Source organism: Leucopleurus acutus (genome assembly GCF_964270905.1).
Source record: "Leucopleurus acutus genome assembly, chromosome: 17".
Lineage (NCBI taxonomy): Eukaryota > Metazoa > Chordata > Mammalia > Artiodactyla > Delphinidae > Leucopleurus > Leucopleurus acutus.
Window position 1 is genome coordinate 19,306,646 of NC_139159.1, and position 288,358 is coordinate 19,595,003.

A 288,358-nucleotide genomic window follows, 5' to 3' on the forward strand; every position below is an offset into this window, starting at 1 on the left:
TTGTCTTAACTGAGGAGAAGCATTGAGTTGGTGATAGGAGAGCAAGTAAATTAACCAAGCAGAAATAAACGAAATCATAGTTCATTTATTAATCGTCCCTACTAAATTGTAATAATAAATAGAATCTAGAAATGTATAGGCATATAGTAATATGTATCTTAGTATGATATTAAAATTGCATTTCTCAAAGGACATAACACAAGAAAAATATGCATTATTAGATCGGTCAATATTTTTAGACAGTACATCATAACAGTAGGTTTACTGCAATCTAAGATCACCCTTTACCTTGTTAAGATTGAAGATTTTTCTATAATTCCTGCAGAATACATATGGTAATACTACATATGTATTTGTTTTGAATTAGAAATACATTTAAGTCTCTGATGTGGGGTTATTTTAGAAATATTTATTTGGCCTATGTTGGCATGTCAGCAAATATAATTTAGACACTTGAGGTCTCAAAAGCTCTAATTATGCCACAGACACCAACACACACACACACACACACAGAGGCATGCACAGATGCACACATATTTACACACAAAAATCTCATTTTTTTTTGAGATTGTTTTATGATCTCTAATAAATAGGATAATGTTCCTCAATATGGAATAATATTAAAGCTGCTTTAATTTTTTATAGATTTCCAGTTGAATTCTGTTATTTTAATTAAAATGTTAAATATTTGCAAAGATGTAGGTAGATTTAATTTTTTATTCTGTAACTAACTTTAATTGAATGTTAATTTACATAATGTTTTCTTGAGTTATTTGAACAGATTCACTTTTGTGAGAATTGTGTCATTACAATTTAAATCATGGTGCAGTCATGCTAAATTCAAAAGAACATTCTTGAGAATAAAGTCATGTATGTTTTTTCTCATCTCTCATTTTTTAAAAAAAATTAATAACATCTTCTCTAGAATTTGTTTATTTATATATGCATCAAAATGTGAACTCAAATACTATACTCCTTAACAAGATCACTTTAATTCTTCTCAAGTTGCCTGGATGGTTCATAAATATTCAAACCTAGCATTCTGTGTTGGCAATTTTGCTTCAATAGACTAGACAAGAATGATATTCATTTATTTTAGAAATGGTTAGATCTGATAACTAGTCTGGTCAAGAAGATCTAGAAATATGAAATAAGTCATTTGCTAGTGGGAAGCAGCTGCATAGCACAGGGAGATCAGCTTGGTGCTTTGTGACCACCTAGAGGGGTGGGATAGGGAGGGTGGGAGGGAGATGCAAGAGGGAAGAGATATGGGGATATATGTATATGTATAGCTGGTTCACTTTGTTATACAGCAGAAGCTAACACAACATTGTAAAGCAATTATACTCCAATAAAGATGTTAAAAATAAAATAAAAAAAAACCTGAGACCCAAGTGTGACATCTTTGGAGGACAAGATAACAGTCTTGAAGTGGCAATGAGAATAGTTCATGTTCACAATTCTTCATGATATTGCAGACTTGTCATGAAAATAAATTGCCTACAGTCCTCTGCCGTTTTCTATTCTTGTCTCATCATGATAATAAGGCATCAGGTTTTTAACATTCAATATATTCTGAAATGCAATTTCATATAAAGATGTGGAGGGTACTAAAACACTTGCTACCTATGTTTACTTGTGGATTTCACTTACATTCATATTTCTGAAGATACTGCCTGCTCTGTCTAGTAATATATGAAAATTAGACTAAGGTTCTGAAATATGCATGGCTCCTTGGAAATAAGATAGTAACCCCTAATCTCATTTTAATCTCTTAGAGGTGAAAATTTTTTTTCTAAATTTAGCAATGCCCAAAAGTTTATCCTGTAACCACAGGCAATTCAAGAAGTAGGATGGGGAAAGGCAGTGTATTGTCATGCTATTTTTTCAAAGGAACATAAATGTTTTTGCATGGTTAGGTCACTTGCTGTCTTTTCGCTTCCTAAAGTACTCCCACACACTAAGCCTATGGTTACCAGGACCTGCTCCTGACATGTAAGATAAGTTTCCAGTCAGCCTGAGCCAGACTGTATTGCATAAGTGCTGAAATTATTACCCTATTAAGAGAACACAGTTGAAAGAGAGTATACTGCTATTTTTTAAACAGCAGTAAGGAGCTGTTATGTTCAAAATCTTAAGAAATATCACAAAGATATAAAAGATGGATTTACCTTTCAAAATAAGACATGGTTACATATTTTGAAACTAAAGAAATGTCAAAAAATGAGTAAAAAATTGGGAAACTCATGGAGATTTTAAAAGATTTTGGGAATAGTATGTAGATAGATAGGTAGATAGATAGATGATAGATGTTAGGATGAAACAATCATATGAAGTATGAGTAAGAACAAAATACCCTATAATTTCTCTGCTATGTCTTCTCACAATCTAATCATTTAGTTAGTCCTGTTCTATGCTATATCATTAGCTTCATGAGAACCAAGAACCTGTATACACCTCATGGCTTCACCTCCAGTCTCCGGCAATGTGTTCAACACATGGTGGACGCTCAATGAATGTTTATTAAATTAATGAGTATTTATCTTTAATGTTGGGTAAAGAAAACTGAGTGCAGACTTCAGAAATATTAAGTTCTAAAAGTAATAATAACACCACCATTATTGTACTAAATATTAAGGCAATTAAAGAAAAAATGAGTGTATTGATAATATAAAAAATAAATATAAAAAAGTAGAAAATCTTAATTTACCATATTGATCCCTACATATTTCCCCAACCCTTATTGCCATTTTATTTTATTTTATTTTTTTACTGCTAATTTTTAAATTTTATTTTATTTTTTTAACATCTTTATTGGAGTATAATTGCTTTACAATGGTGTGTTAGTTTCTGCTGTATAACAAAGTGAACCAGCTATACATATACATATATCCCCATATCCCCTCCCTCTTGCATCTCCCTCCCACCCTCCCTATCCCACCCGTCTAGGTGGTCACAAAGCACCAAGCTGATCTCCCTGTGCTATGCAGCCGCTTCCCACTAGCTATCTATTTTACGTTTGGTAGTGTATATATGTCCATGCAACTCTCTCACTTTGTCCCAGCTTATCCTTCCCCCTCCTCGTATCCTCAAGTCCATTCTCTAGTAGGTCTGCATCTTTATTCCTGCCTTTCCCCTAGGTTCTTCATGACCATTTTCTTTTTTTAAGATTCCATATATATGTGTTAGCATATGGTATTTGTTTTTCTCTTTCTGACTTACTTCACTCTGTGTGACAGACTCTAGGTCCATCCACCTCACTACAAATAACTCAGTTTCATTTCTTTTTATGGCTGAGTAATACTCCATTGTATATATGTGCCACATCTTCTTTATCCATTCATCTGTTGATGGACACTTAGGTTGCTTCCATGTCCTGGCTATTGTAAATAGAGCTGCAATGAACATTGTGGTACATGACTCTTTTTGAATTTTGTTTTCCCAGGGTATATGCCCAGTAGTGGGATTGCTGGGTCGTATGGTAGTTCTATTTTTAGTTTTTTAAGGAACCTCCATACTGTTCTCCATAGTGGCTGTATCAATTTACATTCCCACCAACAGTGCAAGAGGGTTCCCTTTTCTCTACACCCTCTCCGGCATTTATTGTTTGTAGATTTTTTTGATGATTGCCATTCTGATCACTATGAGGTGATATCTCATTGTAGTTTTGATTTGCATTTCTCTGATGATTAATGAAGTTGAGCATTCTTTCATGTGTTTGTTGGCAATGTGTATATCTCCTTTGGAGAAATGTCTATTTAGGTCCTCTGCCCATTTTTGTATTGGGTTTTTTTTTTTGTTTTTTTTTTTTATGGAGCTGCATGAACTGCTTGTAAATTTTGGAGATTAATCCTTTGTCAGTTGCTTCGTCTGCGAATATTTTCTCCCATTCTGGGGGTTATCTTTTCATCTTGTTTATGGTTTCCTTTGCTGTGCAAAAGCTTTTAAGTTTCATTGGGTCCCATTTGTTTATTTTTGTTTTTATTTCCATTTCTCTAGGAGGTGGGTCTAAAAGGATCTTGCTGTGATTTATGTCATAGAGTGTTCTGCCTATGTTTTCCTCTAAGAGTTTGATAGTGTCTGGCCTTACATTTAGGTCTTTAATCCATTTTGAGTTTATTTTTGTGTATGGTGTTAGGGAGTGTTCTAATTTCATTCTTTTACATGTAGCTGTCCAGTTTTCCCAGCACCACTTATTGAAGAGGCTGTCCTTTCTCCACTGTATATTCTTGCCTCCTTTATCAAAGATAAGGTGACCATATGTGCGTGGGTTTATGTCTGGGCTTTCTATCCTGTTCCATTGATCTATCTTTCTGTTTTTTGTGCCAGTACCATACTGTCTTGATTACTTTAGCTTTGTAGTATAGTCTGAAGTCAGGGAGCCTGATTCCTGCAGCTCCGTTTTTCTTTCTCAAGATTGCTTTGGCTTTTTGGGGTCTTTTGTGTTTCCATACAAATTGTGAAATTTTTTGTTCTAGTTCTGCAAAAAATGCCAGTGGTAGTTTGATAGGGATTGTATTGAATCTGTAGATTGCTTTGGGTAGAAGAACCAGCTTTTGGTTCATTGATTTTCTTTATTAATTTTCTGTTTTCAAGTTCATTGAATTATGCTCTAATTCTTATCTTTTCTTTTCTTCTGTTTACTTTGCGTATAATTTGGTCTTCCTCTCCTAGTTTCCAAGTTGGATAGTTAGATTATTGATTTTAGATTTTTAAAAAATTTCTAGTATATGCTCTAAACACTATAAATTTCCCTCTAAGCTCTACTTACGCTGCAACACCCAAATTTTGAGAAGTTGTATTTTAATTTTCATTCAGTGCAAAGATTTGTTAAATTTCTCTTGAGATTTTCTCTGACCTATGTATAACTTAGAAGTGTGTTCATTAAACTCCATGTTTTTTTGTATTTTCCAGTTATCTTTCTGTTATTAATTTCTAGTTTAATTCAGTTGTGATCTAACAGCAGATATAGTATGATTTCTATTCTTTTAAATTTGATACGATGTGTTTTATGGCCCAGAACATGGTCTATCTTGGTGAATATTCCATGTGAGCTTGAGAAGAATGTATATCTTCCTGTTGTTGGATGAAGTAGTCAATAGACGACAATTATATGCAATTGATTGATGGTGTTACTGAGTTCATCTATGTCCTTCCTGATTTTCTGCATCCATTTCTAACAGCCTCTCTGTTAGTCGCCAACAATGATAGTGGGTTCATCTTTTTCTCCTTGTTGTTTTATAGTTTTTTCCTTGCATATTTTGATGTATATGCTCTGTGCATATACATTAATATTTGTTACACATTCTTGGAGAATTGACTCTTTTTTCACTATTTAATGCCCTTCTTTATCCTTGATAACTTTCCTTAGCTTTAAAGTCTGCTCTGAACTTCATATACTGTAACTACTCCTGCTTTCTTTTGATTAGTGTTAGCATGGTATATCTTTCTCCATCCATTTACTTTTAGTCTATATGTGTTTTTATATTTAAAGAGGGTATCTTATAAACAATGTGTAGTTATGTCCTGTTTTTTGATCCACTTTGACTCTGTCTCTTAATTGGTGCATTTAGAATATTGATATTCAAAGAGATTATTGATATAGTTGGATTAATATTTACCATATTAATGGTTTGTTACTGCTTTCTCTTTGTTGCTCTTGTTCTTTTTTCCTATATTTGACTTCCTGTCTTTTTCTGCCTTTTGTGGTTTTAATTGAGCCTTTTATATGATTCATTTTTTTCTCCTTTCTTAACATTGGTTATACTTCTTTCTTTGTTTTTTAATTGGTTTCCCTGGAGTTTGCAATATACATTTACAGCTAATTCAAATCCATTTTCGAATAACAAAATAGTACTTCATGAAAAGTGTAAGTACTATATAATGATAAAATAATCCTAATTCCTGCCTTCTGTCCCTTGTAGCATTACTGTCCTTAATTTTACTTGTATGCAAGCTAAACATAAATATAGATTTATGCATAAGAAATACACATAAGCATACATAATCAAAACCATTGTTGCTATCACTGTTTTGAATAAACTCTTAGCTGTTAGATCAATTAAGAATAAGAAAAATAAAAGTTTTTATTTTACCTTCACTTATTCCTTCTCTGATGCTCTTACATAGATTTGAGTTTCTCACATATATATATATACATATATATACACATATATATATATATACTATTGTTTTCCCTCTCTAAAGAACTTCTTTTAACCTTTCTTGCAAGGTAGGTTACTTGCAACAAAATTCCTCAATTTTTGTCTGAGAAAGTCTTTAATCTCCTTCACTTTTGAAGGATAATTTCACATGTTACAGTCGTGTTGGCTCTCAACACTTTAAATATTTCACTCTGCTATCATCTTGCTTGAATGATTTCTGAGAAGTTGTATGTAATTCTTATCTATGTTCCTCTATAGGTAAGAAGATTTTTTCATCTGGCTTCTTTCAGGATGTTTTTCTTATCTTTGATTTTCTGTAGCTTGAAAATGATGTGCCTCGATGTAGTGTTCTTGGCATAAATTCTGCTTGGTTTTCCTTGAGCTTCCTGGATGTATGGTTTGGTGTCTGACATTAATTTGGGGAAATTCTCAGTCATTATTGCTTCAAATACCTTGTCTGTTCCTTTCTCTTTTTCTTCTCTTTCTGGTATTCTCATTATGTGTATGTTATATCTTTTGTGGTGGTCCCACAGTTCTTGAATATTCTGTTCTATTTTTTTTCCAGTCTTTGTTTTCTTTGATTTTCAGCTGAGATAACCTTAATATCAGAGATTTTTTTCCTCAGCCATGTCCAGCTTACTAATAAGCCTATCAAAGACATTCTTCATTTCTGTTATAAAGTTTTTGATTTCCAACATTTGTTTTTGGTACTTTCTTCAGATTTCCATCTCTCTGCTTACAATGCCCATTTGTTCTTGTATGCTGTCTACTTTTATCAGTTAGAGCCCTTAACATATAAATCATAATTGTTTTATATCCCCAGTCTGATAATTCCAACATCCCTCTCATGTCTGGTTCTGATGCTTGCTCTGTCTCTTCAAATTGTGTTTTTTGCCTTTTAGTATGTCTTGTAAATTTTTTTCTTGGTAGACACACATAATGTACTGGCTAAAAGGAACTGTTGTAAATAGGTCTTTAGTAATATGATGGTAAGGTGTCAGGGGAGGGAAAGTGTCCTACAGGTCTCAGTCTTTTAGAGTCCATGCCTCTGGACTGTGAACTTCACAAGTGCTTCTCAGGTTTTTTCTCCCTGTCCCCCTTAGGTAGTATAGGATGGCCAGAGTAGGCTGGAGTTGGGTATTTCCATTCTCACACATGGAAGGCTAGAGTGGACTGGAGTTGAGACCCTTCGCCTAGGTCAGTTAGGCTCTGACAATATCTGGACAGGTTAGAGTCTAGCTAACTAGTTTCCCCTGAGGGTGAGCCTTGATAAGAACAAAATGCCCTGGCATATGTCAAAATGATTCCTTTTCCCCTCCTCCTACTTAAAGTATGAGGGGATTTTTCTCTGATAATTGCTCTGAGAACCTGATCAGGCTCCTGGAGCTAAAACTCATAAAGGTGTAGGGACCCCCATGATTGGGTTCCCCTGGAGTTTTTAACTATCAGAGTTGTCTGCATTGAGCGTCCAGCATTTGTCAACTACAGTTTGGGTTTTCCTACGTTGGTACTGGTAAAAGCAGCAGTTTCCGCTTGTTTCTACTCTGGTAAGCTGTGACTCCATCTATTCACTTGTCTCCGATATTGGGAGCAGTGGTTTGCCCTGTGTCCTCCATTCTCTTATAGAGCAAGAAGAGTTGTTGTTTTTTTCAGTCTGTTTAGCTTTTTATGTACTGTTAAGAGAGAGTGGTGACTTCCAAGCTCCTTGCATCTGCAACAAAATCCAGAAATCTTCTAGATACATTTTCTATCTTCTAGAGTTTGCTCTCCATAGCTGGAGATGTCGTTTATGGGAGAGACTACTGGGAGATTGAAGAGAATGGTTAAGGGCCAAGAAGAAGAGGTGGATGGATTAAAAACAGCTTATCTAATCAAATTGATGTGATGTCTTGGTGTTGTAAATACTGAGGAAGAAGAAATTATACACATTTACAAACAAATGTTTATACCAAAGGGGAAATTAAGTAGTTGCAAAGAATTTTATACCAGAAATCCTGCATTTCAGTGTATGCTGGTTCTTCCACTGTTTAGTTACATAAAATTTTTCAAGATTCTTAATTCTCATGATTTACTTTTCTGTAAATAAGAATAAATATAAGATTTTAAAAGGCCACCCAGGGCTTCCCTGGTGGCGCAGTGGTTGGGAGTCCGCCTGCCGATGCAGGGAGCGCGGGTTCGTGCCCCGGTCCGGGAGGATCCCGCATGCCGCGGAGCGGCTGGGCCCGTGAGCCATGGCCGCTGAGCTTGCGTGTCCGGAGCCTGTGCTCTGCAACGGGAGGGGCCACAACAGTGAGAGGCCCGCATACCAAAAAAAAAAAAAAAAAAAAAAAGGCCACCCAGCCTGCAACATTATAAGAAGGCCAAATGAGAAAAACGCATAAAGAATCTGAGAAAGAATATATATATATATATATATATATATCTGAATCACTTTGCTGTTGACCAGAAACTAACACAACATTGTAAATCCACTATACTTCAATAAAATAAAATGTATGAAATGATTTTGTAAACTATAAATGGCATGGGGCTATTACATGACATTTTTAAACAAAGTACTTTATGAAGTACTGCTTAAACACTCAAGCTTAATCTGTAAATACTCACTGGTGATGGTTTGTGTGAAGTGTTTACTGTGACAAGAAGTACAGCTATAAATCGCTCATCTTTTTGGCATTTAATTATCACAATAAAATGATCAATGGTTAAAAGATTAGAGTCTGCCTTTTAGGACTGATTTTTTTGGTGATTGTTGAAATTTATTCTGTTTGTTAGCTTGTCACTGGAGGCTTTTTCAGAACTACCCAGTTTGAAATTGATACCCAAACAAACGTACCTTTAATGTAGTCACGGTTCCATACATTAAGTTATGGAGATGAACTCAGGTTTCCAAAAAAATCTTCCTAAACTAAAACATCAATGCTCTGGCTTTCCAACTTTTATAAACTGGGTCAAAATTAAATTTCAAAAGTGAGATGTTTCCTTAAATGAACCGTTGACAACTCTTTGGAACATTTCAGTATTAAATTTGGCTTCCCTCACAATAAGGCTTCTTCTGTGCAGATTTTTAAAGTCTAGTCACCACACAACCATCCAGATCCAGAATTTTCATTTTTGTTCCAAAGTGTCACTGGAAGGGATTTTGTCCTTGCAAACTGCATAAAATTTACAGTAGAATATATGTAAAAGAAGAATGCTGAAATAGATCTGCTTTGATTCCCTGGTAAAGAGAAGAGAAGGGCAAGAAGCTTCAGCTTCTATTTACCCTGGCATTAACTCAAGATAAGCCTTAAAATTACTTTTTGGTGTACAGTGTGGTTTCTCCATCAAAAGGTTATTTGCTATAAAAGGGCTTTATTCTGTAAGACACTGGGTACATTCACTTTTTAATTAGAGCTGCCAAACTCTAGGCCAGGGTGAGGTTAAAATCATGTCTTTTTATGATGCTCTTTTTCCTGATTATAAAAGTAATAACAGGTGTGACAGAGCCAATTTCTTTCCCAGAGGATTCTAAGGTAACTGCACCATGAAAAAATTAACCATAAACTGATGCCCTGATTTTGCCCTTAAAGAAGTGGAGACTTCTTTAGACACTAACAGTGTGGTACTGAGAGACTATGTTTGGGTTGTGTTGTTATTGTTATTTTTGTTGTAGTTCTTTTTCATATTAATCTGGCACTCAATGAATGAATGAATGAACATATGAACGAATAAGTGAGTGAACTTTTACATGAGACAAACTTTTATTTTCTCATGCCTTGCCAGATGGGCAGGCAACAAAATACAGTGGCAATCAAATACAAATTTTATGCCACATCAGTGCTGTTTGCTGAGAATTATGGAGCAATATCAGGAACAGTGACTAAGCATGAGAATTTTCACTACTTAGTCTTAATAATGAAACAGTGACAGTCTATTTGAGATATTAAATCAATGTTTTATTTCCGCTACAGATTCTGATTTTCCATGTGTTTCTACCTACTTAATTCTTTAATTCCTTATTTCACAGAAGTAAGGTTAACAGAGCCTAAAACAAAGTGGTTATTCTTGAATTCTGAGTCTCAAACTTTCCTAATATACTTTCATAGAGAAAGAAAGTTTTGAACATTAGGCTTTATTGAAAGATAAAAAAAATTTTTTTTTAAATCTTTTTTCAGTTTCCAAACTTTCCCATTGCAAAGGCAGAACAAAGCTTGAGAGTCTGAGCTTAGGGTTTCTTATAAAAGCCGTAGAAGAGAAGATGGAACAGTGTAAGAAAAGTCCCTTCAATTCAAAGGGGAAGGATAATCCTTCAGTGTTGGAATAGGGTTGGCAAGATTTGGAGGATATGACATCATGACGCAAAAACAACTTTCCCTTAAGTCAAGCCTTCAACTCAACCCTGAAAGAAGAGACAGGGTGCTCTGATGAGAGATAATAAAACACAAGGAAGGTGATGGGGAAACTGAAAGCAAAGCCTCTTTTTGTGCCTGTCTTCTTTCTTGGAAAGCTAAGAGGAGACTATACACAGGGCACATTATAACATCACGGTTCAGCCAAAGCAGAGTATAGCCAGTTCCCCACTGTCTAAGTGACACACAGTGGAGGTTCTTGAGGACTTAGAATGGGGATACCAAAATAATGAGAAGCCTGGTGTACCATGATTTTTAGACACTATTGCAGGACACCCAGTGACATGAAGGCTCCAGGGACATAACCGTGAAGACAGCATGGACTGAGAAAACAGCAAACCAACCACAAGACTTCTCCTCCCCAACCATGAGGATAGGTATTCTTTGCCCTGCATCATATCATATCATCTTGGTAAAGAAAGGGGGAAGAGAAAACCCTTCCAGATGGGAAGAAATTTGAAATGACTAAAAGCTTAGCTAAAAGACACTAACACCAGGAATAAATATTGGCATACCAAGATTAAGGTTTGACTTTGTTTTTCTCTGTTTTCCTCTCCTTAAGCAGTGAGACAGGAAACTTGAAAGCAAGATGAGATCGGATAAAGAAAATAAATCATGCCACATTTTAATATGTCTGAGTTGTAGCATGTAAATCCTGCCCCCGCTAAAGTGGCATTACCCAGACATTCCTTCTCACTCCCCAAGCTCTGCTTCCATTCTTTACTCTGGGAATGTAGCAATGTAACATTCCCAGGCTAAGAGTCACATTTGTGGAGGAGCAAGACACTTGTTCATTCTGAGTAAAATTTCCTGGCTGTGAGCAAATACAACTTTGCTGTCCCACAAAAAGGAGAACAGAGACCAGTCACGCGAAATCATTTCTGTATCATTGGTTACAAGCTTAAATACAATTTTATAAAAATGTAAAGATATACTCAAAACCATAATCAAAACAAACTAATGAAAATGGTTTGAAATAGTTCGAAAAATGTATCAAAGTGAATGTTACTTTTGGAAAATAAAGATGAGCTAAATTAATGTACATTATGCAAAGCTTTCTAAAATTGATTATGTTACACACTCACACTAATACTTGACAGAGTTGCAGTACTCTTAGTTATTTTTATGATGGCATAAAGCTAATTATTTTAAGACAATTATACCCAGAGCAAAGTATACTGATAAGATATAATCATAAAAAATGTTTTAGACTTCCTATTTTGCCTATTTTTCCTTATAAATACACTGACAGAATGAAGGCAAAGTAAACATTTCAGCATTGGATAAATGTAATTTCTTGGAGAATTAAAGAAATAAACCTTTTTTTAAATTTGTAGAGCAGTTTTACAGGTATTTTTTTTCCTAAATATTCTGAGTCTCATGACATAGGTGGATTGTGTATTTATGACAACAGCAGTTTATTAATTAATTTACTTATTTTTGCTGTGTTGGGTCTTCGTTTCTGTGCATGGGCTTTCTCTAGTTGTGGCAAGAGGGGACCCCTCTTCATCGCGGTGCACGGGCCTCTCACTATCGCAGCCTCTCTTGTTGCGGAGCACAGGCTCCAGACGCGCAGGCTCAGTAGTTGTGGCTCACGGGCCTAGGTGCTCCGCGGCATGTGGGATCTTCCCAGACCAGGGCTCGAACCCGTGTCCCCTGCATTAGTAGGCAGATTCTCAACCACTGCACCACCAGGGAAGCCCTACAGATAGTTTTGATGTCCTTTCCCCAATTCTGCATTTGAATAATCTGGATAATGCACTTAGACTTTACTTTGCAGTGAAAATAAAGCCCAAAAGGTAGAGAGATGCAAATCTTCTATGTATCAAATTCTTAACCTGAAAAATTAAGAGTTTATACTAGAAGAAAGTTAAATATTTAAAGTTCTGTGATTGGAGGAGTCTTTAAAATTCACCCTGTTAGCCTTCATTACTTATACTAAAATCAGAAGAAACAGTTACTCTCACACACATGTCATTGCATTCATATCCATTATATCATCACACTTCAGTTATTTCAAAACTCCATAAAAATTATGTAAAGAATTGCTTAAATCTTTAGTTTTGTAGGAGAAAGAAAAACAAAAAAACTAATCTTCAAAATCAAGAAAGGGTCCATATAGCCATCTGGTGGCTACTTAGGGAAATACATCTGAATCTTCCCATCACTATTATTTGTAAATTGGTATATTAAATAATATAAATTATTTTTATAAAATAAGTTAATATTTGTCTAATTCTAAAAAACATCTAGAAAATTTTTAATTCCCTATTAATTTATACTTGCTTTTATATTTTTTCTTTAAAGTATAAAGCTTTTGCCATTCTGTTACTAGTAAATATATCATTGCCTTTTGCTATTTATTGTAAATTATGTCATTGTTAATTTTCAAGGTAATAGCTGTTGTTAAATATTAGCCCCACATAGACTAAACACTTAACGTTGGATAATTATTGGCGATCTTGTTATAAATACCTATATATACTACTCATTTATATATAGAACCTTTCAACCAATATTACATATATTATGATATTAAATGCCAGGCTTCATAATAATATGAAAAGCATAGACCAGGTTTTATAAATAGCATGAAAAAAGAATCTGAGTAATAATGCATAAGCATATGCTAACATTGTCGAACTTCACTAAAGTATTTTAAAAAATCAGAGAAAGATCATATGTATTTCTAACAAAAGGTAATTGCAGAAAAAAATCTGCCTATGTATTGCTTTCATATGCATATCATTTACATAATTTTGTAAATATTCCGAATACATATTTTAGAAAAAGAGACTTACTTTTCAATCTATCTGTTCCTAAGCAGTGAAATAAAAACGATCTTACAATTTAACATGACCTTGATGAAATGAAGAAAATATTACAGATATTCTTAGTGAGGTTTTGTAGGCAGAGACAAAACAAATGTATACATTTACCAGATAGACGTTTTGCTATATGTCTATATAAAAAAAGAAAAGAAAGAAAATAAATTAAAAACTATGAAAAATAATACATGTGGTATTCTTTTCCCAAAAGGCAACCATATTCTCAATATATTAAAATGTAAGAGTTGTTCAAAAAGCAAGTATATGAGTGCATTTGCATAACACAATAATTTTATTGGTAACAGAGTGTTTTGCTAGACTTTTATGGCATCATAGTTTATGAGATTTAATGTAATGTTCACTTAAAAATGGAGGCTCATCTATACATATTACCGAGGTGAAAACCCTGCTCAGAATTGATTTTCAAACGTGTGATATTTTTATCCCGTATGATTTCATTGCCAATTTTATGAATAAAGGCATACCTCATTTTATTGTGCTTTGCTTTGTTAAGTTTTTTACAAATTGAAGGTTTATGGCAACGCTCCATCAAGCAAGTCTTTTGACGCCATTTTTCCAACAGCATTTCTCACTTCATGTCTCTGTGTCACATTGTGGTAATTCTTGCAATATTTCAGATATTTTCATTATTATTATATTTGTGATGATGATCTGTGATTAGTGATCTTTGATGTTGCTATTATAATAGTTCTGCCATTTTTTAACAATAAAGTATTTTTTAATTAAGATTTTTTTTTAGACATAATGCTCTTGCACACTTAATAGACTACAGTATAGTATAAACATAACTTTCATATGCACTGGGAAACCAAAAGTTTTGTGTGACTTACTTTATTGTGATATTCACTTTATTGCAATTGTCTGGAACCCAACCCACAATATCTCTGAGGTAAGCCTGTAGTTAATTTTTCAGTAGATAAAGCTTTTAGGAAGCAATATACAAAGTTTTAGTCAGGAAAAGATGCAAGTTTAAAAGACAATCAATCTGAAACCCAAGGAGAACATTAAAACAATCAACAACAGTTACTTTTCAACTCCAGTATTTCAGTCTAGTAATATTAATGTGAATAATAAATTCTCATTAAAACTCTCAACTTTTAAAATCATTCTTGTGGGAGTAACACATAACTAAGATGATCAAGACTAATTTCCTCAACTCCTGACTTCTAAGTACAATTTTGTTCTCCTCAAGCCAAGAAGAAACATGGAAACAGGAATGTTTTTAAACTTTATTTTTTTACAGAAGTTTTAGGGTCACAGAAAAATTGAAAGGACGGTATTGTGATTTTTTTATAGACGCTCTGCCTCCACACATGCACAGCCTCCCCCTTTATCAACACCCTCCACCAAAGTGGTACATCTGGTGATGAGCCTACATTAACACACCATAATTATCCAAAGTCCATAGTTTACATTAGGGTTCACTTTTGGTGTTACACATTCTGTGGTTCCAAAAGATGTATAATGCCATGTATCTATTATTATTATATCATAATGAGTACTTTCATTGCCTTAAAAATTCTCTGTTCTCCATCTTTTCATCTCCCACCTCCCACCCTCAACCACTGGCAACCATTGATCTTTTGATTGTCTCCACAGTTTTGTCTTTTCCGGAATGTCATAAAGTACGTAGACTTTTCAGATTGGCTTCTTTCAGGTAGTAATATGCATTTAAGGTTCCTCCGTGTCTTTCATGACTTGATAGTTCATTGCTTTTACGAGTGAAGTAAGTCAGACAGAGAAAGACACATATGGTATCGCTTATATGTGGAACCTAAGAAAAGGGTACAAATGAACTTACCTACAAAACAGAAGTAGAGTTACAGATGTAGAAAACAAACTTATGGTTACCAGGCAGTAAGGCAGGGGAGGGATAAACTGGGAGATTGGTATTGACACGTTCACACTACTAATATAAAATAGATAACTAATAAGGACCTACTGTGTAGCACAGGGAACTCCACTCAATACTCCATAATGGCCTAAATGGAAAAAGAATCTAAAAAAGAGTGGGTATATATATATGTATAACTGATTCACATTGTTGTACACCTGAAACTAGCACAACATTGTAAATCAACTATACTTTAATAAAAGTTTTTTTTAAAAAGAGCTGAATAATATTCCATTGTCTGGATGTATCACAGTTTATTAATTCACCTACTGAAAGGCATCTTGGTTGCTTTCAAGTTAAGTAATCATGAAAAAAGCTGCTGTAAACACCTGTGTGCAGGTTTTTGTGTGGACATAAGTTTTCAGTTCCTTCAGGTTAATACTAAGGAGTGTGATTGATGGATCATAAGTAAGGTTTTGGTTAATTTGGTGAAAAACTGCCAAACTGTCTTCCAAAGTAGCTATGTCATTTTGCATTCCCACCAACAATGAATAAGAGCTCCTGTTGCTCCACACGTTTTGTTCATTCTAATGAGTAGATAGGGATATTACATTGTTGTTTTAATTTTTATTTCCCTGATAACATATGATGTGGAGCAACAGGGTTTCTATTGTGTTCCATTGATCTTTATGTCTATTCTTTCACCAATACCACACTGTCTTGTTACTGTAGCTTTATAATAAATCTTGAAGTTGGGTAGTGTCACTCTTCCAACTTTGGTCTTCTCCTTCAGTATTGTGTTGGTTATTCTCCCTCCCCGTATAAACTTTAGACTTAGTTTGTTGATATCCACAAAATAATTATTTTGATTGGGATTTCACTGAATTTATAGATCAAGTTGGGAAGAACTGACATCTTAGCAATATTGAATCTTTCTATCCATGAACATGTAATATCTCTCCATTTATTTAGTTCTATCATACTTTTGTACTTTTTCTCATATATGTCTTGTATATATTTTGTTAGATTTATTCCAAGGTATTTCATTCTTTAGGTGCTAATGTAAATGATAGTGTGTTTTTATTTCAAATTCCACTTGTTCATTACTGAAATATATGAACGTGATTGACTTTTGTATATAAACCTTGTTACCTGCAACTTTGCTATACTTGTTTATCCGTTCCAGGAGTTTTTTTGGTTAATTCTTTTTGATTTTCTGCATTGATGACTATGTCACCTGTAAATGAAAAGTTTTATGTCTTCCTTCCCAATCTTTACACCTTTTGTTTCCTTTCTTGTCTTAGTGCATTAACTAGGACTTACAGTACAATGTTGAAAAGGAGTGGTGTGAGAGGACATCCTTGCCTTGTTCCTGATCTTAGCAGGAAAATTCCATTTTCTTATCATGAGGTATAATGTTATCTGTAGGAATATTTACAATATTTTTGTATATATACTTTATCAAGTTGAGGAAGTTCCCCTCTATTCCTAGTTTCCTGAGAGTATTTATTGTGAATGGTTATTGGTTTTTATCAAATGCTTTTTCTGCATCTATCGATATGGTCAAGGGATATTTCTTCTTTATCCTATTGACGTGATGGATTACATTAATTGATTTTCTAATATTGGACCAACCTTGCATGCCTGGGATAAATCTTACTTGGTAATGGTGTATAATTATTTTATACATTGATGGATTCAATTTGATAACATTTTGTTGAAGATTTTTGTATATATATTCATGAGAGACATTGATTTATAGTTTTCTTTTCTTGTAATATCTTTGTCTGGTTTTGGTATTAAGGTAATGCTTGCCTCAAAGAATGAACTAGGAAGTATTCCTTCTGCTTCTATCCTCTAAAAGAGATTTGAGAGCATCGGTATAATTTCTTCCTTAACTGTTTGAACACATCTGGGCTTGATGCTTTCTGTTTTGGAAGTTAATTATTGATTCAATTTCTTTGATAGACATAGGCCTGCTAAAACATGTATTTCCTGTTGTGTGAGTTTCGTGCGTCTTCAACTCTACTGTAAGGCTGGACTTTGAAATCCTAAAGTAGTTGCTCCAATATGTAGTAATTGAAGAATTCCCTTTGCTACATACCCTTTCCAAAATATGTTACAATCAGAGTTTTCAATTTGTGGCTATATGCAGGTAATAAAATAACATAACACTGTGTGTTAAAGTTTACATTTCCTTGATGACAAATAGGGTTGATCATCTTTTTACTTGCTTTTTGGCCATTTACATTTCCCCTTTTATATAGTGCCTCTTTAACTCATTGACTTATATAGATTATCTATATATTCTGGATACTGGAGGTTTGTATATTATGTTGCAAACATCTTTTATCATAGTGTGCTTGTTTGCTTGAATTATCTTCACAATGTCTCTTGATAAGCATAATTCATTTTTTATAGAGGTATAATACATACACAGTGAAATGCTCAGATTTTCTCTTCCATTCTCCCAAAATATTTGTGTAAATAGATATTATTTCTCCCTTTAGTTTTGATACACATCTCGAGTAAAAGCACTGTGGCATGGAATTGTCATTGTGGGGAAAAATTCTGGTTATGGATTCAATTTCTTTAATAGATATAGAACTATTCAGATTTTTCTGTTTCTTCTTGTATCAATGTTTGTCTAATTTATGTAAGCTGTCATTTTTACTGGACATATGTGTTCATAATGCTCCCTTAACATTCTTTTAATATCCAAGGAAACTATATTCCCTCTTACACTCCTGATAATGGTAATTTGTGGCTTCTCTCTTTTTTTTTCTTGATTAGGAGTTAAACAATTTTACTAATCCTTGCCAAGAACCAATTTTTGGTTTTAAAGAGTTTCTTTACTTTTGTCTTTCATTTAATTGACTTATGCTCTTACATTTATTATTTCTCTCCTTGTACTTATTTTGTGTTTGATTTGTCTGTTGTTTTCTCATTTCCAGAAAGTTTTAAAACATTTTTATTTTTTAATGTAATCTTTTAAGCCCACATGGTTATTGATACCATATATTTTACTTCTTATCTTATAAAACCCAAAATATATTATTAGTCTTTTTGCTTTAAATAGTTAATTGTCTTGTAAAGAAATATTTAAAAAGTCATCTTTTAATTACTTATTGCATTCTTTATTGCTTTTTAATTTAAAAAAATCAATCTAGTATCATTTTCCCTCAGTCCAAGAACTTTTTTAGCACTTTTTTATTGCAGGTGTACTGATAACTAATTCTCTGATGAGATGATATTTTAAAATGTCTCTATTTCAACTTCATTTTTCAATATTTGTTGAATATTAAATTCCAGACTGATAGTTCTTTCCCTTTCAAAACTTTAAAGAAGCCATGTAATTGTCTTTTGGCTTGCATCATTTTTTTTTTTTTTTTTTTTTTTTTTTTAACATCTTTATTGGGGTATAATTGCTTTACAATGGTGTGTTAGTTTCTGCTTTATAACAAAGTGAATCAGTCATACATAAACATATGTTCCCATATGTCTTCCCTGTTGCGTCTCCCTCCCTCCCACCCTCCCTATCCCACCCCTCCAGGCTGTCACAAAGCACCAAGCCAATATCCCTGTGCCATGTGGCTGCTTCCCACTAGCTATCTACCTTACTACGTTTGTTAGTGTGTATATGCCCATGACTCTCTCTCGCCCTGTCACAGCTCACCCTTCCCCCTCCCCATAACCTCAAGTCCGTTCTCTAGGAGGTCTGCGTCTTTATTCCTGCTTTACCCCTAGGTTCTTCATGACATTTTTTTTCTTAAATTCCATATATATGTGTTAGCATACGGTATTTGTCTTTTTCTTTCTGACTTACTTCACTCTGTATGACAGACTCTAGGTCTATCCACCTCATTACAAATAGCTCAATTTCGTTTCTTTTTATGGCTGAGTAATATTCCATTGTATATATGTGCCACATCTTCTTTATCCATTCATCCGATGACGGGCACTTAGGTTGTTTCCATCTCCGGGCTATTGTAAATAGAGCTGCAATGAACATTTTGGTACATGACTCTTTTTGAATTTTGGTTTTCTCAGGGTATATGCCCAGTAGTGGGATTGCTGGGTCATATGGTAGTTCTATTTGTAGTTTTTTAAGGAACCTCCATACTGTTCTCCACAGTGGCTGAACCAATTCACATTCCCACCAGCAGTGCAAGAGTGTTCCCTTTTCTCCACACCCTCTCCAGCATTTATTGTTTCTAGATTTTTTGATGATGGCCATTCTGACTGGTGTGAGATGATATCTCATTGTAGTTTTGATTTGCATTTCTCTAATGATTAATGATGTTGAGCATTCTTTCATGTGTTTGTTGGCAGTCTGTATATCTTCTTTGGAGAAATGTCTATTTAGGTCTTCTGCCCATTTTTGGATTGGGTTGTTTGTTTTCTTGTTATTGAGCTGCATGAGCTGCTTGTAAATTTTGGAGATTAATCCTTTGTCGGTTGCTTCATTTGCAAATATTTTCTCCCATTCTGAGGGTTGTCTTTTGGTCCTGTTTATGGTTTCCTTTGCTGTGCAAAAGCTTTGAAGTTTCATTAGGTCCCATTTGTTTATTTTTGTTTTTATTTCCATTACTCTAGGAGGTGGGTCAGAAAGGATCTTGCTGTGATTTATGTCATAGAGTGTTCTGCCTATGTTTTCCTCTAAGAGTTTGATAGTTTCTGGCCTTACATTTAGGTCTTTAATCCATTTTGAGCTTATTTTTGTGTATGGTGTTAGGGAGTGATCTAATCTCATACTTTTACATGTACCTGTCCAGTTTTCCCAGCACCACTTATTGAAGAGGCTGTCCTTTCTCCATTGTACATTACTGCCACCTTTATCAAAGATAAGGTGTCCATATGTGCATGGGTTTATCTCTGGGCTTTCTATCCTGTTCCATTGATCTATCTTTCTGTTTTTGTGCCAGTACCATACCGTCTTGATAACTGTAGCTTTGTAGTATAGTCTGAAGTCAGGGAGCCTGATTCCTCCAGTTCCTTCTTTCGTTCTCAAGATTGCTTTGGCTATTCGGGGTCTTTTGTGTTTCCATACAAATTGTGAAATTTTTTGTTCTAGTTCTGTGAAAAATGCCAGTGGTAGTTTGATAGGGATTGCATTGAATCTATAGATTGCTTTGGGTAGTAGAGTCATTTTCACAATGTTGATTCTTCCAATCCAAGAACATGGTATATCTCTCCATCTATTTGTATCACCTTTAATTTCTTTCATCAGTGTCTTATAATTTTCTGCATACAGGTCTTTTGTCTCCTTAGGTAGGTTTATTCCTAGATATTTTATTCTTTTTGTTGCAATGGTAAATGGGAGTGTTTTCTTGATTTCACTTTCAGATTTTTCATCATTAGTATATAGGAATGCCAGAGATTTCTGTGCATTAATTTTGTATCCTGCCACTTTACCAAATTCATTGATTAGCTCTAGTAGTTTTCTGGTAGCATCTTTAGGGTTCTCTATGTATAGGATCATGTCATCTGCAAACAGTGACAGCTTTACTTCTTCTTTTCCGATTTGGATTCCTTTTATTTCCTTTTCTTCTCTGATTGCTGTGGCTAAAACTTCCAAAACAATGTTGAATAATAGTGGTGAGAGTGGGCAACCTTGTCTTGTTCCTGATCTTAGTGGAAATGCTTTCAGTTTTTCACCATTGAGGATGATGTTTGCTGTGGGCTTGTCATATATGGCCTTTATTATGTTGAGGAAAGTTCCCTCTATGCCTACTTTCTGCAGGGTTTTTATCATAAATGGGTGTTGAATTTTGTCAAAAGCTTTCTCTGCATCTATTGAGATGATCATATGGTTTTTCTCCTTCAATTTGTTAATATGGTTTATCACATTGATAGATTTGCGTATATTGAAGAATCCTTGCATTCCTGGAATAAACCCCACTTGATCATGGTGTATGATCCTTTTAATGTGCTGTTGGATTCTGTTTGCTAGTATTTTGTTGAGGATTTTTGCATCTATGTTCATCAGTGATATTGGCCTGTAGTTTTCTTTCTTTGTGACATCCTTGTCTGGTTTTGGTATCAAGGTGATGGTGGCCTCGTAGAAGGAGTTTGGGAGTGGTCCTCCCTCTGCTATATTTTGGAAGAGTTTCAGAAGGATAGGTGTTAGCTCTTCTCTAAATGTTTGATAGAATTCGCCTGTAAAGCCATCTGGTCCTGGGCTTTTCTTTGTTGGAAGGTTTTTAATCACAGTTTCAATTTCAGTGCTTGTGATTGGTCTGTTCATATTTTCTATTTCTTCCTGATTCAGTCTTGGCAGGTTGTGCATTTCTAAGAATTTGTCCATTTCTTCCAGATTGTCCATTTTATTGGCATAGAGTTGCTTGTAGTAATCTCTCATGATCTCTTTTATCTCTGCAGTGTCAGTTGTTACCTCTCCTTTTTCATTTCTAATTCTATTGATTTGAGTCTTCTCCCTTTTTTTCTTGATGAGTCTGGCTAGTGGTTTATCTATTTTGTTTATCTTCTCAAAGAACCAGCTTTTAGTTTTATTGATCTTTGCTATTGTTTCCTTCATTTCTTTTTCATTTATTTCTGATCTGATTTTTATGATTTCTTTCCTTCTGCTAGCTTTGGGGTTTTTTTGTTCTTCTTTCTCTAATTGCTTGAGGTGCAAGGTTAGGTTGTTTATTCGAGATGTTTTCTGCTTCTTAAGGTGGGCTTGTATTGCTATAAACTTCCCCCTTAGAACTGCTTTTGCTGCATCCCACAGGTTTTGGGTCGTTGTGTCTCCATTGTCATTTGTTTGTAGGTATTTTTTGATTTCCTCTTTGATTTCTTCAGTGATATCTTCATTATTAAGTAGTGTATTGTTTAGCCTCCATGTGTTTGTATTTTTTACAGATCTTTTCCTGTAATTGATATCTAGTCTCATGGCGTTGTGGTCAGAAAAGATACTTGATACAATTTCAATTTTCTTAAATTTACCAAGGCTTGATTTGTGACCTAAGATATGATCTATCCTGGAGAATGTTCCATGAGCACTTGAGAAAAATGTGTATTCTGTTGTTTTTGGATGGAGTGTCCTATAAATATCAATTAAGTCCATCTTGTTTAATGTATCATTTAAAGCTTGTGTTTCCTTATTTATTTTCATTTTGGATGATCTGTCCATGGGTGAAAGTGGGGTGTTTAAGTCCCCTACTATGAATGTGTTACTGTCGATTTCCCCTTTTATGGCTGTTAGTATTTGCCTTATGTATTGAGGTGCTCCTATGTTGGGTGCATAAATATTTACAATTGTTATATCTTCTTCTTGGATCGATCCCTTGATCATTATGTAGTGTCCTTCTTTGTCTCTTTTAATAGTCCTTATTTTAAAGTCTATTTTGTCTGATATGAGAATTGCTACTCCAGCTTTCTTTTGGCTTCCATTTGCATGGAATATCTTTTTCCATCCCCTTACTTTCAGTCTGTATGTGTCTCTAGGTCTGAAGTGGGTCTCTTGTAGACAGCATATATAAGGGTCTTGTTTTTGTATCCATTCAGCTAATCTGTGTCTTTTGGTGGGAGCATTTAGTCCATTTACATTTAAGGTAATTATCGATATGTATGTTCCTATTCCCATTTTCTAAATTGTTTTGGGTTCGTTATTATAGGTCTTTTCCTTCTCTTGTGTTTCCTGCCTAGAGAAGATCCTTTAGCATTTGTTGTAAAGCTGGTTTGGTGGTGCTGAACTCTCTCAGCTTTTGCTTGTCTGTAAAGGTTTTAATTTCTCCATCAAATCTGAATGAGATCCTTGCTGGGTAGAGTAGTCTTGGCTGCATGTTTTTCTCCTTCATCACTTTCAGTATGTCCTGCCACTCCCTTCTGGCTTGTAGGGTTTCTGCTGAGAGATCAGCTGTTAACCTTATGGGGATTCCCTTATGTGTTATTTGTTGTTTTTCCCTTGCTGCTTTTAATATGCTTTCTTTGTATTTAATTTTTGACAGTTTGATTAATATGTGTCTTGGTGTATTTCTCCTTGTATTTATCTTGTATGGGACTCTCTGTGCTTCCTGGACTTGATTAACTATTTCCTTTCCCATGTTAGGGAAGTTTTCAACTATAATCTCTTGAAATATTTTCTCAGTCCCTTTCTTTTTCTCTTCTTCTTCTGGAACCCCTATAATTCGAATGTTGGTGCGTTTAATGTTGTCCCAGAGGTCTCTGAGACTGTCCTCAGTTCTTTTCATTCTTTTTTCTTTATTCTGCTCTGCAGTAGTTATTTCCACTATTTTATCTTCCAGGTCACTTATCCGTTCTTCTGCCTCAGTTATTCTGCTATTGATCCCATCTAGAGTACTTTTAATTTCATTTATTGTGTTGTTCATCGTTGCTTGTTTCATCTTTAGTTCTTCTAGGTCCTTGTTAACTGATTCTTGCATTTTGTCCAATCTATTGTCCATTCTATCTCCAAGATTTCGGATCAACCTTACTATCATTATTCTGAATTCTCTTTCAGGTAGACTGCCTATTTCCTCTTCATTTGTTAGGTCTGGTGCATTTTTATCTTGCTCCTTTATCTGCTGAGTGTTTTTCTGTCTTCTCATTTTGCTTATCTTACTGTGTTTGGGGTCTCCTTTTTGCAGGCTGCAGGTATGTAGTTCCTCCTGTTTTTGATGTCTGTCTCCAGTGGCTAAGGTTGGTTCAGTGGGTTGTGTAGGCTTCCTGGTGGAGGGGACTAGTGCCTGTGTTGTGGTGGATGAGGCTGGATCTTGTCTCTCTAGTGGGCAGGTTCACGTCTGGTGGTGTGTTTGGGGGTGTCTGTGGCCTTATTATGATTTTAGGCAGCCTCTCTGCTAATGGGTGAGGTTGTGTTCCTGTTTTGCTAGTTGTTTGGCATAGGTTTTCCAGCACTGTGGCTTGCTGGTCGTTGAGTGAAGCTGGGTGCTGGTGTTAAGATGGAGGTCTCTGGGAGATTTTCGCCGTTTGATATTATGTGGAGCTGGGAGGTCTCTTGTTGATCAGTGTCCTGAAGTTGGCTCTCCTACCTCAGAGGCAGAGCCCTGCCTCCTGGCTGGAGCACCAAAAGCTTTTCATCCACAGGGCTCAGGATAAAAGGGAGAAAAAGTAGAGGGAATTAGTAGAAGTATGAGGAAAGAAAGAAGGAAAGGAGGGTAGGAAGGAAGGAAGAAAGAAAGAAAGAAGCAAAGAAGGAAAGAAGGCAAGAAGGAAAGAAAGGAGGGAGGGAGGGAGGGAGGAAGGAAGGAAGGAGGGAAAGAAGGAAAAAAGACAGAAAGAAAGAAGATATAGTAAAAATAAAATAAAGTATAATAAAGTTATTGAATTAAAAAATTCTTATTTAGAAAAAAAAAAGGGACGGAAAGAACCTTAGGACAAATGTTGGCAGCAAAGCTATACAGACAAAATCTTACACAGAAGCATACACATACACCCTCACTAAAAGAGGTAAATGGGGAAAAATCCTAAATTTTGCTGTCAGAGACCACCTCCTCAATTTGGGATGATTCGTTGTCTAAAGGAGGGAAGGAAGGACGGAAAGAAAGAAAGAAAGAACGAAGGTAAAGTATAATATTGTTATTAAAATTAATTATTAAGAAAAAAAATTAAAAAAAAACATGGACGGATAGAACCCTAGGACAAATGGTGGAAGCAAGACTATACAGACAAGATCTCACACAGAAGCATACACATACACACTCACAAAAAGAGGAAAGGGGAAAAAATCATAGATCTTGCTCCTAAAGTCCACTTCCTTAATTTGGGATGATTGGTTGTCTATTCAGGTATTCCACAGATGCAGGGTACATCAAGTTGATTGTGGAGCTTTAATCCGTTGCTTCTGAGGCTGCTGGGAGAGATTTCCCTTTCTCTTCTTTGTTCTCACAGCTCCCAGGGCTAAGCTTTGGATTTGGCCCTGCCACTGCGTGTAGATCGCTGGAGGGCGTCTGTTTTTTGCTCAGACAGGATGGGGTTAAAAGAGCCGCTGATTGGGGGTTCTGGCGCACTCAGGCCGGCGGGGACGGAGGGGCACAGAGTGCGGGGCGGGCCTGCGGTGGCAAAGGCCGGCGTGACTTTGCACCAGCCTGAGGCGCGCTGTGCGCTGTCCCGGGGAAGTTGTCCCTGGATCCCGGGAACCTGGCAGTGGCGGGCTGCACAGGTTCCGCGGAAGAGGGGTGTGGAGAGTGACCTGTGCTCGCACACAGGCCCCTCGGTGGCGGCAGCAGCAGCCTTAACGTCTCCCGCCCGCCTCTGGGGTCCGCGCTTTCAGCCGCGGCTCGCGCCCGTCTCTGGATTCCGCGCTTTCAGCCGGCTCGCGCCCGTCTCTGGATTCCGCGCTTTCAGCCGCGGCTCGCGCCCGTCTCTGGATTCCGCGCTTTTAGCCGCGGCTCGCGCCCGTCTCTGGAGTTCCTTTAAGCAGCGTTCTTAAACCCCTCTCCTCACGCCCCAGGAAACAAAGAGGGAAGGAAAAGTCTCCTGCCTCTTCGGCAGGTGCAGGCTTTTTCCCCGGACTCCCTCCCGGCTAGCTGTGGTGCACTAACCCCTTCAGGCTATGTTCAAGCCGCCAACCCCAGTCCTCTCCCTGCGCTCCGGCCTCAGCTCGCAGCCCCGCCCGCCCCGGCGGGTGAGCAGACAAGCCTCTCGGGCTGGTGAGTGCCGGTCAGCACCGATCCTCTGTGCGGGAATCTCCCCGCTTTGCCCTCCGCACCCGTTGCTGTGCAGTCCTCCGCAGCTTCGAAGCTCCCCCCTCCGCCTCCCGCAGCCTCCGCCCGCGAAGGGGCTTCCTAGTGTGTGGTAACTTTTCCTCCTTCACAGCTCCCTCCCACTGGTGCAGGTGCCGTCCCTATTCTTTTGTCTCTGTCTTTTCTTTTGCCCTACCCATGTACGTGGGGAGTTTCTTGCCTTTTGGGAGGTCTGAGGTCTTCTGCCAGCCTTCAGTAGGTGTTCTGTAGGAGTTGTTCCACGTGTATATGTATTTCTGGTGTATCTGTGGGGAGGAAGGTGATCTCCGCGTCTTACTCTTCCGCCATCTTCCGCCTTCTCCCTTGCATCATTTTTGAGGAGAAAATTATTATTGTTTTCTTGTATGTAATGTATCTTTTCCCTTTCTCTGTGTGTTTTTAATATTTTAAAAATATTTTTATTGGGTCTTTAGTAACTTGACAGTGATATGGTTTGGTGTGATTTTCTTTGTATTTATCCTGTTGCGATTCTTTGAGATTCTTGGATCTGTCTATTAATATTTTCCATTAAAATTGTAAAGTAGCTCACAAATTATTTATTTATTTTTATCTCATTTTCTCTCTTCTCTCTTTCTGGAATTTCTATTAAACATATTAGACCACTTGGTAAAATCTCATAGGTCACTGACGCTCTGCTCATTTTTTCAATGTTTTTTTCTTAGCTACAATTTGGATAATTTCTGTTGTCCTATTTCAATTTCATTTGTCATTTAGTAGTGTTCAATCTCTTATTAAACCCATTGAATGAATTTTTATTTTAGAATATATATATTCTAAATATAAGCATTTTCAAATTTCTATTTGTTGCTCTCTTACTGTTTTCACTTCTCTCTTGGAATACCTCATTTTTTCATCCACTGTATCCATCTTTTCCTCTAAATTTCTTAACATATTTAAAGTAGTTGGTTTAATACCTTATCTGCTAATTCTAATAATTAGATCATCAATGAGTGCTATTGCAGTGCCTTTTTTTTTCTTGTTTATGAGTCACACTTTCCTGCTTCTTTACTGCTTTATTACTTTTAATTATATACTAGATATTTTGTATAGAAGAACAATGGAGATTCAGACATAATTTTCTTTTATTTAGTTTTGTTTATTTCTTAGAAAGTTCAAGGCTTTTTCTCTGCCTGGCACTTATGGTGAAAGGCTAATTATTTAGATATCTTCTAAATCTGAGTTGAACTAGGATTGGGTTGTAGCTTTAAATTCAATTGAATTTGTCCATGATCAGAAGAACCTCCAACCCTCCAAGTTGCTACCATTTGATCACATCAGTATTTGAAGTGAAGATAGGTTAAATTGCAGTTTCAGATATTTTTGAACCAAAGCTTGGTATACACATGTGACGACCCATGATTAAATATGGTCCTCTCTGATATCTTTCCACTTTTCTCCAAAGCTACTTTTTTTTTTTCTTTTTTTTTTTTTTGGTGAGGGGTAAAACTTAATTTACCTTTACCTTTCAGAAGAGAAGGGAGAATTGTCAGGTAGAGCAATTTGTTTTGTGTTTGGGGTTCTTTTAGATTCTATTTCATCTCTCCAGCCTACCCTCTTACCTAAGACCTAGATGATTCCTCCTATTCCTTTTCTCTTTCTATGTGGGCCTTTTCTCTGTGCACCCCTATCTGGACTAGATGCCAACTCCCAGCAATGGAAGCTGACACCATGGTTCTCTGCTCACATATAGAGGGCTTCTTCTGTCTGGAATTCAATTCATTTAGCCTTTCTTGTATCCATGGTTCTTTGCTTGTTGTGTAGAAAATTATGATTTTTATTTTGTCTGAGTTTACCTTGCTGTTGCCATGGAAGCAACGGTTTCTCATACAGCTCTACAGTAAAAATTTAGAGAATTCCATTTATCAAAAGTTTAAAAATGATAAATGCTCAACTCAATGGATAATTCCAAGTGTATGTGTCTATTTTTCTATTGTTGCACAAATACTTCACTCTTTCAATTACTGCAACTTTAGGATAAGTATTAATAATTGTTAGGGCAAGTTTTTCCCTCGTTTTTCTTCTTCAAGAGTTTCATGGTTTTTCTTGGCTTCTTGGCTCTTTATCAGAACACTTCAATTTGGTTGATATCTGTTGTATCTTAAAAGAAATTGAAATAACCACATTAATGTATGCCATAGTACAATGGCTAATAACCTTCTAAAAGCCTTAATTTTTTTTTTTTTTTTTGCGGTACGCGGGCCTTTCACTGTTGTGGCCTCTCCCGTTGCGGAGCACAGGCTCCGGATGCGCAGGCTCAGCGGCCGTGGCTCGCGGGCCCAGCCGCTCCGCGGCATGTGGGATCCTCCCGGAGCAGGGCACGAACCCGTGTCCCCTGCCTCGGCACGCGGACTCTCAACCACTGTTCCACCAGGGAAGCCCCTTAATATTTTTAAAAAGACTTATTATCCCAAATTAAACTCAGATAAATGAATTTTCAGATTATTTGACAAAAGTAACACTTCTCAAAGATTATGTGTACAGTTGAAATCTGTATATATATTTCAGATTGTCTTTCTTCCTCCACATCTCTGCTTAGGCATTTACAGAAGCAAAGAGAATATTCTTTTGTCCCTCTTTACCAATAAAATCGTATCTCTCATTCAAAATCCTGATCAAGATTTATTACTCCATGATTCCTTTTTTTTTATGATTCTGTACCACACATAACAGTTTCTATGAACTTTTATTGAATTTAATTTAATAATTTTTTTATGTATGTTATCTTGTTCTATAACTCTTTCACACATCTTGAATCCTGAATTATGAAACTTTCAGTTGCCAGTGGCCCAGCCACTCCGCAGCATGTGGGATCCTCCCAGACCGGGGCACGAACCCGTGTCCTCTGCATTGGCAGGCATACTCTCAACCACTGCGCCACCAGGGAAGCCCAGTTCCCCCAAATCTTACGCATAATTCCTGGCATAGCTTAACGCCCCTCCCTTTCAATCTTGGTCATCTGTGGAATTCCAGTCTTTATCAACCTCTCCTTTCACTGATCCTACACTGCTTACTTGTTTTTGTACTAACACGAAGTAGAAATTTGATCATTTATTTGAAATAGAATATTGGGATGCAGTGTTGATTTTCTTAAATCTTTTCTTATAAATATGTCTTAACTGTCTGTTAGGTTCTAGATTTTTCTACCGAAAGTGGCATGCCTTCTGCTTCTCTTTCAATCTATATAATACTGATCATAGTTCTGAAAACACAGTCTTCCAGCTAATGTTTGTGGAAAGAAATCAGAATGGAATGTTAAGAACTTCCAGCAGGATATATCTTGTTACTGCTTTGAAGGTATTTTAAGGAAAAATGCATAATGTCTGCTAAATATACATTCTTATTTACTGTTACAGATGCCAGGTCTTTACCTTCTTCCTTGAGGTCTGAAAAAGAAGAGGATTAATGTCAGAGCCCTGACTCCTCGATAGATGGTGAATTTATGCCACAAGGGGGTGTGTAATCAGGGGAGAGGAAAGGATGGGAACCCTGCTAGCTTCCATAAATGTATCTTCAAGATAACAAGGGGACCAGATAATTCTCTTCCTATGCATTCCTATGCATTCAGGCTGGAACAACAATTTAAACCTCTTGGATTTTATCTTAAATTCTCTGGAGAAAATGACAGGATATAAATAATTGAAAATAAAAGGATTCTTTCAAAATACAATGAAAGTCTACTTTTCCAGTCTTTCCTGAAATAGAACAAATAATCTATATATTTCCCTGAGAAAGCATCTGTGTTATGGTCCTCTTCTCAATTAAATTTAGGCTCAGTGTCCATGGAAGTCATGGGGTGAGGGGGGCTGGCCCCAGTTATTAGGGCAGCAGTACATAGTGGAGAAGGAACCCCGATACCAGCCCTATGTTGAGAGGTTTTAGCTGGTCTGCCCATACTAAGGTGAAGATGGGAGCTTGTGTTTTCTTTTTCACAAGAGTTTTGCCCTACTTTTGCCGCCTTGCTAATACACTGGATAAATTTCTAACATTGTGCAACTAAATTGAGCAAGTCCATTTCTCACTAACTACCATGTGTCTCTTTCTTCTACATCTTATGATATTTTCAAATTCAGGTCACCTAACTTTTCTGTCTATAAAACACTTCTGAAAAAATCAAATAAACCAAGTGAGAAAAATATAATATCTCTGATTCCAAATATAGAGTACCAAGAACACAAAGCGCATCAGCAATGATAAGAGAGCAAACTTGGCCTTAACTGAAATTCCAGCACAGAAGATGTTTACTAAAACTAGAGACATGTAGGTATTTAGTGCAGTATTTTATTGCAGATTGTAATGCAGTAAAGTTTAGCCTGATTCTGACTTAGAAGTATGATTCTTCTTGAGGCTCAAGCATGGCCTCTTTAACTGGCTGATTCCCCTTTGCACTGTTTTGACCACAAAGTACTTTGGGTGGGACATAGTGATTGGACATATCTGATTATTATCAGGATTATGTCAAAACCCCAAACTCCTCAGGGCCAGTAGGGAGTAGAGACAGAAGTAAAGGTCTAATGTGCCTGTGACATGGGCCTGTGACAACCTCACAGAGTGGCACAGAATGAGAGCCAAATGGACCCTGTGCCCCAGAGAGAAGTGTGGGAGTAGCTGAGGGGGTGAATTAGAGCAGGCCTGGGGTCAGAATCAAGGAACAATGGACCTGGTCCATTGTTGGACCTGGTCCAACAATGGTCCTGGGTGGACCAAGGACCAAGACTCTTCTAGCACCATGGACATCTCGGGAGAAGCCAACAGGGACAGATGGGGACCACAGACCCTTTACTGCTCAGTGTTTGGCGTTAAGAAAGCCACTGAGAATTTTGATGAGTTAAAGGTAGAGGAGTAGAGAGGGATCCTGAACTAACTAAGATTACTTGGAATTGACCAAGGTTAACTTTCTGTCACAGAGATTGGCAACTCAAAATAGATATTCAGTTTAGTATCAAAATATAAACATCCATTTCTGGTACAACTGGTTTTGTGGACTCAGCGTCATATTTGATACATTTGGAAAGCACATTTATTTCAAGATAACAGATAATCATGGCAGTTACTCGAGGTTTTAAACTTCTCTAAATTTGGAAAGTTTCTATTACTCTGGAAAATGACTTAGGAACACAGGGAGTTGAGGAAAAGCAGATGTAAGGTGTTCCCGAGCAAAGGCCTAAGCCCTCAGATTGTGAAAGCAGACATGCCCAGGCCTGTATGGACTGTTGGCAAGAGGGCACAATATCAGGGTTAGAAACGCTTGCTGGGAGGAAATAGGTATTGATGAAGAGGTGTGCCTAGCTTGTTTTTATAACAAAATCCCTAAGTTTTGAAGGAGACAAAGGACAAAGCCTCCTCAGAAATTTATCCTAAAGAAAATAGTCACACAACTTGGTCAAAGGACAGGCCCAGGGAAATTTTGAGTGTAACGTTTACGTGACACGTAGATGGGCAAAAGTGGCTGGGGAGAGTTCATTCCTTCTGGTCTTAGTGATGGTGGGAGGCTGTTTGACACCTGTTCTCCCTGATGGCCACTTCGTGTTACAGTCAGTTGTTTTATAAGACACTAGCCACTGGGGCCAGTGGGCAACAAGGGGATTTATAAGTTATCCCTATATAAAATGTGCAATAAAACACACAAATCATGTCATAAAATATACTGCTTTATTTGGTAATAAGCATTTTTGGCAACAAAAAAGTTAAAAAAATCATTTTTGTAAAAATTTAGTACTGACATTTTTTTCTCAAGAGACTTGACAATGAATATGTAACTGGTTTAAAATATGTGCTGACCCTACAGTCTACTATGGGGCTATAATGATATCACTGGCCACATAAAAAACAGAAATAGATCTGATGATGAGGCATCAACAACTATTTCAAAAAAGCATCAGTGAATTTTATTTTATTTATTTATTTTTGGCTGCATTGGGTCTTCATTGCTGTGCACAGGCTTTCTCTAGTTGCAGTGAGCAGGGGGCTACTCTTCGATGTGGTGTGCGGGCTTCTTATTGCGGTGGCTTCTCGTTGCAGAGCACGGGCTCTAGGTACACGGGCTTCAGTAGTTGTGGCACTTGGGCTCAGTAGTTGTGGCTCGCGGGCTCAGTAGTTGGGGCACACGGGCTTAGTTGCTCTGCGGCATGTGGGATCTTCCCAGACCAGGGCTCAAACCCGTGTCCCCTGCATTGGCAGGTGGACTCCTAACCACTGCACAACCAGGGAAGTCTTATCAGTGAAGTTTAAAACACTGTGTTTACAAAGATTGAACAAGTGTGGCTGCAGAAGTTCCGTTTACCTATCACATTGTGACTCATGACTTTTCACATAGATCAAAATAACTGTCCTTCTGAATTAATTTCACTCATTTCCATTCCATAATTTCTTGTAGAATTAAGACACAATCGCTGTTAATATATTGGCTCCATTAGCAAAAGAAGACATTGCTAGAGTTAAATGATGCCAGTTTTACATCAGAGCTAAAAGGAATAATCATATAAGCTAATTTTAATAATGCATTAATTTCTTCAAACAATTTGTGGAATCAACGTTAAGCCTTATTTTAATTTTTTCTGAAGTGAAACATTTGATGTTATTGTAAATGCTACTGTGAATTCAATTAAGAAGATCAAAGTTGAAGATCATTTTTTATATTGATAATTAAAAATACTATATTTTCATGAGATTAATTTCATCATGATTTAACAATATAATTCCTAAATTAGAAACCTATGGGCCAGAAATATATTTGGAGTTAATTGTGGTACAAACATAATTCATCACTGCATCCATGTTAATTTTCTATTCGTGCTGTAACAAATTACCATGAACACCGGCTTGAAACAACACAGATTTTTTTTCTTATAGTTCAATAGGTCAGAAGTCTAACACAGGTCTCACTTGGCTAAAATCAAGATGCAGCAGGGCTGCATTCCCTTCTGGAGACTCTAGGGAAGAATCCGTTTTCTTGCCTTCTCCAGATTCTAGAGGCTGCTTACATTCTTGGCACGTGTCCCTCTTCCTCCATCAGCAATGTAGCATCTCTTTGACCTTGCTTCTGTCACCACATTTCTTTCTCTGACCACAACTGGAAAAGGTTATCCACTTTTAGAACCTCCGAGATTCGGTGGTGTCACTCGGATAGTTATCCACGATAATCTCTCCATCCTGAAGTCTTTGGCTTAACCAAATCTAGAAAGTCCTTTTGCCATGCAAAATAACGTACTCACAGGTTCCAGGTTAGGACATGCAACTCTTTGGGGGCCACTCTTCTGCCTACCGCAGCATCCAAATATACCATTATATCCTACCAACCCAGATATAAGCTTCCATAACGACTTTGATGTTTAACAATCTCACGTTTACAAATTTACAAGCAATAATGTTATAAAAGAAAATTATAAGGACCACGAGAATGGACAGCAGTAAAGACTTCCTTGAAGAAGTTTGAGCTGATAACCAAAGAAAGGGTAGAAGATAAATACGTGAAGCTTGTTGAGCATGTAGTCTGTAGAGCAAGATGCTGTGAAGAAACTAAAAGGCCAATGTGAAGGATGTGCAATGAGCAAGAGGAAGAGTGGTATAATCTAATACCAACAGAAGAAGCAGGGACCCAATCAGACAGGCTTTTTATATTGTTCAGTTTTTTTTTTTTATCTTAATGCAGTGAAAAGTCATTTAAAAGTATCAGCAGAAGAGTTGTAATCAAATTTGGGGTTTTGTAAGATGACTCTGGGTTCGCCGTGGAAAATGGATAGGAAGGGACAAAGGTGGATACCAGTTACTATAAAAGTGGATACAAGGTGCTGTGGACTCTTGATCTACTCAGATCTCAAGGTCATCTTGATAAATCTTAGGTCTTCTCACACAAATCTGTTTTTTTGCAGGGGCCCCCATGTGAGTAAATAGCCATCTGGTTCCATAAGCCAAAACCTGGGAATCATTCATGATCTTCCCTCGTTCCACTTCCCAATATCCAAGTCCCATCAGTTTTGCCTCCCAAATAGTTCTTGAATCTGTACCCATCTTTCCATCTCCACCGCCAGCACCCTAATAAAGACTACCCTTACTTCTTGCCCAAAATCTTGCAATAGCCTTTTAACTGATCCCCTCACATAGGTTCTTTTTTTTTTTTTTTTTTTTTTTTGTGGTACGCGGGCCTCTCCCATTGCGGAGCACTGACTTCAGACGCGCAGAATCAGCGACCATGGCTCACGGGCCCAGCCGCTCCGCGGCATGTGGATCCTCCCGGACCGGGGCACGAACCCGCGTCCCCTGCATCGTCAGGCGGACTCTCAACCACTGCGCCACCAGGGAAGCCCCTCACATAGGTTCTTGTCCTACTATCTATGCTGTGTAACCAGTGTAATTGTTCAAATGCACAAGTTTTATTAAAATCCTTCTACTGTACCTTGCATCTCCCACCTGCCCCCTCACATTCACATACACGTGCACACATACACAGCATGCACATTTAGAACTCATGGGTATGCTAGGCTCTCTCTCATAATAGGGCCTTTTCACATGCCAGTTTCTTAGTTTCTTTGCCTACTATGTTCTTCCCTGTGCCTAGATCATTCTAATTCTTCTTCATGTCACAGATAAAAAAGCATTTTCTCATGGAAGCATTTCCTAATACCTCAGCATTCTTATATGCTGTCATTGAACACCTGGACCCAAATCCAGGTGAATCTGATTCCCAAGCCCATGCTTTTAATCAGTAGGATACCCACCGCCCTCCAGCTTAAGTTTCCTTCTCCAATATCTCATGGTTCAAGGAAGGCTACGCTATTGAATATATACTAATCTGTTCTCAATTTAATGTTCAGCAAGAACAAGAACCTTAAGATCAAAAACCTGGCCAATGTTTAATATAAAAATGAATTTTCTGTAAAAGTGATTTAATGTTTAATAGTTTTTAAACTATTTTTAAAATACACAAGTCCACATTTAATAAATGAGAATCAGTGATAAGGATTTCCGAAGATGGGCTTTAAGAACATATGTACCAAGTGTATTTCTTTAGCATGAGTCCTGTCTGGAAGTGGGACAAATGAACCCAGGACTCTAGGAGGCTCTCACAGCCATTACCCTTCATGGAAAAAATCATGAACACCATAGGTAACTTAGCAAGTAAAAGAATAAGTAAGAAACTTTCTGTTCTTAGAGAAAAGAGGTGAGATGTACTAATGAGGCTGCTTAGAGAGGTTTGCATTTTCACTATTTGTGCCATGTGATAAAGGGATCCAGGCTCCAAGGCTGTCACTCCATCACCCTTCACAACACTAAACTCACTTAATTTTTTTTTTCACTTTAACAGCTAAGGATGTTATCACTTTTGCTGAGGTCACTGAGAGGGTAATACTACTCTTGTTGAGGCTAATGAAAAGATACAGTGGTGACATGAGTTAATTGCATAGTTACCACACAATTACCAGTTTATGCTCTACTGATGTTAACAGAGAATGGAAGAGAGCTAGCATTATGTGTACTGAATGCTGGCTGATATAAGAACAGTACTTGGTAGTATGTGACATTTTCATGAGCAGTTTTACTCACATAAACAAAGAAGATTAAGAAAAGGTATGCTTTCCCATATCTGTTGGTCTAGTGCTGCTTAAAAATGGACCTAATAACAATGATCTTTCTTTAAGCCCTCCCCCCTTAATCATTCAGCTTTCAAATACCTGGTTGCTAAATTGAAAAAAAATAATAATGCTCAGCTACAAAAATAGTTGTTTTACTCCTGAACACAAGCTTCAAGTTGACTTTGTTTTTCTGTAAATGAATCACTATATGATAAATAAGAAGTACAGAAGGAAGAAATGGCTACATGGACTCAGTTCCCATAACAGAAAAAAAAAATCATTATTAAAATTTTTTTATCAATTTTTATTGGAGTATAGTAGTTGCTTTACAATGTTGTGTTAGTTTCTACTGTACAGCAAAGTGAATCAGTTACACGCATACATATATCCCCTCTTTTTACGATTTCCTTCCCATTTAGGTCACCACAGATCACTGAGTAGAGTTCCCTGTGCTCTACAGTAGGTTCTCATTAATTATCTATTTTATACATAGTAGTGTATATATGTCAATCCTAATCTCCTAATTCATCCCATCCCCCCTTCCCTCCATGGTATCCATAAGTTTGTTCTCTACATCTGTGTCTCTATTTGTGCTTTGCAAATACGTTCATCTGCACCATTTGTCTAGAATCCACATATAAGCAATATTATACCATATTTGTTTTTCTCTCTCTGATTTACTTCACTCTGTATGACAATCTCTAGGTCTACCCATCTCTGTAAATGGCAGTATTTCATCCTTTTTATGGCTGAGGAATATTCCATTGTATGTAGGTACCACATCTTTATCCATTCGTCTGTCGATGGGCATTTACATTGCTTCCATGTGCTGGCTATTGTAAATAGTGCTGCAATGAACATTGGGATGCATGTATCTTTTTGAATTATGGTTTCCTCTGGGTTTATGCCCAGGAGTGGGATTGCTGTGTCATATGGTAGTTCTATTTTTAGTTTTTTGAGGAACCTTCATACTGTTCCTCCATAGTGGCTGTACCAATTTACATTCCCACCAACAGTATAGGAGGGTTCCCTTTTCTCCACACCCTCTCCAGCATTTACTGTTTGTAGACTTTTTGATGATGGCCATTCTGACCAGCGTGAGTTTGTTAGATGAAAGTAAACCTCTTTTTCTAATATTTGGTTAGTTCTTTACTTCCACTTAATTTTCAGGATCTTCATATGTGTTTTATGTTAACATTCTCACAAATCCCCAGAAAAACAAAAATACCTGTTTTTTTATACTTTTTGAATCAACTGCTTTGAGGTATAGTTGACATACGATAGCATTAATTTACTTGAACAAAAATGCACCAATTTTAAAACAAGGTTTATTTGGTAACTCTCTGAAGGGTAGCTTCAGTTAAAGCTAAGAATGATTGTTTCTATAAAACCATCCACAGTATCTCTAAACTCACCTCTTGAGAAATTTTACTCTGAACACCAGGCAGGACCCATAGTGTTGGCATCTGCATGGTTGATGGGTAAGCTTACCCATCAACCATGCAGATGCAGAGTGAACATGACAGTAAACTTTCTGTTCAAATAATTTCATGCTTAAGAGTTTTCAGTTATACCCAACTATCACCTGCACATTTGCTGACAAGGAGGCACAATGAGCCTAGTGATAAAAAGCTAAAATAAAAGTCATAAATTCTTGTCATTATTCAATCCAAAAATATGTATTAAGTACAAGGCACTTGTAGAGACACAGTCATGAACAGGATGGACACGGTCCCTAAAATCTGTTTCTTCGCTTTTCTTAACATTTTTATAAGTTATTTAATACCATGTACTAAATAATTTCCTGCTTAAATTAACTAGAATAGAATTCTGTTTCCTGAATGCTAACCAATACAGCTACTAATGCTTTGTTTTCTATTCAAATGGTCCTAAAGTATTCTGTCTTTCATTGAATGTGTCTTGACTGCTGACTCAGTATATTGTCCATGCCATACAGTACACATGGGATGATTGTTTCCCATTTCCATTGATGGTAAGAGCAGTTTTCCAATTATTTAGAAGCTGAATACTAACCTCATTGTGCAGAAAAGTGACCTCCATCATGCCTGTCCTTAAACTGTTTCATGTTCATAGTTTTATAGGCTGCAACATACTGTGAGATTAATACTTGTGTGTCAGGATTAGTTAGATCAGGTTCTCAAAGTGTGGTCATTGGACCAGCAGCATCTGCATAACCTGGGAACTTCTTAGAAATGCAGATCCTTGGGTACACTCCAGACCTGGTGTGGTCTGGAACCAGAAATTCAAAAGGTGAGGCCCCCAAATCTGTGTTTTAACGAATCTTCCAGGTAATTCTGATGCACATTTAGTTTGAGAAACTCTGGGCTGAATTATGCTCAGATAATAAACTTTTTGTGACTTAAAACAACACAGATTTATTTCTTACCCATACAGGATATTTGTATGTGTCACTTGGCTGCTCTCTTATGTGATGTCCTCACTTCAGGACCCAGGGTGAAGGAACACTCTTGCCACCACTTTAGAAGAAACAAATATATCTGGCAATTAAATGTCCTGGCCTAGAAATCCACAAATGTCACTTCCACTTAGAACTCATTATCCAAGTCTGGTCACTTTGTCACACCCAATTACAAGAGGGTCAGGAAATGATATCTAACGTGTTCATAGAAGTTAGATATCAGAAATAGATAGTATGAGCTTTTATGACCACCACAACCCTTAAATCTAATAATGAAATGTTTGGTTGATTCTCCTTTCTGTACACAAACACACTCACCCTCTAAACAAAGGAAATAAAACAAAAGTCCCATCCAACATAGCATCAAGCTCAAAGTCCACATTCTTTGGATGATGCATCATAATTTTTAAAGTTGGTGGTGACATGTGACAGTCTTTATAGCAGGTCTAAATGTAACTTTCCCTAACTTAGACACCCATGACAAAAGGACAAGTTACTCTCACCCAATAACCAATGGTGGAAAAGATCTCCCTACCTAAGGATAGTGTGTCCCTTCAGATCCTCCAAGAAGCAGATGCCAAGATGGGAATAAAAAAGTAATTATTTTATTAGGGGAAACAGCCATGAGAGAGAATGGGAAAGGATCCAGAGAAGGCTGGGAAAGATGTCAGAGTATGAATTAAGTCTGACCCTGACTGAGGGAGAAAGGAAAGAAGGGTTGGGTAGAAGCATCCTAGATGGCCATGAAGTCAAATAAAGGTTCAGTCAGCCTTCCAGATGTTTCTGTAGCCAACGTCAACTGTCGGAGTAATCCTATACCTCCTAGAAATGGGCTGCCTTAGTATCCGTGGTGCACTCAGTCACCAGCTGTGAGAAGCCTGTGGGACGTGGGCTGCAAACGCAAACATGGTAATGGATACCGAAACGCAGCAGCTTGGTCAATTAAGTCCCCTGTAGTTGGAGTCTGCAAGGCACATTCTCACGGCCACCAAAATCTACGCTTGTGTCCTGCAGATCCATCTCTCACCCAGGTTCAGGGAGCAGCTCTTCCATTGTTCCTAATGACCCCTCTTCCTGAATGGAACTTCAGAAGAGGGAGGTTAGTAAATTGAGCTACAACCCCTAGCATTGCATTTGATCTTGGGGACGTAACTGGTACTCATCCTCTCCTTCCACCACCACTCATTCTAATTCCCTTCACCTTTACCTATGACCTTGGCATTTATTTGTGTAAAAGCAGGCTTACTTCCTCCTGCTGATCTGGAATTGCCTCGTATGATGATTCCTCTTTTAATCTGCTGGCCACTGGGCATAAGGACTCCAAAGTGCCCTGGTAGCAGCCATAATTTGTAGATCAACAGAAATCGTGCTGTGCTCCCTTCAAGTGTACAACCCTCTAGGGACAAGGACTTCCAAACTTACAGATCTCAGATGTGTGGCAATAGGAAGCACAGTATTGGACTGATATGGAGGCCACTTTTTTTTTTTTTGCGGCACGCGGGCCTCTCACTGTTGTGGCCTCTCCCGTTGCGGAGCACAGGCTCCGGACGCGCAGGCTCAGCGGCCATGGCTCATGGGACCAGCCGCTCCGCGGCATGTAGGATCTTCCCGGACCGGGGCACGAACCCGCGTCCCCTGCATCGGCAGGCGGACTCTCAACCACTGCGCCACCAGGGAAGCCCTGGAGGCCACTTTTGCTCCCACTTCTTGATTCCTGAACACACGTTTCTTTCCACTTGTGGACACACCATCATGTAGAGACCTTTGATTCAGTTAAGTACACGTATCTTACGGGATGCACCCTATCCCTTCAGGTGTTTGCTCCAACATGGTGCTTCAGTTGTGACTTTGGAAGGTTGATTCCGAGCTCTGTGAATCTGGATGCCTCTGGATCATGCAGCATGTGATACAACCAGTAGATCCCATGGTCATGGGCCTGGTCCCACACCCACAGTTAGATGTGATGCTGTGTAGGTTGTACTGGGATTTAACCCTAGCTATCAATCTGGTATACAGGAAATGACATGTGAATAGCTTCTAAAGGGGGAGTAAGGCACCTGTTGTCTTGAAGGGGAGAGGCTTCTGCAGCATCTTCTAGCCCTTGCTAGAGAAGAGTGGGACACTTCTGTAACCCCAGAGGGTCCAGTGTGATTACAGAGGCAACATTCTTAAGGTCATTCATCTTGTTGTACCATGTATCATGTGCACCATGACTCAGGATTCCAGGTTACCCCAACTAGTGTCCTAACCTTCATGTAACAGACCTGCCATGACTGAGCAGTCAAATATCTCTGCAGTCCTATAATTTTAGCAATTAATTCTGCAGGCTTCCCTCAACTGTATCTGCCCTTCCACTACAGGTAATAAAGGCCTTTTTGTAAGCTAAGAAAGAGGCTCTTTTTTACTAACTGCTGGTTATCAGCCCTCAGGCCCTCTTCATTCTTCTGTGGGGCATGGATACAGCTTAACAAAAATAAGTGACCTCAGCTTTCCTTGTAGGCATTGTTCCCCCCTTATTTTTACAAAAATCTATACTATTATTATCTCTTCTATGACATTCCCCTCTGCTGGGACCTTTTCCCTAGTCATCTCTGGTGAAATCTTGAGCAATTGTTCTGCTACTTTGTGCCAGGGATTATCTCAACTCCATCTACCAGCTAGGATGGTGTCCTCTTCACCTGCCAGGCGCCAGGTGAGCTAGGTTTATTTTTTGCTCTTTGGAGTTAAAAAAAATGTTTGAATTTTCCAACTCTACAAGTTTCCTAAATGTTTCTATTTCCTTTCACTTCTGCTTATAAATCATTTCTCTAAATCATCTTTTTCTTGCGATAGCTCATCAAACACAGCCAAGAGCAACAAACATTGTTTCTACAATCTACTTTCAGATCCTACTTCCTGGCAATCAAGTTAACTTCCTAGTTAATAGAATCAACATTTTACCAAATGCATCACTGACACGGTTCATGGATCCCAGTTTTTGAAACCAGTTTCCTCACCGTCTATGAATGCCCAGCACTCTAACTATTGCCATATGCTTTACAGGGTTTTCATATCCTGATAAAGTAGCATCCCACCTCTGGTACCAATTTGTTTCAATTAAAATTGGCTAGATTATACTGCATTAACAAATTCACAGATTTCAGCTTAAAAACAGATGTTTTTTCTCATTTATACAAATATCCCCAGTGGAGCAGCTGGAGACTGTATTCCATACTGCACTCACTTTTACAACCCAGGCTGATGGAGTATCCACTGTCTGGATCACAACTAATGACCGAGGTAGAGAGAAAGAGAGCCGTTAAGGGTGTCATACCATAAATTAAACGCTTCAGTCACAAGTGACACCACTTCTGCTCACAACTAGTCACATGGTTCCACTTATCTAAAGACATACAGGAAGTACAGAAGGTAGAGATGTAGAAATATTCAGAGAATATCACCAATAGCTAGCACGACACCAAAAGATGACAGAGCACACACACAAAAAAATTTATATAAGAATTCAAGGAAAATAGAAACTCTCTGAATTATGGTGGTCAGAACAGTTGTTTTTTTTTTTTTTTTTTTTTCCTGAATATATGAAGCACTTTCATTATGTCCTAAAAGAGAACTAGAAAGAATATTCAGGTCAGTGAGACAACCTATACAAAGGAATGGATGGTTCCAAGCTTTATTATTGAGAAATGCTATGAGTTTACTAAATTCCATTTCATATCGCTTTCTGGGCACATAAAAATGATATTTCCTTGATACTGACTGTTAGGTGGGGTCATGTAACTATTTCTGGACAGTTAAGTCTGATTCAGAGGAACATGTGTCTGTCTGAGGCTGAGGCAGTGAAAATATCGTGCATGATTCTCCAGTGTCTCCCAGTCCGTGCTGTTGTGAATATGGAGACCTCTTGTTGAACTGTAGAGCCACAGGTTCTAAGTAGTTTTGATAATTGTTACTTCTTATAGTACAACTTCACTGAAGCAGTCTTTGCCCTGAGAAGTATACTCCTTTTTTTTTTTTTCAATTATGCCCCTGAGACTTTGCAGTTGTGTGTTGCTGCCACATAGGTCCAGCCTAACCTAATTCGCACGAAAAAAAGCTGTAGAAATAGCTTGGGACCAGATGTGGATACCCATGTATGCATCTTCTTAGATATTTTAATAGTTCTCTTTAGTTATTCAGATGTCATTTAAAATACTGGAGCCACAAGGTGAAATTAACAAAGTATATTTTGTTTTAGGGCAAAATAAACTAGCAATGTGTTGGTTAGTTTGGGAAAGGAAGAAACTAAAAGCAAAGAAACCAGTTCATGTATTACTGCATTGATTTCATGGAAAGGAAAAACCAGATGCAAGAGACTTTGTATAGAAAAACACCAAAAGTTTGTGATTTAGTGGCTGTGAAGAACCAGGAATAGGGAAAAATTAAGATTATTCTGAGGTTTTATGCAAGAATGATAAGAAGAACTATGGTAACTTTCTCAAAAGTAGGAATTTCGTGGGAAGAGACTATCTCAGTAAGTTCCATCTAGGTGATGCTAGGGTGCAATCAGATGAAGATGTTCCCAAGTAGATAGAAACACAAAGCTGGAATTCAAGAAAGTCAGGCCAAAGAGATTTGGGGCATGGTTAAAGGTGAGTGAGGCACACATGATTAAAAAAAATGTTTGTATGAGTGAATCACTGGGTCAGAGGTTGAGGTTGTACATTTCAATAGATTGGCAGTCCCATACCCTCAGTGTGGGACTCTCATCCTCCTGGTTGCAATATACTTCCTTCATTTTATCTGCATTCCAGATTCTACTTCCTGATGGGAGCATGGCACAGTCACAATGCTTATAGGGGTGGAAGGAACTTATGTTCATTTTTTTAGTGGATTGGAGAAAAACAATGGAAGAAGATAACTTAGCAGAGTTTTGGAAATATTGAGTTTGAAGAGCAAGTGAGAAATCTAAGAGGTACTATTTGAAAGGTAGTTGGAACACCAAAGCTGCTATAGTACTGATACTTAGGAGAAAGATCTGATTTGGATTATAATTTGAAGACTCAAATTATAGCGAGAGAGTAGAGAGAGCAAATTCAGTTACTTAAAAATTTTTTTTTTACTTTGTTAGTAAGATTTGAACATATTTATAGCCTGCAGGGAAGAAGCCATTGGTGAGAGAGTGTTTGAAAATTTAAGAAAAAGTAATAGTTGATAGACCAAGGCCAGGCCCAGGCAGGAAGGGATGGGATCAAGAACAAGGTGGAGGGATTAATTTTAAACAGGAATTGAATCTCTTCTTCCTGTGAGAGCATCACCATTTCTTCCTGAGAAGGGGAAGGTGCACTTAGATCTACATGGATACACGGGAGAGATACAAAGGGCCTGACAGCTGCAGTCTCCAGCTTTCATCTGTTGTCTGATCTTGATTGGAGGTATATAAGAGATCAGGAAGGCAGAACTGGTGACTTCACTTGCGAGTATTAAACCATGGCAGGAATCCCAAGCTAGCTGCTGTCAGTTTATGAAAGCATTCACTACTCTTAAATTCATGTCTACATAATAGAGTGCTACTTAATAAGTATTTCAAATGTTGTGGGTTAAAAAAACCAACCAAACAAAAGTCACCATGGGTCAAAGACTGATCATTCACTTATAGTTTCTAAAATTATCAATATGCTTTCAGAAGAGAAAGCTTGTTCTCATGATATAGTGTTATGGAGAGAATGTGAATACATTTAATAGTGATGATTTAAGATTCATGACTCTTGAACTAGCTCATATTAGTAAAGTAGCTATTCTGAGAACAGGAGAGTATTTTGCATAATTAAAGAGGAGAAAAATATGTTCAGAATGTATATACATTTTATTTAGGAAATGAAATTTGAAATTAGAATGAGGAAAGGAGAGAAGATAATTGAGCTGACAGGGCCAGTTAAATTCAGGGATAAATCTTTGGCAGTAGTTGGAGGTTTTTTCAAGGACTGTTTGGGGCATAGACCATAGGACAAATCTACAGTAAAGGTTCGCAGGATGTCTGTCAAAAATGATACTAAACAGATGAGGCAAATGAACATGTTATTTACTTAAAAGAATACATTATTCTTAGTACTTGATTTTTACAATGAGTGGTAAGTAAGTATGTTTTTCTTTTAATTTGGATATCTGATACTCTGCATACCAAATTTAAATATTCAAACAAATGTTTCTTTCAGATGTATCTTATATCTATTTTATTTCATAACATGAATTGCAGTGGCCTCTTTTTGTTTCTTTTCTCTATGGGAGGCAAGATGACATGGAAGGGCTTCCCTGGTGGCGCAGTGGTTGAGAGTCTGCCTGCCGATGCAGGGGACACGGGTTCGTGCCCCGGTCCGGGAAGATCCCACATGCCGTGGAGCGGCTGGGCCCGTAAGCCATGGCCGCTGAGCCTGCACGTCCGGAGCCTGTGCTCCGCAATGGGAGAGGCCACAGCAGTGAGAGGCCCACGTACCGCAAAAAAAAAAAAGATGACATGGAAGATGCCAGCCTTGATTGTGGAACCAGGTCAGCTCTGAACTTACCAGCTTCATAATTCTGATCCTCATCTTCCTCATCTATAAAATGGTATTAATAATACAAATCTTTTAGGGTTGTTTTAAGTACTCAATGTGTTAACTGATTTAAAGCCCATAAAACAGTGTGTAGCATAGTGTAAGCATTCCAAAAAGTCAGCTGTCATTAAAATATGGTGATGATATCTCATGACTATTTCATACAGCAAACCTTCTACATATGCTCAATACTTTAGAATGTGAACCTCAAGAAAATGTAGTTTAAGTTGCCATAACCAACTGGATTTTAACCTACCTTCTTTCTGATATTTGATGAAGTAAACTTTTGAAGGAGTATAATACTTATAACACAGCATCAAAAGCAAGTGTATAATTAACTCCATCTTTTTTCTCTCTCTTTTTTCTTCCTTCCTTTCTTCCTTTCTTTTCTCTCTCTCTTTCATGGTGTCTTGCAAAATGGAGGATGGCTTTTTGTGGATTTTTTTTTTAAGAGTCCAAATAGAAATGGAATACTTATTAGTTTCTTTTTGAATTTTTAAAAATTTGAATATCAACTAGATGCAAAACTGATAATGAGTTTAATTCAAAAGAAAACAAACAACATAAATTCTATGTGGAGAAGGTATGCAGAAAAAAATGAGTATAATCATAAATTGATTATCTCAGCAAAGATCAGTAACCTTAATGATTACTAAAAATAAAAGGAAATGGAATGCAATTGAGTGATTATTTTATAGAGTCTCTAACACAATTGTTTTCTTTAAGTTTTAAAGTTATATTTTCTTTTTCACTTCTTAGACTTGTCTTGGTTTAAAAATAAGAAAACAACTAGAAACTCAGTCTTTTAAGGATGTCTAGAATTAGCATTTTCTCTTATGCCCACTAGATGGCAGGTAGAGGATTCAGAATACCTTTCAGAAGCTGTGCGTCAGCTGTTATTTGCAGCACTAGATGAGAAAACCGATTTAGTTCAAAGTAGGACATTTTAGAAATGAGTTTCTTTTTCTTTCACCCCCTTAATCTCCTCCACAGTCTTAAAAAACAAAAAGGACTGGTAAAAACGTATAGAGTTTCTAATAAGGCTTTTATGTTTTTATCTACAGTTAGAGTAGAACAACAGAACGCTTGTGAATTTATTTTATTGAAAAACTGTAAAACGAAAATCCAGCAACAAATCTGTATTTGACTAGCTATGTAGTTACACAAAAACGTTTATGAATTTTTCTTTCTCTTTTGGGCAAATACAATCTAAAATGGTGTGTTTTCTCTGAATAATCTAAATCCTTTTATTTTCTTACTGTGGAAGGTTTTGTGGATCTCGGTTATGCAAGGGGCAGCTGGAGATTACATTATAACTTGGTAAGCAATTTCCTTTTTTTTTTTTCTTCTTTCTATCATCTTTATGATAGGAGAGAGTTGGGAAGTAGAAAACTTTAAAAAGATTCTTTTCCTTTTTTTCTCCACAGCGTTGATAGGAATATTGTTTTTCCTGGTTTGAAATGACATAGAAAGAATAGAATTTTCTGGTTTGAATGCATGCCTTTCCATTGAGGGACCAAGGCCCTGGAAGTGTAAAGGGCCAATCTTTGTTACAGAGGGGTTCATTGCAGAGAAGGGTGTGTTCTGCAAAGACAAACAGGTCCCACAGATAGTTGCCAAGGGCACCAAATACATCTTTGCATTACACCTTGAACTAGCATGTTCATATCACCTCTTTTTTATTGCATGCACCATAAATGACTGTAAAAGTTTGCAAATCATGCAGAGACCTTGGCAATCAATACTTCAGCAGGAAATCTACAAAGAGAGGAGGTGGGGAAAAGAGATCCAGCCTAGCAGTTTGCTTTTTTGGCCACAGGAACCATATGCTGACATTGAGAATTAGTGAATGTTCACTTTTGACAGTGTCTCAGCCAGAGTGTAATATCTGCAGAGCAGTTTATATTTGGACACTTAATCGGAAATCTTGGTTTTACATTTATAATAACAGGTAGTGGGGACATTCCTGTGGCCTTATTTACATGGGCTTACTCTGGATGCTCCTGCTCTGTGACTTGGGCATAGATGAAAGACTAATTTTTATCTGGGTCAGTGTGTGGCCCAGCAGGGTGCCTAGTTGCGGAGGCCTTGCTTGCAGCTTTTCGAAAGCGTTTTTAAGCGCCTGACTCCCAAAAAGAGCCGTGCAAGGATCTGGACATTGCTCTTTAGGATCCACACGGTGTTGGTCATGATGATGCTGGACAGACACTAATAAACCCTCCTCCGTATTAAATCTGCCTGTTCTGCGGGGTTTTTTTTTGGGGGTGGGGGGGTGTTGTTTTACCACTTTAAATTCAAGGCATTCAAGGTGGGTGTCCCGAAAAAAAGTCCGACAAATCAAATAACAGACGAGGGTACCAACCCCCCGGATTTGGAGACAAAGTCCGCTACTGCTCCAGGCAGGAGGGACAGATCTCCTTGAAGCTACTGCGCAGGGTCGGAGGAGATGAAACGGCTCAGCATCCCCTTTCCCAGCAGCGAGAGCCTCGCAGCGTTAAAGCTTCGGCAATGCCTCGCTCTGGGCTGCGCTAGGGAGCCAAAGGACTGTGCTTCCTCTGAGAGAGATGAGGGCTACAAGGTAGTGAGCGGCGGCAGGAGAAGAAGCCCGAGGCCCTACACCGGAGGCCGGGACGGCTTTAGGCTGTTCCCCTCACCCCACCCCTCTCTGGCCGGGCCCTTCCGCCATCCCAGTCCCAAGGACCGGAATCCCGGCCTTCACTTCTGATGCAAAAAACATTCTCTGGAGACCAAGGAGTTTTAGTAACTATGACGGAGGCTGCTTTACCCGCTGATTTCGCCCCCGGGGTCAAACACAGCCCTAAAGGTTGAGTTGGGAGATGCGCTTAGCGCAACTCTAGACTTTTAATTTCACCTGAATTCCCGTGGCCGCTTTCCGCCCGCGGTCCTTTACATGTGAGTGGCTTGGAAGGGGTCACTGAGCTTTGCCCAAATCCAGAATGGACCGGCAGGTGGAAAACCGTACGAGTTTTTTAGTTTTCCTTTTATTTTTTCCCCCTGCGTGTACAGCGTGCGTGAGGGCGGGCGGTCATCCCCACTGACTGCGCCCGCCCGGGCGGTGGCCGGCTCCAGTGTGGGTGCGACGGCTGTCACACCAGGTCAGCAGAGGTGGAGCGCGCCTGGGCGGGAAGCGGACACCTCCAGTTCGCGCCCTGTGAAGGTTTATTCACAGGCGAAGGGCGTGGAGTTGCGCTCGGAAACAGGGTGTCTGGGTGCTGAAATCTGCAAGACCCCGCGAGCGCTCTGCCAGAGGCCACTGATTTTCATTAATAGCATCAGAAGCGCTCTTGGGAAAACCCAGAGTTTTTATCCAGACGGTCTGGTGGTATTGGAAAGAAAAAAACAAAACAAAACATGGTGTAAAAAAGATGATCAAAGCAGAAAGGAAAAGACGAGGCTAAACGAGACATTTAACAGGAAAGTGAAATAAAGGGTTTTCGGACGCCACTTTTCAGGGTTTAATTTCAGGTTAAAGGAGCAGATGTGACATAAATACATATAGGTACAATTTCCCCCTAAACACTAACTATTGAAACAGAACTTTGTATCTTCTGAGAACCTCTCCGTAAGAAATCATCCCGATCTCTTCCTTCTCTTTGTGTGGTTCTGCCCCTGGCCCCCCTGGCCCCCCTCCGCAATGCGTCAGGGGACAACTCTCCATAAGCACATTTTTCATTTTCAGCATCATAAACCCATGCCATGAAGAATCGTAATAAATTAGTTTCAGGAACAATGTAAGTGATGCTCTAAAGCTTGGTCAATTGGCATTGGTTGATTAAGTAAAAAATTGCCAAACCCGGAGCTGAGCCAACTCCTCATACTTTCCTTTAGCTCTCAGTCACTTATTTATTTAGTTAGTTACCTGAAACGACTGCCTGCTTGCTGCGAACGCGGGAGGACTGGTAGTGTGACATCCACTCTTAGAGATTTTTCTAAATTGAACAAATGCAATGCTTCCTTTAGATAATAACTAAGTCTTAACAGAGTTTATACTTCCTTGAATGTACTGTCATCTCCCTTATTATTAGTCAGAATCCTTGTGGCCATAAAATTCTCTGGCAAAGGTTCTCGTATTGTGTCAAAATAATTTTGAACACAGAATACGTGATGATCACTTTCGGGTAGATCAGCGATTCTACCACACATCGATGACCAACTGATCATCCAAAACCGAACCCACTGCCATCGCGAATTGTTAGCAGTGAAATAAACTGAGACTATTGAACTAAAATATGGTTTCTCTGCTGGGAACAACAGATGTCAAGTGGCATTAAAGCTTCCGTGAATGGGGATGGACAATTTCTGACTTCAGACTTTTCAGCGTTTTATGGGAACTGTCTATTTTGGCAAGTAATAAGACAACCTTCACCATCCAAGTATCTGGAAATATTTTAAAAGAGAATGTCAATAGGTGATCTTTAAACAACACACCTGTGAAAGATTTGCATAATAAATACAACCCGTTAATTGTTACTCTTCTGCCTCAGCTGTCTGTGGAGGGTTTCCTGGAGCTGACGTGGACAGAGGCCGCTTTCGTGACATGGTTTGCAGACCACGTGGGCAATGAGGACCCAAAGAATGTGTTTTGCTCAAGAAGGTCGATTTAAAGAAAATAGTATCTGATCTCTCCCTTTTGTTCTTATTTCTAAAACAACCAACTACTTGTTTGTAAGACAGCCTTTCAGCAAGAGATTCAGAAGGAGGAAACTGAGAAAGTTTAGTAAACCCCATCTAAAAAGAAAAAGAAAAAATACCTGATCTCCCTGGCATTTTTATACAGTCTTAAAATAACCGCCACCCCCCTGGTCGGAAAAGAAAAACCTTACGGATTAAGCAACTATTTATCTCATGAGGATTATTACTTGTTTGACCAGAAGTCATTCATTCCTGAAACCACGAAGTTAAACTGTTCAGATGTTTTTAATAGCCACAGCTTCTGGCTATATTGCTTGGCTAACAAAAGCCTGATCTAGATGACCAGCGCATCTCAGATGGGTCTGAGCATCATTTCTCAAAGTCTAAAGTTTGTGACGGCTCCCAGGGTATGCGAGGGAGGGAGGAAGGAAGCTTTCCATCAGATACATATGTAAAGAGGTACTGACTGAAGCCACAGGTGGCTGGGTTGGCTGGGAATGGAAAACTGGTCTCCCTCTACTTCCCGGAACTCTAGCAGCGCAAGGTGGTCGCATGCCTCAGGGCAGAAGTTAACCCCAGCGGCCCAAGGTGCAGTTTAATGAAATGGTTGCGGCTTCCCCTAGTGGTGTGGCCGCAGTGCTGTCCCTAGGAACCTATTTAATTCCCTTTAATAATACTTCCGGCTCTTTTCTGGACCTCATTGGCTCGGAATTATATCTGCATTCTCGGGTCAAAAGGCTTCTCCCCGCTGCCGCTTTTCCAAAGGCACTGGTCGAGGGCTGACACAGCCCTAGGCGAGGCATGACCCGGGGCGGGGAGGAGGACGGTGCTCGCGTCGCCGGGGCCGCGTTTGGCCTCAGGCCGCGGGCGCGGAAGCTGGCTGGGGGTCCTCCAGGTGAGGGAGGCGCGCGCGAGAGAGAATCCGGCTCGAAGGGTCAAGCCGCCCGGCGCCTCGCCCTGATAGTGGAAATTTAGGCATGTGGCGTGTGGCGGTTACCGCCTGGCGGCCTCCGGGAGGCCCCGGAAAGCCGCTACGGTCCACGCAGCCTAGGCTCTGGGACTTGCTGGCGCGCCCGCCGGTCGCCCTGGGGCCTTGGGAACAGGGAAATGAGCGCGCCGAGGCGGTGGCGGCCCTCGCTGCTTTCAGTTTTCATTGAGACTGCTGGTTACTGTTTAACATCCCCACCCACGTTTCAGTTTGTTTAGTAAATCGACCGGACTGTGAGAGGCCGCTGCTTTGTCGCCATTGAGCAAAGCTAATATTCTCCCAGCATATGGTCTAGAGTCTTTGCTAGAGATCGGGAAAAACAAACAAATAAACAAACAACAACCAAATCCTTAAGCCTCTTCTCCCAGATCACCCCGCCCACCCCTACCTCCCACCTCCGCGCTTTCAACCTACTTCCCAGGCTGGGAAAAGTGCTGCACAGAACCCCGCTGCTGGGCCGGGGTGGGGGGAACCTGCCGCCGGGAGATGCGGCGGCTGCCGAGCCGCTGACTGCGACGCAGGAGCTCCGGGAGCGGCTCCGCGCAGGTAAGTTTCTCGGCCCGTGGCCCCCGACCCGGGGCTGAGCCAGAGTCCGCCGTCCCCGGCCGGTGTTGGGCCAGGAGGAGGCTTGGTTCCCCTCAGGCAGCTGAAGGAGGGACGCCCGCCCCGGGAGGGGCTGAGCCTTGGGACCCCTAGGCCAGACGAGCTGGAAAGGAGATACCTCGAGGCCTCCCACAGCCGGAGGTGGAGGGAGGAAGAAAGGGCCGGAGGACAGGCAGCGGGAGGCAAGCGCAAGCCGTTCACCCAGGAAAAGTGAAATAAAAGTTGGATTTGTTTGGCAGAGAAAGTTTTGGTGTCTATCGGCGGGTCACGTGGTTGCCAGGTCTCTGGGGGCTTTGGTGGAGTTTTTTTTTTTTTGTGGCCTGGGGCCAGGCTAGCGCTTTGGGATATCTATGGACCGCGGAGGTTTGTAGGGAGGTACTTGGTCCTGAAGCATCACCCCAAGGCCTTTGCTCCAGCCTCAGTTTATGCCACTTCTCCCTGAGACGCATTTGGAGAGTGGGCACCTTCCGATGCTGCTGCTGGGGAGATTTTGTCTATACTTACATGGACATAAGTATATCTAATTCTAGTTAAGTCACTTTGGCTTCCTTTGGGAAGAACTGTCCTTTGGAAGCTTGTTTAAACAATGTGCCAGTTAAGCAATAATCACTCCCTGTCTAACGGGATTAACCCTGCACGTGATAAGATCTTTGAATTGAATATAATGGGCTTCATACCTGATGTGCTGTGCTTCTAAGACTTGCTCAAAACAGAGTCAAAGGACCCCTCTCCAACTAGCAAACAGTCTTCAGTCAGCTTCCATTTGAGGGCAAGGGCTAGAGAATGCAGACTACAAAGGCTGTACACTTAATGGGATGTCCTGAAAGCTAAACACCTCATGAATACTAACAGTTCCTGCTTTTGTTTTGTTACTTTCTCCCTCCTTTCCGTTCTTTTTACATGCATCGTCTCTCTAGTCATCGTTACAATATTCTTCCCTTCCAGCTCTCACCACTTTTTCTTAATAACCTTGTTATCCCCACACTTCCCCCTGTTTTCATCTTTTGTGCACTCTACTATCAGTCAGGTCACCTGATCTATTTATTGTGAGTTTGAAGTCAGTGACCTAGCAGGGTTGGGCTTCTCTCTGGTACTAACTGGTGGAGGAGGAGGAAAGCAAGGTGGCCAGTGGTGGTAAACTACTTATTTTTCACTTTTCAAAGTGGAATGGAGGTTGAGAGCTGTTTGTCCTCTTCTTCCCATTCCTCCTAAGCTCCATTTATAGGCCTACAAATAGGGAATATTTCTCAACATGCTTTGTGAAGGTAGTACAACTTTTTAACGAGAGTGTGTCTCTTAAGATCTCATAAGCATTTTATTCTGCAGTTGTGATTACAAGCATATGGGACAGCGGAAATTATTTTGGGAATTGCTAAGATTTTTTTTTAATACCCGCATGCAAATAACTTTGAGTTCCCCGTTTCTTTTGAAAATTCTTATTTTTATGAATTCTAAAAGTACTACTTGCTTATAAAACAACGTGAAAATTATAGTAAAGTATAAAGTGAACCCCCTTTCCTATTCCACTCCATATGTGTAACTGCCATTGATGGTTGGAGTTGTGTGCTTTCATGGGTGTAACCACAGGAATTTTTCTTTCATTATTTCAAAAAGAATGGATAATGGTTCATATACCAGTGTTCTGAAATTTATTTTTAATTTAATATTTCTCAAATATTTCTCTGTCCATGTATGAAAATTCTGTTTTAAATATATTTACCCTATGTAACCAGCCAGCCAATATCCCCCAGAATATTCACTTGGATTTTCCAATTTCTTACTATTACAAATAGTGAGGCAGTGGATATCTGTGTACATTAGCTCTGCAAGGGTACTGCAGAAGATTTATTCTGAGAAGAGAATTGCTAGTTCCAGGGGGACATTCACTTTAAATTCGATGGATATTGCAAAGAGCCCTCCTAAGTACCCACAGTGTATTTACCGTACTCTTGCCAACACTGGATAATAATGATCTGTTTAAAATGTTGCCAGTCTGGTTGTTGAAAAATGGGTTTCTCATTGTCGGAGTTGGATATTTGGAAATTATGTAAGCCAGTCCTGTAACATCTGACTTCGAGAGCTTGAGAATTTTGCTTTGAAAATATAGTAATAAAGTGGAAAACAAGTTAATGCATTTTAAAATACGGCCTTATTTTGAGCTTGTAAAAGATGCCACTGTATTAGTTACTATCTATCCATTTACCGAATGGCTGGAGATACTGATACATGCTGAGTGAGAATTTCTGTGCTGTAAACATGTGACTCTGGTGTGCCTAGTGGTTGCTGTTGTGATTTTGTGGCTCTTGACTTCACGTCCCTGGGAATAAAATCACAATTTTAAATGAGGTATCATAATTTGGGGTCCTTAGGAAGCTGTAGAGGCAAACAAAACAGCTGAGGGTACAATGATACATCCTTGTAGAATCACTTCTCTCCACCCTCCCCATAGGAATGTTCACCTCTTGGTATTAATAAGCTCATACACAGACACATGGAATGCTTCCAATATGCCTTACTCCTACAGTTGGGAGAGCTATTTATGAATATTAATAATATACATATTTTAGCTGAAACTTACTGAATCCTTAATATGTGTTGCGTATAGTTCTAAGCTATTTATATGCATTTTTTTCTCTTAGATTCTTTAAACAAATCTATGCAGCTTATGCTAATATTCTCCCCATTTTCAGATGGGAAAAATGAGGCAGAGAGAAATTTTAAAACTTGGTTAAGGTCACACATGTATAGGTTATAAAACTGGGGATTCAAATCCAGGCCCTGTGGCTCTAGGCTCTAGAGAGTAACTGTGGCATCTTCAAGGAGTCCTTGGTTGTTCATTGCACAGGGCTGCCCAGCTGAGGGGGATGTGAGGAATGATACCTGGGTCGGACTCCACAGTCCATGCCATGTCCCCTTGTTCTTGACTGAGTATTCCTGGGGGGAAGGCACTTTTCTAGGTCACAAAATGTCTGTAAGGGCTAGCAGCAACCCTGCTCTTGATGTATCAGAAGCTCCATGTATACATATTTGCATGCTTATATAAGTACCTTTGGAACTCAATACTCTCTCGCCCATTCATCATAGTTAACCCTTAAAGAAAAAACTCTCCCCTACTACGTATACTTGCTACCTTGTATTTAATACATGAGGAGACAGAATGCTCTCTATATGGGAGAAGTAGCTCATAGCTTCTGATGTTGTGTTGCCGTGAAAACCTTTGGTTTTATCAAGATGACTTTCTGGAAAATGCATAGGGAATTTATTTCTTTTCTTTTTTTGTAATTCTCTTAACATTTTGGGGGACATGACGGTCTTTGAAGATGACTATCTCATGGGCTATAAGCCAAGAAAGACTGCTTTGTTGTCACATAGGGACGTTTATATTCCTGCCCAGCTATTTACTATAAGGGGAGCAAAAGCTAAGGCACTTGGCCAAGTTAACATTTTCCTCATTTTTGAAGTGTATGTGATTATAACATCTATCTCGTAGAATTTCTATGATGATTATATATGTTAATACATGAAAACATTTAGAACGATGCCTGGCATATACTGAGTATCCACCATGTATCTTGTGTAGCTGTTGTTGTGATAGAATGAGATAATTCATCTGCAACACGGCTTGATTGTTGGTAATAAGTGTCATCTGTTTTTATTGATCCTCTCTCTAGAGAAATTATACTTATGTACACAAACAAATTGCATAAGACTTCAAGAGTTTATGGACCCCTAGAGACCTGGCCAAGCCCTCTGATAGGCCTCGGAGATCAGTGATGAAGAAGAGAGACATAGTCCCGGACTTCATGGAATGTTTAGCTAAGCAGTGTAGACAAGGATCGCCTTGAGTATAGTTCAGTGGTTAGAACATGGACTTAGGAATCATCAAAACCTGAGTGCAAATCTCAGTTCTGCCCTCTGCTAGCTGTGCATCCCTGTGTGTTACTTAACATTTTTGTGCCTCAGTTTAAAAAGTTTTAAAATGAGAATAACAGTCTTTACCCTTAAAGTATATGTGGATTAATTCTTGTATTATTTAAGCCAAGCATTTTGTTTATTAAATATTTGACCCTTTCTCTGCACTGTAGTTCAAATATGGAAGAATCACATTTATATATGATAGCAAAAAGTTGACATAGACATCTAGATAGTGTGTCCCCTGTCCCCGTCTCATTTAAAAGTATCTGCTGAATCTGTTGATAGCATCATCTGAGCCTGGTAATTTAGTATTTTTTAATATTTTGAATCTTTGAGTATTGTTCCTCTAGGCTTGCATACTGTATTGTACTTTGCTTGTGCTCCTGGCTTACTGAAGATTATAGAATCTGTCCCAGTATTTTTTTTTCTTTTGCATTTTGTCATTTCAGACATCATGGCTATAGTTTGCAAATAAAGTCTATATATTAATTTAGATGGAGTTTAATTGTATGCACTGTATTAGATACCCAGAATACAGGTATAAATAAATCAGTGTCCCCACCCTCAAACACAAATAATCTACTTGGAAGACAAACACATATAACCATCTATAACATAGGGTGATAACTATTGCATTAGTACAGTAGATAGAAATACAATGGAAAATAGAAGCACAAAAGATACATTTAGCTTGAGTGGCTGGAAAGATTTCATGGAGTAGTTAATGATTTTTCTGATTAGAACTCGCTGAATAGAGAAGAATGAGAAAGTTGTTTGGGGCGGAGGAGATGACATTTGAAATAAGTGGAATGGCAAGAGATGAATTTTGAAGGAGCACCGGGCCAGATTCTGATAGTCTTGAATGTGGGTGACAAAGGTTTGAGCAATGTCCTCTAGGCAACAGGGAGCCATCCAGAGTCTGTAAGCAGGTTGGGTTATGAAAGTTTTCTTTTTCTTCTTCTTTTTTTTTTTTTTTAAATTGATTGGCAATTTTGGAGGATGGATCAAAGAGGGACAGACAAAAGACAGGGGCATAGTAGGAAGCTTTCCCAGTAGTCCAATGGAGATGCGAAGAGGATAGCGTAGAATCTAGAGACGTTTTGAAATTCTTTAAACTGGATTTAAGAACTGTAGAATAAGGAAGATGAGGGAATGTGAGGGATTGAAGCTGACCTTAAATCTTTAGGATTGTACAGGAAGCTTCGATTTGATCCCGGTCATTATAGATTTAGAGTTTTTCAACTATTATTATCCTAAAAGTTGTACACGTTTTAAAACTTAGTTTGCATGGCAAAAGTAAACCTCATTTGGCCATCTGAGCCACATTGTCAAGTGCTTAGGAAGAGGATTGTTTCTCTAGTTTGGGCTAATGTTCAGCAAAGTAATTACCATTTTTAATCTGAAGTTTTGCAACAAACAACTGTTCTCCCTTCCTGGTTAGTCTTAACCCCAGTCAGTTCCCATGATAACAGTTAGAGTGCTATAGAGGAGACAAATCTGATCATTATTTTTTTCTTCCATTTAAAACCATTCGTTCACTTCTTGATGCCCTTATCATCAACTCCAAGTGTATTCACATCACTAGAGCCCATGTAACTTTGTCTGTGATTTCCACTCCAAGCTTCATCTCTCTTTTCTTGACATCCCTTACTTTAGTCTTTAGCTGGAATAAATCTCTTCCAGTTCCTCAAATGCACCATGCTCTGCACCTTCAAAAGCGCTGTTTCTACTGTTTGGAAAACTCTCTGCCAGTGTCACCATCATTTCCCCCCTCTATTCTAGCCAGCTTCCACTTATCTTGTAGGTCTTTGCTCAAATACCAACTTTCCTGACCTCCTGACCCAATATACCAATTGAATTGTATCTTGTTCTTTCCCTAACATGATACTTACCAACTTCATCACACACAGTGGTTGCACGTTTGATGATGATTCTCTTAGGCTTGAGTGTTAGGCTTCTGAGGGTAAGAAATGTATTATTCTCGCTCATTCTTTAGTTAGGCATTTAGTTGAGGCTTAATGAGCATGTGTTCACTGAATGAATGAGTATCTGTAATGGAAAAGGAAGGTGAAATGCCAATAATAGAATTAAAACATTTGTTGAGAAGCTAATTTTCAAGCACTGCATTCTATATTGGGGATTAAGCAATGACTGGAAACAATTCTCTCCTAAGATTCTTATGTCTGGTTAGCAATATGCATTAAAGAATTATTACTCACTACGATAAGGGCATATGTTGAGTACTGGAGAAGGATTGTAGAAACCCAGCAGAAAGGCCACTAACTTTTCCTGGAGTAGGTTATGCAAGAGACGACATGTGAGTTCTTTATTTTTAAGTCAGGAGGGATATAATATATTGATATTGAGATATAATTACATTGAGATAAGTATACTGAGATACAATTTGCATTCAGTAAAATACACTACCAAACGTAAAATAGATAGCTAGGGGGAAGCAGCCACATAGCACAGGGAGATCAGCTCGGTGGTTTGTGACCACCTGGAGGGGTGGGATAGGGAGGGTGGGAGGGAGGGAGACGCAAGAGGGAAGAGATATGGGAACATAGGTATATGTACCACTGATTCACTTTGTTATAAAGCAGAAACTAACACACCATTGTAAAGCAATTATACTCCAATAAAGATGTAAAAAAAAAAAATCCATCCTTTTTAACCATACACTTCAATGAATTCTGACAAACGTAGGCCGCTGTGCAATCACTACCAACCACGATGAGGATATAGAACCTTTCTGCACAACCCTCCCCATAATTCCCTTGTGCCCTTTTGCAGTCAGCCCCTTCCACCTCTCCCCGGCAACCACCAGTATGATTTCTGTCCCTAGGATTGCCTTTTTCAGAATAATATGTACATAATCATATAGTATGTAGCTTTTTGTGTCCTTTTTTCATTTCACATGATAATTTTGAGATTCATCCATCAGATTCATCCATCTTGTTGTGCTTATTAGTAGCTTATTCCTCTTTTAAAAAAATAGATTTATGGGCTTCCCTGGTGGCGCAGTGGTTGAGACTCCACCTGCCGATGCAGGGAACGCGGGTTCGTGCCCCACTCCGGGAAGATCCCACATGCCGCGGAGCGGCTGGGCCCGTGAGCCATGGCCGCTGAGCCTGCGTGTCCGGAGCCTGTGCTCCGCAACGGGAGAGGCCACAACAGTGAGAGGCCCGCGTACCGAAAAAAAAAAAAAAACCAACAGATTTATGAGGTACAATTGACATACAATAAACTGCACATATTTAAAGTGCACAATTTTAAAAGTTTTGACATATGTATACACCCGTGAAACAATCACCATAATAAAGATAGTGAATGTAGCCAAACCCCCAAAGGTTGCTTTGGACACCATCCCTCCTGTTCCTCACTGTCCTCTGTCCTGAAGCAACCACTGATCTACTTTCTGCCTTTGCAAATTAGCTTTCATTTTCTAGAATTTCTTATCCGTGAAATCATGGAGTATTCTCTTGTGTCTGGCTTCTTTCATAATTATTAGCATAATTATTTTGAGATTCATACATATTATTGTATCAACCAATTGTTCATTCTTAAAAGAATTTTCTTTTAAGTGAGTGCTATAACATTGTATGGATATGCCACAATTTGTTTATTCATTCACCCGTTGACGAACATTTAAACTGTTTCTAGTTTTTGCCCTTACAAATAAAGCTAATCTGAACCTTCTTATACAAAGACTTTGTGAGGATATATGCTTTCATTTTGTTTTATATAGTTTCCTAACAGTACAAAAGCTAGATCTTACGGAAGAAACAGGTTTCCGAAGTAGTTGTACCATTTTATGTTTCCACCAGTAGTGTTTGAGTTCCAGTCTCTTCACGTCCTTACCAACACTTGGTATGGTCAGTCTTTTTTTTTTGTTTTTTGCGGTACGCGGGCCTCTCACTGTTGTGGCCTCTCCCGTTGCGGAGCACAGGCTCCGGACGCTCAGGCTCAGCGGCCATGGCTCACGGGCCCAGCCGCTCCGCAGCGTGTGGGATCTTCCCAGACCAGGGCACGAACCCGTGTCTCCTGCATCGGCAGGCGGATTCTCAACCACATCGCCACCAGGGAAGCCCCTAGTCAATCTTAATTTTAGACATTCTTAAAGGTAGATGATGAGATTACATTGTGGTTTTTATTTGCATTTCCCAGATGACTAGTGATGCTGAGCATCTTTTCATGAGCTTATGTACCATTCATGTATTTTCTTTGGTGGTTCAAAACCTATGCATCTGCACCCCCTGCCCCACCCATCTTTCTATTTTATTTTATTTATTTGTTTATTTATTTGGCCATGCTGCACAGATTGTGGGATCTTAGTTTCCCGACCAGGAATCGAACCCAGGCCTTTGACAGTGAAAGCATGGAGTCCCAACCACTGGACCGCCAGGGAATTCCCCCCACCTATCTTTTAAAAATTAAGTTGTTTGTCTTCTTATTATCAAGTTGTAAGTGTTCTATGTATATTATAGCTACAAGTCCTTTATCAGGTACAGGATTTTAAAACATTATCTCCCTATATGAATTTAATCTACTGTACAAGAGGTAGGATTTGACTGAGAGAAGAAGAGACTAAAGGATATTCTAGTCATAAATAGGAATAGCATGTGCAAATGAAAAGGTTGGTTTTGTGGTTTCATGAGGCTCCAGTGTGTGGTAAAATAGGAAAAGGTGGTGGAAAGTGAGTTCACAAAAACAAGAAGCCTGAAAATACAGAATTTTTGAGGTCATGCTGTGGAATTTAGACTTTGTGTGTGTGTGTGAGTACTAGCATTAATAAATATTTATACAGTAACAATATTGATACTAATAATTGAGTTGCACAGTTTATAGAATTCTTTCATGTGCACAATTTACAGTGTTTCCCTCTACATTATTTAAGTCCTGTGACAAACATGGGAAGACACTGGGACTTGGAGATTAGTGTACACAATATTAAGTATAGGTTTTGGGGTTTCGAGCAAATGTCTTTTTGGCTAGTGTGTGTGTGTGTGTGTGTGTTTGTGTGTGTGTGTGTGTGTATGTAAATTTGTGTGAGAAAGAGTGACAGCTGGGTTGGTCTGCAGGGGCAGAAGAGCACTTACCCAGTTGGGCAGGGGACAGCGTCCTGCTGAGCTCTGGTAGATGTACAGGAGACCCTGCTAAAGGTTGGGGAGTATAGTTGTAGTACTTTGAACATGATCATTCACAGTTAACATAGAATGTTTAACAAAAATTCCAAAATCTCAGAGGATTTTCTGGACTCTGAATTTTCTTTCAGTTGTCTTGATTCTACATGAATAAAGTATTGCATGTGTTCTATGTATTTGTTAGTTAATTTGCTAAGGGAAAAAAAACCTGTATAATCAAGTTCTTTATTTTTTAATTTTAACTTTTTAGTTTCTCATGGGAAGTTCAAAGATAATGGGAAGTTTTCAAACATAATCCTTTGGTTCCATATATTCTGTTTCCATTGTTCTGCTCCGTACCCTGCCCTCTCTCCCTCTGCCATTGCCATGCACTACTCTGTTCTTACCTCAGGTCAACTTCGTAGACGTGAAAAAAGTTACATGCTAAACAGGCTCACAATTTAGGAATTAAATCTTTCTTTTTTTTTCCTCACTTGCAGTTTTTGAAATTTCCTCATTTGCTCCTTTTTTGTAAATTTCATCCATCCTTAACTCCCATGGGTTCTTTTCCTGGTGAAAGAATTGAAGCATTTTGAATATTCAGTTAATTATAAATGTGCATACATTACTATCTTCTCTTCAGGAGTCATGAATAAGTACTAGTTGAAAAGTTTCTCAATTAGTAATTATTTAATAATGAAACATCTTGGGAAGCAAGGCTTACAATTTTTAAAAAGCCTGGAGTGTTTTAAAAGATGATTTTCCTTTCTTGGTTTAGTTGATCAGCTTCTTTCTGGACAAAGATTCCTACTACCGGAAATTATCTTTATTATGAATACATTAAACAGGAAATGTAAGTATATGTATACCTAGCATATATCATATATATTGAAATACTTTCCGTTACCAAGTGACTTATGAATTTTAATAGTCATATTTTTCTTCTATTTATGCATGGATTCCCAGAAAGTTAAAACTTGCAAAGTAATTGTCATCTAAGTAGAGAGCATTTTTGATATATGTTCTCAAACTGCCTTAAACTCTTAAATTGTAATGGAGAACAAACAATATACGTGCCTAACGTGTAGTTCCTTTATTTAAACTTACAACAATTGTTAACAGCATTGTGGTTTTCTTCCTATGTAAAGCACATATTTTGTCTTACAAGTGAATTCAAAACCTGACATTTCATTTTGTGAAATTGAACTGATAACTTGTATATTAGAAATGAGTAGCTATCATAAAAATGAATTATTGGTTAAAAAGGGTTATAATTCAGTTAGGCAAGAGTTTTTGAGTATTATGTTCAAGACATATAGTGGCTTAAGTGATGTAAAGAATAAATAGAATCCTTAGAGTTTAGCAAACTAGTTAGAGATATAAATACAAAAAATAATTCTCATTCAGATTGGTTTATGGTGTTATAACATGCAAACCACTTATTCCAGGATACACACACATATATATATATATATATATATATGTATTCTTATATGTGTGTCTGTGTGTATGTGTATATATATATATACATATATATATATATTATTTGCCCACAAATAATATACATAAATAATATACACTGGTATATACACACGTACATACACATTTGTATTTAGATTCTAAATGTATGAGATGCTTCATTCCAAGTTTAATTGAGCTAAGTAAAAGAGCTTAATCAATCTTAATAATAATATGCTATATTTTCCATTATCTGTCATAAATGTCTTATAGTTAAGTATTATTCCTTGAACAGTTTATCAATTTTAAACAAAATAAATAAAAAGCAAAAGAGAAGTAACTATCAAAGCTAGTGAAGCTAATTTCAAAAACAGAGGAAAATGGGAGCAAAATGTGGGAAATTAATTAAAGCTGGAATTATATAAATCCATTTCTATAAAAATATATACACTGAAGAGATTCCGTAGTTCCTCTTTTGGGTATAGTGTATTCCAGATATTGGGAAAGCCCAGAGAACTTACCTCAAACATACATTTTTTTTTTTTTTCTATTGGAAGAAAAAAAGGTAAATAAAATATTTCTTTAGGTAGGTGTTTTAGTTTGCTGGGACTGCCATAACAAAAACCACAGATTATAAGCTGGGACGAAGTGAGAGAGTGGCATAGATTTATATATAATACCAAATGTAAAGTAGATAGCTAGTGGGAAGCAGCTGCATAGCACAGGGAGATCAGCTCGGTGCTTTGTGACCACCTAGAGGGGTGAGATAGGGAGGGTGGGAGGGAGACGCAAGAGGGAGGAGATATGGGGATATATGTATATGTATAGCTGATTCACTTTGTTATGAAGCAGAAACTAACACACCATTGTAAAGCAATTATACTCCAATAAAGATGTTAAAAAAACATTAAAAATTTAAAAATTAAAAAAAAAAAACCAAATAAATGAGGAAAAAAAGAAACCCACAGATTGGGTGTCTTAAACAACAGAAATTTATTTTCTCACAGTTCTGGGGCCTAGAAGTCCAAGATCAAGGTGTTGCAGGTTTGGTTTCTTCTAATGCCTCTCTTCTTGACTTGTAGATGGCCATCTTCTCACTGTGTCTTCACACGGTCTTCCCTTCACGAGTGTCTGTATCCTAATCTCTTCTTATAAGGACATCAGTCATATTGGATTAATGGATGACTCACCCATAGGAACTCATTTTATCTTAATTCATCTTTAAAGCTCTATCTCCAAATACAGTTATATTCTGAGGTACTGGGATTTGGGACTTAAACATATAAAGTTTGTGGGTTGGGGAGATACAATTCAGTTCACAACAGCAGGGTAATGTAAAGTATTTAGTCTTATTACAGCCTTAGATATTCAAGTCTTCCTTATGGCTCATGAATAGTTTTTGTTTTAGACTCTAAGTTAAATCAGTTAACTGAGCCCAAAACCCAAATGATTCATGTTGATCTCTAGAAGGCCTTCCTCTCTCTCTTCACACTTACCTCCATCCATACTCTGCCATTGTTCCCTTAATGTTTCCTCCCTTTTGATCAGTCCCTCTGGCCAGGACAAATGGCAAAAATTGGTGTGGCTTGAGATAATATCTAGATTCAGTGAATAATATATAGAAAGAGAAGAAAGCAAGAGAAGAAAGGAAATCAGGATACTAAATATTTAATAAGATTAAAAAAAAAGTCTGACATTCTTTATTCTACGTATAACTTGAAAACATATTTCATGACATGATTTTTTTGTTTGGATTAAGATATAATTATTACTAACTGCTAGTTTAGAACGCTAAAGCAACACTCTGCCATAGAAATACAATGCAACCCCATATGTACTTTTAAAAGTTTTTGCATCGCCACATTACAAGTGAATAGAAATAAGGGAGAGTAATTTTAATAATCTCTTTTATTTAACCCAGTGTATCCAAAGTATAATCATTTCAACATATAATCAACATAAACGTTATTAGAGATAGTTTACATTGCTTTTCATAGCAAGCCTTTGAAATCTGGTGCTTTTTTTTTTTTTTTTTTTTTTTTTTTTTTTTGCGGTACATGGGCCTCTCACTGTTGTGGCCTCTCCCATTGCGGAGCACAGGCTCCGGACGCGCAGGCTCAGCGGCCGTGGCTCACGGGCCCAGAAGCTCCGCGGAATGCGGGATCCTCCCGGACCGGGGCACGACCCCGTGTCCCCTGCATCGGCAGGCAGACTCTCAACCACTGCGTCACCAGGGAAGCCCCCATTTGAATTTTTTTCCTGGAATTTTTTTTTCTCTTTCACATCATTCAGTACTCTTACTTCCCTCTGTGTCTCCTCTATGCCATTCACCTTATCTGAAGTATAATTCCTCTTCTTTATCCTTAGATCTGTCCTTTAGTAACATTTTATATTAATTAGTTCTCAAAACTCTCAATATTCTTCTACCTGCTCTTAATTATCAGAGCAGAATTATAGCAACATCCGAGGAATTTTTTTTTTTTTTTTTTTTTTTTTTTCGGTACGCGGGCCTCTCACTGTTGTGGCCTCTCCCGTTGCAGAGCACAGGCTCCGGACGCGCAGGCTCAGCGGCCATGGCTCACAGGCCTAGCCACTCCGCGGCATGTGGGATCTTCCCGGACCGGGACACGAACCCATGTCCCCTGCATCGGCAGGCGGACTCTCAACCACTGCGCCACAAGGGAAGCCCCCCAAGTCTACTCTTGATGGACATTTGGGTTGTTTCCAAATGTTTCTGGGCTAATACAAATAAAGCTACCTTAAACATACTTTACATGCCTTTTGCCAGACCTGAGCCTTCATTTCTGAGGGGTATATTCCAAGAGTGGAATTATTGATCACAGAGGATACATATGTTTATCCAATATTATTGCCTTCCTTAAGGTGTAAAATCTATTTAAAATACTCGTATAATATTTCTATAGTATAGATTGGTAAGAATAGTATACTATCGTACAAAAAGGGAGAGAATAAATAATTCAAGAAAGCAGTAGCAGAACTGAGTCTAGAAACTGTCTTTCATTGGTGGCAAAATTTAATAAGTTCCACTTGCCTTTAATGATTCCCTTTCCTTTTGTATGAATTTATCATACATGAAACTATATAACTATTAGTTCACATAAATGAATTCCTAAACTGTTAGACTTTTATTATTGTTACTATTGTTATTGAGATATAATTATGTATAACTATCTTTACTATGTTGTCTATAAACACCCTTTGCTTCTATTCTTCATGGATTTCGCTCATGCCTTTGTGTCTGCCCAGAATCACATCTTCAGTGGTCTCTTTATGTTTCCCCATTGCACTTTGTGCATCACTTCTCATTAGTTAAGTACTGAATACACACCACCAACTGACAGGTAAGTATTTGTGTATGATAATGGACCCAATGAAACTGTACCCTTGCACTTTGTTTAATGTAGAATTCATGTGACTGTTTCAGGTAAGCACAACACACGTGGAAACCCACACACACAAATCCTGAGCTTTATCAGGTATTAGTGAGCGCATGATCTTTAAAACATACTTTTTATTTAAGTAAGGTTATGAGAACAATAAGTTTTGAAGAACTGAATCTATTCTTTTTTTTTTTTTTTTAACATCTTTATTGGGGTATAATTGCTTTACAATGGTGTGTTAGTTTCTGCTTTATAACAAAGTGAATCAGTCATACATAAACATATGTTCCCATATGTCTTCCCTGTTGCATCTCCCTCCCTCCCACCCTCCCTATCCCACCCCTCCAGGCTGTCACAAAGCACCGAGCCAATATCCCTGTGCCATGCGGCTGCTTCCCACTAGCTATCTACCTTACTACGTTTGTTAGTGTGTATATGCCCATGACTCTCTCTCGCCCTGTCACAGCTCACCCTTCCCCCTCCCCATAACCTCAAGTCCGTTCTCTAGGAGGTCTGCGTCTTTATTCCTGCTTTACCCCTAGGTTCTTCATGACATTTTTTTTCTTAAATTCCATATATATGTGTTAGCATATGGTATTTGTCTTTTTCTTTCTGACTTACTTCACTCTGTATGACAGACTCTAGGTCTATCCACCTCATTACAAATAGCTCAATTTCGTTTCTTTTTATGGCTGAGTAATATTCCATTGTATATATGTGCCACATCTTCTTTATCCATTCATCCGATGACGGGCACTTAGGTTGTTTCCATCTCCGGGCTATTGTAAATAGAGCTGCAATGAACATTTTGGTACATGACTCTTTTTGAATTTTGGTTTTCTCAGGGTATATGCCCAGTAGTGGGATTGCTGGGTCATATGGTAGTTCTATTTGTAGTTTTTTAAGGAACCTCCATACTGTTCTCCATAGTGGCTGAACCAATTCACATTCCCACCAGCAGTGCAAGAGTGTTCCCTTTTCTCCACACCCTCTCCAGCATTTATTGTTTCTAGATTTTTTGATGATGGCCATTCTGACTGGTGTGAGATGATATCTCATTGTAGTTTTGATTTGCATTTCTCTAATGATTAATGATGTTGAGCATTCTTTCATGTGTTTGTTGGCAGTCTGTATATCTTCTTTGGAGAAATGTCTATTTAGGTCTTCTGCCCATTTTTGGATTGGGTTGTTTGTTTTCTTGTTATTGAGCTGCATGAGCTGCTTGTAAATTTTGGAGATTAATCCTTTGTCGGTTGCTTCATTTGCAAATATTTTCTCCCATTCTGAGGGTTGTCTTTTGGTCCTGTTTATGGTTTCCTTTGCTGTGCAAAAGCTTTGAAGTTTCATTAGGTCCCATTTGTTTATTTTTGTTTTTATTTCCATTACTCTAGGAGGTGGGTCAGAAAGGATCTTGCTGTGATTTATGTCATAGAGTGTTCTGCCTATGTTTTCCTCTAAGAGTTTGATAGTTTCTGGCCTTACATTTAGGTCTTTAATCCATTTTGAGCTTATTTTTGTGTATGGTGTTAGGGAGTGATCTAATCTCATACTTTTACATGTACCTGTCCAGTTTTCCCAGCACCACTTATTGAAGAGGCTGTCCTTTCTCCATTGTACATTACTGCCACGTTTATCAAAGATAAGGTGTCCATATGTGCATGGGTTTATCTCTGGGCTTTCTATCCTATTCCATTGATCTATCTTTCTGTTTTTGTGCCAGTACCATACCGTCTTGATAACTGTAGCTTTGTAGTATAGTCTGAAGTCAGGGAGCCTGATTCCTCCAGTTCCTTCTTTCGTTCTCAAGATTGCTTTGGCTATTCGGGGTCTTTTGTGTTTCCATACAAATTGTGAAATTTTTTGTTTTAGTTCTGTGAAAAATGCCAGTGGTAGTTTGATAGGGATTGCATTGAATCTATAGATTGCTTTGGGTAGTAGAGTCATTTTCACAATGTTGATTCTTCCAATCCAAGAACATGGTATATCTCTCCATCTATTTGTATCATCTTTAATTTCTTTCATCAGTGTCTTATAATTTTCTGCATACAGGTCTTTTGTCTCCTTAGGTAGGTTTATTCCTAGATATTTTATTCTTTTTGTTGCAATGGTAAATGGGAGTGTTTTCTTGATTTCACTTTCAGATTTTTCATCATTAGTATATAGGAATGCCAGAGATTTCTGTGCATTAATTTTGTATCCTGCCACTTTACCAAATTCATTGATTAGCTCTAGTAGTTTTCTGGTAGCATCTTTAGGGTTCTCTATGTATAGGATCATGTCATCTGCAAACAGTGAGAGCTTTACTTCTTCTTTTCCGATTTGGATTCCTTTTATTTCCTTTTCTTCTCTGATTGCTGTGGCTAAAACTTCCAAAACAATGTTGAATAATAGTGGTGAGAGTGGGCAACCTTGTCTTGTTCCTGATCTTAGTGGAAATGCTTTCAGTTTTTCACCATTGAGGATGATGTTGGCTGTGGGCTTGTCATATATGGCCTTTATTATGTTGAGGAAAGTTCCCTCTATGCCTACTTTCTGCAGGGTTTTTATCATAAATGGGTGTTGAATTTTGTCAAAAGCTTTCTCTGCATCTATTGAGATGATCATATGGTTTTTCTCCTTCAATTTGTTAATATGGTTTATCACATTGATAGATTTGCGTATATTGAAGAATCCTTGCATTCCTGGAATAAACCCCACTTGATCATGGTGTATGATCCTTTTAATGTGCTGTTGGATTCTGTTTGCTAGTATTTTGTTGAGGATTTTTGCATCTATGTTCATCAGTGATATTGGCCTGTAGTTTTCTTTCTTTGTGACATCCTTGTCTGGTTTTGGTATCAAGGTGATGGTGGCCTCGTAGAAGGAGTTTGGGAGTGGTCCTCCCTCTGCTATATTTTGGAAGAGTTTGAGAAGGATAGGTGTTAGCTCTTCTCTAAATGTTTGATAGAATTCGCCTGTAAAGCCATCTGGTCCTGGGCTTTTCTTTGTTGGAAGGTTTTTAATCACAGTTTCAATTTCAGTGCTTGTGATTGGTCTGTTCATATTTTCTATTTCTTCCTGATTCAGTCTTGGCAGGTTGTGCATTTCTAAGAATTTGTCCATTTCTTCCAGATTGTCCATTTTATTGGCATAGAGTTGCTTGTAGTAATCTCTCATGATCTCTTTTATCTCTGCAGTGTCAGTTGTTACCTCTCCTTTTTCATTTCTAATTCTATTGATTTGAGTCTTCTCCCTTTTTTTCTTGATGAGTCTGGCTAGTGGTTTATCTATTTTGTTTATCTTCTCAAAGAACCAGCTTTTAGTTTTATTGATCTTTGCTATTGTTTCCTTCATTTCTTTTTCATTTATTTCTGATCTGATTTTTATGATTTCTTTCCTTCTGCTAGCTTTGGGGTTTTTTTGTTCTTCTTTCTCTAATTGCTTGAGGTGCAAGGTTAGGTTGTTTATTCGAGATGTTTCCTGCTTCTTAAGGTGGGCTTGTATTGCTATAAACTTCCCCCTTAGAACTGCTTTTGCTGCATCCCACAGGTTTTGGGTCGTTGTGTCTCCACTGTCATTTGTTTCTAGGTATTTTTTGATTTCCTCTTTGATTTCTTCAGTGATATCTTCATTATTAAGTAGTGTATTGTTTAGCCTCCATGTGTTTGTATTTTTTACAGATCTTTTCCTGTAATTGATATCTAGTCTCATGGCGTTGTGGTCAGAAAAGATACTTGATACAATTTCAATTTTCTTAAATTTACCAAGGCTTGATTTGTGACCTAAGATATGATCTATCCTGGAGAATGTTCCATGCGCACTTGAGAAAAATGTGTATTCTGTTGTTTTTGGATGGAGTATCCTATAAATATCAATTAAGTCCATCTTGTTTAATGTATCATTTAAAGCTTGTGTTTCCTTATTTATTTTCATTTTGGATGATCTGTCCATGGGTGAAAGTGGGGTGTTTAAGTCCCCTACTATGAATGTGTTACTGTCGATTTCCCCTTTTATGGCTGTTAGTATTTGCCTTATGTATTGAGGTGCTCCTATGTTGGGTGCATAAATATTTACAATTGTTATATCTTCTTCTTGGATCGATCCCTTGATCATTATGTAGTGTCCTTCTTTGTCTCTTTTAATAGTCCTTATTTTAAAGTCTATTTTGTCTGATATGAGAATTGCTACTCCAGCTTTCTTTTGGCTTCCATTTGCATGGAATATCTTTTTCCATCCCCTTACTTTCAGTCTGTATGTGTCTCTCGGTCTGAAGTGGGTCTCTTGTAGACAGCATATATAGGGGTCTTGTTTTTGTATCCATTCAGCTAATCTGTGTCTTTTGGTGGGAGCATTTAGTCCATTTACATTTAAGGTAATTATCGATATGTATGTTCCTATTCCCATTTTCTAAATTGTTTTGGGTTCGTTATTATAGGTCTTTTCCTTCTCTTGTGTTTCTTGCCTAGAAAAGATCCTTTAGCATTTGTTGTAAAGCTGGTTTGGTGGTGCTGAACTCTCTCAGCTTTTGCTTGTCTGTAAAGGTTTTAATTTCTCCATCAAATCTGAATGAGATCCTTGCTGGGTAGAGTAGTCTTGGCTGCATGTTTTTCTCCTTCATCACTTTCAGTATGTCCTGCCACTCCCTTCTGGCTTGTAGGGTTTCTGCTGAGAGATCAGCTGTTAACCTTATGGGGATTCCCTTGTGTGTTATTTGTTGTTTTTCCCTTGCTGCTTTTAATATGCTTTCTTTGTATTTAATTTTTGACAGTTTGATTAATATGTGTCTTGGCGTATTTCTCCTTGTATTTATCTTGTATGGGACTCTCTGTGCTTCCTGGACTTGATTAACTATTTCCTTTCCCATGTTAGGGAAGTTTTCAACTATAATCTCTTCAAATATTTTCTCAGTCCCTTTCTTTTTCTCTTCTTCTTCTGGAACCCCTATAATTCGAATGTTGGTGCGTTTAATGTTGTCCCAGAGGTCTCTGAGACTGTCCTCAGTTCTTTTCATTCTTTTTTCTTTATTCTGCTCTGCAGTAGTTATTTCCACTATTTTATCTTCCAGGTCACTTATCCGTTCTTCTGCCTCAGTTATTCTGCTATTGATCCCATCTAGAGTACTTTTAATTTCATTTATTGTGTTGTTCATCGTTGCTTGTTTCATCTTTAGTTCTTCTAGGTCCTTGTTAACTGATTCTTGCATTTTGTCCAATCTATTGTCCATTCTATCTCCAAGATTTCGGATCAACCTTACTATCATTATTCTGAATTCTCTTTCAGGTAGACTGCCTATTTCCTCTTCATTTGTTAGGTCTGGTGCATTTTTATCTTGCTCCTTTATCTGCTGTGTGTTTTTCTGTCTTCTCATTTTGCTTATCTTACTGTGTTTGGGGTCTCCTTTTTGCAGGCTGCAGGTTTGTAGTTCCTCCTGTTTTTGATGTCTGTCTCCAGTGGCTAAGGTTGGTTCAGTGGGTTGTGTAGGCTTCCTGGTGGAGGGGACTAGTGCCTGTGTTGTGGTGGATGAGGCTGGATCTTGTCTCTCTAGTGGGCAGGTTCACGTCTGGTGGTGTGTTTGGGGGTGTCTTGGCCTTATTATGATTTTAGGCAGCCTCTCTGCTAATGGGTGGGGTTGTGTTCCTGTTTTGCTAGTTGTTTAGCATAGGTTTTCCAGCACTGTGGCTTGCTGGTCGTTGAGTGAAGCTGGGTGCTGGTGTTAAGATGGAGGTCTCTGGGAGATTTTCGCCGTTTGATATTATGTGGAGCTGGGAGGTCTCTTGTTGATCAGTGTCCTGAAGTTGGCTCTCCTACCTCAGAGGCAGAGCCCTGCCTCCTGGCTGGAGCACCAAAAGCTTTTCATCCACACGGCTCAGGATAAAAGGGAGAAAAAGTAGAGGGAATTAGTAGAAGTATGAGGAAATAAAGAAGGAAAGGAGGGTAGGAAGGAAGGAAGAAAGAAAGAAGCAAAGAAGGAAAGAAGGCAAGAAGGAAAGAAAGGAGGTAGAGAGGGTGGGAGGAAGGAAGGAAGGAGGGAAAGAAGGAAAAAAGACAGAAAGAAAGAAGATACAGTAAAAATAAAATAAAGTATAATAAAGTTATTGAATTAAAAAATTCTTATTTAGAAAAAAAAAAAGGGACGGAAAGAACCTTAGGACAAATGTTGGAAGCAAAGCTATACAGACAAAATCTTACACAGAAGCATACACATACACCCTCACTAAAAGAGGTAAATGGGGAAAAATCCTAAATCTTGCTGTCAGAGACCACCTCCTCAATTTGGGATGATTCGTTGTCTAAAGGAGGGAAGGAAGGACGGAAAGAAAGAAAGAACGAAGGTAAAGTATAATATTGTTATTAAAATTAATTATTAAGAAAAAAATTAAAAAAAAAACATGGACGGATAGAACCCTAGGACAAATGGTGGAAGCAAGACTATACAGACAAGATCTCACACAGAAGCATACACATACACACTCACAAAAAGAGGAAAGGGGAAAAAATCATAGATCTTGCTCCTAAAGTCCACTTCCTTAATTTGGGATGATTGGTTGTCTATTCAGGTATTCCATAGATGCAGGTACATCAAGTTGATTGTGGAGCTTTAATCCGCTGCTCCTGAGGCTGCTGGGAGAGATTTCCCTTTCTCTTCTTTGTTCTCACAGCTCCCAGGGCTCAGCTTTGGATTTGGCCCTGCCACTGCGTGTAGATCGCTGGAGGGCGTCTGTTTTTTGCTCAGACAGGATGGGGTTAAAAGAGCCGCTGATTGGGGGCTCTGGCGCACTCAGGCCGGCGGGGACGGAGGGGCACAGAGTGCGGGGCGGGCCTGCGGTGGCAAAGGCCGGCGTGACTTTGCACCAGCCTGAGGCGCGCTGTGCGCTGTCCCGGGGAAGTTGTCCCTGGATCCCGGGAACCTGGCAGTGGCGGGCTGCACAGGCTCCGCGGAAGAGGGGTGTGGAGAGTGACCTGTGCTCGCACACAGGCCCCTCGGTGGCGGCAGCAGCAGCCTTAACGTCTCCCGCCCGCCTCTGGGGTCCGCGCTTTCAGCCGCGGCTTGCGCCCGTCTCTGGATTCCGCGCTTTCAGCCGCGACTCGCGCCCGTCTCTGGATTCTGCGCTTTCAGCCGCGGCTCGCGCCCGTCTCTGGGGTTCGCGCTTTTAGCCGCGGCTCGCGCCCGTCTCTGGAGTTCCTTTAAGCAGCGTTCTTAAACCCCTCTCCTCACGCCCCAGGAAACAAAGAGGGAAGGAAAAGTCTCCTGCCTCTTCGGCAGGTGCAGGCTTTTCCCCGGACTCCCTCCCGGCTAGCTGTGGTGCACTAACCCCTTCAGGCTATGTTCAAGCCGCCAACCCCAGTCCTCTCCCTGCGCTCCGGCCTCAGCTCGCAGCCCCGCCCGCCCCGGCGGGTGAGCAGACAAGCCTCTCGGGCTGGTGAGTGCCGGTCGGCACCGATCCTCTGTGCGGGAATCTCCCCGCTTTGCCCTCCGCACCCGTTGCTGTGCAGTCCTCCGCAGCTTCGAAGCTCCCCCCCTCCGCCTCCCGCAGTCTCCGCCCGCGAAGGGGCTTCCTAGTGTGTGGAAACTTTTCCTCCTTCACAGCTCCCTCCCACTGGTGCAGGTGCCGTCCCTATTCTTTTGTCTCTGTTTTTTCTTTTGCCCTACCCATGTACGTGGGGAGTTTCTTGCCTTTTGGGAGGTCTGAGGTCTTCTGCCAGCCTTCAGTTGGTGTTCTGTAGGAGTTGTTCCACGTGTAGATGTATTTCTGGTGTATCTGTGGGGAGGAAGGTGATCTCCGCGTCTTACTCTTCCGCCATCTTCCGCCTTCCTCTGAATCTATTCTTATAAATTATATCATCTGCTTATTGTATGGTCAAATTTTCTTGAAATGATTCTGGTGATTCTTTTATATCCTCTCTTATACCTCTGAACCAGGAAGCCAGTGCAAAAAATTCTTTCAGCAGGCTTTTATGCATTGTTGTTAAGCAGCTTTCATTTGTTAGGGTGTGTCAGCTGTAAATATCTTCTCTCTGGGACACCCGAATTATAACGATGGTTTGGAGCTTAATAATATCATTGAGGTGCAGGCCAGACAATGTTTCCATTATTGTAGTCGTTATTTATTGGAAGGTAACAAAATGTAAAGAGAAAAGAGTAGATGGGAAGTGATAGAGATTGGCTACGTACTATGGAACACCTGATACAGCTCGAATTATGTTAATGTTTATTTTAGTACTCAGGAGTATTAGAGTCTCTTGTTCAAACTCCATCATGTGAAGCTATTTCCAGGCCTGGGGATCATCCTGGGGATGGAGGTGGGGTGGCCGCTGGTGGGAGAGAAATGCAATGATTTATTTTTAAAATAAGACAAACATCAGATTTAAACATTTTAAATCTGTGTGTTCTTTTCCAAACTGTTAAGTGGCTTTACTTTTGAAAAAAAAAGTTTTGCAGTTAGTTTTAAGGTATTACATGAGAAGTGAGGCAATAAAAAGTAATTATTTTAGGACAGTTTTGTCAACAATCTACAACATACCACACACTGGCTATTTGCAGGTATTTCTGTACTTATACTCACACTCTGGTTCTTAGTATCAGAAAGAACTTTACCTTCTGAAGACCAGTGAGTGGGCTATGGTGTTGAGCGTCTAGCAAGCATTCAGACTCTCACTGTTGGAATAAGGATATAAGAAAGTAAGAATATTTTATCATTAGTGTAGTACCTAATAGGTAGTGGGCATCTCAATAAATATTTGATTAATGAATGAATATATTAGGGAAATAAGTAAAATTTTTTTAGAAGTTGACCATTTAGATAATAGGGCTATATTGAGAAAAACATAGAAAATAAATAAAACATATATTACAGTAGATGCATAGTATAGCATATAAGATAGCTCACACTTTACTAATTTAAGTGAACTCTGAAGGTTTGCATAGCACTTTAAGCCAGCAGTTCTTTCCCTACCTATTACTCTAGACAAGCTCTTGCCCATGTATATGAGGAGTCATGTACAGCAATGCATAACAGCATGTCAATGTCCATCAGTAGTACAACAAATAAAACACTGCTTTATAGCCATACAGTGGAATGTTGTATAAGAATGAATGAACCAGGGGTACACCATCAACATGGTTGAATCTCAGAAATATAACATTGAATGAAAGAAGCAAATCAGGGAAGGATGTATTGAGTATGGTTCCTTTTATATGATTTCAAAAGCTAGAAAATCTAAACACTTTTCTACATAATACATAAATGTTAACTTTATTAATTATATTCTGTAAAGGGAAGAGTTGGAATAGTGATCAAAGTCCCATGTTAATGCTTAGTTATTTGGTGTATACCAGGCAAGTGGGTGTATGTTTGGAGAGAGGCACAAATCGGGTTTTCACAGGCTGTCAGCGTTCTCTTTCTTCACTTGGGTAATGTTACTCAGTGTTTCATTTATTATTAATATTTAACCTGTACAAATGCACTATATACATGCTTCCTTTTCTAATACATTTTACAATCAAAAATAAAATAAACTGTTTCTTAGAGACCGTAGTGTGTTAGGCATTATCCTTGTATTCTGGAGCTCTCAGCTAGAGTAAATGTAGACATTAATTCAAAAATTGCAGTTACTTTAGGCTTACTGAATGAGAAGTATGTGGTGCTAAAAGACTGTGCAAGAGGTATATGATCTAATCAAGGAAGTGCAGAAAGGGCTTCATTGGTAAAGAGAGAATTGAGCTAGTTTCTAAATAATGAGTCAAAGATAACTTGGAAAAGAAGGAAGAAGGGTAAAAGTATCCTTGTAGGGAAACTGGTATACACAAAAGCTTCGTGGTACAGAAAAGAGCACTGTGAATATGAAGAAAAGGACGATGTAGGTGGTGCAGAGAGAGGAATGAATATTGTAAAGAATATTATTCAAGAGGTATGTAACTGTCAAAGCATGCATTCTGCAGATAACATTAAGGCTTTCGTCTTTCTTCAGAGAGATGAGATGCTGTCGAGATGTTTTAAGTAGGGAGATGATGTGAACAGATTTACATTTTGAATATATCACTTTGGCTGCAGCTGAATGACTGATTGGGTGGAGGCAAAGGGAGACAGGGGTAGACCAGCCAAGAGACCTGGTGGTCAGGTAACACATTATGGTAGCTTGGATGAAAGTGCTGGTAGAGGAGATGAGAAGATACAAATTGATTTCAGAAAATTTTTGAGGGCAAAATGTAAGGGATTTGGTAATGAATTGGATATGGGGAGTGTGTAGGAGATAACTTCAAAAATGATTTCTGAGTTTCTAGATTACCTAAATGAATGGCTGGTGGTACCCTTAACTGAGAGAGAAAATATAGGAAGAAGATTATAGGCTACAGGGACTCTGTACGTTGTTGATTCAGATTTGCACATATTAAATGTGTGCATTTGAGACCTCTGAGAGCATATACTGATCTAATTTAGATTTTCAAAAGTATGTTTCTGTAATGTTTGTATTATGTTTTGAAATGAATTTTCAGTATAATACAAGACCATTTTTTGTTCTCCCTGCTTTTTAGACAACAGACAGAAATATATGACTATAAAGGAAGTCTTTATTACCTCCCTCTCTCTTCCATTTTAATTTCCATCCGTCACCCATAGGAATCTCAGACTCTAGATTCAACATAGAAGAGGATTATTTGTTCTTTGCTGCTCACCATGATTAAAATGATACCCTCTCTCAATTGAAGCTAGTAGTGTTAGGCTTGTTCCAATATTAGTGAATATCTTGACATTTCATAAAAATGTGATGATTTGAATGGTAGCTCTATGTTGTTTCCTCTGAAGAGCAAAGGGTGATCAGGACCAAAAGTAGGAGTTTAAGAAAGAAAGCTGGAATCGTAAAATTTCATTGTTCTGATTTCCAACCAGAAATCCCATGGTTATTTTTTTCTTTAATTTCTGACAATATGGTAGATTATATGTCTAGAGAAATTTTATCATTGGTGAAAACTAAAAAAATGCCAGACAGAAATATTTTTCTTTCTTTCCCTTTTATTGAATTATAATTACAGAGTCATCATTTAATTAAGTAGCTACTATGTATTATGCACTGGATTATATGCTTTCTATACATAATTTTTAAGTTTTTAAAAATCTATTTTTTTATTATTTTTATTTTTCCAATTTTATTGAGATATAACTGACATACAACACTTTATAAGTTTAAGGTGTACAGCATAGTAATTTGACTTACATACATCATGAAATGATGACCACAAAACATTTAGTGAACATCCATCATCTCATATAGATACAAAAAAAAAGAAAAGAAAAAACTATTTTTTCCTTGTGATGAGAACTCTTATGATTTACTCTTTTAACAACTTTTATATATAATAGACAGCAGTATCACTTATATTAATCATTTTGTACATTACATCCCTAGTAACTTATTTATCTTATAACTGGAAGTTTGTAACTTTTGACCTTCAGACAGAATACACATATATATACACATATATATACACATATATATTTCACAAAATATATATATTTAAATATTTAGTTGCATAGCTGAGTTGGTGGGAAAGTAAAGGGAATTCTCAGAGTCCATGAACGCATGAAATCACAAACCAAGGGAAGTGAGCAAACACTGAAACAGACATCTTTCCTGGGGATATTTGGCAGTTCCTTGTGGGAGTTTAAGATTTAAGAGAGCATTTTTTGGTAAACCAAAAACAGCTTTGGAGGGCAAAAATTGTTAGGTTGGACTGGAAATCCTCTGCAAAAATAGAATCTCTAGAAGGCAACTCTTTTTTAAAAAAAATTTATTTATTTTACTTATTTATTTTTGGCTCCGTTGGGTCTTCGTTGCTGCGTGTGGGCTTTCTCTAGTTGCGGTGAGAGGGAGCTACTCTTCGTTGTGGTGGGCGGGCTTCTCATTGCGGTGGCTTCTCTTGTTGTGGAGCACGGGCTCTGGGCACGCAGGCTTCAGTAGCTGTGGCACGCAGGCTCAGTAGTTGTGGCACATGGGCTTAGTTGCTCCGCGACATGTGGGATCTTCCCAGATCAGGGCTCAAACCTGTGTCTCCTGACTTGGCAGGTGGATTCTTAACCACTGCATCACCAGGGAAGCACTAGAAGGCAACTCTTATTGTGAGATAAGCAAATAAAATGAGAGAGAGAGAAAGAGAGAGGAGAGAGAGCACGAGTGAGCAAATGCAATTGAGAGAGTGAGAATACTTAACTTTCTTAGTCTTGGTTCTGAGTAAAATGGAAAAAATAGAACGTTTCACCTGAATGAAATTCCCAACCTCAACCCTCATGTAATTCAGATTCATACTACACATGTAACCTAAAAACATCTAAAGAGAAAATTTCAGTTTTAAGGTTGATCATAGCCCCATGTACTTGGCAGAATCAAGCAAAAACGCTTTTGTGAGGAGGGAAAGAAAACAATTTAAAACAAAACTTTAAGTAATTCTCACAGATGAAATTTCAAAGAGCATGAGATTGCATTAAAAAAATAATCACTAAATACAGGCAGAATAAAACATCACAGTGGGAGTCATTAGGAAACACAGTGAGTCATTAAAGAAGCAAGTCCAAAAAGATTGTAGCTAGTGGAACTTTCATTTATAGAATGTAAATTAACTATATTTAAAATTAATTATATTTAATACTTAAAATAATATAGGGCTTCCCTGGTGGCGCAGTGGTTGAGAATCTGCCTGCCAATGCAGGGGACACGGGTTCGAGCCCTGGTCTGGGAGGATCCCACATGCCACGGAGCAACTAGGCCCGTGAGCCACAACTACTCAGCCTGCACATCTGGAGCCTCTGCTCCGCAACAAGAGAGGCCGTGATAGTAAGAGGCCCACGCATTGCGATGAAGAGTGGCCCCTGCTTGCCACAACTAGAGAAAGCCCTCGCACAGAAACGAAGACCCAACACAACCAAAAATAAATAATAAATAAATTAAAAAATAATAATAATTATATAGATTATCAAAAATACAGTAAAAGATAAGCAACTATAAAAACAAACATACATTTGAAAAAGAACCAAACAGTATTTTTTTTTTTTTGCGGTACACGGGCCTCTCACTGTTGTGGCCTCTCCCGTTGCGGAGCACAGGCTCTGGACACGCAGGCTCAGCGGCCATGGCTCACGGGCCTAGCTGCTCCATGGCATGTGGGATCCTCCCGGACCGGGGCACGAACCTGTGTCCCCTGGATCGGCAGGCAGACTCCCAACCACTGCACCACCAGGGAAGCCCCAAACAGTATTTTTGAGAGATTTAAAAAATTAAATGGAAGTTGAAATACATTGTATGGGTTATACAGCAGAGGAGACACAGCTGAAAAGGTAATTTTTTGAAATAGAAAATAGGTCTGAAGAAGTTATAGGACAGAGAGACAAAGCTAGAAAATATGAAAGAGGCTTTAAAAGATAAGGAGGATAGAAAGAGAAAGTGTAACATATATCTAATTGGAGAGTCAGAAAGAGGGAAAAGAAAAAATAGGGGTGAAACAGTATTCAAAGGAAAAATGGATGAAATAATTTTTGAATTAATGAAAGACATCAGTCTTCATATTCACAAAGCAAAATATATATCAAGCCAATTATACATTATAGTGTAATCACAGAACACCTTGATATATCATAGTGAAATCACCAAACTTTGAGCAAGATGAAGAAAGGAGAAAAAAAAGTTAACAGAATAAACAGGACAGTAGTAGATGGTAGAAACGAATCCAAATATATCAGTGTCACAATAAATATAAATGGATTAAAATTTCCAGTTAAAAGAAATTATCAGGCAGAAAACAAATCCCACAACAACAAATCCCAGTTCTACTGTTTATGGAAAAGTTCCTAAACTAAAGAATACAGAAATTGTTAAAAATAACAGAGAAAGGAAATTCTAAAGCAAAAAATATTGCTCCATGTAGTAGCTAGCCTCTGAGGTGGCCCCCACCGATCCTTGTCTCCTGGTATTCATGGCTTTGTGTAGTCTTATCCAAGTATGTATAGGCATGCCCCATTTAACCAATAAGAATTCTAGAAACCACAATGTAGCACTTCTGAGATTAGGTTGTAAAAGACAATGTAGGGACTTCCCTGGTGGTACAGTGGTTAAGAATCTGCCTGCCAATGCAGGGGACATGGGTTCGATCCCTGGTCCGGGAAGATCCCACATGCCGCTGCCGCGGAGCAACTAAGCCCGGGTGCCACAACTACTGAAGCCTGTGTACCTAGAGCCCATGCTCCACAACAGGAAAAGTCACCACAATGAGAAGCCCGTACACCGCAATGAAGAGTAGCCCTGGCTCGCTGCAACTGCAACTAGAGAAAGCCTGTGTGCAACAATGAAGACCCAAAGCAGCCAAAAATAAAAAAAAAAATAAATTAATAATAAATAAATAAAAGACAATGTAGCCTCTACTTTGCTCTCTTGGAGCACTGCTCTGGGGAAATCAGCTGCAATGTTTTGTGGACATTCAAACAGTCCCATGGAGAGGTACATGTTTAAAGAATTGGGGCTTTTTGCTAAAAGACTATCAATTTGCCAGCCAGTTGAGTGAGCTAGTTTCAAAGCAAATCCTCTTCCCTAGTCAAGCCTTCAGGTGTTTGTGCCCTTGACAACTTGAATGTAACCACACAGAGATCCTGAGACAGAACCACCAAGCTAACCTGCTCCCAGATTCCTGACCCAGAGAAACTGTGAGCTAATAATTTTTATTGTTGTTTTAAGCTGTTAAATCTTGAAATAGTTTACTATGCAACAACATATAACTTATACACTAAAGATAGAATTTCAACTAAACAAGTAAATATAATTTTAAACCTTCATGGTTGCTACTATATCTTCAAAATAAACTAGGCAATAATTTACAGGCATTTTAATATGCTATTATAGGGAGAGTTAACACAACTATATTAGTAATTCTCATATTGACCAGACACTATAACAGTAAGTATATAGAAAATTTTATAAATTTTAAAAGACTAATATCATACAACCATATTCTTTAACTTCAGCACAATTAACAAACAATTCAATAATTAAAGATAAGAACACCCTATTTTGGAAATCAAAAACATACACTTTAAATAACTAATGTTTCTAAGAAGAAATCATAATGGAAATTTAAAAAAATATTTAGAACTGAATGACCATGAAAATGCCACATATGAAAACTTTTGGAACACCACTGAAGTAGAATCAAAAGGGAAATTTGAAGCCTTAACATCCTTACAATACAATAAGAAAAAACACTGAAAATAGATGAGATAAATATCTGACTAAAGAAGTTAGAACAACAGAATAAACACAAGGGTATCAAAGAAAAGTCATAATGATAAGAAATTAATGAATGAGAAAACAATACAACAGAGAATGAACAATAGTGAGAAAAAACCTAGAAATTTGAAAACCCCTAAAAAAAAAATGACCCAAGAAAACAATCAACTATGCCAACACACACACACACACACACGCACACACACACACGCACACACACAAATTAGGCAATAAAGTGGGATATAACTAAGATGCAACAGCAACTACAATGACAATATATGGGCATCATGAATAGCTTTGTATCAATACACTTAAAAAGTTTAAAAAGCAATTATATCCACAAAAATACAACTCACCAAAAATGACACATGAAACAGAAAATCTTAATAGTCTAATAGCCACTAAGGACATTGAATCAATAGTCACAATCTCTCCATGAAGAAAAGACAAATCCAAATGATTTTACAGATACATTTACCTAATAACTAAGGATCCCGTCATTTCAGTAGTACCTGAACTCTTCAAAGGATAAAATACTTGGGAGTACTTTACAGCTTATTTCATGAGTCTAGTATACACATAATATGAGAATGCAAAATAGCAGACTCATGGGCTTCCCTGGTGGCGCAGTGGTTGAGAGTCCGCCTGCCGATGCAGGGGACACGGGTTCGTGCCCCGGTCCGGGAGGATCCCACATGCCGCGGAGCCATGGCCGCTGAGGCTGCGCGTCCGGAGCCTGTGCTCCGCAACGGGAGAGGCCACAACAGTGAGAGGCCTGCGTACCTCAAAAAAAAATAATAAAAAAAAATTTAAAAAGAATAGCAGACTCATGAACACAGTTGCAACATTCTTATACAAAATATTAGCAAAACAAAACTAAATATGATTATAAAATATAATACATCATTACAATCTTGGGTTTATTACAGAAATGCAAAGTTGATTCAGCATTAAAAATCTATTAATGTATTCATCATATTAATTAATATCATCATCTTATAAGGACAGAAAAAGCCACCTATAAATTCAACATCTATTCAACTATTTGTTAAAATGTTTAATAAGCTAAAATACAAGAGACCATTTCTAACATGATAAAATGTAGCTACCAAAAGTTTTTAATAAACGTCTCACTCTACGGTGAATCACTAAAATCCAGAGTAAAAGCAACAATGCCTGTTTTCACCATGTCAATTCAATATTGTACTGCAGATTACAGCCAGGGCAATATGAAGAGAGAAAGAATAAAATTTATTAAGCTTTAAGAGGAAAAAAAACACATTTAAATTTTTTATATAGATGATATGATTTCCCATTTAGAAAAAAATCTAAACATTATTAGTCATTTTTAACTGTAAAATCAAAATACAAAGTTAAGTGCATTTCTATATATTAATAATTAGTTAATATTTTAACTTGGAAAAATGTTCTATTATAATAGCAACATAAATTATAAGGTCGATCAGAATAATGAAAAAAATGTGAGCTCTTTTCATGGAAAATTATAAAACTGTATTGAAAAACATTAAAAGACATCCAAATAAATGGAGAATCACACTATGAACAAGAAGACACTATTTTTAAAATGACAATTTTCCTCCCTTGTTTTATGATTTAATGCAATTCCTATCAAGTCTCAACAAAGACTTTTCATGAAAACTGACTAACTCATTTTAACATATATGGTAGATCAAACAGACAAGAATGCTAATTCACTTCTGAAAAAGTAGTACAAGGAATGACCTCTTGCCCTATCAGATATCAAGATCTACTTTAAACCTATTATAATTATTACAATGTGTTCAGGAATAGATTGCTGGAACAGAATGCTTAGCTCATAAGCAACCCACACATATATAGAAACTTGTTCTTTTAGCCAGCATTACAGAGCAGTGGAGAAAGCTTAGTCCTCTGGACAAAGGAGTTAGGGAAATTGGCAATTAATGTGGGAAAGAAAGTGAACCCCACCTCACATTTAACATAAAAATCAATTCCAGTTGGGTTAATACATTAAATTTGAAAAGGGACATAAGAGAATATCTTTCTGATCTATTTTTTTCCATGAAAGAGTTATTTTTAAAAAGAAGCACAACCATAAAGAGATAGGTTGACAAATTTCACATTCAAATTAAGAGCTTTGTCCATGGAAAGGCACTGTGAGAACAGTGAGCTAACAGTCCAAAAGCTGGAAGAAAATGTTTGCCCTGCCCATGACCAACACGATTTAGAATCTAGAATATGTACAAGTTGGTATCAGTTTATAAAAGACAAACACCTAATAGAAAAACAGGGATAAGGCTTGGACAGACATTTCATAAAAAATAAATCAAAACAGCGAAGAAACATTTGTAGACACGCTGGCACTAACCTCTAATAATGGAAAGGCAAATTTAAACTGCACTGAATATTATACCTCACTGTATTTCCAGGAATAAATGACAATAACGGCATTAGTGAGCAACAGGAACTAGCATACATTGTGACAGGTGACAGTGTATCATTGTACAATGTTTTAGAAAACTATATTTGGAATTAATAGTAAAGTTAAGCAGAAACACTGGGAGCCAGCAGTTCCACTGCTGCGTATACCTGAGGGGAGCTTCTCAAGCTGCTCAGGACAAGGACACCATACTTTTAAAATCTCCCTTCTACCTTCCTTTCCTTGCTTCTTTCCCTTCTCTCCTTCCTTTCTTCTTTGTCCTTCAACATGGTTGTAATATTCATTTGAAATACAATTTAACTTCATTTCTTTCATCTTTTTCATTTTTTTCTGCTTCCCATTCTTACTTACTTTGAGTGTTTTTCAATATGTATATTATGCTTTCAAAAGTGAAAACTATACATATAAAGAGATCAGTTATAGAAGCCATACTCTCTTCTGTATTTCTTCCTCTCTATACCTCTCTTATATGTAACCAACTTCATTGGGATTTTTTGCAAGGATTAGAAGATATATGTTTATTAATTTATTATTTTTTTTCTTTTACAGGTGGGGCTATTATACATGCTTTCTGCACTTTGATTTCTTTCCCCTACTTCATAATATCTTTTGGAGATTTTCTTCGTATCATTTCATGAAGCTCTTATTCTTTTTTGTAGCTTCATAGTACTTTCTTGTGTCTTTTTCACAGTATATTTAACCAGTATCTTAAGTTGGATACTTAGGTAGTCTCAATATTTTGCGATTACAAACATCCTGTAATTAATAACAGTGTGTGTGTGTGTGTGTGTGTGTGTGTGTGTGTGTGTGTGCATCTTCAGGATGAGTTTGTAGTAATGGGATTGGAGCATTAAAGAGAAAACACAAATATATTTATTTTTCACTTTTATGAAAATAAACCTGTCATTGAATATTTTCAAAATTCACTTTCAATCCTCCATCAGTTACCTATTATAATTTATAGTTAAATTATTTTCTGCAAATTTCTTAAATGTGAATCTTTTTAATGAAAAGTAAAATCCAAAGTACTCCATCAAATTCATAGAACCAATGATAATTTTTTGTTGATGTGCAATATCAAGATCATCACTTCACTGATAATATTATTAAATTATAGAGCATGTCATAATGATCTAAAATGTTGCTCTATTAGGTATCTAACTTTCATTTTTGCTTTATATATGCCATTGAAAAAAAACATTCATTTTTTTGCATAGAAATATCAAGAGTATTAAGTATACCAAAGACAAAGAGAATTAAGCAAATCTGGCTGTCCCATTCACATCGTTAAATAATTGGGATCATAATGATTTAATAAATTGCATGAACACTAAATGTTCATATATATGAACAAATATCCTCTACAGAAAAGTTCCCCTATTTAACCTTGTCTCTCTGCATGAAATAAGGCTTTTAAAATAATCAGCTTACATATTCACCATAATAAAAAGAATACTTTCTGATTTAAGATGCTATTCTTTAAAAAATTCATAATTTTTACTCCATCACTGAGACATTTTGGTTTTCATATCATTTGTTTTTCAGTAAAGAAATCAGAATGTTCTATATTCTTATATTTTGGCGAAGACTTCTTAATCTGGATAAGTATTCCAGAATATGTTGTCATTGCAGCTGTAACATCAGAACATACTCTTTTTTTTTTTTTTTTTGCTGTACGCGGGCCTCTCACTGTTGTGGCCTCTCCCATTGAGGAGCACGGGCTCCGGACGCACAGGCTCAGCGGCCATGGCTCACAGGCCTAGCCGCTCCGCGGCACGTGGGATCTTCCCAGACCGGGGCACGAACCCGTATCCCCTGCATCGGCAGGCGGATTCTCAACCACTGCGCCACCAGGGAAGCCCCAGAACATACTCATAATGAAACTTAAACTCCAAACTCCAAACTTTGTCAGTGCAGTCTTAAAGTTTTACAAATCTAAAGTTTTACAAGCTTAGTGTTTGTCATCAATAAAGTTGACAAAATATTTCTTTATATCATGATTATGTACAATTTATACATATACTGGAATAGTTGCCACGTTAGTGGTATCTTTGTATTTGTCAGTTTCCTCCTAGGTGTATTTGTTCTGTGAGTTGGCCCTCATTTTCTCTCAATTTCTGCAAACTGTTGAACTATGCTGTCATTGGAAAGTGGTACTTGAACTACCTTCTTTGCTACAGATACACCTATCTGTGTAAGCTCACTTTGGATGCAGTCTTTCACTAATGTTTCAGCAATGTTTAGGTATTTTTTAGTCCTAGTGACACCAAGTACTTTTTTAAAAAGCCTGCAAAGTACTAATGTTTAAATGGGAAATTTCAAATATCTACCTCTGTCAGCCTTATAATTCATTACTCTTGTTTCAAAGAATTCTTTTGATTTTGAGCTTATTGCTTTAGTTTTTTGTGTTAATGCTTCATTAGCCATTACCTCCCCTCAAACACATATTTTTACATGAGAGATAATATTCCTGGGTAAAACTTAATGGACATTTGGTCTTCATTTCTTTGAACTCACTTCAATTGTCATTATTTTGTTTACTGCTACTGCTCCCTTCTTGAAAGGTATATCTTGTCTTCACAACAATAACAAAATACAGTGAAGTTTATATTGATGTTAATGAAATAGGCCTTAGAAATAAACAAATTTTACTTCTCTAATTAGCTATAATGTGAAATCATAAATTTAAAAGTAGGCTTAATTATAAATGAAAAGAATGTACAGATATTTATAAAATATATATATACTCATATTTTATCTGATTTTATACACTTTTGGATTACAGTTACCAATCTAATCTTTAAAAAAGTCACATGGTCCTACTGTGCATGATTCCTATGTGGTTTTTGTCATATTGTGACTCACCACATGGGTTCAACGTCAAACTGGTGAAACCCTGTTAAATGAGATGAGTTCACTGATTGTGAGCTTGGATATTGCAGCAAAATCCAATTGCTATTAAAGTTTCTAAACGATTACCCTCAATTTCTGTACTTATCCCATCATGGACTTGTAACAAACAATTCATGAACTGGCTTGGGTCCACAAACCACGTGTTGATATGAACACCTGGAAACATACACCAGAATATTTATAACAGCACTGTTTGTAAAAGCAAAAATTGGAAACACCCCAAATGTCTATCAATAGTAGAATGGATAAATGCACTGTGGTGTGTTCACGTAATTATTTACTATAAAGCAGAGAAAGTAAATAAATCACTCCTCTATCCACCAACATAGATAAATCTCATAAACATGATGTTCAGAAAAAAAAATCAAGTCAAAGAATATGCTACAGTAATGTCTCATTTATATAAAGACTCAAACAGAAACAACTAAAGAGTACATCATTGTTATTAATTCATAGATATGTGGTATAACTCAAAGAAAAGTAAGGAATTATTAGGATAGGCTAGTAATTAACTCTAGGAGTGGGGATTCAATAAGGAAAGGTACCCAGGGGGCTTCAAGGTCACTATTTATGTTCTACTTCATAAACTGAGTACTGGACATATGGATATTTATTTCATTATTATTAAACTGAATAGATATTAATTTTATTTAGTATGTATTGAAGTTTGATATAAAATTACTAAAATTATAAATATGCAAGATTTTTTAAATAGAACTTTTCTGAAAGACCTGTAAAAGGTGTGAGTACGAAGATATTCCTGAATGGAAGACTAAGAATTATAAAGCTTTGAGTCCACATGTATATATACATTTGATCCAATTCCGGTCAGAAAAGTAATAAACAAAGTAAAACTGAAAGAGTAATACCCATAAATATCCTAAAGCCTGTGAGGGACAGGAGATCATTATTCTATACTGAGTTTCAATGTAGGGATTTGTTTGCAGAAACATAAAAACCTTTCTCTTAAGGTGTTCGGAGATAAAAAATATTTAATGTAATGTCTACATTCAGTGAGTTGGCTAGACCCATTGTAGAATGAATGCTCAGATCAATGTGAAAATCACAATAGTACACAGGGGTACCAAATCTCAGGCTCTACTACTCAGTGACCTTATGATTTTAATCAGATCACTTAACTGCATCATCTGGTATTCTAGTATCTAAAGTGAAAAGAACAATAGCGTTAAAAACGTCTCAGGGGCTTCCCTGGTGACGCAGTGGTTGAGAGTCCGCCTGCCGATTCAGGGGACGCGGGTTCGTGCCCCTGTCCGGGAAGATCCCACATGCCGCGGAGCGGCTGGGCCCGTGAGCCATGGCCGCTGAGCCTGCGCATCCGGAGCCTGTGCTCCACAATGGGAGAGGCCACAACAGTGAGAGGCCCGCGTACAGAAAAAAAAAAAAAAAAAATCTCAGAATTATTGTAGAAACTCTTCTGAGAAAACATGTAAGTTTAATATTATACATTACTAGACAAAAAGTATTTGTCTTACCCTTATGCTAATGAAGAATTATATGAAATTAGATTTTTTGCAGGTTTTTGAATATGGTATACATAATACTGTAGTATTTTTTTCACCTGTGTTGTGAATATCCATCTATGTCAGTCTTTCTCTGTAGTTGATTTTATATTTATCACTTGATAAAACAAATTTTTGTAAAGCATCCTTCTCTCCATTTCCCCCCCAAAAGTTAGAAACTGTAAATATGAATGAACAAGGTGACTTGCCATATTGGATATTAATTGAATTTTACAACTATAATAATTAAAGCTCTATGATACTGATTTGAGAAAAGAAGACTACAGCAGTGGAGCAATATAAAAACTCTGAAACAGATCCTAATGTTTAAAAATTCATAATATATATCATATGATGTAAATCTAAATATATGGATATAATATATAAATTATTATAATACATCTATGGAAAAACTATTTAGAAAGTACTGCTGGGTGCCACTTGGAATGAAAAAATATGAACGAAATATAAAGATAGTGAAAAAACACACAAAAAGAGGCAAACATTTATCTGATCTTGGGGTAAGGAAAACTTTATAAATATGAAACAATGTAAGAAATTCTAAAAGGAAGTAATGATGTGATAGAAGATAAATATTTTATAAACTATATAGAAACATCATAACATAAAAATCAAACAACCACCTATGGATATTATTTCCCATAAATATTATAGGCTTAGGTTTAAATCCCTAACACACAAAGAACTCCATAAATTAAGAAGAAAAATTCTCAAACTTTAATAAAAATGATACATTTAAATACCATAATTTTATAAAAACTTAGCTTCCCTGGTATGAAAATTATGCTGGTAGAACTCAATGTCCCTAAGGAGATTTTGCTCAGATAAAACAGGAATTTGTTTCTTTCCCACATAACAACCCCAAAGTCTCTGGTCTGGATTGAATGATATTTGTGTTTCATGTGGTCATTTGGGGGACTCAGGTCATTTCTCTCTTGTTGCTTTACCATGTCCTTGGACAGTATTTGACATTTTTTTTCTGTAAAGGGACAGTTAAAAAATATTGTAGGATTTGGGGCCATATCATGTCTGTTGCCATTACTCAGTTCTGCAGTTGTAGGGTAAAAGTGGCCATAGACAATGCATAAACAAATGTGTATAACTATGTTCCAATAAAACTTTATTTACTAAAACAGGCAGCTCTTTAGTTTTATGACCCTTGCTCTAGGGCATTGTCTTGCCCTGCCTGGTTGGTGCTAAATCACAGACACATTTGCATTCCAGCTTACAGGAAGGACAGAGCCTGGAGGATTTCATGCACAGTGTCTTAAGGCCTGGACACACAAGTAGCAAGATCACTTTTTTTTTCTTTTTTAACAGCTTTTTTGGAGTATAATTGCTTTACAATGGTGTGTTAGTTTCTGCTTTATAACAAAGTGAGTCAGCTATACATATACATATATCCCCATATCTCTTCCCTCTTGTGTCTCCCTCCCACCCTCGCTATCCCACCCCTCTAGGTGGTCACAAAGCACCGAGCTGATCTCCCTGTGCTATGCGGCTGCTTCCCACTAGCTATCTATTTTATATCTGGTAGTATATAAAGTCCATGCCACTCTCTCACTTCGTCCCAGCTCACCCTTCCCCTCCATATGTCCTCAAGTCCATTCTCTACGTCTGCATCTTTATTCCTGTCCTGCCCCTAGGTTCTTCAGAACCATTTTTTTTTTTTTTTTTTTTTTTTTTTTTTAGATTCCATGTCTCTATTTACAACAGCCAGGACATGGAAGCAACCTAAGTGTCCATCAACAGATGAATGAATAAAGAAGATGTGGCACATATATACAATGGAATAGTACTCAGCCATAAAAAGAAATGAAATTGAGTTATTTGTAGTGAGGTGGATGGACCTAGAGTCCGCCATACAGGGTGAAGTAAGTCAGAAAGAGATACCGTAGGCAAGCATCACTTTTGATCACATTCTGTTGGTGCAAACTTAGCTACATGACTACACCCACTTGCAAAGGTGGCTGGGAAATGTGGTCTCCAACTGCAAAGTGTCCAATTATAAATCTCTTGCTATAGAAGGAGGAGCATATCTTTGCCAGTTGTCTCTGCCAAACTGGTAATCAAATAAATTCAAAATTACTTTATAGTTTTATAATAAATGATGTAAGTAAATATTATCAAATAACAAAAATTATAATATCCAGTGTTGGCATTATACCATTAATAGTAATATTTACAATAACAAATAGTTTAAATCTTAACATGTGCCCAACATCCTTTAGCCCTAACACAACCTCCCAACCTTTTAGCCATAACAGTGCTCAAAAGATGAGTACATTTACTGTCATCACTTTTCAAATGACTATCTGAGTTTTAAAGAGTTTAAAGACTAAAGTACACAACTAGGAAGTGTTTGAGCCATAATTTTATTCCAGGCATTCCTGTTCCAAAGCCTGTTCTCTTCACTATTGTATAATGAAAATAAGAAATCAGACCACTTTTGTGGAGAGTGCATTAACACTGTGGGTCAAAACCTATAGAGAAATTCATACTATCTGACAATGATTCTGCTTCTAGGGTGTTTTCCTCTTTTAAAATAATTAATGATGCAATCAAGGTCATTACAGTTTATTATCCAAGCATTAAAAGAATGTTTTCAAATAATAATGATATAGGACAATGCTCAAGGCATAATATTGTGTAAAAAAGGAAAGAAAAAACATTGGAAAAAGCTCCAAATAGAGAATAATCTATATATAGCAGATATTTATATACATGAATGCATAATATGTATGCAGTCGTATATAATGTATATGTGCATACAAAAATATGTGTATGTTAATGTAAGAAAATATTAAAAGTAGTAGTTTGTATGACAAAATTATAGGTTTTTTCTTTTTTAAAATTTTACAAAATTTTCAATAATAGGCATACATTTTGTTTACATTCAAGTATCAATGCTAATAATTAAAAATGACTTTCAAACTATCAAGCCTATAATTTTTAGTGCTAATATAATGCTTAATATAGTTAATCAAACAAGAATGAACATGTTTAGAAAACTGATTAAACCAAGTAAATTAAATTTAAATGAGATTCATTTTGTATACAGGCATGTTTTCATTTACATAAAGAGTGTATTTTCCTAGTATAAGTGTGTCTTTTCGTGTGGCTGCTTTTATGCTTCTATTTTGCTAGCTTTTTGTCCTATATGCCCATTGTTAGGTCATCTTATTTTCTTTTTAGTGTTCATTTCTGCCAGGAAAGGGCATATCTTTGAATGTCCTTTCTGTTTTAGTGTCTAGTACAGCACCAATAAGATTTCTGCTTCCTTAACTGAGCTTTCACATTTTAGTTGGCAATAGAATGGATCAGTGGCACAAAAAGCGTACACAATGGCTCACCAAATATTATTTCAAAAGATGTAAATTCTGACTTTTTTATTTTTTTCTCTCTGATATTAAGGTCAGTTATTCTTTATCACAGTACTTTAAGTTTTGAGAAAGGAGGTAATATTCCAGACAGAACTTATTGTCCAAACCAGGAAACTTTTTGAGAGTTAAGTGGATGCTATCATTAATTAGGCTGGGGCAACTGTCAAAAATTGTCTTTATCTTGTGCAAACCTAGACTCTTGGTCTCCATAACAAGTGTTAGTATGACCACTCAAATTTAATTTTAATGTTCAAATGGAAGATTTGTTATTCAATTATTAGGAAGTAATTACAAACCCCTTTTAATATATATGGTAACAGTAAATTGATATATTACCCCATTTTGAAGAGGGTGGAGATTGTAGAACCTGACTTTCCTTGTTTCCATTTAGAGTGTTGCTAAATTTATGTCATAGGTCCAACTTGAAATTCAACATTTTACTTCTTAATTGATCTAATTTTTTTTTTTATTTTCTGGCTCAGGGTTATCCATTTCTCAGAGTTATGCATGTTCTCTTTGTTTTACAAGCACTGTAGTAGAGAAATGAGATTTTAATTCCTCAGGAGGGATGTCATACTTTAGAGAGAAAGACAAAGCTGCTTCAAGATAGAGTTACCGGGTTCAGCTTAGTTCACCCTCTGGTTTGATGACTTGTTCCTACAGCTTATTCTCTTATCTAGAGTTTCATTATGTGAGCCTCAGAACATACCTTATCTCAAGTCAGCCTCCTTTATTATTCTTGGACTTATTCAAACCTTTAAAAGCTATGTGGATGTAAAGTATATACAGTGGTTTTTAGTAAAGATGCATGTCAACAATTATGTAAGTTTGAGCTCTTTAAGTTTATTTCTTCTAAAATTATACTGTAAAAACCTGACTTTATTTTTAAAATGTTAAAGGAAAGTCAAATATGCATAAAGTTTCCCTATGCATATGCTTCATTTTTGAGTAGTAGCCAGTGCTTACATACTAAGGTGAAATTCTTTCCACCCATTATTGTTGTTACCAACAAAGAAACTCATGACCTATGAAGATTTCTGAGTATATGACTTACTAGAAAATAATTTAGAATTACAGAAAATAATTTAGAATTGGAGAAAATAATTTAGACTCTTACAGGAAGGAGAGAATGAGGAACCCAATATAGACTTATGACTGCCAAAAAACTTTAAACTTTATGATGGGAATTTATATAATATTGCTTTCTCACCGGATGCTTAGAATGTTACTCAGTCACTGACAGTTAGAATAAAATATTAAAGGTGAGGAAGGCCTAGTGTGATCATACAGCTTCATTCCTGGATTTTAGAGAGAACTGACAGCCAGACAGCATTGTTCCTGGCTTGATGTTTTCATTGCACTTTTTTTCTACCTATTTATTGGACTTATATTATCTTGAAGGATATGTCCATAGATTTGTCTTCCACTTGAATGAGGGATGCATGAAGACACATTTGATTATCTTTCATTGTGATTCTTGACCGTATCGCCTAATTTGTATTAGGTTTTCAATAGATATGTTTAGAATGAATTAATGAGGAAATGAATGATTATATAAATTAAATTTTAAGAGATTACATGATTGCTCGCCATCACACAGCAGGATAGCAAGAATGTCAGGCCCCCTCAATTTAAGCTTTCTATTCTCTACACCAGGCTGTTCTAATAATATCTGCAGCCAGACTCCTTGTTCCAGGACTGTCGGTTCTGTCTGTTTTAATCTTTGCTAGAAGCAGAATAGCACAGCAACTAAGATTGATTTCAACTTCCTAGGAATAGGTCCTTGTTCTGCCTCAATCGTGGACAAGTTATTTCACATTTCTAATCTCTGTGTTTTATGTTTTATTTTGCAAAAAGAGAAAAATAATGTATATCACATGGGATGGTACTGAGGATTAAGTAAGATAATTATAAAATGGTTGTTACATTTCCTAGGACGTCCTAAGAACTCCAGCTGCCTATCCTCTTGTTCTTCAATCACACTGGCCTACAGGAAGTTCCCAGAGGTCTCCTCCTAAATGTAAAATTCTTAGAGGTCTTCTCTAATCACATTGGAAATAGGCTTCATCACATTATCATCTCATCTTGTTTCATTTCTCTTCATTGTATTTAGCTGATATGTATTTTATAGTACCCCCTTGCTCACAAGAATGAGGTTCACGAGAAGAGGGACTTTGTCTTCCTTATTCACTGCTCTATCCCCAGCACTTAGATGAGTACCTTGCCTATGGCATCTTTTTTTTTTTTCTTGAACATCTTTATTGCAGTATAATTGCTTTACAATGATGTGTTAGTTTCTGCTTTATAACAAAGTGAATCAGTTATACATATACATATATCCCCATATCTCTTCCCTCCTGCATCTCCCTCCCTCCCGCCCTCCCTATCCCACCCCTCCAGGTGGTCACAAAGCACCGAGCTGATCTCCCTTTGCTATGCGGCTGCTTCCCACTAGCTATATATTTTACATTTGGTAGTGTATATATGTCCATGCCACTCTCTCACTTTGTCTCAGCTTACCCTTCCACCTCCCGGTATGCTCAAGTCCATTCTCTAGTAGGTCTGCATTTTTATTCCCATCTTGCCCCAGGGGTCTTCATGACCATTTTTTGTTGTTGTTTTTTAGATTCCATATATATGTGTTAGCATGCGGTATTCGTTTTTCTCTTTCTGACTTACTTCACTCTGTATGACACACTCTAGGTCCATCCACCTCGACAAATAACTCAATTTCGTTTCTTTTTATGGCTGAGTACTATTCCATTGTATATATGTGCCACATCTTCTTTATCCATTCATCTGTTGATGGACACTTAGGTTGCTTCCATGTCCTGGCTATTGTAAATAGAGCTGCAATGAACATTGTGGTACATGACTCTTTTTGAATTATGGTTTTCTCAGGGTATATGCCCAGTACTGGAATTGCTGGGTCGTATGAGAGTTCCATTTTTAGTTTTTTAAGGAACCTCCGTACTGTTCTCCATAGTGACAGTATCAATTTACATTCCCACCAACAGTGCAAGAGTGTTCCCTTTTCTCCGCACCCTCTCCAGCATTTATTGTTTGTAAATTTTTTGATGATGGCCATTCTCACCGTGTGAGGTGATATAACATTGTACTTTTAATTTGCATTTCTCTAATGATTAATGATGTTGAGCATTCTTTCATGTGTTTGAAGGCAATCTGTATATCTTCTTTGGAGAAATGTCTGTTTAAGTCTTCTGCCCATTTGGGGATTGGGTTGTTTGTTTTTTTGATATTCAGCTGCATGAGCTGCTTGTAAATATTGGAGATTAATCCTTTGTCAGTTGTTTCATTTGCAAATACTTTCTCCCATTCTGAGGGTTGTCTTTTCGTCTTGTTTATGGTTTCCTTTGCTGTACAAAAGCTTTTAAATTTCATTGGGTCCCATTTGTTTATTTTTGTTTTTATTTCCATTTCTCTAGGAGCTGGGTCAAAAAGGATCTTGCTGTAATTTACATCATAGAGTGTTCTGCCTATGTTTTCCTCTAAGAGTTTTATAGTGTCTACTGGCCTTACATTTAGGTCTTTAATCCATTTTGAGTTTATTTTTGTGTATGGTGTTAGGGAGTGTTCTAATTTCATTCTTTTACATGTAGCTGTCCAGTTTTCCCAGCACCACTTATTGAAGAGGCTGTCTTTTCTCCACTGTATATTCTTGACTCCTTTATCAAAGATTAGGTGACCATATGTGCGTGGGTTTATCTCTGGGCTTTCTATCCTGTTCCATTTATCTATATTTCTGTTTTTATGCCAGTACCATACTGTCTTGATTACTGTTGCTTTGTATTATAGTCTGAAGTCAGGGAGCCTGATTCCTCCAGCTCCATTTTTCATTCTTAAGGTTGCTTTGGCTATTCAGGGTCTTTTGTCTTTCCATACAAATTGTGAATTTTTTTTAAAAATTAATTTATTTTTGGCTGTGTTGGGTCTTCGTTTCTGTGCGAGGGCTTTCTCCAGTTGTGGCAAGCGGGGACCACTCTTCAACACGGTGTGCGGGCCTCTCACTGTCACGGCCTCTCCCATTATGGAGCACAGGCTCCAGACGCGCAGGCTCAGTAGTTGTGGCTCACGGGCTTAGTTGCTCCACAGCATGTGGGATCTTCCCAGACCAGGGCTCGAACCTGTGTCTCCTGCATTGGCAGGCAGATTCTTAACCACTGCACCACCAGGGAAGCCCCAGATTGTGAAATTTTTTGTTCTACTTATGCAAAAAATGGCAGTGGTAGTTTGATAGGGATTGCATTGAATCTGGAGATTGCTTTGGGTAGTATAGTCATTTTCACAATGTTGATTCTTCCAATCCAAGAACATGGTATATCTCTCCATCTGTTTGTGTCATCTTTAATTTCTTTCATCAGTGTCTTATAATTTTCTGCATACAGGTCTTTTGTCTCCTTTGGTAGTTTTATTCCTAGATATTTTATTCTTTTTGTTGTAATGGTGAATGGGAGTGTTTTCTTAATTTCATTTTCAGATTTTTCATCATTAATGTATAGGAATGCAAGAGATTTCCATGCATTAATTTTGTATCCTGCTACTTTACCAAATTTATTGATTAGCTCTAGTAGATTTCTGGTAGCATCTTTCAGATTCTGTATGTATAGTATCATGTCATCTGCAAACAGGGACAGCTTTACTTGTTTGCTGATTTGGATTCTTTTTATTTCTTTTTCTTCTCTGATTGCTGTGGCTAAAACTTCCAAAACTATGTTGAATAAGAGTGGTGAGAGTGGGCAACCTTGTCTTGTTCCTGATCTTAGTGGAAATGCTTTCAGTGTTTCACCATTGAGGATGATGTTGGCTGTGGGTTTGTCATATATGGTCTTTATTATGTTCAGGTAAGTTCCCTCTGGGCCTACTTTCTGGAGGGTTTTTATGATAAATGGGTGTTGAATTTTGTCAAAAGCTTTCTCTGCATCTATTGAGATGATCATATGGTTTTTCTCCTTCAATTTGTTAATATGGTGTATCACATTGATTGATTTGCGTATATTGAAGAATATTCACATTCCTGGGATACACCCCACTTGATCATGGTGTATGACCCTTTTAATGTGCTGTTGGATTCTGTTTGCTAGTATTTTGTTGAGGATTTTTGCATCTATGTTCATCAGAGATATTGGCCTGTAGTTTTCTTTCTTTGTGACATCTTTGTCTGGTTTTGGTATCAGGGTGATGGTGGCCTCGTCGAATGAGTTTGGGAGTGTTCCTCCCTCTGCTATATTTTGGAAGAGTTTGAGAAGGATAGGTGTTAGCTCTTCTCTAAATGTTTGATAGAATTCACCTGTGAAGCCATCTGATCCTGGGCTTTGGTTTGCTGGAAGATTTTTAATCACAGTTTCAATTTCAGTGCTTATGATTGGTGTGTTCATATTTTCTATTTCTTCCTGGTTCAGTCTCGGAAGTCTGTGCATTTCTAAGAATTTGTCCATTTCTTCCAGGTTGTACATTTTATTGGCATATAGTTATAGTAATCTCTCATGATCCTTTGTATTTCTGCAGTGTCATTTGTTACTTCTCCTTTTTAACTTCTAATTCTATTGATTTGAGTCTTCTCCGTTTTTTTCTTGATTAGTCTGGCTAGTGGTTTATCAGTTTTGTTTATCTTCTCAAACAACCATTTGTGGTTTGTTGATCTTTGCTATCATTTCCTTCATTTCTTTTTCATTTATTTCTGATCTGATCTATATGATTTCTTTTCTTCTGCTAACTGTGGGGTTTTTTGTTCTTCTTTCTCTAATTGCTTTAGGTGTAAGGTTAGGTTGTTTATTTGAGATGTTCCTTGTTTCTTAATGTAGGATTGTATTGCTAAAATGTTGCCTCTTAGAACTGCTTTTGCTGCATCCCATAGGTTTTGGGTCATCGTGTTTTCATTGTCATTTGTTTCTAGGTATTTTTTGATATCCTCTTTAATTTCTTCAGTGATCTCTTGGTTATTCAGTACCATATTATTTAGCCTCCATGTGTTTGTATTTTTTACAGATTTTTTCCTGTGATTGATATCTAGTCTCATAGTGTTGTGGTCAGAAAAGATACTTGATACGATTTCAATTTTCTTAAATTTCCCAAGCCTTGATTTGTGACCCAAGATATGATCTGTTCTGGAGAATGTTCCATGAGCACTTGAGAAGAAAGTGTATTCTGTTGTTTTTGGATGGAATGTCCAATAAATATCAATTAAGTCCATCTTGTTTCATGTATCATTTAAAGCTTGTGTTTCCTTATTTATTTTCATTTTGGATGATCTGTCCATTGATGAAAGTGGGGTGTTAAAGTCACCTACTATGGTTGTGTTACTGTCAATTTCCCCTTTTATGGCTGTTGGTATTTGCCTCATGTATTGAGGTGCTCCTATGTTGGGTGCATAAATATTTACAATTGTTATATCTTCTTCTTGGATTGATCCCTTGGTCATTATGTAGTGTCCTTCTTTGTCTCTTGTAATAGTCTTTGTTTTAAAGTCTATTTTGTCTGATATGAGAATTGCTACTCCAGCTTTCTTTTGATTTCCATTTGCATGGAATATCTTTTTCCATCCCCTTACTTTCAGTCTGTATGTGTCCCTAGGTCTGAAGTGGGTCTCTTGTAGACAGTATATAGATGGGTCTTGATTTTGTATCCATTCAGCAAGCCTGTGTCTTTTGGTTGGAGCATTTAATCCATTCACATTTAAGGCAATTATCGATATGTATGTTCCTATGACCATATTCTTAATTGTTTCGTGTTTGTTATTGTAGGTCTTTTCCTTCTCTTGTGTTTCCTGCCTAGAGAAGTTCCTTTAGCATTTGTTGTAAAGCTGGTTTGGTAGTACTGAATTCTCTTAGCTTTTGCTTGTCTGTGAAGGTTTTAATTTCTCCGTCAAATCTGAATGAGATCCTTGCTGGCATGAGTAATCTTGGTTGTAGGTTTTTCCCCTTCATCACTTTAAATATGTCCTGCCACTACCTTCTGGTTTGCAGAGTTTCTGCTGAAAGATCAGCTGTTAACCTTATGGGGATTCCCTTGTTTGTTGTTTGTTGCTTTTCCCTTGCTGCTTTTATTTTTTCTTTGTATTTAATTTTTGACAGTTTGATTAATATGTGCCTTGGCATGTTGCTCCTTGGATTTATCCTGTATGGGACTCTGTGCTTCCTGGACTTGATTAACTATTTCCTTTCCCATATTAGGGAACTTTTCACCTATAATCTTTTCAAATATTTTCTCAGTCGCTTTCTTTTTCTCTTCTTCTTCTGGGACCCCTATAATTCGAATGTTGGTGTTTTAATGTTGTCCCAGAGGTCTCTGAGACTGTCCTCAATTCTTTTCATTCTTTTTTCTTTATTCTGGTCTGCAGTAGTTATTTCCACTATTTTATCTTCCCGGTCACTTATACGTTCTTCTGCCTCAGTTATTCTGCTATTGATCCCTTCTAGAGTATTTTTAATTTCATTTACTGTGTTGTTCATCACTGTTTGTTTGCTCTTTAGTTCTTCTAAGTCCTTGTTAAACGTTTCTTGTATTTTCTCCATTCTATTTCCAAGATTTTGGATCATCTTTACTATCATTATTCTGAATTCTTTTTCAGGTAGACTGCCTATTTCTTCTTCATTTGTTAGGTCTGGTCAGTTTTGACCTTGGTCCTTCATCTGCTCTGTGTTTCTCTGTCTTCTCATTTTGCTTCACTTACTGTGTTTGGTGTCTCCTTTTTGCAGGCTGCAATTTCGTAGTACCCATTGCTTTTGGTGTCTGCCCCCAGTGGCTAAGGTTGGTTCAGTGGGTTGTGTAGGCTTCCGGTTGGAGGGGACTAGTGCCTGTGTTTTGGTGGATGAAGCTGCATCTTGTCTTTCTGGTGGGTAGGTCCATGTCTTGTGGTGTGTTTTGGGTTGTCTGTGGCCTTATTATGATTTTAGGAAGCCTCTCTGTTAATGGGTGGGGCTGTGTTCCTGTCTTCCTAGCTGTTTGGCATAGGATGTCCAGCACTCCAGCTTGCTGGTCATTGAGTGGAGATGGGTTTTGGCATTGAGATGAAGATCTCTGGGACATTTTCACCGTTTGATATTATGTGGAACTGGGAGGTCTCTTGTGGACCAATGTACTGAACTTGGCTATCCCACCTCTGAGGTAGTGCCCTGACGCCTGGTTGGAGCACGAAGAGCCTGTCATCCACACAGCTCAGAATAAAAGGGAGGAAAAAGAAAGAAAGAAAGGAAGGAAGGAAGGAAGGAAAGAAGGAAGGAAGGAAGAAAGAAAGAAGAGAGCAACCAAACCAAAAAACAAATCCACCAATGATAACAAGAGCTAACGACTATACTAAAAAAAAACAAAAACAAACAAACAAAAAAAAACTGGAGAGACAGAATCCTAGGAAAAATGGTAAAAGCAAAGCTATACAGACAAAATTACACACAGAAGCATACACATACACACTCACAAAAAGAGAAAAAGGGAAAAAGAAAACATATTTTTGCTCCCAAAGTCCACCTCCTCAATTTGGGATGGTTTGTTGTCTATTCATATATTCCACAGATGCAGGTACATCAAGTTGATTGTGGAGACTTAATCCACTGCTCCTGAGGCTGCTGGGAGAGATTTCCCTCTCTCTTCTTTGTTTTCACAGCTCCTGGGGTTCAGCTTTGGATTTGGCCCCACCTCTGCGTGTAGGTCGCCTGAGGGCATGTGTTCCTCGTTCAGTCAGGACGGGGTTATAGGAGCAGCTGATTCGGGGGCTCTGGCTCACTCAGGCCGGGGTGAGGGAGGGGTACAGATGCGGGGCGAGCCTGTGGCCACATAGGCCGGTGTGATGTTGCACCAGCCTGAGGCGCCCTGTGTTCTCCCGGGGAAGTTGTCCCTGGATCACGGGACCCTGGCAGTGGCGAGCTGCACAGGCTCCCGGGAGGGGAGGTGCAGGCTCCTCCTTGCACACAGGCTTGCACACAGGCTTCTTGGTGGCGGCAGCAGCAGCCTTAGCGTCTCATGCCTGTCTCTGGAGTCCGCGCTGGTAGCTGTGGCTTGGGCCCGTCTCTGGAGCTCCTTTAAGCAGTACTCTGAATCCCCTCTCCTCGCGCACCAGGAAACAAAGAGGCAAGAGAAAGTCTCTTGCCTCTTCGGCAGGTCCAGACTTTTTCCCTGACTCCCTCCTGGCTAGCCGTGCTTCACTAACCCCCTGCAGGCTGTGTTCACGCCGCCAACCCCAGTCCTCTCCCTGCGCTCCAACCGAAGCCCGAGCCTCAGCTCCCAGCCCCACCCGCCCCAGCAGGTGAGCAGACAAGCCTCTTGGGCTGGTGAGTGCCGGTCGGCACCTATCCTCTGTTCAGGAACATCTCCACTTTGCCCTCCGCACCCCTGTTGCTGCGCTCTCCTCCGTGGCTCCGAAGCTCGCCCCCTCCGCCACCCGCAGTCTCCGCCCGCGAAGGGGCTTACTAGTGTGTGGAAACCTTTCCTCCTTCACGGCTCCCTCCCATTGGTGTGAGTCCCGTCCCTATTCTTTTGTCTCTGTTTTTTCTTTTTTCTTTTGCCCTACCCAGGTACATGGGAAGTTTCTTGCCTTTTGGGAAGTCTGAGGTCTTCTGCCAGCATTCAGTAGGTGTTCTGTAGGAGTTGTTCCACGTGTAGATGTATTTCTGATGTATTTGTGGGGAGGAAGGTGATCTCCACATCTTACTCTTCCACCATCTTGAAGCTCCTCTTGCCTATGGCCTCTTGAAACACCTATTTTTTGCCTGAACGAAGGGAATCGTATAAGAACATGCTGTTATTAAAAGTTAAACTACTTAGAAGCACTCGTATATGTGGATGTTAGTATAAACATTAGGATTTTGGAGGGAATGATGTAAGATTGTCAATCATATATGAAAAATGAGATATAGGCATTGAGTCCCTCCTCCCCCCCCTTACTCCTACACCCATCCGTTTTCTGCAAATAACATATTTCTCAAATGCATTTTCTATTCCATCAAAAACCAAACAAGTAATTAGTCTTCCAAATTAAGTATATCAACCCTCAGAGTAATAAAACACTAACTGTAAGATTTTCAGAGATTGACTTCCTGAAGAATTAATACCAGATAACTGTACTCTTTTTGAGAACAAAAAGTGTAATTGTTTTTGAGAACATAAAATTTATGAACTTTTTTAACCTAAGTGTTATGTTTCATATAGCTCTTCCATCTGTCTCTATTTAGAAATATTTTATTTATTCGTATTTAGGTAATCACGTTGCTTCGAGACAGATAGGAAATGATTGATAATTTTTAAGAATTTTCATAAAATGTTGGTATCTTTAGTCACACACATATTCAACAATGGCAACAATGCAATGATTAATGTTCAGGTAATTTATGCTCCAGAGAACAATTAAATCGATTGCTACAACCTGGAATTTCCTATTATGCATGAACTTTGAAGAACTATAATTTTCTGGATAACTCAGCTGAAAGTATAGCAGAATGAAATGTGCAAGTAATTTCAGAAAATGTTCTACTAACATTTATCTTGATAAATTATTTCAGTTCTACGTTTGATTTTGCAGACACATCACGATGTCATTGTGTCATTGAGATAACTGAAAAAGCTCATAGAAGTGATAATTGCCTCTATATTTTCCGGTTGGATGTTAAAATGATTTAAAAAACATAACCATGATACACTGTTAACATAATTTCTTCTATAAGTTACTTTAGCTGCTTTTAAAATATTAGCAGTTGCAGTATTTGCATATTTTCTCTATGAATACTGATTTAATCTCATCTCGCTCAAAAAACTAAACCAAACCAAACCAAACCAAAAGCAAAAACAGAATGTCCTAATTGAATAGAGTAATAACTCTATGGAATTAGGTATTCTAAATCAGAACTGGTTTGTAGCATGTTGTACAAACTTTTCTATCTTATGAACATAATTGACTAAGTGGTTATGGGAACTATAAAATACATTTTTCACCTGACACTTCTTTGTCCAGAAGTACACAACATTTTATAAACCTGCCCTTAACCTCACATACCTAAAAGGCTCATTTTCTACACTTCTGAGAGCTTATTCTCCATGTAAGATCTTAATTGAATTATTCAAAATTCAGCATAGCATTTATATTACTACTGAGGAAGGAAACAAAAGTAGAAGGTTAATTCTGGATGCATTGAGCACCTACTAAGAATGAATTTTTAAAAGTTTGAGGGTGATATGAGCACAGAGATATAACACAGTTCAAGAGGAGACTTACGGGACTGTTATAAGCATTTGCTGATTTGTATGCTTTCATCGTCCCAAAGGAAGCAGGGATCAAATTTTTGTGATTTCTACTGAAACACAAAATAAAACAAAAACCCATTCTGACTTGAACAATTCAGATATATGTGAATCTCTCCATTACCCTGTAAGCTCCTTGAAGGCAGGAATTATATCCTCTTCATTTCTTTGTTTCCTAAATGCCTGGTACATGTGTTACATTTATTTAATTGAATTTACACCCTCGTGGGAAGAGGCAATAACCTCCACTTACAGGTTGGCATTCAAGGGCAGAGGTCATGTTGCTTCAGCATAGTAAGTCGGTCAAAGTTAAGAACACAGTTTTCATCTCACGAATGCTTTTAATCTGAAGCAAAATTACAAGAATAATAATAATCCCTCTTGCTCTATTTTTATTTTCCTAATGACTTCCTGACATTTTAAACTATTTTTAATAGATAAAATATTAATGTAAAAATTCTGATTAACTTAAAATATATAATTTTAGGGGACAGTAATGATTTTTTTATCTTAGATAGTAAGATTATGAAACAAGCTATTGTAATTATATTCAAAATACAATATAAAATATTAGGCATTTAAAATTTTTACCATTTACTTTTTGTTCACTTATAATAACTACATTCATTTAAAGTTCATTCAACAAATGTTTATATATATGTCTGTCATCTATCTGCCTATCTATCCATCTGTCATTCACACACTTCTAGGCAGGGTGGGATTATAGAGACATAATTCCTATTCTGTAATGAGAAGGAGCTTCATAGTAGCTAGGTGAACAACACACATAAAATTGAATCGAATGTAAGCTAAATGATAATATCAAACGTGTCTTGTAGCAGTATGTATTTGACTGCATCCCTAGTCAGTATTCATGAGTGTCATGAGTTCTTAGGAAGGAGAGATCACTGTGGTCTGTCAAGAATATAAGACCTACTGTGCAGAATTTTAAACTCGTGTTTGAATTTTTCTCATTATGTAGAAAATTCTGATTTCTCTGTGCTAAACAAATAAGCTATATAAAATATGATCAGGAAATCAATAGGAGCATGAAAAAAATAGCTGCTTTGTTGGGTGATAGGATTCCAGATAATAAGATATTTATTCTAGCCTTGACTTCATAATATTGCTTGTGTAGTCCTGTTTATAAATGAACTGTGTACTTTGGCTTCATATTAGCAAAGAGAAATAAATTCTGCTATGTCCTTGTTTAAAATCAAGTAACTAATTCATGTATATCTTCATTCAGGGAATGTTTGTTCATTTATGCATTTAATCATATACTGTTTATTCATACCTCCTGTCTTAGTTTGGGCTGCTCTAACAAATTACTGTAGACTGGGTGACTTAAACAACAAACATTTATTTCTCACAGTTCTGGAGGCTGGAAGTCCAGGATCATGGCACCAGCACGGTACCAGCCCTCTTTAGGGTTGCAGACAGCTGACGTCTTGCTGTATCCTCACATGGCAGAAAGACATCTAGCTAGCTCTCTGGCCTCTTCTTATAAGGGCACTAATCCTATTCATAAGCATTCCACCTTCATGACCTAATAACCTCCCAAAAGTCTCACCTGTAAATACCATCACATTGAGATTAGGGTTTCAAAATATGAACTTCAGGAGGACACGAACATTCAGTTTATAACACTTCCTATCCATTGGAGTGATCCAGATACTGATGGTGGGATGGACCGGCACTTGTCTTCAGAATGCTAGCGGTCTAGAAAAAGTTCCCCATCTCTGAATGGTAAATTTATGTGTGTGTGTGTGTATGTGTGTGTGTGTTTGCATGTATATGGCCATATAAGTGTATGAAACTCTGTAACTATTTAATGAGCTCCTATTAGCTTCATACAAGATACAGGGACTTTTCTGTTTGGTGATATATGAAATTCATCCTCACATCCCAGGTAAGAAACACCCAAAGTAGTTTTCTGAGAGCCAAAGCAAAACAACCACGTGAGATCTGAAAGATCTTTTGGTCAATATCAATAATGGTTCCCTAAAGAGTTGTTTTACAAATGACATAGATAGTGTCTTGATGTGATATACATACCAGTTGAAAAGCATATGCCATGAAAAATAGGGGGAATTTTGTAATTATTTTTCCTTAGTCACATTTTGTACTTTTTAGAGTGATCAAGATTTTCAGTGAGAATTCACCTAGTTGTGAGGCCTCCTGGATACTAATTAACTTTTGCCATGTTATGATCCTGTACACAGAAAGGTTAAATACATTGCATCTGAGAAAAAAATCTCTTTAGAAACACTGTGTACACAAAGAATTCCTGAAAATGACTGGCAACTAAGTGGTTTGAAAGAGTTAAAATAGTTCCCTGTAGGGCTAGTCCATGAAGACAATACCTAGCCCTGTATTGAAAAAACGGACATGGTTTTCAAACTTAGTCTCTTTATGTGGGAAGATTGTGGTGACAGAAAATGCTTATTTCCTTTAATTCAGTTTACCACTTAATCTATAAATGCAAACAATGTTAAAGAATGCTTGAAAAAAATAAATTTGGAAGCCAACATTAACCTCCCAAACCAGCTGAAGTTGCTCAAAAGACAATAAGGGCAAAATTTCATTATATAGACTTCAAGTGGGATTTTAAAAAACCCCATAGCCTTTCCAACTAAAATGATGAATGCTGTTCTGATTCTAATTGACAAGTGTTATATATAAAAGAGTTCTTGCCTTCATTCTTATCAAAACTGTGGGGATTTCCAATGATAGGACAATATTATGTGGGTGGAAACTTCTCAGAAGAATAGAGAACTTATCAGTATTTACTTAGCTTCTATTACATTCAGAGCCATAAAAGCAACTACACTCATAAATTTATAGCCAGTCAAGGATATTGCCTCTTCCCCAAAGAGGCTAGATATTAAAGGAGTAGAGTGAATGAGCTCAAATCATGAAGTGGTTTCAATATTGGAGGACTTTTCCCCCTTCATATTTCAATTTGTAGACAGTATGTTATGAAGAATCACTGGCTAGCTAAATTTAGGTGTTCAGAAGAAAAAACAATCTTAACCATTTTTTTCTTACGAGTTTTCTTTTTCTTCTACAATTAGTACTTAATAATAATACCTACACTTTAATGAACTCTAACTGTAGACTAATGGTCACCAAACTTGCTTGAATAAATGTTTTTTATAAATTCACCTTTCCAGATAAAGAAACCAGAGGTTCATAAAGGTTAGGAATCTAGCTCAAAATCGCATAGCAGAGACAGGGCTTAAGCCCAGATCTTTCTGATTCTGGAGCAGATTCTGTATTAGCTTCCTAATTCTACTGTAACAAATTACCACCAACTGAGTGGCTTGAAATAACACAGATTTATTATTTTACAGCTCTTAAGGTCAGAAGTCCAAAAGAGGTCTCACTGGGCTAAATTCCAGGCATCAGCAAGGCTGCATTCCTCTGCAGACTCTAGGGGAGAATGTGTTCTCTTGCCTTTTTCTGCTTCTACAATCTTCCTCCATTCCTTGGCTCATGGCCCCTTCTTCCATCTTCAAAGCCAACAACCCCATCGCTCTAACCTTTTTCTTTTTTTTTAATAATAAATTTATTTATTTATTTATCTATTTTTGGCTGCGTTGAGTCTTCGTTGCTGCACGCAGGCTTTCTCTGATTGCAGCTAGCGGGGGCTACTCATTGTTGCGGTGCTCAGGCTTCTCATTGCTGTGGCTTTCTCTTGTTGCGGAGCACGGGCTCTAGGCGTGCAGGCTTCAGTAGTTGTGGCTCACGGGCTCTAGAGCACAGGCTCAGTAGTTGTGGCACATGGGCTTAGTTGCTCTGCAACATGTGGGATCTTCCTGGACCAGGGATTGAACCTGTGTCTCCTGCATTGACAGGTGGATTCTTAACTACTGCACCACCAGGGAAGTCCCTCTAACCTTTATTTCTGTCATCACATCTCCTTTTGTGACTCTCTTGTCTCCCGGTTCCGTATTTTAAAAACTCTTGTAACTACGCTGGGCCCATCCAGACTATCCACGATAATCTCCTTATTTAAAGGTCCTTAATCACATCTGCAAAGTCACTTGCCATATAAGGTAACATATTCATAGCTTCCAAAGATTAGGGCATCTTTGAAAGACCATTAATCTGCCTACCACAGAAGTTAAAGTAGATCTAGGTAAATATACTGCAGTTGCATGTGTATTTTAAAATTAATGTTTTGATATTGTAATTTAGTAGCCCGAAATTATAATCAGTAAGATTAATGATCACTAAAATGATGATAGTATATAATATGAATATATTATGTAATCTGTATATAGTATATAATATACAATGGAATGGTTTTGAATCCAGAAAAATTCCTGCTGCGTCATTTACTACCTGTACAACCTGAGGTAAATCTCTTAGTGCCATTTCTTTAGAATTGAAATGGTGGTAAATTAAAACAAAATTTATCCTTAGAACAAATGGAAACAATTAGATGATAGATGGTCCACAAATAACATTCCGCTGCTCAGTATTCTCTTTTTTACTTTCTAGTATTCAGTGCCTGCTTTGTTTGTTTTTTACTATAATGTTAAATTTGGGTATTTGAATTAATTCATTAACCCGATGATGGCTTTTTCTCATTCCATTTCAGGTACTTAGTTTTTTAAGATGAAGTTTTCTTTGTTTGTTATTATTATAAGTGTACAACTAGCAGTTTTGTGGGAAATGGATCCTGGGTCAGTCTTTTATTGGGCTGGCCAAAAAGTTTATTTGGGTTTTTCCGTAAGACCGTATGAAAAAACCTGAGCGAACTTTTTGGCCAGCCTAATAAAAATGATTTTTTTTTTTTTTTGAGGTATGCGGGCCTCTCACTGTTGTGACCTCTCCCGTTGTGGAGCACAGGCTCCAGACACACAGGCCCAGTGGCCATGGCTCATGGACCGAGCTGCTCCGCGGCATGTGGGATCCTCCCAGACCAGGGCACGAACCCGTGTCCCCTGCATTGCCAGGTGGACTCTCAACCACTGTGCCACCAGGGAAGCTCTAAAAATGATTTTTAAAGATAAATCATGATGAAAAATCTGAAAGAGAAATTAAGAACACACTCCCATTTACCATTGCAACAAAAAGAATAAAATACCCAGGAATAAACCTACCTAAGGAGACAAAAGACCTGTATGCAGAAAACTATAAGACACTGATGAAAGAAATTAAAGATGATACAAACAGATGGAGAGATATACCATGTTCTTGGATTGGAAGAATCAACATTTTGAAAATGACTATACTACCCAAAGCAATCTACAGATTCAATGCAATCCCTATAAACTACCACTGCCATTTTTCACAGAACTAGAACAAAAAATTTCACAATATGTATGGAAACACAAAAGGCCCCAAATATCCAAAGCAATCTTGAGAAAGAAAAATGGAGCTGGAGGAATCAGGCTCCCTGACTTCAGACTATACGACAAAGCTACAGTAATCATGACAGTATGCTACTGGCACAAAAACAGAAACATAGTGGAACAGGATAGAAAGCACAGAGATAAACCCACACACATATGGTCACCTTATCTTTGGTAAAGGAGGCAAGAATATACAATGGAGAAAAGACAGCCTCCCTAATAAGTGGTGCTAGGAAAACTGGACAGCTACATATAAAAGAATGAAATTAGAAAACTTCCTAACACCATACACAAAAATAAACTTAAAATGGATTAAAGACCTAAATGTAAGGCCAGACACTATAAAACACTTAGGGGAAAACATAGGCAGAACACTCTATGACATAAATCACAGCAAGATCCTTTTTGACCCACCTTCTAGAGAAATGGAAATAAAAACAAAAATAAACAGATGGGACCTAATGAAACGTAAAAACTTTTGAACAGCAAAGGAAACCATAAACAAGACCAAAAGACAACCCTCAGAATGGGGGAAAATATTTGCAAATGGAGCAACTGACATAGGATTAATCTCCAAAATACACAAGCAGCTCATGCAGCTCAATATCAAAAAACCAAACAACCCAATCCCCAAATGGGCAGAACACCTAAATAGACATTTCTCCAAAGAAGATATACAGATTGTCAACAAACACATGAAAGGTTGCTCAATATCACTAATCATTAGAGAAATGCAAATCAAAACTACAATGAGATATCATCTCACACCGGTCAGAATGGCCATCATCAAAAAATCTACAAACAATAAATGCTGGAGGAGGTGGGGAGAAAAGGGAACCCTCTTGCACTGTTGGTGGGAATGTAAATTGATCCAGCCACCATGGAGAATAGTATGGAGGTTCCTTATAAAAATAAAAATAGAACTACCATAGGACCCAGCAATCCCACTACTGGGCATATACCCTGAGAAAACCATAATTCAAAAAGAGTCATGTACCACAATGTGCACTGCAGCTCTATTTACAATAGCCAGGACATGGAAGCAACCTAAGTCCCCATTGACAGATGAGTGGATAAAGATGTGGCACATATATACAATGGAATATTACTCAGCCATAAAATAAACGAAATTGAGTTATTTGTCGAGGTGGATGGACCTAGAGTCTGTCATACAGAGTGAAGTAAATCAGAAAGAGAAAAACAAATACCGAATTCTAACACATATATATGGAATCTAAAAAAATGGTTGTGATGAACCTAGGGGCAGGACAGGAATAAAGACACAGACGTAGAGAGTGGACTTAAGGACATGGGGAGGGGGAAAGGTAAGCTGGGATGAAGTGAGAGAGTAGCATTGACATATACACACTACCAAATGTAAAATAGATAGCTAGTGGGAAGTAGCTACATAACACAGGGAGATCAGCTCAGTGCTTTGTGACCACCTAGAGGGGTGGGATAGGGACGGTGGGTGGGAGACACAAGAGGGAGGAGATATAGGGATATATGTATATGTATAGCTGATTCACTTTGTTATAAAGCAGAAACTAACACACCATTGTAAAGCAATTATACTCCAATAAACGTGTTAAAAAATAAAATAAAATAAGGATAAATCACAATCTCATGTTCTAGGAGAGTTATAACGAAAGTACCATCTCTGCCTTATCGTTCCCTACTTTAATCACGTTCTCAGCGGTAACTCCTACCTGTGGATTTTTAGTTGTTTTTCTTTGGGCGGCTATTCTGCAATTCTTGATCACATGACTGTCAAATTTGAACTGATATAGCTGACTTCTGGTGTGAAAGTTGAGGATCTTTCCCACTTAGCTTACCTCACCTTTCCCCGTCCCTCCTTTTAATATTTGACATTTATAGTTTTAGCTTTGTTCTTCGATTGATTACTTTTATAACTCAAAATAATGTGGTTAAAGTTTATTTCTTTTTTCCAACAAGTCTATACAGTTCACTTTCTAAGACAAGTTATTAATACTTCCACCCATGTCCTCAAATTTTCCTTCCTCCTCAGGCTAACTTTTTTAGTCAGCTAAACTTTTACTTTTATATTGTCCAACTTGTTTATATTTACATTCTTCCTATAACAGCTACTGTCTTCCTTTTTTTAATATGTTGACTCTAAATGTTGGAAACCTGTAAACATTTGTTTACAGGTTTGTTGACACTCCACTGACATTATCTAATGCTGAATCACAACTAGTGTGCTGTGTTCTTGGATAGAGTCCCATCCCAGTCCCATGCTTGGAAAAAAGTTCACCGTGTCCAAATGGACTCTCTCTTTATTATTTATTTATTTGTTTTTTTAAATTCAGTTGCTTGAAGTCATTCCAAATTACATTTGCTTTATGTGTGGGCCTTGACTTTTTCATACAGGTTTGTTTTTAGTCTGAATTTTGTTTCATTTTACTTCCTGCTCTAAATTTTCTGTTATCTGTATTTTATTTTTCCCCTCAAAGTCTCAGAGTTTTTTCCCCTGGAAACTTCCCTTGTGAAGCTCTACATATTTTTTAAGTCTCACAATGCAGTATCCCCAAATTTCAGAAGGATATGAGTGTGGGCCTTTTTTCACTCCTTGCATTGGGATCCCCATGGGCCTGTTCAATTTTGAAACTCATTATCATTCTTTAGTTTGGGGATATTTTCTTGTTTTTTTCTTTGATGATTTCTTCTTTCCCATTTCTTTGTTTTTATTTTCTCATTTTCATTTCTATTCATTGGACCTCCTAGATTAGTTTTCTTTGTCTCTTGTCTTTATTTAATCTTTTTATTCTCTTTCCACTTTTGCTCTTCACATAAGAAATACTTCTATTGCTTACTTTTCAGTCTTCAGGTGCATTTCATGTTTTTGTTATTATATGTTTAATATCTAAGGTCTCTTTCTAGTTCTATGATTATTTCTATTTTTTAATTTATATTAATTTTTTGAAACTATAAGAAATACCATACATGCATAAAATCAGACATTGTCTTCAAGTTTGTCTTGGCTACTCTTATTCTTTTCAACACCATATAGATATTTAGAATGACCTTGTTAATATTCACTAAAAATCATGCTTGGATTTTCATTGGAAATGCTATAACTTCGTTGATTAATTTGCAAAGAGTTGAAAAACCTTTATTTATTGAGTAAGGTAATCCATGAACATGATATATCCCCCTTTTGGTATTTTCTTCAACTTTGGGGTTTTCTGAATGGGGGTATTTCACATATATGTATCTTAACAAGTATATTATGATTTTATAGAAAACCACAATTTTAAGGGAAAAAAATACCCCTCTGTTTACTTGGAGGTAAAGGAAAAGCTGTGTTAATCAACTCTTGCTACAATACTGCATAACAACAATGACAAAATCACAAAATGCTCAGTGACTTATTGATGTTTTATTTATTTTTACACTCCTGAGGGTATAAAGTAGCCAATCTAGGCTAGGCTCCTTCGGGTTAAGGCTACATTACAGGCTTCTGATGAGGTTTCAGGCCTGAGGTCCAGGCTGAAGGAGCAGCAGAATGAGTGGCATGCTCTTTTCGTGGCAGATCACAGGTGCAGGAGAGAACAAGCTGAGCCATGCAAGCAGTTAAAGTTTCTGTTACATCATGTCCACTAACATTGTATTAGTCAAAGCAATTTCATGGCCAACCCCGACATGAGTGGGATAGGGAAGTGTATCCCACCCACAGTGGGAGGCACTGTAAAATTACATAGCACAGGGTGTGGATGTATAATCCTAGTACAAGAAACTGAATAATTGGATAATAATGCAGTTTATATCGGGAGGAATGTATATGAATAGAAGTGCAAGTATTCTTGATGTGCATGACCTTTGTTTGTTTGTTTTCCACAAGCGTTTTTTTTAAGAGTTTCACTTATAAGATTAAAAACGTTTCTCATTTACTTTTTAGTGATATATAATTAGTTAACGCTACTGCAGTAGTGGTGAAAATCAGACGGGAAAGGGCCTCAGTCTCTCTCATGAATATAAGATCCGTGTTTCAAACTGTCCCACCAATATTCCTCAGAGACCTTATTTCACTAATTCTTTATTTACCCTAATCCTGATGCTCCTTAATTTCCCATCACCAGATCTCTCTTTTATCTTCAAGTTTTTCTTCTTTCGCATCCCTATAGCCAACTGGTGAACAGATCCTGTCAGTTCCAACTCTGTCAGTGTACCTTTCACATCCCCTCACTCCATTTTTACTCCATTAGAAATTTTCATCTTTAACCAGGAGTTTTGCCTCACAGACGGGTGGGGACAGAAACATCTTACAGAAAAGAAATCTGAGAGTGCCCCACGTTTAGAGGCCTCAGCTGCTAGGGCCCTGGCTCTGCATTGACTTAAATCTCAATGTCTCTAAGATAGCATCTAAAGCCCTTTAGAATTTGGTCTCAATGTTCTCTCACCTGGGGAACCTCCAGCTTCCACCTCCTCTCCTCTGTCTGCCACTCAAACTATGTGAAATGCTGACTTCCAAACATTTACTCTTCTAGATGATTCTCTCATGACCTTGGCCATCATCTCCTGTCTTCTCCACTCAGTAAACCCCGATTCACCTTCCAGATCCAGTTCAGATGCCACCTTTGCCCTCAGGCATTGCCTGACTCACAGTTGGCGGTCTTCTGGGGTTCTCTCAGCATTCTACCCGAATATCCATTACAGAATTTCTTTCTTGGATTCTTTACTTTTGATTATAAAAGTATAAAAAAAAACTTTATAAAAATGAAATGACACATATAATGTTAAGAAGAAAATAAAGTCTGTAGAAATCATTGTTCTTCTCTGCTAAGAGAATACAGTTAACATTTCGGTACTATTTTTTTTTTTTTACAGGTTGGTTTATTTAATTTAACAATATGACAGGCATTTTTTCAATTATATTCTGTTTTAAAAATTAATTTAGCTCTTTCTCACCCTAGATTGCTCATTCCTCCAAAGAACATCTATTCTCAGCTTATACCCTATTTCCCGTGAACAATGCAATGTCTGGCAAATAGGAAGTATTTAATTAATAGGTTTGTGAATGTGAAATGAAATGGGAATATTCAATGAGCTAAAAAAGTGTAACTGTAGTCAGTGATAAATTACAAAAGTGGTAGTAGTTTACTAATGTCAGGGCATCATGTTATGTTAAATATGATTTTTGGAACGTTGGCACCTCGACAAGGCAATCGTTATGCTTTAATTCTGTGTTAATCGTATTTTCCTCTGTTTTAACCTTTGGAAATTATTTGCCATAAGGAATCCAGTCACATAAGGTTTTAAATATTGATCAAATAATACTGCAGCGTTAGTACACTGGTAAAAGATACAAAGGGTTAAATCATTCTAGTCCTCTTTTTTTTTTTTTTCTTTTAAAGTCATGTAACTTCTTTGTCTGATCTCCTTATGGTCCTTGTCACAACTGTATGGCTTTTAATCACTCATACATTCCGGGAGTTGCTGCACTGCTGGAACCTTAATAATGTTCTAGTTTGTTTGGATGATCTTCCTGATAAAGTCCTGACAGTCTATAATGGGAAGACAATCAAAATAAAAAACGCTCTAAGAGTTCAGGTAGTAGAGCATGCTATTATTTTTCACATGGTGCAAGGTTATTAAAATACTGACTTTCATGCTTTTGATTGAGTTTGTGATGAAATCCAAGAAAAATTGAAAATTTGAATTATTCTACTGCCCGTAGGGACAGTACATCATGAACAGAAAGCAGGCATATGTAACCAATTCTTGTATCACAATCTGAAGAGTGTCAGATTGTCCCTCTTTTATATGAGTTTCTGTAGTATATCTAAGTAATTAATTCATTATATAGCTCTTTTATATTTGCAGTTACCACATGGAATTTTACAAACATATAAACTGTCATCTTTAGCACACACTGTTTGAATAGTTAATAATGATGACTTATCTTCATAGAGCATTTCAGATTTTTCTGGGTACTTTCCATTAAATTATCTGACTCACTAGCCCTTGTAAGGAAGCAGTGGAATTGTTATAATTCTCCACCTGTCCCATCCTTTCTGCCTCCTTCCCTCTTCTTGTTTCCCTGTTTCTGTTTTTTTCTTGTAAAGGAGGCTATTTGGTATATGGAAAGAGCACAGAATATGAATTCAGGTATTTCATTCCATCTTTGCCCCCACTGAATTTGGTTTTGGACAGATCACATTCATTTCTCTGAACCATGGTTTCCTAATGGGCAAAATAAGGATAATGGCTAAAGTATATTCCTCAAAGTTGTGAGGATTAAGTCAGGTGAAATCTAGGGAAATTTAAAAAAAAACAAACAAGAAATGTAATGTCCATGTTAGCTTTCTTTAAGGGAAGCTTGGGATAACGGAAAGAGAACAGATTTTGGCCTCACTGCTTCTTTAGTAGGTACTTGATCACGTTATCTAACATTTCTGAACTTCTTTTTCCTTCCTTTCCTTGTGTATAAAAGGGACCTAATAAATTTCTATCTTGTGAAATTGTTGAATAGAAAAAATAAGGTAACATATATACTGATCCTAACACAGTTCCTGAAACATAGCAGTGTACACTCTATTAAAAGTATTTTCTCTTCTTTCCTCTCTTCCTCCTACAATCCCTCTTCTCTTCCTCTTTTCTTCCTACCTTATTCTTCTTCCTCAACTTCCAGACATGGTGAGCACATGATTGCAAAATCTTGAGATTTAATAAATGAACATGGTTTTTAGCATCAAGACTTTTTTAAACAAAATTGTAAGCTCGACTTGAGGCAGGAGATGGGGATCCTCTCTTTTGACTGAAGACCCCTTATTGTCATGCTTTGGAACATCCACTGAGTCCTGAAAACTTTGTGCAGTAGAATTTGAAAACTGCTGATATAACCCCATGCTCTCATTTTACAGATGAGAAAACCGTATTTGAGAGAAGCTGAGTAGTGACTGGCCTAAACTTGCAAACTGGTAAGTGATGAGCCAAGGATAGAACTCAGTTGTTTTTCGCCCTTACCCTATTGTTCTCCTTACTATGTGAAGGTACAGAGTGAAAAATATGCATAATTAAGATTCCTCTCTTGAAGGATATCACAGTCTCTTTATGGAGATAGATGGAATTAAGGTATAAAAGATGAGGAAGTGCAAAGTAGCATGATACAGTTATGAAATGGTTGGAATAGGTAAATACTTCAGGAAGAGAGGAGCTTGGATGATCATTATCCTTTGAGGGTGGACACGGCAAACTCCATGAGGGCAGGGACTTGTTTGCTCATTGTCATTTTGTTCCCAATGCATACAGAAATGACTGCCTTCCAAAAGGGGATTATTACTTGTTGTTTTGAATGGAATGAATGAATGAATGGCTTAATGAAGTATAACAGTGGGTTTTGCTTCATTATTGGCTGATGAAATAGGTTTTCTGGATCATGATTTACCTATAAAAAGTTACAGAGTGTCATTATGTCATGAAAATTGTGTAGATTTATGTGATACTGACATAAAATACATATGTATAATTTTGTGTATACTTGATCACAATTTAAAATATATGCCTCACTGGAGGTCATGGTTAAAGATGTTTGAAAGATACTGTTTTACACAAAGAGAATATTAAAGTTTGAGGCAGACATGTGCATGCTTTGTAGAAGAATAGTGACTTTAATGGTTTTGCTCGATCAGAAGTGTTAAGAATAGTTAATCAAGGTAAAGTTTATTCAGGGGAAGAAGAACCCATTCTTCTATTGAAGAATCATTAAGAATCCTCTGGGGAAAAAAAAAAAAGAAACCTCTGCCCTTCCTTGTCTCTACCCTCCACATTACTAGGATTTAACCCAACTACACATTAGAAAGATTAGAAAGATTAATCTGTCAGAAATGGGTAAATTGAATTGGAACTGGGGAGACCAGATCAAGAACTGTGCAAAAGAGTCAGCACAGGGTAAGGAAGTTGTGGCCTTGACTGGGGACAACCCGTAGAGAAAAAGTTTCTTGGCAAAACTGGGGTGGAAAGAGGTTAAAAAAAAGTGAGTGGGTGATGACTAAATGGAGCTTAAACAGTAAACAATTTCTTAAAACTGCTGTCTGAGGAAAAGAAATAATTAAGGAAAAAAAAAAGTAGGATAATAGAGTTATAAAGTTTTTGTTAAAATAGGGAGGAGATAAAATTCTTTGTGGTCAACTAGGGCAAATCAACAGAGAAAGCTTCTAGACATAGGTTAGAAATGAATCTAAAGGAGACATCAAAATTCTATTTAAAAAGATTACCTGGAAAGGAAGATAATTCCTTTCTTCTGAAATCTAGTGATTAAGACCAGAGGGGATGGGAGCAATTACTGCTTGTGGATAAGAGAAACTTAAAGAAAGACAGAGTTAATGAACGTGGCTTTCTATAAGTTGAAGATTAACCAGGGAAAACAGTTTAAATCAAGATGTGGCATTAGTCTACAAATTTTGTGTTACTAACAACAGACATTTTTAAGTTGTAAAAACATTTAATTTTCTATATAATAAACATATCCTTGATTCACCCTAAACTTGTCTAAAACACTACTGTAACTTGAAAAATTATAATTATATATACCATATTTTGTGTAAGTTAGGAGGTTAGAAAGAAGATTATCATGAGAGTATCTTGAATTTTATGTCCTGAAAACCTACTTAAAATGAACTTGATAATGATGAAACAAGTTCAGATGCTAGAAATATAATTAAAAAGCATCAAAGTATGTTCACTTAAGACAAGCTTTTCTTTTTTGTTTGGGTTTATCTGCCATTCAGAGGAAATCCAGAGGTCAAGAATTATACATTATTATAATTTAAATAAAAATCCATTGCTTAAATTATTCATTTTTAAAATAAAACTAAATAACAGCCCTTTGTTGTTTATTAAAGGAAAGCTATGGTGGCTTTGTTGATGTCCCATGAACATGTGTATGTGAGTTTACACAATTAAGAGAAATAGCATGAGCATAAGTATGTTTGTGTGTGTATTTGTGAGTGTGTGTGTGTAATGAAACTTGTCTCTAGGCATGGTCAGGTACAAAGGTCCATCATTTAAGTCTCAGAACTAAATAAACATGTGAGATTATGATTATTTTATTGAGCTTTCTTATTTTATGACTCTCTAATGGCTCATGGATCGGTTATATTGACGAGCACTGGAAACCTTCAGCTTCAATGAGGTTTTTTATTTATTCATTTATTGTTTTTATTGTAAAGTGCCAAGAAGATAATGCCCAATTCCCAGTCTTATTTTTCATTTACAATAAACTGGAGAAATACAATTTTTATTATAGAAAAGAAACTAAAATATGTGGTAAGTGTATATAACTGGCAATTTGTATGTGACTTTCTAATTTACCTTCAGTTTCTAATGCAAATTTTTCAACTTCTGAGTTTGAGTATATCTCACTGTCAACTTCAATATTGGGCTTATGGGTTTTTTTTACACTTTTTAGGCTGAACTCACTGGCAAAATTAACCCAGTTATGTGTTTTAGCATTTGTGAGACGATAACACATTGAAGCATAATTTTTTAAATTTGTCTTTGCTTTTTTTTTTGCATATACTGTAATTCATTTGTGTCATATTTTATCAAGAATTCAGATAGTAAGAATTCCTTTCTGTGTAACTTTCTGTGGGAACTTGTAGACAGCTTGCTCCCCAAGAAAGAGAGCATGACTGGGGCTACACACTCCAGTTTAGTCTTCCCAAATTTGCCTACCAGGTAAGTCCCTTCACCTCTTCTAGGGTCAGGTGAATAAATGGGTGGCCTGGGGTCAGGAGACAGCTTCAGTTCCACTGAAACATCAAGAGTGAGGAGTAAGTATTAATATCAGTATTAATTAATACCCACCAAAGTATGAATATTTCTAATATTCATGAGTAGATTTAGTTTGAAAACTAAGCATAAAAGTTTTAATTAGTGTAGTGGTTGTTAATTTGGCTTACTTATCTATTTCAAAATAAAATTTAAGACTTCGTATTTAGCTATAAAATTAATAAGCCCCCCCCCTCAATCTACTGGCTTTATCAACACCCTTGTCAGTTTTACTGATAGCACCTTTAGTAGAGTTTGTAGGGTAAAATAGAAGTTTGCCAGTTCAGCTTCAAGAATCTTAAAGATTTTGTTTTTTTAGATTATCCTGAAATAGAAAAGGAAACCACTTGACTTGGTACTTGCCTGTGTTCCCTGAGGTCAGAGCCAACCATTACATTTTGAAAGGATTCTTAGGTTAATCTTTTGAACCATAGACTTTTAGTGCTAAAATGTTTGTTAAAATCACACTCTGGAGAAGGGAAATACTATTGTATATTGCATTATGTATATTTAGAATCTCATCCTTCACTTCTCTATATATACAGAAGCTGAAGAACAGTTAATTTCCAGGTGACCAAATTTGGAAACATATGTACAGGGAGCAGAGAGGCAATGGATATTCCAAGGTAGAGAGAAACACCTATTTTCTGAGTATATAAGTATTCAAAGTAAGGTCAGTATCCAAGTTAAATGAAACCAAATTGATGGTTCATTATTCTGTTAGACCTTGCATTTTGATTTGTATTACCACTTGCACCACTATAAGAATTATTAAAACAATTTCTTATGATTCATGAGTTCACATAAATATATATTGAAATTCAAATGATTCTAAGGACAAAGGATGAAAACCGTTTAAGGAACTCATGGATATGAGAGCTCTGATAAGACTTCTCCAGGCATTCTAAAGGTTTAAAACTTGTTGTTATATGGATTCCAAAATCCAGGTCTTATACAGTAGAGTTTTTAACATACATTTCTTTCAGTGAAGACAGTGAAATTTATAGCTAAACAAGAGCTAGATGTTGAGTCTGGGAACACAGGAGCTATGAATTCACTCTAAAAATTAAAGAAAGTGGCTTATTAGACTCTAGAATCTCCAAGTGTGGTGTGGTGACCTGAGAATCCATTTTGGTCCCAGATAAATTTAGGTTAGAATCTTGGTGCTGTGAGTAGTATGTGTCTTTGCTCAAGTTACTGTGCCCTTTTGAGTCCCAGTTTTCTCATTTATAAAACTGGGAACAATAACTCATCACTGTATAAAATCTGGTTAGGATTAAATGAGAAAAAGGCCTTGCAAAATGCACAGCACAGAACTGTCCCTCAGTATCTGTTAAGCATAATATTCTCCTTTCAAATGCAACTCTCTGAATTGTCTCTCTCCAAGCTACAACCCCTATTAAGAGATAAATCCACCTCTTAGACTGTATCTCCCAGCTTTGCTCATGAATGAAGGCAAATGATTGTTTTACCTAAAGAAATGGTAATGATTGTCCTTGAACAGTCAGCAGATTCATGCACCTAAAAAAAGAGCTGCATTTGGTGAAGTCAAACCTTTTATGTCTTGCATATTTCACTGATAATGCAATTTTCAAATGCAAACTGTATGGAATCAAGTGCTCTGTCTTCAGGAGAGGATAGTGTTTTAGTAGTCTCCTCTGTGGAGACTGTTCAGCAGTCTCTGATACTTTCTCTTTTTCCAGATATGCAATTTTTCAATAACCTAAAGATTGTATTTCAAAAGGTATCAGAAATTCAGGAGTTATTCCCCCCTCTAAGAAAGGAAGGAGTGGGGAGAAAAACAACATTGTATGATGGTTTACGCATTTCTTAAAGATTTTTTAAAACCTGCATTCTTTTTAGTTTTATGATCCATATGGAATGTCTGGATTTTCTTCCTCCTTTGAAAAAAGAACATATATGAATTTTTCATTTGTTTATAGTTTCAGTCTAATGGTAATAACTCACATTGTTTTAAAAATGTCAGCCACCACACTAAAATGTTCACATGTGTTAACATATTTACTCCTCAGTTATATTTAGATATTATTCCATTTTTATATACAGGGAAATTGAGGCAAAAAGAATTTGGGTATATTTCCCTGAGGTCACACAAGTAGTGGAACCAGAATTTGAACTTGAGGATATTGTTTCGAGCTGTATCCGTATTCATGGCACAGTAAATAATAAGAGATAATGTCAGTTGAAAAAATAATGCCAGCCTATATCATTAATGAGGTTCTGTCACTTGTTTTTAATGATTTTTGGTGTGTGTATGTGTTGTGTAAAGAAACAGCTGTGCTGTGTATGAGTATTTTTTTTGTTGAATGAACATTTTGTTTCAGAAACTGGGTAACAAAAGAAAATATGACAAATATTCTATATTTGTTTAACTATCATGTATGTGGATATGAAGGAACATTTTATAATAAGCTGGAAAACATTGAAATAATATTCTTTTCAATTCCTAATGTTCTTTTTAGTTTTCTTTCTTTTTTTGGTGCTTAGATAAGAGTTTTGTTTTTGGAAAACTACTGTGCAATTTGAAAACAATGTAATTTCTAGTGAATGCATACTTAACTGCCTCATAAGTAATAATTAACTTATCTATGTAATATATAAGGCAATTTTTACTTTATTAATCTAAATGATAAAAATAATTTTTGAGAATTAGTGACAACACAGTGCTTTACTCGGTCGATTGGAACGTATCAAATAGGTACAGTGAAATTAAATTCAACTTTGGGGAAAATAATCTCCTCTTCTTTGAGCAGGACACAACACTTTGATGGTTCAGATGTGCAGCCATGATGGATCCCCATAGACGGAGTGTTGAAAGTCTCAGAGAGAGCAAACCTGGAATCTCAGGCCAAATGCTGCAGCATGATTGTGCTTTGATAAGCTAGTATAGGTCTTCTATCTGGTTTTCAGTTTTACATTAAAAAATCATTTTCATCCGTGAAATCAAGAGTGAATTTATAAAGATACCATTTAAAATAAATCAAAATTCAGGTGGAGGTAAAAATCACCCATCATTATTAATGTCTTCATATTGAAGTGTGATATCTGAATAATATGTTATTGTTCCTGAACCCTGCCAGAAAATATAGCTGAGGTAATTCACAGTGTTATACATATTACTGCAAAGTAAGTAAAGGACTCTTGCTCTCAAAGCTTAGTAATGACCTTGAGCGCATAACTTCATTTCTCTGAGTCTCTTTTCTCACGGGGGATGGACTTAGGTCGCTGGTTTTCGGACAGCACTCTGCCATGTGCTACAGATTAGGAGTGCTTTAGTCTCCTAAGCCATTCTGACTTTGTATTTTACCTATTGGTTAAATGCTTGCAATCTGCTTAGAAAATACTTCCAGAAAGTAAAGATTTGAAAAGCCTCTGGACTAGATGCATCTGAAATTCCTCCCACCTTTAACATTATATAATCCATTTCTTTCCTAATTCCTATGCTAGAATCAAACACGCAAATTACCACTGCCTTGCATTCCAGACTTTTCCAGATGGAATGCCCATCTTCCCCTTTGCAATAGTCACACATCCTCTTGTTTTTCAAGGTCCAACTCTATCTCTGTGATAGCCAGGAAAAGCTCTCCTTCCTTGGAATTTCAATGACAGCATGTAGGCATCGTTTTTGAGGTACATACCTGTTCCTCATTCTATCAGGGTTTTTATATATTGGAAGAGTTGCCATCTCTAATTCCTATAGGGGCTAGCTGAAGTAGGTGGATGGAGAGAAGATAATGGTGGGATGACAGGGTACTGCCTGGAGAGGACATGGGCCATTAGGAGGGCATAACCTTAATGGGATTCCTGGGTACCTTCCACAGGGAAATTTAAGATCAATATTATCAAATTATATTTCAATAAAAATTGTACATCTGAAGCTCTCATGGAAATTTTAACTTTTGAAAACATTCAAAAATAAAGCCCAGAAAGTGCCAGAACAACAAAACGTATGTGATGGCCACTTGTATACGCCTCTGGACCATACATGCACACGTGTTTTCACCCCCTAACACGAACACAATCTATTTACTTGCATGTTTGTTCAACAGAATTGAGTGATTCTTATTGGAAATGTTCAGACAGGCTTTTTATATAGGCTTGACTGAAATCTTGATATTGATAAAAACTAGTGCAAACTTGACTGTCAAGAGCAATGTGACAATGCTCTCAAGATGATCAAATTGTAAGTGGATATCTTCAAAGGTAAAACCTTCCATTCTTTACCTCAGTATCCCCTGCTTGATGCTCTGCAGCATACTATAAATGCCTTCCAGAAGAAGGAGATTAAGGAAAGTTTAACAGTTGTACTATAGTTATTGAAGAGGCAGACAGATTAGCCAGTTGCCTAGAAGAAATCAGAAGTCTCGAATGGAAAGTTGGGAGGGTTTTAAAGCAACCTTCTTGTGTTAATCTTGAACGATAATTTGTATTAGACCAGTTTTCCTTTTCAGCTGCTTTTTCTGAGCTCCTTTAGTGCTCATTAAATACACTAGAATACTGATAAGTTTATATTCTTTTAAATCTTGCTCTGCTGGTGATCATACTTCCTTATTCCCATCAAAAACGTTTGAATGTTAAACTATATGAACAATTTGAAACACTCATATTTTAATTCTCTATGTGACAGTGATAGTGTTTTTAACAGATTTATACCATCATTTGATTATTGTTTCCTGTTTGAAGTTATTCCCAATTAATTTTTCATATTCCAGTTAAAATTTTAATCGAATCACTTATTCTGTTTATGACTAAATAGCAGAGTGTTCAGTAGTGACTGGGTATTCAGGAGGGAAGATAGAACACCTCTGACTCAATGACATGAGAACCAAACATGCACAAGCTTAGTTATAACATAAAGTTTGAAAGGATGTGTTGATAAAATGGTAACTTTTCAATTATGAGGAAATCATTAATTGTTTATCCTGTTACATTTTACTTCAATATAAAATTGATTATATTTCTAAAAATAGTGTGTTGATTGATTAAAATATTTATTCATCTATTTCAATTAGATCCGATAAAAATTTCCCTAATTTTATCTTAATAAGTCAGTCAAGAGAAGTTCATTTTCTCTTCCCAACACAAATGTAATTCTTGAAGTGGTTTTTGTGGCTCGGAGCTCAGACTTTTAACAGTCCTGTTAACAAAATAAGCAGAGGTGTTCTCTTGTTAAAACTATCCACCTATTTTGCCCACAGAAGTTCTGCCTGGTTCGTGGCCCCTCCCTGCTCAGATTCCTTCAGTTCTGCCATTTCCTTCCTCAGCTTTTGTTACACTGCCCCCTGCATCTCACCAAGTGGCCTCACAGTCTAAATTGTTCCGGTTAGTCATCTTCTCTCTAAAAAGCATGTCGTCTGTGTAACTTTTCATTGAAGTTCAATATCATTGATCTAAAGCTGGGCTTACCAATGATAGGTCTACTTTCTTTAAAATTAAGGAAAATGATAGTATTTAAATAGAGAGTAGGTAATATTTTTAAAACTAAGCATATAGCAGATATTCCCCTTAAAAATTTATCAAAATGACATCCATTGCAGGATTAAACAAGCTGAGATCTGAATAAGTATTATTAGTCATAGTTGCTTAGAACTATTATTTCTATGTTGATATACATGGCCAATAATAATTAACGACGTTGATGAAAAGAATAACTAACCCCTTAGTACAATTTTCTATGCAGATGACACTTTCATGTGAAATACCTCATTGGATTATCACAACCCTATTATTAATATTATTGGTATACAGATATTATTAAAGATTCAAAACTTAGTTAAGAAAGATTCAAGTTAAGGAAGCCAAGTGTATGGCTGCTTTTAGAAGGTAAATTTTTACTCTTTTAATGAAATGAAATTTTGGCAAAATTGACAGTATTTTCCCTTTGACCCAATATATCATTATGAGAAAGTAATCTCAAGTAAATATGAACTTTATCTCAGTATTTCTTAAAATAGGAATTATTAGGAAAACTCAAATGATTAATAGGAGAATGGTTAAGTATATTATCTTCATGATGAGTATTAAGCAACTATTACAAGTTACATTTTCTAATAACATGGAAAAAATGTTCACAGGTTAATAATAGGTGAATCAAAGCAAGATATAGAAATGTTTAATGTGCATGACTGCAATTATAGAAACATATCTCCGAGTCCCGAGCCTGAATAATCCAATGCACAAGGCATCTGTCCATCTCAGGGTCCTTTCTGAATTCTCCTGGTTCATCTCTTTGCTTGGCTACTCCTTCTTCAGGTTCCAGATTAAATGTTACTTTCTCAGGGAAGCATTTGCTGACCCTCAGGGTCACTTCAGACCAGGTGTGTACCCCAGTTATATCTTGTCCTAACGCTTTAATACTTATTATGATGACAATCACTTTGTAGTATCTTTTGAATGTCTGTCTTCCTTACTAGACTGTAAACTTCATTTGAGCAGAAACTGCATCAGCCTTGTTTCTCAATGCCTGGTACAGAGACTGGGACATAGTATGAACCCAGTAAACATTTGTTGAAGAAATGACTGACTGACTGAATGAATGAATGCAAGGCACTGTGCTGAGGAATTTTCATGTAATCTCTTTGAGACTCCACAAAAAAGATGAAGTGGGGGCCATCTCTATTACATTTTATGGATAAGGAAACTAAATCTTAGAGAGAGAAAATTGTCCAAAATTGTATAGCAAGTCAGTGGACAGCTCAAATTGAAACCTGATGTCTTGGAATGTAGTGCCCAAGTTCTTAGACACAGATTATGGAAGTGGTTGCAGTGAATATAACTAATAAGTCAACCGTATCTTGTTGAACTATATTAAATGTTCACATTTGTAGATCAAAGATGGTGAAATATCACCAACTTAATATTATTTTATTAGTAATAATGAATTTACAAGCATTTTAAATTCTGCAAAATGTATAAAAATAAATACTGTGGTAGAACTGCAGTAGTTTTTATGTTTTGCACACAATCTTAACATTCTTCAAATTTTCTACACTTTTTAATCATCTTCTGTAAAAAGGAACACAGTTATTAAAATCTACTCACCCCAGAATGTTGGAGCTAGTTCTCAAGTCCAGATTTTTTTTTGTTTTTAATATTTGGCTGCGTTGGGTCTTCGTTGCTATGCACAGGCTTCCTCTAGTTGCGGCAAGCAGGGGCTAGTCTTCATTGCAATGCACAGGCTTCTCTTTGCGGTGGCTTCTCTTGTTGCTGAGCATGCGCTCTAGGCACGCAGGCTTCAGTAGTTGCAGCACGCAGGCTCAGTAGTTGTGGCGCATAGGCTTAGTTTCTCCATGGCATGTGGGACCTTCCAGGACCAGGGCTCAAACTTGTGTCCCCTGCATTGGCAGGCGGATTCTTAACCACTGTGCCACCAGGGAAGTCCCTCAAGTCCATGTCTTTTGACACCAAATCCCAAAGAGTTTTTATTGAATAAATAGACTGTGTGAAAGAGAAAATCAGAGTTCTATATTGCAAAGTTATAACCATCTTATGAATTGCTATACAATTAGCAATTGATTAACTTTTCCAGATAGTTTAATCCAAAGTAAATCTTTAAAATATTGTTTTAAAATTTTAATTGAAAATTCTTTGTAAAATCTAAGACTACAGAACAGGAAGCCACATTAAGTCTACATCATAGAACTATTAAGGTTTTGAGCTGGTTGGGTATACTTCTTTCTATATATGCCTTTCATGCTTTCTATTATTTTCACAGATACTGCTAGCAATCAAATTTATAGCATCTAGATTTAAAGATACATGTTTTATTTACTGCAAGCATTAGTATTTAAGATAAACTTGGTTTTCAAAAGTTAATTATTTTTCCTGAAACTCACCAAGGTAACATAACATAAAATTTATATTACATTCTAAATGTAATAGTGTGCATCTACTAAACCTAAACTCCCAGTCCATCCTTCCCCCTCCCCCCACCCCCACCCCTTGGCAACCACAAGTCTGTTCTCTCTGTCCATTGCGTCTGTTTCTGTTTTTTAGGTTCATTTGTGTCATATTTTAGATTCCACATGTAAGTGATGTCATACGGTCTTTGTTTTTCTCTCTCTGACTTACTTCACTTAGTATGATAATCTCTAGTTGCATCCATGTTGCTGCAAATGGCATTATTTCTTTCTTTTTTATGGCTGTGTAATATTTCATTGTATTTATGTACCACATCTTCTCTATTGGGATACAGTATTTGATAGGCAAAGAATTAAGTCATGCTGCCTACACACAGATTCTGAAGGTTGTCACGGTTACTGAGCTCCCCATAGGTCTGTGCCAGCTGCCCACCGTACCTTAGATCAAAAGCATCAGATATGAACCTGAAGTGATTATACAGGGCCTATTTTTATTCATGGCTTATTGCGAATCTTTGAATGAATGAATGAATGAATGAATAAATTGACAGCCTCTATCTTAACTGGATTCCTAATCTCCAGCTGTTGTTTCTTCACCATCACATTGGACTTCTTGGCCCTGACGTTACAAATGAATCTGATAATCCTTTCTTTGTATGTTGTCTCTAGGACCAGCCTTTACCCCATTATTTCTCCTTAAATTTTCTACTTCTTAAAGTGTACCTTTCATTGTCCCATTTGCAGAGACCCCAACATGCTTTCTCCCTGAGCCTTGACAATACATTTCATTATATTTTAGTAACTAGATTTGAATAATCTGATTTGACCATCTTTTCTTCCTGAACTTTTAAGTACAGAGTAGAGCTAAGCCCTGAGATGGGAGACAAAATACATGAAAATAGTAGTCCTGTATAATAGTATTTTATACTTTAGTTAAATTAGTAATAATTTACTGTGGTTCATTTGCAGAACCATGAACCATACAGCTTATCTATACCTTTGTGGATGGGACCTGGCCCAATTCAAGCAAACAACAAACAAAAATTTAAAAACCTTTTCTGGCTTAAAATTTTAAAGTTGATTTTGAAAATTCACACTCCAAAAGTGAATTCAAAAAGTGAGTAATTTTATAATCCCACTTAACATCTCAACAATTTAAAAAATGGTAAAACCTAGTATCCCAATTGTTTTGTTTACTCGCTCTTTCCTGATTAATAATTTTCACATTTCACATTTTCATAAACTTTAATTTCCTTCATGATAAGTTACATTGGGACAGGCTTTTTTTGCCAACTCACAGATGGGTTGTCCTTTTGCATATAACTGTATGTGTGGATCACCCATTCTTTTTTTTTTTTCTTTATTTTGTATTCTTAAAATTTACAACATGTCCTTGGTTTCAGGACCTGCCACATTTAAGACTTCCAGAATTGATATATATTTGATTTTTTAATGTGTCATTTGATTTGTACAATCTGCTTAAAAAAAATCTTTCATGGCTTCCAGTCATGCCTGGAAACAAACCTGAAAATTTCTGTCTCAACCTCTCTAAACCCTCTATAATATTGTACCACTTTTAAAGTCCAATCACGTCTCACATATCCTTTCAAACATCCATCATTTGCTTTCTTTTTACCCCAAATTCTTCTTTTCTCTACCAATCAAAATCTACTTATTCTCTACAGCCCAGCTTAGACCTAATATCATGATCACCCAATTCTTCAATTAGGAATTATCCTCTGCATCGCAGAAGTTCCTAGAGTTAGAATAATCTCATTTCTCACTCATTCATGCTAATTACCCTTACCAGTTTTTCTCTCCACAAGTAGATTGACTCCTTGAGGATAGAAGCCGTGTTTCAAATTGCTGCTGTTATTTAACACAAATGGACATTTTGAACAATAAACTTAGAATCATGCAATCTTAGTACTTTGAAGCATTAGGGATCTTAGGTATTAATATACCAAATTTTTTTTATTTTACAGATCAGAAAACTGAGATTTAAATAGGGGCAGTATGGAACAGCCATTCTTAATAGTCTTAATCTCAGTGTCTTTGATATCCTTTCTCATTCTGTTTCCTCAGACTTTACAATGAATACATGTGATGTGATGTCTTCTGTGTATTAATAATGTAAAAGACACTGTATTATCCATGCTTTGGTCAGAAAAGCAAAAACCGCTTTAGGAATTTGAAGCAGGAAGGGATTTCATTCAAAGAACAAAGTGCTCACAAAAGCACCTCCTATATGGTGAAGCCTAAGCATTTATTCACCTGCTACTGTTGCAGGAGCAGTGAAGCTTCTGTGTCTCTTCCACCTTCTAAATGTTTGTGACTGTTCCTAAATGACAGAATCTGAACTAGGAAAGCAAAAAACAAACAAAAAGAAACCTTATCCTTATATTTACATCTTAATTTTTTATCCTGAAAATTCAGTGCCTTTCAATTTAAGGGCAAACGTTTCCACACACCTCAGGAGCTCACAGAGATCAATGTACTGTAACCCTGAATAATAATTGATGTTTATAATTATAGAATTGTTAGAGCTGGAAGGGACCAGAGATAAACTGAACTCATCTTCTCATTTAAAAGGTCAGAGTCACATAGCAGTGAAGTTGGGAGAGCCATCTTTTTTAAACCTACTCCATGGCTAAAGATGGAATGTTTCCCTGCTGCACTTGTCTCTGAAGCTTCCCATTGCTGTATGCTTACAGTCAATTTAATTTTATAGCCTTCTGATTTAATGAAGTTAGTACTTCTTATACCTAATTATTTAGTGCTAAGACCCTGTATGAGCTTGATAAGACACTTCAGAAATTTTTACTAAATCTTTATCACACAGGTGCAAACAAAAAGGGAATGGTTAAGACTGCCCGTTGCTGTTCTAATATCCAATCACCATTTTATCTGATGACTTACAAACTGGAAAGTTGACCAATAAATCTGTTTAATCAGATCTCTCAATATTGTGAATGATCCTCCTGGTAGCCAGATATATTATGAGTCTATTGTGGCCACTTCTCATTTTTACTCGTTGTTCTGGATGGAACTTGTTGTGGCACTGGGGTTTTCTTAAGTATAAACCATTCCAAAATCACACTGTTATTTATTTTATTTTTTTTTGCTGTACGTGGGCCTCTCACTGTTGTGGCCTCTCCCGTTGCGGAGCACAGGCTCCGGACGTGCAGGCTCAGCGGCCATGGCTCACGGGCCCAGCCGCTCCGCGGCATGTGGGATGTTCCCGGGGCACGAACCCATGTCCCCTGCATCGGCAGGCGGACTCTCAACCACTGCGCCACCAGGGAAGCCCAAAATCACACTGTTGTTATAGTTGCTTTGTCTTCAGGCTATCTAGTATTCCTTTTGGGCTGTGGGTCTTTCAACATGCAGTTAGGGGATTAAAGTAAATCATTTAATCCGTGCAGCATGTCACTCAATAGTATACTTTTGGAAATTGTTTCCACAGGAGCACCAGTGAAAGCAACCAGTCTGAGATATTGACACTATAGAAAAAACTGACAGGTTACTCCTTTTATTGATTCTATTCTTCTCTACAAATATAGACTCTGTTCCCTACCACAGCCTTGTAAGTGGTGACTGCTGAGGTTTCTAAATTGCTTTGTAAATTATTTATTACTTGGACACCTTGTAAAGACCTCTTTTCTTCTTGTCTGACTTGCCTGTGATTTCTAAGGTCTCATATATATTGAAAGGTCTCAACGTATACACTGACCACAACCTTCTAAAGGAACTCCTTTTCTTCCTATCTTATATTGCAAATCTGATTTGTTGTACGCATATTACGATTATGCCTTTTGCCATTCTCATTTCTGATATAATGCCTGCAAAATATCGTAAAAGCTTATATACATATGTTCCAGACGGAGGACTAGACAGGATGGCAGTTTAGAGCCCGGCACTATGCAGTTAATTAGCACATTTTCAAACTAAAAAGTTTAAAGTGTTTGAAGAGCATTTATTTAATGATGGAGGGAACAGTTTCTATGAATAAAAATTGTTTATCAGAGCAGATGCACATATTTAATTCACTTGCAGTAATGTAGTAGAGTCAATGTTCTGAAAAAAATTGCAAATGCTTTCTTTTTCTAAATTCTCTCTTAGATTTTCTTTTGTGATTTTGTGAGCCATAAGATTTTTAATGTTTATAATTTATATAATAAGAAAACACACTTCTGTGTCCAGTAAACAGAGAAATTTGAAGATTGTGACTGTCTACTTTTAGCTGAATGAAACTACACACACATAAGAATACTCAACAGAAAGAGGTCTGTGCTTAATAACATGTTTCTCCCTTCCCTCCCCCTGGCTTCCTACATTGATAGGCACAGGACCAGTATACACTTTTTGAATTAAGACTGGGGTATTGTAGCACCGTTTGTAATTTGGAAATCCAAAAAGCTACTCATCTCATCCACTCCTTAAAATTCATTTGATTAAGTTTGAAGAGTATAAACTTTTCAATCACATCGCCACCATTGATGAGCTCTGTGACTTGAGGAAAGTGACTTAGTCTTTGTACATAACACTTTCTTCTACTATAAAATGAAAAATTAAAAAATATATATATGCAAAGGGTTATTGAAATAATATATGATAATATAGAGTCTTAGCATGAATACATTTTAATGGTTCTGTAATGGTTATGACATTACTGATATATGGTTTTTGCTAAAGAACTTAATTTTATGATATTTACATTTTTATATAATACCAGTAGATACATGTTGAGAGTAAAGAAAATATGCAATTAACAAATGTACATAAAAACCATAGCATCTTTTAAGAAATTTTTTCTAATTATAGAGATTTGAGGAGCATGGAAACATACTTCTAAGATCACTATAATTCTCAATGAAATGGAGGATGCAAGTCTGTTAGGAGACAAATGGTTAGATCCATTATGAAGATTTCCAAGCAGATGAAGCCAGCTATTTGAGACAGACAGACTGCAGTGGGTAAGAGATAGCATAGGAAGAGCAAAGCTGGGAACCAGCAAGCAGCTTTAGACAATGAGGTCATTATGGCCATACGTTTAAGCCTGTTTCAATGACATCCTCTCTAGGGAAGGTATGCCCCAGTGCAGTGCTGAGTTTCTTGTCCACTGCTTTATACCAACATGTATTACTACAACCTGGTTTCATTCTTTTCTTGCATGCTGAAGGAACTCGCCTTTAAAATGAATTTTCTATACTTATTTTCATACTTTACTTCTGGCTTGGAATGCTTGCTTCTTAAAGTTATTTCCAATGTTCAAGGCCTAGCTGGAGTGTCACCTCCCCCGCAATCTATCCCTATTGTTCCCACCTACTTGTTTCTTCCCTTTCTAAATTGTTTCAGCATTGATAGTATGAATCATTCTAACATCTGAGATTAGATGATAATCTAATCTCCATCCAGATAAGATCTAACCCAGCTAGAAACACATAAGGCAGGGAAGATTCTTTTACTGTCCCTTCAGTAGCTACACAATGACAGATTAAAAAGAGATCAGAAAACTAGTTAAAGCAGAGAGCATTTGGGATAAAATGCAAATTCTAGCACTAAATTGGAGCTTTATCCTAACCATCTATATTTGTGTGTCATTTTACATATATATCCCATTCTCACCTAATAATAACAGAATTTACCACGCTACTTCACGCTACCTCTTCATGCTACCTCTTACTACTGTAAGAGGTTACGGGATTTGTCCCGAGTCTTGCCGAAGTCCATCACTTTTCTATCAATCCCAGCTGACCTCACAGAGTGGCCCAACTCATCCTCACAGGAACCACATGAGGAAGCCCTTAAAGACGTTTTTAGCTTCGACTGATAAACAATGAAGGTGATTTCTCTTGAGAAAAAGTGAGAGAAGAACAACCACCCATCCTAAGCAGTCTCTGCCTCTTCCGCTTTGGAGGCGAGGAGGGGGGATGGTTCTTGGAACAAGATTGGTTTGACACAAAAAACAGATGGCATCCAGCAGACTTAGTGCCTGCAAGAGCTTCCAACAGAGTTGGAACGTGATTAAAAAAAAAAATATATATATATATATATATATGTATATGTACAAACACATACACATATGTATTCATATATATACCATTAGAATGTGTGAAAAATGTATATTGTTAAAAGATAAACTGAGGCATATTAAAAGTTTTAAGAATTTATTTGAGTAAAAATCAGTTCCAGTCAGACAGCGCCAGAACAGAAGTTGTTGGGAGCACTCCACTGGACAAGAGCTAGGGAAAGGCAAACAAAGAAGGTGCAAATAAAGGCAATCATTTGATTGGCTATAGTTTGAAACCTAGTTGGCTCTTTGTGATTGGTTGTCCTTAGGTTTCTATTTCTTCACCTTGAGGCATTTACAGGCTTGGGTTTTGATTTGATAGGCCATCAAAGCAACAGAGCCACTTCAGTCTAACAGCCTCCTTGTTTATTTTAACAATATGTATTTAGTGAAGTTTGGGATTGGAGGGGAAATCTCATCATTGGGATGGACCAGATTCCTGTTGAAAAATTTTAGAGGAGGAAGCAAGGTACATATCTGGAGGGAAAGGAACTATTGGACTGAACTAGATTAGGGAGACGCTTTCATGTCCTAGGAAGAAATGGAGGATGGTGGGACATGGGCTTCTCCACCCTGAAGAGTTCCCAAAATGGCCTCTTTTCTCACAAAATGAATCATTGAGACAAAACTTATAAAGTACAAACATTGCAAAAACATTATAAAGAGACAAAACTTATAAAGAGACAAGACTTATAAAGTACAAACATGGCAAAATGTTTGTACTTAATGAGTATTTCCAACAGAAGTGTAAGAGATTGTCTATACTACTTTATCTTTATTAGCGCTGGGTATTGTAATTTGTAAAAAATGCTAAGTTGAAATGTAAAAAAAAACAATTGCTCTTTATAGTTTTCAGTTTAGGGTGAAATTTTCTATATCTTTATTTAGTAACTGTGCTTCCTATTTTTCAAAATTGTATATATTCTTAACATTTCATAATGTCTATTTTAACAACAGTGTTTTTAAAATTAATTTATATAAGCCTTGTAGTGTTTTTCACCTGTTTAAACATCTGATAAGCATATATAATTCCCACTGATATTAATAAAAATTAGGAAATTTATTTGCTGTACCTACTAATTTCATTAAGCCTGATTATGTTTTTATTGTGATTCATTTCCAAAAGAAATAGTTGAAAATTTGTCCCAAGTAATTGGGGTACATTTTCTTTTATTTTCTCTGTTGCTACATTTCCCACTCTAAGCAAAATTTGCAGAGTAGATATCAATGCCAAATAATAAAATCCACCCTCACTATACTGATATTTTTAAAACATGAGCAGCACTGTATTGATATTTAAATAATAATATATTTTAGGACTACTGACTAAATAATTATAAACTTTGAGTTCATTTATGAAAATTTATTGAATCCATACTTTGTTGAAATAAAACAGGAAAATCTGAGTTTTATAAAATATTTAACCTTCCTGCAAAAAACAGAGTGTAGTGAGGTTATGAACACGTATTCAATAAATTAACAGACAACATGAAATATAATAAATGACATAATAAAATTAAACAAAACGCTTTTGCAGGGAGTGAGGAAAAAGCATTCCCTGTACCGTCCAAGACACACACACACACACACACACACACATATCCACGCATACATCCCCCACAGGGCTGAAAATGTAGAAGATGTAGAAGGAGACTAAGGAAAATGATGTGGTAGGTAAGTGAAAATTTAAGTCATCTTTATTGCCTAAAATAATGAGACAAACTTTAATGAGGTATTTTATTATAGTTGCATAAATTGAGCTTTAATTTGTGACCATTGAGAATACTGCTATTGACTAGAGAGTAAAATTGTTTTTATTGAATGTAATAAATAAAGATTGCATATTAAAATATTGTGTATCATGTGTATTTAGAAACAATTTCATCAAGTGCAGTTACTCTGACTTATTAATCCTTGAAATTATTGCCTAGATTAGTGCCTAGAACATAAAAATGGCCATTAATTTTTTTTTGAATGAATGCTGGTAAAATGTAATGTTTGAAAGGGCCAAATTTTAGATAATGTCATTAACTCAAAATATATGTAAATAAACATGCACTCAAACATGAAAAATATATTTTAGTTTAACAATAAACTACTTTAAAAAGGTGACGATAGCAATTTTAATTTAAATTGATTGTAAATTATGGCCTGCCAGCTATGTGCAAGGTAATGTTTTTGGTGTTAAAGAAACTACATAGTTTCATGAAGTTTGGTCTCCAGTAATGAGTAATTAAGATCCAGTAGTAAGCTAGACAAGTGAGCTAGACAAGCTAAGACAATGATTTTGGAACAAAATGAATTTATCCTTATTCTAGTTGTACTTTGGCAACTGATTCACAGATTATATCTTTTAAGATTTAAAGATGAAACAATGCCCTCCTACCCCTCTTGTCTTGTACTCTTTCTTGGTATGAAATACTATCAAATAAATCTTCACTTCTACCACATGATTTTTCCTCAGTCTCCTTCTACACTGTTAGCCCTGTGTGTGTGTGTGTGTGTGTGTGTGCGGACATTAAAGATGAAAGAAAATTTTAATAAATTGCAATATCTGGGAAATCTTCAGTTGTACTGTCCCCATGTGACGGCATTCACTATTATCACTTTTATTAAAGTTGTTAAGGATGGGAAGTTGTTCTTAAACAGGTCTTTAAGTTACCAACCAGTCATGTTACTGTAAGCCTCAGAATTCACTAGGCTGAGGAGCTGACAGTTTCTTGATTTTTAAATGTCTCTGCTTAAGCATGCTGTCAACTTTGGAACTTGTATAAGGGAGAAACAGTGACTTCCATAAAGACATAACAGTTTACATTTTTTATAATGAAATATTTAACACATAAACATGTTATATATGCAGTATAAAGAATAATATTAAAATGGTATAGCTACCTCCCTACTTAAGAAATAGAATATTATCAATATTTTAATATTTTCTCTTTGCCCCTTTTAGCAAATTTATCAATTACATATTCCCTCCTTCCTCAACAAAGCCTTTGAATTTTGTGAACTGTTGTATTTATATTTATAAGGATGTGCTATTAATAATTTATAATTGAAAGATGTATGAAATACCATGGGAAAAAGAACATACTATCAAAACTAACATGTAAAGTCTGTTACTTCTTCAAAAATAATTTTATATTTAAATCTATTTTTAATATTATAATTATATGCAGAAAATTTGGAAAGTACCGAAAATTATTACAAGATAAAACAAAATCTACAATAAAGTCTACTTTTTAAAGGTAATTAATATCTTAAAAATATTATTCTGGTCACTGTTAGTCTTTAATCTTTTGCTTTTTTTGTCATGAACTCTGCCTGATGTCTATTGGCAGCTTTCTGATAGCTTCTTGAATATATTTTAATATTCTAATTTTTTCAACTTTGTAGATATTACATTACCTTCATAACACTTGAGATATTTTTATTTATATTTCCTGCAGCCTTCAACTTTTAGTTACTCAAACAAAAGTTTGATATTACTATAGTTTTTCTTAGGACATTTTTCAACCTCCTAATTATTTTGGGCAGCCTGCACTAGAATTCTCCACCTCATAACGTGGGATTTACTCTCAAATGTTAGGATTCTTAAAGACTCCTGCACTTTTTCTTACCACTTAATTTTTATAGAGACCTCTTCTGCAAAATTCAAAAACATGTAACTGGTTTTCTTGAAAGAGTTCATATAAATTTTGGCTTTGTTCCGTGAAAATCAATCGGACTAATGTTACTACAACCAGAAAAGTGGAAAAAAGATGTAGAAAACATAGAAATGATGTCATAGGTGGAAATTATACTGCAGTGGAGCAGCATCAGATACATTATTGCTATATGTGTGAACAGCATTAAAATAAGTTTTAATAAAAAGGTTTTGCTATATCTCAGACGACCAGCATAAAAATTTTGTGATTATAAGAATTGCAGTTTTAGAGAAAATCAAATGCAGCAGTGTTTACTAGATTTGGAAACATTACCTTATCGACCAAGTATAAATTTTGCTGTAGAAAGCGCATGTTCTCAGTTCCATTGACCTGTGATTCAGAAGAGCTTAGTTAAGAAGTTGTCCACAGTCCCTTGCTTCCCACTAGATTTGACTGGGTATATAAATGTTGTGTAGAGAAGTGTTTAATGACTGAGAACCTAACAGAGCTGTGTATTTGTATTTGAATTTACTTTAAAGGCCTTAAGTACATAAACAGCTGTTTTAAAACAAAGTCTGTTCTCTCTGTTGGCAGAAAGAAATGTGTTTGTGTTTGTGCGTTGTTAAAGCAAATGTAACTTCATTAAGCAAAGGATATCACATCTGATTCCTTGCCGAAGGAATTCCTAACTGCTGGACATAATAAAGAAATTAAAAGAGATGTAAATACCAGTAAATTATATATCTAATAAATAACTCACAGAGAAAAAGATAACATTGTTTCCTATAGCTATTGAAGAGGAGCACATCATTATAAAGTCAGGGCAGAAAATCTTTATTTCATCTTAAATCTTATTATCAAATCTATTTTCTTCCTGGTTGCTCCCTAGCTGTCTTTGTTTTCTTTACAGTAATGAAAGAAACTCTCTAGATATTTCTGTGTTCCAAGCTTTTGTTACTCTATGAATTTATTCATAGGATTCCTTGGAATTTTTTTTTTAATTAAAAGTCTTATGCTATGATATGCCAAATCAATTTAGAAGCTAAACTTAAATTGTATTTAATATTATCTTGGTGTCTCAATTTTCAGTCATAAAAATTTCAAAAATATGTACAGACACTTTAAAAATATACCATGCTATTATTAATATAATATACATGTTAACAGAAACCTCACTGAAAAATTTAAAAGAAAATTAAAGTATTTATATTGTAGGCAAACACTGAGACATTTGGGAACCACATAAAATCCTGTGCTTTCACTGCTGAGGGCCTGGGTTTAATCCCTGGTTGGGGAACTAACATCCCACAATCCACGTGGCATGGCTAATAAATAAATAAATAATAAATAGATAAATATAATTTAAAAAAAAGAAACAGTATTAAAAAAAAAAAAGATGTGTTGGAGGACCCATTCTTCTTGACTTCAAAACTTACTACAACTTTTTACAGAGCTGCAGTAATTAAAAATGTATGGTACTGGAATAAAAACAGATACATAGAACTGAGAGTCCAGATATAAATCCACACATTTATAGTCAACTAATTTTGACAAGAGTACTAAGACTATTCAATATGAAAAGAATGGTCTCTACAACAGATGGTGCTGGGTCATCTGGAAATTCATATGAAAGAGGATGAAGTTGGACCCCTACCTAACACAATATACAAAAATATACTCAGAATGATCAATGGCCTAAATCTAAGAGCTAAATTGATAAAATCCTTAGAAGAAAACATAGTTTTACATCTTCATGACCTTAGATTAAGCAATGGACTTTTAGATACGATACTAAAAACACGACTAAGAAAAGGAAAAAACAATTGGACTTATCAAAATTGAAAATCTTTATGCTTCAAAGGACAATATCAAGAAATTGAAGAGACAGCCAACAGAATGGGAGATAATATTTGCAAATCATATATCTGTTAAGGGCCTAGTATCCAGACTATAAAAAGAACTCTAACACTGCAACAATAATATGATATAACCCAATTACAAATGGACAAAGGATTTGAATAGGTGCTTTCATAAAGAAGATACATAAATGGGAAATGCAATTTAGAATGACAATGAAATAAGATTTAACACATCCTATGATGGGCATCATAAAAAAGAGACACAGAAACAAGTATTGGCCAGGACACTGAAAAATTGAAACCTCATATACATTACTGGATAGAATGTAAATTATCACAGCTGCTTTGGGAAAAATTTTTGCAGTTTCTCAAAAAGTTAAACATAGATTAACCATATGATCCAACAATTCTACTTCTAAGTATATACCTAAGATAATTTAAAATATATTTTCATACAAAAAACTAGTATACCAATGTTCATAGCAGCGTTATTCATAATAGACAAAAAGTGGAAACAATCCACAATTCCATCAACTGATGAATGGATAAACAAAATGGGGTAGATCTATACAATAGAATATTATTCAAACATAAAAAATGAAGTCCTGATACATGCTATAAGATAGATGAATCATGACAACATTATGTTAAGTGAAAAGAACAAGACAAACTCACACACACACAAAATACCATACAATTCCATTTATATGAAATGACCAGAATGGGGAAACCTACTAGAGAAAAAACATAGAGTAGTGGTTACTAAGGGCTAGTAATGAGTGGTTTTGGTGGGGGAGGTGATGAAAATGTTCTGGAATTAGAGGTAGTGATGCTGGTTGCACAACCTTTGGAATATTATTAAACAGCTGAATTATAAATAAATATACATACATAAATATATATGTACTCTAAATGTCTATAGTTATATATGTTTATTTATTGTTTCTGTGTGTGTATATATAACACATATATATATACATATATATAAATGTGTATATATGTATATGTATATTCTGGGAGTAATAGATAACACCAGATTTTAAAACACACTATAAAACCACAGTAATTCTTAAAAAATGGTACATGATAGATCAATAAGATAAAACAGAGTCCAAATGTATTCCTGAATACACTCACACACACACAGCTCTTTTTTGTTTATGTGGAGACTATATCAAATGATTGCTAAAAGATGTTTTATTCAATAAACGTGTGTAGACAACAGGCCAGAATTCAATCAGGGAAAAATAAATTACAACTGCATCCCTACTTCATATATCATGACAAAATATATTCCAGATGAAATTTTTTTTTTAACCAAACAAATAGTCTCATTTTTTAAATGCAGGTTTTGACTAATAAAAGAAAAAAATGGAGGAAATGGGTTTTGGACAAATTAAGAATTTCATAATAATAAAAAAAAGTGCTGACAGGATCCATGGGTACATGGATTCACACTAGATTTGCTCAAATGTGTGAGTGACAGAGCCTCAGTAACCATGAAGAGAGTACTTGGGGGACTTGTAAACTCTCAAACGGATATAGGCTTTGAGGCTGGGAACTACACATTTTACCTAAGTGTAGTTGATTTACAAAGTTGTGTTAATTTCTGCTATACCCACAAAGTGATTCAGTTATACATATATATATTCTTTTTTTTAAATAGTCTTTTCCATTATGGTATATCATAGGATATTGAATATAGTTCTCTGTGCTATAAAATAAGACCTTGTTTTTTATCTCAGATGAAATAAATTTTTAAATGTAAAATATTAGCTGTAAAATTTGTAAGAATATTTCTTCTCTAATTCTAGTGAGAATACCTCTATACAGTAAACACACTAAAGTATACAATACAACAAATAATGAAATTTGACTATGTGAAATTTTTTTAAAAATCTGCATGACAGAAATGGTAGTTTGTAACATATTTTAGATGAATATTAATTTTAATATATAAAGAGCATTTATTAATCAAGAAAGTAGCAACCAGCTTTATAGGCAAAAGGATATTTGCATGTAGCTCAAAGAAAAAAATAAACTTTTAAACATATGGTAAAGTGCCTGGTCTATACAAATAATTAAAGAAATGGAAGTATAAACAACAATGTAATATTTCTACTCTTCATTTTAGCCAAAATAAAAATTTCTGTTAATATTTGGTCTTGATGAGGTTGTGGGAAAACAGGCATTTTATTGCCATATAGTGTTGGTGTATATGTAAATTATTACAATAACTTTGAAGTAATTTGACCCTATCTCTCAAAAAGAAAAAAATATTCATACCTGTTGACTCAGGGATACTGTCTCTAGAAAGACTCATACACTGTTGGCAAAGATGTTTGCAGACTATTCATGATAATATTGTCTGTAAGAGCAAACACCTGTAGACAACTTAACTGTCTATTCAGAGAGTGATTGCCCAATATATATGATGATTATGGAAATATTTCCTGGGTAGATTCTCAAGCAAACAAAGACATTTGAAGGATATAATGTAGATTTTGATTTATTTGTATTTAAAAAGTACACAAACACACTTACACACATACAGTTTTTTCATGTATAGACTTTCTCTGCACAAACTCGTAATAACTCCAAAATAGTCGTGATGCCACTAGGAAGGGCAATTTGGAATCTGGAGGAAGAAGGAGATTACTTTCCATATAGAAGACTTCTTAGGCAAATAATTCTCAATATCTGAAGAAATTTCCTGTGGTTAAAAAAAAAAAAGCACTGGTTATGAGAACATTAGATAGCCCAATATTTGTGTTTGATTTTATCGCTTACTGTATTTTGGGCAATTACTTATGCTCTCTAAGCACCATTTTCCTCTCTATAAAATAAAGATTAAAATGGTGGTCACCTACAGAGCTATTGTAAGTGTTAAATAAGATAAAGTATGTAAACTAACATAGGACCTGACAAAGAGTAATCATCTAATAAATGCCATATATTATTTTTGTTATAATAGTAATAGTAGGTTAAGAAAATTCAACGTACAGAGTTTTTGGCTTCCAATGACAGATGTTGTCAAGATATTCTTACAATTGCTGCTGGTCTAGATCAGAGGAGCTTCCTGTACACGGTGCCATGACAAGCTAATGTGTGACAATCAATGTTATGTGTATTGTAATTTGTTTCTTATAATACTTTATCAAAGTGTGAGGATTGTTTCTTTTATGTTAGAATTGAATCAGCGCTATGCCTATAAAAACTCTCTCTCTCGAATTATGAAATGATTTTTTGAGTAGGAAAGGGATGGAGTTACTCTCAGCCATAATGCAGAGAATTATTGACAACTCTGGGTGTGCCAGTGGGAGTGTGCCACATATGAGAAAATTATGTCATCATAAGTTATAATCCTTTGCTATAGATGGAAACTAGTTTAAAGTCAGTAAACAGAAAGTTCTAGGTGTTCTAAGGACCTAGGAATCATTGTAGACTATTTTGGGAATACACAAGCCTAAAGTTGCCTTCATAATCCTAAAAGCCAGTAAAATTCTGGGCATGATTAGGAAAGAAAACAGAGTTTTACCATTTATATTAAACAATAGTATTTCTGCTTTTAATACCAAGTGCCTCTCTGCTTATTAAATCTCAAGAAAGATACCTTCTTAGAACTAGTATTACTAGGCCAAATGTTATAAGCATTTTAATATCTCTTGATTTATACATATTAATATACATATATACACTTAGGGGAGGGCAGTTTATATTGTTATCAGCATTGTATGAGTGATGTAAGTTATCTGCAGCATATAATATCATTTACAAAATAAACCAATTTGCTAGGCATAACATTATGTTTTAAGATTAATGTCCTTTGATTATTACCAAATTTGGATATTTTCTCATAGGTTCGTATTCTATTTTTATTTCCCTTTGTCTAAATTGTATATTTATGTTCCAATTATGATGATTTATTAGATTCTTGATGGTTTTAGTACAAATTAAAATGATCTCTTATTACTTATATATAGGTACTCTGGGATCTTATAACGTGAATTATTAATTGTGGAAACTAGTTTGATCTTCTTACCTGTCTGACTCTAGAATTTGTGATTTTGAATTATACCTATTATATTTGGTGGTCCATGAGTGGAAAGGAGGATAGATATTTCTTAATTCCCCTCACTCATGTAGGTAATTATAGAAATTTCTACCAGAATCTGGGATGTAGTCACCTCTTAACACTTCTTATGACTATCACTAAGAAATTTTTTTTTTCTTTTCAGAAGATTTTATCAGTTTATTAGTGTTTAGAGAGAAGAAGGTCTCTGTTTTTCTATGCTGACATTCTCTAAAAATATGTTAGTTTTTGAGTGTGGGTACGGATTTTTACCCGCTAAATATTTGATTTAGTTACTGATTTGTAAACCCAATTCTTCTGCTGACTTGTTGGTGAACCTTTGACAAGTCATTTAACCTCTTTGCTTCCTCGACCGCAAATGAAGCATTAGCCTGAGACATCTCTAAATTCCATACTGGCTGTGCCTACTCATTCATTAATACCGTGCATTTCTTGCCTGCAAGTACACCTTTGGAATTCCCAGATGCATGTAAGATTGTCTGTGGTCTACACTGAGTTGGATTTTCTCCCAATCTCATTCTTTAATCCTTTTCCAGCACAAGATAAACAGTACAAAGGTTTCAAAAGTTTGAAACTCAAAACCCCAATGTTTTGAAATTATATTCACTTACTAAAATATGGACAAAGATAAGGCAAAATATGTAAGAACATTTGTCTTGTAGTCTTTTTGAGTCAGTTTCACTGTCCTGTCTCATAAACAAATACAAATGTGCTTTATGCTAGAGATAGTTATATTGCAAGCTCCTTAATACGAGTTATAAAAAGTACATAATACAAGAGTTGCAAATATATATATTTGTGAATTCTTGCCACTTTTCCATCTAGTTTAAAAAATCATCTAAGAAAGAATGCGATGAATCCATTTAACTCGCAGTTGCATTTTAAATATTTTGTACATACATGGACTCTGAATAATTAACTCTGCTTACTACTCAGTGATTTAAGTGGAATGACCCTTGACATCTGTTTGTAATAACTAACACATCCACTCTAATTAATTTTTTTAATTAGGAAAGACATCTCCAAATTTTAAGATCCTTGGTGGTAAAATTGCCCTTTTAAAATTGGTTAGTTTAGTGATTTTTCTCTCTTAATGAAAATGAAAGTGTTTTGCATTTTAAAAACCTGGATGTGCTTTTAAAAGTGATTATGTAAGTAATTTAAGATCAGACATTTATCACAGAGAATTGTACCTTTTCTTTCTACCACTGCATACCAATCTTCTAGTGTATTAGAAACTGTAGCCAAAAATTTAAGTAACAGAGGTCTGAAAGTAAAAGATTTAGTGATTTTTATAAGAATTTGAGTTTGAAAGCCAAACACTAAACTAATTTTACTAACATAAAAGTTCAGTTTATAAGATAGCAAAAATGAAATCGATCATAAAATTTACAAGCAGCTTTCGTAATTATTAAATTCTAAGCTTAGTAAGCAGGTAACTCTTATCTCCGTTTAAATGGCTGTTTATCTTATACTTGAACTCTTCCCTCATTTTATCCTTTTGAATAATCTTGTGCTAAAGTGAATCTCTGATTAATATTTAAATGCACATGAGGAGAAATAGGTAACCTAATCAGAGAAAATAATTAACAACCAACCTCATTCTCGTATTCCTTAATTCCTACAAGGTAGTGTATATCTTGATTACTAGAATATCATTCTCTTTAACCTTCTTTGTAATTCAAAGCTGTAGATTCCATGATTGAACTGGCTCACTACCACTTAATTATAGTTCCTAATTATTTTTTGAATATGCTGTTTATGCACTGGCTTCTCCTAAATTCCATTTTTCTTCTCCCATGTAAAACCAAAATGTACTCTATAAGGATTACTTTCCCCTTCCAAATTCTTGTGACCTAGGTGGAAACCACTGAAATGTCTTTTGACAAAAAAAAATAATAATAATAAAATCTCCATGTATAAAGGTAGAATAATATTCATGTCCTGCTGGTTGAACTCTACAATTTTATTTGGGCTGAAAATTTCTATAGCCATTTGAAAAGGTTATGTGTATAGAAAATTTTACATGTATATGTGTATATGTGTGAGCATTTATGAAACATACATTTTGTGTATTTATATATAGATTACATATAGGAATTATAGATAGATAATTATCTATTTTTTATATAACCTATCTACTTACCTTCCTACCTATTTTATTACAATCTCTATCTCTATATCCCTATCTCTGGGGAGTGACACTGGGAAGAGGGAGAATTGACTTTCAAATTGTCATTTATTTACTCTGTAAATTTTGGTTTTTTTCAATCAAGCTTACATGACTTTTATAATTAAATGTGCAAGAGAAATGGTGACGATAAGCATCATTATTCTTTTTACAAAGAATATATTTTGCAAAACTAATATTTATAATAAAGTTACAAAACTGACTCAAAAAGTATTAACTAATTCCATCAAAATTTAGTTATGTGTTTTTAAAAATACATGGTGTTTGGAAAAAATTGTATGCAGAGGTGTGTCAAGTTTAAGACAATTATCAGCTTATTAAATGATCTGAAGAAAACATAAAAAGGAATAAATGGCATTACCAGGTTCCTGAGTAAGAAAACTAACATATGTTAATAATTCAGAAGCTTTTGAATTAATTTATAGTTTGGGCAAAACTTGTCAAAATGATTCTAAAGTTAATTTTAACATGGTAAACAGAATAAAGTCCTCATTTTGAAAAAGGATAAAAGTGAAGTCAGTGTGGCAGGAATTGATTATTGTGTAGATGGGAGAGAGGGAGAATTTAATAAAGTTTAGGATTTTATGCTGGGCTTCTGGGCTGGTGATGTTGGTCTTCTGGGCTGGTGATGTTGGTCTTCTGGGCTGGTGATGTTGGTCTTCTGGGCTGATGATGGTGCCAATATAGAGTAAGAGAGTGCTGGAGAATTAGATTTGACTCAGGAGTGTAGTAGGAAGGTTGTGAAGGAGATAATTTCCATTTAGGACATGTTAAGTTTGAGATACAAAGATAGTGGTAGATGAGTGGGTTTGGGTTAGCCTAGCAATATCTCTGTTTCTCCCTATCTGTCTCTCTCTTTCTCTATACCTAACCCTATTCTATATCTATACATATTTCTGGATGTTTATATATGTGTGTGTGTGTGTGTATATATATATATATATATATATATATATACACATACATGGAAATTATTCATATATACATAATTGCAATTATGTGAGAGAAGATGAGATTGCCAAACTTATGAGTGTAAGAATTGACAGCTAAAAACTCACAAAGAGAACTGAGTAGAAATGTGAGGTTAAGTGGAGGTATTAAGTCAGGATTGGGTAGACTAACAGGAATTCAGCAATTGAGGGTGAGGGTGAGAAATCTGAGCATTCTAATGCCTATCATATAGTGATATCATAGGACACTGATATATTGACAGGCATTATCATGATTCATTTGGAAATGGTGACAAGATAAATGTTATAGATATGGCCCATCGATGAATCTCTCTCTCTTTCTATGTCTCTGTTTCTCTCTTTTCCTCTTTCTCATCTGACTACAGATCTATCATCTATCTGTGTGTATTTGTGTGTGTGTTTTATATAGTTGAAGGCTATGTAACTAAAAATAATTTTGAAATTAAAATTTTATCACAGTATTCTTACATTTTCTTGTAATCACCATTTTATATGGCTGCTTAATGTTTCATCCAGTTAGCACTTCGTCTTTTCATTTTGCTTATGGTATCTTTTGATATTATAAAACAAAAACAAATCAAAAGTTTTTTTTTAATGTAATCAGATGTATTTATATTTTCTTCATGCTTTTTTAATCTTTTATTATGATTCCATTTCCTATACTGACACAATAAATATATTTGATATAATTGATTATTATTTTTTCTAAAAGATTTACTTTTTATATTTAAATCATTTATCTACTTTATGTATCTTTTGTGTTAAGGAGTTGACTGTATGATTTCTATAGGTATAATCAGTTGTCTTAGGATCATTTATTAAATAATCCATCATTTACCCATTGGCCTAGAATGGCATTCAGATATCAACTTCTCATCCAGATATAGCTCTATTTTCAGTGCTTTATTCTGTTCTACTTGTATATTGATGATCTCTATAATGATATCACACTCCCTTCATAATATGCAAGTGTGCCTTTATGTCTAATTGGAGAAGTCCTTTCTGCTGTTCTTCTTCAGAATTATCTGGGATTGCATGGGCTTTTCCTCTTCTACATCTATTATGCAATCACTTGTTCAAATACAATGAAAACACCACTGGCTATGGGTTAAAGGTTGAGTTAAAGTTGTAGATTAACTTGAGCAGTGTTGATATCCAAGAACATGGTATATGTCTCCATTTATTTAAGTTGATGTTAATGAGTTTCAATAAAGTTTTATAATGTTCTTCATCATTTCTAAGTACATTAACATTTTTGTTCCTCTGATGCATGGGAGTTTTTTTTTTTCTTTTAAAAAAAACCCCAGTATTTTTTATCAGTTTGTTGCCAGTATAGCATATACAATTGATACTTGTATATGCAGACTGTTTGAATGATTGTATTAATAGTAATAATGTACTTGTAAATTCTTTTGCATTTTCTATTTGAACAATTAACTAGATTGGAATTTTTTATGGAATTTTTTCTTATACTCCTCTTCTGGTTAGGGCCTCTAGTACAAGATTGAATAAAAGCAATGCTAGTTGCCATCTCATCTCTTTCTTGAGTTTAAAAGCAATGATCTTAATCAGTAACTGTTAAGAATAATGTTTGATGTGATTTTTTATTTTAAAAGTTCACTAGCATTTGTAGTTTGCTAAGAGTTTTTATTGTGAATGGATATTGAATATTATCAAATGACTCCACTTTACATTAGCATCTTTATTAATTTAATCTTTAAGTTAAATTAGGATTACATCAATAGATTTTTAAATATTAAACCATCCAAACATTCCTACAATGTATCCAACTTGGTCATATTTTATTATATTTTTATACATTGCTGGATTTAATTTGCTAATTTTTATTTAAGAATTGTATCTCCTAACCTGTCCTTGCCTGATTTCAGAATTAAGAACATATTAGAGATTTTTGGTTTATGCTGTAAAATAGTGTATAAAAGATTGAGTTTGTGTGCTTTGTAAGTGTCTGATATAATTTGCTTATAAAACTTGCTGGGCCTGAAACTTTGTTATTGGTAGATTTTAATAAATCAATATAATTTTTAAGATAGTAATGACTTCATTCAGATTTTCTATTTCTTCTGATCAAATTTAGTAAGTTAAATTTGTCTAGGAAAATGCCCATATGGTCTAGATTTTGTAATCAATGCCATCAAGTTGTTCATAATGTTCACATATTATTTTAAAATATCTGATGTAACTGCTTTGTTGGTTTTGTAATTCCTAATATTCTTTGTGTGTTTTCTCTTTTTTCTTCATAAGACTTGCCAGATGTTTATTTCCAACTTATTATCTACTCAAAAAACAATTGATGACATAGAACCTCTTTGTTTAACCTTTGCTTTATTTCAATAATGGATGTTTCTTTTCACTATTTCATATTTATTATATATTTTTTTCTGCTGCTTGTTTTCTGACTTTTTAAATTGGACACCAAAAGTCTAAACTTTCCTCTGACTATAGCTTAGTTTCACACAAAGTAGGTTTTCCCCCCTACTTTTCTTCATAGTATCAAACTCAAATCCTGAGTTATTTAGAATATTTTTTAAATTTCTGAAATAAAGTGTGTTTTTTATTATTTCTATGATTCTTATATCTAATTTTATTACATATTTTTCAGGGAATATGATCTATTTAATATTACTTTTTATTTTTATTTTGATACTTTTTCTGTGGTCAGATTTTATAAACATTCATGAATGATTGACAAGAACACATATTTTTAACTGTTGGATGATAACGTCTGTATATGTATGTTCATTCAATTAGTTTGTTAAATTTTTCCTGCTTCATCCATCAGTTGCAAAAATATATGCATAAAATATTTTAATAATAGCATTGATTTGTCTTTTTATCGATTTTTGCTCCTTTTTGCCTTATATGTTCAAGTCTATGCCATTAACTCTATGTAAACTTAGAAATTTTACATATTCCTGTTGAATCGTAGCATTTTCCTATTACATACTTTCCTCGTTCATCTTCATAATGCTTTTTTTCTTGAAGTTCCTTTTATCTAATATTAGCTTAGCCCTCTCTTTTGTTTGTGTTGGCTTAGTATATTTTTTTCATTCTTTCACTTTCAAATTTTCTATGATTAGTGTTTCCTCTTTTAAATAGCCTAAAGCAAGATGTTGTTACTATTTATCAACTTCTGGATTTTCTCTAAATGACTGTGACATTTATAATGATTACATATATCAATCAGTACATGTCATTGTATTTTGTGATTTGTTTATTCTTTTTTTCCAAATTATTTCTGCATTCTTTTTACACTTGAACTTAGCCAAAAGGCCAAGAAGCGATATTTCTGCTTTCTTTTTGATCAGTTACTTTCTCTTCTATTTTTTTCTCCACTTTTTTAGCCTTTGCTCTCTTTAAATATTATATTTATATTATTTTACTTACTAAATTAAAATGCTAACTTGTTTACTGTACTTAAGCTTGAAATTAATATCTACATCTGTCATCTAAATAACATAAGCCTTTAAAATTCTTTAAGAATCACTTCCTCCTTAATTTAAATGTTATTGCTGATTATTACTTCAGTTATTTATCTTAGTTCATGCTTATCAATGTCTATATACTACTTTGCTTGCTAGTCTTTTCAGTGTTCCAGTCCTAGTTAAGCATGTAGATTCTGGAGACATACTGCCTGAATCTATTAGCTTATTAGCTGAGTGAATGACTTCATGCACATTTCTTATTTCACTGCTTTTTTTGTTTGGACTTTGGTCTTTTTTCTATGGTTTTCAGTTTCTACCTAAATGGAGCCTTAGGTTACTGATTTTAAATTTTTCTTCTTTTCTAATATATGCACTTAATATTATATAATTTCCTCTAAGTTCTGCTTTAGTTTCACCCCACAGTTTTGATATGTTGTATTTTCATTTAGCTCAAAAAAATTTCTTTCATAAAGTCTTCTTCTTGGACTTATGGGTTATTTAGGGGTGTTGCTTAATATCCAACATTAAAGGATTCTTTCTGAGTATCTTTCTGTTATTGATTTCTAGTTTAATTCTGTTATGTTTCTAAAGTATACTTTGTGTGATTTCTACTCTCTACATGTGTTAAAGTTTATTTTGTGATCCAGAATATTCTCCATCTTGGTGAATATTCCATGTGCACTTGAAAAGAATGTGTTTTCCACTGGGGTTGGATGGAGTATTCAATAAATTCAATTAGGTAGAGTTTGTTGATTGTGTTGTTTAAGTCATCTGTGTTTTATTAAGTTGATGCCCTTTGTTCAACCAATTACAGAGAGAGGAGTGCTGTTGTGGATTTAGCTATTGCTTTATTCAGATTTATGAATTTTGCCTTACGTTTTTGGAGATTTTTAAGTGCATATATATTTAAGATTGTTATGTCTTCTTAAGAATGACCCTTTTATTGTTATATAAAGGCCTTCTTTATCCCTGATAATATTCCTTGTTCTGAAGTCTCTTTGTCTGAAATTAATACAGTTTTATTTTACTTAGTAATTGCATAATATACCATTTGTCTTTTTTTTAACCTCTAACCTATTTATGTTGTTATATTTTAAGTAGGTTTCCTGTAGACAGCATATAGTTGTATTTTACTTTCTTATTCAATCCAACAATCTCTGTATTATAGCTGGTATGTTTAGGCCATTTGTATTTAAAGTGATTATTGATACAACTGTATTAAAATCTACCATTTTTCTAGTTATTTTCTATTTGTTCCATTTATGTTTTGTGTCTTTTTTTTTCTCTTCCTGTCTTCTCTGTGCTAAATTGGCCATCTTTTATGATTTCATTTTACTTCCTCTATTGGCTTATTTTTTATTCCTCCTTAGACATCAATGTGTCTTTCCATTTTTTTGTTGTTGAATAAATGAATCAATGAGATAATTTAATGTCTCTGGTCTCCTTTTTTGTGAAACATGAAAAGTAATAGTACCTACATTTTATAGTTGTTTGGATAGTTTAAAGACTTAGTAAATAGTATAATAAAATAAATAACAAATAGTATATGTAAAGATATACTAAGTAGTACAATAATATAATAATCTAGTAATAGTATAATAAGGATTATAATGGTAGTATGATAAATAGTATTAAATATTTGTAATTGATAGATATAAATAAATAGTATAATAAGATAGTAAATAGGGTAATAAACAGCTTAGCAGAGTGCCTGGAATATATAAAGAGATCAATTAGTACTAGTTATATAAGAAATAGTCAAAGTCAAATTATGTAAGAAACTCCTTCCACCATTATGATTTCAGGACTATCTATTCCTCTAATGGAAGTCATACAAATATAATAGTAGAAGTTTTTAAGACTTAGTAAATTTTTAAATGATGACTTTACTTTCACTTAGTGCTCTAAATTTGTGTTCCTTTTTCCTCTTCTACTGTGTCTTTTTGCTTATTTTGTCTGCCAAATATCTTTTCTTGTTTATTTTTCTGCCTAACAGAATTTATTTTCCTATAAAAGTAGCTGACTTTTACAAATAACATAAAGTGAGTCTTTTTAATAAACAAATTGTAATTTAAAAAATATTTTGATAGTATCTTAGGTAAATTGTTGTATAAATAATTTGGAACCGGAGTGAAGTACTAACATATGGAATGTTAAATGTAAAGAATGCTGAGTTTGCTTCATTTACATTTACTATTATCTAACTCTTAAAGTATTATCTCAAGCAGGATGTAATATAAATAAAATATTTTATATATGGATAATTTTCAATGGAAAATAACATAAGAAATAACAGTAAAACATACTCAAATCCAAAAGTATAAATACTTGGTAATGATCAGATCAAATTTTAAAGCTGTTGAAATAACAAATATTTCTTAAGTTTTATAGCTATTAAAATTAACTTTGGAGTTATTAAAATGAACTCTTTTCCAAAAAAATGCTATATTTTATAAGCTTCATTTCCATGAAAAATAGATTGATTACCATACAGTTTTACCATATGGTTTTTTTCTACTTGGTATTCATTTTTACTCATTTCATTTTAAACCTGGGTAGAAGATTCTGCCCAGGAATTGCAATTGTTATGCTAGTATATTAGTTCATTAATTAAACAAACATTTTTTAATGTGCATAATACTACTTGACTGTGGAGATACTGGAGTTATGATGAAGTATATAAGAGGTTGTGTCTATGTAGCTTAGATTATATCAGAATATATTTGTAAGAACATTTATTTTATAATATTTCAATAAATAAAGGTTTAAGTAAATAAATTGAGATTACTCCTTTCTTTATAATATCCAAAAGGCTGAAGCATGTTATCACAGTTGAGCCTTACAATTTTCAAAAAGCATGAACATATTTTCACAATTGATTCTCATTTAAAATATGTTGAATTTTAAATGAGGGCACATGACGTAGGTCTACCATACGTAGGTCAAGTTTTCTCAACCTGAGCATTATTAACATTTGACATAGATAATTCTTTGCTGTGAGCAATCACTCTGTTGTTGTAAGATGTTTGCAGCAATCCTGGCCTGTACTCACTGTATATCAGCATCACTGCTGTCTCTAAGTTGTCACAACCGAAAAGGTCTTCAGACATTTGCAAATTTCCGCCCTGAGGGGAAATTACCCTTCACTGAGAACCACTGCTATAGCTTGATGATTTTCTTAATATGCCACTTAAATTTTGGTGAAGTGATATTTCATACAAGTTAATATAAAGCTGTAATTATGTCATGCCTATATAATGGAAATACTTTCACTAGAATTTGGTTACTTGTCTTTCAGTATCTTGACAAAGTGAATTGAAGCATACCAGCAAATAGAGGGCATAAGAGAAGAGGCAAAGCCTTTGGAACCAGAAAGGCTTGTTTTGAATCTCAGCTCTCTGTAGATAACACAAAGGAATAGTCCTTGAAGCCACATGATAATGAATTTCTTCTCCTTCATGCTTTTCCTAGATGCTAATTCGACTTCTAGAATCAAGGCATTTGTACATTATATCTCTATCATTATCACATAAGCTCTCTAAGTAGCCCCCATTGCTGCAATGAGATCTTTATGTAGAAAAAAATTTTAATCCTTTATTTCATTTTCTTCTTTCCTCATTCATACAAACACATTGACCTCCCTGCTAGATGTATGATAAACTAATCGTTCCAATATTTTGGACTATAACAATGAACAATAAATGAAAAAGTGGAGAGTATCTTTGTGAGTCTTCTTAGTTTGGGTATGTTGAATGTACCAGGAAGCTGGTATACAGTAGAATGTAAGCATGTGGATGTAATTAGTGAACTATTGCAAATATTTTAGGGTAAAGAGATTCAATGAGTTTTTTTTAAATGTTTCTAAAGTCCATAATAAAAAGAGAGTGTGAAATTTAGTAAAAAAGATTACCAAGACATTTCATTAACACTTAGTTTGATTATAACTGATCAGAAACAAATAATTCTGTATATTTTTGGTCCCTACTTACATTATTGCAGCAAAGTTTTACTGTATGTGACAAAAATGCATTCCAGAGAGAAAAGGATTAATCAAAAATTGGGGATATAAAATTATATTTTGCAATGGAGTAAAAAATAAAATAAAAAAAAACTGCAATAAAAATTTGGATTCATATTTCTAAATAGTGATAGTAATTTTAAATGCATGAGATTCCAAAGGAAAAGAAAATAGCAGCAAGCTAAAGAATGAACATCTATGAGAAGAATGAGGAAAAATGGGGAGGGTGTCACACAGGTAAAGATGAAATCAGGATTATATAATTTTAAATAAAACCAGTTACTATATTTGGTAAGTCAGAGGTAGATTTCAAGTGAAGCTAATGAAACTTAAATTTCAAGACTCATCAGTTGTCTGAGCCTCTCCTAAGGTCCTGGTTAGGGCAATGTGTTTCTAGTAATTTGTTCCTCTTCAAGAGCCCTCAAAATTGTATAAACTTCATTTCCATGAAAAATAGATTGGCTACCATACATTTTTACCATACTGTTTTTTTTCTACTTGGTATTAATTTTTACTCATTTCATTTTGTAAATAGTAGCAACGCTATAAAATTATTCTGATAAGCTCTTAACATTTAAGTAAAACATATTTTTGCATTTTGATACAAATACATATTGAATTTATTTAAATTCTGCATATTCATGGCTTACCTAAACTTTTCCAGAGGTTCATGTTTCCGACCTAAGTTGTCATTCTTTTCTTTTCTTTTCTTTTCTTTTCTTTTCTTTTCTTTTCTCTTTCTTCTATAACTGAAAGGAGAACAGTTAGAAAAACATGATATCTGTTATAATGCATATTTATCACTGAAAAATTAAATTGCCCTAATTAATGTGAATGTGACAGTGCTTGGCTGAACAAGCATTTCATTTACTATCATAACCTAAAATCATAGTGAAATTACCGGCTGAAGGGTTTTTTGGTTTTGTTTTGTTTTTTAATAAAAGATTTGGAAATAGAGTTTTTACTTTTAGGGCCCTGGAACTGAAAACTTATTTAGTTTCCTGTAACAAAAAATAAAAGTAAACATTTAGAGGCTGGTTCAACATAAATGGACAGACTTAAAAGGAATGGGTTTATTAATATATATCAATGTTTTTCTTTACATTTAAAACAAATATTAGGCACAAAAATATATTCACATAACCTTTTTAAAGGTTGGTAGCACCTTAACAGGTTGACACAGGAATTTAAAAAATAGACTACAAAGGACTTTGTAATTCTCCAAAAGATTTTATTTTGCCTCAAAATAAAATTAACGTTATACAGCCAATGAATAACTTTCTGTTTATTGCATATTGGAAACCTCAGTAATAATGCATATATGTATATACAGTGGATCCTCATTATTCGCAGATTCCATGTTTGTGAATTTGACTACTTGCTAAAATTTATTTCTAACCCCAATATCAATACTTGAAACACTTTTGCAGTGCCGAGTAATGAAAAGTTTGAGTTGCTAGATGATGGCATTCCCAGTTGAGGTCAAATAAGACAACACAGCCTTTTTGTTTCAGCTCTGTTCTGTAAACAAGTGTTCTTTTCACAACATATTTAGTGCCATGTTTCCCTCATTTTTGTGCTTTTTGTTGGTGATTTTTCTGTTTAAAATGACCCCAAAGGTAGTACTGTCTAGTGTTCCTAATTGCTGAAGGCTATGATTTGCCTTACAGAGAAACTATGTGTGTTAGATAAGCGTCATTCAGGCATGAGTTATAATGTTGTTGACAATGTGTTCAATGGTAATGAATCAACAATATAGATATTAAATAAGGGGTCTTTAAACAGAAACCCACGTAAAACAAGTTTATGAATTGATCCATTGATGACAATGTTGTGACCAGAAGCTCACAGGAAGGTCACCCTGTGTTTCCCCTAGGAGCAAAAGTTCCATATTTGTTAACACAGTGTTTGCAGCAACTTCCTACTGAAATACCTAAAAATAAAGAACAACGTGAATTAAAGCAGGCATTGAGGAATCGGAGACTAAGGAGGGTTTACACCTCTTTCTATCTACCTACATACCAGTAAGTTTGCTGTTTCAAGGTCTAAATGTATAAGACAGTGAATTTCTCAATTCAGCTTTGTGAATCCAATGGAAACACAATGGTTCAATTATCCACCTCTTTATAGAGATATAAATTATTATTATTATTTTATTGTAAGTTTCATGAGGGCAGGAAATTTCTCTATTTGTTCATGTAAAATAGTCACTGGAAAAGTACGTTACATATAAAATTTACTTCTGTGCTCAATATTAATGCTATACTCTGTCAAAGTTAATTATTTGCATATATATTTTATTCACACATTCAATAAGTATCTGTGGAGTGTTTAACATGTGGAAGACACTATTCTAGGCCCTAAAGACATAATAATAAATAGAAAATCTTTGCCTTTCTAGAACTTAGCAGCTTAAAGCAATGGTTTCCCAAATTTTCAGCACTTTGGAATCTCCTAAAGATTTTTAAAAACACTGATACCTGACTGCCACCACAGACATTCTAATGTAATTGGTATCTGATGCAACTTGGGCCTTGGGATCTTTAAAAGTTCTCCAGATGATTCTAATGTGCAGCAGAATTTGTGAATCGCTGACCTAATGTATGTTACACATTAAGCAATTCCAAATTGCTTACTTGATAGTGGTGATAGCTTCTGATACTTTAATTTAGAAACTTAGCACATGGGCAAAAGCCATGACCTTACCTGTGACATTTGGCTCAAATTAAATTAATATTTGTTTGCTATTAATATCATTTTAACCGTCTATATTCTTAATCCAAAAGACATACTTCATTATGGTATTTTCAAAAAACCAACCAATATTGCGTTTTTCAAAAAGAAATTTACATAAATTGTGGTGAAATATTTAACATTTCAGTTGAGTTGACCAAATACCTAACTATATTAAATAGAGATGCAAATCTTAATTAGTTTCATCTAAATCAGTTATCACAGAGACTTCCCTGGTGGCACAGTGGTTAAGAATCCACCTGCCACTGCAGGGGACACGGGTTCGATCCATGGTCCGGGATGATCCCACATGCTGCGGAGCAACTAAGCCCGTGCACCACAACTACTGAGCCTGCGCTCTAGGACCCACGTGCCGCAACAACTGAGCCACGTGCTGCAACTACTGAAGCCCGTGCACCTAGAGCCCGTGTTCCACAACAAGAGAAGCCACCACAATGAAAAGCCCGTGCACTGCAAAGAAGAGTAGCCCCCGCTTGCTGCAACTAGAGAAAGCCCACGCACAGCAATGAAGACCCAACTCAGCCAAATAAATAAAATAATAAAATAAATCAATTATCACATTATTACATACACAGGGAGAACAACAATTATTTTGTTCTCCCTGTGTATGTAAGAAAGCTTTAAGGAGGAATGTTGAGCTGTTCTTGACGATATGACTGTGTGTATAATCTACTACTACATTTTTAAAATGAAGAAACCGTAACTCTTATGTGTGTATATGTGTATGTATGTATGCATTGGTCTCCCAGATGCAAAAGTTTATGGCCATTATAATACATTTATTCAAAATGTTCAAGTCAGTGCACTTAGCATAGTAGAACTGCTGCTATTTTTATTAAACATTATACCACTTTAGAACATATTTGAGATAGGTACTGGCTCAAACTGATAACTTTCTTCCCTTCATTTTGCATAATACAGCATCTTTGGTATCAGAGTGCCACAACAATCTTAAATATTCTGACTAACTTTGCTGAGTTTGCAGTGGCAACAATGATAATACTGATTGTAAAAACCAAATGCAGAAATAGTGACTGTTGAATCCTAACATGTTGCTTATATCCAGACTTTTTTAAATTTTCCTTACCAGTATAATCTGTATTCCAGTTAATAATTTAGTACTAATCAGCTCCTTATCTTCTGGAAAGGAGAGTCTGTTTTGAATCACGAGGCAACTGACCTTGAAGGTAGGTTTAATATATGCAGATTTCTCATATCACCTCTAAGCTTTTACTCAGAGTGTTTTCTTGGTTACATTTAGGTCTCAGCTGCACAGTCCTCCTTTTGTCTATCTTAACAATAACTGATTTAATTATGATACCATTTTCACTCTTCTTTAATTCAGGGTTTTACACTTATTGTATAACTAGTTTTAAATAACAATCTGATGTTTTAATGAGCATATAGAAAGAAATGAGTAGCTGAGGTAAACCATAAATATTATAAAAAATAGCAGGGCTTCCCTGGTGGCGCAGTGGTTGACAGTCCGCCTGCCGATACATGGGACACGGGTTCGTGCCCCGGTCTGGGAAGATCCCACACGCCGCGGAGCGGCTGGGCCCGTGAGCCATGGCCGCTGAGCCTGCGCGTCCGGAGCCTGTGCTCCGCAACGGAAGAGGCCACAACAGTGAGAGGCCAGCGTAACGCAAAACAAAAACAAAAACAAAAACAAAAATTAGTAACATTTCTAAACTAATTCAGGTATTTCACAAGATGCTGTGTATCTCTGTCCAATTTATTTATTTAGCATTTTTTAGTAGTGATGTGAGTTGTTTGCATTGATCAGATAAAAGTTGGATCTAAAATAAGGATTTAAAATTGTTTCCTTGGGGTATAGTCATGAATTGAAAGACAATATGAACTGAGCAATAAGCTATGGAATAATTATAAATATTTCAAAGGAATTAGAAAACTTTATAAGTAAAATTTATGAACGTGCAGTTTAATTTTAATTTTTTTCCACCAGTTCTAAAATGAGTATATTTCAATAAAAATAATACTGTACATTTTTTAATGTAGGTAATGACTTTAGTTTAAATGACCTAATGAGTTTTGTGGTTCTGTTGGTCATTGCATGATCATCAGCTAGATTGAAGAAGGAAAAAAAGACAAGGAAAAATTATTTTTGTTTATCTAAAAATGATATATAATCCATGCTTTAAGAAAGAATCTATGAACCACTTTGAAAATAGAATCCTGTCATTAGATCCAATTTCAGACTTCTTTCTTCGTATGTTAGTGATAGCAACTTACTTTGAAGATTAAAATGCCTATTTTGATTTGTTTTAATTTTTAAATATGTTTGTTTTCCCTCATCGAAAGTAGAAAGGATAAGAGACAAGATTTCTATTTCGAAAAAGGGCTGATGATTAAGACAGTGGCAGCCAGGAAAATAATGATTTTTTTAATTGACTTTTTTTTTTGAGAAATGAAAGGTGGCTTTGCTTTGAATTAATAATCCATTTTATTGGGTAGAGTTCTCCTCTTATTGGTTTCCAGTTTACACTGAAAAATATACTGAGTTGCAGAGATAAACCCATGCAATATGGTCACCTTATCTTTGATAAAGGAGACAAGAATATACAATAGAGAAAAGACAGCCTCTTCAATAAGTGGTGCTGGGAAAACTGGACAGCTACATGTAAAAGAATGAAATTAGAACACTACCTAACACCATACACAAAAATAAACTCAAAATGGATTAAAGACCTAAATGTAAGGCCAGACACTGTCAAACTCTTAGAGGAAAACATAGGCAGAACACTCTATGACATAAATCACAGCAAGATCCTTTTTGACCCAGCTCCTAGAGAAATGGAAATAAAAACAAAAATAAACAAATGGGACCCAATGAAACTTAAAAGCTTTTGCACAGCAAAGGAAACCATAAACAAGATGTAAAGACAACCCTCAGAATGGGAGAAAATATTTGCAAATGAAACAACTGACAAAGGATTAATCTCCAAAATTTACAAGCAGCTCATGCAGCTCAATATCAAAAAAACAAACAACCCAATCCAAAAATAGGCAGAAGACCTAAATAGACATTTCTCCAAAGAAGATATACAGATTGCCCACAAACACATGAAAGAATGCTCAGCATCATTAATCATTAGAGAAACGCAAATCAAAACTACAATGTGATATCATCTCACACCAGTCAGAATGGCCATCATCAAAAAATCTACAAACAATAAATGCTGGAGAGGATGTGGAGAAAAGGGAACCGTCATACACTGTTGGTGGGAATGTAAATTGATACTGCCACTATGGAGAACAGTATGGAGGTTCCTTAAAAACTAAAAATAGAACTACCATACAACCCAGCAATCCCACTACTGGGCATATACCCCGAGAAACATAATTCAAAAAGAGTCATATACCACAATGTTCATTGCAGCTCTATTTACAACAGCCAGGACATGGAAGCAACCTAAGTGTCCATTAACAGATGAATGGATAAAGGAGATGTGGCACATATATACAATGGAATATTACTCAGCCATAAAAAGAAATGAAATTGAGTTATTTGTAGTGAGGTAGATGGACCTAGAATCTGTCATACAGAGTGAAGTAAGTCAGAAAGAGAAAAATACCATATGCTAACACATACATATGGAATCTAAAACAAAAGAAAAGAAAATGGTCATGAAGAACCAAGGGGCAAGATGGGAATAAAGACACAGACCTACTAGAGAATGGACTTGAGGACATGGGGAGGGGGAAGGGTAAGCTGAGACAAAGTGAGAGAGTGGTAGTATATATATGTCCATATATACACTACCAAATGTAAAATAGACAGCTAGTGGGAAGCAGCTGCATAGCACAGGGAGATCAGCTTAGTGCTTTGTTACCACTTAGAGGGGTGGGATTGGGCGGGTGGGAGGGAGGGAGACGCAAGAGGGAAGAGATATGGGGATATATGTATATGTATAACTGATTCACTTTGTTATAAAGCAGAAGCTAACACACCATTGTAAAGCAATTATACTCCAATAAAAATGTTAAGAAAAAACATATATATATACTGGGTTGATTTGGATTGCTATTCTTCTTCATCAAACTTTTAGTGGTCACATTTGTGTAATCTTCAGAGTTGAAAAAGTGGAACATGGAAACAGAAGAAACTACTTTTGGGATTAGTATAGTACTTTTGGTAATGAAAAGTAATCTCAAAGGAATACATTTACAGAACAAATTTTGTTAACTAAAACTTTAAAATAAAATGTTTTAATGTTAATATTCCAAATTATTTTCATGAAAATTCTTTTATGAAAATAACATTGATTTTTACTAGCCTGTTTTCTATTTTGAATCATGCTCTGAAGAAATGATTTAACTAAAGTATAGAACTATTTAACAGACTTAATAGTCTTACAGATAAGATAGCAATGTTTCTGCTATTATCTTGAATAGTTAGTCAATAGTGAACTGAGTTGTTGTCTTCTTTAAATCCTATGTTGTTTTCATCTCTCCTTATGTTGCTCTAAAGAAATTTAAATATCATATTTCACATGTCAGTTTAAGGAACCATTGCTTTAACATTTTTCAAGAACATTAGTTGTGCTATTTAAAACTGACATTTTATCTACAAATAATGTTGTCTTTCTTTCTGAGGTATATGACCTGACTAGGAGTAAGAAGGTATATCTTAGCCTACAAACCATGAGATCACACTAAAAAACAATAACATTTTGTTCAGCGTACAGAACAGATACTGCAAAGTGACCTCTGTTTAAGGAGCTTTCAGTAGATCATAGTTTACGACGTATATTTATGTTTTTGAATGTAGATGAAGTTTATATATCTCTATTTTAGAAAATGTATGTTAATTATTACAAATTGCTGTGTTAGGAATTAGCATGAATATTTGATGATTCTCCCAATTAAACATTAAGAAGTAAATTTAAAATTACTCATACGTTTATTATGTTGAAGGTAGGGTTTAATAACATAAGTCCCATTTATTTAAGGGCAATCATTTCTATATCACCTAGGCATAAAATTAATTAAATTATTAAATTAATTAAAAAAAATTAAAAAATTAAAAAATTAAAAAAAAAATTAATTAAAACATTTTTTCTTATGACTACTTAAGCTTTTAATCTAATGTAGCCTTAATGAATTTATCTGTAAGAAGTACTTGATGAAGCAATTATGAAAAGCTCCCTGGACTTTTCATCTGTCCCTTTACTGGAAATACCTGAATTTTAATATGAAAATATATAAACAAATACCATAACTGTTTTACACATCTACATTTTATACTGTACAATTAAATGGTATAATTTTCTTTTGTTCAATTGTGCCAAGTGACATGTTTCCAAAAATCAAAGTTACTAAGTTATGAAAATGTCACAATCACTATTGAAAGGGAAAACACAAAACACTAAAGAGTGATACTTGCTTGATTATGATACATTATTAAAAATCCAAAGTAACCATGACTAAAATTATTTCTCTGTGACATTTTCTTTTTTTGTTATCTCTTTATTTCCTTTCTTTCTCATCCTCCTCATTGTCCTTCCTTACTCCTCTTTAAGCAAACAAAAATATTCTGAATGAAGCCTAATTAATTTTAAAAGTAGAGAGGAGGGATTTGTCTTATGGAGGGATACAAGTTAATTTTAAAAAACAAGTTATCTCATGTTAAAATCAGTTCAAGAGAAAACTCTTATCTCTACTTAGCCAGCTCCCTGCATTGACTCAGGTTCTTAACTTCCTTTGTAGAAGATACTAATTTAGTTTCCAGGGTAGGCTACTTTCCTTAAGTAGAAGGCATCTTTTTTTTTTTAACAACATTGTTTTGTTTTACATTTCTCTGATTACTAATAAGGTTGATAATTTTCCCATACTGTAATTCAGTTCTTCATCATAAATCTTTTGATTTTATTGTGCTAAGAACATCTAACATAAGTGCTGCCTTTTTAATAAATTTTTAAGTTGTGTTATACATTATTGTTGGCTGGTACAATGTTGTATGGCAGATCTTTAGAACTTACTCATCTTGCTTCAATAAAATTTTAAACCTTTTAATTAGTAACTTCCCCTTTCTCCCTCCCCCTGGCCCCTGGCAACCACCATTCCTCTCTTTGAATCTATAAGGATGACTATTTTAGATTTCTCATATTAGTGCAGTCTTGCAGTATTTGTATTTCTGTGATGGGCTTATTTTATTTATCATAATGTTTTTAAGGTTCATCCGTGTTGTAGTATGTATCACTAGTTCATTCCTTTTTAAAGCTGAATAGTTTTCCATTATATATCACATTTTTTTTAATCCATTCATCCATTATGGACATTTGTATTGTTTCCACCTTGGCTATTGTTATTAGTGCCGCAGTGTCCTCTGACCATCTCATCAACTCTATATGGTTATCAAGGATCACTTGTATTTTTTACCTAGCATGTTAATGCCATTTATTCTTGTTATTTTACTCTATAATTTAGTTAAATATTGCATAATCTAATGAAATATGAGTGTTAAAAGAAAAAAATTTCCCTATAAAAACCAAGGAAAGTACTTTGGAAGTGAATAAAAGCAAGTTGATTAAAATATATTTCAAAAAGTATAAAATTCTAGAAGGCTTCTGTATTCCAGTTGCTTTACAGATACCTTTGACTTTTTTCTCCACTTAAAAAAAAATACAAGAAATCAAAGGTAGTGTATGGGATTTATTAAAAAAATAATAATAAGAAAGAATCCCCAATGTAAATTGGTGCGGCTGCCATGGAGAGCTGTATGGAAGTCCCTTAAAAAACTAAAAATAGTTACCATGTGATCCAGCAATCCCACTCCTGGGCGTATATCCAGAGAAAACTCTAATTCAAAAGATACATGCACCCTAATGTTCATAGCAACACTATTTACAATAGCCAAGACATGGAAGAAAACTAAGTGTCCATCGACAGATGAATGGATAAAAAAGATGTGGTACATATATACAATGGAATATTACTCAGCCATAACAAAGAATGAAATAATGCCATTTGCAGCAACATGGATAGACCTAGAGATTATCATACTAAGTGAAGCAAGCCAGACAAAGACAAACATCATATGATATCACTTACATATGGAATCTTAAAAAATGATACAAGTGAACTTATTTACAAAACAGAAACAGACTCACAGACATAGAAAAAATATGTATGGTTACCAAAGGGGAAAGCAGGGTGGGGTGGGAAAGGATAACTTAAGAGTTTGGGATTAACAGGTACACACTACTTTATACAACATAGGTAAGTAACAAGGTCCTACTGTATAGCACAGGGAATTATAGTCAATATCTTACAATAACCTATAATGGAAAAGAATCTGAAAAAGAATATATGTATGTATATTCTATATATACTTCAATTTAAAAAGAAAAAATCCATTTATTTGGATTCTTACTCAAATAAAAGGTCTTGGTTATCCAACAAAACAGTAACAATTATACATATTAAGTATAGATATAACATTTTTATGACTCTTTGTTTCAATTATTTTATTTGCTTAACTAGTTCAGTAAATTACCAGTTCTAGAATTTAAGAAAAGAGGACTTCTACTCTACTTTGTAATGTCTTAGAAGATTAAAAACAAAACAAAACAAAAACAAAGAGAATCTTTCCTTCACTAGAGTGAGGCTGACTGAATTCTGTGGGAGTTTCCACATCTGAAGTTCATTAAGACAGACTGCCCCCATTGAAGAGATATGCCTGCTATTTCAATCCTCTGTATCTTCTGGAAATTGTCAAGTTTTTACTTGATAAAGTGAAGAAAATAATTTACAATAATGTGTTTCATCTTGAAAACCAGCTCTAATTGCCAGTGGCTACTTGAGGATCTGTGCTGAGATGAATTTAAAGCTCCTTCCACTTTTGAGTGCAGTGCCGTGATCCATGGTGATGCCACCCATGGACACAGGATGGAGTAGACCAATAAAACTATGACAGCATTGTTCTCCTGATCTATATCCACATTTCTCTTTTTATCACATTTCTCTTAAGTGTTTTGCAGTCTTATAAATGAATGGTTCTCAACCTTTTTCTTTGCTTCTTTTCCTTCTGTTGGTACACTCCCATTGGTGACATACCTCAGCATTGGTTCGTCACTACGTGCATGTGAAAGACTGTGGGCAATGCACAATGCACTCTTTGTATTCACACAGGAAACACAACAGGTCTGTGCTACTTCACCCCAAATGAGAACCACTTCATGTAAATGAAAACCACAGGATTTTCATGTTGTGCCCTTCAAAAACAACTACTACAGTTAACCTTCTAAACAAAATCAGTCCCTGAAATTTATCCCCCCAATATTGTCCTCACAATTAAGAATCCTACAGAATATAAAGGCAAGAGGACTATTCCAGTGATCCCTGTTTGATTTAGTGACGCTGGCTGCTGAAATGACTCTGCTATTTTCTTCACATGGCTTTGAGTTTAAGAGGCCAGTCTTCCCTGATGAAAAATATAATAATTTCTAAGATACAGTAGTCACAAAGTCTATGGTGTTAAGAAATTGAATAAGAAATATTACTTTGCAGTAATCATTAACAAATGTGGAAAATGAAATTCTGACTTTATAATGTAAATGTGGCTGGAATTCTTTCTTGGAAGATAAAATCAATAAACATATTCTCAGAAATAAAATATAATCTTTGAATATTATCTTCTAAGTTTCCCCACACTCTAAATGCTTCTTGTCACACATATACATAAAAGATATAGTGTGCTTTATAAATGTTATGTATGAGAAAGTTGATGATGGGAATGTGTAAATCTACACATGTTCAGTTTAATGTTTAGAATGTAACTGACATCAGAAGTAAAAATATATGAAACCTTATTCATGTAACATTTATTTATTTATTATTATTTTTGCCTTTTTTGTTGTTTTTATTTTTATTAAAGTTATAAAAGCACGTAGATTTAAGAATTAAATAATTCTACAAAGTTTCTCCCAAGAATTCTACAAAACAAAAAACAAACAAAAAAGGTCAACGGATATCGTTCTCAGAGGCACTTCATTTAGCCTTCTTTTTTCTTTCTTTTTTTCCCCCCACTATTACCCCATGACTTTAAGTGACATGCTGCTTCTTGTACTTTCGGTTTTAGTGTTCTCCATTGACTCTCCACTATGGAGAATGAGCATTTAGCTTTCTTTCCTACCCTGTCTTCAATGCACACTGGTATTCAGCCTCCTGCACATCTTTTCCAAGGGGCCTCCCTGAAGCAGTTTTTAAGGGCTCTCAGGCTGCATGCCATGGCAAGCTTCCCAGCATCTCACCGTGGTTGTCTAACAATTACTTATCGAATGCCTACAAGATACTAGCAACTGCACTGGTTCTGCCCTTGGAACATTTACAAACATGCAAGGGACACTGACTCATAGATTGATAACTAAAGAGAATGTGTTTCAGGCCATATTAGGGCTATGCCCAGGCTTCTACTGGAATTTATCATAAATCCCTGTCATTTCAAATTACAAATTTGTTTTTCCTCAACATAAAGTTAGCTAAGGAAACTTGAAACTATTAAGTGCTTATGTTAAGTGTTAGCTTACAGTCTTGATTTACCCTATTTATAACAGTAAAGTGATTCTCATTTTTTTAGAACATGGGGCATGAGATTTCAGCCGCTTAAATGGGAGAAATGATGCTATGACAGTTCAAAATCAGAGGTATTCTCTTTTCTATTTTTAATCCTCTTAATGACATCATTTATTGTCTACTGGAAATCCATTTAGGAAATCATGTTAGTCCACTAAGCACTTCAGATAAGGTGATTTCATGAAGCATTCCAACATTATCACAATGAATTGCTTTCGTACACCATAAAAGAAAAAGAAGTAAGCAGAATATGGCCTGCTGAAGGAGTTTACAGTTTTACAGCTCCTCCCACTGTAGCACATAAGTCACTCAGTTACAGTTAACTTTGGATTATCCCTCACAGATTGAAAGCCCAACAGCCATCACACACTCTGGGCCTGTGGTGCCACTCGTATGTGTGTATCTAAATCAATGATGAGGGTATCGGAACCGATACTGGACATGGACATGGCAAATTACAGTGAAGTTTTGGACCCAACTTACACAACTTTGGAGTTTGAAACTATGCAGATTCTGTATAATTCAAATGGTGAGTTCTCATCTGCTTGTAGATAAAAAAGAAAAGTAAGTATAATGAGAGCAGGAAAACTGAGCTTCCCAGGTGGTGGTTCCATGTGTTTTATTGCTGGAGAATTCAGGGCTTGTTTTTTAAGGCCACAAATCTGAGGTTTTTGCGCTTCATCGCAAAATTTAAATTAATAATGCTATGGCTATCTTATGTTTGAGATAGAAAAAGCTTAGCTATGCATAATAAAGTAACCTCGGAATTCTGTCATGGACCAGTTAGATAGAAAGAGTAGTTTCAGCAGTTATTTTATTTACTGTAAATCACAGTAATGAGTAATATTGGCAGGTTGGCTGTAAAGTATATTTTCTATGCAACATTTAAAATGACATATGGAAAATTGTCCTTAGAACACTGGAGAGTTTTACTGGTTGCCTTCTTTCATTATTCCAGTTCTCAACTGCTGCTGATGAGAAACTGTATTTAACATTACTATCAAGTTTTTGCATTGAACACAAATATGAAAAGAAATAAGGGTTTATATTATAACTGCACTTGACAAGCTAATGTTTAGCCTCACAAAGCTCTTGGTATTTATATACTGTAACATTTTAACTTTAAATAAGACATGACTTGTTTAGGGCTCATGTCTTTATAGAATACAGTTTACTACTGACTTTGAATTTAGATATTTTTTCATGTAAAAATTTTGTCCAAGATCAGTTATAATTGTTAGAACTCATAAAATCTGCAAATTATGTATGCTTTGGAAAATTCTGTGTGTGTGTGTGTGTGTATGTGTGTGTGTGTGTGTGTGTGTTTAGCTCAGGACTGAGAATATATCTTGTACTCAGGATATCTTAATGTTCTACTATGCTGTACAATTTCAGTGACTGCTATAGCTGTAATATTTGCAATAAACAACAATAATTTATTAGTGGGAAGATTTCTAAACATTTTCAGAAGATGAATTCTGAAATTTTAGCACAAAGGGGTTAAAATCAATTGACAGTGACTCTATCAGGAAGTCACTATTTTTAATCCTTATGTTTAGACTTGACTAAGGTATTTAATAAAGTATTTACCTCAATAGACTCATGAATTTTTTAAAGGCTATAGATTACTAAATAGTAGGGACAGATTTATCATAAATATCTACTAAAACAACTGACTTATATGGCTATTTCCAAAGTGTTGTCTAACTTGTTTTCTTATAATAATATGTAAATTCTTGTTAATAATATGTAAGTATGACGTTAAACTGGAAGCAAGAGTTGAATATTTTTTTTGTTTCCATATAATCTTCCAGAACACAGTCAATCTTTAACACTTCTGCCATATTTCTAATATCTATTTTGTTTATGTTATCAAAAGAAAAATTACTAGCATTTTAATTCTAAAATGTCACATGATCACCCTTAAGCATATTCTCACTGAAGATTTTTGTAACTTTATGAAGTTATATATGACAATATTTGTCAACTCAGAAGTATTAGTAAGTAGAATATATATATTGTCACAGAATGTAATTTGGACATAACAGTCTTTGATTTTATCCTTTTTATATTGGAAATATAATAATTAATTTTTATTATATTTACATTATTATATAATTTATTATTAATTAAAGTGTATAATATATTCTTATTTATTTAATATCTTTTGAGTACATAGATAATTGTAAAGATGTAGTAAACAATATTAACTAATTTAAGAAATATTTAAGTAAAAATATCGATGTGGATTTTTTGAAGCGTCTTTCTTCAAAACAATTACTTCTCACTTTATGGAAGGCGTAGTTCTAAGAGCTGGAAGGCAGAGGGGTGACTAAGACAGATAAATCCTCTGACATCATGAAGTTTTTATTCTATGTGGAAAGATGGGTAATAAATGAACAGACCAAAGCATATTATAATTTTAGAAAATGAAGTGGTTAGTTTAAAATATAAGCAGGGTACTAGGTTCTACTTGAAGGGCAAATGAGAGATGACTCTTTTAGATGTGTGTTTACAGAATGTTTCACAGAAAATGTGAGATTTGAGCAGAAACTGGGTAGCCAGCTCATAGAAATTCTTGAGGAAAAGCTTCCCTTCCAGGCAGAAGGGTTAGCAAGTATAAAGGCTCTGAGATGGGAACAGACTTCAAGGAGAAAAAAAAAAAAAAAAAAAAAGAGGCAACATTACTAGAGACTAGTGAACAGGATGAAAAGTAGTGCCAGATAATGGGATCAGAGAGATGGAAGGGGAACCTTTTCACTCTGGGCTCTATAGGCCATGGGAATATGTGTAGGCCTTATTTTGTATCTAAGGGTTGGATGCAGAAGGCTAATGTGATGTGAATTTCTTATGCCAAGAGCACATTGCCGGCTTTCTGATAATAAACAGTAGGGGAACCAGGGTGGAAGTATTCGAGAAATTAGGTAGGAAGCTATTGCAATAATCCAGGGAAAAGATTATGTTCGATTGGATAAGGGTGGCCATAGTAAAAGGCTGAAAAGGTGTGGCTTCGATATGTATTTTAAATATGACTCGTGGATTGGATGTGAGCAACGAAGGCGAGAATTCAGTAAAGGCCAGATTATTGGCCTTAGGTACCAGATGGTACCACTGACTGACTAGGGAAGACTGAAGGAAGAACAAGTTCTAGGAGAAAAAAAAAAATCAGAGTTCTATTTTTGATACATTAATTTGAAATTCTTATTAAACTCCAAAGTGAAGTTGTTCAGTAGGTATCTGGGCATTTCAGACTGATACCCGTGGGAGACATCGGGCCTAGAAATAAAATGTGGGGATTTTTCATCATACAGATGATATTTAATATCATGGGACCGGATGAGCTTCCCTAGGGAAAGGGTATAGTTGAGGGACTGAGCCCTATGGTATACCAAATTTTAATCCTCCAAAATATGAGTGGGGAGTTTGGAACGGAGACTGGCAGAGACAGCCAGTGGATAAAAGGAGAACACTGGTGTGGAGCTTCCAACAAGCTGAGGAAGGGACTATTTCCCTCCCATGAATAATTAGTAGGCCAATTTATGTAAGAAATACTCAGTACTAACTTGCACTCTACCACTTTGTCTTTCTTTAACAGATAGTTCTGTCCCAGAGACAACAAGTATGAATACCACAGATAATGGTGTCAACTGTCTATGTGCTATATGTGGGGACAGAGCGACAGGAAAGCACTATGGTGCCTCCAGCTGTGACGGGTGCAAGGGCTTCTTCAGACGCAGCATCCGCAAGAGTCACGTTTATTCCTGCAGGTACTTGAAATGCTCCTTCCCAGAAGGAGATCTTTAGAGGTGTTTCAAAATGCCATGCAAGAAGTACGGGAATAAAATTCAGAGCTTTCAAATTTCTGTAACTCTAAGAACAAAATTTATAAGCGACATGAAAAGTGAGGATGTGTGGGTGTGTATACACATGCAGTCACACGGGTGGTTCTTTTTTATGAAACATCTTAGACTTATAAAATGTATATTAAAAAATCCCCATGCTTACCACCCAGTTTAGACCAATATAATTGAAGCCTCCAGTGAACACCTCCCCTATCACTTTCTCTTCCTCCGCTCTCTCCCAGAGGTAAATACCATCTGAACTTTGGTGTTTGTCTTTTCCTTGTGTTTCTTTATTGTTTCTCCACGTGTTCACATACCAAGAGCCATATGTAAATCTGTATTTAAATGGTTTCACAATGTGTGTACGTTTCTGCATATTGCTTATCTTTTTAGCATCGTCACGTCCTGAGTCTTGGAACATAATTATAAAAAGGCAGATGATTTTGGTAGCTTGTTGATGTTACTGAATAAAATGAAATTTTCAGCTCTAAAGTTTTAGATGTATTTCTCGTGCCACAGTTTTGTAATTGAATTTAATGTTTGTCTAAAATGTATTTATATTTTATGTATCACACGTTTCTAGTAGGCTTTTTAAAAAAAAGTCAACATCATAGCATGATTTAGGGTTAGATATTTCCCTTTGAGTGTTCAGAATGACAGTTCTTGAATACAGATTATATCTGTGTTAAATACGGGTTATTAAAAAATGACTGACTTTACCAGAAAAATATCTGTGTGTGCTCTGTCTCTGAAAGTCATGTGTAGGATTGTTAAGGTGTTTTAGGTACAAGTTGGATGTTTGGGAAGAAGTTAACTCTTCCAATATGATGCCATTTGACTTCTAGGGATGTGGGAAAAGTTAAACTAGTGTTCTCTAGTAATTTTTTTAGGAGAGCTTAAAGTAGGTATCAAAATCTAAATCATCCACTTTAAAACCTTCTTGGTAAACAAAAAAGAGTATGTTCTTGCTTTTATATACAGCCAGACTCGAGAGGTGTAAAGTAATCAAGCGGATTTCCTTCATCAAAAGCATTTTCTCTATGATTACATCAAATATTGAGTGCTTCTAAAAGATTAATAACTAAAATACATACAAAATGACATGTAAACAATACTTTTTACAATTTTTAAGTTATGTGTTCTGTTGAAGGTGAAATATATATATATATATGTATATGAAAAATGACCATCCAAGCAACTAAATCCAACAGCAACTTTTTTTTAATTTAATTTTTTACTTTATGTTGGACCATAGTTGATTTACAATGTTGTGTTAGTTTCAGGTGTACAGAAAAGTGAATCAGTTATACATATACATATACCTATTCTTTTTCAGATTCTTTTTCCATAGAGGTTATTACAGAATATTGAGTTGAACACCCCAGCAAGAACTTTTAAGAGTCAGAGAATGTCAGCACACAGAGCTTTCAAGATTTCCACCCTTCCTGTATGAGAAAAGTGGGAAAGAAACGTTCCCATAACAAATTTTGGAAATTTAAAAACTATTCCAACGACATGTATGGCTTTACTCTTCCCACCTTCCCATCATGAATACTGCTGCCAACCTAGCTTTCTTTACATGTATTGGTATTAAGTAAATGCCATGATTTTCCATTTGGAAAATATTATATTGATGTAAGTTTAGGGGCAAAAAGGTTTTTTAAGCTCAGGTTTTGCTGATCTCATAGTCTTTTAAGTATGCTCAGTTAACAACCTGTGACGGCAAGTTTTCCCTATTTTACAATTGTGGGTTAACTTGGAAAGTTAAATAACATTTTCAAGTTCTATAGACAGTGAATGTTGACCTGGGAATCAAGCTCAGGTCTAATTCCAGAGACTGTACATTTTTTTTGCTTTTAGTATGCAATTCATTTTTTTATTATATTCACAGAGTTGTACAATCATCACTACGTTCAATTTAGAATATTTCACCATCCTATAAAGAAACCTCTTAGTACCCTTTAGCATTCACTCCTCATTCCCCCCAACTCCCTCCCCACCAATATGAGGTAACTACTAATCTACTTTCTGTCTCTATAGATTTGCCTTTTTTTTTTCTTTTTTTTGCGGTACACGGGCCTCTCACTGTTGTGGCCTCTCCCCCGTTGCGGAGCACAGGCTCCGGACGCGCAGGCTCAGCAGCCATGGCTCACGGGCCCAGCCGCTCCGCGGCGTGTGGGATCTTCCCGGACGGTGCACGAACCCGTGTCCCCTGAATCGGCAGGCGGACTCTCAACCACTGCGCCACCAGGGAAGCCCAGATTTGCCTCTTTTGCACATTTGACATAAACGAAATTACACAATATGTGACCTTTTTTTCTGACTTCTTTCACTTAGAATAGTGTTTTCAAGGTTCATCCATGTTGTAGCATGTATCAGCGCTTCATCCTTATTTATTGCCAGGTGTAATATTCCATTGTGTGGGTACACCACACTTTGTTTATCTGTTCATCAGCTGATGGGCATTTGGGTTGTCCCCACTTTTTGGCTATTATGAATAATGCTGCTATGGACGTTTGTGTATAAGTGTTTGTGTGAATATGTTTTCATTTCTCTTGGGTGTATACCTAGGAGTGGAATTGCTGGGTCATTTGGTAACTCTTGTTTAACTTTTTGAAAAACTGCCAAACTGTTTTCCTAAGCAGCCACATCACTTTGTATTATAAATAACAGTGTGTGAGAGGTCCAGTTTTTCCACAACCTCATCATTTGCTGTTGTCTGTTTTTTTCTGATTATAGCCACTGTAGTGGGTGTGAAGTGGTACCTAATTTTTCAGAGACTCTACTCTTTATACTTTATTCAATTGCCTCTTGATATGTAATTTGGAATTTAGAATAAACTCCAATTGGATATGATGTAAAATTAATAGAAAAATTTTTAAATAGAGAAAAGCGTGAAAGTTCAGAGGAGTGAAGTTCCCCGTCACACTGAAATCATTTAGCAGTAAGCATTAGAATTTGTATGCCACAATTTTTAAACTAGGTTTGGCTTTCATGGCTCAAGATAGAAATGATCATGGATACTGGCCAAAAGTGAGATATCATTCAGTTTTGTTTTATTAGAAAGACTGCATGAGAGGTGAGGCTTGTATTTTCATGTCGATCATGAGATTAGAAAAGTCATAGTTAATTGTTCTTATACATTCTTTCTGTTGATCTAAATTTGACTATACTTTTTAAAGTCTGTCTGCTTTTTTTGATAAATAACAGTTATATCTTTTTGACGTTGTAGGTTCAGTCGGCAATGTGTTGTTGACAAAGACAAAAGGAATCAATGTAGATACTGTCGATTAAGAAAGTGCTTTAGAGCAGGAATGAAAAAAGAAGGTAATAATATATAACATAATGATTATTAACATTATTGATGAAAAGTGTTATACACACATGTTCTCATTTAATAACCATAACCTTTACATGAGTTCTGATTATCCTCAGTGAAGAATCTGTGGTTCCTCGAGTTTAAGAATTTACTCAAGGGCACTGATACCCACTGGTGAGTGGTAGAGCCTGTCTTTACCTGCTGACCGATTTGACATGTTCTATCCACTACTGCGTAATCCCTGGCAAGAAAATTCTTGTCTGAAAAAATATTCCAATGTCTTGTTCAAAAGCTGAATGGTAAACTATATTAATAGGATGCAATTATAAATGATTTTAAATGAATTTTAAATTTTAAATTTTTCATTTTTCATTTTTTCATTTTTCAATTTTTCATTTTTTCATTTTTCAATTTTTCATTCAATAACAGTTGAATATCTTTATTAATTTCATAAACATTAACTGAACATTGACTTTTCATGCATTCGTTTATTTATTTAACAAATTTATTGAGCACTGCTGCTCTCCAAACACTGTTGTGGGTGCTGAGGTTTCAGTAGTGAACATACTGAACAAAATAATCCCCTTTGTCAGGGAGCTTATATTCTATTCAAAGACAGAGACAATGGACTAGATGCTCTATTTTAGTGTGCACTAATTTCATTTTGAACATATTAAATAATCTAATTATATTATCCTATGTTCTAACTATGGTTAATTTAGCAAAACAAATGTGTTTAGCACATTTAAATGTTTGGCAGGGAATAGCTGCTATACAATTTTCTGTTTATCATTTTGCCACATGCTTATCCCTATCACTATCACATACAAAGAGATATTTTTCAGAACTGTTTCATATATTATTAAAAAATTAAATCAGATATGTGAAAAATATCAAACCGATCTTAAACATAGTTTTTTTCTTTGTCACTCAGTATTTTCAAGAGACAAAAATTCCATTCATTTCATTCAGTTGCCAGCCTCAGAAAAGAAGGCAAAATAAAGTTCACAAAGTTAAAGGAAAAACACTTTCATTTCAACATGACTTATTTCTAGTGGCCTATTTGGTAGTTTATGGGATTAATTACATGCTTTGTCAATTATCTTCATTCATTTCTACTTGAACCTCTGCTTCACTCCTACCAATGTAAAAGCAAACCACGATTCTACAATTCAATTAAGAGTTTTACAATCTGCTAAATAAAATTATTTTCAAAAACAGTGAAAGTATATCTTATACTGTTCATAGAATAATGTATTAATTTTTCCTAAATAGATTAGGAAGTAACTTTTAGCTTTCAAAGTAGATATATTTTTCTTATTTACACTAATAGCATAATATTAAGGTTAGTTAGATGGAAACGTATATAAATATGGTTTTATGTCAAAAAAGGTAGCTGCAAGATAATTACAAATGTTCACAATATCTTTTAGCATTTTTCTAAAGATTTGTCATGTAAACGAAATTCATAAAAGCATAACTTACATTTTAATTTTTTTACCTTCATGTATACATTTCCAAATGAGTCAGTTTAGGCTGAAAGTCAATGACAATATTTGCTAAAAAAAAAAAAAAAACAAAAGGAGAGAGAGGAAGTAAGCTACCAGTAAATATGATTTAAAAATAAAATATTAATGATTCATTCTAACTAAAGATTACTCACTCTTAAAGGCAAGAAGTTTAATATTTTCTTTTTCAAATTAGTGGAGTTGATAGTTAATAGTAAGTTTGGTTAGATAGCAGATTTTGGCATAGAAATTGGTGAATTTCTTTAATAAAAGAATAATTACAGAAAAAAATTCTGATAGTTTAATGTCTTATCTTTCCAGCAGAATTGGATAGAGCATTAGTGTAAATAATTTAGGGGCTACAGATTTTTTTTCCATTATTTTTGGTTAAGAGAAGATAATTTTACCTTTTAAGGTTTGAAATCCAACTTTGACATCTGATTTCTATTATTCTATGTATTACAAGTATACAAATTCATACTAACCCTCTCTCTCTTCCTTATTTTTAAAAATTTAGTTTTCAATAAAAAATTTGGGGATACACTTTATTCTTTTTTTTCTTTCTGAAACAAAGAGATCTCTTTCTTAGAAGACTTTCATATAAATACTTAATATTTCTTCATTGTTCCAAAATGCTGATATTCTAATCTCAATGTTCTCAAGAGAGACCCCTACATGCTGCAATTTTTGCCTTATTAATGTTTGTAAACTGTCCTGAGGACATTGTTTCATAAGAGATCATAGGATTGTGATCTGAAAATCACCTTAACTAAAATAAATTTACTTTCCATTTTTGCTAGTGTTTTAAAAGAAAAAGAAAAATGGGAGTTTCAAAATGTATGACTCATATTTTCTGACAGTGAATACACTCTTATCTTTGACCTGGTCAATCTCACAGGTTGTACTCTTCCTCTAGTTATCTTATGGTTTTATTAACTTTGAGAGAATGGAAAACCAACCTCGTAAAAATACAGCATGGCTGAACTGGCTGACCCAACACTTTCTAACATGAATGCCATCATGAAGTCCCAAAAGGCAATATTTTATGAACTGTAGTGACAAGACTGGCTCTTTCTACTTTAAAAATGGTACAGAATGAAACATACCTGCAGTCATACTTTTCTCCCTGCCTCAAGCACCCCCCTCCAAGGTCTTTTAGAGGCATCCCATTTCTCCTTTTATAGTAATGTTGTTTTTACTTCAAACTGTATATTCTGAGATATATCGAAGAAAACTGACCAGTAAATACTGTGATTTTCTCCCCTAGCTGTGCAAAACGAACGTGATAGAATAAGCACCAGAAGAAGCACATTTGATGGCAGCAATATCCCCTCCATTAACACACTGGCACAAGCAGAAGTTCGGTCTCGCCAGGTACTGCTGCATTACTGCTGCACCAACATCCAGCCCTGTTTAATAGAATCAGATGTTTATTTAGGCATAATACTAAAATGATTTAAGTTCACTCAAATGTGCTCATTACTATAATAAATTACACCTATGCAAATTGAAGAATTTTACTTTGAAAATATTAGTTGGACTGTTGACTCAATTTTAACTTTTCTTGGGCAAGTTCCTACTTTTTAAATGGAAAAATTAAATGCATTTCAGTCTGAGTGTTAAAAGTTTGTTTGCAAGGTTGATTTAAAATACTTAATGCATAGCACAATGCCCTGGGAGCTGTATCTTGTTTTACTGATTGAATCTGGAAATCAATTATCACAGCTTTGGGAATGTTTAGTTGAGGCCTATCATTAGAGCTTCCTTCCTTGAAAATGACTTCTAGATTCAAGAACTCACCTTAACATCTGCTTTGGAAACAGGTTTTTTTTTTTGTTTTTTTTTTTTTTGGTGGTATGCGGGCCTCTCACCATTGTGGCCTCTCCCGTTGCGGAGCACAGGCTCCGGACGCGCAGGCTCAGCGGCCATGGCTCACGGGCCCAGCCGCTCCGCGGCATGTGGGATCTTCCCGGAGTGGGGCACGAACCCGTGTCCCCTGCATCGGCAGGCCGGACTCTCAACCACTGCGCCACCAGGGAAGCCCTGGAAACAGGTATTTAAGGGAAGAACCAGAATTTAGAAAACACAGGAACTTTATTATTTGAAATTTCTAGAATGAGGATATCAGTTCTAAAGTTAAAAATATAAGTGATTAGTTATATAAATAAAAGTAAATCACTTAAGAATCAAATAAAGAAACCTTTTGAAGAAAGTTTGTTTTACCATTGCCCGTATTAGAAATGTTCATGGTATTTTTCTATTATAAAGCAAACAACGAAATAGCTATTAATCAGGTTCTATAATGAGTCGATGCAACTACTTTCATTTTTGATAACACAAGGGTAAATGATGAAGTTAACATCACCATTATCATCATCATTACTTGAAGATTACTTGATGGTCCTATAAAGTATTTCGAGAATGGCCTGAAAGGAACTGTGAGGAAATAGACATACACTGCAGAAAGACATGTACACACACACACACACATGTTCAAAAATTAAGTTTAGAAGAACTTTTAGAAAGTGATTTTTTTCAGCAGAAGGGCATTTGAACACTACTTATGTCTTAGATAGTTCAAAATTATATATCATTTAAAAAATTTATCATTATACATTAAGATTTTCAACTTGCTGAGTCAAAGATTGGTTTCTTAACTTTATTTGGGTGGGCTTCCATTAAATGCAGCAACTTCTCATCTAAATCTTTTCTCCTCAGTTGGTAAACTTTATCCAATGGAAACTTTCCTTCATAAATTACAACAAATTAAAGTTGGGCTTTCTTAATGGAACTATCATCTTCAATTAAAAATAAAATCATACAACATAGTTCATGTGGATATTCCATAGCTCTTTGTATAGTCATCTTGAATTATGAAACTCCCTGAAAGTTGTGGTAACTTATTTTACAGGTTTGGCCAGAAAATAAGATAGTACTCCCAGACCATGGTGCTACGCAGTGAATGTTCTCAATTTAACTTGAATTGATAGGTATTTGATTTCTCAATTTTAAATGTTTAGTATATTTCAAGATACTGTGACAATGATAGTGCCCACTTCAATGGGGCTTACTTATTGCAGTTGTAGAAAAAAGAGACATAGTGGTCTTGTGTTATGTTCAGTGATGAATTAATATAATGTTCTTCTTAATGCTAGATCTCAGTCTCAAGCCCTGGTGTGAGCACTGACATAAATATTAAGAAAATTGCCAGTATTGGTGATGTCTGTGAATCCATGAAACAGCAGCTCTTAGTCTTGGTGGAATGGGCTAAATATATTCCTGCCTTTTGTGAGTTACCACTGGATGATCAGGTATAATTTAAAGAGATTATGAATGCTTTAAAAAAATGTTTTTTGAACTTTGCTAAGTTTTTCAGTTCTTTTAATTATATTTTATAGTAGATTTACTATATTGGACAAAGGTTAAATTATCTGAGAGAAAGATTGGTTTTCTTGTTCATTCTCCTTGAAGTTAAACAGTCTATTGAGAAACAGACTGTTTAAATTCTATTTTAGGGGTCTTACAAATTTATTGATAGGATGAGGGTTGATCAAGCCTATGTTCTTCCCTCCTGAGGTTTAAAAAGCTTAAGTAAGGGAGAAAGACAGGTAGTAGATAACTGCCATTGTGAGATAAAGTATTGGAAGAATAAATGTCTGGAAGGCAAATGGTACCCCACTGTGTGTTAGTGTTTACTAAAGGTGCATATAAAATTCTTCAGAAATACCAGGCCACTTCTAGACAGAAACCACACAGGTTGTGTTGGTGTCTTTGTAGGCACTTTTATGCACTTAACATATAAAATTGTGCCTTTCATGTTGTCAGTTTTATTCTAGCATTTACTGTATAAAAAGTATAAATCTGGTAAAAAAAAAAAGATCTGTAGAATTGTGTTCTGAAATCTACTGAAAATAGAATTCAGATGTAGTGATCTTTTCCTAATATAGACATTTTCATGCTTTGTCATATGTATATTAAGATATTTTAGTTAATAGTTAAAAGTTCACTTTCCAATATGTTTAAAGAAGTAGCTAAGATACTTGTCTCTACCTTTCATGGTTTATGAACTCTAATTTTCCCCAGACTTTCTGCAAGGTTATGCACATTGGAGTTTGTCTGATAAATTAACCTGTAAGCAACCTTCAAGTTTATCTGTTTTATATTTATTATTACATTATTTATTGTAAATGTAAACATACTGGAAAGTACTGCCATTTAATCAGTGTTAACAGGTCTATAAACCTTGACTATTCTAGAGGGAGGGGGAAACTGCTAGTTACCCATAAAAATGACCAGCAGTAGGGGCACTGATGAGACTTAATCTGACTTTTTCTTTGAACCTGCAGAATTGTAACAGAACTTAGTGGCTAAAATACAACTTGAACGTTAAAAAAATTAGCTGATCTCATTTCTCAAGTGACCTTACACTTCAGATTATCAACATACTGTATTCAAATCAGTAAAAAAAAAAAAAAGTATATCAATATAATATGTTTTAATTACTAGCATCAAATATATAAGTTCTCAAAAATTGAGATATTTGATATTTTGAATTATCTCAAGGAGCTTAACTCACCAGCAGTCTAACGTTTTGATGTCTTGAAGTAAATAAAATATTTAGGTTCTTTAAAATGAACCAAGGGAAAAGGAATGCTGAACATCTTTGTAAAAAGTTTTTACTTGTATAGTCTTGAAATATTTTTAAAGAGTTCTTACCTGAAATCAATCTCCTTTTTATATTCACTGTTTCTAATAAAGCAATCCACTTTCTTAACAACAAAAAAAAGTAATTAAGAAGTTTAATGTTCTAATTAGTCTATAAAGATTAGACTATTAGTTTCAGATTCATTTTTAACTCTTCTAAGTAGTATATAATATTCTGTAGATGTAAATAATTTGAAAATTTCCAGTTCCCCCAGGTTAAATAAAGCATGATATATAATATAACCAGTGTCTATTTTTATACCCTCTGACCAATGCTCTTTATCACTGATAAACAAAGACAAAGAAACAATCAAAGGGAAAAGTACATGATTGTTTAAAAATCAAAGAAGGGCAAAATATTTATATAACCAGAAAATAAGTGATCACAGAAAGTTAGCAGTTATATTTCTAGGAGAGCATTTCACCTGGTTACAAAAAGAAAATACTGTGAAATCTGAAATCATTCTTAAAATGTTCTGTAAGTCCCTTCCTGGTATGAGTCATGGTTGTGGACATATCGTAAAGATAGCTTGGCTCAGAAGGTTATTTCAGAGTGAATAATGCTAAATTGCTAAAACTTACTTGTCTCACCCCAAGCCATATAAGTAGGATTATGTTATTTATCAGTTTTATATTTTTATTACCACTCTTTTTTTTAAAAAAGTTGCTGACATGTATTAAGACAATGATTTAAAATTGGGAAATTGAAATCCTGTAACTTGTCAATAATAGTTCTCATTTACTAACTGACACTTTAATATAACATTAATAGCCATGGATTGGTGAATGTCTATTATGGATAAGGCACTCGGGCTTCAAATGCATTATATATTACATTATTTTATTTAATACTCTTGGGAGCTCTGTGGCATAAGTTTTATAATCTCTTTAAAAACTTAACAGCTTTTAAAACTGAACCATATATCAGTTAAATTCACTCAGTGTATTCATCAAACAAATATTTCTTACAATTACTGTTCAGTTTTAGGAACTGTGAGTATCCGGCAGTAAAAATACAGATTACATCACTATTCTCATAAAATTTGCATTCTATTTGGAAGAGGCAGACAATAAAAATATACAGATAATGAGTAAGTTAATTCTAGGTGGGGAAGAGTTCTATAAAATGAAATGGGATGAGTTGTTGGAGAATGACTGGGAGTGGAGTGGTAGCAGATCCTTTAAATTGGGGATTAAAGAAGATTTTTCTTGAGACCTGAGTGGCAAGGGGTTAAGCATGTCAAGATCTGAGGAGAAAGCATTCTGGGTACAGGAAATGCAAGTTCAAAGGCTCTGAGGCAGGCAGGCATAGTGTGCCTGGAGAAAAGTGAGCAAAGGATGTTGTAAGATGAAACCAGGGACGTGGGCAGGGGGGCAAAAGCATTGAGCCATAACCTCACGGGAGGCCATGGTTGAGGTTTTTGGGTTTTATTCTAAGGACAGTAAGAAACCAGTGAAGAGTTTTTAGCAGAGGAGTGATATTAAGTGATTGTTATTATTACAAGATATCATCGTAGAAGCTCTGGCAAGAAGGACTTAGGATGGAGGAACCAGAAAGGAAGCGGGAATACCTAGTAGCTCTTTGGAGTGTATTTTGGTGGGCCAGGCGAAGAATGACCAAGGCTTGGCCAGGGGCCGTAGCAATGGAGAAGCAACACTAGGATTTGCTGTACAATGAGAGAGGGATCCAAATCGACCCTTGTTTTTGGTGTGAAAAAGCATTTGGATGATGGTGCCATTTACTAAGGAGATGAAGATGTTGGAGAAACATTACTTTGATGTGTTAAATTTGAAATGCTTCCTAGTCTTCCTACTGGTGATATTCAGCAGGCAATGGCGCTCCTTTGAGAGCTTAGTGCAGAGTTAAAGTTCAATCTAGAAAGTGTCAGAACCCAGATCCCCCATACTCATTTCGCTATATCACCAATCTTTGTTTTCCTTTTGTTTATTCAGTTGATTATGTATAAGAGATCTTGTTTTACATATATTTTCTCCTTTAGTCCTCATAGCTACACTTTCAGATTTTTATCACTACCTCCATTTGATAGATGAAAACAAATGAGTCCCAAACATGCTGCTGGTCAGCTAACCCAAGGTTAAAGAGGAGTAAGTGGCCAAGCCGGAATTTGAACTCTGGTTTGTTTGACTTTATGCCCAAACATCATTCACTCCCAAACACTAAACTGTTCTGCTTTTCTTTTTCTTTTTTTTTGCTGCCATTGTATTGACTTGTTAGTTTTAGAAATTTTGAAAAGTAAAACTCTGTTGATATGCTAAAAGTAGATAAATGGAAGCCTTAATCATGGCAAGAATCTATGAATACTGTAGTTGTTAAAACAAAAAAAGTCCCAGTCTTAAAGAATACTAAGTTAATCAGGCTTATATAATCTTTTAATCATTATATTTTATAATTAATTGTTAAACTTGGAATTTTTCATTAAGGTGGCACTGTTGAGAGCTCACGCAGGGGAACATTTACTGCTTGGAGCTACAAAGAGATCCATGGTGTATAAAGATATTTTGCTTTTGGGTAAGTTTTTTTTTTTTAAATTTGAGAAAAAATTATGCATGCTTCGTACTTCCATGGGGCCTATTCTGTATGTACCAGGCATTCATAGACACTGCGAAATGGTTCTGTCACTTCACAAATTGGACTTAGCTGGTCAGGTCCTCACTCAAGCCCTGTTTTTCCTTGCCGTTAATTCAGGGAAGTTCAGAGTGGATGTTCAGGGTGCACTAAGATTTAAAAATAAAAGATGTTGCTCAATAAACATAACATTGAGGTATGTTTAAATCATATCAGGACAAAGAGTTAGTGATTTGTGTCACCATCTTATGGAGTCCCAGTGTTGTTTCATACACGCTCAGTGTCTACCTAATAATTATAGTATATATTATTTTATACTCTTCTAAGGAACGTGTTTATCTCCTATGATCTCATTGCCCATGATATGCTACAGAACCCCAAGTTAAAAAACAATTTTTGTGACAATGTCTGAAAAATTCTGAGAGTTAAAAAGCAGTGCTATAACACACAAAAGTAGGATGGCAGGTGGGATAAGACACAAAGGAAAAGCTTGTGTCTTCATTAAGGAAGTGCCCTGATACCCTACTTAACGTATAAAGTTAGGTTTCCTGTTGGGATATTTGAGATCCCTCTAATGTTTATAAGCTCTTCCTCCCTCTGGCTGTGTGAAATGATGATTAACTTGTCTTATTCCATTTTTGTGATAGATATTTTGTCCCAAATATCAATAAATTGAACATAATATCACAATAACTAATATTTACTGAGGACTTACTATGTACGATGCATTGCTTTAAGTGCTTTACATGTTTATATATACACTCTCTCATTTAATCTTCACAATAACCCTGAGGGATATGTACTGTTATTTTCAGCCTGTTTCGTAGGTGAAGAAATGAAGGCCAAGAAAACTTACCTAAGGTCACAAAGCAAGTAAGGGATAGAGCCAGGATTCTAAACCACATGATATGACTGCTTTTAAATTCTGTTAAACTTTCTCTTGCATTTTTAGTTCCCCTGCAATAGTGTTCTCATTATAAATCTGAATACAGTATACATAGAAATCAAAACAGTTTTACTACATAGTTCTAAATTGTTTTACCCTAAATAATTAGGTACTTTCACTTTTCATAAGAAGAGCAGGGCTACATTTTTTGAATAATTTTGCACATTATTATTTCTACTGAAGATTGTCTTTGCCTGCAGTGAAAGAAGTCAGAATATTCTGGTTTGTTGACTCTCAACCATTGCGCCACCAGGGAAGCCCTGTTCTGTTTTTTATAAAACCAGAAAAAAATTTAGCAGCTATTTTAGGGGCTAAAATAAGCTTCCAATTTTCTAATGTTTTAGAAGCTATAATAATATCATATTATAGCCCCAGACTTTCTAAGGTAGAATGCCTTTAGGGATTAGGTGGTCCAGTTCTCTGTCCAATTTCTGAACTCCTTTGAATACAGCCCTGTAAAGTGATCATCCCGCCTCTACTTAAACAAGTCCAGGAAGAGAGAATTTACTATTTAATGAGGAAACTCATGAGAATATACATGCTAATTTTCAAAAATCAGCCTCGTCTACTTAGGTTTATTAAAATTGTGTCTCAGTAGTTGTTACATGTATATATACCTAGACCACTAAAGGAATGCCATTTTTAGTTCACTGTAAGCAAGAGAGATTCTTTAGGTTTTGTAATATGCTCATTAATGAGTAAAACACTAATAGATAACTGATATTGTGGAAAGCTAATCATTATATCTGTTTCTCCCTTGTCAATAATTAGCTTGCTATTAGTCTGTACTTTAGTATTATCACAAGAGACCGAGGCTGTTAAAATGCATGTGATCATATTATCAATGTCATTGATCCTGTAAGTGTTCTAAAGTTTTTCTAACATAACTAACAATGTTCTTGAAAGAGGAAGTACTATTCCTGTTTCTTCAAGGGAAGACCATTTAAAATATTGGTTTGTAAAAAATTAAGCAAAGTCTGACAATTTTGTGTGTGTGAGGAGGGTGATTATTTTATTATTTTATTTTATTTTTTTACCTAGGAAACAATTACATTATTCACCGCAACAGCTGTGAAGTTGAGATTAGCCGTGTGGCCAACCGGGTTCTAGACGAGCTGGTCCGACCATTTCAAGAAATTCAGATTGATGACAATGAATATGCTTGTTTGAAGGCAATTGTATTTTTTGATCCAGGTTTGTTTCCAAAGTTCCATTAAAACTAATTGCAGTGAAAATTAAACTCCTTTTTAAATACTAGAATATTTTCTGTTACACTCTAGTAAGGTTAAGTATTTAGATTGCCCTTTTTATTCCTTTATTAGATGCAAAAGGACTAAGTGATCCAGTAAAGATTAAGAACATGCGGTTCCAAGTGCAGCTGAGTTTGGAGGACTACATCAACGACAGGCAGTACGACTCCCGGGGCAGGTTTGGGGAGCTGCTTCTACTCCTGCCAACGCTGCAGAGCATCACTTGGCAAATGATTGAGCAGATACAATTCGTTAAACTTTTTGGGATGGTTAAAATCGACAACTTACTTCAGGAGATGTTACTGGGTGGTGAGTATATTTAAGAATTTCTATTTTATTTATTAACATCATACTACAGTACTTTAGAGCAACTTGACCTGTTTACCTTTTGTCCATGATGTAATGAACTCAGTATTTTATATTTAGAAAGTCTGCAAAACCCATTGGATGGGAACAGAAATACTTGAACACATTCAAACCTCCCCTCCATTTGTACTCACCTCCACCATCTTTACTCTACCCTGTCCCTCTTTCCTCAATTTTCAGATCCTCCCAAATATGGTAAATAGAACTATATCTCCTATTGTTAGTACTTCTTGGAGTATATTATATTTTTCTATGCCTTGACTCCTCTAAAAGCTCAAGGATACCGGAATTGCAACAAAACCAAAAAATATATATAGTAAATACTTTAAAAATAAACATTGTGCTCCTGAAGTAATTAACTGACACAACACAATGAAAAGGGAAAAACGAGATTTCATTGCTGCAGTAGATGTCAGGAATAACTTAGGAAATCATTTATTTTGTATTCTGATCTAGATTAAATTTCCTTATAAAATCACTTTATTTTAGTTTAGTTTAATTTTAGTTTTCTAGTGATTAATGTGTTTCTAATGATATCTTTCTGAAATAAAAGTTGTTTATGCTAGTAGGGTGATCCCAAATACTGTAAACTTAAGGTAAGTGATTCTTGGAATTGCCTTAACAACAGGCAGCAAACCTAATGATTCCAGGAAACTGCACAGAAGGTCCATTATTAATATACAACATAATACGACACAACATTAATCTAACCAATGTACAGTGAAAGCTGACATTGTCTTTAACATGACAGTGGCTCTATTAATTTATTTTTGAATTTCCAAAAAGCACTTTGCAAAAATAGCAATATTCAAGCTGTCAATCAAAACAATTGTTCCAAGGTAAACTTGCTGTTCCTGATTAAATATCACTAATGCAAGCATCTTTTTATCTTCTGTAGGTGCTTCCAGTGAGGCTAACCATCTCCATCATCCAATGCACCCACATTTATCTCAAGATCCATTAACTGGACAAACTATACTTTTGGGTCCAATGTCAACACTGGTTCATACAGACCAGATCTGTAAGTATCTGGGCTACTTTTTTTTTTTTTAGCAGTACGCAGACCTCTCAATATTGTGGCCTCTCCTGTTGCGGAGCACAGGCTCTGGACACGCAGGCTCAGCGGCCATGGCTCACGGGCCTAGCCGCTCCGCGACATGTGGGATCTTCCGGGACCGGGGCACGAACCCGTGTCTCCTGCATCGGCAGGCGGACTCTCAACCACTGCGCCACCAGGGAAGCCCCCTGGGCTACTTTTGAAACATAGTATTTCTTAAACTTAATTACCTGAGAAAAGGTGGAATTTGGGGAAAGAATCTATTTGTGCCCAGAAATTATAAAAATTGGATATAATTTCTTCTCCAAGATTTAATTGTGGGAGATTGTGAAGCAAGTCACTTATTCTTCTTAGGTATGAGTTTTCTCCCTAAAATGGAGATGTGAGTACTAAATCTTTCTTCTTCATAGGTTTAGGAGCACAAAAGAACGTACAGGATGTCCTAGCTTTGCCTGGTAGTACAGGACCATAAAAATGACTATACAAGGTGGAACCATGCAAAGGAATCTTAATAATCAACAGGAAAATTATGATTGCTTGTGACCTTTAAATACATTTGTCAAAACATCAAGAACTCTTTTAGCTATAGGTTATAAATGTATAGGGAAACTAAAAAAAATAGTAGTTTTAACTCTCAGTGCACCATAATTTAAAATATTAATAACACTGAGAATTAATGTGTTTTATTTTTTTGTAAAAAAATATGAAGAGTAGTTTAAACACTGCTTGCCATGTTCTCTTCTAATGACTTACAAGAGGAAGTGACCACCTTTGATGGATTTTACTCTTTTGGAAGTTTGGGTCAGTTTCCAACATTTTATCCTTTGCATTTTTAATGTCCTAAAATATCTCTGAGAATCCATTTGATGTGAAGTTTTTTGCCAGTTTCACTCCCTCTGGAACCTCTTCAACCTTTTCCGTGCAACTGGCTCCTCATTTCTGTTGACAAGCTTTCCTTCACTAAGTTCTTGGCTGAATTTTTAGGGACTCAAACAATGGTAGTGTCAACATTTCCATCGTCAGCTCTTTCTTCTATAACTCCATTTATGTTCGATTTGAATTTCACTTCCAACATTATCACTTTTTGTTTCTTTACTGCACATTCTCCCCTTTTGGCCAGTTCTCTTTCAGTTGTCCATTTTTGCAAATTGTCATGTGGATTTGTCACTGAGAGGGAGACGAGGAGGCAACACAGCTACACAGTTTGTTGTCAGTGTATGAACTGAAGGAAATATGTTCATTGAATAATCATGGACAGAATGAAGGATGTGATGTGATTGGTCACTGATCAAAATGCACGTCTATTATTTTAGGTAATTATTTGTAGACTGAAGAGTTATCAGTGAAGTTTGTAACACAGTGAAGTTTGTGAGTTTATGCAATACGCACAGTTAATTAGAGTTAGCATGCTAACTGAAATTTGAATCATGTTTTCGAAAGACTGGTGCTATTTAACTAAGCTGTGACAACTGACATTCATGTATATCATAATTGTGCAAAGCGTGGGCTGCTTAGGCTTCCTTTAGTTCTTTGGAACTAAAATGACTATATAAATACTAGGGATTGCTAGTAGATAGTTAATCTGATATTATTGCAGCTTTAACACAAATTTTATTTTTATATGTCACATTGGAGATTAAAAAAATCTCTATTTGACAAAAATATCTAGAATTAATTGCTTCTGAATTCATACTAATTAATTCCAGATTTACTTTTGATCTATTGCCTCTGAACACTAAACCAGCTACCTCACTGAGATGCCTTCAGTTATTGTGATACAATTATTATGGGTACCAGCATTGCCTACTGAATTTACAAGTGCCCTTAATAACTAGCTACAATGTTGTTTTACCCAAATGTTCAGTGCAATGAGACAAAATTAAGTGAGTACCATTCCATCTGACTGCTACCTAGTGGTAGGGAGAGTAGAAGCCACAGAAATGCATGCTATCACTGCTGTTCTTTAGACACACACACTGGTAGGTCTATGTGTAAATAGGGTATGAAACACAAAGTTCTATGAGTATACGACAGAGGCAGAAATGAAATTGTTAGAAAAAAATACAAATGATGTATACTATAGCACATTTAATCTGTGGGTCCCAATGTAGTTGAAAGACATTAATTTGGGAACATTCTCTTTTGTTTTTTCCTTGAAGTACAGTTGATTTATGAGGGTATATTGGTTTCAGGTGTACAACATAGTGATTCAATATTTTTATAGATTATATTCCATTTAAAGTTATTGGTTATATTCCCTGTGTTGTACATCACATCCTTGTATCTTATACCTAGTAGTTTGTGCCTCTCAATCCCCTTCTTGTGTCCTCCCCTTCCCTCTCCCCAACTTCTCAAAGGTAACCACTAGTTTGTTCTCTGTATCTATGAGTCTGTTTCTGCTTTGTTATATTTATTCATTTGTTTTATTGTTTAGTTTCCACATATAAGTGAAAACATACAGTATTTGTCTTTCTCTGTTTGACTTATTTCACTATGCATAATACCCTACAGGTCCATCCAAGTTGTTGCAAGTGGCAAAATTCCATTCTTTTTTATGGCTGAGTAATATTCATATATATATATAAATGATATATCTATATAATATATAATATTCAATATATATAAATATATCTATATATATTTTTTTCACATCTTCCTTGTCCATTCATCTGTTAATGGACACTTAGGTGGCTTCCATACCTTGGCTATTGTAAATAAAGCTGCTATGAACATTGAGGTGCATGTGTCTTTTCAAATTAGCGTTTCTGTTTTCTTCAGATATATACCCAGGAGTGGAATTGCTGGATACTATGGAAGTTCTGGTTTTAATTTTTTGAGGAGCCATACTGGGACCATTCTTGCAAAGCAGATGTTACCATTTTCATTTAATTAATAGTCTAGAGCAGAGAGAGGCAAGCCCAATACCATACCAAAGAGTCTATGAAGTTGTGTCTCTTAGAGATCAGTTATTCATAAACTTGGAAAATAAAACACATTAACAACACATTGAACATTGTAGGTATCAACTGACAAGAAAGTTTAACAATTCTGCTGGTGGTTAAATCCTTTACTTTTTAAATGCTAGCTTTGTAGTATTTTAAAAGCATGTTTGCTGACCCTAATCTTTTTAGAATCACATCATCACACTTTTTATTTTTATTTTCCCTCTCTCAACATAATATTTAAGAAATTCATTTGTAAAGGAAAACTTTGCTTTGCTTGTGCTCATTTGAAACAGTTTATATTTTACACAAAGCAAAATATTAAACACAAGCATACACACATATTTAAGTTCATGCATATTTTCTTGGTCTTTTAGAGCAGACTACTTGAGTGTTAGATCCATCCTAAATATCCAGGAATAATTTTTAAAGCAAATTTGGTAATTCTTTTGTCAATTAAATTATATCTAAAGACATTGTTTCTAAGTAACTGCTAATTCACACTTAATAATATAAAGTTAATATATTAAAGAAAACCAGGCAAAAAGGGACTGTTCTCATTTTGTATGGAATTTTTAAAAACTGTTTGGGAAAAAAAAATCTAAGAAGTTTGCAATGCCTCAGTCTGATCATTAAACATTTTCTATTTGTTCTGTTAAATATACAGAATAATAACGTGAGTACTAAAATATTTCAAGCTTTTAAAAATTATACAATGGCTTCTAGATTATTTTGTAATATGGTTAAAATTTGCCAATAGAAAGAAATACTGTTATCGACAATGAAGTATTCAAACTGTAACTTATTTTTTTAAATTACTCAGTGCTCTTTGCAAAGACAGGGAAGGGACCGCCAAATGTATTTGTAATAGAATAACTTGGAAGTGACAAAGCCAGTATTTTTTAGATGCTTTTAACTACAACATAGATTTCAAAGCACTTGAAAAGTTATCTTACCTTAATTTTTTTATGTCATCTAATGTTTGAATTAGTAAAATCTAAACCAAATATGTTTTATTTTATGTGCTTTTTTGATTGCAATTTTGATTTACAATATAAAATTTATATTGTAAGATTTGGAAAAAAACTAATTCTTTTCATTTTAACTTTTTTTCTGCTGGGTTTATGAGAGAATCAGATGTTCATAAATGCTATTAAGAAAGTAAGGAGACACCTTAAAGTGACTGTCAAGATTTTTAAGTATGATTTAGTTTAATGCTAATTGGGACAGTGAGATGGGAGTGCATCTCCAATAGTATGTCAATGACCTGATAATGTATTATAATCACTACTTTATATATGATCTTTTAAAAACATATCCAAAATAAAGTAATGCATATTGGTGTCATGAAGGACTTAATGGGATGGGCCAAGGTGACTGTCACCATTACATACAATTCTCTGATTCTTTTTTTAGCAACTCCAGAAACCCCACTTCCTTCCCCACCTCAAGGCTCTGCACAAGAACCGTACAAAATAGCTGCAAATCAAGCTTCAGTCATCTCACACCAGCCTCTCTCCAAACAGAAGCAATTGTGAGAATATGTTTACTTCTGAACGGCACTGCATAAATGTGAAAAGTTGTTGGTCTTGAAATATCTCAGGATAGCACTTTTGGCAAACTCTTAGCCAAGGCTTCTTCATGGTGCTGTTATAAGATGGTATCCTGTTTTCTTGTTTATATGCTCATTTTGTTTGTTGTTGCTATTGTTTAAAACCTTTAGATGCAACCAATGTATATCTGAGCTTCAATATGTTTATATAGTATAAACTTGTACTGTGCATGAACCAGTTGAATCTTATGTACTACTTTCATTTGTTGTCTTATTATTAATTTAAATCTGTAAATAATTGCTTATGGTGATGTGATGCAGAGCTAAGTATTCTTTTTTGACTGCGAACAGTAGATCAGAAATCCCAGATTAATATTAAATGAACCAAGTTTTTAAATAAATTTTAAACTTACAAATTCAAAAAATAAAGCAGTCAGTGTAGAATAGGGTATATTTCTTTGAAGAAAAATCACTTATGGGTATCCCGTGGCTAAGAAGTATCTTTTTGGCCCACAGTTAAATATGCCTATATAAAGTTTAGAAAATTTTAAATAGGCATTCCATAGATGACTGGGCATTCCTTGAAATCTGCCTATATTTGAAGATGTATGTTAAAATAAAACATGTCAGTTTTATCAGTTAGGATACAGGTTAAACTGTAAAAAAGAAACTCTTAAAAGAGTGGCTCAACCAAGACAGACATTTATTTCCCTCTCCTAAAACAATCTAGAAGCAAACATCCATTGACTAGAACTTAGCCCATGCCCCCATCTTGTTCTCGGGGAGGCTGGGAGTGTTAGGTAGAAAGCCTTGTGCCAACAAAAACTGTACATCACTGGGCTTCTGCTATCCGGTGACAAAGTAGCCATCTATCACACACGTGTTGCCTCATTTAATCCTCAGAGCAGCCCTGTAAGAGAGGTATAATTATCTTTCTCTTGTAAAGGGAAGAAACCTTTAGCTTAGAGGGTTTCAATAATGTAACCAAAGTTCATTAACCTAAAAAGTAGGAGAGCCATATTCAAGTCCAGGTCTGGTTTAAGGAGATTAAATCTTTGGTATAGAATGAAAATGTGAGCTTCTTACTGTGGTTTTTAAATATATGCAATTGAGTGATGATTGAATATTATCCATTGTGTTACCTGTTAACACATATTTACATGTAAATGAGTGTAAATTTGTTGCAACATGAATAAGAAACCACTTTTGTACTTTTAACGAATCTTCCTCCTAAAAACAAATCAAAAAAAAAAAAAACCAAACTTTTGAACAGATTAAAGAAACTAAAATATATAACAGGTAGGTTATGATGAAAGCAAAGACAAATTTAAATCAGTGGCTCAGCACATTTTCAAAAAATCCAGTGGACTGAGGAATGTAGTTCATTGGAGCCCAAAACTATTTGACAATTTGATATTATCTAAATCTGGAGCTCATTTAAAACAATTGACAGGCTGCCTCAAGAAACAGTGATGCCTCCCTCTCTCTTTCTCATTCACACACACACACACACACACACACACTCTCTCTCTCTTCATTTGCTGAAGCAGGGGAAAACTGATTTAGTAATTATTAATGATATAAAGAGGGTTCTCCAAGCTGCAAGAGGCTGAATTAAATGATTTTTACAGAACCTTTCAAAATTTCTATGATTATGATTTCATAGCCCCCCACTTACCCTGCAAATAAAAAGCTTGTGTTAACTGTAACTAACTTATCAACTCTTAAAAAGGAAAAATGATTACTTAGAAGCTATCATTGATTTAATAGAATCAATAAAATTCCTTGCAGAGCTGGTACCTGGAAACTGTAAAATATATCTTTGAGAGAGAGTGAGGACAGAAAAAAAAATTAACTCATTTTTAAAAAAATTTATGCTAGTATCTCTATTTCATGAATAAGAATGCTTTTGATTTTTATAAATGGAAATATATTTTGTAGTTTTCTGTTTAATTTTTTGTGTTGTTCTCTCAGAAGACATTAAAAATATCTTTAGAATGTAAAACATACAATTCATTTTTAGTGAACCTTCTAACTTATCTGCATGTATTTACTAAACAGCCATGTTTTAGAAATTATTGCTAACAAATTTGTTTTAAATACTATGGTCAGGGAATGTGTAATATAATATTTTTGTATACTTAACTGCCAAAAATGCTGGACAAAGGGGAACTGAAGTTTTCAGCATATCTTCAAAATGTCGATAAGCAAAGTTATTGCTTTTATATAGCACAAACCTTTTTTCAGGTAATAAAAAAGAATAATTTATTGTGAAATAATGATTCATTTTATAAATGTAAAATTATTTTTATAAATTTCATTGTTGAAAATCAAAAATTACTAGTTTTTTTAATGTTAAATTATAGTGAGATTAAAATATTTCTAAACTGTGATACCATATTGTTTCACTGAACTTTCTAAATAAAAATTGAGAAAAAAAAAAAAAACCCTAAAATGTGGTCCTTCCTTAGGGTTCAAAAACGATTTCATAATTTTAGAGATACTGATGGTGTCTTTTATATTGTCACTTAAATTTACATAGAGTGTGCAAAATACTGGTCTTTAGTGGCAAGAGCAAAATTAATTAGCACATCTTCAAATAATTGTAGAGTGGGACACTGATTGAAGGAAGAGCCTCATATTTGCACTTTAATTATGTAGTTTTGCTTGAAAGTTTTGTCCCAATAATTAAAACAGATGCCCTAGGCTGACTTAAACACTGTACATAAATTTGGCATGTAAATTTTTTACTTTTTTATTTCGGTATGCGGGCCTCTCACTGTTGTGGCCTCTCCCGTTGCGGAGCACAGGCTCCAGACGTGCAGGCTCAGCGGCCATGGCTCACGGGCCCAGCCGCTCCGCGGCATGTGGGATCTTCCCGGACCGGGGCACGAACCCGTGTCCCCTGCATCGGCAAGCGGACTCTCAACCACTGCACCACCAGGGAAGCCCTGGCATGTAAATTTTTAACCTAAATGTTTTAATTCCTGGTATCCTTCGTTCACATTTAAAGCTTCTTTGTACCATTTCTTATATTATTAAGGCCAGTGATTTTATTTTTATAGAATTCTACTAGGTTTTATTTTATTTTCACTCTTATCAGGGTAACATGTATACATCATTTAAAACACAAATTATACTTAAGGTGTAAAGTGAAAACCTGCCGTTTTCCATCCCATCACTCCCCTGCTCTGCATGTACTGCTCTTTAGTAACTTTATTCAATTATTGCAGCTATTTTCGCTGATATTTTTCCCCAAGATTTGAAAGCACATGTTTTTTTTATCATATTTTGCACTTTTTTTTTCATTTTTAGAGTTTCTTTGTATACAGACACTTCATCCTCACCACATTCTCCCGATTTCTTAAAAAAAATCAATATTTTTACTTAGTAGTCACAATTTAAATAATTTTCAAACCATCATTTAAAATATGAAACAGGTAATTTTTATATCTCTGTGGAGTATAGAAGATATATACCCTAATCTTATAGCAGAAGTAAGAATAGTCCTAGCTCCAGTTCACAGAATGAATGACTTAGAAAAAAGAAAACACATCAAATATATTAATAGTGAAGTTTATCATAACCCCATGTTTGCGTGTGATATGACATCCATTTCAGCTTGATTATTTGAGATGATTTTTTTAACTTATGTCTCTTCTTTCCCTCCAATCCCACTGAATTGCCCAGAGAAACACTTCTCAAAAATAAGAAAAATCTATACAGGTACTGAAACTTAAAAAAAGTTTTTTCTTGAAAAATATGGGGTAATGACATCAGAGTAAAGGAAATGTAGACCAGTCTATGATTAAGCACAGGCATAATGGTGCTTCTGGGAAAGTAATGTGAAATTCCGCAAATAGAGACCTCAGAATCTTCAATGATTTAACACTAGGGGCTGAGACCAAGGAAGAGCATGCAGTAGTCAATGAAGGTCAAATCAAAGAACGTAAGGGGCTATGGCAGTGACCCAGTATAGAGGGCTCCTAGTGAGATTCATCTGATTTCCCCTTGAGGCAGAAATGTTGATCAATGAAGGAGGGTCAGGGCCACAGCAATTTCCAAGTGAGAGGAGTTGCATTCAGTCACAGAAGGGTTGGAGAAATCTTAACTTCAGAGTACTATAATAGTCGGGCAGACAGAGAAGGTTTAAGCCATGCCCACAATTTAGTCAAAAGTGTAAGCAGAGTTCCCAGAGAGGTTAAATTCTCAAACGAGGCAAGTCAGCTACACCAGGGTAAGGGCCCTGATTGGGAAAAATGGGACCTTGAAATTGAGATAGGAACTTCTATAGAAAATTTTGAATTCCCAAATACTCTGGAACTCTTTGCAGAAATGCCTTACTCTTGCTGTTAAGGGTAAGAATTTAGGGCTTCCCTGGTGGCGCAGTGGTTGAGAGTCCGCCTGCCGATGCAGGGGACACGGGTTCGTGCCCCGGTCCGGGAAGATGCCACATGCCGCGGAGCGGCTGGGCCCGTGAGCCATGGCCGCTGAGCCTGCGCGTCCGCAGCCTGGGCTCCGCAACGGGAGAAGCCACAACAGTGAGAGGCCCACGTACCGCAAAAAAAAAAAAGAGTAAGACTCTTTCTGGTAAGGAGAACTCACTGCTTGAGGACAAGCAAAGGCTTTTTCTTCAGACAAGACATATGCCCCTCAGGACATATCCCCTCCTCCTCTCCTGTTGACTAAACCAATATTGAGGGTTAAGTCACAACATTGCCGGGTCTTGGAAATGCTAGGCTTGCTGAGAGAATAAGGGGGAATTATATCTCCAACATAATGAGATATAATGCCAGCAGTTAGGAAGTTGGTTCTGTTAGAACTGGATTCCAGGGAGTAGGATCCAGGAGGGACATAACAAAAAGCTGAATAAGGGAGATTATATTAATATGGAAACAACCTACTAGGATACAGAGTTTAGCCTCCTGGCAAGAACCCTAAAATCATGGAGGCTGAGTGGTGATGCAGACAAGCACAAGCATTTTAATGAGCACCAAGTTTACAGTAGTACCTAAAGGGGCTTGATCTGCAAAGAGCTATGGAGTTGGTGGCTAGACCCAAAGAGACCATAGCGGTAACAAGATAAATAGCCAACAAGGGTATTTTTCAATCTATGCAACCAAAAAGAAAGAATGAAGGAACAGAGGAAGGCAGGGTGAGAGGGAGGGAGGGAGGGAAGAAAGGAAAGAAGGAAAGGAGAGAAGGAAGAGAAAAATGAGACAGAAAGAAGGAGGAAGGAAGGAAGAAACAAGGATGATGAGCTGAGGGTTGCCAAACAAATTTTTAAAATTGCAGTAACTTGCCAAGTTCCCAGACTTAGGTCTATTTTCTAACCCAGAATTCATTGACTGAAAAAAAGCCCCCAGGACAGACAGGCCCTATATCTCTATAGCAGGTATATATTTTAAGGATTCCCCCAGTCCTTTTCCAAACAGACCTATGGCCATTTACTCAGATAAACATTCCCTGGAGGAAGGAAAATAAATAAGCATTTTGGAATTGTTGCAAGAGGTTCTTGCTTGACACTGATACCTGGAAACCTGAAGCATCTTCATGGACCCCTGTTAGAATGGTAGCATAAGGAAGCTGGATAATAAATAGAGCCATGGCCTAGGATCAGCCCACAATGAGTGTGGTGGATTTGTTTCAAAATAACTAACTGAAATTATGTTACAAAAATTCCTTTCCCTGAATTTCTGGGTTAGTTCAGGCCACAAGAGAAAATTTGTTTGTGTGAATTGGGAAAGCATAAGTGAAGCAGCAGCCATGTCCTTCTATGCTCAGAAGATTAGTACGAGGTACCAGGTGCATTTGCAGCTCACACATCTGTCACTTAATTGCTGGCTGCCCTTGTTTGTGTGGGGAGGTAGTCATTTTGCTGCCCTTGTTTCTCTGACTCCCAGGCCATGAGCAAGGTTAGCTCCTTGAGAAATGACACGAGATCCTCAGGCACGTCATTCACTTGATAGCAGTTGGATTCTTAGAGGCAAGGAGTCATCAGTAAGAGTTCTGATGTGCCCTTGTGGATTCCAACTCATCTTCACACACTCCAGTCTGTCCTTGCTTTTACCCATTATGTCCATATTTCCTTTCCAACTAATACCTTGTTGACTTCAGGCCACAGAACTATTTACAGAAGCAGCAATTTTATGTAGAGTATTAAACCAGCCCTAAAACTATGTAATATCAAAGTCTTAAAATAAGTTCATAATTGTATATAACTTCTTGTGTTTCTGTTTCTATGATTGAATCTTAACTGATACAGTGATTTTGCTGAGTCCAAAAGTCAATCTGATAATCATTTCTCTAGTACCTCAGTGGGTTGGACATACTTTGAGATTGTCGGAATCCAACCATCTGTTCCTTGTCCTGCTGGATAAAAACTATCTTAGTGGGGAAAGCCAAGAGGAAGCTTAGAAAAGTGTTCCCACTCTCCAGAAAACGTCAGTAACTAAAAGGATATCATATTTGAAGCTGGTGTGGGAGAGGGGGAGGAAACAAATATTATTATCCCTTAAAAACCTATAGAATGAAAGAATAGTAGTCTCTGTTATATCTCAATTTAATTCATCAAAATGGATCCTAAAAAGAGAAATCCTGGAGAATAAGAGTAGACTGCCACAAACTTCAACCAAGTAGAGTAGTAGCCTTAATTGCAGTGGATTAACATGGCTACAGGTATGAGGTATGTGGCTACTGATCTAATGAATGCATTCTTTTTCATTCTGGTCAAAAATGGATCAGGGGGGCTTCCCTGGTGGCGCAGTGGTTGAGAGTCCGCCTGCCGATGCAGAGGACACAGGTTCGTGCCCCGGTGCGGGAAGATTCCACATGCCGCGGAGCGGCTAGGCCCGTGAGACATGGCCGCTGAGCCTGCACGTCCGGAGCCTGTGCTCCGCAACGGGAGAGGCCAGAGCAGTGAGAGGCCCGCATACGCCAAAAAAAAAAAAAAAAAAAGGATCAGGGGAGGAAGGAGGTGGTGCTGCAGTCCCTGGTCCGAGGGTCTGTGTGTCTGTCCACCTGCCAGGCCCCGCCCTGCCCCCGGGGCAGCTTGGCTCCAAGCTGCAGCAGGATGCCGGATCAGAAACTGTTTAGTCCTATCATTTGGAACAGCCAACGATCTACATTGACAGAGTTGATCCAAGGCTATGTTGACTTTCCTGCCGTTTGCCATAATATGGTCGGAAGATATCTCGATCAGCCTGATATCTTATCAAACCTGATATTGGTTCCTATTCAGCCAGAAGCTGTTGAGTTTACGGAGAGAAGAAATGGCTTCTTGAATATCCATCAGAGGAAACAGCTTGCAGATAATAAATGCTGAGGATAGGAGTCTATCCTTCAGGACACATTACATTCTAACTGTATCCCCAGAAAGTAAAATCATTAGATCTGGAAATCAAATGGTAGAAAAATGATTCCCAGCCCATTTGGGGAATTTGTGCTCTCTGTGCCCATAACTCTGGGCTCTCAGTGATTAGAAGTATTGGCTCTAAAGAGGTAATTCTGAAGAAGACTTCCATTTACAAATATTTTCTATTTATATGATTTCCAAGAGACCAGGACACTAAAAGAAGAATCACTATCTGAGCAGGGGTAGTTGCCCCTGATTATCAGGAAGTAGGGTTGCTGCTACAGAGTGGGAGCAGAGAGCAGGTGATCCTTTGGGCATCTCTTGGTGCCCCGTTGCCCATCTGTGAACGAAAATGGACAAGTTCCACAGCCAGTGCCTGGGAAGAGTTTGGTAATTAGAGACTCAGATCCCTGAGATGAAGGTCTGGATCACGCCAGCCATGCAAGCCACTGAGACTACAGTGGTTCAACCAAAGGTGAGGAGACTCTAGGTAGTAGAAGAAGGGGGCACAATGATCAGCTGCAGCCTTAAGGACATCTTCATTTGTGGGTTATTGAAGCTGAATCTGGCATCTGTAATCCAACACCGAATTAATTCTCAGAGACAGAGTTTTGGGTGAATTGGAAAATAGCTTTATTGCTTTGCCAGGCATGAGGGAACCATAGCAGGTTTATGCCCTCACAAGTATGTGTCCTGACCTGGAAGGGGTAGCGAGGAGTTTTACAGGAATGGTTCAAAGAAGAGGGCATTATCAGCTCCTGGACATTTTTCTGAGTGGTTGGTGGTGAGGTATGTGGGAGTCGGCATCATCAACCTTCTGGTTCCAACTGGTCTACGTGCTCGTGGACAACCGCACTGTTAACTTCTCCCACCAGGTGGGAGTTTCAGTATCTGCAAAACAGCTCAAAGGTATTGTTATGTGTATCCCTTGAGGGGGAACCGGGACCCTACCCCAAGGCTGTACTATTGTTTCTTCTGACTGTTCCTCCCTTGTCTCACATCCCCTCCCTTCCCTAATCAGCAAATGTTTGAACCTGCTCTTTGGAACTCAGGGAAGGTCACGGAGGCTGAATGAAGCCTATTTCCTGTAATGAAGAAATGGGGGACACAGAAAGACTTTTGTTCCCAGGACCCCCAGAAGGTCCTGCTTGGTATCATTATCAAATCTACTCCACTTACCTTTCTTTCTTAATTTTCCCCCAGAAAAGGGGCTCTCCAGAATCACAGAGGAGCTGCTAACTAAATTTAGAGGAAGATATGCACCAGAGAGGCACAAGGTACACCGTAGACTGAAGGACGTATTTTGCCAGTTGCTGGAATGCAGCTGGCTAAGAACAATCAGTGGGCAGAGATCTCTGAAAATTATGAAAAGTCACCTCATTCATCACCATACCTTCTTCCTCGAGAGCAGCCTGCATCCAAGGATTGGTCAGTGCAGGGGCATAGAAGCCTAGCCCTCCTCCCCCAACTTAGGAAAACTCTGGACAGCTGTCCAGTTTCAGAGCTCATTATGGGATTGACTGAGGTCTTTTTTGAGTCTGCATCACAGCTTCTTCTTTCCCAAAGTTTGCCTCTATCCTTTTTTTTTTTTTTTTTCTCAGTGGTACGTGGCCTCTCATTGCTGTGGCCTCTCCCATTGCTGAGCACAGGCTCTGGACGCGCAGGCCCAGCGGCCATGGCCCACGGACCCAGCCGCTCTGTGGCGCGTGGGATCCTCCCGGACTGGGGCGTGAACCCACGTCCCCTGCATCGGCAGGCGGACTCTCAACCACTGCGCCACCAGGGAAGCCCACCTCTATCCTCTTTAAGAGTGTAGATCTGAAACCCCACAACTCAGGGGACTTGAACCCACTGTCTCTTAATTTAGATCACACCCCTGGTCTGAGGATTTAATGAAGCTCAGGTTCTTTATGTCTCATCGCAGAAAGAATTCAGTGAGAGAAAAAGTGATAGGTTAAGAAGTGGATTTATTTAGAGAGATGCACATTCCATAGACAGAATGTGGTCTGTCTCAAAAGGTGAGAACAGCCTTGAGAGAAATACACTCCAGAGAGTGTGGGCCATCTCAGAAGGTGAGAGGCCCTGAAATATGACGTGGTTAGTTTTTATGGGCTGGGTAATTTCTTAGGTTAATGAGTGGGAGGATTATTCCAACTATTTCGGGGAAGAGGTGGAGATTTCCAGGAATTGGGCCACCTCCCACTTTTTGACCTTTTATGATTGGCCTCAGAACTATCCTGGCACCTGTGGGTGTGTCATTTAGCATATGCTAATGTATTACAATGAGTGTATAATGAGGCTCAAGGTCCACTGGAAGTCGAATCTTCTGCCATCTTGGACCTAATTGGTTCTAACCATCTTTTCTCATGTCCTGTGGCTACGTCATTCTTTGAAAGGTTGTGCCCTGTCCCCTTTCCTCCTGTTTCAGATCCTGAAAGCCTTCCCTAATAAATATACTACATGCTAAATTCAGAGTCTGATCCCTAGGGAACCCAATCTGAAACAACATAGAGAATTAATTCATATTTATATACTATCATAGGTAATGGTAAAATAAAATTAATTAACCATATACATTAAATATTATCATTAAAAATAAAATTTGTAAAAATCAGATTTGTAAAAATCAATATAAATTACATCAGAAATCAAATTTATAAAATAATCTAATGAAAAATGTTTGCACTGAAACACTGAAAACTATGAAACATTTCTGAGAGTTTATTCTATTTTCAGATAAATTAAGGCATCAAAAACTAATGCAAAATCATGATCTAATGGAAATACTAGATATTTGTTTTAAGTATATTTTGACATTGACATAGACCTTCCCTTAGTTTCTTAGAATATATTTTGGAGGAATTTATCTTTAAAATATCATTTTAAAAAACAATGAGGTTCTTTGTCAGGCTATTTATGATAAGTCATCTTAATAATTCTATTAGAACATAGGTGAATAATCCATTTTTTTAACCAATTAAATAAACACTCAGGTTATATTCCTCCTTTAAAAAGTGATCCACATAATCTTGTACTGATCATAACTTGAATATATACAGGAATTTTAAAATATATTGAGTATTCTTTTATAAGTCACTCTAATGTGACAATGCTATGTTCTAGTAAAGCATTGCAATAGAGAGTTATGTAAAATACCCAGGGACCTACTGACCAACATTTTATCAACATGACTACAAACACTGTCATTATTGAACTATGAAAAAAAGCCCAACAAATATATGTATATGTAGTAGCAGAAAGCTTTTTGAATTTATAAATAATAATTTAAAAAGGATATACAATATCTACTTTAATACATATTTTTATTATAATATAAGAAATGCCTGGCTGGAAAGAGAATGGTGAACATGCAAGGAAGTGGTTAATTCTTATCCAGGAATTGATGGTGCACCTGAACCAGGTATCTAGAATGACCCCAAGGACATAGCCCAGAAGTTCAAGTTTTATGTGGCAATACAGCCTGATCTAGACAGCCTGACTGCCAGTCTGTGCTCTTGTTCCTCTGTGTGTCATAAATAATTACACAGGTGCAATTGCAAGAGTGCTATAAATGAGAATCACTCTAAGTTAATTCCTATAGGTTGAGAATTTTCTGTAATTACAGAAAGCTCAAAGTGCTAGTCACACATGGATTTTGAGATCCAGCCAAGTATTCACAGCAGTTCATTCTGGGGCCAAGACTGTCTCCTGACTCCCAGGTGGATTCAGATAAGATCAGACACAAAAACAAGCTTTCCCTAGAAAACCCTTTGAAAAACTACAAAACAATTTCTTCAACTTGTGCATTTTTAACAGCTAAAAAATAATAAAATTTTAGTAGCAATAAATATAAAAAGGAAGTTATTTACTTAAAGGTATATTTTAATAAATGAAATTACAATTAATACACATGAAAATAGTTTGGTTTGTTCAAAAATATCTTTTGAAAGGGGTAGCCATTTTTTCTCTCTGATAATTTAGCACAGAAAGATGCCTTGGTAAATTGTAGAATCGAATGTTAGGTTAAATGAGAAAGGCATTATGTTGGAAGTTCGGATTTGTGTGCCATAATTAAACATAAATAATCATGGCAGTACCCCTCTGAAACCTCTAATGGTTTCCCACTACTCTGAGTAAAATTTCAATTCCATGCCATGCCCCCACCAAGCTCTAGATAATTTACACACTCTATCTCTTCGACATAATCATTTCCCATTCAATCCTCTTCACTTAGTACACTGGATTTGCATCATCATCATCATCATCATTATTTATTTTAGTGTAATTTAGGGCTTTTTTTTCTATTCAGAATACTCTTCATATGGTTAATACATTGTTAACAGTTCGTGTTTCAGCTCATATGTTACCTCTTCAGAGAATCTTTACTCTGTCCCCTGAGGTATCGTTTTCCTCATTACCATAATGAATGCCTTTAAACATGTATCTCAACGAACAATCATTTTATTATGTTGTTTGTTCATTTGCCTACTCTTTCTCCCCCCACCAGCCCATTTAGAATTTAAGCTATTGGGATAAGAAATCATGTTGAATTTATTTATCGTTGTACTCCTAGTAGAATAACATAGAATGTAGCTTACATAACAAATATTTGTTTAATTAATTAATTAAAAGACAGAGACATTCAACTTCAGAGACAAAGTTGTAGACCTAGTTTGCAAGACATGTTAAAAGAAGTTATTTAGAAAGAGGGAAAATGAATATAGGTCAGAAACTCAGATCTACATAAAGGATGAGCATCAGAGAAGTAATAAATGAAGGTAAAATAAAAACTTTTATTCTTTTTATTCTTAATTGATATAATACTTAACCATTTGTTCAAAATAGTAGTAACAACACAGTATTCCCTGAGTGTACCTAAATGATAAGTTAAATGAATTGAGAGCAATGATATAAGAGACAGGAGAGAGGAATTAGGAATTTTTTGGTTACTACAAGGTACTTGTACTACTTGTGCAATGGTATAGTGTTACTTGAGAGTTGACTTAGATTGGTTTTAAATGCATACTGAAAACACTAAGGCAACCTCTGAAAAAAAGTAAATGAAATTATAACTAATATGCTAAGATAGTAAAGAAAATGGAATCACATAAATTGCTCATTAAAACCACAAAATGCAGAAAAAAAGACAACCAAATCCAATTATATCAATAGCCACTTTAAATGTCAATGATCTAAATAATGCCAATTAAAAGACAGAAGTCGTCAAAGTAGATCAAAAAGCAAAACTCACCTATATGTTGTCTTCAAGAAAACTATGTTAAATATAAAGTCTCACATAGATCAAAAGTAAAGGGATGGAGAAAGATACACTATGCTAATACTAATCAAAATAAAGCAAGAATAGCTATATTAATTTCAGACAGATTATGTATACTACAGAGCAAGGGAAATTATAAGCCATAAATAGGGGCACTACATAATGATAAAGGGGGCAATTCTCCAAGAACATATAACAATCCTTAATGTGTGTTTACCTAACTACGGAGCATCAAAATGCATATGGTAAAAACCTCTAGAACTGCAAGGGGAAATAGATGAATGTACTGTTATATTGGAGACTTCAATACTCCCCTATTAGATGTGGACAGATCCAGCAGGCAGAAAATAAGTAAGGACATAACTGAACTCAACAACATCATTGATCAACTGGATATAATTGATATCTATAGAGCACTTCATCCAATAACAGTAGAATACACACTTTTCTCAAGCTCACATAGAACATTCACCAAGACAGACCACATTCTGGGCCAACGCAATACAGTGTATTGAAAGAGAAAAACAAAAAGTTGGAGGAACGACACTACCCAACTTAAAGACTTGCTGCAAAGCTACAGTGATCAAGAGAGTGTCATGTTGGTGAAAGAATTGACAGATCAGGGAAAAGTAATAGAGATTCCAGAAATAGACCCACATAAATATAGTCAGCTGGTCTTTGACAAAGGTCCCAAAGCCAATACAATGGAGAAAAGATAATCTTTTCAACCAACGATGCTGGAACAACTGGACATCCACATGTGAAAATATGAATTTAGACACAGATCTCACACCCTTCACAAAAATCAATTCAAAATGGATCATAGACCTATATGTAAAACTCAAAACTATAAATTTTGAGATGATAATGTTGGAGAAAATCTAGATGACTTTGGGTATGTTAATGACTTTTTGAATACAAAACAAATGGCATAATCCATGGCAGCAATAATTGATAAGCTAGATTTAATTAAATTTTAAAACTTTTGTGCAAGATACTGTCAAGAGAATAGAAAGACAAGTTACAGACTAGGAAAAAATGTTTGTAAAACATAGTGATAAAGGACCCATCAAAAATAGAGACAAAGATTCTTAAAATTCAACACTTCCCCCCAGTAACCCAATTAAAAATGAGCAACAGTCCTGGAGAGATACCTCACCAAAGAAAATATGTGAATGATAAATAAGCATATGTTGATGATAAGCAATGATAAACATATGACGCCTTTCCCTAACAGTATATCTTTCATGTGTCATCAGGGAAAGGTGTTTCAAAACAACAATTAAATATCACGATATACCTATTAAAGTGTCCAAAATCTGGAACACTGACAATACCAAATACTGACAAGGATGTAAAGCAAAGGATGTACTCATTCATTCTGGTAGTATATCCACTTACACAGCCAGTTTTAAAAACAGGTTGGCAGTTTCTTACAAAACCAAACATACTCTTACCATGTGATCCAGCAATCATGCTCTTTGGTATTTACCCAAAGGAGTTGAAAATTTTTGTCCACACAGCCATCTGCACACAAATGTTCACAGCAGCTTTATTCATAATTTTCCAAAATTTGGAAGCAACCAAGATGTCCTTCAAGTAGGAGAATGAATGAACTTTGGTACATCCAAGCAGTGGGATATTATTCAGCGCTAGGAAGAAATGAACTATCAAGCTATGAAAGGACACAGAGGAATTTTAAATGCACATTACTAAGTGAAAGAAACCAATATGAAACGGCTACATACTGTACATTTCCAACTATATGACATTCTGGAAAAGGCAAAATGTACTATGGAAACAGAAAAAAAGACGAGTGGTTGCCAGGAGTTGGTAGGAGAAAGGGATGAATAGGCAAAGCACGAAGGATTTCGGAGCAGGGAGGATTTTTAGGGCATTGAAACTATTCTGTATGATACTATGACTGTGGATACATTTCATTCCACATTTGTGAAAACCCACAGAATATACCAAGAGTGATCCCTAATGTAAAATATGGACTTTGGGTGATAATGATGTATCAACATAGGTTCATTGATTGTACCAAATCAATGAACCATTGCAGTGGGAGACATTAAAAAGGGATGGGGGTTTTTCAGAGTGGGGGTAAGGGGTATATGGGAACTCTCTGTACTTTCTGTTCCACCTTTCTGTGAATCTAATATTGCACTAAAAAATAAAGTTGATTTAATCCTGCTTTAAAATACAATAAAATAAAAACTTTTGAAAAATGTATAATGATGGAGGTTTCCACGATGGAAACATGCAGGTAAAAAAGCAAATAATAATTGGCTAATTTTCTGCCAGTGTGCTTCCAGTAACTCAGTTCAAGACCATAGTAAGGCAATATCTTCATTCCCACTGTACTCCAGCTGTAGTTTGATTTGAGTTCATATATTGTGTGTCATCATTGACCAGCTATTTTTAAAGAAAATCAACTGAAATGAACACGTAAAATCTTGTTCAGTTTTGTGGTCTACATCACTTACAGTAATGCTTATGATAAAAATGTTAATTGTAAAAGCTGATTTGTTGACACTGTCTTTTAAAATGTCATTTTGTAATTTTTATCAATAAATACTACTTTCCAATAGGTGAAAACATAAAAACGTGACATTGTGGATCACTTCCTCTTTCTGGTATCTATTTTTATGTAAATACTAAATGTATTGTCATTCAATTGCCATTAATTTTAAAAACACACTGATTTTGATTGTTTTATTACAGCATATACACACCAACAGGAAGTCTTGTTAGTTCAAGAGTGAAATTTTTGGAAACTTCTTAAATAAAGCTGATGAAACAGATATTGAAAATCAGATTCACATTCTATGATTCTTTGATCTTTTATTAATTATAGGAAAAAGTACTCTAAGGAATTTGGGAATACTAGTAAATTTAAGTTTAAATTTCCAGGAATTGCATTAATAGTTACTCATTCCTTTACTGGCACAGAATTGTATTTCTCAATTTGATGAACATATTTTAAAGAAACATAATGCTGCAAATAATATATCAGATCATCTTCCACCTTGAGTAATTTCATCCCATGTAAGCAATGTGCTCATAACACTATTTTAGTGTTGGCAGCCATGGAAGTTGCAACAAGACTCTTGGATGTACACACTCAAAACTATGAAGGTATTTAACAAATCACAATAAAACTGGCTCTCAAGCATTAAGGAGAAAAAAAAAGTAGTCTTTGAATTTGGCAGTCTTTCATCTTGGAAGTGTTTTGATACTTCCAAGTTCAGTGTGAATTTTACTGAATGGCAGTGGTTTTAAATTGAAATTAGGAAACAATGAAATCATAATGGCTTGAAGTAACTCCAAATGTTAAACCATATCTCACTGGAAAAACTAGGGATGTACAATTAAGAAAGAAAATTTATTCTTGTTAGCACTCTAAAAAATAATTCCTGAAGTTATTGACTAGCAGTAGTTCTTTTTTTAGCTAATTAAGAATTTGTGAAATGTTATCCTTTTGTTTTTCCAAGCCTATATCTTAAATCTATAATTTTCTCTCTTTTACTATTATCCAGCTTTCACTTTCAGATGTATCTTGTATTTTCATCATTGAATGAAGTAAAGAGTCATACACTCATATCCAACTGACTGTTAAAGTACACTCTAGGTCTTCTGTAGCTCCAGTAAGACGTTTTCAAGCTCTTTATACCTATATATAAATCTTCTCCTTTTTTGAACTTTAGGCTAAACCTTTCATACCAAAATTCTGATCAAGAGAGTTATCAATGTTTGTTCTTATAATACTGTATGCTGTAGGAATCTCTGTTAGTATCTAATTCCCAGTAGGAGATTTTCTAATTTGGAGAGTAAAAGATAACAGAAACCAAGAACAGGAAGGGAAGTGATCTGAAATGGGTGAAAGGGACTCTATAGAGTCGAAACTGGATGTCTAATTAGGTAAAACTATTAGAAAACCTAGATAATCACTGCAGCAATTCAACATTGTAATTGCCTTTATTGAAAATAGCTACACAAATAAATCAAAAGTATTTTCCTTTATTAATGAGATGCTTGCTTTAGTTTAATGTATAGACGTAATAATTTTAAGCAGTGAATTTACAATTTTAGAATAAAAGTAGAAGGACTAATTGGTTTAAAAATAGCCTTCTGACAATATTACTTGGTATTCAGTTGTGACTCACTTGTCAGATTTGGACTTTGGGCTTAGGAGTGCCCAGTCCTGAAAACTTTGGGTTGCGTAGTGTTCAATTAAGTTAAGGTTTTATATATGATACTAAATATCTGAGATATCTATAAGCCATATATATGATTATATAAATAATTATATATATTATTTTATTTATACAATTTTATAAATATAATTATATATTATACATTTATTATGATCATTTACATAATAACTGTATAGATGATGTTCCCAATAATGAGGTAATATGCATACATGAAAAGCAAAATAAAAAAGAGAATTGAAGTTAGGGCCTGGATAGGGTGGAGTAAAGGGAAAAGTTTAAGGAGTAGAAGTGATCTCCAAATAGACTTGGATTTTTCAAATTCAACTTTGAAACATTTTGAACAATTTTCTTCCATAACAAGTGTTAGGCATTTAGATCCCACTAATAAAATCCTGCAACATAGTTAATCTTTAAGCTTTGTACCAGTGTTCTTCATAATTCTGTTACCTTGAATTATATTAGGAAGAAGAATGACTGAAAGCTAAATATGCAAAAGCAGTTGCATATTAATCACAGTTTCAAAATCACTGTGACAAAATCTATTTTATTTTTGCGCACTGAAGTAGGCTGTTACAACTTTGTGAGATTCCTCAACCGTGTGATAATATACATGCCCTTTTTTTGGCCTCCTAACAAGTACTTCAACAAGCTTTTAATTTTACATCCTTCAAGCAAAATTGACAAAAATGAACAAGCCTGCTAGCTTGAAACCACACAAATGAATTCCAAAATAACATTAATCCAATAAAAGATGAAGGCCAATTGAAAAGTAGCCTAGTTACCCTTGTGGCTGGAGTGAATAAACTTCAAGGTCTCAGTGGAACTCCTAGAGTATTTTCCTGGACCCCTCTTGCTTGTAGGGCCCTGAACTCAATTTTCAGTCTCCACTGTCTGTGAATCTAACAAAAATTCTGCTTAGCTTCTCAGCTTCTCAGCCACCACCTCTGGAATTAATAATTACCTGGAGGGAAAAGGTGGTCCCTCTTTGGCTTCCCTTCCCTCTTAGCTTGTAGTCATACAATTCCTCACTATTTTAATGCCTTAAAATAAATTTTTAAAAATGTTTTTTTTCCCTCTCTTTTTTCTAGTGTTGTTAGTGGAAGATTTGGTCTGCAAATATCTAGTGCACTATTGCCAAAAATAGACACTCTAGGTACATATGTTTTTTTAATAAATTTATTTGTTATTTATTTATTTATTTTTGGCTGCGTTGGATCTTCAGTGCTGCGTGGGTTTTCTCTAGTTGCGGAGAGCAGAGGCTACTCTTCACTGTGGTGCGCGGGCTTCTCATTGTGATGGCTTCTCTTGTTGTGGAGCACATGTTCTAGGTGTGCGGGCTTCAGTAGTTGCGGCGCATGGCCTTCGTTGGTCCACGGCATGGTGGGATCTTCCCGGACCAGGGTTCAAACCCGTGTCTCCTGCATTGACAGGCAGATTTTTAACTGCTGCCCCACCAGGGAAGTCCTAGGTGCAAATTTTTAGCCCAATTTCAAATGAGGAAACTGATGCTTGGTAGAATAATTTGTCTCAAGTCACTCACTTATTAAGTGGAGAAACAGGACTTGAATCTAGATTGTCTGAAACAGAAATCCATTTTACGTTTATTTCACCCAATAAAACTATCTTACAGCAAGATTGAAAACACAAGAAGGAGGACTTTAAGTTTCATCTCATACATAAAGAGAGTTTAGGGACTTCCCTGGTGGTCCAGTGATAAAGAATCCGCTGTCCAATGCATGGGGATGTGGGTTCAATCCCTGGTAGGGGAACTAAGATCCCACATGACGCAGGGCAATGAAGCCTGCACACCGCAACTACTGAGCCCGCATGCCTCAACTAGAGTGCCTGCATGCCACAAACTATAGAGCCCACGCACTCTGGAGCCCGTGAAACACAATTAGAGAGAGAAAAATCCGCACACCACAACTAGAGAGAAGCCCGCACCCTACAAAAAAGAGTCTGCGCGCCACAACGAAAGATCCTGTAATGCTGCAGTCAAGATCCGCTTGCTGCAACGAAGACCCAATGTAGCCAAAAAATTTTAAAAATAAATAAATTAATTAATTACATTAAAAAGAGTTTGGAAGTCATCACTCCCATCCTTACAACAAGAAAGAAGCTGAACAAACAATATCAACAGCTTTTCTTGGAGAGGAAGGAGGTACAGAAAATTGACACCATAAAATCAGAGAGACAGGTTCATAAAGAGACACGTAGCCTGTGAGATTGATTTATATGGAACAGAAGCTGCTACAGCCATAAACTGGTAGGACTATCAAAAGTAGAATTTTGATGAGTTGCTGGAGGCTGATTATGGATTAGCACAAAAGTGAGAAACTCCTGGAGACCATGGTTTTAGAGAGGGCCCCATACTTTTCTGGGTTTTCCCTCTAGAACACTCTGAGGTTCTCATAGAACCTCAAGAAATATTCCTTTATAACTCTGTTGAATCTTGAAGGAAAAAAATTTACCTCTATAAGAAAAAGGTTGAGAAGTATAGAAGAATTCTCGCTAAAAATCATGCAGGCTCCACCAACCTAGAATTTTATAGCCAGTGAAATTATGTTCCAAAAATGATGGAAAAGTAGACATTCTCAGACAAACAAAAATTGAGGAAATTTATTGCTAATAGACTTTTTCTGTAAAAAATGATAAAAGAAGTTCTTCTGGTGGAAGAAAATTGGTAACTTGAATCAGAAATTTGGATTTACATAAAGAAAAGAAGAGCATTAGAGAAGAAATAAAGGTAAAGTGTTTTATTTTCCTTATTTTAAATTCATCTAAAAGATAACTGTTTAAAGCAACAATAGTAACAATATAATGGATGATTATAGCACGTGAATAAGTGAAGTGAATGACAACAATGTCACAAGGAATGAGAGGGAGAAATTGGGAATATTCAAAGTTACCTGCACTACATGTACAGCAGTATAGTATGTGAAGATTTAATTTACACATTATTTTGAAATATACTTTGTAAACTCTAGAGTAACCAGTAAAATATTTTTTAAAAGCAGTATAAATGATATGAGAAGAAGCAATAAAATTGAATCATTAAGTCAGCAACGTGGCTGCATGAGATGTTCCATTTGTCTCTCCCCTTCAATCTACAACCAGCTAAACATCCATAACTCAACAAAGGTTTCTCTGCCCAACATTCCAGGATGCCACAGAGTCCCACTCATCTGTACATCTAAAGGTGGGTGGACTGGATCACATAGAGGAGGCATAACCCTGGAAACAGTGGAGGTGGTGTCTGTGATCCTAGCCCCCTGACTGCTATGGCTGAGCCTGCAGCCCCAGAGCACGTGGTTGAAGCAGGAGCGGTGATACACACAAATTTAGCCTCCCAGCTACAGCAGTGCCCGCAGCCACAAGGAGTCGGGCAGCAGCTACAGTGGAACCTGTGACTCCGCCTCTCCAGCCATGGAGGAACCTGCAACTCTGGCATCACCACTTGCAGTGGCAGCACCTGCAAATCCAACAACCTCAGATACAGCAGAAACGCCCACGGCCCTGGCTCCCCTGCCCTCTGTGGAAGCAGAGCCCGAAACTCAGGCGACACTGGAAATGGCAGATGTACCCACCATCCCAGTGCCCGGTGACTATGCCACCAGCAACAGTGACACCGTCAGCAGCAAGGCACCAGCGACCCATAAACAGCGACCACAAGAGCATTGGACAGTACCTCTGGCAGAGGCTGTGGAAGCTGCAAAGTGCTGATTCTCCAAGATAACCAGAGGCAGCATAGGTAAGAGAACCCAAAACTTGTGCTATAGCACCACCTACTGAAAAACAAAAGAAAGTAATTACTAACCTGTTGAGCTGTTCGTTAATTTTATTTCTGAGCTCATTGAACTGCGTTTCTAAGTTTTCTTGTAGTACATTGTTTTTTATTGTGACAGCTATTTTGAATTCTCTATCAGTTAGATCACAATATTCTGTGTCTTTAAGCGTGGTTTCTGGAGAATTCTCATTTTCTTTTGTGATACCATGTTGTCATGTTTTTTTATGGTGCTTGATGTGTTGTTTCATTGCTGGCACAACTGAAGTAATGAACACCTTTCTTCTGTAGGTAAAGATTTTTTTTTTAACCTGATTTCAACAATTCAGCAGGTCCATAATCAGCCTCCAGCAATTCATCAAAATTATATTTTTGATACTTCTACCAATTTATTGCTCCAGCAGCTTCTGTTCTATGTAAGTCAATCTCAGTTGCTATATCTCTCTGGATGAACCTGTCTCTCCAGATTTTATGAACAGAAGGAATACTTTATTAAAAGATTGAAACTCTAAAAATGAACAAACAAATTCTGGAGCTGAAGAACTCAATAAATGAGATGAAGAATGCATTAGAAAGCATTAGAAATAGAACAGACAATATGGAAGACAGAATATGTGAACTCAAAGATAGGAGTCTAGAAATAATACAGGTAGAAGAGAAGAGAGAAATAAGATCTAAAAAAATGAAGAAATTCTATGAGAACTATCTGAAACCCTTAGGAAAGGCAACATAAGTGTAATGGGTATCACAGAAGGAGAAGAGAAGGAGAAGAAACAGAGAGTTTATTTAAAGAAATAATAGCTGAGAACTTCCCAAATCTGGGGGATAAACTGGATATACAAGTCCTTTAAGCTAAGAGAACACTTAATTACCTCAATGCAAAAAGACCTTCTTCAAGACGCATTATATCAAAACTGTCAAAAAATCGATGACAAAGAAAGAATTTTAAAGGCAGTCAGGGAAAAAAAAAATGGCAACCTACAAAGGACCTCCCATCAGGCTATCAGCAGATTTCTCAGCAGAAACTCTACAGGCCAGGAGAGAGTGGAGTGACATACTAAAAATTTTGAGAGATGAAAACTGTCAGGCAAGAATCCAGCAAAGTTATCCTTCAGATACGAAGAATAAGTAAAAGCTTTCCCCAACAAACAAAAGCTGAGGGAGTTCATCACCACTACACCTGTCTTACAAAAATTGTTAAAAGGAGGTCTTCTACCTGAAGCAAAAAAGTGAAAGTACACAGAATTTGAGTAGGGTAATAAATAGAATCAGAAGATTGCATCTCTATATCAGAATAAGTTGTTACACAATTAAAGCAAAGGTTAAAGGGAAAAAGTTATAAAAATAACTATAGCTAGTTATTGTTGTTCAATTTGGTAATAAACTCACAAAATTAAAAGAGATTTCTGCTTCTTGTTATGAGGAGTCAATGAGAAAGGACTTACTCTCTCACTGTAAAGAACATAAATAGAAAACTGGACAGAATAAATGAAAACACTGTTTTTAGTCATTTCTCTGGAGAGTTGAAAGTGCAGGACTGTGATCCCTTTGAAAAGAAGCAATGATATGAGCCCTACAGTCAACTTGGCTCTTTGTATGGGGGAAGAGTCCAGCTTTGGAGACCATGATGTGGCGAGAAGAATCCATACAGCAGGGAGAGTGGTCTCACTGAGGTGAGGAGACCAGGAGACAGAGATCAGAGTTCACGATGGCTGAGGTGGCTGAAATTTGCTAATTAGTCTATCGTATTTTCCCATACCTCTGAGAAAAAAAAAACACTTGACTTTTTTAGATGACCTCATTCACACTCAAATTATTCTAGCTGATCCAATATAGGAAAATTATGTTTAATAATGATCGGTAGTTTTATCAAACTATAAATAAAATAATTTAATATGGAATTTAATTTTTGAATCTACCTGGATTTAAAAAGGAGCATCTTTTAAGGTATCTAAAACTGGCAATTAAATATATTAAGGTTTTTCTTTTTAGGTCCCAAAGCATATAGACCAGACAAACAATCCCCCCACTCCCATACTCCCCACATACAGTGGGCGTTAGAATGCAGTGGCTTTTCTCTTAATCTGAAGGGATCAGCATCACCTGTAACATATAAATTAGCTGAGCCTCTGAGAGATCCTATATTGACCTCAGTCATTTTGTTCAGCAATTCTTCAACAACAGGCCAGGGGCTCACTGGTGAACATGTTTGCAATACTGATGTTTGTGCTGCAGAAAATTTTTGGAAGGGAATTCTATTTCCCTGAACAAGTTTCCAAGCACTAAGCTCTCTTTCAAATAATAAAAGAGGTTAGAGACTAACTTAGGGAACCGATTCAATTTTTCAATGTGGTGCTAATAGGGGCAAAGCAAAGAGACAGATTGCATTGACAAGGAAACAAAAATGGATAATGGATTTAATGGCTTGAGTGCTAATGGAAAAAAATAACATTCTCTATGAGACTGTCATATTTTTAAAAAATGTGGCTACCATTAATAGTTCTTACTTGAACCAAAAAAAAAAAGTTTATATGGTGTTGTATAAATCATTAATAAGTTTTCACCAAAATTAAGGTGAAAAATATTTAGGTTTCCTTTTGTTTATTGTCTTCTACATTATTTATATCCTCAGGAATTTCTTATGTACTCAATATCATTGATAGTAAGATTTGCTGCATTGAATATTCACTTGTGATTTTTAACTTCTTAAAACAAAAAGAAATACCAATAAGAAGCTAATTTCCATGTTAGAATAATAATTTGTGGGATTATTTCAGTAGAGGTATATGATGAAAATTGTTAGAATCAGTGTATGATCAGATGGCTAATCAAGGGACATTTCAGTCCAAAATTTTTTTATTTGTCCCTGTCTGTTATGTAAGATATTCATAAAAGAATATAAAAATTTTGAAAATCCCATGATTGATGGACCCATAGTAATGTATATATGACCATAACCCCAAATTTTGTCTATAAACTAGGTGAAAAAAAGAAATTTGAAAATATTAGATAAAAACACTTGATTTAAGCTAAAGTAATAATTAAGTAACTAGAGGGAATGATAACAATGGGCTAAAAGGTAGAGTTAATATCTTATTTGATCAAAATGCAAAGAGAACATACCTTTAGTATGACAATTCATCCTAGCAGAGAAAAAAGCATGAGGACTCAAAGGGATAGGAGATAAATTCAGTTTTGTCAAGGTATAAATGGTAATTATGATTATTGTATGAAAGAGAGAGGGAGAGAAAGAGAGAGAGCTTGACAAAGGGGAGGGAAGCAAAAAAGTAATGTTAAAATGCCTAATAAGAAGAAACAGACAACAGAAAATTATTTTCAATCCTACTTTATCCAACATTTATTCGGGTACCTGATGAGCTATGTATCAACTCTGTAGAATGGTCTATAAGCTGGTTTCAATGATTTTGTCACAGTGTTACTGTCCTTCAAAAACAATTAAGTAAATTAATGAGCATATCAATGAAAATAAGTGTGACAAGTCAAACATTAGAAATAAGAGAGAAAAAACACCTCAGGTGTTAACTCTGTCTCAGTCTTAATAGGTGAGTGTTACTGTATCTAATTTGAATTTTCCATTCTAGGGATTTATGTCAGTTTGTGATCATTAGATCTTATTAAACATCCCTTGAAGAGCTACATGGTGCAAAGCATTAATCAAAGAAATGTTTTAAATTTTTAGAACTTTATTTTTAGACTACTCTTTGAGAAACAAATAAAGAACATTTTAAATTAGTCATAGAAATCTCTTACATCCTAATGTAACGTACTTCAGGGAGATATATTTTTCAAGAAATCTTGGAAGCGTATATGCTATTTTTCATAATAGCTTGCTAAAATTGGTACCTGTCTCCCTAAACATACCTCAGAGATGTTTCCAAACTTTGCTGGAAAAAAACATTTTTAGAAATAAAAGCCAACAGTAGCTGCATTTCTATAGAGGAATAAATGTGCTAAGAATATTAAATGACTTATTGAGAGTGTAACAAACTTGTGGAAGGAAACACAAAACCAGTAAGAAGAAAAGTGAAGCTAATTTGGATGTTAGGATAATTTTTGTGTGTGTTATTTTGTTGTCAGGGCGTATATGATGAATTTCTTTAGATGAAGCATGTGATCAATTGGCTAACCGAGGGATATTTCAGTAATGTTTTTAATTGTCTCTGCCAGTTATGTAAGCTATTCATAAAACATCAACTAGCAAAAAGGTTTCATTTAATGACTAAATTTATCCCAATCTTTGCTATTTAAAAAAAAATGTATATATAAAGATAATGTTTTCTTTACTCTGAAGCCCTGTGCCCAGTCATATTTTAGTATATGACGTCATAAAATATAGCTGTAAATTGCTAGTCATCTCTGTTCTCTCATTGCTTTAGTTGGAATTGTTACTCAGATATAGTTTTTTTTTTAGCTTTATTGGGGTATAATTGACAAACAAAATTGTATATATTTAAAGTGTATAATGTGATAATATATATATATATATTTTTTTGCCGTACGCGGGCCTCTCACTGTTGTGGCCTCTCCCGTTGCAGAGCACAGGCTCCGGACACGCAGGCTCAGCGGCCATGGCTCACGGGCCCAGCCGCTCAGCGGCACGTGGGATCTTCCCAGACCAGAGCACGAACCCGCGTCCCCTGCATCGGCAGGCGGACTCTCAACCACTGCGCCACCAGGGAAGCCCTCTGTTGTTATTTTGATAAAGTCCATCCTAATGGATGCTAGGTGATGTCTCATTGTAGTTTTGCTTTGCATTTCCCTGATGATTAATGATGTTGAGCACCTTTTGATGTACCTGTTGGTCCTTTGTATGTCTTCTTTGGGAAAATGTCTATTCAGGTCCTTTGTCCATTATAAAAAGGGATTATTTGGGTTTTTGCTCTTATGTTGTATAATTTCCACATATATTTCATATATTAATCCCTTATCAGATATATGGTTTGCAAATATTTTCTCCCATTCCATAGGTTGTATTTTCATTTTGTTGCTTGTTTCCTTTGTTTTGCAGAAGCTTTTTAGTTTGATGTAGTCCTACTAGTTTTTTTGTTTGTTTGTTTGTTTGCTTCCTGTGCTTTTGTGTCATATCCAAAAAAATCATTTCCAAGAGCAATACTGAGGAGCTTTTTCTTTCCTATGTTTTCTTCTAGGAGTTTTATGATTTCAAGTCTCACATTTAAGTCTTTAATGCATTTCAAATTTATTTTTGTGATTGATATAAGAGTTCAATTTCATTCTTTTGCATGTGGATATCCAGTTTTCCCAATACCATTTATTGAAGGGACTATTCTTTCCCTATTTTTCTTAGCACTTTGGTCAAAAATTTGTTGACCATATCCATTTGGGTTTATATCTGGGCTCTCTACTCTGTTCTATTGGTCTATGTGTCTGTTTTTATGCCAGTACCATACTGTTTTGGTTACTAAAGATTTGTAATGTAGTTTATATCCTGCAACTTTACAGAATTAATTTCTTAGTTTCAACCGTTTTTTTTTTTTTTTTTGTGGAGTCTTTCAGGTTTTCTATGTGTATATAAGATTATGTCATATGCAAACAGAGACAGTTTTACTTCTTCCTTTCCAACTTAGATATCTTTTTTTTTTCTTTTTCTTGCTTAATTTAAGAAGCCTGAATAGACTTCCAGTACCATATTGAATAAAAGTGGTGAAAGTGGGCATTCTTATTTAGTTCCTGATGTTAGTATGATGTTAGCTATGGCCTTGTTATATATGCCTTTTTTACATTGAGATACATTTCTTCTACACCCAATTTGTTGAGAGTTTTACCATGAAAGGATGTTGAATTCTGTCAAATGCATTTCTGAATCCATTGAGATAATCATATGATTTTTATCTTTTGTTCTATTAATGTGGTGTGGCTTAATCATTGATTTGTATATATTGAGCTGAACTTACATCCCAGGGATAAATCCTACCTAAATTTCGACTTGGTCATGGTGTATGATCATTTTACTATGCTGTTGAATTCTGTTTGCTAGTAATTAGTTGACAGTTTTTTCCATCTATATTTATTAGGGATATTGGCTAGTAATTTTATTTTCTTGTAGTGTCTTTGTATGACTTTGGTATAAGGGTAATGTTGGCTTTATAAAATGAGTTTGGTATTGTTTTCTTCTCTTCAAATTTTTGAAAACTTTTAGAATGATTGGCATTAATTCTTCTTTAAATGTTTGGTAGAATTTACCAGTAAAACAATCAGATCCTGGATTTTTCTTTGTTGGGAGGTTTCTGATTACTGATTCAAACTCCTTACTCATTTTTTGTCTGTTCAGGCTTTCTATTTTTTCATGATTCTGTCGTGGTAGATTTTAAGTTTCTAGCAACTTATCCATTTCTTCTAGGTTATCCAATTTTTTCATAGTATTTTCTTATGATCCTTTGTATTTTCATTATCAGTTATAATGTCTCCTCTTTAATGTCTTATTTTATTCAGTCTTCTTTTTCTTAGTTAGTCTAGTAACTAACAAAGACAAATCTAGTAAAAATTTTTCAATTTTATAAAAATGCTTTCAGAAAGCCAGCTTTTAGTTCCACTGAACTTTTCTTTGTTTTTCTGGTCTCTATTTCATTTATTTCTATTCTGATCTTTGTTATGTTCTTCCTTCTGCTAACATTGGTCTTAGTTTATTCTTTTTTTCCCCCTTGTTCCTTGATATATAAAGTTAGGTTGTTTATTTGAGATATTTCTTTTTTTTTGTAATGTGGGTGTTTATTTCTATAAACTTTCCTTAGAACTGCTTTTGCTGCATCTTGTAGGTTTTAGTTTGTTGTGTTTTCATTTTCATTTGCCTCAAGATATTTTAAAATTTCTCCCTTGATATTTTTTTTGACCCATTGGTTGTTCAGGAAACTGTTGTTTATTTTTTACTTATTTGTGAATTTTACAGTTTTCCTTCTGTTATTGATATGTGGTTTCCACATAGATACTTTGTGTGATATCAGTCTCCCTAAATTTGCTAAGACTTGTTTTGTGACCTAACATATGATCTTCCATTAAGGATGCTCTGTGTGCACTTTAGTATAATGTGTATTCTGCTGCTGTTGGATACAATGTTCTGTATATTTCTCCTATGTCCATTTGTCCTAAAGTAGAGTTCAAGTCCAACGTTTCCTAATTGCTTTTTGGTCTCTATGATATATCCATTGTTAAAAGTAGGGTTTTGACATCCCCTGCTACTATTGTATTACTCTATTTCTCCTGTCAGATCTTTTACTATTTAAGTGCTCCTATGTTGAGTGCATATATATTTATAATTGTTATGGCCTCCTAATGAATTAACTCTTTTATCATTATATAATGACTTTCTTTGTCTCTTGTTACAATTTTTGACCTAAAGTCTATCTTTTCTCATAGTATAGCTACTCCTGCTATTGTTTTGACTTGCATTAAATATCTTTTACCATCCCTTCACTTTGAGCCTATGTGTGTTGCTAAATCTCATGATTCTCTTATAGAAAGTATATAGTTGGACCTTGTTTTTTTTTTTTTTAATACATTTCACTACTCTATGTCTTTTGATTGGAGAGCTTAATCTATTTACATTTAGAGTAACAAATTATTGGTAATGACTTACTAATGCCATCTTAATTATTTTCTGGCTGTTTTATAGTTCTTTTCTTCCTCTCTTGCTGTCTTCCCTTGTAAATTGATGATTTTCTGTGTTCTATGCTTTGATTCCTCTCTTTGCTCTTTTTATCTATTGTAGGATTTTTCTTTGTGGTTTCCATGATGCTTACATAAATCATCTTATAGTTATAATAGTCTATTTTAAGCTGGTAATTTAGATCATATACAAAAATTTTACCCCTTTACTCCTTTGCCCAAATTTTTGTTTTTGGCATTGCAATTTACATCTTTTTTAAATTGCTTAGATTAACACATTATTATAGCTATAGTTACTCTTTAATACGTTTATCCTTTAACATTTATACTAGAGTTAAACAATTAACACACCACCATATTACAATAATAGAGTATTCTAAATTTGACTATATACTTAACCTTTATCAATGTGTTTTATGCTTTCATATGTCTTTATGTTACTAACTAGCTTCATTTCATTTCAGCTTGGTGAATTACTTTCAGTATTTCTATTAAGGTAGGTCTAGTGGTGATGAACTCCTTCAGATTTGTTTGTCTGGGAAAGTCTATATCCCTCCTTTATTTCTGAAAGACAGCCTTGCCAGGTAATATGTTCTTAGTTAACAATTTTTTTCCTTCAGCCCTTTGACTATGTCATCCCATTCTCTCCTGGCCTAAAGAATTAATAAATGATTATATGGTGATAGCATGAGCTCATGGCAAACCATACAGAACTGGGAATCAGGATAGCTGTGGCTCTGATGCTATAGACACAAGTAAGAGCAGGAGTCGGTTAATTACCTTCTGTCATGCAGTTTCATCATATCTGTAAAATAGGAAGGTTATGTCATACAGTCTCTAAAATGCACTTCTAAAAATCTACCTGGTTTCTTGCTAAAAACAAACCTGGCTCATTTTTAAGCAAATGTTTAGCTACATACGTGGAAGTATGGCTTGCTTTTAAAATTCATATCTAGATTATTCATAATCTACAAATTACTTGAATTTCTGAGGCCATTAATAATTGGTAGTTCCATAATGTTTCCATTTTGAAAGGAATATAAGAAACTATAAGTAATGCCATGGAAATGAAATATGTCAAGAACATGTAAAACAAAATTACTACTGTCACTCATTTTTATAGAAAAAAAGTGTATTCTAAAACGTTCCTCTGTTTAGAAAAACTATTACATCCTATTTGTATAATCTGTAAAACCATTTTTCAGTATACATATTCATTTGAAAGAAAATGTTTAAATTTTATATAAAATTAAGCCTCATCCTTCCTTTATCTGTACTCATTGCATCAAGAACTCTCCATAAATTGATTATTTTGAGCCAAGTCACAGTCATATTCAAATATTGCATATATTCATGTAAGAGGTGAAAATTAGTAAATTGACATGATTCTGGTTGAGCCATGTTTACATGGCCATTCTACAAATGAGCTTTTCTTTCTGATAGAACAGCTTGACAATTCTCAGAAATCCCGACTGCTTGAGTGAAAATTCAGTAAGTTAAGAATACCAAATGGTAACCAGGCCTTGGGGAAGCTACAGAATTGAAGCCATTTTTTTTTGACAGTTTGTAGTACAGCTCTGGTGGTCTGTTTCAAAATCTGTCACAAAGATGATAACTGGACTTAGGAGTTCAGTTGGATTTTTAAACCAAACAATTGGACAGCTTGTCTGGCATTACTGCCTTTGGCCATTTAGAAAAAAAATCTGAGATTTGAAAGAGCAAAAACATTAAAATCATCAAACTGTTGCTGTTTACTGGCATTTTCTAAGTTTCACTGCATGAGCATCCAGTCAGGGCAACCATATAATGAAGGCATCTTCACTGATGTCAATAGGACTCGACAGCAAACACATCCCTAAAGAAATGGTCTTTAACAGTTATGTCATCTAAAGTGATGGGGGAATCATCAACCTCCATTTGTTTCAATGGTGATTTTAGTTTCACTTTCTCAATCAATAAAACAGTCACCCCTACATTTATTATATTGGATACTCAAGTAAAACTAAGGAAATTGCCACTAGAATCTCATTGCTTTTCAGTTCTACCAGGTCGCTATTAAACATCTACAAAATAATAAAAGGGAAAAATGAAAAGTACATTAATAATATTGTATTTGGAATTATATTTGACTGGACACATTCGAAAGTATAATTCGTAGTTGTATGAATCAGAGTCATTAGACCCCAGGGTGGGAAGATACTCTAAATATAATATAATTTTAAACTCTGCTACTTATTCTGTAATATTTGTAATATATATTATGTAATATATATATATTATGTAATATTTGAACACAGACTACATTAAATTAAACCAATAGGATCCTAATTATTTTAATGATTACTTAGGATAAATAACACCAATAACAGCAGATAATATTTATTACATGCCTTCTATTTCCCACACTCTACTAAGTATGTGCATTTTTTCCATTTGACTCTCAAACCCATGTCTGAATTAATAATAATAGGTACTGTTAATATCTCCACTTTACAGTGAGGAGATTGAGACTGAAATTGACTTCATGACTGTCCCAGAGCATGAAGTCAGTAAATGGCATTCATAGGTGATTCTGAATCCTAATCAACCTGGATTTAAATAGAGGTGTTTCAGCAGGTGTTTAAATTACCTAAATAAATAAATAAATTACCTAAATAAATAATTACCTAAAGACTATTAGTAAGCTTCCTACCTGATGCTACTTAAGGGATTTGAAATGGCCTACCCATTAGGGGAAAAAAAACCCTCACTGCCGGCCTAGTCTAAATTTATATTAATTAATTCAATAATACAAATTACCAAGGAACTCACCTGCATCTCAGTGTGTCATCATTCATCAGGTCCATGGCTATTATTTTGAAGACATATGGCATCAAAAGGTAAGTTTCAAGGAAATAGATAAGGCTGTGTCAAACTTTAGCTGAAAGAATTAGCAAGTGGAAATTAAGCCAGAAAAAGGATTTTTGACATGAGATTGTGTCTAAGGAAAAAAAGGAAGATTGCTGAAAGAGAAATGAGGAAGGGAGGGAGGGAGGAAGAGAGAGAAAGAGAGAGAGGAAGAACGGAATCCCTCTGATGAATATAAGCTTAATTTTCCCTTCTGTTTAGAATTGGCATACTTATATATTTCCTCCGTATCTAATGAGACTTGCCCATTTGTTTTTAGAGAAAGTAAAGAAATTTTTAAAAATATATAAAATCTATAATGCTTATGAGACATAGAGGTAATAATTGTCTCAAAATTCAGACAACTACAATAAATGCTGAAAATATCAGAACTGGTTTAAGGGGAAGAGCAGCATGGAAACTGCTCAATGTTCTAGTCTAGACAGTTAAACACCTCCAGAAATTTAAGAGGATGAAGAAGATTGTGCTTCCTAGAACTGTCTTCAGGGAAAGTTCTGTAAAAAACTGGAAGATGGGATACTTAGGGATAGCTTTGGTTCCCCGATCTTGCTTGTCATGTTAAACTCTTAACTCAGGAAGTTCTTTCTAGTCTTCTGCGAAGTGGAAAATGCATATATGTTTGGAACTTGGACTTTGGAGATGAATTCCTCAAGACAGCACGGTATTGTCATCTGCAATTCTTTGTTTTCCCTTCTCCCTCTTGTAGATCCCAGCATCTTCTTGACAAAAAAAAAAAAAAAAGAAAGAAAAAAAAAAAGAAGTCGAATAGTACTGTGACAATATTTGTTTGAAGGAATATCAAATTTTGAGCCTTCTTAGGGTGCCTATGTGTCTTAGACCAGCCCTCATTACTGTAGACTCTGAGGAGACTTTGAAAGAATATGCCACATTTTCAGATAATTACTTATAGTAAGGCCAGGCAGACCATGAAGTCCTGAATCAAAAATACAAAATCAGCAAGAAAAATTTATACCATATTTCCCCTTTCCTCTGTATATCATTTTATCCCTTCCATCCTTTAGTATTGGGTAAGCATTCCCTAAATAAACCATGACTGACTGCAGGCTAAATTGCTAAAAATTTGTCACCCTTTCAGAGCAAACTAAATATCTGAAAGAAGACTAACTGCTGTTCAGTTCATATGTGACTCTTGTAATTCTTTTTGGATAATGGTGGGAATATTTGTATAGTCTGGGGAATACATTTAGTTATATTTTTGCTATGTGCTACAAAGCAAATTAGTTTAATTTTTACATTCACAATGTTAAATAGTTCAAACACAAACCCGTAAGTGATATTTGAACTATTTTATAGAAGTGTTGTAGTTACTGGGAGGAATGTTGGTGAGGCAACACAGAATGCAGCTATAGGATTTCCAAGATTTGAAAAAAGGTTTTTCCAAATGACACCAGCAGTAGTTGTTTACAACCCAGCAGGTGACATGGGGACTATAAAATCCCAGTCACCTGCATTAGACATAATGAAACTTTGAACCTCTCAGATGTGTTCTGTAGTGAGTAGAAACAGAAATAGCTGAAGTTTTAAAATATTTTTTATAACAAATGTTTTACTTTAAAATTATCTTTAAACACTTGTAAACTTAGAAAATCATTCTCTGCAAATTTATTTTACTGGTATTGTTACTGGTGAGGCAGACAGAATCACAGAGTAGATGACTGGAAGTCAGAACAACAGAATCTGAGGACCTAGCCCAGAATCAAAGCAGAGACATTCACCAGAACTACAACTGACTGATAAATTTGTTAATTTCATGAGCAAGATTTAGCTGTTATCACCAGAGCACCAGATCAATTCCACAGTTCATATATATTTATATGTGTATTGTGTGCATATAAATTTCTTTCTATATTTATGCTCAAATTGATGTATATTGAGAGTGTTGTGTGTTGTAATTAATTTTTTCATTAGGACACACATAAATAAAAAGAATACCTTTACAAATAAGTAATGGAATATTCAGGTATTTAAAGCAATTATTTTAAATAATTTTAAAACATAGGAAGTGCTTTTCAATATAATATATAATGAAAAAATTGGGTTTCAAATCATATATGTGGTAAGGTAGATATTGTAAATATGTCTAAAATATGAGATTTGTACTGCTTATTTTGGAATGATGTTATTATGATTAATTTCTTTCAATATTTTTTTCAGAGTTTAGATGAATATATATTAAGAAAACTTTTCCATTTTTTTTGAGGAACAGTTATACATATTAAGTTATTAAGAGTGAGTGGATCAAACATTTGTTTGTCCCAGTTCCAGTGACTAGAATTAAATCCAGGTCAACAGCACCATCTGCTGAATGGTGGCAAAATGGGATCAGCTTCATTTTGGGTTACTTAGCTCTTGACTTAAAAAATACAACAATTACAAAAACAACAAGTTTTGTCGCACTTAAATATAATGTACTTTTGTTCTTATTGTTATAGAAAAAAATGGTGCTGACAGTGATTGCTGCTAATTAGGAAATTCTTATTATCCATTCCTTTTACATCCTGCTCCGTGAGCTCCTGCTTTCAATTCTCAATGGCATGTAAAATTGTACCTACCGAAGACAGAGACAATTTATTCCAGCCAGATATTTAGTTTATATAAAAAAACTATGAAGTGTTATTATGTAGGTTCAAGGGGGTACTGTCACAAATAAAAAGCACTGACTTTAAATAACTAGATTGAGTATCATTGGCTGATTGTTGAAAATACAAACTTCTTAAAATTGAATTGCTTTTAAGAGTGTTTCACTCATATAAAAACATTAAATTATTTTTAGTGCTTTTTTGGAAATATACCTTCTTCTACTCTACACCAACCAGATTTCATTAAATTAATCCAAGCAATTTTTAAAAGAAAAATATACTGCCTACACTAATTCTCCAGTCTTTATAGTTCTTAACCTCACTTTTTCTCACTATTTATACTTGCATGTGCATACATATGCACACACACACAGACACACGCAAGCATACACATGTTCATGGTCACATGCACACCCACCTACAACAAAATTCTTTTCATCCATTTATCTACATCTACACTCACTGAGTGATTCATCATTTAAAAAAATATGCCTCCTACTTCTCTCAATCCTTGTAAGCTCCATCTTGTCCTTTTAAAAATCTACCTTTGACCAATTCCTTCTAACCATTTCTCCTTCTACCCTATGGATTCAATAACCTACTGCTGTCAATGTCTCCTGTTGCCTCTGAAATAATTAATTGTTTCTTCCGTCTTTTTATCCCTTAGTGCTAATTTGCTGTTCTTCTGACTCTATGACTTCCCTTTAATATTGCAGCCTTTGCTTCTTTGTTTCCCCCAGATCCTCAGATTCGGGAGGAGAACACTCTCCAACCCCCATTCCCACTTTTAGAACTTCGGCTGCACCACATTTCAACAACTTAACTCTGTTGACATTTATACCATCTGTTTAGCACATAACCTTATAGCTACTTACTTTAATCCCTAAGACATTCTCCTGACTTCCTATTATGTCATGAGCTCTTTGAAAAATAGATAATCTATTTCTGCATTATTGTACACAGTGACTAGTACTTAGTGGGAGCTCAATAAATGTTATTTAAATGAGTTTATCCTGAAATATCTTAATCAGACCTGTTTTATTTTCTTCACTCTATTCCCTCTCACTAATCTCTGTTATTTTAATATCTATGTTAATGTCTCCATTATTAATATTTTACCATTTTCCAAAATCTTCATATTCCAGTGAATTTTCTCAACTACTTCAGTCATCCATCAGCACATACAATACTGAGCCCTTGTTATCACGCAGAATGGGTCAACCCCAGCCTCTTTTCTTAGGTACCTTTCCCACACATTCATTTCTATATAAATAAATTTTCATTCCTCTTTAGATCATTGGTTTCTTGGCCCCAATAAAAAGTTTAAAAATTTATAAGTAAATTCTCACATTTTCTCTTAATTTGTAATTCTTACAGTCTCTTTAAAAGTCATATATGTGGGTAGAGTAAAAATTACTTATTTGGATTACATTATTTTATGCCTTTAAAGTTTTATTTACAAAATAGTTGCACTGTTCTTGCAAGTCAATATATATTCTTCAAGTTGGATACTTTCTATTGGTTTGTTTTAAAGTTACTGACCTTTTACTCTATCTTCGCTTTTCTACTATTAAGCCCCTACAGTGAACTTTTAAAACTTTCTATATTGTATTTTTAAATTGCAGCTTAAAATTTTCCATTTGATTATTGTATTGGTTTCCCAGGGCTGCTATAACTAATTACCTCAAACTGGATGACTTAAAACAATAGAAATTTATTCTCTCTGAGGTCTAGAGGCTGGAAGTCTGAAATTAAGGTGTCAGCAGGGCCATGCTCCATCCAAAGGCTTTAGAGAGGAATCTTTCCTTGTCTTTTCTGGTGATTTCTGGCAGTCCCTAGCATTCCTTTACTGTGGCAGCATAACTCCAATCTCTACCTCTGTCTTTCTGAGGCATCTTTCCTTCTGTGCCTGAGCCTGTTTTTATAAAAAATCTAATAATTGGATTTAGAGCTCAACCTATTCCAGTATGACCTAATTTTTACTAATTACTTCATCAAAAGTCCTATTTCCAAATGAGGTCACAGTCACAGGTACTAATGGTTAGAACTTCAACAATGTATTTTGGGGGTGGGGGAGAGGCATGATTCAATCTACAATTCTTTTTTCTATTTTTGGCTGAGAGTTTACTATCTTTTCTTTGATTGCAAAAGTATTTTCCTTCACCTCACTGAGCATAGTTATAATAGCTGCTTTAAAATCCTTGTCTCATACCAACGTCTGTGTCATCTCACAGTTGGTGATGTTAATATCTTTTTCCTTGGTCGTGAATCACAGTTTCTGAGTTCTTTGTACAACAAGTAATTTTGAACTGTATTTTTTGCATTTTGAATATTAGGTTGTGGAGTCTTTGGATTCTGTTAGCTTCCTCCAACAAATGTGATGCTTTTTATCTAGCATTTAAATTCACAAGGTGTGATTCAAACTGTAAACTGTCTTTTGCCAGTTTACATAACTGCAGTGGGCAGTTCAGTCTGAGGTTGTCCCGTCTTCATTCTCCTTAGGCCCGAAAGATAGCAGGTTTTCTAAAGAAGCTTGAGTCTACTTGTGCCCTGCTGCAACCCAAGCCTGCCCTCAGGCTAAAGCCACAGGACAGAGAAGTCACCTCTTGAGAGTTTATATTTGCAATCATCTGGTCTCATCCAAAATAGGCTTCCTTTTGTTGACTCTTCAAACCCATATGGTAGTTGTTTTATGGTATTTTGCCCAGAGTTTAAAACAATAAATAGCTGTAAGAAGGTCAGTCCACTTGTTCCACCACATCAAAAGTGAGACTTACAACATCTATTAGATATATTTAATATCTTTGCCTTGATACTTTGACATTTCAAAGTCGTGTCCATATTTCTTGTTTTCCTCCTTCTGTATTGCATTCTGGCTAAATTCATTAAACCTGTCTTCTGATTTATTAATTATCTATTCTGGTTGCAAGTTTAAGGAATTCTTTTTTCACTTTCCATTTATGTTAACTAGCAGCAAATAAATAAGAAATTGATGAACACTAATAATTGAGGTAATTAATGATGATAATAATTCTTTAAGGAGAGCAGTACTGCATTCACCTACATTGTGTTTAATTTCACTCATTATATCCCCTTTTGGGAACATTCTCTCGCTCTCTCTCTCTCTCTCTCTTTTTTTTTTTCCTGAGAGGATTTTCTTTTACTTTTCCTGTACTCTCTTCTTGATTTCCTATATCTATATCCAAAACAGTGCAAGATAGCATAATTTACCTTGTAAATTCCTTTCAAAAATCATTATCATCTTACTAATTATATTGTCTGCAAAATTTGCATTGACTATAGTCACATTTACCACAGATATAACTCCATTTCCTGGACCCCTGACCGAACACCAGTTTCAGCCAAAGTCGTCTGCATCTGCCCGTATAAATCACTTCATAAATTAGAGTCTGCATTCCTCACAGAACATGGATTCATTTTGAAACCAGACAAAATAAATCGTAAAGGATAGTCATGAAGTTAGGATTGTAGCCTAATTTTCATTAAGTGCCTTCAATTAATGTAGCTTAAATCTTCAAATTCACAATCAAAATATTATAAAGTTATGTTCATCTTAATTGTTTTATGTTTTTCTTCCTCTTATCTCATCCAAATACAAGATTAACTCAGAAGGTTTTTATCCTTTTCTTTTCAGGGTCTTCGTGCTTTTATCTGCTGCTTAACTTCATTTATGACTTTCAGGGTCCTTTATAGGATTCTGCAGAAAATTAACAAGTTTTTTTTTTTTAATATTTTGATGTTTAAGAGGATGGAGTCTGGAACTGGTAACATAATATCAACATTTCAATTATCACCATATTTATTCATTCCTTTAAGATTAATTAATCCATTAATCCATTTAACATTGATTGAGTGCCTACCATGAGTGAAGTATTTGATGGTGACAAATGTTATGTTTTCTGCTCTTAATCTCACAGTCAAGTGATGGAGACAAATACTGATATATTTGAGATAAGTGCTATAAACGAGGTACATACAAAGGAAGAACGTTTTTACTGGTCTTTGCCAGCTAAACGTCTAGTGCAAACCTAAATCAGATGGAGGGAAGTCAGGAATCATTGTTCATATTACTGAAATTATCACTTCTCTAGCTGTTCAAATTCTTTGTTTCTTTATTGGCTAGGAATTATGTAAATTGTTTTCTCTACATGTTAAAAATGTAAGGAGGATTTTTTAATATAAATTTTTGAACTTGTCCAAGCAGTGTAGGCTGTGTAAAAGGTGAAAAGTGAGAATGTCACATGTCACAATGTATCAGGATAATGAGATGTCTAACAAAGACTCATAGACACACAGCCTGAAAAGCACTTCTTCGTATTCATGTTCTTGATAATTTTGCGTTTATAACATAAGCAAAAAAAAAAAAAACCTATTTTTTTCAATAGAACCGTGGGTCAACTCAAGGTAAGCCATTATTCTATAAAATCATTGTTCAGAAATAACCTAATTAGGTTTTATAACTACATTTCTAAGGGCTACTGTTCTGTTATTATGTGTAAAATATAGGAACACTTCCCAATAAAGTGAAAATGTGGAAAACTGATATGAAATCTACAGGAGTAAGCTAACAATTTTCCAGACAACAGAGTTATATATTTTGCATTATTTTTCTGAAGACCTATAGGCTTTGATTCCCTGGCACCGTTTTTTTTTTCCCCACCCGTCCTAGCAGAGCTGCAGATTTAATTTTATCGGTATGAGAAATATGAAGCTAGGGAATTTAATAATTGTTTCACTAGGTAAGGGATGAAGTAAATTCCATTGCCTTTCATTTGATTACAATCTTCCCTGCTGGTTTAATTAAAAACATCCATGTGAGGAAGAAGAAACATGGTAAAGGATCTAATTGTTTTATTATATTGGATGTAGAGTAGGAACAATGAAATAGAAAGGTTTATAGTTGTAAAACTTAAATGCATCATGTAAATCTAAAATGCAGACCCAGGTCAGCTATAGACAAATGTCAGTAGACTAGATTCAAAATGCACTGCAGGCAGAAAAGATGACATTTATCAGTCATCCATACATCAGTAAGTAAAACAATTTTAGGGTTGTCTAGACAGGCATCTATTATTTTCCAAATTTAAATCTTTTGTAGAAGGAAAACAGCAGGCATAGAATCTATATTTAGTTTCACAAGAAATGAGACAAAGGCCCAGGGAAAATTTCAAAAACATTTGCAGTGATATGTATGTAGAAAAGAGTCTAATTTCTGTTATTACATAATGGAAGCAGCTATATTACTAAATTAGCTTTCTCAGTTACCATAATATAGACTTAAAATATTATGCTAAATACTGATATACATAATTAAATTTCTGATCTTTGGATCAGAAACGTGTCAGTCACGTTTTAAAGAGGGAATCTTTACAAACGTTTTAACAAGATTTTGTTCTTTTACAAAATTGTTTCTAAGTTAGAAAATTGTTTTAATACCAATTTTGAAAATGGTAGAGTTAGGTAGCAGGATAGTAAACGTGCTAGCATTGTGAAAATGTCCTGCAAAATCTGTTCCAAAAATTGGAAACACATCATATTTCAGAAATCTGAAAAATTAAGAACAAAACAAAGGAAAAATATAAAGAAGCAAACAAGAAAAGTACAAATGAAATCAACATCAGTTGATGGGCTATTTTGAAATTTTATTCTTTTTTTATCCTGCTGCTATTTTATTTTACTTTTTACTTGTAACCACAATTTTTAGTGGTATAATTTTATTACTGAATTTTTTTTCTAGTATTAATATACCTTTTCAGATATGTAGATATCTAATCCATAAATTGCAAGTCTTCATCCCTGTCTACCATGGAGAATCTATAAGCTTTACTGTTTTTCACTGTTTAGTTCTAAACAATTATTTTTTTCCCCTATATTCTTTTTTTAAAACAAATTTATGATTTTTAAAGTCATCCTTAATTTGGGTCCAACAATTTTTTAAAAACTATCAATGATCTTGTTTTTCTAGCAATGATGTATTTTAGTGAACTTTTTTTTGTGTTGAGAAATCATAGTATTTTAATGCCATCTAATGCCATTGACTTTCCAGGAAGCGCATTTTTACCTTCCCTCTAAAACATACACCAGATATACATCTTTGTGATGAACATTATTGTGCTAAACATATTACATTGCGAAGATTACCTCAGTCCACTATTTCTAGATCATACAGCCATAAATCACAGCTTTAGAATATTTATAATATTCCCTTGAACACTTAAGGGAGAAGGACAAAATAAAGTTTTTCATTTGCTCCTAGAGTAAACATGCTTGTGCTGGTTAAAAAATACTAGTTTCTTTTCTTTTCTTTTTTTTTTTTTTTAAAGAAATTAAATTACCCCACATAACCCCTCTGTAAACCTTTGGTTTTGAATGAGTTTGTCCGAACTTTTCCCTCATTAACATCAAAACAATTGCTAATAGGCAGGCCTGTAATATAATCCAAGGATCTTGTTTTACTTTTTATTTGTGTTTTATCTGGAATTCCCTTTGGCTTCCAGTGATAATCATCAAGCTCACTGTTTTCTTCAGACAAAAATTTAAGAGGCAATATCCACCCAAATACACATCAGATCAAACAAATCGATCTCCAATTCCATGTAAAGTACACGTTTTTCTGTCTGAGACCAGCTGCAATGCACAGTTCAAATGTATACTGCTCAGTGAAGACACCTTGCCTGTAAGAGGAGCAGACACGGTTTTCTAACATCCAGAGAGAGAGAGTAATGCTGTCCTAGATAAAACATTGAAAGCGGGAGTACCCTAGTATGCCTTAAAGTCCCTGAAGACATCATAAACTAATTTGGGGTTCATTTTCAAGATTTTTATGGCCATCCTGTTTTGCTGCTTTTTATTAGACGGTGAGAAATTTTTAGGTTTTGCTTCTTGCACCTGCTTTACCATTGGTATCCACTAGGTGGGGATATAATGATATATTTTTTTCTTACGTTTAGGACTACTTGAACATTTATGATGCTCTATGAAAGGAATATTCATCGTCACAATTTGAGCATGCATCATTTAATTGGTGTTTCCTAAAACTGTGATGTAAATCTATATTTTGCCTGAATCTTACTTTTATATCAATCTACATTTCCTTTTTTTCCCTATGTTTTATTATACATTCTAAAATATGAACTATTGATTGAATTGGTTTCATTTTTATAATGTCCTTCTATATATGGCAATACACAATTGAATGGGTATTCTCAGTTTCAGAGTATAGTTAAAAGTAATCCCTTGAATTATGTAGAGATGCTTTGAGACTAAGTACAGGTTGTTGGCAGGGATTTAATTGGAGGGGTTAGAGAAAAAGAGGTAAGAAATTTTCCTTTTTTTCTCTAAGCCTGGTGAGAATACTCCACTCAGCTCTATAGCTGTTAAGAAGCAACGGGTATGAAAGCAAATGAAGTGGTTCTCAGATCTTGCAAGATCCCCTCTTCATAAAAATCTGTCTCTTCTCTCTCCTTTTTTTTCCCTCCTTCTTTCTTTACTCTTTCCTTCTCTTCTCTTTCCTTTTTTTCCTCTCTTGTTCTCTCCTCTTTACATATATTTATATTTATATCTTTATCTATCCATCTAGATGGATATATATCTACATCTATCCATACATATGTCTATATCCATCTAGATAAATAGATATAGATACATGTATACATACATATACATATAGGCATTTATATTAGATTTTTTATAATGCAATTTATGTCACTTATACATATCTTATAAACATATACAGTTAAGGACTTTATTTTAAAAAAGCAAGAAAAGTATTCACTTTTAAGAGGACTCCATTTGCTTCTGTATTTCGTATTCCATTTGCTTGCTTTATAGAAAGTGATTTGCTAATTACACATTACTAGAAATCCAAGCATTGCATTTTCCGCCTCTTTCTTGCTTTGCAAGAAGATACAATGTTTCCTGTGAATCTTGTACAAGTGCCTTTCTAGAAACCGGGGACTTTAAACTCATCGGGCAGAAGGCAGAAGGATGTTCTTCCCTACTCAAGAACAAACTAGATATAAAACAAAGGACCTATAGTAACTGCCTTAAATCTAGGGATGGTAAAATTTCAAGAGCTAATTTAAAGTGAAGTTCTGAGTTATCAAGCACAGTACTAATGCTTAGAGGATAGCTTCTCTCACTCTTTTCCCAAGAAATACAATACTAATGTTTAAGGATCTTTCTGACAATATCACTTCTCAACTATTGTGACATGTGCACACAAAGGTGCATTTGTAAATGACAGCATGTATACCAAAGACGTGTTTAAACACACACACACGTGAAGGGAACTGGATTGTTTTGCTATGGTAAATTAAGCCCATATATTTGATCATATGTAAATGCACCCAATGTCTTAGGTTTAAGGAAGCATTATTCTCTCATTCTCTGTGATTTTCTGTGCTTATGATTCTTTAATTTTATATTACCATGCTCACAGTAACTTTAGCCAGCCATATTTCAAGCAACCTGTTATTTTTAAAATAAAATAACATTATGTATATGGAAAGTAAATAAATCATACTCAGAGCAACACGACCTTTTTAAATTTGAGTCATCAACCAATCCATGTTGTTAAAATCAGTGATATAATTGCCTTAGATTCTAAAAGCTTTTTAAGCCTAAAGCATCTAAGGCAAGTTAGTTTCTCAACATTTCCAATTGCTTCCAGTTGGTAGCATTGTTGCAATGATAACGTTTGATGGTTTTAGACTTTCATTTAGTTCCTAATTGGAATAGAGACAAATGTTGCTGCTTATAAACATGTTACATTCTATAACAAAACAAAGTAAATCATCAAAAGACAAATAGAGTCAATCTTCACACTTGTATAAAGAAATAAAAAACAATACCAACATACTATTGCTGTTTCAAAGGGCAGGCACATGTAAAGAATACACTTTTCTTTACCATTCTTCCTCAATGTTTTGGCAATATTTTTAAGAAAAGCAAGAAAAAGCAAAGAAAATAATTGAATAGTGCATTTTTGTTTATACCTTTGATGCTCAGAAATATCTTTTGCATACTAATGCTAACTACTGTTTTGATACTGATACCACTTTAGCTGGCATTGATACTGGTTCCCAAACTGCAGTTAATATCAGTATTCATCTTTCACAGAAATGGTAAATTCGAGAGAGCAGCTCTTTAATTTACCTGAAAGACACAAAAATTATCATGAACTTTCAAATAATTTTTCCCACCTTTTCCTTCTGCTGCATGCAGACCTCTTATCTCACATAGACTCTCTCTCCATTCTTTTCAAGTTATATTTAAAAATACAGGAGTAACGAAAAAGTTTTAATACTAAATTTTATTTCTATGACTCTTTAGGTTACATGAGCCAGGAGTAATTCTTACTATTAAGTTACCTTTTTTGTTATTCAACACCTTTTATGAGCCAGGTGTAATCATAATCTCTGATTATGACCTGAAATGTGTGAACTGAAATGATGACTAGATTACCTAGAATCTGACTTTGATCAAATTATTTAAACTAGTCCCCAATTAATCTCATGTGCAAAATTAAAATGATATGTACCTGATTTTAATATTAATTGAATTAATGCATGCAAAGTCCTTAGAAAAGTGTGTGACACTAAAATGTAAACTGTTACCTAATTATTAGAAATACATGGAGTCTAGAAATGTTTAAGTATATCTTGGTATTAGTTGGCTTATTTTCAAATTTTACTGCAGGGCATTTGACATTCTTCTTTTATATTAGCATTTATTCCTTTCTCTAAAAAGACAAAGATTTTTTGTTTGTTTGTTTCCTAGGGGTATTGAAAGCTTGTGACTAAAAGACATAACTTGACTTTCCCAAAGTTTTGAGCCTTATACAAAAACTTGAGCTTAGGTTATGGGGACAATGTGCCATGCCATGCTTTATTCACCACACATGCTACCTAATAAAACCCTGTGCAAGAAAAATGAGAATTGTCTCTATTCATGATTAAGAAAGAACTAACAATACAATTTTAATAACTACTTTTTGTACGCAGTGACTTTGAATTTACAATTATTTTTCCTTACTTTGTTTTATCTGAACCCCACAATAACTGTGTAAAGTAGGCATCATTAGCTCCAAATGAAAAAAAGAAGGCAATGGAGGCACAGAGACTTAAATAACTTGCCAAGACTCACTTGGCACAAAATAGTGGAAATGTATCTGGGAGGCAGTTTTTCTATCTCCAGAGCCCCACTCCTAAATAGATCATTAGGAGTTAAATGGACCTTCAAATTTTCTAGTCTAAATCGTTATTTATTCAATGAGAAGATGGAGGACGGAGAGGGAACGGACTGGACGATGAGACAGAGGCAGAGTTAGGACCAGAGCCCTTCCTTGTTATTTCTAATGTATTTTTTTTAAAAAAATTACAATATCCTGTTATCTGCATTTTCAACAGTTTTTAACTACAAAATTTGAGAATGTCTAAAATTTTAAGAAGTCCAGTACTTATAATAATTAAGCAATTGACCCAATCCTCTGATTCAGAGACAAGAAAATCATTTCCATAGTCTGTCTTCTTGAGAAAGACAGAGCTTCATCACATAAAATCCCAAATTCTGTTATTTGTATCGTGAGAGGTGGCAAATGCTGTTAGCAGTGCCTTATGATAGCAGTTCTCACCACTGTATATCTCTTACAGAACTAATCAGAAGGCTTGTAGTTTGCTTTACATGAGGTCTAGGGTTTTTTCCCTTAAACCCCAGTAGAATCTAGACTCTTAAAAAATAATAATAATAACAGAGGTATGCAAAGAAAACAAAAATTCCTCAAGCAATGATGAACAGAAGAGATGCTTCTCCATGAACCATGCGTTTGTTCTCAATTACTAAGAAGAATTAATATCTAACTGTGTGTACACGACCAGAGTAGAAAAACATTTTCCTAACAGCACCTTCATTTGGATGTCAAACGTATACAGGTAATACTGAACTTGAAGGGATTATAATTTATCTCAATTTGGAGGGATTCAAAATACCCTAAGCTTTTATTCATTTAATAATGGCTTTGAAAATGAAAATTATGAAGTAGATACAAAAATAAAAGTGCAAAAGGATACACACAGACTTCTCAGAGTGAATTAAATGTGATTCTCTGCAAAACTTAGATTTCTTTCACTTGTTCATTTATTCATTTTTCATTCATTTATTTAATAATATATTCATGCAACAAACATTTATTGAGTCTACTAAATATACAGGTCCGTGGTAAGTGCAACTAAGGAACAAGCAAACAAACAAAAATGTACAGACTGCCTTCTAAGAAACTAGATGGGAAATAAAGCATTCATGCAAATGACTACATTACCAAGTTGAAAGCAGCACGTGTCATGAGAGTTCATCGTAAACAAGATTTAATGGAGGTATTAAGAAACAGGGGTGTGCCCTTGTGGAATGGAGAATTAGATGATGGTTCATGAAGGAAGAAGATTTTAATTGAAAAGAAGATAACCTGAGTTTGTGAAAACAGTGGCAAGGACATTTAAAGAGAAGTGCACAAAATGGACGTGAAAGGCAGTAGAAAGGCAGGCAAATAAGTGGGCAGTGAGGATTACTGAGTTATTTTGACTAGAGCATAGAGTAATTCAGAGAGAAAAGATTAGAAGTTTTTTTTTTAATTCCGTTTTTAAGTGAGCAATTTCATTCCTAGAATGAATGAATTATGACTAATGACTTATGTAGAGGCTATTCATTGCAGTATTATTGAAATATCAAAATTTGAGACACCTAAATGCTAAGTTACAGGTAAATAAATGATGGTATTCACAAGCAATGACTACTGAGTAGCTTTTTTTTTTTTAAAATTGGAGTATAATTGCTTTACAATGTTGTGTTAGTTTCTGCTGTACAAAAAAGTGAATCAGCTGTATGTATACCTATATCCCCTCCCTCTTGGACCTCCTTCCCACCCACCCCCATCCCAGCCATCTAGGTCATCACAGAGCACCGAGCTGACCTCCCTGTGCTATATAGCTCATTCCTACTAGCTATTTTACACATGGTAGTGTATATATGTCAATCCTAATCTCCCAATTCGTCCCACCCTCCCCTTCCTTCCCTGTGTCCACATGTCCGTTCTCTATGTCTGTGTCCCTATTCTTGACCTGCAAACAGGTTCATCTGTACCAGTTTTCTAGATTCCACATATATGCATTAATATACGATATTTGTTTTTACAACAAGCAAACAAATAAAAGAAACAACAAAAATAAGCCTAGGCATTTTCATAGTGTACAAATATTCTGCAGCCTCCCAGTGATATTAATATCAGGTGAAAAAACCAACACATGGAACAATGTACATTGCATGTAATCAATTGTGTAAAAACAAACAGTATGTGAACATATATGCTTAAGCATGTTTACCTCTGGAACAACACACAGTGATGAAAGTGATTGCCTCTGGGAAAGGGAGCTGGGCTGCTAGTGGAGGAAGAGTGGTTTTTCACTATTTAATACATTTCAACTTTTACAGATATTCAATTATTTATAACATATATTGTTTAAAGTTTATCTAGAGACAGGCTGTGGAAATTAAGTTTAAAAAAATACAATGGGAGGAAAATTAAAATAGATACTAGTTGGAAGCTACAGTGTTGAATTTTACTTTTTTTTTTCTTTTAATAGTAAATGTCCTGGGTGTGCTTGAAGGCAGAAGTGAGGAGATGGATGGATGGAGACGAAATGAAATAGAAGGTAAGTGAAATTACAGGATTTAGGGCAGAAGTGGAAAGGCTGGTATCTGAAAAGACAAATGTCCTTTCTAGGAGGTGTCTGAACAGAGCCACTGAATCACAATTTTTGGACAGAAGCTGATGGGTCATTCTTCTATTTGTTTTTGTATCAATAACAGTGACTGGGGAAATGTGTGGGCTCAGTGCTTTACCTGGTACAAAGGTGAAGGCACAGTTGCTTTAAGGTAAAGACTGGATGGTTGAGGTATATAAGTGCATGACTGCTTCCCTAGCCACACTTTGTTCATTATAGAACCACTTGTCCATGGACAACCAGAAGATAGGAGTATAATCAAAGTGCAAGGGATTAGGAAGGAGACAGAAATAAGTGTGTTTGCCATTCTTAAGGGTCACATGATTTTCTCATCTGTCTATGACCTTGTTGATGAATCTGGTGCAATGCCATAACCTACTCAGTTGATTTGTTTGTTATGAGGATAAAATTAAGTATATACAGACTATATATATATATATTTTTTTATGGACAATATTTTTTAAAGTGTAAAGTATTATTCAAAGACAAGGTAAAAAAGTACAGGTGGAGACGATTTTGTTTAATTATTTCAGTCTCCTCTTTGAAATAAGTTGCACTGATGGTAAAGTCTGAAATTAGGCTGTAGCCTGTTCAGTCAATATGAGATAAATATTTTAATATTTAATATAAATGTGGGCACTTTACTGCATTCACTCTGAAGATGGACAAGTAAAAAATATAATTTAATTTTATTGCACATCAAGACCCATTTTGTCTTCATTTATGTTAATCTTAGCATAATGTTTAATCCATATTGGGTGAATGAATGACCACTGATATCCAGAGGCATTCCGGAGAGTTGCTATGACCTTTGTCTTCTCCTGTCCCCAATTTTTGGGACCAATCTAAATGTAACCGAAAAAAGTATCCAAAAATAATTATTAAATAATGCAATTCCAGTACAGTGGCATGAAGGTTATTTTTAGTCATGCTTTTTGAAATTTGGGGGGGGGGTAGGGAGCAAGAATTTTGGATTAAACAACCATAGAATAAATAAACAGAAAACTTCTTTAGGTAGTACTTACCCTGGGATTTATTCCCTTTATTTCAAATCCACAGTAGTCTAGAGAAACTGACTCACTCTGTAAGAGCATAGAAGTCTACATTTTGAAAGTGGGAATATTAAAGGAAACCCAGCAAAGGAGCATCATGGTTGCAGCTATGAGTACCTATACTTATAACTCTATGTATCTATATCTATCTATCTATCTATCTATCTATCTATCTATCTATCTATCTATCTGTCTATGCATGTATGTGCAAATGTGTGTGAAGTATTAAATGAGACAAATAATTAGGGCAATATTCATTTTCTTAATAGGGTCAATATTCAACTTGGAACAATTGCTAAAGTGGAGAGTCACAACGAATTTAAATTAGTGTATCAGACCTGGTAAAATAAATTTAACAGTCCATTTGAGAGTACCATATACTTTCCAAAAATATATGAAAATTTGAGACAAATAAAACAGGACCTAAATCATGACATTCTCCCAGACATTTTTTATTAAACACATTACCATTACTCTAGGGAAATAATTCAAAAATTTCATTCAGTCAGGCAAACACCACCTTCATAATTCTTGGCATGTCAGTTGGCCATGTCAGAAGTGTTACTGACTTCATTATAATATTTTTATTTATATCAACTTTAATTTGAATTAGATATTTCGAAAGTATTATCTTCTTACATGACGCATTTCTTTTAAACTTTGATATTATAGTTATATTGCTTCTAATTCACATAAAATAAATTTATAACTAATAAACAATGTTCACCTGTTTATCTCCTAGAATTCAATTGAACACTATAATTTAACCACATTTATTAATTCTGGCATAGTGAGAAGGGATAAGTAATTACAAAAAACATTACTTTGGATGTCACTAACATAATTAGAAAAAGAAACAGTTAAACAGTATATGTGTAAAGTAAACAGTATAAGTGTAAAGTGGCACCAAAATACTCCTTAAAGGAGAAAATACCTTGCAGTGACTTTAGGGGAAATAGTGAAACTCAGGGTCTGATCAAAAAGATGTGTATACACTAACAAACGTAAGGTAGATAGCTAGTGGGAAGCAGTCGCGTGGCACAGGGATATCGGCTTGGTGCTTTGTGACCATCTGGAGGGGTGGGATAGGGAGGGTGGGAGGAAGGGAGATGCAAGAGGGAAGAGATATGGGAACATATGTATATGTATAACTGATTCACTTTGTTATAAAGCAGAAACTAACACACCATTGTAAAGCAATTATACCCCAATAAAGATGTTAAAAAAAAAAAAGCTGTGTATGTGTGGGTTCATCACAGCCCACACGAACTCCCTTCTTCCCACTCTAAGGAGTCTCAGTTTTCTTAGGTTGGGTTCTCCTAGAAGCAGACTTTGAGACAAAGCTTCAAGTGCAAATAGTTTATTTGCAAAATGCAGGAAACATCCAAAAGAAAGTAAGACATTGACTTTAATCCCTCAAGGAGACTCTGAGAAATGCATTCAGAATTATCCCACCCAGCAATTGAGCTGGGAGATTTATACCCAACTCCCAAGGGTCATTTCTTGAAGGATGGTGTTAGGGAATGATATCGACTTCCCTTGTACATCCAGCCTACTTCACGTGGGCCAACTGGCCAGATAAAAAGCCCTCTCAGGTATACTCAGTTCACAGGAAGCAGGCTGGCATCTGGAAGCTGGCAGGAGTACACTGAACAAGTAAGGTCTACAGGATGTAGCAAAGGAACAGACAGCATCTGCCACAGTAACTAAATAGGCAAGGTTTTCACTCTCAATCTGCCACAGGGCTAAGAAGGAAAAGGACCAGAAAGCCTGCAGATTTCTTTCCTAAGCCTGCTGCCTATGTCATGGTGCTGGAAAGTTGTTCTGGTATTATTATAACACATACACGCATACTAGTAGTAGTCTAGTTAGTTGGTTTATTTTTTAGATTTTCTTTAATAATGATCATAATAATGTCTTATCACTCACTAATTGTCTACGGACTACAGGAGCTGTTTTTAAATTTTGTATAAGGTGATTTATTTAATCTTTACATCACTTTAGCCATGTAATGTCACTAATACTGTTTAAGGTGAGGAAACTAATGCTCGGTATGGAAATTACTCCAGGAAAAGTAACAGCTAAACCTGGGTATTCTGACAGATGGCAAGGTCATTTTCCTTTCCATGTTAAAAACACCTCTACCTTTCAAAAGATTGAGATGCATGTCCCTATGAGAGTCAAGGACAGAAGAAACTTTCGTGATCCAAGGATATGATCTATCCAAGGATAGATAAAATGTGATATAAAATGAAAAATGATAAAACGATTGTCTTAGTCTGTTCAGAATGCTATGACAACATACGATAGAGTGGGTGACTTAAACAAGAGACATTTATTTCCTCACAGCTCTGGAGGCTGGAAGTCCAGGCTTAGTGTGCTAGCACCAAGGTTGGGTTCTGGTAAAGACCTGTTTCCTGGCTTGCAGAGGACTAACTTCTCATGTGTCCTCACATGACTTTTCCTGGGTGCACGTGCACGTAGAAATGGAGCTCTGATGTCTCTTCCTCTTCTTCTAAGAGCACTAATTGTATCATGGGGGTTCCTCTCTCAGGATTCATTACCTCATCACCTCCCCAAATCTCATTCCCTAATACCACAACATTGGGGGTTAGGGCTTCAACATATGAATTTTGGAAGGACACAAACATTCAATCCATTATAACGATATAAGGAGCAATTTCCAAAAATATATTTTGCAGGAAAAGTACTATGTGGAAGAGGATAGACTATAGAAGTTGAATTCAGGAAATGTGAGATTAAATAATGTGATTTTGGTTAATATATATTTTTAAAAATTTAATTTGTTTTCCAGCAGGATATTTTAGATTTTAATATGTTAAATAATATTGTGAATAGCCAAGAAGAAGATAGAGTACATATTTTTCCCAAGACTGTTGAAGTGGACTCCTACTTTTCATGGAACACAGTCTGGGTGGAGAAAACTGATTTTGAGGTGTATTTATACTTGCAAACTCCCCCCAAAATAAATATCGTTCAAGTGAATTTATTAATAAATATGCCATTTTTAAGTTCTTAAACTAAGCAGTGCTAGGTTAAGCATTAGAAGTATTTATGTTTTCTTTTTCAGAAATTATGTCAGATGTACACATTGCGAAACATAATTATAAATGTCAGAGATAGGTTCATATGAGGATCTACTTCGTGATTAAGGCCACACACTGCCCCCTATCATTTTTGCACTCGCAATTATTCATAATTTCAGACTTGTCTCAGCCAGATCAACTAAATTTCCCTTGAAAAATGGAGAAGGAAGCCAACCTCACTCAGTCACAGCCCAGAAGGGATTCCCCGATTTCAAGGACTCATTTGACATGGTTTTCTTTTAGTTCTGCACCTTATTTATCTTTTGGTAAATCACCTTCTCCGATCCTTTATTTTAAAATTCAAATGAATAAAGTCCTGAAGTGAATTCTTTTTCAGTGTCTTCAAAATTCTCTTCAATGACAGAGAAGTCTTCAAAATCACAATAAAATATATTTAAGGCCTTTATTCTCTCTCCTAAAGTGACACTATGAAATTTCACATAATTTCTAGTCTGCATCTCATAAAATACTGGCAAAATTTATTCAATTCAAATTAAATAGATGTAGCACAGCGTAATCTTTCTCTATTAAATATGTCACTTTTTGCAATTGTTTCTTAATATCCCTCACAGCTTCCATCTAAGATTAGCACTTTCTTTGCTGCCAGAGTTTCACTAACCTACTGAATTATTCACTGAAGCATAACCTTCAGATATCAGGTTAGAAAGACCTTGATTATGGCAGGAAGTGAACTGTATAAACCATTTTTCTTTAAAAGAAGATTTCTCAGTATAGCAAAGTCTGAAATGAGATAAGTATTAAATGTGTGTAAAAATTAAGTTCATAATTGATAGGAATTTAGCCAACTGTGACATTCCTGCATTTTGTTTATTATAATGTATAATACCATCCTCAGTACTGCAAAGCAGCATAAAAACATGTGCATTGCCATAGGGCTTATTTCATCTAAGAAGACACCAGCCTGGCTTCAGATATAAGGAATAAAACTGTTGTATGTTAAACCACATAATGTTTTACACAGTCTCGGAATATTCAGCTTAATTTTTTTAAAAACTACACTTCCTTTCTATGTTCCAGTCACTGTTCTTTCCTTCACCATAGCTTTGTTTTAGTGTCCTATAGCAGTAGAGTTCATGGTGAAGTCAGCAATTCACCATGAGCCTTCCTGCAGCAAATTCTATTAGTGGCATCCATTGCTTTATCTCAATTCAGTGCTGAAAGGTCATTAGAATACTGACTAAGGAGACAACAGTCTTGGAACACTTTTGCTAGTGTTGAAGTCAGAAAACTCACCACTCACGGATCAGACACTCATGACCAATCCACTGGGTACCCAACAGCTAAAGTGCAACCCTGATACAACAGCAGCATGCTTCTACTAGATGACAAGAAAATGCACAGAAACAAATACTGGTCTACATTTAGCTACGTTTATGCCATCAGCCATTGGGAGAGATTTTTTTTTTTTCTACAATATACTTGACCTAAGACAGCATTTAAATGACTTTCCAAACACTCAGGTGGAGCATATATATTTTAAATATCAGTTCACTTATTAATGTTAGATTTCTCTTACCATTACCAGCGTGGTAAAAGTCAACACAACTTAAGAAAGTCAATAGTAAGACATGATGCATTATTGAAGAGTGTGTTTTGATCAGATTTTCTACATAGATTTGCTGTTCAGATGGAGACAATAAACTAAGAAACGTTTTTCACCATGAATCAATCTAAGTAGTATAGACAGCATTAACAATTTTCTTTTAATGTTGCCCACCCTAGCCCTGACAAAAGTACCGATAGCATTCTCTTCTAAAATTTTAATCTGGTTGAATGATTGTTTGAAAGGCTTTTTATAAGCACTTAGGGAAATGTCAAATAAGCATGTCAAATGACAAGTTGCTCAGCACAAACAGTGCACCAGGGGAGAAGGACCCAAGAAATGTTCTGGTAAAGGATTGTGAAAACACCTTTTCCTTAAGAAACAAAGGAAAATGTTATTAGAACACACATCACAACAGGTCACCATTTTCTTCAGGTGAAAAATTCACTTATTATAGGTACATATTAATAAAATGCTTTTACTGGAGAAAACTCAGAATTTGGGGGGTTTACTGCATTGGCCAAAAAGTTCGTTCGTACTTAAGTAAAAATAAAAGACTCATTCTTCATTTTCACGAGGAACTCCATTGAACAACCTGTTCACTAATTGACCGAACTTTTTGACCAACCCAATATAAGGAGTTGCACATAGTTTATTAGAGTACTAATGTATTTTTTATTCTTTTTTTCTATTCTATGGATTTTTATCCTATAAGTACTTGGATAAGTGAATAAATATAGCACACACAAAAAAAGAGAAAAAAATGCTCCCCTTCAGTTGTATGTGTGTCATACCTTACCAATTTGATATAACTTAATTTTTTGCATTTGGCAGTTCCATGTTTTCTGGGTAGAGTATGAATTTAGGAAACAATAAACAACATATGAACATGAAAGACATTATGTGAATTAGAAAGGCATAGTTTGATACCATGTAATGAAGAATATATAGGTCATTTTCCAAGAAAATTCCCCACAAATACTCCTCCATTTTTTTCAAAAATGTAGAATAAGGTTAAATTACAGAGAATTTTCCTAGTGATAATTCTTAGTGGAAGGAGGGAGGCTATATAAAATGTCTCTCTCATTTACAATGATTAGGCCCCTAAATAAGTACCAAAATGAACAAGACACTGTCAGCCCTTAGGGAATTCAGTCTTATAAAGGAGCTCTCAGTCTAATCAAAGAGGGTGCGCTCAATCTAGCACAGAGATGGTAAATAGGAGCCGTTTCTCCTCTTCTTGTTCATGTCACAGGTATTTTCATTGGTCGTTTTTCTTGCTGATCTCAAATGTGACTCCAGAATCTTTCTCAACAAAGCATAGATTAGCATTTCAGTTGAAACCACTTCACTGTCTGGTTTAGTGGACAGTCCTTATTCTATGATATTTCTACCATGTCTAAGGTTATGTATTCAGGATTTACATGGATGGAAAACACAGAATGTACATGTTAGGTATGTCAGGAAAATACCTCAGTAAATTGCTTTGAAGACAAAATTTCAATCGTACTAATTTAATTGAAAGTCAGGAAATATCCCAGTGTGAATCAGAATTCAGGGGAGGGTTTAGGGTCATTTCTCCTAGAGATCTTCTGCAAATTAAAATAGGACATGATTTGTTTGATACTCCTGATGATAATTGTAACGAGCTCCAAAATTGTTCTGTACATAAGTTATCAAATTTCATTGTAATTTTTAATATAATGCCTACTTCCATATGAGACCATCTGCTGTCTGAGGGCATAGAACATGTCTGTCTTGGTCTCTGCTTTGTATCCAGTGTATCATAAGGGGATCCCTGGTATTAAGTACTTAATAAATATTTAATAACTTAATTGGATGACTATTTGAAAGTGTTTGATATACGAAAGTTCAGGCAAAATTAAACAAAAATGTAAATATAAATGCAAGATAAGCTGACTGAATATATCATATTTATCAGGCTAAACCCCGGTATTATCTTGGCTTTTCAGAAGTTCCCCTATAACAGATGTTTTGATGTACTCAAAATACCCAATTCTTGTGGGGGAGGGAGAGATAAACTGGAAGATTGGGATTGACATGTACACACTACTACATATAAAATAGGACCTACAGTATAGCACAGGGAACTCTACTCAATACTCTGTAATGACCTATATGGGAAACGGATCTTAAAAAGAGTGGATATATGTATATGTATAACTGATTCACTTTGCTGTACAGCAGAAACTAACACAACATTGTAAATCAACTATACACCAATAAAATTTTTTTAAAAACCCACTCAGTTATTAACCAGCTTAATCCATGCTAGAAAGGCAGAGGTGAACAGAGACTGCTGGGAGAGAGACGTATAACTGGAAAATGAAGAAGGAACATGGTAGATCTCATGGAAAGTTAATAATTAAGCAAATTATGTATGTGTTGGGATAGAAGAAGCTTTAGAAAAGGGGCAGTGAATACAAGGATCCTAATTTGTATGCACCTGAGGGCTGCTGAATCACTAGAGCCGAGGTTTCATGTAAGGTGGAGAATCACCTTCCCCTTTACACTCTTTCACTTTCCTTCTTTTCTGTTTTCATTCCTCCTCAAATTTATAGTAACAACTGTATATTTCCACAACCATCCAATGTAAGCAATACTTGTCTATGACACTTAGATAGCTCATGAGAAATCAAATCAATGAATGTCCATTCTGTTAGTCTACTTTCACTAAGTGTATCCATAAGAGATTTAATATTTATATGTAGGAAATTGCCAAAACCAATTGAGTGAATAATTTTTTTCCTCCCCAAATGACTCTTTCTTATTAAGATCCTTCATATGATTGCTAACTAAGACTGTGATACAGGCATTTTATTTACTATCTTCCTCTAGTTTGCCTGGTTACCATGTTCACAGTGCTATATAGAAGAGGTCTGTGGCTGGCATTCTGGAATTCATCCGTGGTTTTCCAAGAGCTAAACATCATTATTTCATTGAGACACCTTTTTCCCCTGTCCCTGACGTCTCTTTTGTTACCAGTAAAAACTATACCTGTGCTACTTGGTGAATGATGGTGGTGGTTTGCCTGTGAAAATAGGCCACAAAGATGGCAAATGGAACTTCTGCTGCTGGTCATTTCCTAGCACTTGCTTCAAAACACACACAGAAAATTTGAGTGATGTCCTCAAGACCTATAACAAACTAGGTCAGACCACTCTTGGAAAAAATACTCATTTCTGTGGTCCCCTTATCACTTCCTTGACTAGCCAAGTGAATGTTTCACTAGTGGGCTATTCATGGAAACCCAATCAAGATTTGTGGCAGGGTGATAATTTATTTCAAACTTATGATTGTATTCCCAGTATATATTAAAGGAAGTAGCTTGCTCTTACTTTCCCTTTGTAGAGTCATATAATGAGGATTCTCTGAGTTAGGTGACTATTTCATAATTAAGTCAGGGCTGCAGATAGAATAAGCAACTACCTAAGCTGTGTATTTATAGATTTTTCAAAAGTGCTTTTTTACTGATTTTATTTCTCTCAATGGCTTATCACTATACCTGAAAATTTCACTATAATCACCCTTTATGGATTCCCCTCAAGATAAAGCTTTCAGAGACTGAGTCGTCTGCTTTGAGGAGGAGTAAGAGAGGGAGGAATTAAGTCTCTGAATTAGCAAATGCTGGAATATTCCAGAACTCTACCCTCAGATGACTCTTATTCTCTGTCTAAGCTCTGGTCTTAACCAATCCAGTGCATTAAATGAAATTTGCATAAAAATATTTCCAAATTTTTCTCACTCTTTTTCACTGTGCTCTAGTATTTTATATCTAGTTTTCTATTAAACACCTCCACTTGGATGTGTAATTGACATCATAAATCCCATCTGAAAGAAAATTCTCCTCCCAGCTTCCTTCATCTTAGCAAAAGACATCACTCTGTACCAGTTGTACAAGTCTAGATTCTAGGAGCTGTTATTGCTTTCTTTATTTCTTCACTTTGCCAGTCTAATTTATTAGTGAGTCTAGTCAGTTCTGCATTAAAAATATACATATTCTCTTCACTATGCCTGGAATGAACTTATGAAAATGCAAACACAATTATAACATTTTCCTACTTAAATTTCTCCAATATTTTCTCATAGAATTTAGAATAAAATTGCAGATCCTTATTATGGACTGAAATGGTGCATATCACTCTTGCCCCATACAGTACTACTCTCTTCAGGTTCACTGATGCTTCCATTACCCTGGATTTCTTTCTTTTTCTTAATGCATTAAGAATATTTATACCCAAGTTCTTTTCTCTGAAATATTTGAACTAGTACCTTTATTTCATTCATGTTCTAATTCTAAGATGGAGAGGTCTTCCTTAACTATTCAATTAAATAGTCCCCCCAGTCACCGGTCTCACACAATGTTAGTATTGACTTTAAAAGTGCTTATTAAACTCTGAATTACCTAATTTGTTCATTTACTTAATTTTTGTCTGACCCCTTCTCTGAGAACAGGGATCTGATCTGTCTTATTTACTATTCCCAGAGCCTGTCTGAAACAGTGATTAAAATACTGTAGAAACTTCATACATATTGTTTGAAGGAATATAAAATGGATAGAAGTAAAATCCTAGACTCCTAATGTGTGACCTGTGCATTCTTTCCACTTAATTGGCACATTAGTAGTGAATATCAATGTATATATTAGTTTATAGTGTAGCTTAACATATAAATTAGACTATACTATAGGAACAAATTAATCTCTGAATCTCAACAGTTTCATATACAACTTTTAATAATTATTCATAGGAAGTCTGATGCCAGTCACTAGAGATGCTCTTCCATCAGGTGACTCAGGGATCCGGGTTCCCTGTATGTTGTGATGTCTCCCTTTCCTGAGAGAGGTACCACACTATCAAATGTTTGGTCTAGAAGTGCAATAGGTCACCTCTGATAAGTCAATATTGGCTGGAACTAGCCTCGTGGCCTAATATAATTGCAAGGGAGGCTGGATTATTTAGGGGAGCACATAGTATATAAGGGAAGCAGTGCTGCCTCTAACACAACATTAATAGCTAGTTAGGCAAGCTAAAGGAATAAGATGTGGGGGCATGTAGGGAAAAAAAGTCAAGTGATGAACCTGCTGTACAGCACAGGGAGCTCAGCTCAGTGCTCTGTGATGACCTAGATGGGTGGGATGGAGGGGTGGGAGGGAGGTTCAAGAGGGAGGGGATATATGTATACATATAGCTGATTCACTTCCTTGTACAAGAGAAACGAACACAACATTGTAAAGCAATTATATTCCCATAAAAGATTTTTAAAAAGTAAAAAGTAAGAGGAGAATGAGAGAGAGAGAGAAAAAAACTGAACTGAAATATACTGGTGTTGATCTCTGGGACCCATGCACAGCTAATGAAAGGCCAGGAACAGTCTCTACACTGGCGAATATACTTTTCCATTTGGTTTGCAGCTGCAGCTAACATTATTTCTTGTGCCTAATATTGTTTGAAGTTTGCCTCTTAAACTAATGTTCTTCTTGATTCTTTTCCTCTGAAGTATCTTCCCACTGTCAGATGTCTCCACCCCAGGCCAGCCTTTGTGTTCCACTTCACAGCTAATCATCTTAGATTAATACCAGGAGCACTTTTGCCTAATGGAGTTTTAGCCAGAAAGAGAGAGAAAGAGAGCCAGGAAGAAAACTCCTGCTAAGTGAATATGTCTACTCATTTTCTCTGTGTTTCACATGCTCTCTGGTATAAAAGAAATCACGGAAGTCAATGGATTAAATATAAATGTGAAGTAAGGAAATATGTGATAAAAGAGTGACGGATAAAGACGTATTTGAGCCCAATGGGCGGACCATGTGGTGAGCTGATATAATACCTTAATTCTGGCATCCCTGTGGCTATCCCAGGTTGACAACATTTCAAAGATGGCGATTATTTGGAATAAATCCAAGATTATACTTTAAATAAAAATGCTCATAAATCATAGCTCTTCCACTATGAATAGGACAGGCACATAAGCAATTACTTATAGGAGCAGTATTATCTTGCAATTCAAGCTGTTTCTTAAGTTGATTTAACTAAAAGCTTATTTTTTTGCCCCAGAGTGAAAAATGAAAACATTCAACTTGTTTTGCTTTGTCCTGTATATGAAGTTTAATTAGACGAATCATGTATTCTCTCAAAAAGTTCTATAAATGAAAAATGGGATTTCAAGAAAAAGAAAAAAAAAAAAGCCAATATGTCTAGAGGGAAAAGACCTGGGGTAAGTGCTGCAAAATGAAATTGGGTGGGTGGGAGAGAATCAGGACCCAGTCCACCCAATGACAACATTACGTGTCACAAGTGACTCTGGACTTAGGGAAAAAATATATCTGTTGATATAGGTGGAACCTACAGAAAACAGATTTTCTGTCCATTTTGTGCTTCAGAGTGAGAAACTCTGACTTCCAGTCTTGGATCTGCCACATACCAGCTTTGTGTCCTTGGGTGAGTTTTTAAACTATAAGTGTCAGTTTCATCATTTGTACACTGAAGATTTAAACCTTAACAGGGTGGGTTTAAATAGAATAAGGCACAATCCCGGGTACATATTACATGGAGCCTTGATGCTGGTAAGGGTACTATAAAGAAGGATATACAGTATGTATACAGATAGATATAGATATCTCTAGTTATCTATCTATTATTGATCTACCTCTGACATTTAGACAGTTATTTATGAATGCGCATTTAGTTTATAAAAATGATATATTCTGATTACTGTTTTCCTATCAAAGCTCATATAACACCAGGTGACATGTAAAAGCTTTACTCTTTCAATTTCTTAGTGTACACAAATGTTTCATTTTTTTTGCGGTACGCGGACCTCTCACTGTTGTGGCGTCTCCCGTTGCGCACCGCAGGCTTCCGGACCCACAGGCTCAGCGGCCATGGCTCATTGGCTCAGCCGCTCCGCGGCATGTGGGATCTTCCCAGACCGGGGCACGAACCCATATCCCCTGCATCGGCAGGCAGACTCTCAACCACTGCGCCACCAGGGAAGCCCGCGACTGTTTTTTAAACTCAAGGATTAAAATGGTCCAGAGTAGGGCATGCTATCCACCCATTTGGCATGGGAAATAGCTCTCACACACATGCCGATGGAATAAGGTTTTCGTGATGCAAAGAGAAGCTGTAAATTTAGTATGAGTAAATGTTACGTTACCAAGTAGTGAATAAAATTCAGAGAGATGCAGAGCAGAATTACAGAAGACAAATCCGTATTAGTTCCAAATTAGATGTCTTTAACACATTGAAAAATACTAAAATGTAATGGGAATGGATTAAGCCTGCAAACTACTTTGGACAAAATTACCTTTTAAAATGGAAAATAAAACTAGTGATGCTTAATACAAAGCTAGTAAATATCATGGAAAAATTTTGGTGGGGAGATTGGAACTTGAAAAATTATTCTAATATTATCTGAAAAGATTTACATTACAGCAGTGACTTTCAATCTTTTTTGATTGTAACCTACAGTATGAATCATGTTTAGAATTAGGACTCAATTCACATACACACTTATACACACAAACACACACAAAGGCAATAATAATTTTATAAATAATATTTACTGCAAATACATATAATGAAGTCTAATATTTCTATATTTTTATTATTTATTAAATGTTAGTGACTTCCAATAAATTCCCAGAACCTTAAATGAATTATGACCTATTTATATATATATACATATATATATATATTTTTTTTCAGGGTTGTTAAATGACATTTATGACTGCTCTACATTGCAGGAAGTGCTAGGGCGTCTTTAAGGTACAGGCTCCAGTGACAAACACTGGGTTCATAGTCTTGTCTCCACCACCTAAGATGTGTGATCACAGGCAAGTTGCTTAAATCTCTGAACCCCACTTCCTTGATGGAAAGTAGGGATACCCCAGAGATGACCCACAGCCAGGTTAGGGCCCACAAGCCAGCATCTGTTCCAAGGAGTCTGTGCCTCTTCTTGCCATTTGTCTGAAGTGTTGAAACTATAACTCTTGGATACAGCTGCCACCCCACTTCACAGGGCAGCTGCAGGAAGTAAGGAAGTAGTGTTAAGTCGCTCTGCATATGCTGTGCTCTCACCCAGTCAGCAGGTATTCTCCCCCTTCATGCAGGAATGTCTGGAATTAGGTAGTTACAAAGCCCTGTGTCACCACCTTCTAACTGCATCCAATCTTTCCCAGCTAGGCTAGAAGACGGTAATCACAGGAGAGGCAAGGCAATTAAAAGAACAGAAATAAAAACTCAGGAGAGGCCTCTCTTTCTGCTCTTCTGAAGACTTCTTTCCTGCACAGGGAGGTTCTGCAGGTATAGACAACACCCTGCTTCAACATATCTACCCCCCTTTGAAGAAGCTGTCACCCACAAAGGAGGCAGGGCAGGAAAGGGTTCGATGTTCAGTTTCCTTTAATGACCCCCATTCTCCCTGAAGGGCAGGTGCGGGCAGCTAGGCGATGGCAAGAGATGTTCACTTGAAGATCTTGCCCTGATTGAAGGCTTTGCCCACGTGCAGGAAGGCCCCATCCCAGGAAGAGTATTCTCGAACCAGTCTGAGTCTCCTCGCTGCTGGGATCCAGTTTCCAGCATGTGTATGACTCATAGTACCTCTGCCAATCTGGACTCAGCGGAAAGGCAAGCTCCTGGCCTCGGAAGACCCAGACTCCAGAAATGGAGCTGCTATTGTTGCTTCCAAAGAGAATGACACTGACAGATGCATTCTTCCCCAGTTTGTCCAATCGCTGGAACACTCCAGTGGTGAGGTCGCAGCTCATGAAGGTCTGGGTGAGCTCTTCAGGGAAGCGGTACTCGGTACCACAGGGACCAGCCATCTTTATCAAAGTGCTCCCCAAAGTACGGCAGCGCCACGGAGAGTGCGTCCTCGTTGGAGTGCTTGCGCTTAAATTCATCCAACACAAAGGTGCTCTAGGGCAGGGGAGCAAAGGGGTCCTTGGCCTTCGGCTCAGCAGCCGCTGCCTGCGCACGTCCATCCAGCTCCTCCTCAGTAGCAGGGGCAGCCGTCATCTTCTTTCCGCTTGGCCTGGGGCTTCTGTTTCTCTTCTCGAGAAGCTTTCTCTTTCCGTGGGGTGTCCTTCTTAGGCTAGCTCTCTGCAAACGTTTTAGCATCAAATTGGGCCACTTTCTCAGAATTTCACCTCCCCCAAGACAGCCCGGAACTGGGGCTGCTTAATGCAACCCCAGAACCTGTTTATAAAGCCACAACAGGGTGCAGACAACTGTGATGTCAGCCAGCATCACACGTTTGGCCACCGGAAAAGTCCTTGTCTTCAAGGGAGCATCCAGCAGCCCTAGAATTCACCTCACCTCCTCCTTTGCAATCTCCGTGGCCTGCTTGTTGTGGTGCATGATGCCCAAGGAGGGGAACACCCAGGTACTGGCTGGGGGAACTATGTCGCTATCAGCAAAGCTCACCCACTGCACCACCTGGGCTGCTGCTTCAGGAATACTTCCCCGCAGCTCCTCGTTGCTCACATAGTAGGCGATGGCATTGCTCTCGAACACAGAATCCATCATCAACCTCAAAGGCTGGAACCTTGCCAGCAGGAAATTTACGGAGAAATTCGCGGGTACCATTGGTTTGGCCAAAATGGAAGTGGGGTGGTGCGGAGAGCACGCGCACCTGAGCCCTGCTGTAGTGAGTGGCAATGAGGGCCTTGAAGGCCCTGCAGTTTTCAGGATGTGTGTACAGGGTCCCAGCCGCCATGGTGATTCTGCAGAGAAAGGGTGACCTATTTATCTTTAAAACATGCTACTTTACAAAATATTCAATTAAGTTATTAAATTAAGAGTTATAAAAAAGCCTTTGCCCTATCATATATTCACATATGTAAGAAAACTACAGGCATATGAGTGAAATGATAGAAATTTCTAAATTACATCTATGCTTACACAATCTCACGTAAAATAAGAATGCTATTCCACTTAGTGATAAGATCATATATTACACACACACAAAATTGTTAGGGTAAACTTCAGTCATCTTGGAAAAATGATATTTAGATTCTCTGTTTTACAACTTGCATCTAAATAAATTGCAAAAGTATTAAAGGTAGAGGTATACAAAACAAAATTATAAACGTAATTGGAGAATATAAAGAATATTTTTGTTATTTTGGGTTGTAAAAGGCCTTTACAAGCATGATGACAAAATCAGAAATCATTAAAAAAATTATAGAATCAATTACTTATAATGTACAATTAAAATTCAAATGGCAACCTGAGAATAACTTGAAGCATATATAATATACAAACTATATCTAACATATGGATACCTTCCTTCATATTTAAAATAAATACTACAAAATAAAAGGAATCTGTGAAAAGCATAAATAAACAATTCATAAAGAATAAGGGTTAATCATTTATAATGAAATTTTTAAAAATTCAAGCTGATTATTAAAGAATTTCAAGTGAAACAATAATAAATAACTTTTGTACATGTCAAATTGGCAAATATGTATTCTAAGGGTTATAATGCCTGCTATTATTTAGCTGACATTTATTGAGTGCTTTCTGTATGTCAGACACTGTTTCAAAGGTTCAGCATCCTGTTTAATCTTTCCAACAGACAATCCTATAAGTAGGTAGCTAACTACCATCTCTAGTTACAGAAGAAGGATGCTGAGATTGGTTAAGTAACTTGCCGCATAACTAATAAGTAGCTGAGTCAGGTTTTGATGCCAGAAAATCTGACATCAGAGCCCACATTTTTAATCGAGTATGAAAAAGCTGTTGTAGGAAGTGTAAGGTGCTACTATATTTCTAGAGGGCACTTTTACAAAATATCCCCAAAGCACTGAAAATGTACTTGTTGCTTGGAATATCAATTCTACTTCTACATATTTACCCAAGATATAGGTAGAAACCTGTGCAAACAGTCACATAAATTTCCATAAAAACTCTTTTATAATGGTAGAAAATTAACAGAAAAGAGATTAAATATTTACTACTTGAGTGCATTATTTGTGGCATATATATATGTAATAGAATATCTTTTAGCAATTGAAGTACTACTTTTGAAGACTAGTTATTGACAGAGTAAGTATAAAAAACAGATTATAAAACAATATGCATAACATGAATTTTGCTAGGAGAAGGAGATCAGGAGGAAGGAAGAGAATGAGATCAGAGTTAATTTCTGGCTCCCTCTCTGAAAGTTTTTCTTGAACTGACTGTGTCCTTTGATCATGGTCATGATTCCTAACAAGATGACTGACTACACAACGCTTGATCCTTCTAGGTTCTAGAGACAATACCTCCACTCATTCATTTGTGCTTTAGGTTGGTAGAAGCTCACCTGTGACAAGCGGCAGATTATTGTCCTAACCTTTGTGGTTCCTATATAGCCAAATATTTGTAACTTCCCTCCTTTTAAAATAAACCTCCTCAAATATCCATTAAAGTTCATTGTGGATTCAGTCTGGAGAAGATACATAGAAGAGGTTAAATAAACACCCCATGGTCCACATTTGAACTCAAAATATCAGTATAAACTCATAAAATATTTTAAAATATTTATTTACTAGTTAGTTCTGTTCACTGAAAAGGTCTAGAGACAATGAGTGACCCAGTAGCAATGAGCACCCCCAGGATACAGATTGTGCTTTTGGAATGATGGCTGATACCAGGTTGGGGGTGGGTAGGAATGCAAAAGATGACTCTGGACCATCTTGACATACCAGAGCGTGAAAGTTGACAAAGATTACTGGGAGAAATGGGACAATTTGAACTTCATAAAGGATAAACATTGAAAATGATCTAAACTTGTTGGCTATGTTTAAACAAACAAGTTTAAAAAGTATGTTTAAAAAACAAACCCATAATTAGTTACCTGCTGAAGATAACAGAAAACCAATTCATTCTCTTGAAAACTGGTTAAATCAGAGGAAAGAAATAAACATGATCTTGCCTTTCTATATGAACTAAACTATTGGATAAAAAATAGTAGGTGAGGGGAGTTGTCTCTGGAAGTATTTTTTTAGTTTTCGATATTTGAAAAGACTTATAAGACTCAACAGAACATGCTCATTTAAGGCTATTATCTAAAGTCAGAGAAAATGATACAGCAAAAGAAAGGGAGTGCAGGTAGGCATTGGGGATCCGAGAGATAGTCAGATGAGATCTCCCCATGGTTCTTATTCACTTCAGCTTGATCTGTGCAATGAATTTTGAATTTTGGCTTTAAAAGAGCTCAAGACAGAAGCTTCCAGGAGGTCTTTTATGCCCTTCTGGTTACATAATCACCCAGCTGTGTAACCAGTTATGCCAGTAGAAAACTATCCATAAACAAACTGACTCTGGAGTTTGGGGATCACCAGGGGAGTTTTGGATTTTAAACAAAACATCATAAATTTCAGTGCACTTACCTTGGTCAAGAGTCAAAGCCAGATAATCGGGGCATCCCTGGAGATAAAGAGAGAGTTTTCCAAGACCAGCTGTAGATTAACTCTATCCTATAGCGCCTCCTTATGAAATTGTTCCATCTAACAAGTAAAAAAAAATAATAGAATCGAAATATCACAAGTTTGCAATCCCTAATGAATTAATGGATGCAGACACTTTGCATTCCAGCCACAAACATCACAGAAAGGGAAAAGGGATTTTGTGCTTCTTGATGAAAGAACACATCATCAGTGGAATCGGTCTTGAGATTAATTGATCCTCAGGAAATAAAGGACAGAAGAACATGTTAAATTGCACCAGGAGTATGCAAACAGCAGATCTAGACTGACAAACTCAGGTGGCATGTTTGTAGGTTCTTTAAGAAACTATCAGTTATGTGTTCTTCACCTGAAAAATTATATAGAAAGAAAGGGATAGGGCAGGGGAATCTAAAGATTTTTATTTTAACTTATAAGATATCAAGTTAAAATTTTGGGGCTTCCCTGGTGGCGCAGTGGTTGAGAGTCCGCCTGCCGAAACAGGGGACACGGGTTCGTGTCCCAGTCCGGGAAGATCCCACATGCCGCGGAACAGCTGGGCCCGTGAGCCATGGCTGCTGAGCCTGTGCGTCTGGAGCCTGTACTCCGCAACAGGAGAGACCACAACAGTGAGAGGCCCGCGTACCGCAAAAAAAAAAAAAAAAAAATTTGGTAAGACTATATTTTGTGACTCGGGTTGCACACACACTTAGATGATGAAACCATAAATAAATGCAAAGAGACTGGGCTCCCATTGGGATGGAGCATGTGGAGGGATTTCTGGGGTGACAAATTCTGTTTTTTCACTTAAGCAGGGTCCAAAGAGCATTTGCCTTATAATATTTCATCAAGTAATACTATTTATGTGTGTGTGGTTTTCCAGATCTGTGTTTTATTTTACGATAATAAAGTTTAAAAATGTTAGAAACAGAGATTGGAATCTTGAGTGCTAAGGAAAGGAGTCTGAATTTAATTTGATGATGTGCAATTCTTTATTGATTATCTTTAATATAATGAGCAGATTTTGGAGAAATATAGGCTTCAGTGTAAATCACAAAAGATAATTTGAGAATAACTAGGTAAATAGAAATGCCACATTTAGGACCATCTGGCAATAGTACTTGGTTATTCTTGAGAATCTAGATCATATTTGAATAAGAGACTCTTCAGATACCACTGGCATTGTGGTATAATAACAAAATGTATCTTTGACCACTTCACAAAAAGTGAGCTGGCTCAGGAAAGAGGGAAGACCTAGGCACATCAGACCCACTGTGGTTCAATGTCAGGGTACCTTTTGGCTTATTGGACTGTATATTGTAACAACAGATAGTAGAAAAGGTGATCTGTGCCTCAGCAATATGTCTAATTTTTAAAAGAATTACTGATCTTCTCTCTCTTTATGCTACTTCAGCACAATAGGTAATGACCTGGATTTAAAATGGGAGTTTTTTTTGTCCTTAAAATGACTGGATTAGTAAACAAGTAAAATTACTGTAGCCTTCAAAGAATTTATTGAGAAAGAAATTGGGACCAGAAGACCAAAGTGTAAAAGAGTATAATACTAGTTATCATAGGATTTCCCTGTAGTTTTAAATGGAAAGAGTAAGATGGGGGTAAGAAATAACGGTGGGGGGACTTCCCTGGTGGCGCAGTGATTAAGAATCCACCTGCCAATGCAGGGGACATGGGTTCGAACCCTGGTCCGGGAAGATCCCACATGCCGGAGAGCAACTAAGCCTGCGAGCCACAACTACTGAGCCTGTGCGCCACAACTACTGAAGCCCGCGCACCTAGAGCCTGTGCTCCACAGCAAAAGAATCCACTGCAAGAGAAGCCTGCGCCCTGCAACAAAGAAAACCCCCCGCTCGCCGCAACAAGAGAGAGCCCGCACACAGCAACGAAGGCCCAACACAGCTAAAAATAAATTACAAAAAACAAACAAACAAAAGCTTATATATATGAAAAAAGAAATAATGATATGGGAAGAAGGAACCCTTGCTGTAGAGATAAAATTAGATTTTCTTTAAACACTGAGTGGAGAGTGGAAATTTGAAATGATATCATAACATATAAATGTCTTTTTTTAATCTGGGAGAACAAGAAAAATGTAGTCTTATGGCCATATTTGTACATGTCAAGACATTCCTGAGAAAGTACAAAGGAAAGGAAGGAGGGAATAAAAATTTTGTAAGAAGCATAACCAGCACTAACTTTCCAGTTCTAAGCTTTAGATGATGGCAGACTCTTTTATTCAAAATGACCTATTAGACAATTTAACCATGAACATTCTTAAAAGAAGTGCTTTGTATATTTAATAACTAATATTCTGTATTTTTGATATAACAAAACATGTTTCTTTTTCTTGAAATAACGTCCAATATCTAAAGTAATAAGAGAAGCAAATATGGCATAAGTGGCCAAAGTTTATAATATTTTTGTACAATAGCAGGGGAAAGCACACACACAAACACACACACACAGAGTTCTGTGTGAATGGTAAAATTGAGTTACTTGAGTTATTATATTTATATTTGGTAACATCCTAGGCTGGAGTAATAGGTGGTCAGACCTAGCACACATGAAAATGAAAAAAGAAAAAAGCTAAATACCAGCCTAGATATGCTTGTGATATGCTAAAAATGAATTTCAAGTACTAAAACACAGCATAAGAGGAAACTATCAAAAAACTGCCAAGGTTAAGATTTAGAAATGTCACTCACTGATCCTGTTTCCAAACAAAAAGCTTTTATTCTTATGGCAGGTTTTCACAGCTTAACAGATAAGCTTGTGTTAGGTGTTTGCACATTGCTTCTTTGGAGAGTTATTTTCTGAAACAAGGAAGTCAGCGTGCATGAGGAAAGAAGGAGTTAATGGGTTAAAACCTGTGTAAATGTTACTCCAGTTAAATTACAGCTTGTTGTTCAGATGAATACTCTCCACTTCTCGTATAGCTTTAAATTATGGACAAATGCTTGCAATTGTGAACTCCCTACATTGTGGCTGCCTGTTCCCAGGCTTCATCAAACAGGGCTGTCCAATGGGATTACTGTAAGCCTTCACGGCAGTCTGCCAGCCACTGATGAGAAACTCATACCCCTGGATGTTAGATTGCTCTCTTTATTCCATCCTTGTGAAGGCTGTGATTGCTGTCACGGTGTTAGGTTAGAAATTAGCATTTTGTGGCCCAAATTTTGCCATCCAGAATACACTCAGAAAAAAAAAAAATTCGGAGAATAGTAATTCTTCTGTCAAAAGAAAAAAAAAAAAATCAGGGCTACCATGATACAGACATCTACAAAACTTAGGTCAGGAAATGTTGTGTGGTCCTGGTGAGCAAAGCTGATGCAGATGGCGTTTTGCTGTTGTCACAGGCCTTGCTTAGAAACCAGTGGTTTTTATTTTATAAAACTAAGACTGACTGAGAGAAATATGTTGTGCCCTTAGAAGTGTTAAAATTTAAAAATAATCTTGGTCTTTAGCATTAAATTTTTAAAAATCTGAATTAATCACAAGAAGCTAGTTAGTACTGGGCCAAAAACCCAATTCCTAACATTGTTTCAGTTCTTATATCTAGAAGCAATGACAATATATTATGTGCTCTTTTGCAATAGTTTATATATATATATGTCTGAGTATGAAAAGAGGAAAGATAAAAGAGTTATAAAATATAAAGTGGTAAATATCATTAATTTTGTTTGTTTACCCCTTAAATGACAAAATGACTAAAGTAGTGCTATTATAATAAAAAATGTTTCATATCATCGATGATTCTGTAAATGTCCTTGCATTAATATTTTCTCTCTATCCTTTATTTGCTTATACTTGTGTACTCACTAAACCATTGTTAAATAACTACTGATTTTTTAGTTTTATGTAAACCTGTCTTCTGGTTAGGACTTACATGTAATTCAATTTCTACTCTTTACAGTAGAGATTAATTACAGCAAGAAAAATGAAAAGTGATTTAAACTTAGTAAGAAAAAATGTTATAGTTTCCTTATCTTCTGATTCTTCTTAGGCTATCCACAGACATGCTAATTTTTCCTGTCATTAACAGTGAGCAAGCTAGAAGAAATCTGACATGTGAGGTGCACAGATTCTGTTAGGAGCCTTCATATATATCCACCCAGGTTTATCTGTCATCTTTAATCATGCAAAAGGCAGAATTACTTAAGCATTTCATTTTATTGAAAAGAAAAAGAAAGATTTACATTAAAATGATGACATACAAGAAAAAAAATAAATTGAAAATGATTGTGAGGAGAAGGTAAGGCAGAGACTAAAGCTCCGTTGGTTTTGTGATGCTCATTTGAAGCAATGATCTAGTAAAACCAAGACATAAAAGCAGTGATGATGTTAGCTGTTGGGGTATAATCATCTTACCTTTGCATTCCTGATCTGCATTCTCAGAAAATCATGTGGGGAAGCTAAAACGAATAATTCAACGTTAGACCTAATTATCCACCCCTCCCCATTCTTATCCTAGATTGAATTATATCCTAATAATAATCTTATATAAAGGACCATGACCCCCAAATTTAAATTCAGCACTTTGAAGAGCTTTATACAAAATACTTGTTCTAATTTCAACAGAACGATATAAGCCAAATCAATCAGACTCCAAGAACTATCAAGTTCAGTGTATATACATTAGTGTAAGCTTATTTTTCTCGAGCAACATGTTATTTTTGTTCTTAATATGTGTTATCAGTGTTCTTTACTCTTATAGACAATAAACTGTTTTACATAGGCAAAATCTTTTCTGCCTTTTTATATTACAGGAGACAGATATTTCAAAATAGTTGTCTAGGATATTTTCACTGGTATCTGAGCCCATCTTTTCTATTTTATGTTATTTGTTTCTATTTTTCCAATTAAAAAAAATAAGTAATTATTCTGAAGATGAGGAATTTTTGAAAGTTTGTAAAGATATTAATTGACAATAATTTTTAAAGTTTTTAAAAAATATATAAAACAAGGATTTTTGAAACAATAGTGAGCTTTCTTCCAATATTTTTTCTCGACCTTAAAATACATATTGTCTTGTACATTTGAGTTAAAATATTTCTGAAAACAATCTATACATGAATGGAATCGTGTTTAAAATAATCAATTATGTTAAGTAAGAAGAGCAATTATATACAACAGAGCTGAAATTTAGAAAAAAAGTGTTTTGATCCTTCTAGAACAAATGATAACTGTGTTCATTCTTTTAACTTTGAATAAACAGTTGTTTAACGCCTACTATGTGCCAAGAACTGTACTCACTATTATGAACAAAATTCCTGGTCTATAAGATACTATATTACATTTTTACCTATAGCATAAATTATTTAAGAATCAAAAAAAAAAAAAAAAAGAGAGCTATACTCCCTGCTCTCCTAGATATGTAACTGGCCATATTTTTACTAAACTTGGGTGTCTTCTGAACATATACCCAGGTATATAAGCAATTGGTCAGTGATATTAAACTAATTCAATATTTCAGCATATTCAGAATTTATATAGCATTAATAAATTTACTTTTAAATTAAATGACACAGTTTGAGGTGATTCAATAATGTTTTCCATATAAACATATACAGTCAACAGAACATTTCTATGCAACTGAATATAAAAATTAAAAGGTATAATTGAAAGAGTGACATAATTTTTACATTTAAGTTACAAAGATTATACAAAACTACAGTAATTGTAATTTTGAAAAACCATATAATCTCTAAAATTAGGTTTTAGAAAAACATTATTTATGATATCTTCCCTAAGGACTGAGAAGCATATATTAAAAATCAACCATTCTTTTGCTCATCTAAAGTATTTTTAAACTATAAATACCACTTTAAATCATAATCCATTTGAGGAGGTAAAGAAAACTCTGCTTTTCTTTTATTTTATTTCACTGATGATTTTGCTACTGGGAAATTCATAACTCCCCTTTACATATTTAGACAGTCTCATCATTTACAAAGTCTTATACAGTTATTTGTAAAATAAAATAAAGAATAAGCAAAAACTCACAATATATCTAAATAAACCTTTCATAGTATTTAAGAATTAATTAAGCAAATAAACATCTTACTCTTACACATGTTAAAAATATAGTTATATTCAAAAAGGTATTAACATACATGTTGTTGAAAATAGGTAATTGATATTAATTCTATGAATGTATATTTGCAGTGAATTTTGAACTTATTGCAAAATAGAAACAGTGAAATAAAATGTGCAAACTATTGCAATTTACATACTCTTACGTATATACAAATGAATACTGTGAACAATTTTTTGAAAATAAATTCACAATTTTTAGCACAGCAAAGATAATTTATTTCCTTTTTCCAATGATCTATTTTAAATATATTTTAGTATATTTGTCACAGATTAAATCAAAGACCATTATTTATGCTTGATAAGGATATAAAATTTAATTAAAATACAAATTTCTGCTCTATACTACTATACTGTTGCTTCTCAAAGACAGACAAAAAAATTCAAGCTTAATTTATTTCTATATTGTTGCTGTGTACTTAAACCTTCAAAAGAAATCTGTCCTTTAAATGTAGTTTTCCTTAAAGTATTATATATTTAAATTACATGAAATTATCTATTACTTTAAAATAAAAATGAAAACTTAGGCTAACAGACAGAAGCAGTTAGAAAAATAAGAATTGTAGTACCAAATACCAAAGGAATGATAACAAATAGGGTTACTTCAATTTTATAGCAATAGGTGGCACTGTTACCTAAACACTCTGATTTGAATTGAAGAACAGTGGAAATGGGTTGTCTCTGTATATAATTTCACATATGTAAACAAATGAGAACACAGATGTAAACTTTAAAAATTCTAGGGAATTTCGCTATCATTATTGCTTAGTATTATTTTATGTATACAGCTAGCAGTATGTCAAATAGCAGAAATGCAGATTAAAATTTATGACAATAAATGATTAAATAGGTAGACATTTAGTAGGATTCATGAAAATGTTGACTTTTTAATACAAGTAGAAATAAACCACTTAATATTTTTCTTGCAAAATGTTCCTCTTTAATTTCTAATGCTGTTAGTATTGGAAGTTTTCAGATGTTCTAAAAACCAAACAATAATTCAAAATGCTTAAGTTGATTAATACAATTTATTTTATACTGCCATGTTTCTTCTGGCATTGTTTTGTGTAGTGATGTAAATAAGGCTATCATGTGATGTGCCTATATGTTAAGAATAGTGATCCTTGACAATATGCCACCCATTAGGCTGATAATACAAAGATGGAATTTTTTCACCACTGCCAACACAGTCATTGTTTACATCTGAAAGAGAAAAACAAAGGAATAAAATAGGTTATATATGTGCTCACAGTGTTTATATGTGAGTGAGAATAGCAATAAAGATTGAAACCTTACTAAAACACACAGCACCTCTGTAAGTGCTGGATATGTTGACCCTATGGTGGGCGGATTGCAATATGACAATTCCTTCCTCTGGGCAGACACAGCCTGTCACCAGGGCAAGGCTTGCAAAGTTAGATGCAGCCCCCATGCCTCCTGCCATCCTGGCTATGTGGCCCAGCGCAAGCCATAGTCTGAGCCAAACTTTGCAAATTGGTTAATGTTACATCAACTAATGGCTGACATTCCTTCTCCCAGAATTCTCAGAAATGATGGCCAAGCATATGATTTGATGGTCTTTACTACCATGCTGTTTTGCGCTTAGTCAATTTCTACTGTCTTAAGAGAGAACCACGGCACTGGGGTAGACAGTGGGATGCATGATGCAAAGCCTCTTCAGAAATGAAAGACTTCCTTCTGTGCTGCAAATGCTGCCGGAAACAGTTCTCAGCTTCCAGCCCCCTAAGGAGCTGAACAGAAGTGTCTGGCCCAAGGCCACATTTGGTTTCTGGGGAGACACACCCCTAATGAAAAACATAAGGAAACCTTAGCCTCAACTTGAGACAAGTCTTAAGGGTCATCCTAGCTCCAGAACTTCTCATAGAAATGGTTGAGATCTTCATCCAGACTATATCACAGCTCAGCTTCTCACTCTGCCCAACGCTGCTTTCTTACTTTCCCTTTCACAGAGGTTGATCCATTGGACATTTGCTGAGAACCCTCTTGCACACTAATCTCTATCTCCAAGCCTTTTTCCTGGGGAATCCAATCTGTGCCCTGAACTAAGATAGGATACAAATTGTACTAGAGTCAGGGTGGTCTTGTAATATTAAGTTCTCTCCTCTGTGCTGTACAGCCAGAAACTAGATCACAACATGGATGAGACATTTCACAAATGAGTTTTTGACTATAAAATTGATCTCAACATGTGAATAACCAGTTAAAGAAAAAGAAAAGTTTTATACCAGCCACTAACACTGAATAATTCTAGTAGAATAATTTAATACTCAGTAAATGTTTGAACTGAAGTTATATGTTGAACAGTATAATTTGATCCATGTTTATTGCATATCATTCATGTTTCAGGCCCTAGGGAGGGACAAAAAGTTAACTAAGACATGGCCTCTGCTCCCAAGAAGCTATTGGATCGGTAGCATTTCCACTCTGTTCACAGCCCACATTCATTTATGCTTTGTTATTTAAGGAGACTCAGATATCTATTGTGCGGAACTAACAATTTTCCAAGCATACAGCGTTTTTCACGTGATGTAAACCAAGTCATATTGAGTAATTTGGATTTTTTTGGTAAAAAAAAATTATACTTTAAAAACAGAATTGTATTTATTCCTTCATCAGATCTAATACATTTCAGTTGAATGCCATAGTTATGAATTAAAATTTATTTCTAGAGGGCTTCCCTGGTGGCGCAATGGTTGAGAGTCTGCCTGCCGATGCAGGGGACACGGGTTCGTGCCCCGGTCCGCGAAGATCCCACATGCCGTGGAGCGGCTAGGCCCGTGAAACATGGCCGCTGAGCCTGCGCGTCCGGAGCCTGCCCTCCGCAACGGGAGAGGCCACAACAGTGAGAGGCCCGCGTACCGCAAGAAAAAAAAATTTTTTTAGAAAGATGCACCAGAAAGTATTATTATAAATAATTTTCACGATGGTCCTAAGCAATTAATACCTTTTTTAGAGCTACTAAGAATCGTATCTATTTATATAATTCTGCAGTCGTAAGAATATATGGTCTATCTCTGCTTCCACCCTCATCCATGGCATCCTTCTCCCTTTGGCAGGATAGAAATGGAGTCTAAAAATGAGTCTCAGCACAGGACTTGAGGGAGTTATCACTAATCAATCAGAGTTGACACTGGACCCTTTTTGCTATCCAAACTAGTCAAATTATATCACTTTATAGTAGAAGGTGCTAAATTGAGATTTAGAAAAATGAAAACCCTTGCCTAGAAAAAAAAATGACTTGTTTTGGTATCCTGATCTTCCAGTCTGGTTCCTTTCTCATACCTCTCTCTGCTGTGCTATCAAACCACTGAATTACCAAAATTCTTTTTTAATGAAAATGAGTCTATAGATTAATTTGTCCTGTACTATGCTCCTAGATATACATTGTTGAAGCCCAATTGTTTGGCTTCAGCATCTTTGTATTTCATGATAAATCATGTAGAATCTACAACAAAATTCAAGTGGATAAATTTATTAAGATAATCTTTTTCTAATTTCTTATAATAGTAAGCCAATTATCAAATTCAGTAGCTGATTTCAAGCTTTCATCAAACATTGGCATAAGGTATTATTAAAATTTCTAATGATTTAAATTCAAGAAACAGATAAAAGAGCACTCAAGTGTCACAGTTATATGGGTGAGAGCTTCTTACCTTTTTTATTATAAAACATAGCTATCTTTTTGGATAGAGAAAATAATTTATAATAGCAGGCCTTGGCCTCTAATTCACCTTGCTGCATTTTGCAGTGGAATATGTCTAATGGTAATACCATTTACTATCGTTGTTGTACGCACTTCATGAGTAAATTTCATGAAGGCATGATACTTGGCAAAACAAAGCAAACAAACTCTTATTTTTTTCCAATCACTACAAATGGAAATTTTAATAGTCTATAAATTAGAGCAATGGGACACAATGCAATATGAAAAAGGATAGTTCAGAAGGTGGCCGAAGAAGATACAGAGCAGCAACAGTATCCATACCTTAAGAGATAGACTTTGAAAATAATAATAGCTCTCCACTATTGACGTTTATAAATGCCAGGAACAGGTTTAAGCGCTTTTTAGGTACTTTTCTATGCTTAATATGCTCTATGATTGTTTTTATTCATAGTTGGAAGATGAGGTAACCAAGGACAGAGAAGTCAAGCGAGTTATCAATGAACCCAATACTGGGAGAGATGAGATTCAAATATCCACACGGTCTAACTTCCAACTTGGGTCTGTGATATTGTAGGATAGCTGCCTCTTGGGAATTTCAAATAAATATTAATGATGAATATGTCAAAATTATGAGGCAATTCTACTTTTTCCTTTAAAAAGTAACAGTGTCATCTAAAACAAACCTACAAAGATAACGTGTTTGCTAAGTCATCACATTGAAAGCAGCAGCTGCAGAATCCTGTGGTTAGACTCCAGAAATGTACTGAACCCCTGAAAGGACACACAGAATGCTACATGTATGTGCATATAGATTTATCTGTGGGTTCTGGGTTCATAGAATCCGTAACAATCTCAAAAATATCAGATTGGTGACACAAAAACTTTTACACCAATTTCCTTAGTATGTCACTTAACTTGACTCACAAAGATATATATGTATATATACCCATACATACGTGTACATGTAATAGCTAGGTCTGTATATGAAGGCACTTGTATATTAATGAGTGTATGTAAACAACATACAGAATCCTAGTAAATGCTATTTTGCATGACTTTAGCAGGAGACAACATTGCTTTAACCTTCCTTTCATCCCAAATACTTTTATCACAAACTTATCTCAAAATGTTGTGCCAGTGCAAATAATTTACCAAGAAATGTTTTCATTTAGTTTTCTTTAAAGACTTTGTATTGAAAGGAACTAGAAAACTGTGATCACCTGTTGGGAAAAGTTCTACTGAAGCAAAGGTTGAGGCATTTGTTTGTATGCCTGGTGTGGTTTATACTTCCTGTATACATGCATAATGAGGACAACCTTTGAAAAATTTGGTTCTAAATGTCAAGAACCAAAAAGAACTCTATCATGTGTGTGATTAATATGTTTCACTATCTAAAAGAACATTCCATCATGTAGTAGGAATGTCACATTACCATAATTTTCTTATATCAAATGCATACATTTAGTGAGTACATTATGATAGTGTCTGCCCTGAAAGAAGAAAATCCGTTTTGTACTGAGCTTCATGATGTGCCAATGCTGAACTGTCCAATATACTTTAAAAATAGATCAATATTTTAGAAGTAATTTTTGTACCTTTGTTTAGCATTTCAATACATTTAAATAAGCTGGCGTTTTTTCCACAGAGTACAAAGTAAACTAGAGTTTGGTAAGAATCTTGTTAAGAGGATCAATGCAGACGCAATGTAAAGTGGACAAGGTGTATCTTTTTATTTTTGCTACTTGTTAAATTGTGTATTTTGTCCAAATTGTCCAATAATTACCAGATCTTTAGTTAATTTTAGATTCTGTAATAGAATGGTCATTATCTGCTTTTCTCGTATGCTTATATATCAAGTATAATTTATTATAAGGACTTATTTGAGAGTTAAATATAGCAGAAAAAAGAATATTTGTAAGTCAAAGAAAGTAAAACCATGAAATTTCTACTGAATTATTATAATTTTTTAACTTGAATTCTAAAATTTAGAAACCTGTTCAAGATATGAGTATAAATTATAAGTGGAATATATAAATTTGCCAATATTCCACTATTTGGGGTTTTTGATTTTCATATGGTTCAAGTTAACATATTGGGGGATAATAATGCCATTGTTATCCTATGACATATTTATAAAAATATAACTTTTCTTTGAAAATGATATCATATTTCATCTACATACTTTACAACTATGGTTACAATATTAGTTCTTCTGCCTCACATCTGCAAGTATATACTGTCTACTTAAATTGGATAATCATGTTTTCATTAGAAGCCCTATTTCCACATCTAGAATGCACACTTATTGCACTAAATTTGCAAATGTGTAGGTGATATCGGAAATCGTCTGTGATCTTAGGTAGCAGTCTGTGGTCTAGTAGAGATCCGGATCTTGTCAGATTTCTATGGTAAATTATTCGTTCAGAGTTTTCTTCGTTTGCACTTTGCTTCATGATCACCAAGTAACACACATTGTGTCACTCTACGCTGATTGTGACACTAGCTGGCGCACCTCTCTATACTTCCTCCCCCTTGAGATTACAATGCATCATCTTGTACTTTCAAATAGCATGTCTCTGCTGGCCATACAAACAATGTACCTTTAGACACTGCTTCTCTCTTAAACTCCAGACTTTATTTGTAAATTACATACATATGTATGACTGAATATCTTTTTTAAAACTGTATTCATACTTTCCTCTAAAATGGTTTTTCCAAATCTGGCATCTAAAGAGCTCTATCATCTTCTCAACTCAAAAGAGGCTTAGGATCATCTTTGATTCCCCCTTTTCCTTCTTCTTTCTTAGTAAATGATATTAGTGGCTCCAAAATAACTTTTCTTTCTCTTCCCACTGCCACTCTGTTGATTCTGGAAGTTATCATCACACACTAGAACCTACTGTAATAGCCCCTTGATTTGTCCCCATGATAGTTTTCTGCTCCCCCAACCATCCTTTACACAATCACTAGATAAATGAACTTATTACTATCCATTTCCAATATATTTCATAGTTCCTAAGTGTTTCCCAGTTGAAGGTGAGAAGATTTGGCTTGTTATTTATAGTCCTGAATAATTTAGATCCTGTATTCTCTCGCCTGCATTCCTTCTGGCCTCTTCCCATCCTCTTTCTTAAATTATTCTCTTTAGTAAAAATTTTACTCTGCTCATCTATCTCATTACTTGCACTTGTAATATTGCATACACTAGAGTATTCTCTTCCCAGCCTACTTATCAGCTGTACTTCTCTAAACTGTCCTAACAGTTATTCCCTAATATTTTGAAGAGATTACTTTGTGCAGCCTTTTGATAATCTATTGTCTTGAATTACAAATTAAAAATTTATTGTTATTTAATTTTCATGTTTTCTTTCCCTAACTAGACTGTGACTTCTTTTTTTTTCCAACGTCTTTATTTGAGTATAATTATTTACAATGGTGTGTTAGTTTCTGCTATATAACAGAGTGAAGCAGGTATACGTATACATATATCCCCATATCTCCTCCCTCTTGCGTCTGCCTCCCATCCTCCCTATCCCACCCCTCTAGGTGGTCACAAAGCACTGAGCTGATCTCCCTGTGCTATGTGGCTGCTTCCCACTACCTATCTATTTTACATTTGGTAGTGTATATATGTCAATGCCACTCTCTCACTTTGTTCCAGCTTACCCTTCCCCCTCCCCGTGTCTTCAAGTCCATTCTCTACCTCTGCATCTTTATTCCTGTCCTGCCCCTACGTTCTTCAGAACTATTTTTTTTTTTTAGATTCCATATATGTGTGTTAGCATATGGTATTTTTCTCTTTCTGAATTACTTCACCCTATATGACAGTCTCTAGGTCCATCCAGCTCACTACAAACAAATCAGTTTCATTTCATTTTATGGCTGAGTAATATTCCATTGCAAATATGTGGCACATCTTCTTTACCCATTCATCTGTCGATGGACACTTAGGATGCTTCCATGTCCTGGCTATTGTAAATAGCGCTGGAATCAAAATTGTGGTACATGCCTATTTTTCAACTATGGTTTTCTCGGGGTATATGCCAGTAGTAGGATTGCTGGATCATATGGTAGTTTTATTTTTCATTTTTTAAGGAACCTCCATACTGTTCTCCATAGTGGCTATATCAATTTACATTCCCACCAACAGTGCAAGAGGGTTCCCTTGTCCCCACACCCTCTCCAGCATTTATTGCTTACAGAGTTTTGGATGATGGCCATTCAGACCGATATGAGGTGATACCTCATTGTAGTTTTGATTTGCATTTCTCTAATGATTAGTGATGTTGAGCATCCTTTCATGTATTTGTTGCCAATCTATATATCTTCCTTGGAGAAATGTCTGTTTAAGTCTTCTGCCCATTTTTTGATTGGGTTGTTGTTTTTCTTGATATTGAGGTACATGAGCTGCTTGTATATTTTGAAGATTAATCCCTTGTCACTTGCTTCGTTTGCATATATTTTCTCCCATTCCGAGGGTTGTCTTTTTGCCTTGTTTATGGTTTCCTTTACTGTGCACAAGCTTTCAAGTTTCATTAGGTCCCATTTGTTTATTTTTGTTTTTATTTCTATTTCTCTAGGAGGTGGGTCAAAAAGGATCTTCCTGTGATTTATGTCATAGAGTGTTCTGTCTATGTTTTCCTATAAGAGTTTTATAGTGTCTGGTCTTACATTTCGGTCTTTAATTCATTTTGAGTTTATTTTTGTGTATGGTGTTAGGGATTGTTCTAATTTCATTCTTTTACATGTAGCTGTCCAGTTTTCCAGCACCACTTATTGAAGAGACTGTCTTTTCTCCATTGTATATTCTTGTCTCCTTTATCAAAGATAAGGTGACCATATGTGCGTGGGTTTATCTCTGGGCTTTCTATAATGTTCCATTGATCTATATTTCTGTTTTTCTGCCAGTACCATACTGTCTTTATTACTGTAGCTTTGTAGTAGAGTCTGAAGTCAGGGAACCTGATTCCTCCAGCTCCATTTTTCTTTCTCAAGTTTGCTTTGGCTATTCGGGGTCTTTTGTGTTTCCATACAAATATGAAATTTTTTGTTCTAGTTCTGTAAAAAATGCCATTGGTTGTTTGATAGGGATTGCATTGAATCTGTAGATTGCTTTGGGTAGTATAGTCATTTTCCCGATGTTGATTCTTCCAATCCAAGAACATGGTGTAACTATCCATCTGTTTCTATCATCTTTAATTTCTTTCATCAGTGTCTTATAGTTTTCTGCATACAGGTCTTTTGTCTCCTTAGGTAGGTTTATTCCTGGGTATTTTATTCTTTTTGTTGCAATGGTAAATGGGAGTGTTTCCTTAATTTCTCTTTCAGATTTTTCATCATTAGTGTATAGGAATGCAAGAGGTTTCTGTGCATTAATTTGGTATCCTGCTACATTACCAGATTCATTGATTAGCTCTAGTAGTTTTCTGGTGGCATCTTTAGGATGCTCTATGTATAGTATCATGTCATAGGTAAACAGTGACAGTTTTACTTCTTCTTTTCCAATTTGGATTCTTTTTATATCTTTTTGTTCCCTGATTGTTGTGGCTAAAACTTCCAAAACTATGTTAAAAAATAGTGGAGAGAGTGGGAAACCTTGTCTTGTCCCTGATCTTTGTGGAAATGTTTTCAGTTTCTCACCATTGAGAACAATGTTGGTTGTGGGTTTGTCATATATCACCTTTATTATGTTGAGGTAAATTCCCTCTATGCCTACTTTCTGAAAGGTTTTTATCATACATGCATGTTGAGTTTTGTCAAAAGCTTTTTCTGCATCTACTGAGATGATCATATGGTTTATCTTCTTCAATTTGTTAATGTGGTGTATCACATTGATTGATTTGCATATATTGAAGAATCCTTGCATTTCCTGGGATAAACCCCTCTTGATCATGGTGTATGATCCTTTTAATATGCTTTTGGATTCTGTTTGCTAGTATTTTGTTGAGGATTTTTGCATCTATGTTCATCAGTGATATTGACCTGTAAGTTTCTTTTTTTGTGACATCTTTGTCTGGTTTCAGTGTCAGGGTAATGGTGGTCTCATAGAATGAGTTTGGGAGTGTTCCTTCCTCTGCTCTATTTTGGAAGAGTTTGAGAAGGATAGGTATTAGCTCTTCTCTAAATATTTGGTAGAATTTGCCTGTGAGGCCATCTGATCCTAGGCTTTTGTTTGTTGGAAGATCTTTAATCACAGTTTCAATTTCAGTGCTTGGAATTTGTCTGTTTATAGTTTCTATTTTTTCCTGGTTCAGTCTCAGAACAATGTGCTTTTCTAAGAATTTGTCCATTTCTTCCAGTTTGTCCATTTTATTGGCATACTGTTGCTTGTAGTAATCTCTCATGATCCTTTGTATTTCTGCAGTGTCAGTTTTTACTTCTCCTTTTCATTTCTAATTCTATTGATTTCAGTCTTTTCCCTTTTTTTCTTGATGAGTTTGGCTAATGGTTTATCAAATTTGTTTATCTTCTCAAAGAACCAGCTTTTAGTTTTATTGATCTTTGCTATCATTTCCTTCATTTCTTTTTCATTTATTTCTGATCTGATCTTTATGATTTCTTTCCTTCCACTAAATTTGGGTTTTTTTTGTTCTTCTTCCTCTAATTGCTTTAGGTGTAAAATTAGGTTGTTTATTTGAGATGTTTCTTGTTTCTTGAGGTAGGATTGCATTGCTGTACACTTCCCTCTTAAAACTGCTATTGCTGCATCCCATAGGTTCTGGGTAGTAGTGTTTTCAATGTCATTTATTTCTAGGTATTTTTTGATTTCCTCTTTGATTTCTTCAGTGATCTCTTGGTTACTTAGTAGTGTATAGTTTAGCCTCCATTTGCTTGTACTTTTTACAGATTGTTTTCCTGTAATTGATATCTAGTCTCATAGCGTTGTGGTCAGAAAAGATATTTGATATGATTTCAATTTTCTTAAACTTACCAAGGCTTGATTTGTGACCCAAGATATGATCTATCCTGAAGAATGTTCCATAAGCACTTGAGAAGAAAGTGTATTCTGTTGTTTTTGGATGGAATGTTCTATAAATCTCAGGTAAGTCCATCTTGTTTAATGTGTCATTTAAAGCTTGAGTTTCCTTATTTATTTTCGCTTTAGACAATCTGTCCATTGGTGAAAGTGGGGTTTTAACATCCCCTACTATTATTGTGTTACTGTCGATTTCCCCTTTTCTGGCTGTTAGCATTTTCCTTATGTATTGAGGTGCTCCAATGTTGGGTGTATAAATATTTACAATTGTTATATTTTCTTCTTGGATTGATCCCTTGATCATTATGTACTGTCCTTCTTTGTCTCTTGTAATCATCTTTATTTTAAAGTCTATTTAGTCTGATATGAGAATTGCTACTCCAGCTTTCTTTTGATTTCCATTTGCATGGAATATCTTTTTCCATCCCTTCACTTTCAGTTTGTATGTGTCTCTAGGTCTGAAGTGGGTCTCTTGTAGACAGCATATATATGGGTCTTGTTTTTGTATCCATGCAGCCAGTCTCTGTCTTATGGTTGCAGCATTTAATCCATTTATATTTAAGGTGCTTATTAATATACATGTTCCTATTACCATTCTCTTAATTTTGGGGAGGTGTTTTATTTTGTAGGTCTTTTCCTTCTCTTGTGTTTTCTGCCTAGAGAAGTTCCTTTAGCAATTACTGTAAAGCTGGTTTGGTGTTGTTGAGTTCTCTTAGCTTTTGCTTGTTTGTAAAGTTTTAATTTCTCTAGGAATGAATGAATAAATTAATTAATTAATTAAATTTTTCTAGGAATTCTCAAGGAATGAGATCCTTGCTGGGTAGAGAAATCTTGTTTGTAGGTTTTTCCCTTTCATCATTTTAAATATGTCCTGCCACTCCCTTCTGGCTTGCAGAGTTTCTGCTGAAAGGTCAGCTGTTAATTTTATAGGGATTCCCTTGTATGTTATTTGATGCTTTTCCCTTGCTGCTTTTAATATTTTTTCTTTGTATTTAATTTTTGATAGTTTGATTAATATGTGTCTTGGTGTGTTTCTCTTTGTGTTTCTCCTGTATGGGACTCTCTGCCGTTCCTGGAGTTGATTGACTATTTCCTTTCCCATATTAGGGAAGTTTTCAACTATAATCTCTTCAAATATTTTCTCAGTCCCTTTTTTTTCCTCTTCTACTGGGACCACTCTAATTTGAATGTTGATGCATTTAATGTTGTCACAGAGGTCTCTGAGCCTGTCCTTAATTCTTTTCATTCTTTTTTCTTTATTCTGCTGTGTGGGAGTTATTTCCACTATTTTATCTTCCAGGTTACTTATCCGTTCTTCTGCCTCAGTTATTCTGCTCTTGATTCCTTCTAGAGAATTTTTAATTTCATTTATTTTGTTGTTATTCATTGTTTGTTTGCTCTTTAGTTCTTCTACGTCTTTGTTAAACGTTTCTTGTATTTTCTCCATTGTAGTTCCAAGATTTTGGATCATCTTTCCTATCATTATTCTGAATTCTTTTTCAGGTAGACTGCCTATTTCCTCTTCATTTGTTTGATCTGGTGGGTTTTTACCTTGCTCCTTTATCTGGTGTGTATTTCTCTGTCTTCTGATTTTGCTTAACTTACTGCGTTTGAGGTCTCCTTTTTGCAGGCTACATGTTTATAGTTCCCGTTGTTTTGGTGTCTGCTCCCAGTGGGTAAGGTTGGTTCTGTGGGTTGTGTAGGCTTCCTGGTGGAGGGGACTGGTGCCTGTGTGCTTGTGGATGAGGGTGGATCTTGTCTTTCTGGTGGGCAAGACCAAGTCCGGTGGTGTGTTTTGAGATGTCTGTGACCTTATTATATTTTTAGACTGCATCTCTGCTAATGGGTGTGGTTATGCTTCTGTCTTGCTAGTTGTTTGGCATAGGGTGTCTAGCAGTGTAGCTTGCTGGTCGTTGAGTGGAGCTGGGTCTTTGCATTTAGATGGACATCTCTGAGACAGCTTTTGCCATTTGATATTACATGTGACCAGGAAGTCTCTGGTGGACCTATGTCCTATACTCGGCTCTCCCACCTCAGAGGTTCGGCTTGACCAGAGCACCAAGACCATCTCAGCCACATGGCTCAGAAGAAAAGTGAGAAAAAAAGAAAGAAAGAAAGAAAGAAAGAAAGAAAAAAGAAAGAAAGAAAGAAAGAAAGAAAGAAAATAAGTATAATAAGGTAAAATAAAGTTATTAAATAAAAAAGAAAAAAACTATTAAAAATTAAAAAGTAATTAAAAAAAAAGAAAGAGAGAAGAGGGCAACTAAACCAAAAATAAATCCACCAATGATAACAAGCACTAAAAACTATACTAATAAACAAAACAAAACAGTACAGACAGAACCCTAGGACAAATGGTAAAAGCAAAGCTATACAGATAAAATCACACAAAGAAGTATACACATACAAACTCACAAAAAGTGAAAAAGGGGAAAAATATATATATATAGAGAGAAAAAAAAATGAAGGGAGCAACAAAATCAATAAACAAATCTACCAGTGGTAATAGCTCTAAATTCTAAACTAAGATAAACATAAAACCAGAAGGAAATTAGATGTGGAAAGCAAACCCTAAGTCTACAGTTGCTCCCACAGTCCACCACCTCAATTTTGGGATGATTCATTGTCTATTCAGGTATTCCAGAGATGCATGGTACATCAAGTTGACTGTGGAGATTTAATCTGCTGTTCCTGAGGGTACTGGGAGAAATTTCCCTTTCTCTTCTTTGTTTACACAGCTCCTGGGCTTCAGCTTTGGATTTGGCTCCACCTCTGTGTGTAGGTCACCTGAGGGCATCTGTTCCCTGCCCAGGCAGGACGGGGTTAAAGGGGCAGCTGATTAGGGAGCTCTGGCTCACTCAGGCTGGGGGGAGGGAGGGGCACGGAATGCGGGGTGAACCTGAGGTGACAGAGGCTGACGTGACGTTGCAACAGCCTAAGGCACGCAGTGTGTTCTCCCTGGGAAGTTGTCTCTGGATCACGGGACCCTGGCTGTGGCAGACCGCACAGGCTCCCAGGAGGGCAGGTGTGGATAGTGACCTGTGCTCGCACACAGGTTTCTCGGTGGCTGCAGCAGCAGCATTAGCATCTCATGCCCGTCTCTGGTATCTGCACAGATAGCCGTGGCTCTCCCCCATCTCTGGAGATCGTTTAAGTGATGCTCTGAATCCCCTCTGCTCGTCCATCCCGAAACAATGGTCTCTTGCCTCTTAGGCAGTTCCATACTTTTTCCCGGGCTCCCTCCTGGCTAGCTGTGGTGCATTAGCCCCCTTCAGGCTGTGTTCACACAGCCAACCCCCGTCCTCTCCCTGGGATCTGACCTCCAAAGCCCAAGCCTCAGCTCCCAGCCCCCATCTGTCCTGGCAGGTGAGCAGACAATCCTCTCCGGATGGTGAGTGCTGGTCGGCACTGATCTTCTGTGTGGGAATCTCTCCGCTTTGCTCTCTGAACCCCTGTTGTTGCGCTTTTCTCCGTGGCTCCAAAGCTTCCCCCCTCCTCCACCTGCAGTCTCCACCGCAAAGGGGTTTCCTAGTGTGCGGAAACCTTTCCTCCTTCACTGCTCCCTCCCCGAAGTGCAGGTCCCATCCCTATTCTTTTGTCTCTATTTTTTCTGTTTTCTTCTACCCTACCCAGGTAGGTGGGGATTTTCTTGCCTTTGGGAAATCTGAGATCTTCTGCCAGCCTTCAGTAGTTGTTCTGTAGGAGTTGTTCCTCATGTAGATGTATTTTTGATGTATTTGTGGGGAGGAAGGTGATTGCCACATCTTATTCCTCTGCTATTTTGAAGGCCCCCTGACTCTGGGCTTCTTGAAGGCAAATTATTACCTAACATTTTCCATCTTTCATTGCCTCTTAGTGCTTAGCATCATTCCGAATGCTTAAGGTATGCTCCAGAAATACTTTCCAACTTTATAGAGTATAAAATATTAAACAACTATTGCCCAATTTTGATTTCTGGGAAAAATCAAAAGGAACATAAGTTAACAAACAGTAAGGAGAACTGCCTGCAGTAAGGAGACACACAGGACATGTCTGAAAAGACGTTGCATAATCCAATAGGGTCAAAGAAGCAGGATGTAGAGAGCTGAGCACATGCTGCCGGTAGAGGTGAATCACAGAGTGATGGAGGGAGGTGGTTTATGATTAGGAATATTTTATTATTTTTTGTTTGTTTGTTTTTGTCTTTTTTGCGGTACGCGGGCCTCTCACTGCTGTGGCCTCTCCCGCCGTGGAGTACAGGTTCTGGACGCGCAGGTACAGTGGCCATGGCCCACAGGCCCAACCGCTCCGTGGCATGCGGGACCCTCCCGGACCGGGGCACGAACCCGTGTCCCCTGCATTGGCAGGCGGACCCCCAACCACTGCGCCACCAGGGAAGCCCAGGAATATTTTAAAAGAGCTTAGCAGAGACCAAAATGAAAGTTTGTGAATGTCTGGTTTTACAATTGTATTTCCAATTCATTTGAAGACTATTTCTTTTTAGGTTATAGTGTCTGATTGTTCACTCTTTTTACATTTATAAATGCTGTTAAATCTGATATGGTGCTTAATACTTTTATAATTTAAATAGGATCAGTTGGGAACTATGGCACAGAGAAAGTTGAAACCATGTAGAGAACTGTACTGGGGAAATCAACCTAATCACTGGCAGGCAAATACACACAACTCAATGTGATGACAAATTTATATAGGATAAGAGGGCATAACACCCAATGGAGGTAAATCCACTGGGCAAGGCATGAAAGCAGGAGGTTTAAGCTGAACTTTGGTGTTAGTGCTAGTTATGGTAATAATTATTGAAATGATAAAAATAAAAAGGTGGTGGTGACACCACCACCATATGGCATCACATATGTTGGTGATGTATTATGATTCTGGATTATATTAATTAGTAGAGTATAAATTAAGGAATTCAAGGTATAAGCTTAGTTCTTTAAGACTGGGTCTAAAAGTACAAGGTAGGAACAATCCTTGTACTGTAGATGTCAAATAAAACACCTTGGGTCACAGCCTTTACTGTTCTAATGAATCTTGCTGCCCCAATTCACTGGGGGAATAATGTGTGGTATAGATAAATAAAAATGAAAATACTGTATAATTTATGACTTGTGCTAGTCGACGCAGGCTCTGGGCTATAGTGATCAACACTTCCTGGGTGCCATTTTGTTCAATACGGTATCCCCTGAAGTTACACAATACCAAAGTCTTGGTTGGGCCTGGTTGTATCCATGCACATAGCTTATTGATCCAATGAAAATGCCAGATATCAATTTATCATCTCATTTGAGCAATTGGATTGCTCAATTGCTCAATTGCAATTGCTTATAACATTTTTACTTGCATTTTCAGCTTCTAGTAATATGGTTTTATTATTATGAATTCAAGTTGTAAATTAAAATTCATGGAAATATTTATCATTACAAATGCATCATGTTTTCTGAAATAACAAAGCTAGACACAGAACAATAAAAAATAAAACCAACAAAACACAAAGAAAATCATGGTGCCTTATCAAAAGAGCAATGATCAATCATTTATTTATAGAATTTTATCATATCAGCAACTTAATCATAGTTGATTATATGTATAGATTTAATTTGATTATGTCAGATGGCAACTTCTTAAAATCTTAATAGTGGGGAGAAATTTAAGATGCTTTCTGAAAAATATTGTTTATAATTAAAGATAATGTATCGACATCTCTGAATTCATTTTATGTTAGGCTAAAATCTAGATTTTTTTTCTGAAATTATGAGATCTTCCAAATGATTTTCTAGATCCCAGAAACTGTAATAAGTTGGACCATGCTGTCAGTAAGATCAGATACTGTAATAGAATAAAAAAAACACTTGTCACTTAAGCCTCAAAACATTCTATAAATGAATTTGATAGTTTATATTGAAGCATGTCAGGCAAGTAGAAAAAAATATGTTTAAATGTCGATAATAATACCTGAGTTTTCTGTTAACATTCCCCTTAATGCTGGCAGAGAATTTGCTGACAAATACAGATCTTTTCCTTGCAACTGTAAGTTAGTTTCTGTCTGTAAGAAGTCCTCATGTGACAATGTCTTTTCCATATTTGCGTCCTAGGAATCTAGTACATTATCTGGTTCAAACTAGATGTTGATTCCATGGCTAGTGAATAGATGAGTGAATTAAACTACAAATGAAAGCAGGAAGCAAAAAAATAGAGAATATAAAGGGTTTAAACAATATGAGTACAATGCCTCTGGTACATAATCTGCACCAAAAAAAATTGTTTTTCCCTCCTTTCCTGGGTTGCTACATCAGTGTGTTCACAAAATTGATGGAGTCATTGATACCCTGTTGTCTGGCAAGCAGTGACAAAGTTGTGCTTCCTTCAACTAATTCCATCTGTAGACCATTTTTAATCTTTCTTATTTTCTTTTTCATGTTAGTTTTCAACCCCTGATGATCAGGATTTAGTTTCATTTTTTATGCTAACTCACCCACCCTTAACCTAACATTAGGCAAATTTGAAAATTCTTTGTTTAAGAATGCAACCCCCTTGCAGATATCTTTATGAAAGAAAACCAGGGGTCAGAGAAGGGAAGTAGATTGCACAAATCTATGAAAAGACTAAGTGGCAGAGTCGGCAATTGAACGACTATCATCTGTTTCATGAAATATGGAAACTTCTGTTCATCTGGGGTGATATTTTCTGGTCATCTCCATCTCCCTTCCTAGAACATCTGGATCCCATCTTGTCCCTCCCTGACTCTACTTTGTTCCCTGTGATATGAGATGTGTTTTGCATCACCCAGTCTCCCTCACTTATTGACTTTTGGTTGTTTCAGCTAATGGGATGTACCAGAAGAATATGGGAGAGTGGGAGAGAAGATGGGGAAAAGTGTGCATGTTTTTTCTCTCCTCCTTTTGCTCTGCACTGTAGTTTGTGGTACTTACTGGGTCTCCCCATAACCTAGGGCTCATCCTCATGCCTTCAGTTCCCACTGAGCGCCAGTAACTCTGTTTTCTCCCCCTCCCCTTTCAGGACTAGACTGGCCCCTTTGTTCTCTTAAACCCAATTACACCTCTGTTAATAGATCTTTCTTTAAAATCTCTTCTAGTGTCTGAGTTGTAGTCTCTTTCTTACCCGGAAACAGAAATGAACAATAGATAAAATGATCACTTAAAAACTGGGAAACTTTGTTGATTAAAGTTTAAAATCTAAATTCAAATGCTCAACTAAGTCTAATTTTGGTTCTCAAATCTTATGTAATATTTTTCTTGCATTTTCTGCATGAAGTTAAAATTTTAAGTTAAAATGCAAACTTCTAACTCTGCTAAGATGCAGAATGAAAGAAAAGGGATTATGTATTTTAAAATTTTTTCTTGAATTAAAAAATTATATATTTGGAATTATTATTTCTTTTGAGACAATAAAGTACTTCTGGTAAGGAGTCACTTTTTCCCTTTCCCTTTAAATGGCAGTGAGTTTATTGAAAGGTTTCTGTGTGATGGTGCAATGTTTAAATTAAATATAGATTTGGGGTTCTGAGCTTGCTGAGATGAGTGTGCTGAAAACATGAACAGACCAGTCATAACAAACTGGAATGATGGTTGTTGAATTGGTTGGCATTTGTTTATTTTGTAGACAAACAATTTGACTATTTCTCAGCCTAAACTGAAACAAATGACTTTGGTGGTGTCAAGATTAGATGATGTAATCAGGGTTTACATCTTAAGCAAGTCAGTTCTTGGGTTCCATTAAAGTTACAATAAAAGTGGCATTAAAAAATAAACTTTGTCATTGCTACTTGCTTTTCCTCTGGAATTTTGTAGCACAATGAACCAAACTATAGCTTCAGTCTATTTTTAGTACTGTCATCTCCAAGTCCAAAACTAATTTTGTCAATCCATACAACTACTTCCAGTCTTTAAAGCTGTCCATCAGAAACATTATTGCTTGCCTGGACTATGTGTTTAGAGACTCTAATCTTTTATACCTCCAGGTATAAAAGTCACGTCTACACAGCTATAACTCTTGACAGAAGAATCCAGCTCATTGTGGCTCAGCACTCTTGTTTTTTTTTCTTTTTTTGCGGTACGCGGGCCTCTCACTGTCGTGGCCTCTCCCGTTGCGGAGCACAGGCTCCGGACGCGCAGGCTCAGTGGCCATGGCTCACGGGCCCAGCCGCTCCGCGGCACGTGTGATCTTCCCGGACCGGGGCGTGAACCCGTGTCCCCTGCATCGGCAGGCGGACTCTCAACCACTGAGCCACCAGGGAAGCCCTCAGCACTCTTTTAAAGGATTTATTTTTTCCACTTCACCGTCGAACATAGATTGATATCCCATAGAGCCATACTTTTTATCTAGACCTTCATTAAATTTAAATAAATACATATGAAAATATATGATCCCATCTATGATTAACTGATTTTATAATAGAGTAGTTAAGAAGTATGCCCCTCAAAACTATGATACCATGCATTAATTTAGTAAAGGAAGTACAAATAAAATGCCTTGAGAATTCAGGAAAAAGTGGATTATTAAAATTACTTTTGACACTAATAAACTGGTTTTACTTCTAAATATAGTATATAAGCTAGACTATGTTATCCTAGTTATAGTATATATTATATTATATATCCTATATTATATAAGGGTATTACACTAGCTGGATTGAACTTTTTTTGAGGGCAGAGACCAGGAATTCGTATCTCATCAGGGACAAAGCATTACTTCTTGCCCACAATAAGAGTTCAATAGCTGCTTTTGAGTATTGAAATAATAGTAATACTCCAGTGTGAAACTATTCAAAAGGGCATGTCACTTCTTGATCAAATGTTCTGAGGAAAAAAAAAAAAAAAAAAGAAAAAAAAAAGAGAAAAAAAATGTTCTGAGAAAGCAACTGTTTTTGAGAAGGGAACCAAATTTGGAGTAGAGATCATAAAAATAAAAAACATAAGCATGCAAGATGGGACCCTGCATTCTCCACATCCAATGCCCTCAAACTATGGGTAATCCTAGAATACCGAGACCACAAGGATCTCTTCATTTCCCTGGAAATTGCTACATTTTGTCACCAATTCCCAAGACCTAGAAAAATAGGGAAGAGTCACACTGAAGCCACTGGACCTCCTGTACATGCCTCAGTTAAATTCTAAGTGTACTGAGTATCCAACCTCACCTTCAGTGACTCTCTGCCCTAGATTACTTTGCCCTTATTTGAAACCACTCTACTCCTGAAATCAAATTCCACATCTCCCACTTTCTAACCTTCTAGATTGTATTTCCACCACCCTGAGTTTTAGATCATTTGGGAGAGCCTTTTTTCTAACCCATTGATTGCTTCAATAGCTAAGATTTATTGAATGTTTTATATGTAGTGGGTTCTATGCATAGCATTAGCTCATGGTTTTCCCCTCACACTAAACTGGAAAATTCCCTATTCTGAATCAATCCAAATATCTGTCTTTTTCACATCCACACCCAGCCTGTTTAGCACTGTTGGGGAGACAACACAATATGCAAGTTGTTGTCACTTGTATTCACGTGGAGCACTGCTGAAAAAAAATCCGTCTCTTATCCTCCATGACAACTGTTTCAGATATCTTCTTTTTTTTTTCAAACTGAGTATTCTTCCTTTGATTCTTAGAAAAAATGTTTGATTCCTTTCAACTTTTCAGATAAACTGGAAACTATCAGATAGGACCTCCCTCAACTTTTCATCATAAAAATCTCCAAAAATGTTGGCCTGTGCACCATCCTTTCTCCCTTCCCTCTAGCTATAATGGAAAAGGAGTTCATTCTCCCAAGCAGGGACAATCCTTCCCGCTACATTCTCACGCTCATGGACTGTCAGCACTCACCCATCATGCTCTCTCTTCCATGATTCTGCCTCCTTCTCATTTCACTCTCACTGACATTCCCCACAGGCTCCCCACACCCTCATTACACACAATTTAAATCATCTTTCTGGACCTGCTCTCAACCACTCATACACTGTAGCAGTTAATTGTCTGCTTCTTACCCCTCCTTCAAAGTCATATTTCTCAGAAAGCTTTATATACTCACCATCCATTTTTTTCCCCTATGACCTCAGTCTTTTACCTCAAACACTACCACCTTCTCCAAGATTACCATTATCCCTACTATATACACATTTAATATGTTAACAATTATTGTACTACCTCTAACTCACATTTTAAAATATATTAATTCTTAAGAAAAATATTGCCCAAGACTGATTTCCTGCAGGTTAGCTTCCAAAAACGAATATGATCTTTTACAAAAGTCCATGGAAATTGGCTACATACCCATGCTTAAGGCAATCAAACTTGACTAGCCTCAAGGTTAGGACCACAGCTCCTTAATCATGCCAGAGAAGAAGCTGTTGCTTCCCTAAGCAAGAATGCTGATATGGCAAATAGAGCAACCAGTATCATTTAGCTGCAACAGCGAGGCTTGAACCCTAACGCTTCATCAGGCCAAAGAGGGGCCAGTGGTACCCCTACTGCAATTAATTAGCTTCCAGGCTAGTGCTGGATTAAAGATTCTGCCAGATCATATTTCTCTTGTATCCTGGCCCTTGAGTGACCAGGTAAGGAGATGGTTTTTCCCTACACCTGCAGCTAAAAAGTCACACAACCTGAGTGTCAGGTTACCTCACCTGGAGTCTGATGGAGATCCTTAATGGAGCTCTACATGTTGTATAAGACACATGGGAATTGGGGATCTGCTTATCTGCTACTCTTCTGGTCTTGGCAGTTTTCTCCATTGAATATTGCTCTAGGAGGAAGAGAATATGTGTTCCTTGGTTATTTGACTTTGCTTGTCTGACAATTTGTAGACATTTTCCTTTAAAATTTAAACAAAATAAAATTTATGTAATAAAAATATAAAATTATTTTTCATCTTCCCAGATCCCACTCATTGCCCCAGGAATAACCACTACTAACTCATTGACTAATTAGTATATATAGATTCAGACATTTCCTATGGAGGTAGAATATACAAATATAATATAATAAACATATAAGTACAGGGAGATAAAGATTGAAAAAGAAATACATGAGAATATTTGTTGAAAAGTACATGCAGTCATTTAATTTGTTATTCTGCAACTTGCCTTTTTCACTTGATAGCATAATTTGGAGATTTCATAGCTCTGCCTCATTCTAACAGAAGCCTATTATCTTTAATATAAAGAAATCATAATTAGATTAGTTCTTCCCATATTGAAGGACATTTCAGTGCATTCTGGGTTATCACTGTTATAAATAAGGCTACAATGGACATCCTTATAAATGCTACTTTATGAGCATTTGTGATTATTTTGCTAAGGTGTATGTGTTGTAAGAAATAATTATGTTACTTAAAAGTTGGGTTTCTGATGCTCAGTTTAGTGTAAACACAGAATAACACCATGGAGAAGCACATGAAAGTGGGAGATTCTTTTCCTCACAGGTCCTAGACGAGGGAGGCACAGCTTGCCACCCAGTGGGTCACATAAGAGACACTGTCTGGAGTGAGCTATTCTATGCAGGTGCAAAGCTGAGAGGGAGTGAGGACCTGTGGGCAAGTGCTTTTGTTGAGGGTTACAGAGGAGTACACAGCAAAGGACATGAGAGGATTTCATTTGTGTTTTGCATGTTACTTGGTCATAGTCAGGTGAGGATAAGTAGGGGGAATTGGCAGGACCATCCTTTCCACGTGGGGGAACATAGTTGCCTGGGTGTGATGTCCACAGCCTGTTTGTGGGGATGTTGAGGCAACAGGAAAATATAATATATATATATATATATATTTTTGGCTGCACCATGTGGCTTGTGGGATCTTAGTTCCCCCACCAGGGATTGAACCCAGGGCCTCAGCAGTGAGAGCACCAGGTCCTAACCACTGGACCGCCAGGGAATTCCCAGGAAAATATGAAGTTTTAAAAATATGCAATGCAGTGTATATAAGAATGTAAGCTCCATGAAGGCAGACACCTTTCATCCTTTATTAACTGCTCTATCCTCAGTGCCTAGAACAGTGTCTATAATTAGTAAGTAGATGCTCAGTAAATAGCTGTTAAATGAAGGAGCAGCTTGATTTGTGCATTTCAGCTTTTGATAGGTATGGGTCAATGGCCTTCCAAGAGGTTCTACCAGTTTAGCTTCTACCAACTCCATATGGAAATTTCTCTTTCCTCATACTCATGTCAGTACATGATATGATAAATATCTATATAGTTTTCGTTTTTGCTATCTGTTGGGAAAAAATAAAGCTAAACAAAAACTCTATTATTTAAATAACCATCTTGTTAACTAATGGAGCAATTTATAGGTTTTTAAAATATTTATTGACCATTATATTCTTTTTAGTAAGGTTTCTATTTTTTACTGTTATTTGTCTTTACTCATTTATAGAAAGTCATTACAAATTCTGGAGACTAATAATTTTTCCAATATATAATACATTTATTGGTCATAAACTTTTTGTTTTGTTTTTTAATTTTTTTTATTGAAGTATAGTTGATTTTTAATGTGTTAATTTCTGCTGTACAGCAAAGTAATTCAGTTATATATATATATGTATTCTTTTTTTAAATATTCTTTTCCATTATGGTTTATCATAGGTTGCTGAATATAGTTCTCTGTGCTATACAGTAAGATCTTGTTGTTTATCCATTCCATATATAATAGCTTACATCTGCTAACCCCAATTTCCCACTCCATCCCTCTCCTCTCCCTTGGCAACCACCAGTCTGTTCTCTATGTCCATGAGTTTGTTTCTGTTTTGTAGATAGGTTTATTTGTGTCATATTTTAGATTCCACATATAAATGATATCATATGGTGTTTGTTTTTCTCTTTCTGTATTTGTCGTAAACTTTTAATGCTATCTTTCAGTGTATGGAAATTTAAAATATCATAAAATAAAATTCATCAATATTCCTTTTTACGGTTTCTGTCTTTTAGGTGTTACTTAAGAAGGTCTGTGTACTCCTCAGATTGTATAAACATTTTCCCCTAAAATTTTGTTAATTCAAATACTTATTTTGCCCTCTAATTATATTCATTTCTGGAAAAGTTGGACTAAAGACTTCAACCCAGTTAATATTTAGTAAATATTAACTTCTATTTAAATTTATAACATTTATTTCTTCTTATGTTTTGAAGAGTTTTGGATGGGGCTCAGGAACTTTTTTTCTTCTATCATAATTTGATTATTTGTCCCTATTTTTGCAATTCTTAAATTCTGAGATGTACATTTTTTTTCAACTCTGCTGCTTTTTGTTTCTATGTTGTGAGGATTTCCTTGACTTTATCTTGTAAATTATTAACTTTGTTTTAAGTCAGATATCATTTTATGATTAAGGCCATACATTTGGTTTTTAAAATTTTTTATAATTTTGACAATCTTATCTTAAATTTTGAAACACTATTTTTTGTCCTCTACTTAACCTTTTCCCAAGGCAGCTCATCATTATTCCTTTATGAATAAAATATCTCCTTGACTTTCTCTGAAGACATGGATTAGAATTCATCTCTGTTCCATGAATAATCTCTGTTTTCTCTGGGATCAGGTATTTTGGTTGCTCATTCAAATCCTTATCTTTAGTGAGGAATAATTTCCTCAGTTATCTAGAGATGTCTGTGTGCCATTCATATCCTTGGGTGTTGAATACAATTAGCAGGCATGGGTCTCTTAGAGTCATATACCTTACTTTCCAAAAGGTCACTGCCAAAAGGTAGGAGCTGATTGTGAGATGAGTGCACCCGGCTGCACGTGCGCTATCGGTTGGCTTTACTTTAGCGTATATGAGCATGAGATAGGCAGGCAGATTCTGCAGAGAATTTTAGGATATTTCTCTTGTTAGAAGGGTTGTACTTCTCTTTCTTCTTTTCCCACGGGAGTTGTGGAAGTCCAGTGTTAATGCAAGTCCTGTCCTACTTCTCTTCCCAAACTCTCACCCTCTTTAGATAGTGTTCTCAGCACAGAGCACCTTTTCTAAAAAATCATGCAGTTACTTTATCCTCAGCTGAAACAATGCTCCTGGGTGCAGCTCAGTATATGTTCCCATACCATCACCAATGGCTGCTTATTAAGAATGGACTTTCTTTAATTAACTAGTAACACGAATTGTATTAGTTTTCTATGACTATGTAACAAATTGCCTAAAATGTAGTGTCTTAAAACAATCCCTACTTATTATTTCACAGTTCCATAAGTCAGAAGTCCAGGCATGGTATATCCGGGTTCTCTGCTCAGGTTCTCACAAAACTGCCATTGAGGTGTTGTCTGGGGCTTCTTTCTATGAAAAACAGTGGAAAAGTGTGTACATGGAAGACTATGTGATAACATTGGAAAACTGAAGTTTCAATAGCGATTTTGCCCATGTTTATTGAGACCTATTACAATGAAAAACATTATAGCTTTAATACTCAAAATCCCTTTGTCATTTCCAGTGTCTCTGACACTTAAAGTGATTGTTTAATCTATCTCATTTTTCCCAAATTAAAATCTTAGAAATGTACTTACGTGTCTATTTTGTATTAACCCAACTTTACTTGGTAGCATTCCCTTATCTTAAAAGTGGCAGGAATGTGCCCTTGTAAAGAGAATCTTAGAGGTAATATAGAGTTCAGACAGAATAAGACTATTTCTTATTTTAGTGGAGAGTGCTGTGGACATCTGATGCCAATCTAAGATCCAGAGTTGAAGATTATAGTAAGAATTCAGATGAGCTCAAGCTAAATATATAAAGACATTTTAAATAAAGACATCAGTATATTGTGAAGAGAAAGGGGAAGAGGGAAAGTGTAAAACTCTTAATTTCTGCTTTTTCTGAATTAATCACAGCTCCTTTTAGTACGTATCTCCTTGGAAATGGAACCACAACACATTTGGAATATCTTACATAGGATGGCCGAGAACAGGCTATTTAACTAGAGGCCAAGAGCAACCTGATGTTCTGAGCTACAAATTGAAAGTGAAGGTTACTTTCTGGTAGACTTTATCTTAAAGCAGTAAAACGAGTAACTGCAGCTACAACTGAATGTATTGATTTTGTAATTTCAGCAAATTAAGAACAAGACAGAAAACCTATTAAATCTTTCCACTGATTGCCAGGGTACTTTTTGGTGATTCTGAGGTTGACATTAAAATTACATATACCTATCTCTTTAAAGTAAAACATACATTATATAGAAGATGATTAATGAAGTTTTGATGTTTGTATATTTTCACATTTTAAAAGTGAAACTTGCAAAACCTGATATTACGAATGTCAAAAACATATCTAATTTGCATAAATTAGGGTTAAAGTTGGATGTACATTTATTATGTTTTAATAAATTAAACTTTTCACAGATCAGGAGATTTTGATTAAAACAGAGAAAGAAACTCTGATAATAGCATTACATGTCAGAACATTATGTGTAATGACTATATAAAAATATATTACAAAGAATATGGAAAAAGTAAATTATATTTCGTGTGTACAGGAATAAAATAAACCTATTTTAGTTTTATGTAACACATCAAACTTTTAAAAATGTAATTTTAAGGTTCCTTAAGTGAATGTATTAAAATTTACATTAATCATAATGTCAAAGAGGAAACTGGTTTTGAAAAATTTGATAAAAGGACTGATAGTCTCCAGTTAAAATAAATTCAGGTCATGATATCTTTTCTTTTCACACTCACGCCACTCCATATATCATATTTCTTAGTAGGTAGATTAACATTAGAGGAAATACAACTTTGAAAATATTTGGGGGTGGCTTTTTTCTACAATTAGGGAAAATCACAACAAAAAATTTCATAAAATCATAAGAAAAATGTAATAAATTGGGGCAGCTCCAGGTTTAGATAATTCAGTGATTCTATCACACATGGTTCTATTTTTTAATTGTTGTTTTTTATCTTTTCACTTTGTCCTCTTCAGTGTGTCAGTATTTTCTTAATGATTGCAAGACACTGCTATGTTCACATAGAATTCTGAACAGTACATTTGAGGTGGGAGTTTTCCTGTAGGGTATGGTATATGCCTCATACTAAAAACCAACATATATGGTGTTATTTCCACCATGGCCACAAAACCCAGGGCTGGAAACCAAGGAATTAGAGTAGGAGTACCTTTTACTCTCATATATAACAACCCATTCACAGCATGAGTCTTCATACTTCCCCAGCCTTGGAATCAGTAGGTACGAAGGCCCTTGTTTCCAAAGGAGGAAGCTTCCGTCAAGGAACACAGTCCCAGTGCCATTAAACTGGAAGCTGAGGCTGCTCCCCGGCGATTTATGGCTGTTTGTGTCTATAAATCAGGAGAGAAGAGTGTTACTAAGTTAGCCAGGATAATTTAACCTGATTATTTGCTTATGAATATTAACAGCAAATGTGTTAAGTCAATATTAAATGAACGACTGAGGATCTAGAACTTTGGAAATAAGAATTTACGTCCCTCTACTAGGTAAAAAACACAGATGAATCAAGGCGTTGGCAGAGCTCAAGGGAAACAGAATGGAAGGAATCTCTGATTATCAACTTCCCTTGATACCAGCTAAGAAGTAAAGACGGCAGCAGCTATGCCAATATTAATGTAAAAGTTACACTATTTTTAAACTCAGAAGTACCTCAAAATCTTAATTTAAAAATAAAGGAACTGCATATAAGGAATGTAAAGTGACCTATGTATAGTCACGCAAACAGTCAACAGCAGAACCCACGTTTACTGACCTGTTAGGCTATGTCCTTTTCATCAGGTTATGCTGCAGCACTGTCAGTGCCACAGTTGAGGGAAGGTGAGAGAAGGTCTCTCTAAGGTGTGGGGCAGAGATAGGGCCCTGGTTGCCTGCTCTAGAGTCAATGATGCATTGAGAATGCCAGGCACTCTCCAGTGTGCGGTGCCAAGTTTAGTTTGATCATCTCTCCCAAAGTGATCTTTTTAGGTCCAAGCCTGAGAAAGAAATATGGGAATGCACTAATAAGCAGAGCAGACTCACATCTCACTGGGATTATTGTATTTAGGTTAATAACAACTTTATAATTTTCCCCAAAGATAATCATTGGTTATTTATTTATCTTTTTGTATGACTTGAACACTTATTCTAGTGGTTTTCCTCAATTGAGGAATGTCTATTATATGAGAGAAATAATGTCTAAATGACATTTCTCTAGTTTAAAAAAGAATGTTGTCATTACCCAGTTCCTTCCTTTCCTTTTTAAATATGGAATTGTATAGTACATGGTAAGACAGATCATGATGTTCAAACATAAGAAACTATTATTTATTTCTTTTTATATTTATGTTCATAATAATGGCTTCATAATAACACATAGATTTATCATAGATTTACTAGTGTGTTTTATTAGATATTTAATTTGTTTTTGATAATTTTACTAATATAAAAATCACGATAATAAGCATATTTGCACCTGCATCTTTATATACAGTAATAAGTAGCACCTTAGAATAAAAATTTCAAAGTATATTACCAGGTAAGGGAATATATAAAATTTTAAGTGCTTGCATTAAAATATGGATCAATATCGATACATTATATCTATACAATATTACAATAACTCTTCAGTGATATAATTTGTCTATTTATTCAATTCTTTTATATCCCTCAGTAAGGCCCTGTAATTCTTTTTATGTAAATTTTTGTGTTTCTTGTTATTTTTATTTGTAACTATGTCATATTTTTGTTGGTGTTCTGAACGGGTTTTCTGTTTTATTATATGTTCAAATTAGTTATTACTGGCACAAAAAAGCTATTGATTTTTACATACTTATTTGAAAATAGACAGCTTTTTGAATAGTCTTACTATAATATTCAAATATTTTTACTAGAATAAAATATTTTTATTTCAGTAGGTTATGCAAATTGTATTTTGGATCTCAGGGGCCTTTACCTTTCCACTGTAGATATTCATATCTCCATATATTTTTTTTAGAAAATAGAAGATATAAAAAATTAATAAAAATAACTACTTAGGTATAAAATTCTTGGGTCACAATATTTTCCTAAGACTCTGGTTTAATCACATTTTGGTCAGATTGTTCTCAAGTCTACTGTTGAGAGGTAACAATTTTCACAGTGTCTTACACGATTTCCTGATTTGAGTGGAAAATCAAATTCATTTAGCACTGCTGTGCCCTCTTGTAATGACTCCTGCCCCAACCATCTGATGATTTAATTGCTATAACTTCGGAAGTTTATAGTAAACTTCAATGTCAGTAACCCCTGCTTCCAATAATTTTTCTATCAATAGAATCTATCCTAGGGTCACATACCTCCCATCACTATTGCTACCTGTTCAATATGCTCAGTTCTTCTTAGGAAAATGTTTTTTTCCTAGGTGTTGAAAGAGACAACCAGAGCATTGGGAAACGTGCCCTGGTTGCTTCAGAGATTAGTACCTGGGTTGTTAAGGTCCAGTTTCTGTTACAGAAGGAGTGCTGTGTATCTAGGACTTGCAACAGGGGGGAAAGTAAAAGACTCTTCAATTTTTTAACCTAAGCCATTTCATAGCTCTTGCATGAGGAAAAACTGCTCCATATCCACTCAGTTAAAATAAGAGATGACAAACGAAGACTTTTGAGCTTATCTGTAATTAAAAAAAATTAATGGACAGATAATTGAACAGACTTTTCAGAACTGGAAATATTTTTACAAGTGAGAGAGGTACTCTATAGTTTTCTGGGTGGAATGAAATTCTGTGAATCATTAAGTTCAAATCAAATCGAGGGAAAAAAATGGTTATTTGGGGAATTCTTTCTTCCATTAAATATATACATCTCTCTCATTTCCTAGCATTTTACATTTTAAAGAAGTTGTTTTTGTTGCTACGTTTTTTTCTTTATACCTAGTTTTACTTTTTGTCATGGCTCAAAACATTATACTTCAAAGACAATACTGAAAGTTCTCTAGGGATTTGTGTTGCTTTATTGAGTAATCTTTGATCAGATTGTAATGGAAAATCCCTGCAGGTGATATAAAATGTGTACATACATTTGAATACATAAAATATGTATTTTTTTATGTCATCCATCTTTGACATTTCTAAATATGGACTTATTTAGCATGCTGGCCCCAAAACGATGGGCTCATCTTGGGAGTACATTTCAAAAGAGTGACAATTTTAAAAATTGATGATGAAAATAATTGGATTTATAAATTCTTTGAAAACCAGGGAGTCTGTCTCAACAACAATAGTAAAAACTGCTACTGGAATATATAGAAACCTAAGCTTAAAGATATATAATGTCCTTCTTGCATTAAATATATTTTTAATTTTGTTAACCACCATGATGTTCACAAGCTTGGAAGGCTTAAAAGTTGAATACCAACACATTTAAACTGAGGGATAATTTGTATATAAAATAAATATGTGATATTACCTCTATTGGCATTTATAAGTCCAAAAATCCTAGATTTTATTCATATATTATGTATTTTTATGTAGGCTCACATTTGGTTTTAAAAGAAAAGCAAGAATGCTAAAAATTAGGGTTATCCATTTGTTCAGTTGTCACTCATTAAATTGTCTTTTTTTTTTCCCCTGAGGCTATATTTACACTTGGATAGTTATGTGGGGAGTGCTGAGGAGGAAACATCTCTAGGATTTGAAACAATTGCAAATAGTCATATTATGATAAACAGTCAAAACC

General features: G+C 35.7%; 1 protein-coding gene and 1 pseudogene across 4 annotated transcripts; one reads left to right on the forward strand and one right to left on the reverse strand.

Annotated features, from left to right (window-relative positions):
• The first annotated feature begins 50,441 nt into the window (after nt 1-50,441).
• Nucleotides 50,442-189,617, forward strand: HNF4G (hepatocyte nuclear factor 4 gamma). 3 transcript variants are annotated; one of them, XM_082858786.1, is made up of 11 exons: nt 50,442-50,709; nt 113,684-113,740; nt 166,716-166,887; nt 170,195-170,289; nt 173,057-173,163; nt 174,945-175,100; nt 178,936-179,023; nt 181,068-181,220; nt 181,349-181,585; nt 182,541-182,663; nt 187,058-189,616. In XM_082858786.1, the coding sequence occupies exons 3-11, from the start codon at nt 166,742-166,744 to the stop codon at nt 187,177-187,179; spliced, it is 1,227 nt and encodes a 408-aa protein (XP_082714912.1). In that variant the 5' UTR covers nt 50,442-50,709; nt 113,684-113,740; nt 166,716-166,741; the 3' UTR covers nt 187,180-189,616. The 3 variants fall into 3 exon arrangements, with proteins under 3 accessions (XP_082714912.1, XP_082714913.1, XP_082714911.1); XM_082858787.1 differs by lacking the exon at nt 50,442-50,709 and having other exon boundaries at nt 112,222-113,740; XM_082858785.1 differs by lacking the exons at nt 50,442-50,709; nt 113,684-113,740 and adding an exon at nt 163,035-163,649 and having other exon boundaries at nt 187,058-189,617.
• A 58,294-nt stretch (nt 189,618-247,911) lies between these two features.
• LOC309973922 (elongation factor 1-gamma-like) lies at nt 247,912-249,235 on the reverse strand (annotated as a pseudogene). The gene has a single exon. The product of its transcript is annotated as an elongation factor 1-gamma-like (transcript).
• Nucleotides 249,236-288,358: the final 39,123 nt, after the last annotated feature.

What these genes read in the sequence shown, in the direction of transcription:
- HNF4G (XM_082858785.1), top strand. Translation starts at nt 163,514, where the DNA reads ATGTGTGTATCTAAATCAATGATGAGGGTATCGGAACCGATACTGGAC. An exon ending in TAAAGATATTTTGCTTTTGG is followed by an intron (nt 179,024 to 181,067) that starts GTAAGTTTTTTT and finishes TTTTTTACCTAG; the next exon opens with GAAACAATTACATTATTCAC. An exon ending in TCAGGAGATGTTACTGGGTG is followed by an intron (nt 181,586 to 182,540) that starts GTGAGTATATTT and finishes TATCTTCTGTAG; the next exon opens with GTGCTTCCAGTGAGGCTAAC.